Source organism: Falco cherrug, chromosome Z (genome assembly GCF_023634085.1).
Source record: "Falco cherrug isolate bFalChe1 chromosome Z, bFalChe1.pri, whole genome shotgun sequence".
Classification (NCBI taxonomy): domain Eukaryota; kingdom Metazoa; phylum Chordata; class Aves; order Falconiformes; family Falconidae; genus Falco; species Falco cherrug.
The window spans coordinates 30,973,745-31,227,279 of record NC_073720.1 but is presented as its reverse complement, the minus strand read 5'-3'; the positions used below and the strand labels follow the sequence as shown (position 1 = coordinate 31,227,279).

Genomic DNA, 253,535 nt, shown 5'->3' with positions numbered 1-253,535 from the left:
TAATAAACCTACAAACCCAGACTAATAGTGGAAACATCAAAGTAAATGTAATTATCTGGGTGTTGTGATATCCAGTGCTAATGTTATTTTTTAATAAAGTCTAAGAATTTGTTTGGTGTAAGCCATTGTAGACTTCTTGCATGATTACTGTTTTATCCATGTAACAAGGGACCTCTTGCATTCTTCTCCACTCACAGTAATGCAGAGAAAACTGTACTTCACCAGTTTTGCAGGTAACTTTTAAAGAAATTGGAAAGTAACCTTTTCAGTGGTTATATTAACCAAAAAGGATGCGTGGAAGCTTTTGTCACTAACATCCCTCAAGAGAAGTTTTCAAAATTTGGGAAGGCAATTTTTTAACCACATAAATCATATTTTTTCTACTAGAGCTATTTTTCCATACATGCAAAAGGACCCAAATTGAGACCCCATTTTGTCGCAGCACTCTCCAAACTAGCCGGAAGCAACAAGGTCTTTTACCATCTCATACCAGCACACTCTTCATGCCAGTCCCTCTGCTGCCTTCACCTAGTCTCTCCTCATCCAGGGTGTGCACACACACTTTCCCTCCTCTCTCTTCCTCGGCTGCTCTCTCTTCACTGGCTGCCCAACCTCTTAACAGAACCAGCCACACCTGTACCTTGTCTACGTCAGCCAACTCACCACCCCTGAAGCCAACCCACAGCTGTATATTATCAATGTTAATTAACCCAGCTTCATTCCTCTACACCATTTGTACAAACCTCATATGAAACTTTACCTAACATACTGTTTAGCATTGTCAGGACAGCTTAGTTTAACTAGGAGTAAGTACATAAAACTGCTTCTAGGATAATCTACAGAATAGAGAACCTGTCTTAGAAGACTAGGAGGGTTGACTTGCTCAAAGCTAAACACAACAGATGAACAAAATGAGAATAATTATGTGACCTCAGGTGCAGTGTTCAACAAGAACAAACTGAAGCTTCAGAAAATTTTGACTCATTTCGAGGTTGGCAGCTAAAACTTGGTTTCCAATGAGCAGAAGTTGAGGGCTAAAGGGAGGTAGTTATTTTTAGATCATCGTACAGCAGTAGTATTCTATATGGTTTTTTAACATCTGTAGCTTGCCAAACATATGAGATAAGTTTATATGGAAGTCACCTTCCAGCCTGATCTAGCATTTCACCCACAGCTGACCCAGCCTTTAGTGTAGGACATCACCCTTTGCTACTCTATTTCCAAAGTGAAACACTGACTTCATTTTACTGCCTTTGATTCTTTCTTATGTGTCTGTTAACCTAGGACTGAAGGTTCTGGTTTTGCGGTGATGTTAGTTACAAAAGGCAAAATTTTGTCACACTAGACTACAGCTTGAGTGTGACAGTAGGCTTTACGCTACATTACACGTGGCAGTGCAATGCTAAGCAAAAGGTAAAGTATAATACAATAATAGGTAGTAGTCACCTAAGTGAAATATAATGCAAGAATAGTAATAGTTAGCTATTACCTAATACTAGATAATTACTGAAAGAGTTATGTAATTGCTCATAGACCAAAATAAACAAAAGCAGAACTCCAGGTAGGCCAAAAAAAATCCAGGCATGTCTTAAGGCTTGCGTTGTTAGCTTAATACAAAGTCTGTGTCCTGTTACAAGCATTTGCGTGCCACATTTCCTGGACTTCAAGGCTACACCTTTAACATAACTACAGACTAAGCAAAGCACAGGAAACTCTGCACGTGAATTAACATTTGCAGTTGCTAATACTACTATCAGCATTAGTTGAGCTTGCAGGCCTCACATTTGCAGGATACGCATTCTCAGCTGAGAGTCAGGAGGAGGGAGTTTCCTTTGCCTGGGCCATGGTGTATTAACACTGCAGTGGCCATGCAAATTAAATCAGGGATTTTCTTTGTCTGAATTAGAAATGTAATTGTACTCTACATCCTAAGTATTTAACTGCCTCAGTACTTCCAGTGACAGAGCACGTGGGAATGGTTCAACGCTGCACAAAGGGAGGCTCAGACTGAACATTAGGAAGTATTTATTTACCAAGAGGGTGGTCAAGCCCTGGAACAGGCTTCCTAGAGAGGTGGGCAGTGCCCCAAGCCTGTCAGTGTTTAAGAGGCATTTGGGCAATGCCCTTAATAACTTGCTTTAACTTTTGTTCAGCCCTGAAGTGGTCAGGCAGTTGGGCTAGGTGATTGTTGCAGGTCTCTTCCAACTGAAATACTCTATTCCATTCTATTCCATTTAGAGCATATTACTATGCCCACCATGACAAACCAATTGAAAAAAAATATCTGTGAGACAGAGTAAGCACCTTATTTTGTTAAATAATGGCCATTCTGATGACTGCTTGCACATAAGTTCTCTGTAATTTATTCCACTGTCTGATTATAAACTTAAATATATGAAACTTTCATAGCTGTATGCAACGTTATACACATAGCTGGTATTCATAGCTGGAGCCACAATAGACTCAGCCCTACAAAAACAGAGACAAGTAGGTGTAGTATAGTTCAACTAACCTTACATTACTTAAAAATGTCTTAGTGACAAGTGCAAGTATCCTATCAGCCTCTTGCAGTAAGGTAGATATTGAAGCCTTTTGGTAGAACAAATACATTATTCCAGACGGAGAAGACAATATATACCCGCATTTTTGGTCCCATATCTTGCATCCCATTCCTGGACCTCCTCTGCTTTTTTTCTGTCTGTGAGCATCTGGAACTTTGTCCAGTTTTATTCTGAAGACTGCCTGCCTATTCCACACTGGAAAGTAAAGGTTTTTATTTTCTGTTAGAATCAAGTCTCACCACTGTTGCTTCAGCTGTCCTGTATATGTGTAATTAAAGACATTTTCTGAATTTGTATTCAATATGCTTTGCATGTAGACAGGATTTTGCCTCTGTTTATGTTATAATAACATTGATTCTCTGCTTCCATCTTAATTTACCTTATTTCATTCTATAAGTAGTCTGCTCTGCTAAGGAAGGACTTACAAACTAGGCTCAGCCTAACCCTGTAGCTGAGCTGGCTATTCAGGGAGCTCTTCTCATTTTTGTGGAATCTGGCAGTTGTAATAAATAGGTTGACGTTTTCTTTAACTAAAATGTCTGTCTAAATACAATAAAGTATCACTTCCTAGAGGGACTGTAAGACAGTCCTTCCAGCTGGTTAATTGAGCTTGTGTAAATTAATGTGATTTTGGTTTGCAGTGATGGCATTCTGAGCATTTATATGTCCAGTGCCATATAAAACTACCAACATTCTATACACCATGGCTGCCATCCTTCATTTCTGAAAAAAGGTACATTTTTTATAACCCCATGGTGCACATACTTACATGTGTATGTTGAATGTCATTGCATTCAACATACACAGAGTGACACAATCAACATATCAGATAGTAACTATAAGCTATTAAAACAAGACTGAAAAAATAGAGTGAATGTTGAATGCTATAGTGACATTACAATGTTCAGTAAAATAGTTCTTGGACATGGGTGGAGTTTTATGAGTAAGGGATGTAATATGGTTTCCCAAGAGAATGAAGTTGTGACTGGGGACAGAATCAGCCTATTATCCACGTTATTATTGTGATGCTTTTATTTTAAAATGTTGTTTAGTTGTCTGGTATTTAAAGGAATTAGCTGGGACAAAAAGGAAGAATTAAGTAATTTTATAGTTCCATGGGATATAGACTAGAAATCTAAGAAATCTTAAGAAATTTTTTGGAGACATTCAGGAATTTTGTAACCCACGTAGGTGATTTTATCAGGTAGTAGACTTTGCAATAAAAATCTCTTTAGGGATACTGCTAAACATGCAACCAAATGAAAAAAGAGAAATAAAAAAGGCTTTAGCTTTTCAACACAGGACACGTGTTTGCGTTACACTTTACGCACGATAACTGAAGACCCTGCCTTGTGTTAAATTGTGGAGATCATACGATCAGAGATTTTACCACCTGATCTAAAACTAATACATCAGAAAATTCCATGTAATCAGCTGTCTGATATGACATATCCTGCAGTAACATTATTGCTAGATCTTACTAAAGAAAGGAGTGAGTAGGTCTGTCTGGTTTAGGGTCAGCTTGCTGTTAAATATGATGTGAATCCACTACTACAAACTCAAACTCCTGCAAGGACCAAAGTGTGCACTGACCAGCACCTTTCCTTTTTATCATTCTTGACTCCCACAAGCCGTGGGAGCCACTCCCAGAATGACATGTTCCTGATTTTTCTTTTCCACGCTGCCTTTGCAAGGTTTCTAAGGACAATGGATTGCTTAGCCTTAGGATGGCTACGTCTATCACTTGCTGTAATGCATGGTAAGAGGATGTAAGGGCCAGAATATAACCCAATCCATTTTAAACTAATTAATTTTAATTTTTTTTTTTTGCTGGTATACTCTGTGGATTTGGGGTTTTTTTGTTGTGGTTTTATATATAGCTGTTCTACCATGCTTTACACTTGTGGATTATCAACTGCTCTTTTGTACAAGAAATTGAAGTGCATTGTTTTGGGAGGAAACCTTGCACTTGCAAACCTGTGGAACAGAAATGGAGATGCTTTTCCATTTGTTCTGAACAAAGTTTGCTGAGGCAGTGGAACTGCCTTAGGCAGTTACAACACGGTAATAAGGTGCTCGAGGAAATGCAAAACCAGAGTGTGGTAAGGGAGCCATCCACTGGACTGTGGTGAAACACACAGCCAAGACAAATTAAAATTAAATAATCAGTTTTTTCTGCCTTTTTGACTGCAAGATGTTGGGTGTTGTGCTTTTGTCCAGAACTTGCTTTTACTATTAAATGCCAAATTTCTTTACTTTTTGTGTTCATTGTAAAGAACTAATTTTCCCCCAAACATGAAAGTTTTTTAAGATCAGGATACAGAGCTGCATTTTCTAGAATACCCATTCAGCTAAACTGTGAACATGAAGTTCCATTTTTTTTCCAGTTTATATAATGGAAAGGGAAACGTACATTACAAAAAGAAATGAGATTGGAAGATATTCATTCATCTTTTTGATTTATGTGCTGAAATACAATTTAATCCTAAAGTTTTTAGTTTTACATTTGTGGTATTTTCACTGAACTTAAAGCATTTCCAAATTCTTATTAGAGATTTATTTAGATTATTTTTAAAGGTTCTTATAGATAATTTATGGATGATTTATTTTAGCTCAAAGAGAGAATTTGCCAGTCTTTCCTAACCTTGGAGAAAATATTAATTGAAAAGAAAATTAACATTTATCTTTATTCCCAATAATCCAGCACATAGTAGACTTTTCCTATCATCCTTACTGATCAAATCTTGATCAGGGATTGATCTGCAGTAAAAACACTTGACTTCGTTTCTTGGCAAAGAATGGCTTAAGTAGTTATGTTACATATAAACATGCAACTGAGCAACAGTTAACTGAAAAGGTAAGAAGAATTCAGCACAATACCAGAGATAGCTTTCAGATTTTTATTCCTTCCTGTATGGTATGTTCATCTGAGGCATGTTTGTCTTCTGATCACGGGCAAAAACTGGCAGTAGAAAACAGAATCTTTTCCTGAAGCTCATCTGACATAACAGTAAGTAAGTTTATGAATTAAGCCTATCCTTAACCTTTTTATCTCCACTAACTTGAAGTACTGGTTTGGGGTTTTTTATTTACCTTTTACTAAAAGGTAAGCAAAGCAAATTTTGGATAATCTGCATGTGTAGTCTGGGTAAGTATGTGAAAAAACTGACTTTAACCAGGTTACAATATCAAATAATTGATGGAGTTCTATAATGAACAGAAATGCATCAAGATCATGTTCATAAAATTTAATTTTCTTGCATTATGAACACAATAAGAAATGTAGGTAATATTATTTGTTACTTCACTGTTTTTTTATATAAAAATTTGAGTGCTTTAAGGATGGTTTAATCACTCTTAAACTTGTTTATTTATTTTACTACGGAATCTGGAAACCCATAAGTCTCTTATGGGTCTAGACCAAATGCACATACAAAGTTGAGAACTTCATATGCAATAGTTCAGGGTATAATTTCTTAATGCTGTAGTATATGACCTGTAGTTCTGGCTGACATAGCATTGCAAAGCCTTATGTCAGCATTTTCCTCCTGTGAATTTTGTCATACATGCCTATGCAAACTGGTCTATTAGGGAAATAAAACTCTGGCTACAATTTATCTTTGTCTATGTTGGCTGAAAGCTGCGCTCAGGATTGTGTTAAATTGTCGCAATCACATTTTTCTGCTCTTCCAGTGGATTCTTAGACTACTTTGGGAACAGTCTTTTAATTTATGAGAATGTGTAGGCTGCTGTTGCAGTCAAAATACAGTTATTTTATATTTTAGAGAGGAAGAAAGACTGAATTGGATAACCCTCTTTATAGTTATGCTAATATTAATACTTTGCTTTCACTAAGAAACTAAAGTACTTGAAAATCATATATTGCAGGAGAAACACTCCCCCTTTTTCAGCTTTTTACTGCACTGTAGTTTGGGGATGGTTGGCTGGTAGCAGAGAACTGATGTAGTTTGGCCCCTAATCTTTACATCACCACCAAATGAATTCCCTGTCTAGCTCAGGTGGTTTGCTGGTATTCCACAAGTCCAAACTGGAAACTGCCTTTCTGTAAGAAAACCACAGTATGTAGGGTGATCCCTTTTATCAGGAACAGCAATGGTAGTTGCTTCATGATAGTTGTTGCAATAGGTATGGATCACATTTTGACGGAGTTGTGCATGTGTTGGTTCAAAGGTGCACAATGCAATCCTGTGCTGAATTCTTTCATTTAAACTAAATGAAGTAAAAAGTCATGTATCAGGATCATCTGTACCAGGGACAGTCTCCCATAGTTATCCGGCTATCCTGTAACTTCAGAACATCTTGAAATGCAGTGCAAAGTGACCTTTTTTCATATAGTTATCTCACAGGAAGTCCAGTTCTGTATTTTGAATAAAACAGTGCCATTTTAATTTGTCCTTTCTTTCTGTCACTCCAATAAAATGCAGTTTAGGCTGTTTTAAAATACATTTTCTGCAAAATAGCTGCTATTAAAAGCAAACATTAAGGAATTGTAAAATTTACTTAGTTAAAATGAACGATTTGATAATTTAATAAATGCTGGCAAAACAATTCACGCTGGTACGAGATACAAAACTTTTAGACTTGGTATAGTGTACATTGCATGCCACATCTCCTGCTAACTCAAACCAGACAGAAAATGGTGCTTTCTCTTTTCTCATGGTAATTTTATTCCTTGGCCTCCTTGCTTCTTGTTTTTCTGTCTCTATTCAATTTTTGGGGGTAGTATTGGCTAGAAGAACACAGTTTCTTGCCAGTGCTCGTCTTTTTTGTATGCTGGGGGAGGGAAGATCAACAAAATAGACCTTCTGTATTGATTTCCAGCAGAACTGAGAGGAAGTAATCCAAAGCGTGTCTGTCTTGCATCTGTATGCAAAGGTCTGGGGGTGGTGAAGAAGTCTGACATTAAAATGTAGTGAACAGATTTTAAAAAAATGGTAATTTAAGAACATGTCATCATCTTCAATGGTGGAGCTGATAAATAATACCCAAAGTAAAATGACTGTTATTTTACAGAATATTTCCATTGGCTTATTTTCACTGTTAGAAATGTATCAGTATGTTATAGGATTCGTAGCTACTATATGAGCAACTCCTTTACAGAAACTAAACTGCTAGATGAGAATGTAAAACAGTCCTTCTTATCATCTCTTTCAGCATCTAAAGCAAAAAGGGACGTATCTTTCCATCTAGGGTTTCATGTTTTTTATCATCTTTCCAATACAGTTGTTAACAATGAGGTGGAATAGCTGACATGGACTTCGATTATGGGACAGCACCTTTCTGTATTTGATCTGTTTGCTGAACTTCCAGTTACTGGAGAATACAAAGCATTTTCATAGAGCACTCTGAGAAAGGGGCACTTTATTTCTGAGATTAAATTTTGAGCCCATGAAATCGTATTCCAATTAGGGACCTATTTTCAAAGTAAATTGATTTCAAAACATAAGTTAAAATAACTCTCAGGCTTTACATCTGCCTCTGACTTTCTTCTGCCAAATATGAAGCTTTAGTACCATATTTTAATTTTTAAGCAATGTTAATCTCTTGCTGTTCTGTTAAAGACCCATTCAAACAGAAGAGGATTGAAATACAGTCTTCATTGTGCAGCTGAACCAGCAAGTGTTCAAGAAAAAGGATTGTTACTAAGAGATCTGAGAAACCGTAATTCACAGTAGCCCTAAAGCCTTTCTAGATCCTGCTTCTGCCAACACTAAACCTCCTAGGCACTGTTCTCTAAATGCCAGCTCCTCAGCTCTGCCACCCCACCATGGTTAATCTGGCCCAGAAACTAATATAGCTCCTGTTTTAATTACATCAGGCACTTGTGCATTACCAGTGAGCACCACTTCTTTGGAAGTAATTGATGATTTGGCCTATTTTAGGCCAAAGTAAGAGCAGAGGGAAAAACACTGGTGCTCTAAAGCAAGATGAAGCATAACATTCAAAGCCAAGGAAATTGGTGGTGGCAGTACCACTACATTCAGCAGTACAGCTGTACTTTGCATCTTTAAATGTAGCTGAACTTCACAGTTCAGCAGTGGAACGTTGAGAACTCAGGGAGAACTCTTCTGTTAGGGGCAATGGACTTCATTACCATCACATCTTTACCATGAATCACCTTGGCAGTATCTTTATTTACTTTGTGCTGAACACAGACCGAAGCCGTCCAAATGCCAGCAACAAGGTGGGCATCATAACCACAGAAAAAGATTATTCTGTTGTACCCAGGGAGGCAGGGACTGGCTAAAAAGCATCACAAGTACCATTGTTACATCTCAGATTGTAGTTCACATTGCAATCTGTCTGACTTCACCCCAAACAATGCCTTCATCAAATGCCTTCTGCCTTCATCAACAGTTAAGTAATGCACAGAATAAGATTATGTAATAAAATAATTTTAATATTAACCATTTATAAATTAGCACCTCATTGTACAGCCAATAATATCTCTGTTTGCCAAATGCATATCCCACTGTGATAAGGTGTGTAATAGGGTTTAACAATGGAATTACACTAGTATGTCTGTGGATTCTCTTATCAGCAACTTATTAAATAAACAGTAGTAGTTCTGTTCATTAGCACTAATACTGCAGAATTGCCCACAAAGTAGCTCCATGCTGGGAGTAGAAGAATTGCTTGTCAATAGCCTACTTTCATCCTTGTTAGAAAAATAGGACTAGAGTTAAAATTTTAAATGTATTCGTTATATTTATTTGCGATTAAGGGTCCATAGTCAGAACTGGGACCTTGCTAAGATGTTATGCAAAGACAGTTTGTTTAGATTTCTATTTAAAGTATGACATGATAAGAAAGTATAACAAATGGTAGAGAGAATAGGACTACAAGCAGGAAAGGATAAGGGTTATAGTATATTTCTGACCCACTCTCTCCTGTATACTTTTTGTGGATTTTAAAGCTTCTTGTGACATAAGGGCAAGCATAGGCGGTAAAAGTCTGGGCTAAATGACTAGACACTAAATGTCTATTATGCCTCTAATTCTACAACCAGACTTTATGACTCAGCTGATCCCTTCCATTTCCGTAGTTGTTCTCTATTTACACAGATAGTTCATAACTTTCAGCAATCCATGGTACATTCCTGGTCCTGTAAAATTAATTCTCAAAGTCAACTTTAAGTCATATTACTAGGTTTAGGGTATTACCAGATGGAACCTGAAAAATTGTGACAAATAAATTGAGATTAATCTTAGGTTGTAAATAAAAAGATCAGTTCATCATTGTGATTTGAAGTAATGCTTTTGGAAACTGAACAGATGACTAAAAGACAAAAGAGAACATTGCCATATCATCTGTTTTCCCATAAAAATACTGGACCCAGTCCTGCCATAAAGACTACAGGACTGAAGCCCAAGATATACTCACTTCAGTGTGAAGCCAAATATACTGTCACTTAGGTTTGCAGATGGCTTATAATGAAGATATGGTGTGTCTGTATTTCTAAACTGTCAGTTCAAAGCTATCAAAGCCTTAAATGTGTTTTGAGTAATCAAGAGGAAAGCTGTATAAAGTTAGCTCGTTTTTCATGATCTTTGTCACCTATTGAGAAGAACACTGCAACAAATAACAAATTACCCTAAATTTTATGGCTAAAATTAAAGCACAAAGAAATCAAAGAAATAGAAATATAGTAATAAGAGAAAGCATATTAAAAATTCTTTGATTTAATCAGCTAACTTTTTTTATAATAAATTTGTTTATATCTCTGTAAGGAAGATTGTGGCAGGGCCTTGAAAACATCAACAGGCTCTAATTGCCATGAGAAACCTTTAAGCCTCTTTCACTGCAACCCCCCCTCTGCAATCTCTTCCCCACGCTGAGTGCTTGAATGCTTTTATTTAAGGTCAGTTTACTTTCCCTTGCAAAGAGGCCAACCCCTGCTGCTTCCTGGCAGGTTATCTGCTGTTTCTTCCTCCAAATGTCTGATATTAGTGCCTTAAAATTGTGTCTCCATTTTTTAATAAAAATAAATGAATTCCAGAAAGTTATTTTGTAGATCTTACAGTCAAGTTAACCTAACTTAACTGATGAAAATCTTTTTGATGCAGGAGATTAATAAAGACCCACGATAAAAGTTTGCAATAAATTTTTCTCCTCTATCTCTCGGGGGGGAAAAAAAGAAAGAGCTGTATTTGGAAGGAGATACCAGGTTTACTTCAATAGGGTTTGCCAAACTAGATTATAATTAGATTGCTGACACTACTATTTTGATAGCAAATTTCATTTGCCTTCTAAAAAGTATTTATGAATCTTCTGTTAAACTTGCCAATTCTATGGTGTCTGAATTCTTATATATATGAAGTTCTGCATTAAAGACAGATAATGTTTCTATTTTTAAGCAATTTATGACAATTAGAATCATACATGAGACTATAACACAATGCTGGCAAGTCTGTGTTCACAGTTAAGACTTGTTAAATTTCTTGAGATTTATATAGTACACATGTACCTAAAGACTGTAGATCATTTCATCTGTTCAAACTAAGTTCCAAAGAATATTCAGGATGAGGTCCTTTACAGCTTTCTGCCAGTAACTTGTTACATTTTATTAGAATCGAAACCATATGAAATTACTTTCATTTCTATTTTGAAAAAAGCAATTGACTACTAAAAGGTCAATATCAATCCTGAGTGATTGATACATTTGTGAGACATTTTGGTATTTCATACTCTAAAGTGTTCATACTCTTGTTACTTATGGAAAATCCATTAGAATCTTATTACTTAGCTGTGAGAATGTGTGTGGATGTCAGTCATACCACAAAGCTGCAATTCTGCACTAGAAAAATACCAGAGGAATGTGTGTAGGACTGGGAATCATGAGTTAGAATTCTGACTTTGCCGTTTGCTATTTCCTGGTCTCAGCTAAGTCATTTTTCTGTCTCTAGTTTCCTCTATTTAAAATGTACACAATAAAATTTGTAAAAACTGTACACGATAAAATTAATAAAAAACCTTTATTGCATGTTAGTTTTTTACAAAATCTTGACTAACAAAGTACTATGGGATTGTGAAGTGTTACTGCAGGCTGTACTGGTGCAGACAATATGACAACTTCATCCATTTTGCTTACTTACAGTTCTAAGGTGTAGAATAAGTGCAAAAAGCCACAGTGGATTTCCACCAAATCAGTACATCTGGAGCATGATACATATCCAATAGTACCTTGGGAAGGTATATGAATACAATGAGAGTTTGGGGCCTAAATTTATAGTTCTATTACATGCAGATGGTACAGCTGCTGTTGTCAGAATGATTTTTTCAGTTACCTCTAAAAAAAAGTAGATAATGCAATACTGAAAACACTGGACACAGAATTAAGAACACATTGTAGAACAACAGAGATAACTTAGGGTTCATATTTGAGGATTCAGTGCAGTGTCTTTCTGAGCAGAAAATTTCATACAAATGTTTTATTCTCACTCAAGGTATTTTTATCCCATTTACATGTTCCTGATGCTCCTCTCAGAAGCAATTTTTCTGGCATAAATTATTCTTATACAATAGAATCACCAGCAGTTGTTATAGAGTGAGGTTAGAAGAAATCTCCAGATATCATGTAGTCAGCTCTGCTGCTCAAAGCAGGGTGAACTCGAATGTGCTACTTATCGCTTGTCATGCACATCATCACTTTTTGTCTAATTCATGGCTGTTCTTGAGATCCATCTGATCATCAGGAGCAAATCTTAAAGTTCTTCTTTTCATCTACTGCAAGAACTGGGTTTTGTGCTGCATCCAGATTACATTTAGTAAAGTCCACTTTCAAAAATATTGAACAATTATCCCTGTTAATTATTAGACTCATTTAAATGGTAGATAATTGAGAATAATGAGTACTGTCTAGGTATTGAATAACTTTTCGATACTTGTCAGATGGTCTTTAAAAGCATAGCTAGTTGTTACCGTCTCAATAACATGGTTTTGGGAAAAAAAAAGTTATAGCAAAGGCACCTCAGTGTGACATGATGAAATATTAATTTCTTTACTCTTGAGTCAAATCCATAAAGCAGTTGTAAGGCTTATCTTAAGAGTGAAGCTTAATTGTCAGCAAAGATTGCCTAACTTTGTAAATACAGAACACATTTGTTTATAATGTTAGCAGTCAACTTATGATAGTGGTTAATATTAGTTTTAATACTAATGTATTAGTATTTAGTACGACCTTATTCAAAATAATTGCATAATTATGAAGAAAATATTAAATTAATTTCAGACAGAAAATGTGCAAATGCCAGTAAAGGAAGCAGCAAAGGTCAGAATGTATGGGTCTTCTAAAACTACCTTGAATTATAGATCCCCTATTTCTAAATAACTGCTTTATATATAGAAGCTCAGATGGAAAACAAAGCAAACTCATAATTAATTGTAATTAACTACTTTCTGTCTTTCTAAGCTATCAGAAAAATGAAGCTGAAACCAGGCTGAGAGATCCTGCAAATTTCATAGTAAAGCTGCAGGAAATAATGAAGAACATATGACTTTCTAAACAGTAAAAATTTAAGTACCCCACATGCATGTAGAGCTATATTTAATTCCTTTTTTTTTTTTCTGCATTTCTTCTCATACAGGAAAAGAATGTTATTCAATATGCCGCTTAGATGGGATGTCTACTGAGGAGCTGAAGCTTCAAACAACAGGCAATAGATCTAATTTCTGTTGTGTATGAGCACATACTTATTATCTTACAAATACACCCCAGGGCACCATTTCAGTTAGTCTATCTTATTTGCAGCTCTCTGTGCAACTGTAGAATAACCTGGGGCCAGAGGCGAGCACAGGGGTAAAAGATTTTGTTTAAATATACCTTTATGACTTCTTTTCTTTGAGAGTGATTTGCACTTACCTGGGAAATTATGATAAAAGGGCTTTGGGACCGATATTCAAGGCATTGTCCTCTGCGCAGCTATGTAAGAAATGCAGGTTTTTATCTGGGGCTAGTGTACTTAACTCTTCTATTTGTTAGTTTTCTAGAGGGAGGAAGGAATAGCATCGTGCTATTCTTTCTTTACTTCATTTCCAAACTTTTTCTTAATCTCTCTCCATTTTGGTTGGTTTTTTTCTCCTTGTGTATGTTTCTGCTCTCCATACTGTGTCTTTCTGTTCTCATCTGTTCTTTCTACTTTTCTCCCTAATTTCAATCCCTTTTCTGGACTTTCTCACCCCCTTTTTCAGGAACTTCGGATGTTCAGTCTCTGTAAAACACCTTAGAATCCCTTTGCCAACAAACTGGTAGCAAAGGTACATTAAACAACATTTAAGTTTTTCTTATCAGTGTCTACTAATCACTTCAGTTACTTGCTCTGACAACAGTAAGGCTTGAAGCCTGCTACACCAACAACTTGACTAGAATACTGGAAATCTAGTTGCTTTTTCTTTGTAAATATTTTTATAAGGAAGTAGTGCAAATGTCAGTTTTGCTGGTGTAGTGCCTAACAGGACAGTCTTAATGTTACTGAAAATAGCATGCCTGTCAGCTGCAACTTCAATATCTATGAGAGAAAAATCTATTTACTGGTAGTAATTTGCATAACTTGTGGAATTTAGGTAACAATTCTATCTACATGTATTAGATCTTTTAGTTTTTAATGTTGTTAGAATACCTGATGTACATTCTGATTTCTTCAATAAAATTGTAGTTTATTCATTACTTTTAGTGCTGTGGTGGTGGGATTCTTACAGAATTAAACAGACTTCAGTACACTGAGATGTCCTTACTGTATTTCCTGAGATTGTTCAAATATTGAGAAGACTATTACTGCAAGAAAAACTACACCAGAAACAATCAGGTAAAATGACAGTAGCTTTCGAATTCACCTGATAATCATAGTGCAATTACTTTTTATTTTCCAAATGAGGCCTTGTTCTCCTTACACAGTTTTCTGCTTTGAAATAACCCATGTGTTTCGATCTGAGTTTTCTGAAGATCAAGAGGGAATCTTTCACTTGTTATGACATTTTTTCTGACACTGAATGTATTTCCCCTCAGGTTCAAGCCTGCATGTAGTCGTGAAAACATTGTGCACTGAGGTGAGTCAGTAGGATTTATTTTGTTTGCTTTTATGTGATTCTTCTGTATGTTTGTGTAGGTTGTATTGAATACTTTTGCTCTTTGGATTGAATACACTGTAAATTCTGAGGCACTGAAGCTGCATTTGAATCATAAAATCACAATATATAATTTACATTGGAAGGAACTCCTGGAGGTCATTTTGTCAAACTGCCTGCTCAAAACAGGCTTACTTTCAGTGGTAGATGAGGTTGCACAGGGCCTTGTCCAGTTGAATTTTGAAAAACTCCAAAGATGGACATTTTATAATCACAAAACCTGTTCCAATTCCTACATATCCTTATCCTTTTTTTTTTCTTCTTTACAGGCAGTCAAGATTTCCCTTGCTACAGCTTGTGACTTCTGACTATTGTCCTTCTGCTGTGCACCTCTAAGGAAAAGCACAGAAGAGATAGATTTGTAGAGATATATGTACTAACGTACAGAGGTTTATATGTACTAAAAGTTTCCTTCGAGTTCAGGGAAATACTTATGTTGAACACTTTTGCAGTTCTTAACAGGCAAGGGATTAAGCCTCAAAGAGTGGTGGTATCAGCCCAGGCTCCATCATCAGCTTTTGGCGACAGTCCCCCTAAATTCACAAACTTGGGAGTTCGCAATGTCCGAGAGATGTCCCACTCAGGAGGAGATGATCTTTGCAGCCCATTGCGGTCCAGGAGAGCTCAAAAGGGCCTTTCTTAGGACCACGGTTTTTAGGGTTGGAGATGATCAGCTTTAGTAAACAGCAATTTTCCATCCTGGTCACCTGAGTCAGTAATTACCGGAAATTTTCAAAATTCCACTGACGGTGGTACTGTGCCATTTGGATTTGGATAGGGAACGTTCCAGGGCTTGTTGGGGGATGTTATGATTCAGGTAAGGAATGCTCCAAGGCTGTCAGGGGATGTTACAATTCAGATGAAGAATGTTTGTGGTAAGGTCAGCACCATTTCCCACCTCAGCCATGCGCAAGTTGCTAGTACAGCCAAGGGACACTTAACCACCCAGCTCATTGCACAGAGGCTAGTGCCTAATGGGGATTCCTGAGCCCAAGGGGAGGGGGTGAGATGAACCACCGTGCCACCTCTCGGCAATGCCCCTCCAGCTAGGCGAAGAGTCACCCTTCTTATCTCCAGGCTAAACAAACCCTGCTGCCCTAGCCTCACCTCCATCCTTCTCAGAAGCCTCACGCCACTGCTCAGCCTTGCCGCAGTAGCGCTGGGAAGCCCAAACCTGCACACAGTGCTGCAGGTGTGGCCTTGCAATGCCACACAGAGGAGGACTTGAACGGCTTGGCTGTGCCCTGCAGTCATTGCAGGCACAGCACATCTGGGCCCTGCGTCAGTTGGAAATAAGTATCAGGGTTCGCAAAAAGAAATAATTCTTTTGTTTTCAGCTGCTGAGAACTCTTTTTGTAGCTTGCTGATGTGATAACACCTGGATGCGAAGTGGCTACCGTTCACAGGAATCCTGGGAGATGATGCTGAGCAGGGATCCGAGGAGCCAGCGGCGGCCACCGGCAGGGGGCTGGCGGGGACCTGCTGCTTTGCAGCCACTCGTACGCACAGGGAACAGGAGCAGTGGATTTAAAACACACGAACGTCAGAGGAATTTAGCCTGCTTGTGGTTTCTTTGATCAGGCAAATTACAGACAAATAGAAACAAAACCAAAGTGACATTTCAAAAAAATCTCTGTTCATACACACATACTCCAACATTCATGCCGTGTGTTATCTAAAAGCAGCAACACTCAAGACAGAATACTCTTCTGCCTAAATCAGCAGGGAACTGTGAGATACATACATATTATTGTATCTGTTGTAATGGCAACACCATCCCATCATCCTGTCCAAGAAGAAAGGGCCCTTGGCTTCAGGCTGGGTGGCTGGAAGGGTGAGAACGCTGCACCAGGGAAGAGGCACAAACGAGCCTCTGTCCATTGATGTGCTGTGTTACTAAAGAACCTTAATAGAAACTGCGTGATTTGGATTACTTACAAGTTTTAGTACTGTTGCAATTGCCTTAATGCTAGATTGTAATTGTTTAGACTGTAAAAGCATTAATTAGACTAACAATTTCTAATTCTAATTTCTACTTCTTTGGCTGCCTATAAGGAAGGTGGTATATAACACAGTGTATACTAGGCACGTATTTCAGGGCAAGCAAGGCTGGCTGCCAGTCTCTTGCTACAACATGACAGTTGTTCCTAAACTCACACTTTAATGCAGTCATTATTTTACTAGTCTTGAGTGTTTTTTAATGTAAATGTGTGTGTGGGGGGGGTTACTGTAAATGACCATTCCCTTCTCCATGATTGAAAGAACTCTGGTTTCCTGAAAAATTAGCACATAGATCCTAAGAAAATATGGTCCCCTCTTTCACATACATTATCTTAGCTTTTGTCAGATTAACTAGCATAAAAATCACATTCTTCGTAGTTATTGATGTTCTTCTCACAGGTTTTATTTTAACAAGTCACAAATATGGTCAAAGTACTAGAAGTTATATATGAAGAATACTTGCATTAATTTGTTCTACAGCAAACAGAATGCAGTATTTTCTTTAAGGAACAGTTTCTGAAGAAAAGAAAAATAAGAGCAAAATATTTGTGATAGTACTTTAATAATTATCACATTAGCTAAGTAAAAGTATCAGTACTGTTTTGAAAATAAAATGCAAAATATTAATTATATTTCACGTTCAACTGGTAGACACACTGGATAAATGTTTTTTTGTATTTTAAAGTGTTAAAGGCTATATTTTTCTAAAAGACAGACTGGCATTCATTTTCTATTTTTAAATAGAATTTCTACATGCTTTCCACCCCACAAAACAAAAACTTATCTGCCGCTCATGAGATGCTCAGATTAGTGGGAATTTGAAAATGTCAGTTTGAAGGTTTATATGAGGAAAATAAGAATCCAAAAGACATAAGAATTTTTTAACTTGTTTCTCTATATACATTTGTAGTTAAAAAGCTGGCTGGATTTATTGTGTTTTCTGCGAAAAACTCTCAAATGACATTACTATCTTGTATCTCAAATCTGAAACTTTACGAAATTTCACTGCTGCTTCCCATAAGGACTTTTGTTCCTTAAACCATTTAAAAAATCTTTTTAAGGTAGGTGGTAGAAGTATAAAATTCTGCAAATAACCATAATTTAAGTTTTAAATATAAAATAGATTCAAAATTCACTGAGGTCAACATTACTTTTTTGCTGGCATCAGCAATGCTGATTTCATTCATATGCTTTGTATGAGCTTTATGATGAGTTGTGATCATTTCACCAACTTACCATCTAAAGACTGTGTTCTGTAATGTAGTAATCACATTATAATCACATAATAATAAATTATTATTACCAATAATAAATGTATGACTATGAAGTTATAGTGTATCAGTTAGCAAAATTATTGTACCTGATATATAAATGAATTTATTTATTGCACAACATAATAGAAAGGGCTAAAATAATTTAATTCTAGTGTAATGTATGCTGAAATCAGTATCTAGAGTTTGGGTTTTTTTTCTTCCTGCTGATTTCACTGAATTCTTAATAGATTCAGAAGTTCTAAGTATTATTTAGGGAACACTCAAAAGCTGTCTTCTGCTCAGTCAGCATAGGAAGCAACAGACTGATTTTCACTATTTGAAGAATACAACAAGCTCAGCAGTGAAACCCCACAGTGCTAGTAGGGGTGGGGAAATAAAAAATCTAAGCTCTCACAGGTGGTTGGAGTTTGGTCTACTACAAGTAATTGCCATATTGTAATGTGCATTGGTGTGATTGACTGACATTAGGATTCCTATTTCAGGTATGCATTGTTATATTTATATAGAACAATTCCTGCAAGTGCTGTGTAGCTTATGGGTTGTTCCACTGCAAGTAAGTGACAACCTTTTGGCATAGGTGTGTGATGTCTATCATTGATACACATACATTCCCAGATGACTTGCATCAAAGAAAATTGCCACTAAATCACAGTGGAACTCCATGCATAGCAGCAAGGAAACAGATCTTTAACACCTAGTGATCCTGATCACTTACGGTTTGTTTTCTCTTGTATTTCAGATGTTTTGTGCCTTGCAGGGTATAGTCTATGGATATTTAAGTGTCAGCATCTTCCAGTTCGCACTGGCAGACCCTGTGGCTGAAAGGCAGGTACTCTTACTGCTCCTCCAGTGTACCCCACATAAGTACCCAGTGTTTATTTATTCAGTCGTTTTGAACATTTAATTATTTTTCAGATACTGTTCTGCACTCTGCTTTGCAGCTGAAGACATGACTGCATTTCCCTCTGTGATTCAGGGACGGAAGCCAATACGTCCGAGCAATTTTCTGTCAGTGTTCCAAGACATCGGTTACGGCCCATTGGTTCAATGTGCCTCCCTCCCTCTGCCTGCATGTGGCAAGTCTGATGCTCTGTGTACATTTTCTTAAGAGTGCTGCCATGCTGGATAGATGCTGAAGTTGCATGATAGAGTATGTGGACTAACTTGGAGCTACAGGGGCCAAGAGACCTGTCTACTCTTCAGCCTTCCCTTTGTTGTCCGTTAGACCTGAGATGCATTTTCCACTCCTTTTCCAAAGTCAGTCAGTCAGGACATGCACATATGCACTTAGTAACTTCTAAATGTTTTCTTCTCAAGTTCAGGTGAGCTCATAAGAGACATTTTTTTAAAAAGTAAAATTTTTACTACATGGAGTAATAACTGTGCTTTGTACTTCATATCCATATATGCTTCCTTCTTTTTGCTGTCTTTGAAATATCCCCTATGTATTTTTCCCCTTCCAGAAGAATCCAGCTCCTTAAAACCATAATTGTGCAGGTAAGATACAGAGAGACTGATCAGGTAGTGTGTTTTTCAACTTAGCCTTTCTCTTTTCCTGGTGAGAATACAGGATGTTACTCATGCAAAATGGTGACTCAATAAATTTTTAAGTAAAAATTAAGCCAAAACAGAAATTAGTTGATGTCAACCTTCCTTCTCTAGCTTATCTTATTATATCTTATCTTATTATAGGAATTGTATGGACACTTAGGCCATTGAAAGGTAGACAAGTTACTTTTCCTGTAAATATGACACCCTGAAGTAAAAATTTTTTTCCTCGTCAGGTGCTTTGTTTTCCAGCTTGCGTATATCAAGTGAGTCATCATTCACATACAGGTAGTAACTTTTGTCTTCATAGCATTGGAACTGCACTGAATCTCCTTGGTAATGCATGATGAAAAAGTTATTATCTTCACTCAGCTATGAAAATACATAAAGTAAAGAACATGTTATATTTCTAAAGCCTTTCTATAGGTTTTCATGTGACAAAAATTCATGTATATTGCTGTCTTGTTGTATTTTGAATGCTTTTCTCCAGTGACACATATTTAGCAACTTTTAGATAAATCTTTGGCAACACTTAATCATTGTGGGACAGATTCTGTGATAACTATGAATAAAATATCAAAGGACTGAGTTTTTCCAGACCCATAGCTGCATTCCTTTGCTTCACAAAAACACCAGCACAGTATTCCTCTGTAGTATATCTGTTATTGGGATAATTTAGGATTTCCACCTGGTTATTCTCTTACCACAGACTTACCCTGTCAACTTCCACTAGCAACAAAATGCCAATCCACAGTTTTTCTTACCTCTTTTGAAGTAAAATTAGAATGTTACAGTACCAATTACTCTTAAACAATTGTTCTACTACCTTTGATTTTTCTGTACATCTCCAGTTTCTAATATGCTTTTTTTAAGATCTGTCTTCAGAGGAATGGCTATTGTCAAAACAGCCCCTCTGTGTGTGGATATGTTTGGGCTCTCTAGGCACCTCAGAGTGAGGGTGGAGAAATAGCAACCAGGAAATACAGTGTCAGGGAAAGGAAGAAGATGTGCTAAGAGGTTGCCTCTGAAACCATAGGTCCTGGAGACTGGTAGCTCTGTTAAATATGCAAAACCTGATAAACTTAGGGTACCAAGGAGCTCTGAACCTGCCCAAGGTCTCTGGTATACACTGGTCATGTAACACACATGATGGGTCATGTAACCCACACCACATGCAAGAAGGCAGCAGCTGCTGCAGGTGGACAAAGACCACGGAGCAGTGTATATAAGCACACCTGCTGAAAGAAGGGACCCTGTGTGTGACTGTGCACAGCTGGCTGCAGACCCCTGGAGCGTGGGTACGAGGCCCGGCTCCTGAGTGTGTGCACTGTGCCAGGGAGTAACTGAGAAGACGGTGTGAATAGTTATCTGCTGCTAACAGCAAGAGCTTAATTAATAAAAGGTTGAGATTTGTGTTCCTCCCATCTGAACCACTTATCAGGGAGCTTATAGTATCTTTGGGGGAAGACAGGGATGGTAAATGAATGCATCACAATCAAATTATTTCATCTTCCCTTTTGACTGATCTGTTTGAATGCCCAGAAGACAGTTCTATAAACCTGACCCATTTGGTGTACTATCTTTGTGCATAATGCTTAAGAGGACCTCTAAAATGAAACTGAATGGTTGGGGAAAAGCAGGAGTATATTAAAGGGTCCCAGCTATGCTGGAGATTACCGCATTGGCAATAACCACCTTTCCATGGAAGGAGAAATGTGTCCTCATATGACAAGGGATGGAAAGAAAATGTCCTGCAGTTATTGCAGAGTCCATGAAAGAAACATGAGGATATGCCTCCTATATTGGCAAAGCTATAATGGGAAGCAGCTAAAACATTGTCCTGATCAAGCCACTGTAGCACCAGAATACCTGCAGCCTCAATCCAAAAATTCTGTTTTAAAATATACTATTAAGAAGGTTGTAGACAATTCGTCTTTAGGAAAGAAATACCTTCTAGGAACTCAAAAATGCAATAAGGAAATATAAACAGAATAAAAGAATCTGGTGAGTTCAGGAAAAAGAGGGAAAAAAAGAATGAAAGAAAGAAAGAAAAAGAAAGACCTGCAGAAGCAGGAGAGGTATTAACGTGTATAATGCAGAAATTCACCCTAGAGCAAGGGAGACCTCAATGGGATATGGCAAGTGTGAGTCAAAATTATGTGCTTGCAAAACCAAATCAAGATGCAAAAATTACAAATAACTGCTGTATCTGCATGAAATGATGTAAAATTAGATGGAGAGCCATCAAAGGAAGATGATTTGGGGAATGATATTGTGTGACTGGGAGAAGAACAAGGAGGTGAGAGCAGAAGCATATCCAAACACTAGGAGTTGCAGCAGGTCATTGAAGGACAAGGTGTTTTGCAAGAAATCGTGACACAGATAATTTTCTGTTATGGTCTGTTAAGAAGGCTGACAAGGAAACTTGGAGAATATGGTGGACTACTGAAAATAAAGTTCATCATGAGGGCAGCACCTACGGCAGCAAGCATGTCTGAGTGACCATTTGCAAGTTCCAAGAAAAAAACAACTGGTTTTCAGTTATAGATCTGAGTGTTTCTTTGCCATTGCATTAAATGAAGAACCAATTTGGAGGTTACATTTCACATTTAGTGACAAAAAAAAAAATACACCTTTACTCACGTCCCACAGGTGACAATGCACTTGTGATGGCATATGTATGCTCACATTAGAAAAATGCTACAAACGTTGTCTCCACAGGTTCAAGAAAGAAACATTGTTTTATGGAATAATATGTCAGTGATGGAAGCTACAGAGAATGATGTAAGAAAGTAGTATCCAAGTTTTAAAATAAATATACTCAAAATTATTTAAAGTCAGTCTGAATAAGGCACAAGGAGCATAACCCCAGGCTAAGCTCAACTGCTGCACACTAAGCCAGGAAGAAGGTTTGGAAAAGGAATGGGTATGAAGGGCAGATGAAACAGAACAAATCATCTTACGCTGCCATGACATGTTACGCAAAGGAGTATAGGGCACACTACAATCTACATTTTTCCTCAGATGAAGCAAGGAAATAAACACATGATCAAAAACTGCATGAGTTGTACAATGACTCAGGCTGGCCACTGCCATAAAAGATAACAAAAAGTGCTTTTTACAAATACTTTAGAAACAAAAGGAAGGCCAAGGATAATCTCCACCCTCTACTGGACACAGGGAGGAATTTTGCCACAAAGGATGAGGAAGAGGCTGAGGTACTTAATGCTTTCTTTGGTACTGTCTTTAATACCAAGATCAGTTACCCTCAGGGTACCCAGCCCTCTGAGCTGGAAGACAGGGATGAGGAGCAGAATGAGGTTCCCGCAGTCCAGGAGGAAACGGTTAGTGACCTGCTGCTCCACTTGGACATGCACAAGTCTGTGGGGCTGGATGGGACCCACCCCAAGGATACTGAGGGAGCTGGCAGAGGAGCTTGCCAAGCCACTCTCCATCATTTACCAGCAGTCCTGGCTAACCAGAAAGGTCCCAGAAGACTGCAGGTTAGCCAGTGTGACGCCTTGTCATGGTTAAATCCCAGCTGGCAACTAAGCACCACACTGCTGCTCACCCCTCCACCACCCCTCCCACCCCTCCTCGTGGGCTGGTGAGGAGAACTGGGAAAAAGGTAGAACTTATGGGTTGAGACAACAATTTCATAATTTAAATATAATGAAATATTATAATAATAACAATTGTAATGAAATGAAGAGAGACAGAAAGAGGAATAAAATCCAAAAGGAGGAGAAAAAAACCAAAAAAACCCCAAGTAATGTGCAATGTAACCACTTACAACCTGCTGATGGATGCGCAGCCAGTCCCCAAGCAGTGATCCCTGCCCAACCAACCCCCCAGTTTACAAACTAGGCATGTAATTCTATGGTGTGGAATATCCCTTTGGCCTAGTTCAGGTCAGCTGTCCAGGCTGTGTCCCCTCCGTATTCTTGTGTCCCTCTAGCCTTCTTGCTGCAGGGCCTAAACAACTGAAAGGTCCTTGACTTGGTGTAAACATTCCTTAGCAACAACTAAAAAAATCTGTGTCTTATGAACATTATTCTCATACTAAACCCAAAACACAGCACTGTTCCAACTACTCAGAAAAAATTATCTCTGTCTTAGCTGAAACCAGGACACACCCATCTACAAGAAGGAGAGGAAGGAGGATCCAGGGAACTACAGGCCAGTCAGCCTGACCTTGGTGCTGGGGGAGGTTATAGAGCAGATCAAACTGAGCACCATCACATGGCACATTCGGGACAACCTAGTAAGCCCAGCCAGCATGGGTTTAGGAAAGGAAGGTCCTGCTTGACAAACCTGATCTGCTTCTATGACAAGATGACCCACCTAGCAGATGAGGGAAAGGCTGTGGATGTTGTCTACCTGGACCTTAGTAAAGCCTTTGACACCATCTCCCACAGCATCCTCCTGGGGAAACTGGCTGCTTATGGCCTGGACGGGTGCACTCTACATTGGGTAAGAAGCTGGCTGGACAGATGAGCCCGAAGAGTGGTGGTGAATGGAGTCACATCCAGCTGGTGACTGGTCACAAGTGGTGTTCCCCAGGACTCAGTGCTGGGCCAGTCCTGTTTAATATCTTTATCAACGATCTGGATGAGGGGATCAAGTGCACCCTCAGTAAGTTTACAGATGACACCAAGTTGGGTGGAAGTGTTGATCTGCTTGATGGTAGGAAGGCTCTGCAGAGGGGTCTGGACATGCCGGACCGATGGGCCGAGGCCAGCTGGATGAGGTTCAAGAAGGCTCCGTGCCGGGTCCTGCACCTGGGTCACACCAGCCCCACACAGCGCTACAGGCTGGGGCAGAGCGGCTGGAAAGGGCCTGGTGGGAAAGGGCCTGGGGGTGCTGGTCGGCAGCCGGCTGGGCATGAGCCAGCAGTGTGCCCAGGTGGCCAAGGAGGCCAGCAGCACCCTGGCTTGTGTCAGGAGCAGTGTGGCCAGCAGGGCAAGGGAAGGGACTGTCCCCCTGCACTGGGCACTGGTGAGGCTGCACCTCGAACCCTGTGTTCAGGTTTGGGCCCCTCACTGCAGGAGGGACGTAGAGGGGCTGCAGCGTGTCCAGGGAAGGGCAGCGGGGCTGGGGAAGGGTCTGGAGCACAAGTCCTATGGGGAGCAGCTGAGGGAACTGGGGTAGTTTAGCCTGGAGAAGAGTCGTCTCAGGGAGGACCTTACTGCTGTCTACAACTACCTGAAAGGAGGTTGTAGGCAGGTGGGAGTGAGTCTCTTCCCTCAGGTGACAAGGCAGAGAACAAGAGGAAACAGCCTGAAGTTGTGCCAGGGGAGGTTTATATTGGATATTAGGAAACATTTCTTCACTGAAAGGGTGGTCAAGCACTGGAACAGGCTGCCCAGGGAGGTGGTGGAATCACCATCCCTGGAGGTATTTAAAAACATGCTTAGATATGGTGCTTAGGGACATAGTTCAGTGACGGACTCGGCAGTCTTGGGTTAACAGTTGGACTTGATGATCTTAAAGGTTTCTTCCAACTTAAATAATTCTATGATTCTATGATGATAAGCAAACTAGTGGAACTGAGCTGCCACCTTATTTGCATCGAAGAAGCTATGTATCTTGGAAAGCACTACAAATAAATTATATGGTGCTTTGGATTTTGACTAAAACAGGGTTGATGACACACCAGTGTTTTGGGTATTGCTGAGCAGTGCATGCACAGCATCAAGACCTCTTTTTCTGACTCTGCAGCAGTGAGTAGGCTGGGGTGGGCAAAAGGCTGGAAGGGGACATCCCAGACTAGCCAAAGGGATACTCCATGCCATATAATGTCATGGTCAGCCATAGACTGGTGCAGAGGAAGAAGAAGGTGGGGGTTCTTTTGCTTCCAAGGTGGCTATTGCTCAGAGACTGGCTGGGCATTAATCTGTTTATGGCAAGACCTGAGTAAGTGTTTTTGCATCACTTGGGTTTTTTTCTGATATTTGCATATTATACTGTCTTTATCTTGGCTCACAAGTTTGCTCACTCTTGCTCTTGCTATTCTCTCCCCTGTCCTGTTGGTGGGAAGTGGTATTGAGTGGATGTGTGGGGATATGGCTGCCTGCTGGGGCCAACACACCTCAGTGCTTTTAATCTCACAGCTGGTACTGTCCTGACAAATGGTAGGACTGTGCTTCCAGCCCTGGGGCAGTTGGTTCCAGGTGTATTGGATACCCTCCACATGAAAGCAAAGTGTGGCCTCCACTCTGCTGCCAAAAGGGAGCATGAAAAATGCTTTGGCAACATCAATTGTAGCATACACTCTGTCTTGTTCAACTCCCATTCACAGTGGAGCTCTACAACATCTGATACAGCAACATTCATTGGTGGCATGACTTTATTCAAGCCACGGTAGTCCACTGTTAACTTCCACCCTCCATCAGGCTTCCACACTTGCCATATGGGACCACTGAAGGGTGGGTGAACCTTACCTATCACTCCTTGGCTCTCCAACAGAAGAATCAATCTATGAAGCCAAAAAACCCCTCCAACTGCATGATGGGTGCCAAACAGGACTGTGATAGGTTGACTCAGCCAGCAGCCAAGCACAGTAAGCGTGGCATTGTCATTACTGACAAGGTCAACAGTTCTGAACCAGGTAATTCTGTGGACTTCACATGCCAAATTTTGCCTGTTTGGAGCTTCATTTTCTTTATTTTGGCCTATTTCACTGGAGTAAGGAGGAAGTCCTACAATCAGATCTTTCATGACTGCACAGCTAACATCTGACTTAATCTGTCTGTCTTGTTTAGCTTAATCTAACTACTCGGTAAAGTATATATAGAATAAAAACTGTTACAGCTCTTCACGGAGCTTTGAAAGTTGCAGTCCTTCAGATTTCAGTCCACCCAGGCTAAGGAATTCCAAATTTTGGGGAATTCCCAAATTCAAAGTTTTGGGAAAATGCTGTCCAGTTATAATACACTAACAACTTTGAATTATCTGCCAAGGGACAACAACTTGAAAAGGAACATCCAGATCTAGTTACAGAATTGTTGGCTTCAGTAATCTTTTAAGCAAATGTCTTAAGTCAAGAAGGAATTTAGGTGGGGTATCAACTGAGAAAGGAAAGAGAAAAGAATGAAACTGACAGAGAACTGAATGCTACTAGTACTTAGTAAGAGCTAAGAGGTTCATTATACATATGCAAAGGTCTAAGGGTGGTAATGTGTCATGAACAGTAAAATATTACAGCTGAACTAGAACAGAAATAACACTGAAGGGAGACAGTACAAATATGTACTGAAGGAAGTGTGTACTTCTCTGATAACTGGTATATAATTACTAAACACTGCACTTCTGGAAGAGTAAAAAAAATAGTAAAAATTTATACGTAATTAATGAGAATGGTAAAATGAGAACATTAAAATCTAGAAATACATGTAACACAGAGAATATTAACAACTCTCCTAAGTAATTCTCCCCTCTACTATGTGTCCCCCCTGCACTCCTCTCCGATACTACATGGCCGCATAATTTGGGTCCAGACTTCTAAGGAAACTGCTAATTTATGAGACAACCTGCAAGAAGATAAGAAGGACATGAAACAGTAGCAGTCCAATTGAGAACTCCAGGTCAAATCAAGTCATTAGTGTGAACAGTGAATGCTAAATAAAACTCATTTCAACATCATAACCACATGCTGGTTTTTTTCAGAAATGACTGGGATTAACACTTCCCTGTGCATGGGCTACATCAAATGAAAAAAGTCTGTAAATGTACTCTTATTTACGCTAGAAGAGACTGTGGGAGAATTATATATGAGAGGTGAGAAACATCCCATCATTGCCAACATGTTGTAGGGACATAGCAGGGAAAACCTTTTCTGTGGTGGAGCTAAAAGTAAATACTGTTCTGTATCTCTTAATTCATCCTGCTACGTGGTTAACTGCATTTGCTTGTAGTATATTACTAATTATGATAAGCATGCTCTATCATAGAGTTAAAATAGTTATGGTAATAAGCAAATGCAAGCCTACTTCTGAGGGTTGGTTTCTTCACTGCTGCTCCTGAGTCAACCACTGGGGTTGGTTTCTCCACTGCTGCTTCATCCAGGTGACTGAAAGTGTGCGCACTGTGTGAGGTAGTAACTGCATGTACGATGCAGTTTTCCACTCTTGCCAACATAGTGTTGCAATAAATACTGGTTCTGATCTGTATTACCTTCCTGACTTAATCCTCTACCAGAATAGGACGTTATTATAAACAATTACCTGCTGTTACAAGCTGTTATTATTTTATTGTGATAACAGCCTGATTAATAAAAGATGTTTTAATAAATATTGGTTGTGAACTGTGTCTCCATAAACCTTGGCTACAGAAATGGAAATTTACAATACTATAGGCAACTCTTTCTGCTGGTGTAACAGCAACCTCTACAGATTCTCATATTTCTGGTAATTCTTCTGGAAGTCTTCCAATGAAGAAAAATGCCTGTCTTTAAGATTTACTGTTAGAAGCTAGCAGACTAAATATCACATTGCAGCATCACATAGCTTTGTCATTGGTGATGAGAAGTATTTCTCCATCTTTGTCGACTACTCCCACAGTTTTTCAGCCTAAGGACAGTGAAGGCTTAATTCATCACACCAGAATTTATTTCCTGGTCAGTGCACTCATTCTAGAAGGCTTAAGAATCTCATGACTATGATTTTGCCTCTCACACAAATGACTAAGATTCTTTTTCTTTTATTTGAAGTTATCAGCAGTAAACCCTGATGAGTAAGTAGATCACTGTCTGTCTTGTTAGGCAATGAATGCATTCTCAGAACAGATTTTTCTTTTTTATTATCTGTTTAGAAACCCAGAGTGATGAATAGGTCTCTACAGGCTGTTACAGCTCTTCTTTCCAGCTGTCCCCCAAAACTTGCAGTCATCAAGACATTAATTCTTTCCCTATGAACAGCTCCACAGAAAAATGTGTTTTTTCTACAGAAAAGCATATGAAGTAAACTTTAGAAGAATGCAGTATGACTGTGATAGTTTACATTATAAAAAGAGGGGGTTAGAAGTTGCATTATGAATTTCCTAAGCTTTGTAGCTTTCTCCTTCTATATAGAGCCAAGAAATATTTGTGGCAAGTAAGTGCCTCAACAGGAACTTAAAGTGAAGGACCCACTTGAATCGTCCAGGCCCAGTACACAGGAGTTTTGTTCATTAATTATTAGGTAAAAAAAGGAATAGCACTGTAGTTCATACTTTTGAAAGACCATTTCAGAATGACTTTAAACAAGAAATTTGTAATTTCAAATTAGCAGAATTCCTTTCTTTTCTAGGAGAAATGTTAGCAATGTTAGAAATATTAGGTTGGGAATTTTAGGTTTTCAGCATTTCACATGTGCTATTACGAAGTTCTGAAAGCTATCTGATCCCAGATAGCTTTAATTTTGCTCTCTGAAATTGGAAAGATTGTCTTTTCAATCGTCCTCAATAGTCATACACTGGACTACATCCCTAACAAATATTCCAATTAACTACATATCATTGGTTTTTCATATTCTTTAGGTCAGAATGTCTGTCTAAGATCTCTTATAAATCAACTAAAGTAGTTTTGTTCATGTGTTCACAATGTTTTGTCTTTTCTATCTAGAGAAGAGCCAACAAAAATCAAGCTTTGGTCACAAAAACATGTTAAGAAACCACCTAGCTACCTGTATTTCTATACACAATGCATTATTCCTGATTTATAATCATCTGCTGATACTGAATCAACTCTGAAAGTATTTCCATGACTGCTTACTTTTAATTTCTTAATTATATTAGATTATATATAAAAAAATGTATTATCTATATATATATTATGTTTTAATTATTTCCCAGAAATTTTTGACTGATGGATTCACTATTTCTTGAAAACATTATTAGTCTTGTAATCTGACCCTTCTAGATACACTCATGCAGATTTTCTAGAACTTGTATAAGAAGTTGTACCAAGTGAAAACCATTTTGTATCTCCCTGGATTTTATATAAGCAGAATAATATGGGAAACATCTCCATCTTTCCTGTTTTAACTGAAAGTCAGGTATTTTGCCTGTAGATTGAAGGATGTACTCATACATACAAGTCAAGTAAAAAGTATGGAAGTTCTTATATTCCTTCTCTGAGGAAAATACTAAAAATCAGCTGAAGTAGGAAAGTAAATAATTAGTCACTTAATGAATAACAGCAGGATGCATTTAGCTACATTTTTTTATACCTAGATTTGTATATACACTCAAACACATGGTTTTATTTGTTTGATCATTATTACATACCTGTTTGAAGTCAGGACCTTCATGGCTGCATGTTTTCATGTTGCATCTGGTCAATGAAGGATAATTTGGTTCTGAACAGGATGCTTTCAAGACCTGTGTTTACAACCACATAGATCGGTAATTTTGTCTTCATATTTTGCTGTTTTAGTCCACTGAATATAATACTAATTCTAAAAAACCCTCACTTTTTTAATGAAGTCTATTAATTATTACATTTAAATTATCCAAGATTAATAAAATGTTAAGTTCTCAAAACACTTCCATGATACATATATTCCTCTTTCACCATTTGCAACGCAAAATGAATCGGGTTGAAAGTAAATACTGAAGACAGTCCTTCAAAGTGTTTAATGTCCAGATTCTATTTTGCAATGCAGTGAAGGCTGAACCACATTGTAATGGAAAACCAAAACTTTATCACAGACAAGGAGCCTTGTCATCTTCCACATTAGAATTCCTGTTGAGATTAAGAAAATTATTTGTATTCTACTGGAAAAAGGAAGGTCCATGCTCTTTCCAAGGTTTTTACATATTTGCGAGACGCTAAATATGTCTTAACTAATTTTCAGATAAGAACCGATTTTATTCATGTCAAGAAAAGTAATCTGGTATAACATGGTACTCAAAATAAGTGATTGGGATAGTAAAATCCATTAGGGTTCAACACTCAGTTCTTTCCCTGATTCGGTGGAACACCTTTCAAACAAATAATTTATGAAAAGATAATCTCTGAACCAGAAAAATCCTTTTAAAATCGCTACTTTTTCAAGGACAGAAAGGAAAATCCCAGCAGGTTAATAGGCTATAAATATAATGAATGTATCTTAAAACATACATTTTCCCAGATCATTTCAGGAAACAGATTATATGGGAAGTTATCTCTGAATTAAAAACAATCAAAAAACTTCAAAGACTTAATTTGAGGAAGCATTTACTAATTTATACCATCATGCATGGCCAGTGTTAGATGAAGGGTCATTCTTTATCTCAATATAACCAGTGTAAACTGAGCTTCTTAGACCTTTGCCCTGTTTTAGAGGGTAAATTCCAACATAATGTTCTTCTTTAGATGAATTTTAGTAAAGGTTATAACCCTTCAATAGGCAAAAGTAGCCTTGCCTGCTCTTCCTCCCATAAATAAACCTTCACAAGACAAGAGAAAATGAGAATATTTTAACAACTGGTGGTAAATGTTTAAAACAGGATACTATATTCAGCTGCATTTTCTTTTCATCACATTCCTTATGTTGTAAATTAGATTCACTAGGAAAAAATAATTCCCCTCTGAAACTCATCTCTTTCCAAGGCAGCATTCCTCCTTCTTCCTCCCCGTCTATTTCCTGCATGCTTCCTGGTTAAGAAGCCCCCTCTCCCTCCACAAAGACTGGAACACAACATCCCTGACTTCTTCTAGTAACAGTAGTTAACTACATAACCCCAAATTTTTTGCAATAAACAGCTTCAAATATTTCCCCAGACAGAATACAGGGAGGGAGGTAGAAATTGTGAAATGTGGCAGGTGGTAGGTAAAAGAAAAAGAAAAGGTCTTGGGGGAAACTGTCCTATAGTAAGTAAAAGCAACCACAAATTACAAAAGAAATAAACTACTTCTTACCTTCAGAGAGAGCTGCTTCTTACCCTTGCACAACAGGACAAATTCATTAAGCTTTGATCTCTGCATGAGGATCACCAAATTTTTAGAATCTGCTTTACATAAAGAAGAATATTGCAATAAAACGTATATCACTTCGTAAAATGAAGCATAGCTGAAAATACTTTGTAAAGAGATTCAGGTTCACTTTACACCAATAGGCATAGGAATAAAAACAAATATAATCACTTTTGACACCATTCTCTTCTGTAAGGTATTTAAAGAATTTTTTTATTTAAAAAGCTCAGTCTAGTTTAAACAAAGTCTTTATGGTGTTTAAAATTTGCCACATATATACTTTATTTCTCTATATTTATAGGTAATGTATGGAATATCAGTTATACATTGATATATATAATATGAACTACAAAGGCATCTATAGTAGTACTTAATTTACATAATACACTTTACTATCTACACATCACTAAGGAAAATGCAGCATTTTTTCCCTTTTACTTTCTGCATGCTTTCTAGGACAAGCTACCACAATTACCATAAAGCTTTCCACTACCATAATTTCCAATACCATGGGTGCATTGGATTTAGCCCCTTTTGAGATAACAGTTTTTTCAGCTGCAGGAAATAAGTGTATCAATAATACAGGACACTCCTCAGCCTCACAAACTGACAATATTCGTACCTTCTGGTACTTCAAGGCCTCAGCAAAAAATAAATAAATTAAGGTACCCTTTGTCAACTGATACAGCACACAAGGCTATGACCTAGCAAAACCCATGACAGTAATAACTATCCAGTGATGCTGTAATTATCTGTCTGCCTTGCAGATTTACTTCAAATAATACCACTTGTGCAGTACAGAGGTGTACTGTTCAAGAGAGAAAATAAAGTACCAGTTGATATATATGTCTGTCCTTGAAGCAACTGATGCAAATGTTACAGAGATTAGGTAATTATGCACCAACAGTCGCAGCTGCAGTTAAGGAGAATTTTTTTTTTTTTCATATTAGCAAAGGTATTTTTTAGCCTTTGAAGGGTATTTGGAATCAGCAGGACATGTTCAACCCACCTGACTGATTTTACCTGCTCTAATCCTGGCCCTGGTTTTAGTTGCCCTAACTTACCCTAACTGTAATGCTTTTGTGAAAGTCTTGTGGAGGAATTTTGTCTGAGCCAGCTGCAGCATGAAAATAGCATAAAAATTCTTGTTAAAAATTGAGACAGACTCCAGCCAAATGTATTTTACTCAGTTTACAAGTGTATTCAGATTAATGTAGTGGAATGTAGAAGGTCTAAAATTTTGCCATTTTTATTACTTTTTGTGACATCAGTTTAGATTTCCTCAGCTGCAACTGTCCAGCCAGCTGTAGCATGTAAGAGGCACATCAGCAGGCAAGAGAGATTTCATACCCAAGTCAAGAATGTTCTGACTTAGATGTAAGAATGACAACAAAAGAGGAATGCAGGTGTCCAGCCAGTTGACAATATGTCAAAATGAATTACATCCTAACAATCTTTGGCTGTCTCCATCTGTAGATTTTATTGTGACTCGCTTATACATTGTTTAGTTTGAGTAAATCCAAAGGAGTCTAGCTTTCCCTATCACTTCTGAAAAACTTGACAAGTGGTATCAGGCAGACAGTGAATGGTAGGGGAAGTACAGAACCTTTCCATGATTTTATATGTGATACTTGCACTCTCTGATGGACTTCAGATTAATTACCTAGCCTCTCTGGTTACTAAAATCCTACCAGAGTCTAAGGGGCAATTTTACAAATTCACGCTAAGGAAATGCTTTGAAATTAACTAAATACAAGAAACTACTTGTTTGGGGTGTCCCTGAAATGCAAAGCACTGGGATTTGGGAAGGTATCAATATTTTATAGTTACCTAGAAAACCTCATTTGGCCATTGTTCAAGATACAGTATTGGACCAGATAGATACTTGCTCTCATCTGTTACAGAAGCCCTTTATGATTGAAACTGGAATATGTTTCTTTTCTAGTGGAATACCTGGAACTAGTATATCTTTGATTTTCCCAATCACTTCTTATACTTAAATATGAAAGTTTGTCTCCTCTTTCTTCATATCCATTTCTCTTTGCTTTTCCTCTCCTGTTACTAGCTAAGACCTGTATGCCAGCAATAGAACACGCTCACTTTTCTTTAAAAAAAAAATAATTGGATTTTCTAGCTTACACACATTCTGTTTCCTCAAATACATTTGTCTTCAGTCCAAGCCATTACTCATAACTTGCTACCACAAACTTTGTGACTTGGAAGATTTCTTCTTATGGAACACAAAAAGGCTCTTGTTTTCAGAACTGTCCAGCAACCTGACCTGAATGAAAAACTGGTATAAAATGTTACTTCTAATGTCAAGTCTACGTATAAAACATTACTGATTTATTTTCTAACTCTCAAATCTCTTCAAAATCAGACCCTAACAAAGAGAATGATACCTTTTATTCCCATAGGAGTCTTACCAGTAACTGCTGGTTCATTCCTTGTGAATACGCTTAACCATGCAATATCTGAAATAGAAGATATTTAACAAATATGTGGAATTAGATAGTTACATTCTTCAAATTTAAAAATGTCACAAACAAATAATTGCTCTAAAACATAATCTGAGAAAGAGCTTGTAATAGCAATAGGCATCAGGCTTCATTTCTTGGAGGTCTCTGAATTCATATAACCCTGGAAGACAGTGCAGTTACACCTGTGAACAGGTACCCTGAAGTCTGAACTCTAATACATGTATTGACTCATTAACTATCTTTTACGAAAGAGAATGTACCTGAGAAAAGAGGGGTCAGTAATGAGATGTAAGGCCTAAAATGCTATCAAAGAGAAGCCTACAAGTCTTTGGTAGCAGAAGTGAGGACACTACTATGGAATGTACAAGACTGGAAAGAAACAAGCAGCTACAGCGGGGAGGTTTCTGGCTTTTCTAACATCAGCCTGAATCAGCCAGCTATGTGGGGAAGGTATCACCCACTTCAGGTCAAAGTCACAAACATCCAGGTTACGGCTGGTTCCTAACATGATGTTGTCTTAACTATATGATTATTAATATATGTTTGTGGTGTTTGTGTTTACATATACAAAAATATCACATATAATGTCCTTTCTTTTTCTTCTAGAACGTCAGTACCTTCTACATCACAACCGTCACACTACGAATTTATTCACAAACAGCTTCTATTATATACCTATACAGATTTTGGTCCTGTTCATAAATTAGCAATACTAGTTGTATGAGTTACTTCAAAATTCTATGAAGTTATCAAGTAAAAGATACTCCAAAGGATACAAAGCATACTTAAATACCTTATTAGTGTAGCTGTCATTATTTACAATTTAATAGGATAAAAATAACATTAATTTAGTTATAAATATATCAAACAAGTATTTCTATGTCTTTATCTGAAGCATATGTAATGGTTTTCAAATTCCTGTAAAAGCTGGGGGTTTGTAAGAAATAATGTTTCAGCAAGTTGATAGCTATCTCACAGATTTCAACTTTTCCTGTATTTCAGTTAGAAATATGGTTTATTGCTTTTTCTTCCAATTTTCACATCTCTGGAAAATGTAGAAATTTACAATAGTTCTATTTGTTGTTATTTGTCTTTCTGTCCCAAAACATCACCCTCTAACAACTACTTCTGTGATGTTAGTTGTGATATCATTTTTGGTGACAATTAGAGAAGCCCTATTTGAGATAAAAGAAGAGTTCCATGAAAAATAAAATAATCCCACAAATTCCAAAATCTTCTCTATTTTTCTACATTTTGCCCTTGTCTCCAAGGATTATCTTTGCTTTCACTCTCTTAATAGCTAAGCATCTACACTTTCCATTAACTCAAATGGGAGTGAACAAAATAGTCTTATTATTTAAATATATTATCTACCTACTGTAAACTGGAATAAAAGTTTTCTTATATCACTATAAATATTAATATGCAATACAGTGTTACATCTACAGAAAATATAAAATCATAGAATCATTTAGGTTGGAAAAGACCTTTAAGTTCATCAAGTCCAACCATAAACTGCCAAGTTCACCACTGAATCATGTCCCTAAGCACCACATCTACACATCTTTTAAATATCCCCCAGACAGTGACTCAACCCCTTCCCCAGGCAGTCTGTTCCAATTCTTGACAAGCCTTTCAGCAAATAAATTTTTCTTAATATCCAAACTAAACCTCCCTGGCACAATTTGAGGACATTTCCTCTCATCCTACCACTTGTTCTGGGAACAGACCGACCCCCACCTCAATACAACTTTATTTCAAGTGGTTGTAGAGAGCAATAAAGTCTCCCCTGAGCCTCCTTTTCTCCAGACTAAACCTCAGATCTCTCAGCTGCTCCTTGTAAGACTTGTGCTCCAGACCCTTCACCAGCTTTGCTGCCCTTCTCTGGACACGCTCCAGCCCCTCTATGTCCCTCCTGAAGTGAGGGGCCCAAAACTGAACACAGTACACATAACAGTACATTAACAAATATTGTTGGTGAGGTTTGATATAAAAAAGCACACTACCTTCATGAGATTGTGAGTCCTTGGTTGATATTTCATGATGACCATCTTCATCTATGTCAAAATGCACCGTTTTTGAATCTTCAGTCAGTATATAGCATTTCAGTGTTTCTCGCAGACTGAATGCTAATCAAAAATGAATTGCAATTAATTTTATTAGCAACAGAAAAACAGTAAAATTTCTCAATAAAAAGATCGACTGTATTTTTATAGCAATCTAGCTTGATCATCTATGTACATTTGAACTATGAACAGTATAGCAAACGTACAATACAAATCACACAGTGGGCTTAAGCAGATGTTTTTTGGGTTTGGTGTTGGTGTGAAGAAGGAAAGCAAAGGTTTATTTGCTTTGAAGGTTATCTCAATGAGAAGAAGAGATGTATGCTGTACCTTTTGAAGAGTTATTATGAAAAACTTGAGCTTGGAAAAATGGCTTCCGACCCAAGAGCCTGATGGATAGTGTAAGAAGGGGGATTGTGGACAACCTTCAGATAGCTGTGTTGAAAGATATTAATGGGGGTGGGAGGAATTTAAACACAAGAGAGGGGGAATAAATTAGCAGTTGGCTGGTGAATGAGTAGGGTTTCAGTGGGGAAGAGAGCTCTGTGGGGAGCTGAGGCCAGAGCAAAGTTGTGCACAGGAGCCTGCGCATGGAGAGAAATGTGAAAAATGGAGTTACATTTTCATTCTGAAGAAGAGGTGAAGTAGGGAAAGTGTCACTGCAGCATACTGTTTCTATACTAGTTTCCTTTATTTCATAGATAAGTAGTTGCCTGTTTCCCAGTTTTGCACTTTGAAAATTGGATCTGTGTACAGACAAGAGTTTTAGGTTACAGTGCAAATGTCTACCTAAAAGAGCAGCATTTATTTTGAGGACCTGACATCTCTTACTGAAAAAAAACCCAAACAAAACCCCACATCAGATATTTGTAGCTAAAAGCAGTCAGGAGGGAAATTGTTCCCTACCACTATTGAACACAACTGTGCTGTTCTGGATGTAAGAAGATGTAGGCCCAGCCACCTGCATGTCACACACCTACAGAACAACACTATAAGGCACACAATTTTGGTTATGTTAGGCTGAACATTGTTTTACTGGAATATGTTTGCTGTCTTCAAATTCAGTTAAGACACTTCTGAGACCACACTCCAGGGTATGGTATAAGATAAAGAGTCCTTTTTCACCAGAACAATTCGGCAAAACAACAGGATCCTCAAAATGCACCAGCATGACATAATGTTCTTTCTGGGAATGCTTGACTTCACCAAAAACTTTGTTACTCATTTTATATTGAAGTACCTCCTCTGAAATACCTGCATTTAAGCAGACATTTTGAAAACAGTAGAATTGTTTCCAAGAAGCTTTCTTCCTGCCCTGTTCAGGGTGAGCCGAAACTCTGCATGTACATTCAACAAAAGAGATGATACACACCAACAACTGGCATCACACCCTTGCGCAGCTGATCTATGCATGGGCAAAGACCTTCTCTTCACAGACCTGGCAATTAAGGCTGCCAGGCTTCCAGAAAAAAGACGGGTTGTTCCAAAAAAGCAACAAGACAACAATTACAATAATCAACAACAACAAAGCAAACATTTTAAAAATTGTTTAAATCTTTGTAGTGTAAGAGTTCTACTTTTAACTAGAATTACAAGTACAGTGCCCAAAATAAAATGGTTGGCAAGCCTGCTATGTCGTTCACTCTTTTCCAGGGTGGTGTAGATGTACTTTAGGAATTACTGGTCTGAATTTCATGGTGTGAAAAAACTAATGTTGTATTTTCAGGAGTTGTTCTGTATGGGTTGTTTTAAAGCCAGCTTTTATTTGTTCCTCCATTCTTGACCTTATTATAGATAAGCTGTTCCAGATACCTAATTTGTTTGGATTCTGCCTTGGATCGGAACCATGTTTCCAAGATTACAAACATACTTGTCACTCAGGAAAGAGTTACCTGACTTTTCAGGAGCTGTTCTCACAGTGCTCAGCAGACATTGCCTCTTAACACGCTGCCTTCTGTGGAGAGACACTTCACACGGCTTTTTGCAGCCTGAGCGGAGCAGCATTGCAGCAGCACTCAAGAAATCCTGATAAACTGAGATGTCCCTCTTTTCCAGTCCTAAAGCAGGAGTTAGGATTTTTCACAATACTTTATGTTTCAGATAAGAAAACAGTTTGCAAAGAGTATTAATTTTGGTAAATAACAGTTAAAGGCAGGATAAACTCAGTAATATTTGACTGCTTGCATGACTCAAGCCTGTGTCCTGTAATGGTGTGTTTCCAGTGACAGCAAATCAGTTATCTATCTACACCTCCACTAAGATGCAGGTTATCACAGATATATTTGTGTTGAAGGAATATATTTTTAAAAACTTCCCTTAGATAAAATATAAGCAGTTTAATTGACTTCAGCTTAATTTATTTGTGCTTCTCTAGTCATAGGAAGCTAGCTACACTTTGCTAGCTGGATTGAAAAATCATATTCTTTCAGAAAACTAAGATAATTTTCAGGGTATTTGTAAGTAATTGAAAATGATACTAACTTCAACACAGCATAATCTTTCAGTAAAGACATGCAGCCATATTACAATCTTAAGGTTCAGGAAACAATTACCTCAGGAACGAGGACTGGAGTTTGGAAATTTGAGGAGTATATTAGGATTGTTAATGACTATCACAAGTGATCAGGAAAAGAGTATCGATCTCCTACCATTCTCTGCGATCCATATTTTCAAATAATTAATGTTCTCTTTACAGTTCAATAATCTGACTTCAATGTGCTCTGCATTTTTCCAATGATGTTGTATTTGTGACTATATTTACAAAAAATAACACTTTTCAGTTTTTAAAGGCTAGGTGAATAAAAGGATCTAAGCATTACCTAGGCCAGATATCCTAAGGAGAGGGTGGTGCCTATTGACTGAGGAACCACCTAGGCAGCTAGTAAGATATTCTGTGGGTGCAGCCTGAATTACTGCATTCCAAAAATGCTACGGACTTTGATTTGGTCTGAAGAAAGGGAAACTGGAATTCTTAAGTCTACAAACTCTCCTGAAGTCAACTGCTTATGACAACTGTTTATGGCAAGTACAGACCAAAGAAAACAACGAACTGCAATTTCGTCTGGTATCCTGGCAAAAGAACCAAGCAAAGATGGGTGTAATTTCAGCCCCATGCAGCTTTGTACAGAATAACTAAATATCAGTTCGGCCAGAGAGATCATGGCTCTGATGCAGTTGTAATGATTTGTTAATTCACCCAGAGGAGGAGAGTGCAGTGTTCTGGTTTGGTTCAGTTCATTGATGCAGAATTTTGCATTAAATATTTACAAGAAATGTTAGAAATTAAAGACCTCTGTCCCTTGCAATTCTCTTGTTACTAGACTACAAAGGCTAACTAAGGCATTTTTCTCTCTCTGTCTCTTTATTTGTAACTATTCAGTTAGGGCATTGAAAATAGAAACATCTATTAGAAAGAATTAGTTTCTTCTTCCTATTAAAGATGTCTCATTTTTCATATGTCTCATAACTTGTAGTCAGAGGTAGAAAGTAAAAGCTGGTCTTCTTTATCTTGCTGAAATTGCTTTATCACTAAGCATGCTAAACAAAACAGAAGACCCTTCGCGGTCTTCCACTAAATCCTGACTGGGACCAGACCTCTGCAAACATCTAACTGAACCAGGCTCTGCAGAGTATGTGGGCAGTAATACCAGCTTGTGGGTCTTGAGAGATGTTAGTGTGCTAGGTGCTCAACATTAACAAAGCATCGTAACTCCGTTAGATCTAGGGTGCTTGAAAACACACATTTAATCCCTTACAGAACACTCCTGCTGAAAATGTAAGTGCAATTCTATTTTGGTTGCATTTGATCAGAAGTTCTGAAGATCCCAATTCCTGATTTTTATGCCCTGTGAAGCAGCCCGGAATTGTGTTCTCCTGGATTTGCCCTTCATATATTATGGTTACTAATGGCAAGGTATGTAGATATGTAGATTAGTCCTTTTTTCTTTTTTTTTTTTTTCTTTTTTTTTTTTTTTTGAGAACCAGTGTGATACCAGGCAAACCATTTAGATTCAGAGTCTTGCATCGACATTATATACACAGAAAGATAGACAGGTAATCTTGAAGTTCTGAAGGACTGTACTTAATTATTTTGGCTTGTATGAACAAGTAGAAAATGGAAGTCAGTAGTAGAATTTCACTTCTGTAAGCTCTCCAGAACAAATAAAGCTCACTACAATAAATAACAAAAGCTTCCATAGTCTGAATTGCCTCACATGTCCCTGAAGACTGACGCATAAATACTCCAATTCCAATAAGCCTTTCCTCTCATGCCATTTTCTTACATAGATTCACCTACTCCCACTTTTTTCATTCTCACTCATAGTTTTTAATGTTGTGTGTCTCTCCCTGTGTCTATTTCTTTGTTTTAATGTCCTTCATGCCTATTTCTTCAGTTCTTTTCTCTCTTCTGTAAGGCATATGCTGCCTGAAGAGGTCTAGGAAGATCTGGATACTGTTCTTGGCTGCAGACCACGGTTTGTTTTGGAAACTTGGATCTGTTTTGTTTTAGTTTCCAGCTAAGCTAGAAAGAAAACTTGAGCTGTAGCTCTTTAAACTGCAGAAATCAGGTATACTGGAGCACATTTATAGCCAATGGTGATAAGATCACCCTCAAAGCACAGGGACTTTGAAAATTGTTCCTGCTACACAGACAGTACCATTTCATTTATATGAAGGCACCAAAGAAAGCCTTTTACGTAGCTTCTCTTGGCACCTTATTGATCTCATTTTTTCTTAGCCACCATTCTCTCTTCCACTTAACCCCCAGGCACATCCGAGCACAAAAATAAATCAAATTCAGTACATGAAAACAGAATTTAAAATTTTGGGGTTCATTCACACAGTGGTACCATCCAAATCTTATCTCATGCTATATTAGTAAATGCATAACAAGGTATCTCTAAGACCATCAAAGGATCAGAGCTGTTTTTGTGGAGTGTACTGGGTTGCAGCTGCCAGTCCTGCTTCCAAAGAACATTAAGGAAGTCCTCCAAGTTTGTTAAAATTTTACAGTGGATTAAAAAGAACTTTTGGCATCCTATAGCTGTTAAATAATGAAGTTTTCATCTCTTTCAAATCAGACAGGATTTATGAAATCTATACTCTAAACTAGATACAGAAATATATGAAAACAGGGATAAATTAGACTGAGGAAGAAGAAAATTTTCAGAAGAAGATTTTAAAGTCAACTGAAAAAATCACTATTTGTTAGAATCTAAACAAGCAGTCTGATAAAATAATCTTAGCTTGAAGCCCCTACTGTATTTTCCATTCTTGCTTACCTTATTTTGCCTGCTTTTGTCTCTGCTGGGACACTTCTACTCAGCAGAATGCTAGCAGCAGCTCTGCTACAGCCAATTTATTGCCTGCACACATGGCAGGAAGCCAAACCTCTAAATAAAAGAAAAGTCTGGCATGGACCTAATCTTTTAGATTTCTACATTCACTCATTTGCATCAATATTCTCACAACTCTTAACTGCTGCTGGAATTCCAGGAGTGCTGGAAACAGTAACAACAAACTTTAAAAAGTGTTTCTCTAAGATGCCACAGAAGCTGTCTTCCCTGAAGCTGCACACAGATTTTTAGCTGGTAGTTCTGCGTAAATGCCTGAATATCCTTATAAATTCTGCTCTGATATTTTACGTCACTGGTAATGTTCTTGTTATCTGTCATTCCTTCCAAGGCTGATTCAAGGACAGATGCTGGTTTACAGTAATATAGACACATTAAAAGTAGGAGTGTAGCAGGGAGCTTGAAACAAGGTAACTGCTTAAACATTTACCCAGCTATTAAATGGGCTTTGCAGGCGTTGCACCAATGGCAGTAGTTGGACTGCTTGTGACATGACTGAACTCGTTTATAGTGGGTGTGCTGTATTTCTTTGCCCATAAAGCCCAGATAATGGTTTTCATCATACAAGAGGTAGGTCTGTCTTTATTACATTTGGCATGTTCAGTTGGCTTTATCTATCTGCCTAAGTACATTCCTTACCCTTCACTCACCTGTTGGTCCTCTGTCATACACACTAAATTTGTTTCAATACACAAGGTTGCATTTTTAAAGGAGTGAATCACACTTTTGTATACATCATTGAAATAGTTAAACTCCACTAAAACCAATGATGACTTCTTGTTTTCTTAAAATCAAGGAGCTACTGCTTTTATCTAGAATTTGCGTACTGTGTCAAGAAAGTTCAGTATTTTACCTGTGTTTGTTTTAGGAAAAGTCTCTTTTAGTTCTTTAAGCCCTCACTGGACACTGGCAGTATATGAGGTCAGTTGAAAGACTTTTTTAAAAGATATGTTTAAAGACAAAGCAATATGAAACTTTGAAATCTCAAGTCTTTGGCTATTACTCAAGCAGACTCAAAAATGTGGGAAAGATTCTAAATGTGATGACATAGAACTGTTGCTTCAGTACAGGACTGAGCTGAGATAGTTCATTTCCTTCTAGTAGCTCGTACAGTGCTGTGTTTTGGATATAGGAAAACACGCTGACGTTTTAGTTGTTGCCAAGTAGTGTTTACACTGTCAGGGACTTTTCAGCTCCTCACACCACCCCACCAGTGAATAGGCTGGGAGGCACAAGAAACTGGGAGGAGACACAGCCAGGATAGCTGACCCAAACTGGCCAAAGGGATATTCCATACCATGGGACGTCATGCTCAGTATATAAACTAGGGAGAAAGCTGGCTGGGGCCACTGCTTGAAAACTGACTGGCCATTGGTCAGTGGGTGGTGAGCAATTGCACTGTGCATCACTTGTTTTGTATATTCTAATTATTTTAACATCATCATCATCATTATCGTTATTATTATTTCACTTCCTTTTCTGTCCTATTAAACTGTCTGTATCTCAACTCATGAATTTTACTTATTTTTTCCCAGTTCTCTCCTGAATCCCACTGGGGGTGGGGGTGGAGTGAGCAAGCTGCTGTGTGATGTTTAACTACCTTGCCAGGCTGAACATGACAAGAACAAATGCAATGAAAAATGTCAGATGCAGTAAAAGCTTTTTTTTTTTTTTTTTTTTTGCTATTTTTTTTTTTAATACAGTCATTCAGAGGCTATACTGGGCAAAGATCTGATGACACTTCAGCAGCTGTATTTTTTGGTAAGGAGCAGATGGATCCAGGTTGCAACATGTAGACTGCGTGTCACATTACCATCCTTACAGGCTTATCTGTTCTTAGGCCACGAGGTAACATTCCAGGCTTAAGTGAGGAGTTTGTGGTCTGTCCAGCACAGAACAATTTTTTATTTTAAATGACCAGCTGTATGAATGTTATCATGCACTACACCAACACTACTGTAGAATAGCTAAATAATAACATAAGCCAGCAGCAGCCATAAAAAGGACCTATCTCAAACTAATAATTGATACAGTCTAGGTGGATTAAGCCACGTAAATGCTTATTGCAGCTGACCTTCCATCTTAGCCCTTGTGGTTTGTTTTAAACTTTATTGTTGTTTAGACTGTAATTGACTATGTCATTGAGCATTTCTGGATCTCAAGAGTCTTTCTAAATCCAGATCAGTAGTGGTCTTCAATAATAAATAGAGGTTTTATTTTATTATATTTCAAAGTTTAGTGTTGGCAGAAAGCTCAGCAATAAACCATCTGTGCAGAACCTTCCCTGACCAGCACGTGCTCTCATCAGCAATAGTGTTTTCCATTCTCTCTCTTTCTCTCCCCAGCCTCCCAACCCCCTTTTTGGTTCCTGCATCTCCTCTTCCCTTTCTGTCACTCTGTCTCTTACTCTTCTTCCTTGTTTGGTTCTTGTTGGTTGTTGTTTTTTCCCTAGCTTCACCATTAAAGTCAATGTATTCATCAGCCATGGACCCCACTAATAGCTATATCCCCAGAATTACAACACTAGGTCTAGTCCAGCACTGCACATACTTTCAAAATTTTCTTCTAGTTCAAATTAGTATCTCATACCAAATTACCCTGAAAGACAAAAGCCTTTAGAAAAGAGTTGTATTGAGAGAAACATCAACAAAATTACTATAAAATTAGTTTTAGTGCAATTATCAGCATGGAAAGTAACAAGAAAAACAACTGCCTAAAACTGGTTTGGTTTTGTGGGTTTTTTAGGTGAAAGGATATTTACCTGCAAAAAGTTAGTATTTGCAGCAGTGAGAAGGAAAGAAGTTTCCTGGTACCACACACTATTGCACAAATAATATTGAACATACAGTAAATACCAGCAGCCACATTTTATCAGCCAGTTAATCTGCAAACAATTTGCAGGAGACCTCACTCAAAGTCTCTCAAGTGGAACAAAACTGAAACAGCCAATGGACTGCACCAAAAAAAAGATCAGATATAAAGACTTATTTCTAATTCTGACTCCAGTGTATTGCCAGATTAACACTGAGGAAAAGTTTGATCACAAATAGTAATATTCTAAAGAAAGTCAATGCAAAACATTTTCAGTGAAAGCAACTTTAAACATTAAATCAGATGTGAAAGATAAGATTTTCAGATTTTGGAGATGTCAGGTCAAAAATACTTGCTCTAGTTTTGAATACAAATTTTCTAGTCTGAAATCCAGTGACTTACTATTAGAGAATACAGATTATATTTTCATTATACCAGAACATATATTGATATTTGTGTGAGAAGTTCCTCTTTTTCTTCACATTGAGGTCTTTCTCCCCCAAAGGCATGAAGGTATCGAATGTAATATAGTTGGCAGCTTACTAAAACAAACTGACAGTGCAATCTATTGATACATTTTTTTCTTGGATACGATAGGGGTTTTTAATATTCTAAGAACATTTTAACATGAGCATGTAACAGTCAACTTTATCTTACTTCACATCCTGTTTACATGGCATGCCAAAGATGTATATAGGACTAAACCAAGTCTATTTAGCCTATCTATTGCTCCCAGTATTTCCAAACTGTCATTAAAGAATTCTATTCTACTGTACAGTGAAGCTTTCTACTACTCAAAACAGCAGGACTTACTTAAATCTCCATGTGTTTTTGCATACAACAGAAGACTAATGATTTAGTAATGCCTATGCTGACCACTGCTGCAAAGTCTTTTTTGAGAAACTTCTGTTCTTAAAAATACACACACAAAAGTGAAAAATGGCACTGTATACATGGAAGCTATTTCTGCTCCTTTTCACTGTTTTTTAACATTTCTCAGTCTAGAGTTCTTGGGACAAATGTTACTGCATTTTTCACTATCGGTTACGTCATCTTTGGTGATTCCAAGAACAACAGGATGATGTCTTCTTGAACTTGAGTTCACAAAAGATGTTCTCTCTTTACTTGCTGGGCGGCAGAGGTCCACAGAAACGGTTCAGCAGAAGTAGCCCACTGCATAGTACTATGCTGCAACACCCAGCCATGTTATAAGCCATGTGCTTTCACTATCTGCAGGGGAAAACCTGCAGGCTGTCAGGATATCTCCTTCTCATACAGTAGCTTCTTTTCTTACATGCAAAATTGAGTCACATTAACTTTGGCTTTAGCTTTTCTATTCCAAAGGAGAGTAGGGTTAATTTTAGAAGAGAATGGGAGTAACACAATATAAAGGGGCATTTCAGAAGTTTACATTTTCACATTAAAAGTTACACAAAAGGAGGCCATACTGTATCTTTAAAATGAGGTAAGTTCTTCTATTTTTTTATTTTTTTTAGTTGTTTTGATTTCAATAAGGATTTTCAATAAGGCACAACAAAGACTTATCCTCAGTGCAGAAGGATCCAACTTTTAAACAAGCTGAGTGTAAACAAGCCCTCGGTACTTAACAGAGGCCCCTGCAAGTGCTGATCATGCTGGCCAATGCCATTGTGAGGCCACTCTTGGTTATCTCTAAAAAGTCACAGCAACAGGGAGAGGTTTCTGAGGACTGGAGAACAGCAAATGCCACTCCTATTTCCAAGCAGGATGGGAAGAAGGATTGAGGGAAGTACTGACCAGTTAATTTCACCTTGATCCCAGAGGAGGTGAAACAAATAATACTAGAAAACATTTCTACACCACAAGAAGGACATGAAGGTGATTGGGAGTAGTCAGCATGGATTCATGGAGGGTGAATTATCAGGGTGTTACCAACCCAACCTGACAGTGTTCTGTGACGAGATGACTGGTGTGGTGGATCATGGGAGAACAGTGGATGCTGTTTACCTTGTCTTTGGTAAGACTTTTGACAGTCACCCAGTGCATACCTATTGACAAACTGATGAAATATGAGCTAGGTAAGTGAGGTGGGTTTAAAACTGGTGTCACATAAAAAGGATGGGGAGGGGGGAGGTGAAGATTTTCCCAACCCTGTGGTTTTGATCTGTCTGTCAGCACCCCAGGAAAGCTGAGACCCTTGTGCCCGACCACTCTGTCAGCGTACCATTACAGGGACCCTTCACTGAACAGTCCCGCTGGATCGAAGGGCAATTTGACTGACTTGTTCAGGGAAACACACCAACAGCATAAGGGGGACCCTCAGCAGGTCTTCCCACTTTATTTGAATGTTACCTGCTGCCAGCAACGGCTGGCACCCACAAAGGGCTAACACTTTCTGCAGAATAACACTATTATGAAATCGTGACAAGTTAAGATTTGTGAGTGCCAGTAATAGGGACTATCTGCAAAAACAAGCTTGAACTTACATACAACCAAACTGTATACAGCCAAAACATTAATCACTAATAACAGCTAGTGTAAGTTATTTAGCGTGCATAAGACAAAGTTCTTACCCAGCAGGCGTCCCTATGAGGAGAAGACAGGTTCAGTCCATCACCCGATCCCAAAAGTTACGATGGAGTCTTCCCTAACTCCTCCTGTCATTCATTCCCTTTTAATACTTTACTTTGCTCTCAAGTGGAATTTGAGTGACTCTAGTCATACACTTCTATTATTGATCGGTGTAAGATTCTCTCACTTTCATTTAAAGACATAGTTATAAGAAATAGAGAGCGCATGCTCAGGGAGGGGTGGTCATGCCTTGGAGGTAGGTAATGTTGGGATGGAGGTGTGCATTAGGTTTATAATGAGATTATAATGAGCAAGGTTCATCTAAGGAGAATAATTTCTCCACAGTTGTTGGCTCAGCAACAGACATCTTCTCTTACATTTTCCACCTGACAGCTGCTATGTGGCTTATCAGCTGTATGGTACTATCACATTCCCAGTCCTGCAGGGAGTACAGCAGAGCCTGGCCGAGGTGTCTCCACCCCACTCCACCCTCCACTGCTCCTCTAGGATAGCAAGTTGTGTTGCCAAGGGAGCCATGTTGGAGTAGATTGTGTGCGTGCCAACCATTCTGAAAGGGGCAACTGTATTTTACCCTAAACAGGTTATAATACTACAACCTCCATTAGGTCCCAGTTTTCTATAATTTCTCCCCTCCAAGCAATTTTTCCACAACTGGTGCCAAGCTTAGAGGGTTGTAATCAGCGGCATGAAGTCCATCTTGGAGATCAGACAGTCATGGTGTACCCCAAGGTTGATACAGAGACTAGTACTGTTTCATATCTTCATTAACCATCTAGATGATGGGACAAAGTTCTCCCCCAGGAACTTTGCAAAGAACTCAGAATTGGGAAGAGTGGTTGATACACCAGATGGATACACCACAAACTGTCACTCAGAGGGACCCTGACAAGCTGGAAAAATGGGCTGACAGGAACTTCATGAAGTTCAACAAGGGGAAATGCAACCTGCTGCACCTGGGGAAGAATGACACCCCACACCAGCACAGCCTTGGGGCTGATTGACTGGAAAGCAGCTTGGCAGAAATGGAACAGGTTGTCTGGACAGGTTGTGGAGCCTCCATCCTTGAAGATACTCAAAATCCAACAGAATAAAGCCCTGAGCAAGCTGTTCTAGTTGCTCCTGCTTTGAGCATGGAAGCATGGAGGCAACAGACCTCCAGAGGTCTGTTTCAACCTCAACTATCCTGTGATTCTGTGAAAATGATATTAAGAAAAACATTAATTATTTATATTTATTCATTCATTTATTTACTCCAACTTTTCTAAATCTTCTGTTTGGAAATAACTGTGTTTTTTCTTTGAATGTAGAGTCAAAACAGATGTACAGCGGACATGTGGTTGGGTGGACTGAAGACGGTTACATTTAACCAAAATTTACTGATGGTTTCCTACAAGTTTTGTGAAAACACTCCAGAACAAGCACCAGTATTCGTAGTTATCCAGAAATACAGATCATCATTTTTATTTATAATTTTCAAGTATTGCCCAGTCTTTCCACTATTCTTCATTGATGGACTGGTACACAGTAGGATACAAGTGCTGTCTTGTATGTGTGTTCAGCGTGTAAGGTGACTAAGCAATGCCACAGCATCTTTTGTTTGACACCAGCAACCAACCACAGTGACATACAATGCACACTGTAGAATTGTTGATAATTTGAACACATTTGGAGAAGTTCTCTTTCCAGTCAGAAGTAGACATTCATATCTGGGTGACTGCAGTTTATTCAACAGTGCACTCATGGCAAGACTCAGAAAGTACGTACATCTCTGTTAAATGCCATGTAATTCTTCATTACAGAAGACAAAATGACACATAAAAGTTGTTGTAGGTAGATACAATGATCCGTTTGCCAGTATAATTAATTTCAGGTACCTTCTCTTTTTTTGTTTGTTATTCTTTTATCCTACTTTGATTGCATACTTTAAAAAAAATCCTTTTTCAAATATTTTGGTGATACATGTCACAGCTCCCAATAAAGGCTATTATCTTGCTTTGTCATATGTGGCCCCATTCTTCACTGTAGATTTAATTTCAGGGTGTAGTCTTAATATTTGTATTTCTTTCATCACCATAGATGAAACGATCTGTTTTCTAAGGCAGACCTGAATATAGCTGAGATGTTATCACACCAAAATCTACGGACATCACATTTCGTGGCTTCTCAGGTACTAATCTATGGAATGTATGCAGAATTCTGACTACAATTTCTCATAGCCTCAAGACAAGGCCAGATGTATAGCAAGAAGTAGCAAATTTTATTAAGCTACCTAGTAGTGTTGAAGAAAGTATAAATGAAGTTCCAGGCAAATAAGCCCTTCTTCAGGAAAAAAAAAAAACACCAACAACAAACCCTAAAAAACAGTGGAATTGAAAGGTAAACATACATTAAAAACATCTGCTTTTATTTATTTAGATAAGCAGCATATGATATATACCATCCATGTTATCTCAGTACTGACTTGAGGAACTAACAAAACATTTTCAAAGACAAGCATTGAACAAAAATTCTAACTTTTTGGAATGCAAAAAAAAGTAGAAAACTGTGGATAACTGACTAGCTGAAAAGGGTCACATAGACATAGTCCAGCTGGCTGGACAAAAATGCACATTGCTCTCAGCTTATCTGAAGTAAAGCAAAAATAACTGTCTTTGGCTGTTCTTGTTACACAATAACAGGAAGATTTTGGTGGGAAAAGAATGTTGCAGGTGGGAACCGATAACTACAGAAGAGAAACAAGGGGCGGGCTTGGTATTTAGGCAACTAACCAATAATGAGCTTAACTTTTGTAATATGTATGAGCTAATTATAAGAAGGCATAAAAGGTGACTGTAAGGTACAATAAACGAAGTCTGCTGATCACTCATATTGAGCGACTGTGTCTTCCCTCCGTCGCGACAAATGGCGCCCGAACAGGGACCCTAGAGAGGGCTGAACCTGCGAGCCACGGTTCGACGGAGATTCGGGTACCGGTGCTGAAAGCAGCGCAGGAGGCGGAAGGGCACAGTCCCCGCGCCCGGGGGCACCTACAGAGGGTCCCGCCGGCCACGCGTCGCCGAAGTCTCGCAAAGGCTGCAACAGCGCTGACGAAGGTATGGAGGGACAAGCGACGTACGATTCGCTCATATGCTTTTTAGAAAAGCGGAGCGTTCGGGACATAGATTGTAACAAGGCATTACCCGGGTTATTAGCGTATGGGATAGCATCCGGGACCCCCGCGGCAGCGGCGAGCGGCGGCGCAGCCCGGCAGGCCCCTTCCCGGCCGCGGCTTCTCTCCGAGGCTGCACCCCCCCCCTCCACCCCCCCGCTCCACCCCCCCCGCTCCGATCGGCGCCATGGCGATGCAAGCGGCCAAGCGAGCTGACATCCGGCTGCCCCCAGAGGTCAATCGGACCCTTTATATTCGGAACCTGCCGTATGAAATCACAGCGGAGGAAATGTATGATATTTTTGGGAAATACGGACCTATTCGACAAATCAGAGTTGGAAACACTCCTGAAACAAGAGGAACAGCTTAAGCTTCTGAAGGAAAAATACGGAATTGAGTACAAACCCACCAAAAAAAGTGCTTCAGATGTCCCCTACAAGAAATGGGTTTCTGCCTTGAACTAGCAAACATCTCTGTGCTTAAAGAGAAGCCTTTTTGCCTTGATGGAGATAATTTATTCTGTATTTATGCTGTATTCTGAATGTGGAAATTGGTTGGGACTAGGAGGCTGGCTTAAAGGCATTTTGCAAACGGGATTATTATTTTTGATCGTTATTGTAATAATAGTTTCTTGATCAAAACCAGCCAACACTATTTGTAAGCATTAGGCATATCTGAAGAGAATGCCTTTATTTGAATCAGCAGTTAAGGTGTAGTTTAGTCTGATGCTGTGGTTTTATCTGCTTCTGGTGAATTTTTGAAGTGATGAAATCAGAGATACAAGGTATACTAAGAGTTATGAGGTAATAAGGTAATAATCTAAGTAAGGGTGCTGTCTTTTATATCTACAAGTGCAACATGCTTTTATGTAGCAGAGAGAAACTTTGACAATAATGTCGCTTGAGCGAGATGTGCATGTGACAACTTGGGAAAAGGGATATCACAACTGGAGTGCAACAGTGTTTCTATGTCTGGCAGAGTGAAATCTTTCAAGACCTGAGTTTAGACAGTCTAAAATAAATTGTTAGTATTCAGAAAACCCATCTTAGGCCTCTTTTGCTTACATAGTGTTATGGAAGTCAACTGCTATTGTAGAGAATTAATGATTTTTTTAATACATATTGACGAATACTACTATTTTACCTTGAGGCAGTTGAGTGAGAAATACTCACGTGTAGCATTTGAGGGAATGTCAGCATAAATCGCACTTACAGTAAGACTGCATTTTTAATTACTGTACTCGTTAAGATTTGATGATGCCATAAGGCTAAGGCCTTATATCACAGATTGGTTCTGAACTAAAAGGTGTGTGCACATGTAGATATGCACATTTGTGTTATTTTCCTTAATTGGCTACAAAATAATATAATTAGGTTGGGGACTAGATCTTGGGAATTTACCTATTATACTTCTGTTTGTTAAGGAACGTGCATAACACAGCACCCATGTAGGCTTGGCTTGTGGCATAGTTGTCAAATTTAGCATAGACATTCAGACAGATAAGCAACGTACTCTTCTTGTGTGTATCACCTACAAGCCATTATGGCTTAGTGTGTAAATCTGTATGTAACTATTGAAAAATCCACTTATGAATGTATATAGCTTAGAACTAATTTTTTCCCTTTGTTAATTCTTTGATATCAATGAGGAATTCTTCAGAAAATGTATGGACTGGTTGGTTGCATAAGGGCAGTTGTTATTTGGACAGAAAATTGTTAATGGTCAGGGATTTTCCACTAAAATATTTGCAAATATTCCTAGTCAAACATCAGTTTGGTTTCTTTTTGGGTTTTGAGCTTGCATTAGTCCATGTTCAGAACTTTAAAATTACCTTTGAATTTTTTAAACTTTTTATATCACTGGAACAGAAAGAGCATCTAAATTAAAGCTTCAAGCTAACTTTATTTTTCAAGTATTTCAGGAATTATACTTCTGAACTGAGATTTTATAAGTTGGCTGTGTATTTTCCTGTGTTAAAATGCTGTTATTGAAAATGGTCAACCAAGCCTATGTCGCCCAAAATAAAAACGGGGGAATTGTGGATAACTGGCTAGCTGAAAAAGGTCACATAGACCTAGTCCAGCTGGCTGGACAAAAATGCACATCGCTCTCAGCCTATCTGAAGTAAAGCAAAAATACGCTATCCTTGGCTGTTCTTGTTACACAATAACAGGAAGATTTCGGTGGGGGAAGAATGTTGCAGGTGGGAACCGATAACTACAGAAGAGAAACTAGGGGCGGGCTTGGTATTTAGGCAACTAACCAATAATGAGCTTAACTTTTGTAATATGTATGAGCTAATTATAAGAAGGCATAAAAGGTGACTGTAAGAGACAATAAACGAAGTCTGCTGATCACTCATATTGAGCGACTGTGTCTTCCCTCCGTCGCAACAGAAAACAGATACTGGCTTTGTAGCTCATGATAGCTTCTCTCCCCATCACAAAACTGCATATTCCAGAGACTACAAATTCTTTTTCTTTCATTAAGAAGACAGCCACCTCAAAGAAATCGTAATAGGCACCTGTACCCTAAGAGCTTTTAAGCAGCTGGGAAGATGGTAACTGATTGGCTGACAAAAGTCAAATCCACTTTATTGTTGCTATTTCCAGTCTCTGTGAAGTTGGATTTCAGAGAGGAAGAGGCCCTTTGGAGAACACCTCTCACATTTTGGGCAATCATAAGCGGGTGTAGTCGGTATAATGTGTCAGGGAGCAGGCTAGCCAGGAGCAGAGAGACACAGTAAGGCATGCAAGGCAGAGTGCTGACTAACAAGAGCTGCAGTACCAAGTACCCAAGCAAAAAGAATATGACTTACAATTCCCTCTCCCCTCCGACAGTATGTGTTTGGTCCAGCTGAAACAGTTGGACTATAGTCTTGCTAAGCTTTCTTTCACTCTGCTCTTCCTGTGGCTAACAGACTTCTTGCAAAGTGCCTGGCTGCAGGCATGTTCTACAGTGGGAAGGATGCAAGCAACACATGTTTCAACGGGACTGAAATACAGGAGAAGGACGTGCACGGCCCTGAAGAAAGAAAAGCTTTATTTTGAAGATTACTGGAGAGATGATCATCACTAATCCAGGACAGGCCTGATCTCAAGACTTGTGAAGGCTTGTGGCTTTACATGTTGTTAGGCCAAGGACTGAAGGGAGGAGGGAAGCTGCTGCTTGAGTGTTATGCGGGAAGAGGGCCAAGAGTCCTGCTTGGATGAATTTTCCCATCTGATTGACCCAGCAGTACCAGAAAGTGAGCATTGCTGGCTGAACATCCCAAAGCCAAAAAGCTGCTAAAAGAGCTGCTAGTCTAACCTACTCTTATTTATACTAGTAATTCCCACTTTCTTGTGGGTTGGGATGGCTCCTTTCCATCATCTTCGGTCATACTTTTTCTACAGTTGATTTAATCTTCACATATGTTACAGGAATCCCTCCAACACTTCTGTCCCTCTGATGGTGACCCTCCACTTTCACCTTGGACTGGGAATTAGACAAGCTGAACACTCTTCCTGGGATGTTATTAGAGAAAACACAAGACATCATTCCCTTTGTTTTGTACAAGGATGTGCTGATCCATTATGGTCCCAGTAAGAAAGGCACTCAGACTCTGCAAAGTATTATTTCAAATGCAATTTGAAATAAAGAAATAGAGAACTGTTACCTTACAGCACTTCAGATGCTGTGTGCCATGAGTAGCACAGCATCAAATGGGCCTCTGATCAGGGCACACTGTGAAGACCTTGTCTGTGGAAGGGCTACCCCATTGTGGTCATTCCAGCTATTAGAGTATTTTCTCACAAGAAAACAAATTTATTCATTGTTTCTACAGAAGCGATATTCACATGATAAATTCTTGCTGCACTGTTGGATAGAGGTAAGGTCATGGAGGTGCTGTAATTGCCAGTACAACATTGGAGCTGCCCACTCCCGTGAGATGGCTGTTTGTCCTGTGGCCATGGCACTGGCATGGCACAACACAGGCCTGAGGGTCATGCTGTACATGGCTACACTTGGGTTAACGTTTGCATGGATCACTAAGGTCTCAACTTACCATGATCCTCCAGGCAAGATCACCTCCCTTCAATGCTGCAGCACCTGCTCCAGTAACACACCCTGCATGCTGAGGAGTCTGACCTCCATTCTGTGGAGCCTGCAATTCAAGAGGAGGTTTTGGAGGATAAAATCAGGTAGCTGTAATATTATTAAGTGATAAGGAGAGATGGCAGGACCTCGAGGATCAGCCTTTGCACATAGGCTGTACTAGGGCTTTGTAGACTGGTGTTGGAAGGTGGGGCTAAAGGGCGCTTCTGCTAACCTTGTGGGTCCCAAACTTCTGTCTTGCAGGCACAGCCTACAGGGGAAGCATAGCACCACGAGCTGGGTACCACGTCTGTGGTCTCCGCTTAGGCTTCTTTTGCAAAAACAGCTTGACAGAAGCATTTATGAAAGCTGGCTGTGACCAACCGGGCATGGAGGGGACAAATTTCCTAGTGACCTTAGAATGAGTAAGTGCAGTAACAACAGGGGAGTGTTCCTACATTTCTTTATATTGCAAAGTCTGATTTATTCTCATGGTGTCATGAGCAAGGTCTCTGGTGTGATACTTGCAGTGTACAAGAAAGAATGCCCCTATATGAGCAGATGATGGGTCTAATAAACCCTGACACACCACCACCACCACCACCACCACCACCACCACCCCGCCCCTTACATTCATTCTTTTTGTTAGCATGATACACTAAACGTTTCATTTACGATGTTGGGACAAGCTCGAAGCTGTGCACATGAATATCTGTCTCCCAGGGGCTTACTGCTGCTGCTGTGGCACCCTGGCGCGCAGGCAGTGTCCCTCCGTGCCGCTGTGTGGCGAGCAGGGCTGCAGGGCTGAAGGGCAAATCTGAAAGGACTGCAGGTGCAGCCCCCAGGACGGATCAACGTGGTTTCTAGTAGGTTCCATTCACAACACACCAACTTCTCCAGTCAGTACTTCAGCAGGTAGAACTCATTGCTTTTTCAGGCTTCCTCGCTTTAACGGCTGAATGTCTTTAACGGCACGCCTTTAACATTCCAAAATCCGTTATCCGGGTGCCCTTAGGAGGAAATCTCGGACATCCCCCGCACAGGAGCACGGCTGGCGGACACTACGCAGCAGCGGCGACTGCCCTGCCGAGCCCCCCCAGCGCGACCGGCCAGCGGCACCACCCCGGCACGCAGCAGCCCGCAGCGCCCCCTAGCGCGCCGCAGGACGCGCCCCCCCCGCCCACGGACCTGCCCACGGACCCTCCCGGCGGCTGCCGTCCGCCCCGCCCCACTTCAGCGCGCACCAACGGCCGCCGCCTCCGCCAGCGCAGGCGCCCGCAGAGCCCCCCGCCCCTCCCTCCGCCCGGGCCGGGCGCCTTCTGATGACGCCTCCGCGCCCGGCGTCTAAAGCAACCAGCGCGCCGCCGCCGCCGCCACTCAGGCGCATGCGCGCTGGGTGAGTCGCCGAGGCTCTTTTTCTCGCCCTTCCGCCGGGCCGCCGCGCGTCCTCCTCGCCCCCTCCCGCTCGCGCCGGCCGTTAACTGGCACGGCTGCCCGCCGCCACCGGGCCGGCCCCGCCGCGCTGTGAGGCGAGGAGGGGAAGCGCTCGCCGCGCAGAGCACGGGCTGGCGGGGGCGGCCCGCGCGGGGACGGCGCCCGCCGCCCGCCCTCTCGCCCTCTTCTCAGGAGGGGCGTCGGGCGAGGGGAGGAGGGCGGCCCCGTCACGGCGAGGGGGCGCGGGCGGCGAGATGTGGGAGGAGGGGCGCGCCGGGGGCGGCCCAGCCGGGCGAGGGCGCGGTGCCCGGGCGGGCGGGGCCCCGCGCAGGCCCGGGCGCCAGCCGGAGGCCGGGGGAGGCGGGTGCCGGGAGAGGCGGGCCAGGCCGGCGGCCGGCCGCTGCCTCGTGCCCGGCACCTGTGGCCCGTCCCCCGCGGCGGGGGGCAGGGCTGAGGCCATCGCGGGGGAGCGTGGCGAGGACTGAATCGTGTCTCTGTGCGTAGGTGAGCCCGATGTCGATTCGCCGGCTGGGCGAGGGCGAGGGGGAGCGCGGCGGTCCCTAGCTGATGCTGAAGAGCCGGCCCGGGGCCGGCAGCGCCCCTGGAGCCGGCGAGGCGCTGTGCGTGCGCGGGGTGGGAGATGGACGCGGCAGAGCCCGCGGGCGCAGCGCGGGGAGACTCGTCAGCGGATCGGCCCGGGGCGAGCCGCCTTCCGTGCGGGGACGAGGAGCCGGACATGGAGACAGATGATGCGGCGGGGAAGAGCGACGGCTGCGCCTGGGAGCGGAGCCTGAATCACGAGCTGCAGCAGGGATACCGCATCTTGCGCGAGTTTCTCCTGGAGAAGTACCGACCTCTGACAGCACCGTTTTTGAAGCCCCTCGCGGATCAGGCGTCTGTCAAGGAAGAAGGAGCTAGCTCCCTCTCGGGCCCTGAGAGCAGTGACTGCCTTCAGCAGTCGCCAGCTGGAATGTGGCTATTGAAGATGGAAGAGAAGTTTTCCAGTGGGCAGTATGCAGGAATAGCAGATTTTGTGGGTGACTTCCGGCTCATGCTGGAGACATGTTACCGGCTGCATGGTGTAGATCACTGGCTGTCCAAACAGGCCCAGAAGCTGGAGATGATGCTGGAACAGAAGCTGGCGCTGCTCTCCCGGTAGGTGTAGAAAACGCTATAGGGGCCTTGCCAGATCCTGTTTATGTAAACGGTGTGTTTCTTTATGTGAAAAATACTGTTAGCGTTTTTTTTTAAAAAAAAAAAACCCACAATAAAACACTTTAGCTGTCAGTACTGCCAGAGTGGGGGACGTTTCCTACTGGGAACTATAAAAATCGTAATTCAAAATACTTCAGAGATTCCAAACTTGAAAATACCAAAATGCAAAATAGGGCACAGCATTTCCTGGTTAAGATTGTGCCCTTTATGAACATGGAAGCACACTTGTTTAGACAAGATGTGAAATGCTTCTTTCTTTATTGTGTACTGTCAAAAGCAAGTGAAACTACCTAAACTTTGTATGAACATCTGGCTTTTTAAAATTGTAAATTTTAGCCTGTGAAGTTTTTATTGTCTTCAAAATAGGAGGAACAAAATTTTGAGCCAAAGTACCTGCTTTGAAATTGCTTATTTTTTGATCATCATAAAATGAAAGATAATGCTTAGCATGTTACAGTCTTAAATGGTGAAATGGAAATTGGTATGTTTAAATATAAGCCCTTGGCAGGAACTTGTTTATCAGCCAAAGCAGCTGAAGCATAGAAAGCTGTCAAGTGGTGTAGAAAGCCCAGTGTAAATCGTGACTGGAATATATGCTTTCTCATGAGTTTAACATAGGCTTAGTTTAGTCATATTCAGAAAACCGTGGTGGCTGCTTACACTGAAAGGTCTGCCAGTCTTCTGAGTGACTTGGTGTTGTGCATGTAAAAACCAAGAGGATTTTTGTGGCAAGGGGTGAAGGTGAAGAAGAACCAGTATTAGGAACTGCTTAAAGCTGTGCATGTCTGTCAACCTTAAACTCGCCGGTGATATGGAGTGTTAGCTGCCAGCGGTGTGTGTAGTACGAACACTTGAAGAGCGTGGCACAGAACTTGACTGTATAAGCCAGAGTGAATGTATTCTGTGTTGGTGTAGCAACACTGTATTTGAAACTGGTTTTGTGCAACAGCTGTTTTGGGACAGTTTGGGATAGAAGCGAAGGGAACTGAGCCTAATGGGGCATGAATGTTGCAAGTTTGCTTGAGTAAAGGTGATTTAGAAAAAAAAATAATTCGGAAATTGTGGTTAAAAGACTTACTGCTAGAAAATAAATAGCTAACCAAACCAGCTTGGAAGGTATGTGCCAAGTTAATTTCTGTATGTGTTGTGACTGTAATGTCTCAACTGTACTGAATTGAAGGGCATTTTCTTGAAGACTTTGTTGAATTGGATTCTGTAGAACCTGAGAATGCTCAATGCCTTTTTAGTAGAAACTCTGTAAGAAAGTGACCTCAATGTATGTACTGTGTCATCAAATAGGAACATATGTATTTAGTAAAAAAAAAATCAATTTCTGTTGTCATTCTTTTACATGTCACACACAAATGACAAATGACAAATCTTGGAATAATCATTCTTACTTCATTACAGAGCAGTATTTAGCTCAATGATCCCCATCAATTGACTCAAGGGAAGCAATCAGTGTTGGTTGTATGATTCTCAGATTTACAAACCACAGAAAATTACCTTAGAGTGGATGTTGCTTTTGAAGGGAAGTTGGATTTTTCCCCCTCCCCTCAAATATTTTCAAAGGTTGTGGGTAGAGTGTTACTTCTCATACCAGTTCTGCTGGAGTACTTTGAAACAGTATAAGATGAAACATAACTTTACAACCAAATATACAGTGTTTCACTTTTAATCTTTCTTTAATTTTTAACTAAACTGCTGTTTCACACACACACACACCCAACCCAAATCAACAAGTGCATGTGTATTTTTAGGTGTCTCCTAGAGGTGATAGTTTTTTATCACAGGTATTGTGGATGTATTTTCTTTCCAAGTCTACAAGTAATATTTGGTTACTTGAGATAAATATTGACCATTTTCAAAAGATGTGAAAACATAGCTCATGTTAGCATGTTGGTTTTAAGTTTAGAATTCCATAAAGGAGCTAGATGTCAGGTGAAAAATAACTGCTTTTTTTCGAGTTACACGCTTGATCTATGATTGGTAGTGTAGGTATTGAAGTGCTGTTGGCAAGGGAAATTGTAATTGTGAATTGGCTTGCTTTTTTCTTCTAGGCATTTAAGAGAGAAAACATCGATAGCTGTAACATCTAGAGGATGCTATGGGCTGGAAGATGAGAAAGGAACAGCATACATTTCAACAAGACGTCGTTCCACACCTCGCAATTTAGTAGGCTTGTCAACAGGCATGTTTGAGTCTGTGATGGTTCACGTTCTAAGACAAGAGGAACAGCTGAGAGCAAAAGAAGAAAAGAGGTAATAGGAAAACTTGTTTTGGTTTGGTTTTAAATAAGTATGCCTCCCTAGTTCTCTACAGGGGCTAGCTCCTTAAGGATTTTTTAGGTAAATAAATGTTGTGGTGCATTTTGTCTTTAAGTTCATGAATGAATCTAGGACTTCAAAGCATAAGGCACAATCTCGTCCTTTTTCTGGCTCACCTTCACCCCGTAATACTCTTATGTCCTACCCTCAAGCAGTGCAGAGGGATGGGGAAGGGAAATTGTGGTCAACTTATCACACATTCTCTGCTGCTGCTTCCTTCTCACACTCTTCCTCTGCTCCAGCGTGAGGTCCCTCCCATGGGAGAGAGTTCTGCATTAATTTATCCAACATGAGTCCTTCCCATGGTTTGCAGTTATTTACTCACTGCTTCAGCGTGGGTTACCCACAGGGTCACAAATCTTGCCGGCAAACCTGTTACAGCGTGGGCTTTTTTCTCTGCATGGGTCCGTAGGTCATGCCAGGAGCCTGCTTCAGTGTGGGCTTCCCACAGGGTCACAGCTTCCTTCAGGTACATCCACCTGTTCCAGAGTGGGGTCCTTCATGGTCTGCAGGTGGATATCTACTCCACTGCAGGCCTCCGTGGGCTGCAGGGGCACAGGCTGCCTCACCATGGCCTTCACCATGGGCTGCAGGAGTCATATATATATATATATCTGCTCTGGTGCCTGGAGCACCCCCTGCCCCTCTGTCTGCATTGATCATGGTGGTTGCAGAGTTGTTGCTCTGGCATATTCACACTCCTCTCTTCTGCTGCAATTTGTTGTGCAGATATTTCTTAAAAATGTTAACACAGAGGCACCACCACTGTTGCTGATGGGCTCAGCCTTGGCCAGCAGCGGGGTGTGTCTTGGGAGCCATCTGGCATTGGCTTTATCAGACATAGGGGAAGCTTCTAGCAGCTTCTCACAGAAGCCACCCCTGTAGCCCCCCGCCACTACCAAAACCTTGCACATGGTAAGACAGCATTAGGTTTAGGAAACAAAGTATTTCCAGTTTTTTTTCAAAGTTCACAGTTTTGGAGATTTTTCCCGTATATAACCAGTTCACTCTCATTTCGCAGGTAATCTTCATTTGCAACAGATTTGAAACCATACAGTTCTGGCTGACTGAAGTCTTAGCCAGTACCTTTTCCCTAAAAATGAGTGAATCTTTGTTTTTCTAACCCACCTCATACTTTGCAAAACAACAAAGATCACAAAGTTTATTGTTTCTCTGGTAAAATTCTCTTGATTTGTGTTCAACTCTGTGTTCTGGATCTCTGAACTTGGTAACACTTATGAAAAAGGATGTTTTGATTGGACTTGAATTCATCCATAGTCAGTAGAACATACTACCTGATGAAATAAAAATTTTGCTTTTATACACCTGTTTTAAGCATGTTCCTGCAGAACTGTAGTTATTAACAGCTAAATCCATACATAGGGATATGCTCACAAGTCCCAGATTCTGTGCAAAGGATACTCCACAGTGATTGATTCAACAGAATGTTCTACAATACAGAAAAAGATCACAGCTTGCCTCTTTATGCCCTAAAATATGTATCAGCAGGTAGCTGGTTGAAAATGGCTCTATTGATCTCCTCCAATAATCATGCTTCTGGTATCTTCTTAACTTTCCTTATTTCCTCGTGGATTGGCTATGTTTTCAAAGTAACTTGGACCTCTTTGTACCAATTACTGCCCAACTTACCAAAGTGAAAATGTTCCAAAGGTACGTAGTAGTAGTGTTTCCTTAAAAAGGCTTGGAAACTGGAAGGCCTGTAAAATTAGGAATATGTTGCTAGTGATGATTGTGTGATACAAATTTCTGAAGTTTTACATGTAAATGTACATACTTGCAACACTAAGATGGAACACTTTTTGTTCAAAAATGTTTTACAACTTCCTAAACTTATTTGATTTATTGCTAAAATATAGATTTTGTTGAATGCATAGTTATATGTTAGGAAGAGAAAATTGTTATTTAGCTTGGGGTTTTCTTGGTGGTTTTTGTTTTTTTTTTTTTTTTAGAAATACCACATGGTGAGGTTGGCACAGAATAGATACTTCCAAAACTATATGCAAAATTGCAGACTTGAGTAGTTTAATTGGAGTGCACAGTGCTGACCTTCTGATAATCCATTGCAGTATTGCTTAGAGCTATAGTCTTGGTCTATAGGCAAAATGCATGTTCATTATTGAGTTTGGCTTTCACTCACTCTTCATTTTTTTTGTAATAAAAATGAATTTTGCTGCACTGAAATTGCATTTAAATCTGTTCAAAGCTTATATTAAATCTGCCATGAAAATTCTAGTAAAAATATATGACTGAATAATATCAACATCTTTTTCAGGCTACAAAATGTTAGTGCAGAATTGCTGTTTAATGTATTCTTAGAACTGAAGTGCTACCTTAGTGGATACAGATTATTTTACTGATTGTTATTATTGATTATTTCATTCAGTCTTCTATTGCAGTTGTAAAAGAGTATCTGAATCTGTTGCTATAATATAGGCTATCCTGTGTCAGAATATGATTATGAGTGACTGTGATGGTCAACTCAAATGAGCGGGTAAACTATTTAGGATTTGAATTGCTACCGTATGGAACTTTGCCTTCTTCCCAGTCTAGCTCTGCTGCTGTTTTTCCCCATAACATTGTGAGCAGTGTGGTAGTGTAAATTGCTTGTGTGCTGGCAAATCAGTTGTGTTTGGATAGGCAGCACCTTCTGTTCACTCAACTTGCAGATGAGTTATCAGGAACATAAACAGTGCTCACTTTTCACTTTCTGGCCATCCAGCTGACCACTTTACATACGTGTACTTTCTAACTTGTTTAGTCACATCGCTAGGAATTACATACTTTCAGCCCCAGATAAGTAAGGTTGCAAATGCAAATGCCTTTCTACAAACTTAGCCTCATACCTGAAGAAATTGTCTGTTGAAGTCCAAGTTAATATCTAATCTGTTGCTTTAGATATTTAGATACTCTTGTAAGATACAGGTGTCTTAGGATGAGTACAAAGAACTGCAGTAAATGAAATCTTCAAAATAGTTTTTGAATATTTTTTTCCGAAAAAATCCTCAAATTGATTTTGCAAGTTTTTTCAATTGCATGTTTTGCAAGAATATCCTGAAGTGTGGTTTTTATCTTCTTTTCTGTAGTTAGCTTCATGGAAATACTACTCCAAATCCTCTTGTTATTTTTGTTATATAGGCAGAGAGTTCTGTTTCTTCTTTAGTGTAGTTTATCCATTTCTTGCACAATCTGTTTCATTTTGTCTTTATTTACTCTATAGCCTCCCTCAGGTGATACATTCATCATGGAAGACTCAACATGTGAAAACTGAGGTGTCTTTGCGAAGCTGATTTCACTATTTTGCAGCTATTAAGTTTCTGTACAGTAGTGAAAGCACTTTGCCCCTCTGCCGAGTGTATATATATATGTGTGTGTGTGTGTAACAACATCTGATTTACTTTTCTTGTCAGTATGGTTATTAACTTTCCTTTTTATTCAATTGTTCTAACTACCAGAATATTGAATATCTTCTTTGGATTATTAGTTACATTTCCATGAGGTTTGACTCAGTTGCTTGGTTACATGCTGATTAAGTAACATATCAATATACATACTAACTTACATGTTAGTTAACAGTAAGTAATTGTGGAATTATTGTATAATTGGAAATGCTTGCCTATTTAGAGGCATTTAGCCATGGAAACACAGAGTTAGATTCCTGATGAAATTTTTAAAACCACCGGTGAGTGACAGGTAATTAACTGGTGGACTTCAATGTGAATTAAGTGTTTGTATGGCTTTGATTTGTTGACAATTATGCTAGGCAGCTCGATGTCTTTAACATCTCTGAAAATGTGATCCTGGGATGCATTTCAGACATATTCATTAAAACATTTAAAGAATTCAATTACAGCTGCAAGTTAGTAATTTAAATTGGCAAATTGTAGAATGAGGTATGCTTGTACAGTCAATTTTGTCTTTCATGAGGATGTTTGCATGGAATTAACTGGGTCCTATGAAGAATGTGGAATATGTCATAATGTGATGTAAGACGTTACAGATACACAATTAAGGTCACATGGACATCTGCAAATTTAATTTCTTCTGGCTATTAAATATTTATTTGATTTAGTTTAATGTGTAATATTGCTATTTTGTGTGTAGCTTTTTAGTTTATTTTTAAAAGGTTTGTAGAAGCAAGTTATTGTAGAATTATAACAGTTCTCTGTACCTTGTCATTAGAGTTCCAATGCCTTACCTTTTTACCTGTGAAAAATTACTCAGCCCAGGGAAAAAAGTACAATGTAGTTTCTACCTCCTGTCCCTTACAAGTGAAATCTCTTGTTGCAAGTGAGAAGGATCTGGTGGTGAGATGTGCCTGCTGTCTTAAGGGAGAAAATTGTGCGACAAGTAGGGGGTTATGTCTGGATTCTGATTTTGGTGGTATCTGTACTTGGGGAGCATGCCCGCTAAGTTTTAATGTCAAGTGTGATGGGTTTATCCACTCAAAAGCTGCGAAACAGCTGCTGCAGATGTGTTCTAGGAGTATGTTTGTCTTTTGTTAGTCTGACCTTAGAATAGCTTTGTGTTGTTGTAAACACAATACATGTCTGCAAAGATATTATCTATAAATGTAAGTAAAAGTATGAAACAAGTGTTTTTACAGTTGCTGTCAGCATAAAAGCCAAATATGTTTGTCCAGAGAATTTCTTAGTGTGAAGGATACTGCTAAATATCATTATTTTTTCTCTCTCCTCTACCCTCCACACCTGCTCCTCTGCCCCAGCTCCTCTCTTCTCTTCATCCTGCTCCTTCCTTTCAACCCGCTTCCCCCCCCCCCCCCCCCCCCCCCCCCAAAAAAAAAACACCCCAAAACACAACAAAAAAACACACCAAGAAATAAAAAACCCCCACCCAAACCTCAGGAAAAAGCAATACCCTCTAAAAGGTGGCCAGCTAGTAGGAAGACCTCAATAATGAAGATGTGAAAGTGTGCTATTATATACATTTTCTCTTGAATGTCTGCTGAGAATGGAATGACTACAGATATTGTGATACAATGATAGTTTAAAAAAAAAAAGGCAGACTTTTTGGAAGTGAAATGTATGTTTTTCTTTTTTAAAAGGATATTTAAAATAGTATAATGATTGTCATTTTATGATATGCAGGACAGAGGTGAATCTAGGTTATTGTATTTGTTTTGAGAATTCTACCTTAAATTACTAATTGATGATAAGTTGAAACTGCTTGCAAAGGCAGAATTTTTAGGTAGTCTATGGCCTGTGTTTTTGTTAAATAATACTGAAATCTGATATTTTTTTCTACAGTTTGTTCTACCTCACTGTCTCTCTATTCATATTTAAGCTTGTTTTCATACCATTTTAACAAAATTCACACCTTTTGGAGGCAGCAGGTTATTTGGAAGCATGTTTTACAGCTAGGAGGGAGTGGGATTTAGGAATGCTTTGAAATTTATTTTTGAGAACACTTTCTACTTACTATAGTTTCTTCCTCTACCCCACCTGTAAGTTGCTTATTTTTATTTATTATATTAATGCAATATTTATGCATGGAAATAGAAAAAAAAAATTTTTAAAAAAGCTCACTTTAACTATGCAAGTAGTGTTGTTGAATTTACTGGTTTATTCACCTAGAATGGCAAATGGGATTTTTGTCATTAAACCACATTGATTAAATGTTTAAATTAGTGCTGCAGATTGGGATTTTTGTCTTTAGATCCCATCCGTTGAATGGTTACATTAATGCTGCATTGGGAGAGTGAAGCTGAGAATTTACTGACCTGTTTGCTTTTACATTTTAATTTTGTTTTACATGAATCTGTCTTTCCGTGTTTGATAGGCACATAAATAACGATGCATGCATGTAATATTAAAAATTGCTGTTCAAATTATGGTAGCAAGTCACTTGAATTTTAATTTAATTATATAAGATAAAGCATTTAGTGGAATCTTACTGTATTATATGTCGTTTTGCACACACAGAGGTTGCAGATCTTAAGTTTGTGGTTATGGCATATTTCTCTTGCATTGATACTAAAATGGGGGCTAAGCTAGTTTGTCACATTTGTAAATTATTGAGATATCCAGTCAATACTTAATGCTTCAAATACATGTTCATCAGGCTAGAAGCCACTATTAGCTTCATGTTGTCAAAGGAAACATTTTAACATACCATTACTCTTTGGCTGAATCTGGAAAACATTGATGCTTTGAATGGATACATGGCATTTATTTGCTACTTGTCTACAGAGGAATAACTGGAGGTTAACAATCTAGAAATAAGGACATGTAAATTCCAGTAACAGGTCACATTAATGATGTAGTCTGGTGATGGTTTCTTGAGTGGTCAGTGGTAGAAGCTTCACAGGAAAAGATGTTAGAAGTTTGGATGAGCTCTAGAAATATTTTCCTTTACGTACAACTGTGTCTGAATTGGAGCTTTTGGAATCTAGTCACGCTTCAAGGCAAAAACGCTAGTTTACCATTGCAACATTAAAGAAAGATCCTGCCTGTTACTGGTAACCCTTTACGTTCTTGTGATTCATACAGTTGTCCTATTTTTCCCTTTGAAACTAAATTAATGTACCGTGTGTTCTACTAAATTAGATGTTAAGCTGTGAGTGCTTGATTATCTGGAGTGGAAGCATTTCTTCCACTTAAACTTGTTGCCTTTATAAATTCATCATGAAATTTAAATAAAAGTAAATAGACGTTCCCAGTCTATCATATTAGTTTTGTATATTGTTGTCATGTTACCTCTTGCTAGTGTTTTGCGTAGAGTCCCAGATTCTTCAGAAGTTTTTGCAGGCCTCTAATTACTGATAACCTCTTTCTCTGAATACCCACTATTTCTGCTCTATCCTTTTTTTAGATAGGGGGACCAGAACTGAATACAGTTTTTCAGGTGAGGGCAAACCATTTATTAATAACATTTTGTTTCTGGTGTTATTTTCCATCATTTATTCATGCATCTTGATATTTGTTTCCTTTTTGACCACCATTGCAAACCAACTAGTAACATGCCTATGGGTGGGAGGGAAAATTGCTTTTGTATGTGAATGAAGTACGCAAGTTAGGCATGTATACTTGTGTACTGAGGAAGGGAGTTACAAGGTAGGTCACATAAATCACAGGGCAACCATTTGAAAGTAAGACTTACCTGGAATTTGTTTTCAGAGATTTTTAAATGGATAGTTTGCTGGAAATACTTAATGCTGCCAAAAATGGATTGGGGAAGGGAATATATTTTAAAAAGAAAAATCTAAACCACCTAAACTACTGATATATGCCAGGTTTTTTTTCTTTCCCCCTTTTTTAAACTAGTAGTAATAGAAATAAAAGACTATAATTTCCCATTTTGGTGCAGTGATGTGTTGTGTAATCCAAAGTAAGACAAACTGAATTAAAAGTTTATGTACTGTGTTCTTTATTACTTCAAGATAAGTATGTTTGTCATGCTGTAGTTCTGGGTTTTTTTCTTCATAGTTTCTTTTCATTCACCTGATAACGGAATGTTCATGAACTTTGTTTTAATAGGCTGAGAGAGCAAGAAAGAAAAGAAGCAGAAGAAGCTAGTCAGAAAGAAATAGAAGAATGGGAAAAGGCACTTTTAGCTCAAGCAGCACCTACAAGGATGGAGACAATGTGGGAAATTCCAGCTATTGGTCATTTTCTTTGTTTAGCACAACAGATTTTAAATTTACCAGAAATAGTATTCTATGAATTGGAACGTTGTCTTCTGATGCCTCAGTGTAATGCCTTTTTATCTAAAATAATGACTTCTTTGTTAAGTCCTCCTCATCGCAGATCTACATTACATCGCAGGCCTACACTTTCTTACCGGACTTGGGAAGCAGCACTCAGACAGAAGGTGCAACACTGGTATACTGTTGTAGGGCAGACTGACAATCCTAAAAGTGCTGCAGAAAAACTTGGATTGTGTCCTCAGTTTTTCAGAGTCCTTGGAGAAGTTAATCCCTTGGAGGAAAAACCATTTCATGAGCTACCATTCTATCAAAAAGTGTGGCTGCTAAAAGGTCTCTGTGATTTTGTGTATGAAACACAAAAGGATGTTCAGGATGCAGTGCTAGGTCAGCCTATCCACGAATGCAGAGAAGTAATTCTTGGTTATGACTACTTGGAGAACGCATATGTTCATTTTCCACAGTTCTGTGGTGCAGATGTTCGGATTTACAAACAAAAACCTTTCCAGGCTCCTGAATTCCCATCTCCTCCCATCAAAGTTAAAAAAGTGTCGCGTATGAAATTAGAGAAAGTAAAACATGAATATGTAAACAAAAGCAATGGGGAGGTCATTTCTTGTGGTAGAGGAGAACCGCTACATCCTTCCAAGACAGAAGTAGAGAAAAGTGTGAACTCCATTGTTTCCTGTCCGGAAAAAAGTACACATTCAAGTAGCTTTAAAGCCACTACAGAGGAGATTAAGTATGAAATCAAGACCTCAAGAGTCTGCAACATTAAAAAACCTGGTTGCTGTAAAGAGAACTTGAGGAATTTGATTAGTTCAGGAGAGGTTGTTGGTATGGGTGGTCACCCTAGTTCAGGAGAAGTAAGAGCTGTGGAGAATGGACAAGGTTGTGCTGAAGTGGCCAGAGTAAAAGCAGACATCAGTCCATTCAGGGAGAACACACTGAAAGCTTGCCAAATGCATGTCAATGGCACTCACTGGGACAACCAAGGCATAAATTACCATGAATCTGCTAAAGAAACAATCCTAGAGAACTCACTGCGAAATAATGAATTAAATAAGTTGCGGGCAAAAAAGAAGAAAAAGAAAAAAAAGTTGAAGGATATTTTACATGAAAATCTACACAGAAAACTTGATGACTTGCAAAGAAAGCGTGAGATTCATCTTCATCCATTCAAATCTTATAAATCTGAGATCCAGAACAAGTTGTTTATAATTAAAAAGAAAGCGAAACACAAGAAGCACAAATCTGGTAAGTCGACATTCTTAACCTGCAGTAAAAATTACAAAGGTACTGATTTCTGGGTTTTAAGTCTTTTCTTAGCTGACTAGTCTACATCTTGCTTTGTGGAACAAGACAGCCTTGTGGCATTAGACTTTTCTGATGTTAATCTTAGTGTGAAAGTTTCCCATTCAATAACAAACATTTAAAACAAGCTTATCAGCTGATTAAACCATGATCCATTTGCAGAATGTATCTGTAGAGAACATAATTCATTGTTACAAAAAATATTTAGGAGGATGAATCTGACTGGTTAGCATCAGTATAGGTTGAAGCTGGTTTATGCTGCCTTATGTCACAGCAATTCTGGAAATATTTCTCCACTTTCTGATAATATTACCTTATCCAAATTTCAAAGAAATGTAGAGTAATTATGAGATCACGAATCTAAAATCATTCCTACTGGAACCATGCAGTCTTAGGTCACCAAACCATACCGCTTTGACTGCAGGCCTTATCATGTTTCTGCTTAGTCCAACAATTGAGACACAGAATTTGTGCAGATGGCATTTTTATTACCGATGTGGGCAGAATCTAGCTAAGTATTTTAGGTAATGGTCCATGTTGCAGTTATCTCACTGGAAAATTCTAAAACAAATTTAAAACAGTAAAGTTACAATGTCTTTAAATCAGTTGAAATTGTCAGGTAGTTGTATTGTTGATATCCTATGAAGCACCGTAAAGGTTGATCTGCTCTCCTGTTGAGTCATGAGCTAAGCTATCAGTGCTAGATTTTAGCTTTAGTTAGACTGCTTCAAACATTTTATGTTTTTTGAAGTAACAAGCTTATCTTCAGAACGGTGTAAATACTGATTTCAACTGAAAAGCAGAGCACCAAACCCAGAGATCTATGTAACAAAATGGCTTCTAAAGAGTAAGAAAATTCAGAGGTCTGATGCCAATGCATTTTATCTAGAAGTTGAGTGGAAGTTTAAAGCTAAGTAAACAATGTTTAGATCCTAGATATTTGTGCAGAATACCCAAAGAACTGTCTTACCATGTAGTTCACAAACCCCTCCCTCCAAAAAGATTTCAATGCCTACATCTAAACATAAATTTGAAGAGTTACAGTTGAAGTTATGTAGGTAGTATTCAGAAAGTGATGTATTTTACATTCACTTTTGTGACTGTTTGGTCTTCAAATGTATCACTGTTTTCATTCTTCTTACAAACCAAACAAGAACAAAATGACTAAGCAAAATTACAAATAAGAGGGCTTTAAGTTACAGAACTAACGGGGGGGAAAAACTTGGGACCAACTGTGCTTTATTTTTCTGTGAAAGTATTTAACGTAGGTCCCCATCTTCATTGTAACCCTCATTTTACAACTCATGCTTAAAAATACACTTTCTATGAATTAATCGATGCTCCTGGAACAGCATGTGTCATTTTTTAATAGGTAATTGTTTTGAAAGACAACCCCTGTTAGTGAAACAGACTGGCAATATTTGAAAGTAGATTTTGAAGGTAATTGATAGAGATGATGTTTACTGTGGTAACTGCTTTTCTTATATGTGTCAGAAAAATAACAAAAGTTAAAAAAAGCTGCCTGTTTGCCTCCATCTTGATACTTGATATACTTAATAGCGTGTTAGCAGGACTTTTTAATAGTTAAAAATTATGTTTTGTTTTTGTGTTGGGCTTGTGTGGCAAGATCAAACCACCAGTGTTTAAAGATAAGAGACAAATTTTGAAGTGCTGTTGGAAGAAGTGTAAATACTGGCATGGGAGTTTAAACTTTTATTTAAAAAAGGAATGAGTCATGAACAGCTATCACAGAATGATTGTATTTATAATAAAATGTATTCTATCATATTATAGATATTATAAATATTCTCACTGAATATCTCAGAAAATAATCTCAGTGAAAATTCTCATTTTCAATTTCTAATTTTTAGTCTGTAACGTTGAAGAATTTGTGGTCTTGAGTAGAATCCAGACTAAATCCTGCACTGTTACTGGAAACTGTAGTGCTTACTGTAATATGCTTAATTGCAACAACTAAAAGCAGTTCTTTCAGTTCAAAATTCCTGTCTTCTAATTGACAGATTGGAAATTAGGCTCATTAATAGAATTGGAATCAAGGGAGGACGTTACTTCAGTCAGTTTCCTCTTTGTATCTCGCATATGTGCATGGATGCTAAGTGAAAACAGCAATCCCTGGCTCTTCATTATCTCAGTTACCTTACATATATTGACCTGTATAGCTATTATGTGATCTCCATTTTTTGCAATGTTTCTTTTGTTTTGTGAAACTCTAAAAAAGGTTTGGGTTTTGTAGCATCTTAATACCAAAGCTCATCTAATGTTGATTGTGAGATATAGGAATATAATGGAGGTTATTTATTCAGTTATCATCCTTTATTAGAATGCATTTTAGGACCCAAATATGTTTCAGAAGCTTGTTATAAAACAAGCTGGTGTTCCATACTACTAAAAATGTGGGAGTTAAAACAGTTCTTCAGTTTTAATATGTGGTTTTACTTGACTGAATAATAAATTCAGCAATAGAATGCCATGTACCTCGGTTTTTCCAACTCCATATTGTTGTAAGGAGCTTAACGTTATCAGAGGTAATTTAATACAGAAAATAGTCAGTATACAGTTTTGTTAAGAGTATCTGTGACTGTTGACCAGATGCCATTGATCATCTGAACTTAGGTTTTAATTATACATATTTTCATCATCAGAGAACACCGTATTACTCCCTGTCAGTTTCAGACAGGGAGGAAATGTGTCAGTGCAGGTGGGAATCCTGAAAAGATTAACAAAAGGTTTTATGTCACACATTCTCTGGTATTTGCTCAGTTTTGCAACCCTGAGTGCATGCAGAGACTTCCTGTGTGTCTATTCAATGAGAAATGATGGAAGTTTCTCTTCTCCACTTTTACTTTTCCCGTGTTTTTGACTAACTGATCTGCTGGATCTGATACTTGAAGTTGCACTCAGATGGTGTGTTTGTTGCCATTCAGGTGGAGGGCATAAAACATTTTCTCATCTGCATCTCATCTCATTGTCCTCTACATGGTATGAAGGGTCCTATTTCTTTTGATACTCTCTTGTACTTTACCTCTTAATATGTTGAGGCATTTTCTTTCTTATTCTGACAACTTCATCACTTCAGATTTTGACCTCACTGGAGAAAACTTTCCTAAAACATTACAGTATTACAAGATCCTTTTTCCTATGGTTGTCAAGTGTCTGGTAGTCCTGTGGCTGTTAGGCTGATATGGATAGGATTGGGTTGAATTCATGGTAATGCTTTATGATTTTGTGATGTTTTGTAATGTTTAAGGCTAAGTAGTATTTCTCAAAGTTCTTCCAAAATCTTGTGTTTAAAGATACCCTTACAGTGTAAAATGGAGAAAGATTTGGTAAAACTTGTTCTGAATTCACAAAAACACTTGATTTAAATCTGATCATAGCCATAACCACTCTTTACAAAGTTCTTTAAAAGTATAGGAGGTAGAAGAGAGCATCAGGAATGTAAAAGTGAGTACCTTTCCTTATATTTTAACAAGGTGATTTTTTTTCCACCACTGTTGATTCTCTGAGGCAGCTAAATGTAAATGAGTCATAGTTCATATTTCTGTTGGTGATTTGCATGTTCCTGGCTTGCTGTAGCTGTGGTACTGAAGATACTGTATATGACTAAGACTGGTTGTGCCGGGGTTTTTTAGCTGAAAACTTCCATTAAGTATTGTGAGCAAAACTTACTGGAGAGCACAGCGATGTCATGAGCATTGCTGTAGTTACAAGGTTTTCTTGCAAGTTATGAAAAGGATGACGTAACCACTTCATTGAATCTGTGTCTTTGAAACAAGGTGATGGTTATTACTGTGGGAGTGTTCTGTGTCAATGTTATTGACAGAGTAGTACCAAATATAATGGAAAGACAGAATCAGTAGTTCTGTACATTTTAAATGTTATATTTTTACAACTGGAGTTAAATAAATGAGGCTATAAATCCTTGAATTGGACTGTGACAATAGCGATAGGCTTGTTTGGATCTGGACTAAGATAGATGGCTGTGCTGAAGTGAATTGTGGGGTACAACGAGGGTTATAGTGCAAGGCACACTACAAAAGCATGAGAATTGTTTCAGTTGGGGATTGGATGAAATTCAGAACATCCGTAGGGTTGAGAAAATAGGAGGGACCAGAGGCTGCTTGAAGTACCTCTGATGTGCCTGAAGCAGAGGTTGAAGTAAGTGTAAGTTGAATCTCTTTTATTCCAATTGGTGTAGAAAACACCAGCATAGCACACACCTTTAGAAGAACCTCAATGTAAATTCTATACCCTGTACTTGTGCTCTGAAAGATTCATAGCAGTGCACCTGCTTGAAGTCTATTTCACGGTATATTTTATTTCTTTAGAGTACCACTACACTTTGTGTATGACGTCAAGCATTGCCTGAATGTGAAGAACTGAATTCAACAGCCTGGCAGCGTAGATTTGTAGTGTCTTGTGTACTGTCTTTGGGAGTTTAGTCTTCACTTTTGTCTTCAGACTTGCAAAAACTTCCTTCTACTGTTGTCCAGCCTCTGGATCTGGAACAGCCCTGTTAACCACACTGAAAACAGTAGATGAGGTATTCTACCCAGTTTTAACAATGTACTCAATGCAATAAGCTGTGGTGTCAGTATCTTTGGTAACAGGTGCCACTGAGGTTTTATTGGCTTAGCTTGCATTGTTCTGTAGTTCTGTACATCAACATTATCTGCTTTGCTGTTTCGACTGTATAAAAGCATATGCTATGTGTGGAAGTAGTGTAAGTGTGGAAGCTTCAAAGTCTATAGTAATACTTCATTTTCCAGATTATTGCACATTATATTTTTCTAAAAGGGGAGCTGTTTGGAGCAAGATAGATTAGGAGAATAAAGAGAAAACAGGACATGCCCAGCAGTTGCCAAATCTTTGAAAGGCATGAAACGTGTATTACAAGTCTGTGAACAAGAAAATACGGGGCCAGTTTTTCTATTTGAGAACAGTGGAGTTGCTGCTAGAATGTAACAAGAAAACAGGAATTCTTGGAGGGGGCTAACTTTATCTTACCCTGCAAACATTACTGAGTTAGTGTTTGATGTCAAAAACATCCATTTCCCCATCTGGAGGAATAAGGCTCTGCTGCATATGCAGTAAAAAATGCATTTTTAATAAAAAATATTAAAATTTTGATATTTAAATTGGTCTCTGTTGCCACTTTATAATTTGAAGCATGGATTGACATTACTTTTGTTCTTCCAGAAGCCACAAGGACTCAAATATCATAGTTCATAAAATGTTGTAAAAATGTTCCTGTTTTCAAGTCAAAATGATTTATATTATGATAACTTATAAATGGTTTTTATTGTCCTTCCTGAGGTAATTTACAAATGTCAGGAGCATTTCTATGGCTTAGTATTTTGTCTGCATTTCTATGCCTCTAAAATAGGACTAGAAGAGATCTGAAACATCATTTATTTATTCCCCCTACTGCACCTCAGATGGCTTGAGGTGGTTTCTGTTTTAGTTGCATCATATATCCCTAGTGGGTTTTTTGGACGTCATAACTTGTGTCCAAGCCCTAGTTTTTATGTTACCTTGTTAATTGCCTGCACATCTATTCAGTAATAACATCTGTGGAATTTGGTTTTGCTTGAAAGAAAACCTATGGCAGCCAGATAACTTCTGGGCTTACTGAACTTAAATAACATCTAAGAATTTTCTCAGAGCTGGCTAAGGGGCTGTTGACTATTACAATGTTGGTTGCCAGTGAATCTTACAACAGAAGTGTTTCAGCAGTGGTGTGATTTCAAAGGAATAAGCATGAAAGATCTGTAGATCTGGATTTGGTTTTTACTTTCAGCAATGAGTTTGTTTAACAAATTAAAAATATGTAGAAGGAAAATAGATAAAAACCTGCTCTTAACTACCAGTCAAAGGTATAAAATAATCCAATCTCTTGGAATTGAAATTTGAACTGATAATAAATCAAAACAGTATTAATTCAAGGGAGTCATTATTTCTTCCACTCCACAAATTGTAATCACCATTATTATAGAACTAAAAATTAAAACACAGTAATGTAAAATTTTTTCATCTTTGAATTATTTTACTCATTTATTTTGGTTTAGTTTAGGTTTGTTGCATAAAGTAGTCTTTACTCTGAGACTAAGTCATACATGAAACCTGGCATACACTATTTAAATAGTACAGATATTTCAGCGCTTTCCAATACAACATTCACTTACTTTGAAATCAGCTTTTGTCCAAATAGCATGTTTCATATTCATGTTAGTGCTTTCATTAACCCCTGTTATTGGCTTATGCTAATACTCACTATACAGGTTTCTATCCTCATCATCCATTAAGAGCCAAACGCTGTCTGGGTGGACAGGGCAGTATCCAGGTTAAAGATACTTGTGTCTGCTTAGTACAGTTTTCAGCTTTTTTGGCAGATAGGTAAGGTGTTGCTCAAATAAGTTTACTGTGGAAAACCTGTATTTTACTCCATTCCTGCTGCAAGGTGGAGTTTGTTTTTTTATTCAGAAAAAACAATGGAATGATGGCTAAAATGTTAGACAACTGCACTGTCCTTTACTGCAGATTGTATGCATTTTGACAGTGTTCTTTTTTCAATCTGATATTAAAGTGTTTTGTTTCAGCAAGTAAAGTCAGGAAACAGGCAAATTGAGCTTTTGGGCTCCAATGCTACCAGCTGTAGGTATAGGTTGGTAACATGCTATTGCAGAGTAATACTACCTCAGATCAATAAAGAGCTTTGTTCTATATCCACAAATAACTGAACTGTAGTCTAATTTAGGATAAGATTTGTTGGGAAGATTAAAGTGATTATATATTTTCCCTTTATTCTCTGGTACAGAATGAGAAGGACTCTATTTGCTGCACACTCCTGGTATGTCCACTGAACATGGAAGGGCTCTTGCCTTGTGTGTCTGTAGTTGTCCACTGCCTAATCTCAAGAATGGTTTAGCTCTCTGTCAATACTGGAGGTGGTGTAAAAAGAGCTGATCCTCTTCTGCAGCATGGGAGGGGAAAAGAGCTGATAGTTACGACTTCTGTCCAACGTAAGATGTCTTGTACTCTCTTTCCCTCTGAACTGAAACCCAAGATGTGGATGGAGCCTCTTGGAAAACGCAGTGTGGAGACATAATTAATAATTGTGGCACGGTGAAGTCAGATTAGTGGGTGATTGTAAGGTTACACAGGAATAATGTAGGCTGACATTTTCTAGCTTTGGAACAGTTCCATTTGCAGCAGAGTAGTTTGGTTTTGGAGTTTGTGGTTTTGTTGTGGTTTGGTTTTTTTAAACATAAATTTGATATGTATATATTTGAATACAAACTAGCTTTGTTTTCTATTCAGTAATGTTATTTTGTAATTCTGGCAAGGAGGAATAAAGGTCTTTTTTCTTTTTTTTTTTCTTCTCTCTCCCAAAGAAGGATTGACTGTATCTGAAATTGAACTTTGTATCAAAAAGAAGTAGAATTTCAATCTTTATTACAAGTATTACCCTATAGTGGAAACAGGAATAAGAATAATTCCATATTTATTTATAAAACATTTATCAATACTTGTCCAAGTATTTCTCTACTCTGCAAAAAACAATTTAGTGTTGTAGCTGTGGCAGAATAGGGGGGCTACTGTTAGCATCTCAAGATGGGGCTAAAAACAGCTTTTATGTTGTTGCAGCTATTGAAGGAGAAGGCTGCTTCAGCTGTTTCAAGGTCATTATTTTCTTTGGACTTCTTGTTTTAGTTTGGAAAACTTAATTTGTTTTGGTAGGGAATGTTTTTCTCCTTCCTTTCTTACATGATTAGGGAGAAGCATAAAGAAATTGATTGGACAAAAGTTACTGATTTCCTATGTATCTGTTACTAATATATGTATGCTGTGCATGGCAGTCTTCTCAAGAGTCAGAGCCATAGAAAAGCTGGTTGGAAGGAACATCTGGAAGTCACCTATTCTGAATCCTTGTTCGTACCAGGATCGTCACAAATACCAGATCAGGTCGACTTGAAGACCTCTAAAGATGGAAATCTTTCTATTGAGCCACTGTTCATCCTTCCCTCTTTGAGAATTTTTGTACTGAAATTGTTATTTTGTCTAAGTGTAGAGCTGTTAATCAGGTGTTTTATGAAGTATGGCTAGTAGAAGCTGGGAACCAAGAGGTGGGAAGCAAGCAAGGGTATGTTGGATTGGAATAGGTGACCTGAAGAGATAATCATATGAGCTTCTTTGTTAGAAATTTTTTTCTTCATTAAAGTGTGTTTTTTTCTAACTGATTACTTTTAGTGAGGAATTAAATATATTTATATATTGAGAATGCTTTGAAAAGTACAGTGTGCTGTGATTCAAAATGTGTCTAGCTACTGTCAGAGATGTTACTTCATCTGCTGAAGTAATTTAAACCATTTTAAATAGCCTCTTTGCTTATGGGCAGAGAAGCTCTGTTGGAGTGGTTTGAGAAGTTGCCACTCACAGTTGATGCCTGTTCAACCCCTTAGTGATTTTTATGCTCCATACAGAATCTATGCCCACCTCAGCCTGGCAGTTGAAGCTGGCTGCTCTGTGGTGGCATGACTGACGTGTTTGCATGGTTATGCTACATAAGACAGAGCCAGTAGCAGGGAGGTGGTAGAGGCTGGCATCCCCTACCATTGCTGTTGGTTTTGCTGAATGTGTCAGCTTGTGGTCTGAGAATCTAAACTAAGAGATCTTGATTTTTTTTATTGTGGAAATCTGATCCTTGGTTAATCTTATCCAAAGATTTTTCAGCTTGAAGGTAAATGAATTGGAGTATTTTTAGGTACTAAAGCTAATTTGGAAACTGGATACAGGTGCAGCTACATTGTCTCAGGAATAATAAATAAAAGTTTTCCTTTATCATTTTGGGGATGTTTTTCCTTGAAAAATTACTGAATAATTTTTTTCTTCTAAAACTTGACAAACAAGAATATGGTTTTTGGAAAACCAGAGATAACTTTTTTAAAAAGTTTATCAGTATTATTCCTATAGCTTCTTTTGAATTTCAGTGTGATTATTTTATAATGACATTTCTAAGGTAAAAGATGAGTTTGCCAAAGTTGGCTTGCTGTATATATTAATTCTCTCCCATTGTGCAAATATCTATAGTGTTTTCTGGGGTTTTTTGGTATGTGATATGTACCTGCACCAAAGGATATCTAGTGTGTATAGTCACAATGTGGGAAAGAATCTGTGGTGCTGCTATGTAGAGATATATTCTTAGTTCATGGCCGATGTCAGCCTGGGACTTGTGCAAGTCTTACGGTACATATATTCCAGTAGGTGTGCTTTATGATAACCCATATGTCATACTCTATTTTCAAAAATGTTTTTCCCTTGATTTGGTTACACAGAAGGTAAGGCTCATTTGTCTTGTGCTCCTAGTCAAGTGTGGGTTTTTTTAATTCTTGTTCTGTCTGTTACCCCATATCTTCCCTATTGCATGCTTTTCAGATGCTGCCATGAAGGAAGAACTATTAAGTTTATTTTTTTGGTAATTAACTGTAATTCTTCCTAACAAATCCCCCACCCCCAGCTTTTTTCAATAGGAAATATTGGTGAAAAAAAAAGAGTATATTTCCGTTAACTGTTACTTTTTTGAAGTATACTACATCATACAGCACCTGGTGCCGAAAATTTTCAAGTAAATATTTGCTGAAAAGTGTGTTGAAAGTATTCAAGTAAAATGAAGATTTTTCAGCTTAATCACATTCAAGTCTTTCTTTTTGTAAAGAAGCAAGACAAGTCTAGCTGCCCCATGTGTTTATCCCTTCATTTCTTGCCAGGTAATGTTCTTTTACAGGATTATAACAAGGAACCACCATATGACCATACTTCTTTTTGAGTCAGTTAGTCAAGAAATCTTACATTACTTGTCTGCTTTAGTTCGTTAAATGGACAACACAGTTCTCAGTAGTAGCAATTACGTTTTCAGTGCAGTTGGATCCATAAAATACGTAACAAATGCTGACTTTTTTGCCCATTGTCAAAACTGAGTTATTGTTCTAATAACCTTGCTTCTGTGTTTTAGCATTTGTTCTGTAGCGTAAAATCTTATGTTTTGTTTTGGTAGTTGAGGGCTCTTTAAATTCTGTTATTTATTCAGTATGTGGACTTCCAAATCTAGCTTGATTTATTGATTTTTATATGATTTGGTTTTATGTGATGTTTCAAATCTAGATCCTTTGAGCCCTGTGCCCTGTCTCTTAAGTGTGTTTTATTTCAGATTCAGGTAAGATGTTCAGGAAGCTCACAGTGTAATAAATTGAAAATAAGGTAGTGTAATAAACTAAAAACATAGGTGCCTAGGCACCTATGAGTGGGTTTATGTATATGTACATATGTATTTGCACACACAAGCAAGCATCTATTAGGAAAAATTAAATGCAATTCCTGTGAATAGTTTCATTAATTTAAATACCAAATCTACCTGTGTTTGTGTTATTGCCAAGTGCCTGTAATGATTCTATTTGACAACAAATGCCACATACTTTCGTATGATTTTTTTAAAAGGTTTTTAATTATTGTTTAGGACTCATAAATGTGAGCACGGCAATAATCTTAGAGTGATGGTTTTGGTCTGCATGAATAGGGCAAAGGTGAGATTGTTTCATTTTACCATGTGAATGTAGAAATAACTATATAAGAAACACCATTATCTTGCATATATGGCTTGGTGATACAGCTACTTGATTTGAGAAATGTATGTGATTTTGAACCCTGATACTATAGGCAGTAAAGTACTTGCCTTAGCTTCAAGGAGGTTTTTAGTTACATCCATGTTCTTACATAGCACAGTTGACTGTGAGTGGCATCATAGGAAGGTGTTTGCTTTCTTCTAAAATGTTAGGCTTTGCTACGGCCAGGAAAAAAAGATCAGCAATCTGATTTAATTGGTAACTTAGAGATTTCTAGATATTACTGATGCTTTGCGGGTATTTTTTATTGTAAGATACAGAGATCCCAGGCCATAATATGTGGTTCACTTTACAGTGTCAGAGAAAAAATCTTGCAGGTAAGATGATATTTTTCTTAAGTTTGTGGCAGATTGTGGATTTCACTCCTTTCAGAACGGTGGTGTCAATGTTTCTTTTATGACTTACATTTTTAGGTGGTATATTATGGGCATCATAGTGGGTTTATTATTTTCTCTTTTTTTTTCTTTCTTTTCTCCCCAATTGCCCTGCACAGAGAATTGTTTAATGCTTGCTTTTGCTGAGTCTAGTTCTGATTCATCATGTTTATGTGACTTACTGTAATCCGTTAGTTATAGTTTAACTTTCAAGTCTATATGTAATTTGGTTTTATTAATGAAGTACAACAAACAGCCTTATAAAGCTTTTCTCTTTTAATCTTACAAGGAAAAAAATCGGTATCTAAAAAAGCAATCACAAAGAAGAGGAAAGGTGTCACAAAGTCTACCATACCAGAGTTTCAGGTAAATTATTTTAAGTTTTGCTTTAAACACTTGAAATCTGAATGTCTATAAAATAAGTCATTTAGTTTCTGATGGAGACCTTGGATATCCTAATCAAAGTTGAATTTCCTTCATCTAGTTCACAAGGTTTAATCTGATAGTGCTTTTAGGAGTGCATTTCACATTTTCTTGGTAGAGAATGTTCTAGCACTTTTTATTATGTGCTTCTTACACACTGTTTCACAGTATTGTTAAAGATCCCAGATAAATCTGTTACAGGACAAAACCTGTAAAAACTAAAGTTGTTAATGGATTTTTTTCAGGTAGATATAGTATTCTTGTATAAAATTACTTGGGTTTTGTATGTGGTGTGACACTGTGATCCTTGAATTGAAATCTAGCTTGATGTATAGAAGGACTTGCAAAAAATTTGTAGACTGCTGGGTTCATCTTGCTTGCAGCTTTTACCCCTTGTCTGTATGTGACCTTTAGACCAGGGAGCACTAAGCAAACAGTACTAATTATGGTAAGGTGGTTTTATGATACTGTAATAGTTACAGTACTTCAGTTCTAAGTCACAATTTATTTATGCATGACTGCTTGGCTTGAAGTTCTCATTTGGCTGTAAATTTTTCTTTTTCAGAAAGCAATCTGCTATCCTGAGCAGTAGACCCACATTAAAGCATGACTGTTCTGTAAAACTCTCACATAGAATCAATTTATTCTATGATGATGATGTGTTTCAGGTGGAGCTAGTAGGATATCTGGTGATAAAATTGTTTAGTAACAGCCAATATCGAGATATTTGAGTGTACACTGACTTTTGTATTCTAATGGTAGTGACTAAAATGTTTCCTAGCAGCTCCAAAAAACAGGTAACATTAAAAATTTTTCCCAGCACATTACCTGCATGCCATGAAAGTACATGGTTAGGTTAGAAATATTTTTTTACAGCATTAAACCATTGCATTTCAGTAGTCTAAAACATTAATGCTTAGCCCAACTTCTTACCTAAGTGTAAAACTAAACATTATCACATTACCTAGGTGAAATGTTAATTAAAACTTAACAAAATAATCCTGGCTCTTTTAGTCAAAGCTTGTCTTTGTATTTGTTTTAGGCAAAGCTAAGACTGTTAAGTATGAGCAGTTTAATCTTATTAGGGAAGTTTTTAATAATTTAACCTGTCTTTTTCAAGAGGACAGGCAGGACTGGTATAAATTAAGAGTATTTGCAAATATTAGAACATTGATATTTGGAATACTGCTAAGACTTTTAGAGCCTAGTAAAGTATTCTTCAAGATACCCTTCTCCACATACATGGACACATAATGAAATTATACAACTGTTTGAAGGTGAGAGCATATTTTTTAAGTATTTGGTAAGACAGCTTGAGTATATAGAGGCCCTGTGAGTGTGCCAGGGAGGGTATAATCATAAGAATATTACCATTTTTAGATAGAGATATATATACACACACACTGGAGAGACTTGCTGCTCTCTATCATAGTTCGAATGTCATGGACAAAGCAGTAAAAGCATAGGTCAGTCAAAGTCACTCCTTTGTATGTGACTTCAGGCCTTATGTTAATTTCATAGCTCAAGGCTGCTTTAAAAGAAAAAACACAAACAACAAAACAAAAAACAAACCCAGAACAAAAGCAGATGCATGTTAAATTCTCTATACGAAAGAAAAAGACACAAGAAATGTCCTGGTTTTAATATCTTGAACATTGAGAAGTGAGTCTACGGCTTCACTGATGCAGAGTTATTTGGCTGTTGCATAGTTCCTTTTAAAAGAAATTCTGAATTCCAAGCTTATTACCACCTTTGCTTACTAATGTTTTAAAGACATTGCAGCAATTATATTGCATTACAGAAGGGACACTAAATGTGCATTTTTTGGATTTCTTTTCCAGTTAAAGTACATTTAGGTTTGGTAAGAAGTGCTTTGTCTCAGTCTTTCCTCCTTTCCCCTGACATATATACACATGTAGCTATACAGACGTGCATGTACTATAACTAAGGAAAAAAAAGGAACACATGCATTTTAAGGAACTGGACTAACTTCAGCTGTACTGTTTAAGTGTGTCTTAACAGTTTCAGTTTTATCAGCTATGGTCTATATTAAATACAGATACTGAAAGGGACTGTCTGGATGTTTTCCACATGGAGAAGGCAGCAATAAAAGAACAGGTTCATCAGAAATAAAAGTATAACTTGCAGCGGTTACACAGATAACCTGAAGTTAAGCATGAAACCCCACTGAAGTGAGTAAAAATTATGCTAAAAGGTTGGCTGAAGTTAAGGGAGGTGAGGAAGGAACATCAGTGATCTGGGGGAGTGCACTAGGTTTGTATTTATGAATAATCCTCAGATTAGATTTGTTTTTATAATCATGAATAGTTCATTTATAAATTCTGAGAAATGGATGATGGAAGAGCCCCCAGCTGGAATAGAGCTTGGTCCCTCTGTCTTCCCTTAAAAAAAACAGGGGATGTTTCCTGTCTTTCCTCCTTGAGGAGTCAGTGAGGTTCTTTGAGAGATTACTAAGATCTGAGATTGTATCCTAAGAGGAGAGTTGAACACTGAATTTGAAAAATTACTGGAATACTGAATACCTGAAGCCTCCATTATATTCAATAAGCCCATATTTAGTAAGTACTGTGCCTGATGTGAAAACATCTTTGTTGTAGTTGGCATGTACGTAATTAATTACATGACTTGTACATTAATCAATCTTTAAGCCACCACGCCGTGTTCTAGAGAATAGGGTCTAGCTTATCTTTCACTACCTTTGATCAATTATAAAGGAAACATTTTTTCTTATGATGGATGATTGGAAGGCATGTTCTTCATGACCAGTATGTGAAACTACCAGAAAGCTATCGGAATGTGACAGAATGATTAGATTGTAACATTAATACCTTCATTTTTGCCTTCACATTAACTTACCTGTTAAAACATACAAAACAATTTAAAAAGTCAGGGGTGTTTGCAGAAAATTGACTTGCTAAGTTCAGCTAATTAACAACCATGAGAAAAGAATACTGAAACATTAGGCTTATCATGAGAAATAGCAGCTAGATTCCATATTAAAATGTTCATACAAAATAGATTACACTTTATAACTGTTCTTTTTATCTTTCCTTCAAAATGCTGGCTTCGTTCTGTAAGAAGGGAAATGTTAACCAAGCAAGAGAAGTTTCAGAAATAGCTTCTTCCCAATCAGTGTGCATCTTTAGTACCTCATCTCAAATCCTGCTGTGGTTGAAGAAATATAAATTTCTTCTTGACCTTTTTTATAGTGGTTTTTAGTACAGTATTGGAGTATTTCAAATAATAAACTAAATTTTACAGTAAATCCTCTAAGCTGAGGTGCTGTTACCTTCCTTGTTTTACCAGTGGGCAGTTGGAAAACACATATTGGCCTCAAATGTACACCTCTCCTGATGAAAATTGGGACTTAGAGATTTGATTACTCTTCACTGTCACCCCCAGCCCCAAGACAACTTAACTTTACATATTGGCATTGCTTTTCACATTGACATACTTTTGATTAGTATACACTAACAATTTTGTAAATTGGATCCTTATGTTTCAAGTGACTCTTCTGAAAAGGAGAGACGGGACTGGGACCTGTGAAAAGTTTGGCCACATGAATTGTCTGATGACATGTAGGAGGTTTTTATGGTAGAGTCAAAGATAGAGTTGGTATTTCCAGGACAGCGTTCAACTAACAACATTGAAATCATCCTTCTCCTTACAAACTCTTTGCCTTCTTAGAAGTGAGTCCTTGAAAGAAATTCACCTGCTTATAGCTAATGAAGACAGTATCTTTCTTTGATTCGTAGTTCTGCTTAATCTTCGATCCATGGTACACTGGACTAAATGTGTCTCAAAGGAGAAAATAAAAAGCAATGATAAAATCTAAAAACTGAATTGTCATGTATATAGTCAAAGGAGTGGATTATAACTGTGCAGGGAAAAATCTTTATCCATGCCTTTATTTACTTATTTCAAGGGTTTGATGTGACAAACTTGTACCTTTTTATCTAATACTACAGTATTACAGATTTCAGGCCAAATGGGAAAAGCAAATCCAATATTTGGCTTCCAGTTTACATCTTACATATTTGGAACTTCTTCAAGGGCAGGATAGACATGCAAGTTCAACCTGGTAGTTACACATAGTAATGCTGTTTTCTGGGTTAAGAGATGAAACTTTAGCAACTTAATTTTACAAACATTGTCTACAGCAAGACAGTGCTAATTTCCTATTCATTTGCTATTTTAAACTTGATAAATGTAAACCCTGTGAACTTTAGTTTAAGTCACTCCAGTTTCTCAATGCTCTCAAATGTACACAAGTGTTATGAAAATAATGGCATGTATGTGTTAGAGGTTTCTGAAATTTACGTGTTTTGCTGAAGTGTCAGTTCTGTGTTTTAATAGTGAAACAATGTTTTTTTAATACACATTCACTATAAATCTAAAACTGCATGTGTAATTGAAGTAAAAATATATTGTCATGAATTACTGATTTGGAAAAAAAATTAAAAATCAGCAGTTGTATGATAACATTTTTGTGGATTTTTTCCTGTTTGGATTTTATTTCCTGAAATTAATGAAAGTATTTCCACCTAAGGATGTTCAGAAAGAAGCAAGTCTTAACATATGATATGGAAGAACTTAACAGTTTAGTAATTTCCAGTTTATTAAGGTCTTTAATTGCCCTAAATGATGGTAAGCCAAAACACACAGATTACTTTTGTTTGTCAGTTGTTTTTCAAGAAAACAGCATCCATATTTTGAAAGGAAAAACATAAAAAGCTGTTTTTGAAAGACAGGAATAAGAAAAATACTTTTTCAAAACATAGACAGGTAGGTACATTCTGTAGACATGACTAGGTTGTCTTTCAGGAAAACTCTGTGTAAGCATATAAAGTTACATTCAGGAAAAGTTGTTACAAGTATAATTACGTTACAAGTACAGCATAATCCAAGGCTGTTACAAGTATAATTACGTTACAAGTACAGCATAATCCAAGGCTGTTACAAGTATAATTACGTTACAAGTGCAGCATAATCCAAGGCTGTAACAAGTATAATTACGTTACAAGTGCAGCATAATCCAAGGCTAGTACACTTTAATTCACCAAGGACTAGTTTGATACTCAGACCTCTTCCAATTCATTACTACAGTTGAGACAGATTTGGTAGCTGTCATTCACAGAAGTTTTAAGAAGATACCTACATTTTGAAATGGAAGCTTACAGGCAGAGATGTGGTTTATATCTGAAGAATTAAATATTTATTAGATTTTCTTACTTTCAAAAAGACATTTTGTTACATTTTAAAATGCTATAAGGAAAAAATTAAATGGTGGCACTAAGTAATAACACATGCTTTTAGGTTTTATTTAATTTCATTGTACACTTTCCAAGTCCCATATTACCAAGTGTTTGTGTTCATTTGTTTTTTAGCTTATTTGCACTAATCTTGATGAACTCAGGGAATTAATCACAAAGATTGAGAATGAACTCAAAGATCTGGAGGACATTAAAAAGAAATCGGTATGTGACATTAAAAGCTTTCTCTTGTATGGGTATAAAACGGTGCCAGTTGTTTGCTGAGGCCTGTCAACCGAAGTTTTTATGCCTATTCAGTAACTGCATGAAGCCTCATAAGGTTAATAACTGGAGACTGTAAGCTTAATCTTTTCTGTATATAGTTCTCTGTTCACAATGTTTTTACAATAAGTAAATTCAGTAACTGTTTTAACACTTTTCACTGCCAAAATAAAATATGGATAGTGCTAATACCTTAGATGGAGTAGTTAATTTCTATTAAATATGTGAGCATTCTTCTGTGAAGACAAACTCTTAACCAACAAGCAGTTACAGGATAGAGTTCTTATATCTGCCTATGCAGTGCTGATCAGATCTTCTTGTGAGCTGACTCTTATGTTGCTTGTTAGGATTCCTAACTCCTTTTGTTTGCAAGTAAGTTATTAAAATTGGCTTTGCTTAATTTTTACTCAAATAGGTTGTACAGGAAAGCATGCTATCTGGCTTTTTGATACCAGATTGAGATACAAATTCTAGCTATGTACACTGGATCACTCAATCTATGCAACTGAAAACCTCAAAAGAGTAATGCTTAGACAAGAGAATCCAACATGTTTGGGATTTTGTAGGAGGCAATGATTCTCATAAAGATGGTGATTAGTTTTAAATACATAAATGGTACTCATTGAAATGGCTTTCTACAGCCAACTCTTCTTATTACTTACTCTTTATTGCAGTTTTGTTTATTAAACCTTCGATAGGCATTTCTGTGGCACTTCTATGATAAAAATGTTGCTTTTTCTATACCTGAGAAACTAGGCTGCTGATTTCTGTGAATGTCTTTAGTTTCATACAGAAACAATTCATTCTTAAATTATGTAAATAGGGGAGAGAGATATGGTAGGTAAGAGGCAATACAAATTAGGACTCTGAAAGACAAATTTCAGTGCAGATACTTAGCATAATAGCTGTTAAAATATCCAAAGGCATAAAAACAGACTTAACTTGAAATTATTTTGTAGCTGCTAAATTGCAGATTGGTTTTATAAGACTGTCAAGAGGTTATCAGAACAATAGCTCAACAATAGAAGAAAAAGCCAAAAATGAGAGTACATGCTGATGTGTCAATAATCTTAATACAGGCGAGACTTTTTAGTCTACTAGTAAAACCACACCAACAAGACTTCTTCAAGGGTAGACAAATGCTAAATATGTCATAATTGCTCTTTGGAGTGAAATCTGATAATGTCATTATGTAAATAAGTTTGATGACTTCAGCAGGAATACTATGTTTAGTTCTAATCACACAGTCTTAAAAAACCCAAACACTTCAGTAGAGCGGAGTTAAAATACAACTTATTCAGCATTCAGAAGCTGTGAGGTAAGAACGATCTTTCTGTGTGCCTGTATAGATCTATCAAATGGAAATTTTATGTAAAGAAGAAATGCTAGGACTAATTGCTGAAAAAGTTGTTATAAGGAGACAGTAAACTATTGATTTTTAAGCAATAATTATCAGGGAAATTTCATATTCACTTGAAATACAAATAAAAAATGTTAGATGACTAGTCAATAAACTTGACTTGCTAAAATGAGGTTTTATTTTCAAGGGAAGTCATTAGAACTTCATTTTTTATGTCTAATGTTCTGTGTAATTACTTCAGATATCTTAAAAACTGGAGGAAATGCAGATTTTCATTCTTTAGCTCTGACACAAATGACAGTGGCAGTTTCAGAAGCATCCAGAATAAAAGGTTGTTTCAGCTTTTCTCAAGTACCTGGTCTACCAAGTAAAAACACTGTTCTAATTTAGTGATGGAAATCTGACCTAATATGATAGGTTACATTAATAGGATGGTATTCATTTTGCTGCTGTTCATGGACTACTTTCTTGTTTTGACCCGAAGATGGTGGTGGTCTTACTACTTCTGGGTAACTTTATTGATTTCTGTTTGCAATAGTGACCTAGATGAAGCCACAGGAATCTTTCTTCTTTGTGACTAACTTCCTTGGTAATTCTAGTTTTAGTAGTTGTTAGCACATGCTAATGAGAAACCCTCAAGGCAAACTTTAAAGCTTATGCTAAAAACTAACATATATTAGAAATAGGGCCTGTCTGATTTATGTTGAGACTTTAAAGCATAACCTTCCTCTTACTCCTAACTGCCCTTTGTTTCCTAGGAGACTATTCTAGAGTACATAAAAGGAAATCCTTCTCCAGAACTTGGAAGTACTGGAGGCTGTAATGAAAGAGCTGAGCTGTAAGACTTCTTTTAACTTGAGTAAACTGTTAATTTTTTTGTAGGTAGTTGGACAGTTTGTATTTGACACTGTTCAGAACATCAGCTTGAGCCAACAAAAGACACGAGAGATTTTTAGCCCAAAGAATTTAGTTTGGCAAGTTAAAAGCAAATTAGCACAAGGTTATGTAATGGAAAGCCATGGGCAATTTTAAGTGTAGGCATTACTACCTGTTTCTTCTGAAAAATGAAAGAATAAACCTGTTGGAAAGGATTTTCACTGTTTGGTTCTGTATTTTTTGTACATCTGTATTGTCTTTTGAATTAGCTGTGACTAATAGTTTTACATTTAAAACATCTTGCACTTTTGCTTGATTACTGGTGAGTTTGTTGTAACAATTATGAGATTTCCCTTGTGCCAGTTTGCCATAATTGTTTAGAAAGGAAAATTAAAATGACCATAGTTCTTCAATATTTTTTTAAACAGAAGTTCAACTCAGTCTTGGTGTTATCACATACTAGACTGCTTTGCTCTTGAACTGTAGCCACAGTTCTGAAGCAAGGCTGCAATTTCACATAGCCTTTCGACTGAATAAGCCAAAACTGCTGCCAAATAAATAGTTCCTCCTCCCGGTGTCTCTGGCACTCTTGTTTTTATATATAGATAGACAGATGGATGTACTCACAGCTTATATTTTCTGTGCTACCCCATGAGAGAGGGTAGCAAAGTGCTCAGCTGCATGGTGATAGAGTTAGTCTGTGATAAACCTGACGACTTTTTTACTGTTGTTGAGGTGTTTGTAACCCAGAGCAGTTTTCTAGTGCAATTTATCATGCAGTTGCACAAATATCTGCACTTGTATTCTGCCACAGTTTGAGGGGTCACTCTAAGAACAGGAATGAACACCTGGGGGCAAAAGGCAGTGGGACTGCTTTTGACAGGAAAAGTGCCATTTTCTGGCAGGTGAAATTGTATGTTATTTTAAAAACAGGAGTGCTCTGAAAAGTCTATCCCTTCAGCTACTAAACAGTTCTTCTCCTTACCATCTACTACATTTCTAGAGGGAGAGGAGAGAATAAGTTAGTCGGATTTACTATTTGAGTGCCTGACTGGAAATCAGAAAGCGGGAGGTACAGAAAGGGGACTTGAAGGACTTGAATCTAATGCTCTGTGCACTGTCTGGCAAAAAGGTGGCGGTGACTTCCTAAGGAATGTCTAAGCTAGAATATCTTCTAGCTTCTGTACGTTCCTTAGGACATCTGAAGTGATATTCATTTTAAAGCAATGTAACTAAAAAATAGAGTAAAAATGGAATGAATAGAAAAAACAAAGAATTTACAGTAATAAACAGATTCTAGTAAAAATCATATCTGTTTAGTTGGTAATACTGACATAGGTAAAATGTTGGGAAAGTCACAAGCAGTCAGTAGAAAATTATGAATCTGAAGTAGAACATATTGGCTAAAAACTCTATTGAGATTTTATTGCATTTTTACCTTGTTTGCTGAAAATTTAGACTGTATATATAAGCATGGCAGTTCAGTTGAATGTGACTCTGAGAAATTTCTTACAACTAGCAAACTGATCAAGACATGCAAAGTAGCCTAATTCCACTTGAAAATCTATTTGCAACGATACAAATGAAAAACAAATTTTGACAACCGTGATAGTGAAGCATTCATCTAAGTTTTCTATATAATATATGAAATCTATTTTATGAGAAGAGATGGTGAAGTAGCACCTGTCAGTTTCTGATAGAAACTATCAGTTTCTAATATTTTGAATCCCATTTTTCTTGTTGTCTTCTGTGTCAGGTAAAATCAGTGGGAGTTGCAGGGTGAATGGAAATCTTTTTACTGCCTTTTAGATAATCAGCTTCTCTTGTAATCTGAAGTCACTTTTTTCTGTGAAACTGTTAATTAAATTATTATTTAAGTTGTACGTATTTAACTGTTGCATATCATAGCAGAACTTGATTTTTTTAAAAGAAAAAATCCTTTCTTGCCATTTTGTAGTATGAAACTGACAGGATTTCAGATACTTGTATCAAATAACTTTGGGCTTTTTTGCAGAATGCCATTTTGCAAGCTGACTTTGTCGTGAGCATGTTCATTGTAAAATGAACTGGCTTTTGACAAGGGCAATTAATTCTAGACCCTGTCCTGATTATGTTAAAGCATAGATTGTCTTGTAGAGAACATAAACATTGGAAGTTTCCTTGTTTACTGAAATGTAAGACTTTATTTTGGTAGTGCCATTGGATTTGAGTCATTCCCTGCAAGTCTGATTGGTAAGTGTGTAGCTGTCTGGGGAGTGAGAAGGTAGCTCCCTGTAGGAAGAGAAGTGAGAGAAAGGTGAGAAGAAGGAGAATTACTTAGTCAAAGGACACTATCCAAGTTCATGGCTAATTAGGGTTTGGAGAAAATGCATCAAAGATTTTATTTTTTTGCAGAGGTCTGTTACACTCTGTTGTAAAAAAACACTCTTCATAAAAATGTAAAAACGTCCTTTATAAAGCTTTTGGGTTCTGCCATCTTCTAATGTTGTTCCTGAACATTTTAATTAGACAGTCATACTTGTCAAGACAGGTGAATGTCTGTCTGTGTTTGGGAGTGGATGTATTTTTTAAGCAGATGAGTCAGGAGGGCTAAAAACAAACAGGTTTTCTCCTGTTCTAAGCGCATATTACCTGCGGAAATGTCTTTCAAGTGCACTTAAAGATTCAATTAAACCCACAGGTTCAAGTAAAAAATATTTAAAACCTCAGGCATAAATCAATTGTTAGGATATTGAGCTATCCAAAGGATTACATTGGGCTGGGATGGAACATAGTATTTTCTGTGTCTGCTTTTTTTTTTTCATGTTCCAAACAGGCAGCTTTTAAATGTATTCATAGAAAGTGGAAGTATCTAAACTAAGAGAAGAGACTGTTTTCTGGGGTTTTTTTTGTTAATTTGCTACACTTTACTTAAAAAAATGTTAATATATGGCAAAAAATAATGCAAAATGGCTCATTTACTGAATCAGTTTATAAAATATTTCTTCTGTGTACACTAAAGAAATGGAAAATATTGCCATATGTTTGAAAACATTCAGTAGTGAAACTGTTTTTAGACAAGTCTCTACAGGGACTTCCCAAGAACGCTCAGTAGAATTGATGTAGCCATCAAAAATAGATTAGGACTTTTACTAATATTTTAGTGAATCGAACCTCAACTTTACAAACAAAGTGGAAAAAAATCACTGTCTCTTCTCATTTGGGCCTGGTGGAAACCTTAATATTACTGGGTTCAGTCATCTTCACTTTTTTGCAGGAGGTAGACTTCCTTCTTCTCATTCCTCTCTTCTCTTCTTCTGGCCTCTTCCCCCACTCCTGAGAAAAATGTGTACCATGCTTGAGGCTTTTGCATGTAGAAGTTTTTAGTTATACTTGTTTTCATCTGTATTACTGTTTATGTAAATGTACATGTAAACAACTAGATGTCTCTATGACAGTTTTGCCATAGAGGTACTACTGTATGTTCAGACCATTTCACAGTGCTTTGGATTTTGGTCACTTAGTATATTACTTTGAAAAAAATTAAGGCATTCCTGTCACCACATAGTCTGAGAAACCTGTGTTTGCATGCACGTTCACAGATTTAAACTGCAGATGAAGAGATTCTTATTCCAATAAATAATTAGGATAACAGAATTTAATAGACCTGCTTGAAGTCTTTCAGCTGAAACATTTTCATTTTCAGCTTAGTTTCTGTGTTACTGTGCGTTTTTGTCTGTAATGTATCTAACATACTCTGTTTTTCCATTCTTTGTCCCAAGAACTTGATTTGTACTGAAGTCACTTCCTGTCATTGCTTCTCTCTGGCTTGCCTGCATCTTTTAAAAACACTGATATAAGCCCAAGACATTGAGTTTTGAGTCTGAAATTTACAAATTTACATCCATGCAGTGTCTTCTGAGAAGAGATTGAGCATGTGGAGCTTTTGGAAATCCAACAGCTTTTTAGTTGTCAGCCAGCTATTTAGTTGGATAATGTGAATAAATAAAGCCAATTTTAGGCTTCAAATTTTGAAATCTTCTCCACAATAATTACATTTTATTTTCTGTTATTTCTGTCTTCTGATTTTTTAGCTAACTTCCAATTTTTTGTCCCAGTCTTCAGCTTTTCTTAGCTCCTCCAGTATCATCTTTTTCTGTCTTTATTGTCTAGTTTTTTCACAACTATTTTATCTTAGCTTCCCATGATCCTTCATGCCTTCTCTTGTGAGGCTAGCCCTCCAATAAATGTTTGCTAAGAACCTTTCCTTAACCCACTTTTATCATGTACCTTCCTACAGTTCCAAAAGTGAAAGTGTGGATTCTACATCAAAGATATGAATGTGTACTCATATTTAATCTGGGACCTTTTTGTCATAAAGACACTACTGTAAATTCAGAACACTTCACAGTGCTTTGGATTTTGTTCAGTTAGTATATTATTTTGAAAAAGTTGTTGAAGGCATTTCTGTCCCCACACAGTTATTACGAAACAGCTGTTTAAGATGTTCAGCTGAAGAATAGAGAAATAATGTATATCCAGAGTTAAGAAGATGCAAAATTCAGCTATATGGAAGGCAGTTAAGTGAGATCCAGAACAACTTAAAAACCATAACTTTTTTTTATAAATAGTTTAGGATACTACATACTTCTGTGACTCATGAAGAAACTGGATGTGTAGGTTATTTAATATCTTGAAGCTTTTTTAAGGAAGATTAAAATGTGACAGTTCAGTGATGGATAATTTCACCTTTCTGAGTTAGACTCAAAAAGATAGTAAGATCATGCTGATAATAAACTTTCTCCTGTTTTTGTGCTTTATATCTTCAAAATAAATGTGGTAGATTGATCAACACAATGATGATCATGTAGTAATTTTGTGTAAGGAAAACACACAGAACATGTGACTAAATGGCTGAATGAAAAGTCATTTCATCGTAATGAGTTATGAGATAAAGACACTCTTGGTAGCAAGAAATTTATTGGTGTTTTTTACTTCATTTGTTTGCAATGCTTAATAAAAGTATGGGATACCATTTTAGGATATAGCATGGTGTGATGGGATATCTAGGTCATGGAAGTGCAAGCTCAAGTCTTTAAAAAAAAGTTTGAGGGCTGATAAAAGATTATAGCTTTTCATTAATTGCTGATAAATGCTTAAAGATAAAATTTATTAAAGATGTCATAAGTGAATTTCTTTTATAATATACTACAAATAATTCTTACTGACTATATTCAGTCCCAGTCTTCAAATAACATATAATCATAGAATAGTTTGGTTGGAAGGGACCTTAAAGACCATCTAGTTCCAACCCCCCAGCCATTGGGAGGGACATCTTCCAGTGGCCGAGGTTGCTCAAAGCCCCGTCCAGCCTGGCCTTGAGCACTGCCAGGGATGGGGCATCCACAGCTCCTCTGGGCAGCCTGTTCCACTGCCTTATCAGAGGTTAGCTGTTGATAGATATTTATAATATTCAGAATGACATTGCTGAAGGTAAAATACAAGATACTGACTTTCAGGAACTTTTACGGAAAAGTAGAAGATAACTCTAAGCATTTTGAAAATGAAAACACTTTCGATTATACATGAGTTTGTATAGTAGGAATACATAATCTCATCATACATTCTTAATCAAAACTGCCGTTGAAGTAAGTGTCTGAAATCTTACTCTTTGGCCCACAAATTGGTTAATAAGAATGTTCAATATCAATCCACATCAGAATTGAAAAAGTTATCAATCTCTTTTCTTTAGGTATCTGATGTCCAAAGCAGCTGGAGATCACCAACTCCCTCTCTGTGTGACATCACTAGAAAACGCTAGACTGGTGATGTCACACATACCACAGAACCCCGCTGCAGAATGGAGCAGGCCTATTAAGGGTAAGGTAAGTTGTCTCCCTCCACCACCACCCCTTTTTAACAATATTGCATGGTTTTATAAGATTTATAATTTTCTTTGTTTTATGTCCCTGGGATATAAAGTAAAGATGAAAGAAAATCTTATAAAACTGCATAATATTGTGGTTGTGTGTGTGTTTATTTAAAAACAAAAAAAACCCTCCCCTAAAAAGTTCAGTCCTTACCCCGTATATCCATATCCTGGCTCCAGTCTGCTTTGGGGTTCCATGATGAGTATGCCAGAATAGTGTATGTTGAGGCATCACGGAGAGTGGAGTCAGCATTTCCTGGCTGCTCTGGATGTCAGAAACCTTATTTTAAAAGGTAAGTTTTCAGTGATAAATGTGTTGAATGTCTCTCTCTGTTTATATGGAAACATTCAGCATATTACTAAAATCTATTTTTATTGTGTTTGCATTTTTAAAATACACTTGTAAATTAACACAGCTGAAAGTCTCATTTTATACTTGTCTTCTGTCTAGGACTTTTTTCTCTTTTGTACGGTTGTCAATTCCTTACATTGTGTTTCCAGACAAAGATAGCATTTTGTTTGTAACTACCTGGAACAAGACGGTAACTAAGTTCTGTTTAACATCTTTAACAGTGATCTGGATGAGGGGGATCAAGTGCACTCTCAGTAAGTTTGCGGACACCACCAAGTTGGTAGGGAGTGTTGATCTGCAGGAAGACAGGAAGGCTCTGCAGAGGGATCTGGACAGGCTGGACCGATGGGCCGAGGCCAGCTGGATGAGGTTCAAGAAGGCTCCGTGCCGGGTCCTGCACCAGCCCCACACAGCGCTACAGGCTGGGGCAGAGCGGCTGGAAAGGGCCTGGTGGGAAAGGGCCTGGGGGTGCTGGTCGGCAGCCGGCTGGGCAGGAGCCAGCAGTGTGCCCAGGTGGCCAAGGAGGCCAGCAGCACCCTGGCTTGTGTCAGAAGCAGTGTGGCCAGCAGGGCAAGGGAAGGGACTGTCCCCCTGCACTGGGCACTGGTGAGGCTGCACCTCGAACCCTGTGTTCAGGTTTGGGCCCCTCACTGCAGGAGGGACGTAGAGGGGCTGCAGCGTGTCCAGGGAAGGGCAAGGGGCTGGGGAAGGGGAGGAGCAGCTGAGGGAACTGGGGTTGTTTAGCCTGGAGAGGAGGAGGCTCAGGGGAGACCTTACTGCTGTCTACTACCTGAAAGGAGGTTGTAGGCAGGTGGGAGTGGGTCTCTCCTCCCAGGTAACAAGGGAGAGGACAAGAGGAAATGTCTTCAAGTTGTGCCACGGGAGGTTTATATTGGATATTAGGAAACATTTCTTCACCGAAAGCATGGTCAAGCATTGGAACAGGCTGCTGAGGGAGGTATTCAGGTGGAGTCACCATCCCTGGGGATATTTAAAAGACATGTAGATGCAGCACTTAGGGGTGTGGTTTAGTGGTGAACTTGGCAGGGCTAGGCTAACGATTGGACTTGATAATGTTAAAGGTTTTCTCCAACCTAAATAATTCTATGATTCTAGAAGTCAGATCCAAGGTATAGAAGCAGTTGTACTGGGAATGTGAATTACAGATCACATAAGAACATAACTGAGTACACACCCAAGTTATGTACTGGATATTTCTATTTAAATAATCAGTTAGGAATGCAGGCTGTCATCAGACTTAGAATTTGCTCAAGTAAATTGAAGAAGAACAGTTTCTTCACACATCTGTTAAGACCAAGCTCTTCAGTGGTAGAGAAAGACTTGTTTTTACATCTGAAGTACTGTCTTGGGTTGATGTAATTGCATAATTTTAGTTCATGTCTACTAACAAAAACCTGCTGGATTCCAGAAGGCAGTGCATACAGATCTCCATTTCTCCAGATGCTTGTTGACAAGAGGACTGAACTGCAGGGCTGTAATAGCTATTCCTGTATAGTAACCCTGCTGTTTCACTAAACCATTCCTGGTGGGATTTTTTTTGAACTGTATTTTGACGACTAAGAGTGGAACAGTCATGGCTACTCTGTGGTCAGTTCCTTCTCCGCTGCCATTATGTTGCATTCGATTAGTTAGTTAACCCATAACATCAGATCATACTCAGAGGTTTTTGTCTTTCATTGTAAGGAACTCTGCAGTACTTGAAAGGGACATTTGAAGATCTCCCCACCTTGAAGCAGGGCTATTGTCAGTGCTTCATTAAGCATCCATAACCCGATTAGCCACCTTCTGAAAACCAGAAGGAGAGAATGGCAATTCAACAGCTTCTCTGCACAACCTGTTCTAATGCCGTGTGTTTCTGATGCAAATATACTTTTAAGGTCCAGCCTGAACTCCTAGGCTTCAGTTTGTAGCTCTTCTCCTGTATTATGTTATTCAGTATTACTGAAAAGAACTTGCAACACAGACATCTGTAAAGGCAGGTTTATTATCTGTAGAAATTAGTAGGTAGCTGTGTAATGCTCAAGTAGGGAGTTAAGTCATACCGTTATCAATTCTTGATTTGCTTTCCACCCCCACCACCCCCCACCACCCCACTGGAAAAAAAGCAAGACTGTGTTAGAGAATAAAATTGCATAGGAAATAAAATGCTGGATTTTGTAGTGATGTATCTTAAGGTTATAGAATCTTTCTTTATGTCCTTTTTTATTGTTGTAATTTTTAAGGAATCGTAGAATAACAGCATATAATTTGTGTAACATCTGGGCTTTGCAGAAATCTTTTTTGCACAGAATTCTGGTTTGCACAGAAAACCAACTGAACCAAAATAATTTTTAAAAGTTAGGAATTTTTTTTCAGTCTTTTGGCCCATGTTTGTTATGTGTCCTGACTATTTCTGAGGGAAGAAAATTCTTGTCATGGCTTAAAATTGTGTGTTTCCACTAACAGCTTTATCATCAATTCCTAAGCCCCCCCAGTAAGAAAAATCAGTAATTGAGATACAAAGAAATAATTAATTTACATTTTCTTAAGAAAATCATGTTGCTATAATACTTGCATTAAAATTATTTGGAAGCAAATGTGGATTTTTCCAGAGATTATATCCAGAGGACACTGATTTTTATTAAAAACTAGCTCTGGAATTCAGGGGGCAGGGGTGGGGGTTTTATGGTTAGTTTTTTGTTCAGTTTTGTAAGCAAGGATAGTGACTTGTATGTATTCTTCTTTGAAGGCAGTAAAGTCTTGAAGTCTGCTATTGATGACATTTTCCTTGCATCTGGCTATTCAATGCATAATACAGTTATCACTTCAAGTTTACTCAGTGGTCAGCTGATATTTATCTGGCTCATCTTACTCTTTTTCTTACTTTTTTTCCTACTTAAGCCAAGATTTTAGCCTTATTTAAAGATGAGTTCTCAGAAATTAATAATTTTTGTTGTGTTTACTCTGTAGTATTTTTTCATATCTTTTGAAGACTGTTTTCACACATTCCATTTTTTGCTCTATCAAATGTATGTACAGCATTTCTGTATCCTGACAGTAGTGCCATGTAGAAGAATGGCTGCAGAAGCGTGGCCTTAGAATCTCTGAAGATCTGCACAATCCAGGCCTGGTATTAGAATAGGCCTGTAATCAGAACTGTACTGAAGTTGCTGTGCTGAAGATAACAAGAAAGGTAGCCTTGAGCTATTCTTGAGTCCTGAGACCAAGTAATTATGTCGTGCCAACAGGCCGTGGCTGTAACAAGCTACAGCTGCTGGCAAAGCAGGTGCAGGGCCAAGAAAGATAGGGAGCGGTATGGGAAAATAGGGAGTAACAAACTACAAGGCTGCAGCACAGCAACACAATTAGCTACATGGATAGAATGCTCATTTTAGTCATGTTAATTAGGGGTGTGAGAACCGCGCGTGTTTAGAGACTACTAACCAATTATTATATTTCTGCTTTACGAATATGCATGTGTATCAGCTCTATGTAAGTAGTGTTAGAAACTAATAAAGTTGAGCAAGATGCATAACTCATATTGAGCGTCTTCTTGACTCCAGCAAACCCTTCTTCCAACAGTGCCATTGTTGATTTTTGCCATTTTGATTTTTGTTTTGATACAATCCACTAATACTGTGTAGTATATAAACTAATTGTTTTAAAACTGTCTATGAAATGTTTTGTATATCTTAAAATAGATATAAATCTGTTCATGTAATATTCTTTATATGTTAGCCATTAATTCTGATGACTGCTAACATTAGGAGGTGATACCAAATGCCTTCATAGGCTACAGTATACACAGGGGCTGTTTTCTGTTGCAGTGTTCAATGGCAGGTTTTATGCTGCAGTGCATTACATGTGCAAATATTATTGGCCACAAATGAAGGATATCAGAATACAGTTTGCTGACTTGTCTGTGTGCTCAACACTAACCATTATGTGGTAATGTGGCATAATTTCTTGCTTAAAATCTTCGCTTTTGTAATTTTAATTGAAGAATGACAAGTAGCTATTTGCTTTGCTAGGTAACATGTAAGTGGTTATTGAAACAGAGCAAGGTCTTAAAAAGATTAGTCAGGATGAGTTTGGTACAATGTTCTGGGTGATGCTCTGTTTGTGTTGAGAAAGGAACAAATAATAAGAAAAGGTTCCACTGACAATGTTAAAGTAAAGGGATACACCACTGAGGATGTTAAAGTAAAGGGATGTACTCTGAATAATTAGAAAAGATAAGGTGGGCACCTGAAGGAGATAAGGAGACCATGGGTCAGGAAATTGTTGAACAAAGAAAGCTGAAAGGTTTACTCCACCTAGATCCCACCTACTATGAATAGAATTATTTGTTAGGTGTTGAAATCAAATGAATATAGCTTCTTTTTCTTGCAGAATCAGGCTTTTTACTGCCTTACATCCTCTCTGACAAGGCAGGAGATAAAATGCTCATTTATGTAAAATGCACAGAATTAGTAAAGTGGCAGAAGTACTAGAGTATACCACATCTCTTTTTGTAGCTGTTATACATATATGCATTGTTCAGTCTTTTATGTAATAAACTACAGAACAAAGTTTTGAGAAGAAATATTTATAAGGGGTATCTAAGAGAGTTAGGAAATGTGTTCTGCCGTATTACGGCCACCACAGTCGCACTGTATATATGTATATACATGCTAGTTATTTCCCAGTGTCTTTTTATCCTCATTCAGCTTTTCCAGACTTACTAATTCTTCATAGAAGACCATAAGATTATATACAAAGAAAATCATATACATTTGAGTTAAAAGCTTAAAGCTTTTATGTTGGAAAACTAGTCTTTTCTGTGTAGCCTGTTACTTCATAAATTCATAAATGACCAATTTGCAAAACTTTTTAAAAAACCCTTTGTCTAGAATTCTAGAAATAAAAGAATGTAATGCAAAACCTGTGTGGCTTTTATCCCTGAAAACTGTAGCAAATTATTTTTGTAAATAATAATGATATAAATGATATCACTTACATTAAATGAGGTTGTGGTAAGATTTTCTGTGAAATTTTATCTGTATCTTAAAAATGTACATACATGGTTGGTTTCCCTGACCTGAATGGATTACTGCTTATGTCTGTTACTCATTTAAGTAATTTTAAACACATGGTGTGTTTGTAGGTTTCTGCTTCAGTTTTAAGTTTGACCCGTAAAAAGTGAACATCCTTGCATTTTTAACTCGGACATTATCTCTTTATATTATTAAAAAAGAAAAGTATTGATGTCTTATACAGGTTGAGGGTGGATGTTACTGTGAAACTTAATATTGTCTTCCACTTGTTTTCCTCCATATGCTGTGTTAGTTACAAGGATTATTGTACTACTAATACAATATAGCAAGATTCAGGTCTAATGCAATGATAAATAAATGGTACTTATGTTTGCAGGGAAGATGGTACCACCGGAAGCAAGCAGTAAAGGAATTGCATGGTACATTGATGAGACTGCTTAATGAACTGTTACCATGGGAACCAAAGCTAATGAAAGCATTTCAAAGAAACAGGTAATTAGCTGCTCATTTTTTTAACAATAGTGCATGGGATGGAAAACAGAACAAAATTCACCTTCTAAAGGTTAGTAAGTTGGCTTCTCACATAAATGAAATGAAAATACTTTGAGGAGAGGAGTGAGGCACTGGAAGTGCTTTAGCAAGTTAGGCAGCTGCTTGAATGTTAAGTGTGAAGGAATCAGATTACACAGGTTGTGCAGAACTAATGCTGAAAAGTGTAAAAGGTATTGTGTTTAAAAAAAAGCCCAACAACATAGTGCTAAAAACAGTAAATGGGTAGGACTACTAAGTGTTTGTTCCTCAGTAGCTTATTATGGATATAATGCATGAAATAAAATCCTTGTTTGGAAATTTAGGATGTTGTTGAACATTTTGCTTTGGATAATGGACCAAAGTACAGACTTTACTTTTTTCTATTCCTTTCTATTCAAGTTTCTGTTCATTTTCCTTAGTAGTTCATTTCTTCCTGTTTATAGAATTCAGACTCTTTTGTAAATGTGGCAGATAGTATTACTGTTAGAAAGAATTTCAGTTTTCCTGTATATGGGATTTCCAGTTCTATCCTTCATGTAAACTCTGCTATGGAATGGTTTGGTGCCCAGTGTTAGTCCTTGTTTGCTAAATATGGTTACAGAACTGTTATGTAAAATGTGTAGAAGTACTATATATGAGTTGTGCCTAATATGAGTGAATTCTAGTCTGAAACTGGGTGGTTGTGTGGTTGACTGGCTCAGTATTAGATCAAACTTGAAATCTAGAAAAAAATTATAAATATCTGCAATGAAAAACAAGAAAGAATTTGAAAAACAGAGGGTGTTAGTTAATACTTACAAATAGTTAAGAGACATGGCCTTGGGAGAAGGAATAGACACCAGAAATAGATGAAGCTAAGAAATAACAGTGTAAGGTCAAGGAGAGCTACATGGTTCGTGAGACCAAAGAGAAAATTACTTGAACCGCCTGTGGAGTACCCCAGAGAGCATGCTAAAAGGTCCACCCCCGAGCAAAGAGAGCCCCCTGCTAATGAAGCCCCCTCCTCACAGCAGTCGCCTGTGAAAAGAAAGCACACTGTGCCTTTCGAGGGGGACGATGCTCGTGAGAGCCAGTGAGACTCAGCGGTGCCCGAACCTGCCGGAGCACAGCTGTGCGGGGTGTCCCGGCACGCGCTGGGAGGTGCGGGGCTGTGCGGACCCACCGCCCCACCCCCCTGCGCAGCCGTGCCGTGAGCGGCTGTCCCGGCCCGCGGCTGGGGCCGCTCCCCCGCACCGTGTAACAAACTGTATTAGCAAGACAATAGCTGAGGTCCTGCACTTCTGTGCACTGGTAGCTAGAGAAGCATGCATTTAGAGTAGAGAATAATTTCTGAGATTAACTCATTTCTCAGGATGTATATTTAAGGCTGTAACCCTGGTTTATTCAGCAATGTTAGCTAAGTATTTCCACGATGTTTGGACAGACATAGTATACCAGGGAACAGCTCCAGCTGAAAAACGATCTTTACAAATTGTGGGGAAGAGGGGCAAAAGCGGCAGGGGATTGGGAGGGGCGGGGGGGGGTGGTGGTGGCAAGGAAGCTGTACCAGTGCCTTGGTCTGGTTCATTATGTAGCTGCTAGGGAGCTGTGTAGTGCCAGTGACAGTGGTGAAGAAAGGTGTGTCATGTGGAAGGGAAAAAACTGAGTAAAGATTGCTTGTGCTGGTGTAAACAGCAGCACTGCAAGTCTAGCTGCAGTTGCAGTGTCTAAAGGGTGTCTCAGCCAGCTACTAACCTCAGTGTTGCCTTCTAGATTATCGAGGGCTGGGCAGAGCTTGATTCTGGGCAAGACCTCAGTGTGGAATAAGAGTCTGGAGTTTTTCTGCCTTCCTTTTTTGATGTCTTTAATAGGAGCACTCTTAATGAGCCAAATTTTATTTTTTTTCCCCTTTCTGAACGGTCCTCTGGTCTTTTCAAAGCTATCCAACCAGCTTTTTACCCAGCATAAAGTATACCAGTCCAAGTCGTGAGCAGCCAGTTTCCCCAGGAGGATGCTGTGGGAGATGGTGTCAAAGGCTTTGCTAAGGTTCAGGTAGACAACATCCACAGCCTTTCCCACATCCACTGGGTGGGTCATCTTGTAGGAGGTCAGATTCCTCAGGCAGGACCTGCCTTTCATAAACCCAAACGTGCCACATGATGGCGCTCAGGATCATCTATCTGCTCTATAACCTTCCCAGGCACTGAGCTTAAGGTGAACTGCTTGTGTCCACTGATCACATTTGTTCACTGGCCCCACAGTAGAAGTTCCTCAAAAGAAAAAAGCAAATTCCTATCTAGAAGTAGTACAGAAGTTTAGTACAGTAGTGGTTCCCTAGTGTCCTTCTGTAGTTCCGTGGTGTCTTCTTATAGTTCTTCTACACCTAGACTTCAAGCTCGAAATCCTAATGACAGAGTTGAAGTATCGTCCACACTAGATCTTCATACAGACTTCAAGGTTGTCCTCTCTCAGTGAGAGTGTCAAAGCTGTGAGTAAACTGTTAGGTCTTACTGACCCTGACCAGCCTCACCTGGGCCTCTATCCACATCACCTGCCCATGGGCTCAGGATCCCCACTTCGGGTCATTCTGCAGCCTTCAGTCTCTGCTGTAGGAATGCCAGTTTCCAGATCAACTACAGCAGTTACCCTGCCTGCCCATGAGTCCCGCTGATCTGGACTGACTCTCAGGTTGACCTTGGACCTGCATCATCACCATGGACCTGATTCTGATCTGAACCTGTGACTTGACTTCCCACCTTGACATCATACCACCTGCCTCAGCACCAGGAGGTTGCCTGTTAATCTGAGCTCTTGCTTAAACCCGGTTACCACGGCTAGGCCTGATGTGCACCCTCATTCACAAGTATTCTGGTTGGTGAGGCTTATGCCCTACCAGCTCTAACATCATGTTTGGCTTCTCCCTCTCCATCCTTTAGAGAGCAGCTGCCCATTGCTGTACTCAATGCAAACAGCTGATATTTTAACATGTGAGAATGAGTAAACTTAAGATTTTGTTCTTAACTGTCATAAGGGTTAGATCCAGACTAGAGCCTAGATTCTATTCCACACACGGTGCTAATTGCTGTAATTGCTGTACTTGCTTGCTAAGTAATCCTTACGGATACTGTGTTAGTTACTGTGTTAGATACAGTTGAATCCTGTAGTTCACTGTATTTGTACACTGAAATACCCTAAAATGCCCCCTAGATCTCATCTAAAAAGTGGTTTAGAAGAAGGGACAGTTGGAAATATGTAGCAGTTCAGGAGTATCAAGGTAAGTGGATATGTTTCTGAACATTATTCAAATGAGTAGACCAGCTATGTATGTTCATCATATACACGTTTAGTGGAGTGTGAGCCTATGGAAATGACAGTGGCAGCTGTTCTAATGGCCCAGAGATAAAGTTTTCTTAAAGGAGGAAGTTACTTTACAGTCCCATAGCTAGGCCAAGCGCATGATGCATTTGAGAAAAACAAGATTTAGTTAATTTTCTAGCTGGGCTTGCCATCAGAGGAAAAAATAAACTTGTTACAGTTAATACACAAGCCCATACAGGTACAGTTGGCACAGTGCAAGATGAAGGAAGAAATAGAAGATGGATGCAGTAAAACAATGATGGACATAACTTGACTCAGGGACATTACCATCACTTCACTTTTTCTGGGTTTTAGAGACTTGCAGACGGAGCTACCCTAAAGTTTTTTGAAGGGCACAGGCAATTTTACACCAGCTTTTTGTATGGCATCAAATACAAAGGAAAAAAAGAATGTTAAAAAGGGTCTCATTCTTTAGTAAAGTTATTTTTGTTATTTTCAAGGTCTAGACTGAAGAAGGACTATGATGACTTTAAAAGACATCCAGACCATGATAAATTTACCAGAGAATTGTGCAGTAATGATGAAAGTGAAGTTGAATATGGCAAAGATTCTTTTGCAGTAATATGTGGTAAATCTTCAGAGTCTGCAGAACATGTGGAAGTTCCCAGAAAAGATCACCCAGACAATGGTAAGCATTTACTGGCATTTTATAGCTTGAATTTGATTCAGGAGCTGAATCAAGTTGATTCAGGACCTTAATTTTCCTATGTGAACTTGTGTTCTACTTTTTACCTTTACTACTGTGACAGTATTGAAATAGGTTGTGATGCATGTCTGACAGATGCAGACTGGAAGAGGACAGACATGATCAAGATGAAAATTCTGATTAGTGCATGGTTTTGCCTAACTGTTTCTGGGATAACATAATAGACCTGCTCAGAATTTGTTTATAGTGGGTTGACCTTGGCTGGCTGCCAGACACCCATTCAGCCACTCTTACACTCTCCTTCCATAACAGGTGAGGGATAGAAAATAAGATGGGAAAGCTCATGGGTCAAGACAGGGAGGTCACTCACCGCTTACTGTCACAGGCAAGACAGACTTACTTGGGGAAAAATGAACTGGATTTATTGCCAATTAAAAATAGAGTAGGATGGTGAGAAACAAAGACAAAACCCAAAACAGCTTCCCTCACCTTCCCCTTCTCCACCTTCTTCCTAGGCTGAACTCCATTGCCAATTCTTCCACCTCCCCTGTCAGGTGGCACAGAGGGGATGGGGACTGGGGGCTGAGGTCAGTTCATAACACTGTCACTGCTGCTCCTTCCACACACCTCTGCCCTGAGGTCCCTCCCATGGAATACAGTCTTTCACTCAGTCCTCTCCACAGTCTAGAGTCCTTCAGGGTATGACTGCTCCAGTGTGGGTCCTCCATAAGCCACAGTTCCTGCCAGGAGCCTGTTCCAGTATGGGCTCTCCATGGGCTGCAGCTTCCTTAAGGTCACCCACTGTGGAATGGGGTCCTCAACAGGCTGCAGTGTAGATACCAGCTCCACCATGGTCCGCTGTGGGAAGGGGTCAGCCTGCTTCATGATTTTCCTGGGTTGTAGGGGGATCCATTCCAGTGCCTGGCACGCCTCTTTCCCCTCCTTCACTGACCTTGGTGTCTACAGTGTTGTTTCTCCTATGTTTTTTTTCTCACTCCTCTCTGCCATGCTTTTCTGCACAGCGTGGCTTCTCCCTTTTTTTTTCCCTCAAGATAATCTTGCTGGAATAAAACATTCTTACACTCTCACATGCCCTCATCAATTGGTGTGAATGACCAATTTCCACATTGTCTCCCATGCTGGTCAGGTTTGTGTCCCTGTATGTTCATGCTTATGACTTCCTCCTTTCCTTATTACCCCCTTTTTGCATTGAAAAAGGTCCTTGACCAGATGCCCTTAAAGAAGCAGACATTCGCCTTCCATATATCCTTACATTTGCAAACTAGCATTTTGTCTTTAGCTAGATATTGTAAGATCGTTATCTAGAGTTACCAGTTGCAAATGTGTAAAATGGTTTCTGTTCTAATGTCCTTGCAGATGAAATGAAACTATTAGAGGTGAATTTACCTGCAGGAAAAAGCAGAATTCTGAAAAAAGAATCAACTTCTAAAGAAATACAGAAGACACTGCCCAGATTTGTTAAACGACAGTCCAAGCAAAATAGTTGTCTGGATCAAAGCACTAATGACTTTTCACCAAGGAAGAAAGCTAAGCTGGGCACTAATGAGACTGTGGTTCAGAGTTCAGAAAGTAGCCTGCAGCCAGTTAGTTGTGTGACTGAGCTGAAACCATTTGAAGGGTCAACTCTAGAATCATTTTCCTTGACAGATGCTGCAACATCAGTATCAAACTTTCTGAAAGGGACCAAACCCATCCAGGCCTTGCTTGCCAAGAGTACTGGGAACAAAGTGACCTTAACAAATCAACTGTCACCTCCCCAAGGCATAAATGTGTCTACTTCTGAAAAGCCACTTCTGTCACCTTTGGAATCATCGCTGATAAAACCAGCGTTACCCTGCCAGACCAGTTCAAAGACTGCTTTACAAATGGTATACAAAATGACAAATGGCCACTGTGTACCAATAGACCTTCACAACAGCTCTGTAAAAATTCAAATGCAACCTGTGATTGACTCTAAAACAGGAGAAAAAGTCATGCAACAAGTTCTTATTTTACCTAAGAATTTTCTTATTCAGCAGAAGGAAGAAAAAATGGTGTCCAAGGACACTCAGTCACTACAACAAAAATCATCTGAGCTGCACTGTACAACTTTACCAGAAATATCAAATGCCAGTGTTTCTTTAACACCTGTTCTGGTAACAGGCCCTGCAAATGCTACCACTCAGTCACCTAGTACAATTTTTAACAAGAATAGTACCCATTTGTCACAAATGACTGGTCCTATGAACACTATGCAACCATTGCCTGCTGTAACTTCAGCAGGTAACTTACTATCATCAGTAACTAAGGTGAGCCAAACAGAAACTGAGAAGATCAAGACTACAGTTTCAACTGCCACATGCCCTGTGTCTTTGACTTCATCTAATCTCTCTACAGCTAGCCAGTCTTTGATACCAGCAACAGCATTAAGTGGGTCTACAAACACTGCTTCTACCTGTTACAGTCTGGCATCACAGCAGACAACTGACTCCTTTGAAACTAGGCAAGAGCTGAAGACTGTGTGTGTAAGAGAATCACAATCTATTCTCGTCACAACACGAGGTGGAAATACAGGAATTGTTAAAGTGCGAGCAAACCCAGACCAGATTTCACCTAGTAGTTTATCTTCTAGTTCAGTTTTCACTTACACACCTCAACTTCAGGCCTTTCTTGTGCCAAAAACCACAGCGTTACCATGCTCTACTCTTCCATCTGTAGCAACAGCCACATCTGGTCTCCCACATACTGGACAATCATCTCTTTCAGGATTTTCCCCCTCCACAGCTTCTTCTGTTAACATTCCAGCTTTCCCAGCTGATTTTACCCAGACAATGGAAGCAAATATCAAATTCACATTACAGCAGCCGGCTGCTGGGGGCACTTTGGGTCAAGTAACAGCGAACTCCTGCTATGTGTCCTCTCCTCCTTTATCCTCCATTTCATTAGCTACCAATTTGATGTCAGCAACTCCAAACGGTCCTATTAGTGTGACTAGCATTGGACAAAATAACACTGTCATAACTCCAAATTCTTCAATGCAGCAACAAGCTGATACTAAAACCAAACCAAATCCTGTTATACAATCTGAGTCTATTTCAGCAGCAAATGGAGATTTCATCAGTGGTACTGCAGTCCAGAAACTTACATTAGTTACAAATCCACCTGTTTTATCACCCTGTGCGGCATCAGGAGTCAGTATTATTCCATCTCTGGCATCTGCTGTTAATGCTCAGAAGTTGCTTTTCATTAACACACAAATTGCCAATGTCCCATCAACCACCAATCTAGTTGCAGAGTCATTGAAACATAACCTTCCTTCTTCCCTAAGCAAAACCTTTGTTAGTGCCACAGAGCAACCACAGGTGGTTCTGATCCCAACTACAGTAGGAGCACGGGTAAGAATAAATTCATCACCAACTGTTGCTCAAGTAAAAGATGTGAAAATTGGACTAAATATAGGTCAAACCATTGTAAATACTAAAGCCAATGCACAACAGGCTGCACCAGTTAATATATTGCACTCTGCCATTTCTAAGGGAGAAGACAAAAAGTGCATGGGCTTGGCGCTGTCTTTGACAAGTAGTAGTACTTTGGTTCCTGTTCCAAATTTTGTGAGTCAAAGTGCTGTGTCAGTTGATGAATCTGTATGTGTTGCAAAAAAAGCTGAAAATGCCTTTACAGTAACAACAGTAAATGCATGCGTAGAATCTGTTTCAGTAACATCAAGTGGGACTTCTGGGATGCAGCCCACTGTCTTGATTGGTGGAAATGATCCCTCAAAAATAAGGCAAAATCTGGGTAATCGACTGTGTACATCAAATATTGGAAATAGTGTGGGTATATCAACTGTAAAGACAGGACATCTTGCTTCATCTGTGCTGATTTCAACAACGCAACCAACAGTATCTCCTCAAAGCTTAGCATCTGCTTTGCAATTTCCAGTCATTAGCTTGCCTGGATCTGTAGCCACCCCCCACAAAGTGTTACATACAGTTCCTCAGTTGACAGCAGTTCCGGCTCTTTCTCCAGTACCAAAAAGCCAGTTCCCCACACTGCTTCAGTTTCAATCATCAGGAGTTTCAGCTGCTCTGCCAAGTAGTGCAGTTATTCACAAACCTCAGAGTGTGTTGCCCCCTCCATCACCAAATACAGGTAAAGTTACTAGGTTTTCCTCCCTACAGTGCCAGCAGGTGCCTCCCAGTATAGAGAAACAAAGTCATGCTTACACATACGCTTCTACTGTTCAGATGTCTGCAGCTTCACCAACTGTAACAAGCAAGGCAGGAGGTCAGTTGAATGAACCTTGTATTCAACAGAAAATAGTTATTAACACCTGTATGCCTTTGGCACCTGGAACTCAGATAATGATTAATGGTACTTGTTTTGTTGTTCCACCACAAGGCTTTGGAGCTGGCAGCCATGTTCTTCTTCTTTCTTGTAATACAAAACAGACTTCTTTAACTATTAACCATAGTCAGGAGGCTCAAGGTGTACCAGCTGTTAATCCAGTAACCTCAAAAATCATGCTAGCACCAAGTAATTCATTAAGTTGTCAAATATCAAAACATCCTTTGAAAAGCTCTACAAAAATTGTGAACTCTTTTGGGTCTGTGGATGCTTTACCCATTGTGCATGCAACACCCCAGGAATTTAGTACTCCAGCTGGCTCATGTACTTCGCTCCCTGCATCAGCACTGTCTATGCCTTCAGTGATAAAATCTCCTGTTAATGTTGCAGCTACGTCTTCTGTGGTTTCTGCCATTCATCCTCAAAACCCTCAGTTACCAAGCAACACTTCAGTGCTTCACTTGGACACTTCTATCAAAAAACTGTTGGTCAGTCCAGAGGGAGTCATTTTAAATGCTATAAATACTCCAGCATCAGAAGTTTCATCTCTGTCTTCATTACTGCCTCCTGTTGCTGTGTCCACAAGCAGAAATCCTACAACTGTCTTCCCAACATCGCAGTCATCCTGCCTTGACAAACCTGACAAAGCTGCATCCTGAATTTACTGCAAATGAGCCACTTTGAAATTCTGGGGAGTTCTTCTGACTTTGAAGTTATAACTTGAATGATTTCTTACATTGTTTGAAATAGTTGATTTACTCAAAATTACTGAAGGTTATAGTTCTTTCCTGTTTACCTGTGAGGCTTAGGAGGAAGAAATATTTAGTTTGTCAGAGAGAAGTTTCCAGAGAGTTCTTTAGTAAAAAAGGTCATTTCTGACCAATGAGTTCATTAAACATTGTAGTTTGGAGAAATCCAGCCTTTTGCACATGTTCCATCTTACACTATGGACTGTTTGCCAGTGTGTTTATGACAGTATATATCTCCTTTTTATTTGTCAAATTTATTTTTTATTTGTTTCTGTAAAAAAAATTATGCATTGTAAAAATGCAATCTATGATACAGAATTGTACATATTCATGAATTCCTAACAATCTGTACTAAACTATCTGTACAAAGAACTATGCTGTCTTATTTATGTTTTGTTTACATAATGTATAGTTTTTTAAGTATTTTAGTAACTTTGGACCAGTGTACTGTTTAGCAGCAAAGCAGAAAAATCTGCATATAATAAATCAAGTTGCTGTACTGCTTTGTGTTGGTAATAGTTTAAAAATCTGTATATCTGTTACACCATGGCAGGATACATACGTATACATCCTCCTTTTTAAAATGCATCTCAGCTTTTGGAATATAGTAGAATGAAATTGTTTAATCTTCTCTTTGTGGTTTGCATTTCACATGATTTCATAGGAGCTGGGAAGAAGGTTGTCTTATGGATACTCCTGTTATCCTGCGTGGGGTTAACCCATACTTCATCCATTCTTAATAATGTTTGGTTATATTGCCTAAAATCTCCAGTGATGTGGTAAGGTTAGAAATGGTTTCCCAGACAGCAGCCTAAGTCATGCTGCTTGCTGTTCAGGACTACCGTGTTTTGTTATAAAGCTCCTAAGTGTGTTGAACAGTTCATTGTTCTCATTTTTACAGCCTTGTATGTATTTCCACATATCTGATGACTGTAACAAGTTCACTCTTCAATCTTCTGTCTAGCTATAACAAGCTACCCAGTTTTTTCACCAGTCATGCTTTCTAGATCTGTATTTTTTTTCTTTAGCTTTTAATTGTTCTCCCTGGACGCATGGTGCTAAAACTTCACACAGTATTAAAGGAGGCCTTATTGGTGCTTTGAGTGGGAATAATTCACATATTACATAAATCTTCCTTTTTTATACAGTGTATTCAGTATTTGGCTTAGGTTCAGCTTTTGATCTGATAAAACCCCTGAGTCATTTTCTGCGTATCGGCTAAATTCACAGGTGTCTGCTGCAGTGTTCATGGAAGTAGAGAAGTTTTTTGGTATCTTTTGAGTCTTGGCATATAAAGAAAGGGTGCCTATCCAGCACCTCTTATTTGATGGAAGGTGATGATTTTAGAAATGCTGTGTTAAAATCTGAGGTCATAGTCTCTGTCAGTTGCTTGGAAGATCCAGTCTTAGGCTGGACATCTTTGTGTGGGATTTTTTTGTTGGATTTTATTTTTTAGAATCTAGAAGGGAAGATTTCAGAAGAACTCGTGAAAGTTAGTTGCCTTTTTAATACCTATGACTTCAAAGAGGGATAAAAGCTTACATATCTGTATTTAGCAGCATTATTAGACAGATTTTCATCAAGACAAAGCTTAAGCTTTTGCTCCCCATCCTGTAGAGTTTTCTTCTTCCTTTACCCATTTGCTCTACATAATTTGGCAGTTTGGATCTTGGGTTGAAGAATAAGACTAAAGCTTATTCCCTTGGTGTTGGCTGCCCGTAATATTGTTCTGAAAAGTAACTAGTTAACTAGAGTTCAGGAAAAGCGTAGGGAAGAAAGGCTTGTGCCTTCCATAGGTACCTTCCTTTTCTGCACTAGCTAAAAAATTTGAGTTAGGAAGTGGCCTCATTTTAGGTCAGCAATCTCCATATTACCTCAGGGCTGGGAAAGATTGAGCTGTCAGTTTTTGTGGTGACGGAAGGTTTGGTTTTCTTTTAGAATAAACTACCTGGTACACTTGGTATTTCTTGTTAAAGGTGTTATATAATTGGTTTTGAAGACACCTAGTAGTAACTAATGACTGCCTCCAATATTAAGACTTTTTAAATCTGGCTGCATTTTGCAGCTGAATGCTGCAGGTGATTCTTTCCAGCAGGGAAGACAGCAGAGAATGGTAATTTCTTTATGGACATTTTAAGTACTCTAAAACCATATATACCAGCAACACATTTTATTTCCATTTCACTGGTGGAACCTTGGAACTGACTTTCTTGGATTTTTCTCTTCTCTTACAATGGCTGGTTTTCCTTTTTAAATTTTATATTGTTTGTTGTAGACTGAATAGCTACATTTTTTGGAAAGGTTAAGACTGGATTCTGCTATAGCAGGTGGCCTGGATGGAGAAAAAAATCTTGCATGATATTTTTCTACGTGCTTATGTAGTAGGAAGATTTATGTTACAATTAATTCTAATAAAAAGTGAGGAAAGCTTAAATGAGGAACTCACAACTGAAGCTCCCTACCTGAATGATTTCTTTGAAGTTTTCTGAATTAGTACAATAATATTTTAGAATTGGTTTATAAATATTTTATCATTTGGCAGGATAAACTTTGCCACATGCGAAGTTGTATTAGAATTTTCATGGACTTCTATTCTCTACTGGACCCATGTTCAGATTCCAAATCCTATTGGAGAAAGGCTTGAGATTGCTATGTAATGGGTTTGCATGATTCATTATTTTGTAAAAACATGTTTTAGTTATTTGTGTGAATAAAATTCCTCTTGCCATCACTCTTCTTTGATAATATACATGTCAGTCAGAGTAAAATTTTCTTTCAATTGAAGTAAACAGCCATTGACAGTTTGCTTTTTATTTTGTTCTCTGTACCGAATGTTTAGTGCACAAGAACTGTAAAAAAGTAGATTATATTCACAGATACAATGAAAAAGCAGAACTACCTGCATCTTTACTTGAAGTTAAAAAGACATTTTATTACACACATAAACAAATAAGTATATAAATCAATCTTTGAAGAAAACACATTCAGCTTTTCAGAGCTTGTAAAATGCCTTGCTTTTAGACCCCTTCAGATACATACGGATATTCAGAACTATATTACATACAAAACTTTGAGATATTAATGACTTACAACATTTTGGATGATATATTTGATATTTACCTAAATAGACATATTCTGCACAATGATTTTACTTTGCTTTGAGTAAAAAATTACATTCATTTTGCCTCACTGTTCAAACCTCTGCGTGTGCACTACCGTTTTCTTCTAGGGACTCTGCCTCTACCATACTAGAAGCAATTACATTTGATAAGTATTAAGAGTCATGGAAGTACCTGTTCAAATTATGTGTGTTATTGTCAAGTCATTCAAACCCACTCTGATTTCATTGTGTGACATAGCAAAGAGTAAGTACAATGTCAAAAGTGAAGCAAAAATTCTCGTAAGTGAAGAGAAACTTACTTGTCTCACGTAAGTAGGTCAGAAAATTACTAAAAGCTGGCATTTGAAGGGAGTCAATAGCTTCATCGCAGGTGTTGTCTCAGCTGGTCTTGCTTATATTTTGTGGTAGTGCGGAATTTTAGTAGCCCAAACTGAATTTAAAGTAGATTAATAATTTTCATTAAGGCACGAATGTTTGTTATGATGAGGCTGTTTCCTTTAGAACAGTAGGAGGTGCTCACAAAGGCTTAAATTCATGTAGCCTGGTCTCGGTAAGCTGCACCTGAAGTGAGTTTACTGACTCAAAATAAGATTAATGTTTGTTATGTTATGTTAATGTTATGTAATGTTAAAGGTCCGTCTATCCTAGTATCATGTCTCTTGGAGCAGTCAACAGAAGCAGTTCGAAAGAGTGTAGTAACAGCCCTGAATACTCTTCTGGTGTCCCCTAATCCCTAAGAAAGAGTCTTGGTCGGGAAGCTGTGATTTTTTTCAATGTAATAGTCCTCAGTGTATTTTTCTTTATTAAATGGACCAGTCCTTTCTAGGATTCCTCTTGAGCACATGTAAACTACTACCATCCGCAGGCTTTTGTGATAAAGAGGTTTTTACAGTGTGTAGATAACTCTCCTGTTTGTTTCTGAACCTGACACCTGCTAGTTTCGTTTGATGCAAATGATATTTATATTGTAAGATACAATAAGCCTTTGTTCTTCATACGTTTTTCCATGTGGCGTGTGTAGACATTTGCCATGTTGACCGTCTCTTCTAGAATAAAGAGACATAGTCAACTATTTCTTATATGGAAGTAACCAGTTACTGTCATTGCTGTGTGTACCTTTTTCAGTTTTACTGTATCCTTCAGATTTGGGATCAGAATAGTACATGTTCTAAAGCAGTATGAATCTATTCGGCACTGTGATGATGATTTTTCTTGTAATAATTACTTCAATTTTTTGGAGTGGGTTTCCATTATTTAACCCTGTACCAACTTTTTTTTGTAGAAATATCAGTTTAAACCAAATACACAGCACTGTCAAAATAAATTCAGTTTGTCCTGTAAGGATATACCACTTGCAGAATGTCATGGCTGTAAAGGCATGGTCTTTAAGCCAGATTATTGAAACCAGTGCAAGTCTGGTGCTCTCCTCTCTGTACAGTTCCTACTTCTGTTTGGTTTAACTCTCTTGAAAATACAGAAGAACAAACTGCTGTAAGTATTTTGAACATGATTATTTTTTATCTCATTATTTTTTTGCATAGCTAAGTCTGTATATTAGGTGCATGATCATTTTACATACATAGGCACCTAAATAAAAAAAATTGAGTTGTCGAAGAGCCACTTTTGTAAATGTGACATGGTATGTTCTATTTTAAATATTTTTCTTGAAACTACAGTTGCATAAACCAAATCTTGATAAACATGTCTTCTTTTCTCAAAATATTGAATTTGCTGATCAATATTTATACCTGGATGTCTGGAGTAAACTTGGAAACCAGGATGCATTGTTGTTTCATGTACGCTTGGTCCGGAAGTTCTGCAGGAAGTTGGCGTTCTTACAATTATCTTTTATTTCAATCTTGGCTGAACTGAACACGTTAAATGGAAATGGTATGTAAAAGCAAAGGAAATGTAATGAATTTCTTATAATATTCCTTGAAATTAACTTTATTACACAAGAAGTGTATTAAAATGTGCATGATTTTCCACCTTTTGCAGATGAAGACAGTGAAGTACAGAGTTCTGATAGTAACATGGAAAAACTGGGAACAGGATCCTTGGCCCCGACTCCTCTTCCAGCATCCCATCTGTAACTAAAGGTTAGACAACTAGCCTTGCTTTTTACAAAGAAGATAAATTAATTAAAAAAAGAAATCGTTTAAGGATGTGAGTGGCACTGACAGATAGCATTTATACAAGTTTAATAGCACAAGAAAACAAGATAGGAAAGAAACCACTATAACTGTGATTTTTATGATTGTCTCCAGATTTAGAACTTTGCTTGTCAATATTGATGTCATAAAAACAAGACAATATACTTCTTCAATTAGTTGTTCATATTGATTCCTTCCAGTAAATGTACAAGTGTAAGATCAGACTATTTTGGCTGTCTATAGGTCATGGGTGCCTAGTACCAGCATATACACTGAGATCCTGTCCACATAACATGCTAGTATTTGTAAAATCATTCCTCACTTTTTTTAAATTATCTGCAGCAGTAAAATAGAGTATCGAAGTATTAGTGACAGGGTTACAAAAAGGTATGAGTGGAATTATGATGGAATCAAGATATGCAATATATGAAGCAGGTATTTTTAGCATTATGTTCAATTTTAGCTACTGGGGAGGATGAGGAATTGCTTACATCGGTTTCTTTAAGGCTTGTCTGGCTAGTAGTCTACTGTTCACTACATGTTATGCCTTCAAAATACTGCTCCTTCCTATAGAGTGCTTTTCTGCAAGGTGATATTAGAAGAACCTTTGATAGACAAACACAAAAAGTCAGGGGGCCTGTCGTATTTTCCTCCTTCCTTGGCCTAAGAGATTGATGGAAAAACATAACCTTTTGGTAAAAAAAAAAAAAACAAAACCAAAAAACCACACACACACACACACACACACACAAAAACCCACAAAAAAAACCCCACATTTGAAAGCGAGTTTCTTGGTTTCTTGCTTTGGCACGTGGAGTGTGAGTGATACATCTGGTATAGCAGTCCTTGTATGAGCTGCACTTTGGACTGGGTATTTGTCTCTCTGTAGTACCCAGTAGAGAGTGCTTAGTGGAAAGAACGAAATAGGTCAAGTATGAGTTAATTTTCCCCAGTATGTATACACAGGCTCCAACAGTAATTCCAGAATTGTGTGAATTCAGCCTGGACTTGTCTGTGACATGAAAGAACAGATTTTGCAGCCAGAGAATCAGGTACTGGAACAAGGTGAGCAGTAATTCAGAGAAACAAAAGCAGAAAAAATGATGGACATAAAAGCATTAAAAATCACTTCTTCAGTTTAAGAAGTGGTAGGAGGGGGTGCGTAAATCCTAAAAAGCAGAAGTTTTGAATGAGGAATTGACTGAAATATCATAGTTGGCCTTCCTGTTGGTAAGGCCAAAACCCAAGAGGTATAGAGTATGTGGACTGCATATCCTGGGGATTACTTACAAATGTAAGAAACACAGGCTTCTTAAATCTATGCCGATACCAAAAATGTTCAGGATGAGATTTCTGGAGATACAGAAATAGGAGTAATTTATTGTAAGTTAGGCACCTGATACCTTTTAATTCTTGTAAGGATGCCTTTACAGGAGATTAATGATCAGGGAATATACACACATGCTGTAAGATTGTGTTGTTTTACTGCAAATTCTGAAGTGGTTCCAAGATTTTTCCAAATATGGTTACCAGATAACAAGCTTGGAGTTCCTCCTGCAACCAACTGCAGGCAGCAAACTTAGCACTGAACAGAGTCTAAAAGCGGCTGCTGTCTTGCTCCCCGAGTGTCAGTAAAGACTTACTTGGGGTGTAAGTGATTGTATGCAGAAACAGCAGTTACTTTTGCTGAGATAAATGGGAAAGGAAAAACTGATAGAAATTGAAAGCTTAGACCTTTTCCTTAGAAAATACTCTTCAACAAGAATTTTTTTCTGTGACAGCTGTAAGAATGCAGCTAATGATAAGGTAAATCCAAAAAAAGAACAGGGAAGAAGGAAGGCTGCTTTTCTGCATAAGCAGAGAACATAGTGAATGTGCAGCAGAGCAGTCTGTTTCTCCCATCCAGAAATGGAAGCTAGCAGAATTGAAAAGACTTTACAAAACCAGTATTGAAAGACTGAAGCATTTACATATTAGGCCATCAGTCTGTCTCATACTCGTTTGTGCTTGACTCGTGATGTGCCTCTCAGGGAAGGAACAAATAAAGCATGTGTTTGAAACACATAATTGCGGCTATTCTAAAATAGTTTGGAAATGTGAAGGCACACCTGCTGCTCAGGCGTCGTTCAGGGCTTGGCCCATATGAGCCCAGCCAGAGTGGAGTTTACTGGGAGTTTTCTGGGGGAACTAGAGAAGGCAATAACATTGTAGCTTAGGTGTCAATAGTGTCACAGCGGATTATACATTCTGCCCTTTTTTTCCAGGTAAGATTGGGCCCCGTAGTCTCTGGTACTCTTTTGATGAGTAAATTTGAGAGACAGTTCAGAGTGGATGAGGAGGAGATGAACAAGGGTCTGAACTTTATATTCCCGTGAGCACAAGGCATTTAGGGATGCTGCTACCTACAAAAATGTGGTCTTTTCATTGGCCTCAGAGTAGAATCTTTGTGGACAGAAGGTCTTGGAGAGCTAGATTTTTGCAGCAAGGGAAATAATAGTTCATTCTCTTTATTAGAAACCAAGCTGCCTTTGTGCCAAGAATTTTCTGGGGAAAGGAAGTGAAAATGGTAAGGATGTAGAATACAGAGGGTCAATTCCAAAAAGTGCTCAAGGGCTGGTTTTTAGCTGTCAGCTTGTATGAGATGTGCAGATAGCAGCTGTAGATAGCTTTTTTTAACTTTGTACTGCTGTTAGTTTACCTTTATTACTATATATGAAGTTCAGTGCAGGTATGTGGCCAAAAGACAACACTGGAAGCTTTCAAGCACTTTTCAGATTTAATGGGCAACAAAATATGTTTAATGAAATGGCATGAACATGCAACAATGTGTCAGTTTTGTTGCAGAGTTTAATATGCAGGAAAGTACAAATGAATAAATTCTGCTTCTCCAAAGCACAGAGGAACTCATTAACCTTTTCCTTTGTGTAAGAAGTTAAAAGCAAACGTTTTCAAGGCAAGAAAATGTATTCATGTCATGTAAATACATGGACATACACCAACAGAATAGTGGATGCTTTAGCAGTATTGGACATAAACATGAATCAAAATACGGTGGCAATGTTTTATTTAAATGAAAAATTACAAGCAACATAGTTAATACTAATACAGTTATTAATACCCTATGGCACTTTGCTCAGTAAGTGGTTTGCTACATGGTTCAGTATGCCAGCAATATTGCAGTCATCAGGACCTGCTGCATTTTACCTTTGTGCAATGGCTGACTGATATTCTGGAATCTTTTAAGACTACCCTGAGTCTTGTAACCTCATTATGAAGTAGATGATCCAGCAAGATCTTACCAGGATTCCAAACACAGACAATGCAACTGCTATTGCCATTATAATTTACCAATCTGACCCAAACACACTATATTAATAAGGAGCCAGGTTTCAGGTTGTTCATTGTAGATCTACATAAAGTTTGCTTGCATAGCTGTAGAGATGTTGCTAAGAATGTCTTGTAGCTGGCTGGTTCAGTATTAGAGCAAATGGCAAATATACGCAGGCAGGTGGTTAACAGAAGGTCAGTCTGTTCTTCAACTTGAAATTTAGACAAAATATGTAAAGATCTATAACAAGAGGGTGTTAATCAGCCCTTACAAACAGTTACCATGACACAGCCTTGGGAGAAGGAATAGACACCAGAAATAGATGAAGCTAAGAAATAACAATGTAAGGTCAAGGAGAGCTACATGGTTCGTGAGACCAAAGAGAAAATTACTTGAACCGCCTGTGGAGTACCCCAGAGAGCATGCTAAAAGGTCCACCCCCGAGCAAAGAGAGCCCCCTGCTAATGAAGCCCCCTCCTCACAGCACGTGTGTGGCAGTGAAGAGCGTGGTCCCTCCAAACTGGGACACGCAGGGAAGACCCGGTGACAGCTGTGCCTGAACCTGGCCGAGGACAGCTGTGCGGACCCACCGCCTCACCCCCCTGCGCAGCCGTGCCGTGAGCGGGTGTCCCGGCCCCGCGGGTGGGTCCGCTCCCGTGCACCGGGCTCAGGGCTCAGGTGTGCGGTAACAAAGCTACTGAAAAGTATGTGGGATCAAGTAAAGCAGTTTGAACTCTAGGCATTTCACTTCTTTATAGTAATTAATCTTTACAGAAATTACTTTCTCTCTTAGCCATGAATGTTCCATCCAACCGTAACGCTTCACAGTCTTTTGAAAGGATGTTGCCCCACGGCAGAGAGTTGCAGAATACAAAATTGCTCAAGATTATTCGCCTTAAGCTAAGTTTTCCAGTTCTGCAAAAAAATGAATGGGCCATGTGTTCTCCGCTCTGGCACTTACTAGCTATAAGCTGGCATTTTATATATTTGCCAGTGTATTCTTCTTCCTGTCACTAAACAAGTCCACAGATTATTTTTCCTTGAAGTTGTATATTGGAAATGACACGTGTAAGACAGCTTTTTAGGTTAAAGCACCTCTCTAAATTTCTAGATTTTCTGAAAACTTATGTCTAATTATCACCATATATGAAGTTTGCGTTAGGCAAGTAAATCTACCTTTTGTTTAAAACTTTTTTTGTTTTAAGGTGTTCATGTTTGCATATTTGATGATAAAGAACTAGATTAATTACTAATAGCAGTTAATTGCTTTATGAAAACAGTTATCTTCTGTAACTGCTTTTCATTTTAATGATTGTTGTACGGTTTTAGCTGCCTCCTGCTTGAAGGTACCTGTCCTTGTGTATAAATTTGTTGATCTGCATATAATCCTACATAACAGTCTGTCAGGTGAACAGTAACAAAAAAGGCTAAGTAAACAACTGCCAATGTATGTAGTCTAAGTTATGTGTATCACAATTCTTCGTTTTCTGTTACTGCTAGCATTCTGACAACCAGGAAAAATAAACACCTTGGAGTCTGCTGTCTTCTGTATTCTTCAAGGAATGTGGGCTTCATACATATTCTTATATTGCTTCATCATATTAGAAACAGATGATATGTAAAGTCTGTGTCTACCAAGCTCTTTTATTTTCTCACAAGACTGCCCATAGGAAACTAAAGGTGATCATCATTATGCCCATTGACTGACCAGTGTGAAATAATATGGACTCTAAGCAGGAATTCCTATGTGGCCTCGATCGTGTTTTATGAAGCATTATTTTATTGCAGGTACGTAAACAAGTGATGAGAGGTAAAAGCCTGTTGTAAAATATAGTCACTTTTTGCAGGTTAATTTTAGAACTGCTGGTAGGGGCAATGGTTAGTCATTGCAACAGGACATGTCATCAAATGGTTTTGTCCATTTTATGACAGATTCCGTGTACATTACATTCTAGGGAATAGTTTATTACTTTTTTACAGAAAGGGAAGATGAAAACAAAGGTGCCAACACTTTCTACTCTGGTTGATACTCAATGGTATGTACTTACTCTTGGTAGAGCTATGAAGGATGCCAGATGCCCAGACTTAAATATAGTGTATTAATCTGACTACAGGAAATTAAAAACTTAAACCAAAAGCACATTCAAATTTATTGAGGCATTTCAAGAAGCAGTTCTGTAAACTAAGCAGTAATAATTTTCAGCAACTACTAGTGAAAGCATGTGATTTTGTTAAATTATTGAAGCTTTGAGAAAGTTAAGCATGTACAGGAAATTAAGAGGGAGCATGAAGAAATCCAATCATATGTTCAGAGTTTAAGATTTCGTGTTATGGTGAATAAGGTGGTGGTGACAGATCTGCAGCAATTTTTTCATAAGCTGGTGGAGCATCAGGTACCTTTAGTAAAGAAAATGGGTGTGAAAGAGGGAAAAAAACAATTGAGTTACAAGAAAATTACATTAAAGATGTAATGAGCTATTTACCATTATATCACATATGGCATTACCTCTTAAAATAGCTGAGCTCATTCATTATGTCTTTATTTTTTTTAAGGTTAGTTTTTGCTAATATGTTTTTTGGTTTTGCATCAGATTTAATTAATTTTGTTTTATCATTCGTCCAAAGAGGGAATTTTTAGTGTTATAAGGACAGGATTTTATTTTTTTTTTTTTATCCTGAGAATTCACACTAATACTGAAACTTTTCTCTAAAAGTCTTGATGCAGGTATATTGTCTTATTTCCAATGTTAACAATATGGGCAGCTTATTTTAAATTATTTGTAAATTAGTTTTTTCCCTATTTTAAAACTCTTTAAACACACCCATAACTTGACATACATATTTATCAATTACGTTATTTTAACTTCTTTATAATTATAGGTTTGAATAGTCCATCTTTCTGCAATGATTAGAGGAGCTAAAACCTTGAAGTTTTACAATGTTCCCTGACAGTCCTTGTCAGGTTATAGTATACCAGGCATGGTCCATTTGTTGTATTAGGGCAGGGGTCCTTAAACTTTTTAACCAGGGGGCCGGCGCGCGGATGCAGTGGCAGGCAGCCATCTGCGGCTGCTTGGTTTCCCCCCGCAACCCCCGGGGGGGGCGGGGGGTTCTGTAAATACCAGGGGCCGGATTGAGGACCCTGGGGGGCCGTATCTGGCCCGTGGGCCGTAGTTTGAGGACCCCTGTATTAGGGAGATATTTGTATATTCAGTATATTTCAGCATTAAGGTGTTACATCATTCTAACATACTGCATAATGGTCATACAACTTAAGAATAAAGATAAGTGAAGGAAGAGAATTTTTTAAAAGAAGAATTCTTAATAGTAGATTTTGTTAAACACTTTTTACAGTAAAAATTGTGCAAAATCCTACTTTTTAAATTAATGTAGAGGCATTGAAAACCTAATCTAGAGAGCACACCCCAAGAAAGGAGTCATTGAGTGGCTGTTTACCAGGATTGTCTGGCCATGTCATACTATGTTGTAAGCAAATGAAACCCTGAGCTGCAACTTACCACAGAATTAAAGCTTCTGTACTCCTGCAGAGCCATTTTGCAGTCCAGTATTGTTCCTTCACCTACGACGGTTCGTATTGTACCCACACTAGAGCTTTTCTGTGACAGTTTATGAAGAAATATGGGGAAGATTAAAGGAAGAAGGGAATGTGAAGTTGGAGCAAACTATGCATCATTTAATATTTGACGGTGTATGTACAGTATGTATTAGAATCTGGGATTAGGGTCAGGCACAATGCCAGCAAGTAAGAGAGATCATCTACCTGTCACTTTTTGCTGTCTCTGCTGAGACATACCCTCTCCCCTATATTATCCAGTAATATGGGATTACCAGAAATTATGAAATTATCAGAAAATGAGAATGGCATTTACCAGAAAAATGAGAATCACATTTTTTAGGTCCAGGACTGCTGCAGGAATTGACACTTTCTCACATACCCAAATGCCGCCTCTTTATCCCACCCATTTCTTTCTCTAATCTCCAACTCTTTTCCATTTTTCCACCTTTCTTTTATATACATTCCATAACAGGCTAGCCAAAAAGCTAATAAAAATCTGATTTTCAAAACCAGAAAGTAGCAATATGCAATGAGAGTGAATTAAAGAGATTGTGCTTTTTGACATGATGTACAAAGCAGGCATAAAGGAATTCTGGTTTGCTTTTTCAAGGCTTTTTGAGTACTACCTTCATTTTTGCAACATTTCACTATGAAAGTTCAGGTTTTATGTATTCTGCCAATTGATATATGTATTGGATAGATCACTGGAAAGGTAACGGGACAAAGTTATAGGAATTGGCAAGGAAGTGGATTTGCTAACTTAGATGACAGATGTTTTTTAATTCCAACTGGTCACATCTTTTTTGAAACACTAGGATGACTGGAAGATATTTACTGTAAATAATATTTACAGTAAATATATAATAAATGTAATATATATTTTATATATTAAACATATGTATGTTTAATTAAACATATAAAAATAATTATATGTATAATATAAAACATACAATGTAAAAAAATTCAATAAGGCTTTCGCTTTAAATAATTAAGAGTGGCCTCTCTTTTATAGGAGAGAAAGCAGAACTTCAGAGATAAAGCTTTGGGACTTCTAATAACAGATGTTATGAGGAGGATTGTACCTTTGTTTTTAATATCTTTTAAGAAGACACAAAGTAGAATTTTTTAGAAGCAGTGTTTAGAAAGTAAACCTCAAACCTGCACTGTTGGGTTGTTTTTTTTTTTAAATCTTAAAACTGCAAGTAAACTTTTATACAAATAAATCATGCATCACCCATACATAATACTTACTTACCTACTTGTAAGTTATTCTTCTTCTCTGCTTCCTAGATTAACTCTAATCATATCTGTCCTTACTTAGGGGCAAGTTTTATGAATAATAAATACATTATTTTTATTTAAATGAGATTACATAGAACACATCTTGGTTATGTGTAAATATCATAATGCTTCCTAGAGATCAGTTTTTCCACTGATGTGCAAAGTTGAGCAACAGGCTTCATCGCCCTATGCTTCTGCTTCGTCTTACCCCTTTGCCTGACTTGCAAGTTCTTCAGGGCAAGGTGTGTTTCCTATTGTGTGATTTTACCTGTGTATAGGTCAGTGTATATATTGCCTGAGGTAATGATGTCCTGCTACAGATTTGATGTTCTCTGCATTAATGTAATGCAAGTAATCATAATGTGTCATTAAAATAATAGCATGCTAGAAAGTGAGCAGCCATGCTTACCCGCAGACCTTTATAGCCAATACGTCTTTTGTAATACCAGCAGCCAAAGATAAGTAAAATTGCCAGGACCAAAATGAAGAGTCCAACACCCAGAGCTCTGTTGGGAAAGCAAAATAAAATAATTAATACCAGAGCTACATGCATTCTTCCAGGACTAAGAATGATTAGAGCAAAACTTTGTGTCGGTATCCTTTTATCAGAGGAAAGCATGGAGCAGAATTTAACTCAGAAAATAGACAAAGTATCAATAACTTCAGCCACTCTCTGTCAATTAGTCAGTTGGCTAAATTCTCTGCCAAGTTCTTAAGCATTTTAAAAATGAGGAATATATTGCTTCGAAGATAATAATCTACCAGTGACTACTGCATCTAGAAAAATCCCTGCCTGTAAATCTTCAGAGACACAGCTCATATTTATTTGTCAAATTTCTCTAGGCAGCAAGTGTTGAGAAATGGGTCCTGACTGCATTAACTGAGTCATATTGCAACAGCTGCTGGTGACAGAAGCTTTTTTTTTTTGATACATAGAACACCAAACAACCTCAAAACCTGAGTAAGAAACTGAATTCTTCATAAAGAGCTCTGTAATTCTTTAGTTATTGTTCTGTGACATACGAGGCACAGAATTGGCGTCACTGGGTCATTTTAGGGAACCTAGGATTTGCAAACTGTGCTGTAAGACATCCTTCCCACAGCTCACTGAGGGCTTGGAAGAGGTAGTGCGGTTCCACTATCTTGTCAGAAAGCAAGCTGACAAAGTAATTGCAAGTTTCCTAGTCACAAAAACCCTTCCTCCTATGCGAATATACTCCCCATTAAGACATACAGAATTCACGCCCCACTTTTTTTGTTCTTTGTCTGTTCAGGAACAGAAAAGTCTGCAAAATCCTTAAAGGAAAAAGAGGACAGGAAAACAGTGACCACATGAGTCAGGGTAAACCCATTCTAACATACTTCCATTGGGACTGAGTAGTGCAGTATGTGATTTATCAGAGACCTTTTGTATCTACTCGCTGTCATTTTCACTGACTCAGAGTCTTGTGAAGGAGTGTTTCCTTGTGACCTAAGAAGCCTGAAAGAAGATGCCAGCAGGTTTTGTGTGGCAGAACACACTGTCTTTTTGTCTGAACTGCCTGTGTGCAGTTTGAAGTGTGAAGCCTCTCGTAGCCGAAGAGATTTTCTTTTTCACAGGTACCTGAATCTTGCAAGTTACGCCTGCCCTTCAAGACTGGGTGTTGGCTGGAGACCTGTTTAACCCAAGAACACAGCTCATGGCATTCACTTTTTTTCCTGGTGCAGCCATGTTGCAGCTGATCTTCAAAGTCACAAGATAGCTCCTCTGGTTTTGTTACAGTCCCCAGCACAGTTAAAACTTGCAGAGACTACTTCTCCAAGCGACTGCTGCCTTTTCTGCCTTTTGAAACTGCTTTTTGCTTTTCTTGTGTGCTGTGGGTTTAGCCATCCATTAGCCTGTATCCCTCACAGAATATAATTTCTGGAGTTGGTGATTTTAACTGCATGTTTGCCATGTAAACTCCTTCCCTACCTGTTCAGAGGCTAGTATGAAAAGCGTGTATGCAATTTCTTGCAATTCCAGCTATAGCTACAGCTGTGCTGTTAGGAATCTGTGCTTGTATCTTAAATGCTCCTTCTGGTACTGGAAGGAGAGAGAGTCACTTTTTCGCTTGCATATCTAGAAGAGCTGCTTACAGCTGCAGCCAGTAGAACTCATGGCAGTTAGAGGTGAGCATGCTTAGTTTCAAGTGCTGAGACATGACTAGCCAGCTTTTTATTTTAGAGAACTGAACTGCTTTGGAAGGACTATGAGAGAGTGAGCCTCCCCTTTTCTTTGTTCTGTCTGCCCAGGATAAATGGAGAAACAAATATCTTGCAGTAGGGGGAGGGGGACACACACAAGCCACCAAGTTTGGCAGCCAGTAGACCAGTATCAGAAGCGCATTCCACCTACAGATATCCCAAACATATTGGAAATATTTGTTTAAAGTAATAACATATCACCAGTGGGATAATGTCACTAGTAATCCAAGACCAAACATAATGTATTGTAAGCCAAAACAATTAACTTGAATTAGTTCTGCTTAAGTGGAGTCTCACACAGAAACAATTTACTGACAGTCACATTAGTATGGCATTGATGTCTCTGTCTGCTTTTTGATGGCATTTTACCATTTCTCTGGGATTTTGGCTTGTATTATTCTTTAGGGTGAGACAATCTCTTGAGGTTCTGAAGAGTGGTTTGTGAATCTGGAGATAAAACAGTGTAAAGACCACCTTGCAAACAGCCTCAAAATTCTAAATAAGCCTCAGTAAACCTGGTAATTTTATTATAAAGACTAATTACTTGTGATCATATGATCACAGTCTAGATTCTTGAATTCTGCAATTTTTCTTAACTGTTGAGGGCTCTTTATGATTCTGCAGTGACAAACATCAGAGACAACTACAGGATAGCTAAAATGCACTCCATCTATATACAATGGCGACTTTCTGATACTATTTTGTACACTTCTTTCACCATAAATTTTATTCACCAGCTTACATACTAATATAGGTTTTGCTTTATGCTTACTCTTCTGCTGCAATATAGCTGTGTCCTTTCCCTCTGAAAAAGTTGTCATCTGCATGGTGGTTTCTCCTGGGCATTTTGTGACCTTGGTCCTGCTCAAACCTACAGGATAGGAATACAATGCCTCAGTGGAATAAATAATTTGTTATCTTTAATATATATATTTTTAAATTTTTTTTACCTATTTGTTTTAACAGGAGCATTTGGGGGAGTCAGGGCAATCTGATATCTTCAGAATCGAGTAGATCCATATACATATGCACCTGCCCAATTTTAAGGCAAAACTCAAAACCATAACTATAGCCTACTTTTGAATAGCTCCACTGACATCAAGATATTTATACCTGAGTGCAACAGAGAAGAATTCAACATGGTCTCTTTAGGTACTAAGTGACAGCAGACTTCTGAAGCAAAATCTCTTAGGAATATGGAAAGAAGGGCAATTTACCTGCACAAGAAAAACTGCAGAAGAAAAACTAATATTGTCCTTAAAAGTAGTTGTTCTTTATTTCTGTTACTTCCTGTAAATGCTCAAGTTTTCAATCAGCCTAAACTCTCAGAGACTGATTGATTTTCAGATGGTTATACTAATTTACGTCTGCTGACAATCTATACTTAGATGTGCAGGGAATTTTATATTATAATCTTAATTTGCATTCTTAAAGGAATAATCATCCAGCTAAAAGCAGTGTGAATAGTTAAAAATCTAATTGATCGAATATAGCAAAGAAGAAATGCACAAGTAGTCATAGTGCTGTCATTTAAACAGCACAGCAACGGATCCTACTTGATAGTTTCCAGCTAATACACAGGTATTCCAGCCTTACACAGGTAAAGTACAAAACCCAATTACTTCACTGAAGAGAATTCTAGCCAAGGATACAAAACATTTGCAGAGTTTGCTTAGAGACAGTCAAACCTCTTCTGAAGCATAATTTTGAAACAACACACAAAATCTTGGGTAGAATAAAAGGCCTCTTACCTCCTTCAGACCTGTATCCTGTCTGTTAACTGAATGGCATGTGCAGCTTTCTTTCCCTTCACTTGGTCTGTTTTTTTCTTCTTTGATCTGTTCTCTTATGACTATCACGAGTTTAAATTCCTTTCAGTACAGCTTCTGAATGCATTAATTAGCATGAAAGAGGCAAGGAGACAACTTTTCATATTCTTCTTACAGTCTGCATCCTTCCCTCCTAATAAGCAGCTCAAAAAATTATTTTTTCATTTATTACGTGCCCTCTGAGAAATGGCTTAACACCATTTTACCTGCCTAATTAGTACAAGCTCCTAGAGTGGGCACACTGCTTCTAAATTCAAACATGTTTCTATTTAGGGCTAATTATGTTGTGACAGAGGGTTGGTGGTTTTCTATGTGTTCAACTATAGCTTTGTTTATGCACACTTTTTGCACCATTGTAACACTGTGGAAACTCGCATAGTTGGAACAGAGCTCATCGGTGGATGTTGTTGTACCATGATAGAAGTGTCTTAGATTAGGGAAAATACAGTTTAGTTCTGTGCAGGACTAATGAAGCCTGGTTTCCTACGGATTTGTGTGAACTGCCTGTCCTCACGCTACAGAAATTCCATTTACAACAGCAGGCAAGAAATGGCAGTCTGGGGTTAATTTGGGGGTCTGGTTACTATGATCGGCTAGCAGTGTTAGTTACTGCCAAAAGTAAAAAAGAAGATAAAATAACCATGTTCTGCTTGTCATTTGTCCCAATGAATTGTTAATTTGGGTGCCTTTGTCCTGCCACTGATTTTTTAAGTTTGAAGGGCTCCAAACTTGGAAGTTTTCACTTATCTTTGAAGCTGTGAAGCTGGCTCTAAATGTGATTGAAAATGACTTGATAGACTCAAAAGTGAATAGGAAAGAACAGACAGTGTGATAGATCAATATCCGTTTCCTTAGGAAATCAGATTAAAAGTCCTTACATCAATATTCTTAGCTAGTGCAGGGCTGGGAAGAGCCAAACCATTTTTCTGCTTGTGTTTTGTCTAATTATGGTAAAAATCTAATCTTTGTTTGGACGTTTTCCCATGGTGGTGCCCCGTGACAGGACCAGAGGCAATGGACATGGACTGAAACATACACAGACTGAAACATGGGACGCTCCAGCTGAACACCAGGAAACACTTTCTTGCCATGAGGGTGACTGAGCCCAGGCACAGGTTGTCCAGAGAGGCTGCAGAGTCTCCATCCTTGGAGATATTCAAAAGCTGTCTGTACACAGTCCTGAGCAACTGGGGGCCCTGCTGGAGCAGGGGTGTTAGATGAGATGACCTGCAGAGTTCCAACCTCAGCCATTCTGTGATTAACACCACAAGGGTCTAACTGTTTTTGCTAGACCCACTAAAGTTTGAAACACCACCTTTTTTGGAGGGAAAAATAAAGGAAGGAGAAAGAATGAACATTAGTGAGAAGCATAAATTTACTTATTTGGCCAAATGTCTCAGCGTTTCTCCTATATTATCCCAGATTAACTCCATGGGAGTTTCAAAGGTGAAAGAGATGCAGGGGAAGGTTTTGTAGATACCCGTGTGTGTAAAACAGTAAGTTACGCTATCACAGTCTATCACATTCCCAAGCGAAATGTCAGCCCTTGTGCAGTACTCTGAAAATGTTGTGGAGCTCATTGTCAGATCACGTGTTTTCTTGAAGAAAAGCTCCACTTCTGGGGGACGGTGATAACTAAAGGGTCCTGTTTGTTCTTGTCAGAATCAGAACTGAGACCTACAGAAAATCCATGTGATGTCAAAACCAGTCTCTGCCCCATCCTTGCCTCATGGGGGGCAGGGGGAGCAAAATGTCAACTGATTGAATATTCTGTGTTCTGAATGTATCTGGGCAGGGGGAGCAAAATGTCAACTGATTGAATATTCTGTGTTCTGAATGTATCTCTTGTTAATAGTATAACACGGTAGGGGAATAAAAAGAACAACTTTCTCATGGATCTGTGGTGCCATCTGATATGTAAATGCACATTGCTGCTATTAAGGAATTGGATGGATGAGAAGGTGAAATGCCATGTCCTGGTTCTGATCTCAGGGTTTTTTACAAAATCTTACTTCTCTGAGGGCACTGCTAACTCCGTGACTTGTAAAGTCACTGGAACTGATGTATGGATTCCATGGGTGTTACCTTTTTAAAGATAACATTTCAGAAGAAGAGTACTTATGAGAAACCCCAGATCAACCCAGGTCTTTTGTGATAGCCAGCAAGCAGTGGTAAGCCTAGGACACTCTCATGAATCTTGATGACAGGTATGAAATTAATGCTTCAAGTGTAAATGAAAATAACATGCTGACTTTTTACAAGAATAGCAGTTGGTTTTATGCTGTTGACAGCGTGAGTCCATCTTTCTAGGACAAGATTCTGGGATTCTTATTAATTTATTTGTTTCTCTTAATTGACAATTTTTATTTTTCTCTGGCTTCTGAGCAGACAGAGCAAAGTACCTTGACAGCTGATTAACAGCTTTAGTTTTGAGTCTTCCAGGAATTTCAGTGGAAACTGTCGAGTGTTTCAGTGCTAAATCTACATTAGCAGTAAAACAGTGCAGTAAGAGTGAATAAGGAGATTATACCCCTTTCAGCTGGTGAGAGATCCTCATCTCTCCATGATTTGGGGATTTACTTTGAAGTAGGTATTATCAGGCTTCCAGGGCAGAACAGTTTTACTATAGGCCTGATTTGGAGGTTTTTTTAAAAGAAGTTATTCCTCAAATTGCTGCTGCCTTGCAGGAGCGGGCTGGAAACTAGGACCATGCGTGGCAATCAGTTAGCTGAGGGGAATGTGCTCGAGCTTGTCTAGACAACAATTAACATGATGAGGCGTGTTTGCAGAGCACAGGGGAGTGGGGTTCGGATGGCGCCATGGATGGCACCAAGGAAAGGTAACACCTTGCGGTTAATTGATGGCAGTTAACCACCAATCACGGATTGCCTAGCCTGCAATGCTTAGCTTCAAGAACCAATCTGTTTAAAACGCGCAGCTTCTGAAAGTGTATATAAACTCGTGCTTCTGTACAATAAATTGACATTTGCTTGCATCAAGCTGCGTCCTGTCTCTTCATTTGCCGCATGCCTCAACTGCAAGCACCTCCAGGAAGCAACATGTTGTCCTGGTGACTGCCTTGCACAGATACCATTAATATGCTGTCATCCTGAAAGCCTGGTTCATGAAAGTAAGTTCCTCCTCAAGTAATTACCAAGTGAAACTGTGGTCCTTAGTGTCAGACCCATCTTCCTCTGCTCCATCTCTGAAAAATGTACAGTAAAGGAGTGGTAGTCTTAATCCTGTAGTAGCTATGCCAAGAGGATGCCCTGAATGCAGTGGTGTTTGTGGTCCTGCACCTTGTTTTTCCAAAGAAAAAAAGACTGGATAGCTTTCTGGTGTGTTTTTCTTTGCTGCTACTTTATCTGTGGTTGACTGGAGGATTGTTCAGATTTATGGGACTTTCTCCATGAGATGCAGGATGACCAACCATGGGTGAAAACCTTTTGGATGCACTCAGGTGCTATCTGGGATGAGGCAGAGTTATGACTTCCCTTGCATGTAATTTCAGGAGGCCATATCTGGGTTCAAGAGAATGGTGTTGCTTTCTAAAGCCTCACAGTTCTGCTTCCACCAGTGAGTGGCTAAGTGGTTTGGAGTGAGAAACTCTTTGCAGGTGAGATGCTGATTTAGGTTTCTGAGGCCATCTCAGAAACTTTGTTTGAAGAAAGTGAATATAGGCAACACTGACTACGTTGCCTATATTCACTATATATTCACCAGCAGCTTGGAACAAAACAGCCCTTTGCAAGCAATCTCTGCAGTAGCAGTCCAGTGAAACTTGACTTGGAATATTGCTGCTACACCTAAAGTAAAAGCAGTCCCAAAATGACTACAAACACTTGCTACTTCCTCTGTGCTATTAAACAGATAATAGTCATCAGCTGACAGAGTGTCCAGACAACTAATGCTATTCAGCGCATTTAGCAGAAAAAAATAAAAGAATGACTCTTCATTTCTCCCTTCACAGGCTCACAGGATCCTGTTCAGACTGGTGGGGACCTGGGGGGCTCTCCAGCCGCAGCCCCAGCCCAGAGCTAGCCGTGGATTCAGACCGGGCTGCTCAGGGCATCACACAGCAGGGCACAAAACCCCCAAGGATGGACATGGCCCAACCTCCCCGGGCCCCAGCTCCACCGCTAGTTTGTCCTCATAGCTCCAGCCTGAGCATCTCATCTTTCAGCTTGTGCGGCTGCCTCTGGTCCTTCTGCCACCTGCCACTTTGAAAAGCCCAGCTGCATTTCTTTCTTCCCTCTTGTCGGTCTGGGGATGCTGTTGCATACCCCCAAAGCTGTCTCTCCTCATGGCTGGACCAGCCCTGATCCCACAGTCTCTCGGTGGTCCTCTGCTGAACTCAGTCATGGTTATCAACTTCTTTCCTGTACTTGGTGTCCCAAAATGGATGCACAACTGCAGAACAGGGGGGAATAATGACCTCCCTTGACCTACTACTGTCTGTGCCCTTGTTCATACAGCCCAGGATACCACTAGCCTTCTTCACTGCCTGTATCAGATGTCAGGACATACCAAAATACAGAAATCAGTGACGGGGCTTGTAAATATAGAATTTTAACAAAGTCAGAGGTGGACACTGCATCTGGTAAACATCTCTCCCTCACCACCTCCAGCAATTTCCCTTCCTTTTATTTTATAAAATGAAAAGTTATTTTAAATATCGGAGCACTGCAGCAGACTAAAGACTAATACTTTCTAGAAAAATCTTAAGTTTTTCAATTGACAGGATTGAAAAATGTTTTCTCAGAAATTTCAGGGCCTTGCTACAAGACTTTGCCCACCCAGTTGTGTCCCTTTCAACGTGTGTTCTGCAATCAAGCTGATACTTGAGTTATTAGTGGTTAGCTAATTTCCTGTAAGTTAAATTAAATTTTTTAAATAATTGTTATTCTTATGAAACAATAAATAATTAATTTAGGTGAGTGATTTATGTTAAACTTGGCTTAACAGATGAATTGTTTCAATGGTAAAAGTTTCTGAAGTTCATAAGTAGGGCAGTTATATTTGTGATAGCTTGAAAGCTTTTAAGTAGTATGGTTTTTCCTTTTAGTCTTTCTTTTTAAATGTGATCCAGCTCCTCCTCACTTCTTTTACATTCCCTTTTCCCCTGATAAAATAAAACGACAAAAAAATGTTATTTGGTTATAGACTTTATTCTCATAAACTGAATATTCACTCAAAGAGCCTCAAGATAGTTGAAATGTAGGTATAAGCAGTCACCTAGTCCATCCCACCTTTCTGAAGGACAATTGAATAGATTCAGATTCTCTCTCGTGTCTTATCTATTATCTGACATGTCTCTGTTTTCATATTCTCCCTATAGTCTGTTTCTACGCTTAACAGGCTACAGTAAAGTTTTTCCCCATTACATAACTCTGCCTCGCTGCAAATTATATTAGTTACAAATTGCCTTAATAAGAAAATGAATTAAGGGTGTCTTCTTTATCTCAACCTACTATGGATTTGAAGGCTGTTCTCATGCTCTGTACAACCTTTTTTCTTCTAAACCAGACAAACTTTATTTCTTACACTTTTTCTTTAGGCTGTGTTTTCTTAACCTTTCTCATTCTTGTTCCACGTAATTCTTTGCAGCTTACATGCCTCTTCCACTTAAAGCCTTGCAAGCATCATTATCTCCTCTATCTTATCATAGCATGGAAAAACATTTACTATTTTTAGTATAGGATTGCATTTGGATTCTCACTTGAAGTCCACTGTAGCCTTAGGTTTTCCTCTGTTCTTCATCAATCCTTCTCCATTTTATGTGTGTGTATTTTGCTTTTTACTTCTAATATTTGGGACTGCATTTCTCTTTACTTACATAACTTTCCCCATATATGAAGTTTATTTATTTATCAGATTCAAGCTCTGCTCTGCAGAGTAGCTGCAAACCCTTTAGCTCAAAAATATATTCATGTACTCTTGCTTTCACATCCAGCTTGTGTACTGAAGACACTGAACACTAATTCTCCATGCTAAACATCTGTGAGCTGATGCCTTTTTCTGTTTTATGGTGATCGCTGCAGTCTGCATTTGGGGGGATGTTTTCTATCTGCTGTATACATACGTATATATGCTGTATATTCATGATAATTTGATTTAGACTATAGTTTCCCTACTTTGCTTATCATGTTCCTGTGGGACTTCTATAGCCAAAAATGCAACTTCAACATCAAAATAGTATGATAAAGGTTACTGGTGTGGTTTGCTTGTAAACTAATGACTTTCTTCCTCAGTTTCAAACATTCCTACCCAAAACTCCCATCATTTTATAAAACCTACTAATATTGAGCTTTGAGAAAATAAAGCACTTCCATACATCCTGAAATGCTGTTAAGGTATCTGATGTAGTCACACCACTACACTATGTTCTTGATACCTTCTGTTTTGAAGTTTCAGGAGGTGGAGGGAAGGGTAGAGTAATGTTGGCTTCTTTGGTTTAGTATTAGGCTGGCTGCTTCTTTCTTTTTTCTGTTGAAGTTGGTCTAAAGTAACTAAAAATCCAGCTGATAGAACAAGAGTGGCTCCTGCCATGTAGAAACCTGCTCTGTAATCTCCAGCCATGTCCACAATCAGACCTGGAAAGAAACAAATGGCAGCAATGTGAATGATAGAAAACAGGGTAATGTGAATTAGTTCGGTAGTGTGAACATACCCTCTGAAGGGAGTACCCTGGCTACGCCTGTCTTGCAGCTTTCTACATCATGAGTGCATGGAACATCACCCCATTATAGCATTTTAAGTTTTGAAACACAACTCACATCTCATTTACTTCGTGTATGTGAATTGCTAGTAATACAAAACGCTTTACAGTTTGAAGCACTTTCCAGCCTAAAGCACAGCCAAAAATTAAGGTAATGACAGAAAAAAAAAAAACATATCATGCAGCCTTGTATCCGAGTAGCCCCATGTTCTGTGGTGTAGCTATCACCAGCTGCTGTAATTTGGGCTGTCACTGTACAGCACAAGAGAGTTTAAGGAAGGAAATGAGAGGCATCTGCTGGAGACAATGTTGGAGAGGTTGCCTGAAGTGTAGTGGGATTTCCCTTTCATTTTACAAAGAGTCATGGATGTTAACAAAAAGACCCTAGGTTTCAGGCAGCTTTAAGCCAACCGAAATACTTAATGCCATTGTGTACTGTACTGTAAAAACAGTAGTTTTTAGTAGTGGCATTGCAGCAGTATGTGTGGTAGTATCAGCCCTGCGGGTACAATGGCAGGTTCATTTGTGGGCTGATGAAGGTTGCTGGCTTGGTCTCCCATTGGAAAGTCTGTCCGCATTTAGTGTACTCCCTAGCCCTCACTCCAAACTAACATCAGTCCTGCTAGGCAAAGGAACTCTGAATCTAAATCTTTTAGATTTTATCCTTAAAGCAGGAGAGAAGAGCTCGGGAAGCACTTAGGATTCTCTTCTCTTCCATACATTCTAGCTTACTATATATACACAAAGAGGTTACACTGATCCCCAGGTAATCAGTGCTAGTGACCAGCCACTATATAAATGTCGTTAACTTTGTATTTTGTTCAGATCTTCCTAACATACTTTTGATACTGTTCTATCTCAAATTCTCTACAAATCTTTCTGGTTCCTGTATTTTCAAAAGTGAATGAAAATATTCCAGTATTTAGTCTGACCCATTTGTAACCTCTTAGTGGTGTCATTACCACAAAAGTCGCTGTGCCACGTGAGCAGCGGTCTTTGGACGAGCACTCAGATCCACATTTTACAAGCCACAGTGGTCTTTTTTCTGCCATATCACTTTGTAAAGTCCCTACAGCTTGCAGGTTTTGTGTCTTGCATTTTTCCAAGACAACTTTGTCTCATTGCCAGCCCATAAATCCATGTGCTGTCTTATTGTCTGCTTTTTCTTCCCACTGTTATGTGCTGCCTCCCCCATTTATTATATTGATTAGCTCAAAAGCTGTCTGAAAACAGCAGGCTTCTCTGTGAATATTTCCTTGAGGTTTACATAGCCTAATGTTTCAAGCTGTTCAAGCTGACCTTCTGTAGAAACCCTCCCAGCAATACCAGCATTTATGCAACATCGCTAGTCTCAGATTTCAGTTTCTTCTCTGAAAGTGTGGATCTGCTGCTTGTCTCAAAGGTACACTTTCATAGCAAGAGGGTGGGAGTCCACTCAGTGGAATTCTGTGGGATTTAGGAAGCAGCAACACCACTATGCAAACCCTGCCATTCTTACCTGCTCCCATGTTGAATAGGTATCTAAATCCACATAGAAGATGGGAGCAAGATATTGTGGAGAGGAATTAATTTTTTTTTATATATGGTTCTTGGTTCAGATACCCCTGAGCTAAAAAAGGGGAAAATTTCGGTCCAGATTCATATTTTTTCAGTTTGGGTTACCGTTCCCCTTTCTTCTTGTAAACTGTATTTGGCAGAGCATCATCTTAACTTACCAGCAAGAGGAGGCCCCACAAAACCTCCAGCACTTCGAATGAGCATGAAAAGTCCTAGAGCACTGTCAAAATCTGGCATGCCCGCAACATCTGCTAGCACTGTAATGTGAACGGCAACTGTCGTACCAAAGAAGAATCCATAGAAGCCAGTGAATATTGCCAAGGACAGGTAATTGTTAGCCAGTGGCAACAGCATCAGGGAAGTACTGATCAGTGCAATTGTCATTGTCAGCAAATGAACAGTTCTGGTAATGTGGAGATTGGCATACCAGCCACATAGCAGTCTGCCTGCAAAGTCCACTGTAGCCAAAATGGATAGGAGGGATGCAGTCCACGATTCATCTATTCCCAGGCTGTAGCTAAGTGGAACTAAAAATAATGGAGGAACAAAAAAACTCATAGCAGCTAATAGGCCAAAAATGGCATAAAGTACAAACTCTGGTTGCCTCACAAGCATCCAGTTGAAGGTTTTGTGTGTGATGGGAGACTGATCTTTGTTTGTCCTAGATTCACCATCGCCAGCCGGTGTCTCAGTTTCAGAATGGCTAGCCTCAAGCAGGCAGCTGCTTGCCAGGGGTCGCATCAGTGCTCCACAGACACAAATGTTGAGTTGGATGCCACCTATGATCAAGAGGGCACCTTTCCATCCATATTGACTGATCAACCACTGGAAAAATGGCCCAAACGTGAATGCAAAGGCAGATTCTCCAGCACTGGCAATAGCATTGGCCAAAGCTCTTTTCTTGGAAAAATAATGGCTAACAATGCTAATGGCTGGCGTCCATGAAAAGGAAATCCCAAGTCCTGAAAAACACCAATACAAATAGCACCAGTTAGACACTATTGAGGCATTTTGTGAAGGTGGAAATTAAAGCAGTCTGTGCTCCTACATTTGCAAAGTTAAAAACTGGTAAAAGAAAATAATTTTTGTTCCTAGCAGAAGCATGAGCTCAGCTGTACCATGTGTAAGAGTTTATTTACGGTGTATATTCTGTAAGAGCAAGCTGTACGTTCAAGAAAAAAAACAGGAGTATGAACTATACAGTACTATACGCTCACTGTGAAGAAAAAAAAAAAAAAAAAAAAAGGTTGGTTTGACAAGTTTGCCAGTGGGTGAGAAATTACATGGCGGTGTGGTTGGAACCGGAGGGATGTCGGTGTCCCTGCTGTCCGAGCGAGGGCTGGCAGCAGACCAGGCCGCTGGGTTAATCTGAGCCGTGCTCAGAGCAGGGGGCAGGAGGACGTGAAAGCAGCTGCTGCGCTTTGCGCCTGGTGTTCCTGCCCCACCGCTCTGAGCAGGCCTCAACCTGCTGTACGTCACAGCGATTTTAATGGCTCCCTAGAAACTATCTGGCAGCCCAGGGCTGCCAAAGAGCTCAAATTCCAGACGTTTTCTCAGGCATCCAGCGTGGAACTGGGAATGTTTTATTTTTCTCCCTGCCAACTCCACTTCCTGTTCCAGGAAAATGTGCTGGCTGTAGGAGACAGCTTTCTGGCCTGTTTTCACCTGGAGTAAAGGAAAGGACTGAAATCAACTGAAAGCCTGGGACTGTGTTCAAAACATAAGGTTATTTGATAGAAAGCACAAAATTTTGGATCTCTATGTCCTTGTACTTCAGCACTCCAGATCATTTAAACCTTCACAGAGCCTTTGGCTCCAAGTAAAAAAGGAAACACTTTTCATTTTCTGGTTGCAGGTGAAAATTACTAGCATCTAATTATTGACCTTCTTCATTGCTGCAGGTTTCTAGCACAAATTCTTACTTCCAGAGTGGGACATGAGGGAAATGACCTTTAAAGAGGGCTGCTGGTTCCAGTTGCTCGTGAAATCAAAATGGAAACCGTATTTTTAAACTCCTACAATTAGCAGCCTCACATAAGGGCTCTGAGCTGCTGGTGAATGAAATCCACAAAGTCATAAAGTTCATACCCTGTAGGAAGCCAGTTGTTGCATACATCCAGATCATGTTGAGTCCAAGACATCCCAGTGCCATTCCTGAAAAAGCCAGGAGTCCTCCAGTGATCACAACTGCCCGATGGGTGTACCGTACACACAGTGAGCTGGCAACAGGGGCTGGATCAGCAGCAGAACACGAGAAAGATAAATACATTAGGAACATTAAGCTGATTGACAGCACCAAACAATCAAATAAAGCATTTGGAGGAGAAACACTGTTATAATGCTTGTCTTAAACAGCCAGAATTCTGCTGGATGGGGGGGATCAATTGAGATTTTAAAACTGGATTCTTGCTGATAGGGAAATGACTGTCACTGGGACGCAGATTTTAAAACATATTCAAAATAGCTGGACTTTTTTAAAGGGAAAGTATTCAAGTGCCTTCATTGCAGAATAGTTCTGTGGAGTTTCATGTAAGGACACAACTAATGACATGACAGAAATTTGTGTAGCATTTCAGCAGAACACGAAACCCCAGTCATACAACCTCCAGGTTAACCTATAAAAATAGTATTAGAATGTATTATCAATACGGCTGGCATGAAAACTTTCTGGAGAATACTAATCTTCATCTTTTAGAGCTTTGCAAAATTATCTGTTCATGGAATTGCAAATGCTTTATAAAGGACCAAAAATCAAGGTTTATGTCGAGGTAATACTTCTCCAGTAAATTTGCAGTTCATTTCTTAAATTTATTTCAGCAGTATGGTTCCTGTCAGCAGACTACAGCAACACTTCAACACATGAGGGCAAAGTTGCACCAAGTACAGATCTGAGCTGGTGCAGCAGTTCCAACCATCAAAGCACTGGTCTGGAAGCACCTGAAATGCTAGGGCTATTTTTGCTTCATTAAGGATCAGTTATACTGCCTGGCTGTTTTTCCATCAGTGTCACAGAGTTACGATCAAGGCCATGCCTATCATGGAAAGTGACTCGCTGTTCTGTGGGGATGATTTAACACCCCAAGTTGAGGATTATTTTTAAATACCTGTGGACTGTAGAGGGATCCCAGGCAGCACCTGACACTACCCGTTCTCGGTGGGGTTTAATAGTGCAAACAGGGAGTCAGCTCCCTACGATCTACTAATATTCTGGAAACTGGAGTTCAGGAATAAAATGAAATTCAGTTAATGAGGACCATGCTTATAAACTGAAATAGATGGGAAGACAATGAAAAGAGAGCAGTCAGCAAGGAAGCTTTTATAGTCATTTGTAGGGGAAGGTTGTTGTACGTTCACCTGTGTTAAGTAGGTTAAGAGAATTTGGTAGCTAGAACAACTGAAATAAACCTTGCAGAGAGATATTAATGGCTGCAAAATCTGCAGGACATTCAATATCTGCTACTACACCAGCAGGTAGCTGGCAGAAGTTATACAAATCCCAAATGTCTCATCAGCATTTACAGCAAAAATACAATGATTTGATAAGCATGTAAAAATGATACTGGAATTCAGTCATGGTCTGTAAGATGTAGTGGAACGGATGAGACAGGATAAAGCATATACAGTTAGAGGATTGTACATATATGATGAACAAAAGAAGAGAAAAGTAGACTAAGGATAACAAGAGAGAGATCCATAGAAGTGCTTAAACACAAGAGAAACATCTGCAGTTGGGGCAGAAATACTGCCCAAAAGCAGTTTTTGAAACATCTGCAGTTGGGGCACAAATACTGCCAAAAAGCAGTATTTTAAACAGAAAATGAGAAGAAATAGGCAGAAATTGAATATGGATTAACAGGAGGAAGAAAGAAGCTAGCCACATAACTGGAGACGGGGAAGATAGCTAGGGTCCAAAGTCTGAAAGGATACAGGGCAATACACAGAAAACTTACAAAAAACGGAAAGGGATGACAATCACAGTTTAAAAAGAAAGGAGATGGGAGATGTACATCACTACCAGGAGAGGGCCTATGTGTGTGATGGGGAGAATCCTTGCTGTGGTAAATTGAACAGCCTGTTGCAGATGCAAACTCCAGAAGTAGAAGCATGTGCTCTCCTTCCACAAAAGACACAGAGCTGCTTTTGAAAGGATCCAAATGGGAAAAAATAATAATCCACTGATCATCCTTCATACTGAGTCAAATGACACTGAAGGTTTCCCAGAGGAACATATTAAGAAAGACTAAGCCAGGCCAGGAAAGATGCTCAAAGAACTGGAGGCTCAGATGATCTTCAGCAGAAAGTCTTCTGGTCCCTATAAATGAAGCAAAGGCAGGACAAGATAAGGAAAATTACCTAGTGACCCAAGACATTATGAGCTTCTATACAGAAGGGGGTTGGAACATTTGGCCATCAAGCTGTATTCACTGAAAAAGGACTCTTTTCATTGGATTTTGAAGGATGAAAAACAATTTCTGCTGAAAATTACAGCTGCCTTCTTTGAAGTAGGCCAGCCTCACACCTAGCTAGGCAAATACAGTTTTGCTGGTTTATACTTTATATTATTATTTAATATACTCTATCCTTGATACATTCCTATATAATGTAAATATATATAAAAAAAAACCAAAACAAAACAATAAACAAACAAAACAAAAACCCAAAACAGACTTAAAAAGGACTTTGAGTTCTTTTATCCTCCTATGTTGGCTTTTTTTTCTTGTTAAGTTCATATGCCTGAATGACAAAATAGTATTACAATAGGTCATGATAAGTCTAATTTGTAAACCAAATTTGATAGATTCCCCTTTATTAATTTCTGTGGTCTGTGAAGTAGGTGGAAAAGCAGTTTTTTCACTGATTTGTCAATTAATTATTTGTGTCAGAATAAAGCAAGCAGCAATGATAACAGTTTATGAAACTCACAAAATCTTTTTGACTCATGGCTTGCTTTATCTTTTTACTTTGACTTTTGAATTATTGTTTTGTTCTTCTGAATAAATTTTTCAAAGAAAGATCAGTTGCTCATGATCTCAGGAAGTACTGCAGTTACAAGCAATAATATTGATAGGTGTGGACTGAGTAGGATGCATATAATTATATAGTGTCTGTGCAATGAAATGTCTCCACAAACAAAATTATGACAGCATTTATTATGTAAGGAATTTATTACATAAGGATACTTACCTATTGCAACTATTTAGCTGTATGAGAATAAGTAGAGTGGACTTCGCAAATTTGGTACAGATTGTGCCTGCACATGTTTGGAATCCTCACCATAATGGTGAAGGATCATCAAGTTTACAAAGGTGCAAAGGACTCCGTAAACAATTAAATTAAGAGTCAAATGCAGCATATTTGGTATTTTTCCCTCCTTTGTTTGGTGAGATATGGTATTTGACCTGATTGCATAGTTCATTACCTTTGACTGGGAAAGTTCACTTCTCTTCCCTTACTCTCTGTTTGCATGGTCTCGTCTTCCTTATGCTCTCCATGAGTGAAGTGGGGTGTTTTTTTCTTTTTAACTCAGTGATTTTTCTGTTAGATCAATAACTTGGAATCATTCAGAGGGGAAAAAGGAGAGCTAGAACTGGCAATACACAGAAGGAAGGGGGACCTTGATATGATAAAAAGATGTGGCAGAAAGCAGGAGTGAGAGTCACCATTTTGGTATTTGATTGCTTATCTGCTAGGCAGGGTCACAGTCCTTATGTCTAAAAGTACTTTGAAAAAGCGGCAGTCACTGTAAGATCAGTGAACTTGTACAAACCAGTCTAAGAGCTTGATCCAACAAGCTCTGCAGTTCTTCTGATTATCTCAAATGAGTTTGATTCAAAGCCTGTAGGAAAATTGAATCATAAGTCTAGGTACGTGAAGTTCTTTATGGCAATCAGATTCCTGCGTATGTGTAGAGTCCTCATTAACCCATTCCATGTCTGAGGCATGGATACATTTTTATGAGAGGAAACAAATGCCAATTTTCTGTAAAGACAGAAGGAGGAAGTATTGTCCTTACACGTTTTCATTTTGTGGGTTTTTATAAAGGAGGTCTTCAAAATCTCTTGATTAGTTAAGACATTAAAATAAGGTGCTAGAGGAGCACTTCTACCTACCTCCTAAATGAAAGATGGCAATAGTTACTGATGTGATCCAGGAAGTGGTGCTTGCAAGTTCATCAAAGTGCTCCTGGATTTCAACAAAGAACAGACCAAAAGTCTTGAGGACAGCAACAGTGAGGCCCATCACGATGAAGGCTGACACTACCACAACCCATCCATAGCCACCATCTGGTGGACTGCTGTCTTTGGCCTGCATCTTTTCTAATTCTCAGGTCTCCTCTCAGGCGTTTTTTGCTGGGGCACTAGCGATGGTGGTGAGGATTCTTAACAGATCTGCAAATTAGTAGAAGGACCAGCATTAAAGAAATCAGTTAAAGTTTCTAGGAATGGCTTACAGAATTAATCACCAAGTGAAAATACAATATGCATTTCAGTGGTTTGATTGAAAATATTACCTTGGAAACATGCCCCAGGAGACAAAAAGCAGGGTAGAAAGTAAACAAAAGAAAGTAAAAAACTGGAAGAAGGAAAAATATTTAGGTAAGGGGGGCAGAAAAAAGCAGCACGTACTGAACCAGTATAGCCATTTTTACAGTGTAAGCAACTTGCAACGAACACTGCACAAGAATTTTAGGGCCTCAACCTTTAAGCATTTATAAACATTCATGGCTCCAGCACTGCAAGGCGTTTTTGCCAAAATGGGGAACATGCTTCCTTTTAAAGGCATCTTAATAGGGAAGCACATCTTATTAATGCATAACTGAAAAAGTGTATTTCCCCTTAGAAGTTTTGTGACAAACTTGGAGTAATAATGCAGTGCACAGAGGGCACAGGAACTGGCTGAGGGAGGAAAACATTCCTACATTTTTCTTGTTTCTTCATGGACACTAAATTCTGAGCAGGCATGTTGTAGAGAATGCAGGAGACCAAAAAAGACATGGCACAGAAAGCAGGTTTGTTCTAAGAAGGAGAATGTGAGCTAAAGATAGCTGAAGATGTACTATACTTACATTTATCATCCTTGTGTGCAGCTGGAAAAGGTGAGGGTTAAGAGAGTCCATACCACTAGAAGCCACCCACTGAGGTACATGGTCTCAGGAGGACCTAAACCACTGCAGCAGGGTAGGGGAAAGAAGTGTCAGAGCCTTGTAGGGATCAGAAGCAAAATCATTCTGCTGCCATATGTCTGGCTCAAACTTCAGACTAACACGCGGCACTGGATGCATCTGCACGATGGACATAGCCAGACAGATTCATCAGTTGCACAGGGTCTCAGACAACATCCTGAAATTCTTAAAACTCAGCCACAAGAGCAGGAGGAATGCCTTGTGGTTGAGGTCTATATGAGAGAATCTGGCTTTCATTCCCAAGCTTCTGGGTGACCTTGGGCAAGTTGTTTGATTATGCTGTGTCTGTTTCTCCCATTGTCAAATACAGCTAATACTTTCAAGGGTCATGAATTTTGTGAGGTTGAAAAATTAATACTTGCATTAGTCCTCAAATACTATAAGAAAATACAGAAACTAGATCAAGTTGTAGTCATGTGTTCTGATATTGCCGAGTTCAAGTGGCATGGTCATAATTTGATTTGCGGCACTGAAGAACATAAAAAAAGCATGCAACATTCAAGCTAAACGAGCCTGCCTAGGCAGAGTGATGCTGATATTACTGCACTCTGCATGGACATGCCTGGGCAAGGGATTATGGTTTCTGCCACAAGACAGACAGAAGAAATCACGCTACTTACCAGGCAGCACCCAGACTAAAACAGGTATGATACAATCTAATACTTCCTGACACCACCCAGCCCACTTCACCCTCATTAGGCAAATTCTGCCCTAGGAGGAGCATAAATCAGGCCCTACTTCTCACAAGACTTAAATGAACAGTCTTTTTCACGACCACAAATACCTCTCGTATGTCACAGCTCAGAATTCATCCTCCAGTCTCTTTTAATGATCACAGTGTTACATGAAACTCCAAAATGAAATTACTAATTCAGTTGCGTGATTAATTAATGAGGTAGATATCTGCCAGGAGCCCTACATGCTGTAGGGAACTGCTGGAATGCCTGAACAGAGCAGAAGAAAGCGTAGATGTTGCAATGGCTGGGTATGTTGTTTCTGACACCATGCTCTGCTTCCTTCTCTCCTTCACTTGCAAGTGAAAGTTTACTGCAAGAATGTAACTGAGAAAAAACTAAGCTGCAAAAACACACCCAGGATTTCTTTTTGCTCTTAGCTATCGAGTAACAGTAAATGGTAAAGTTTTAGTATCTTCACTTTCTCCTTTTGCCCTTGAAACTAATCTTTTAAAAGAAAGGAAAAACCTGTGAGGAAACTGTCCTTTCTCTTGTGCTTGGCCACACACAATGTCCCTCAAGAATGTAAAGCCATGCTCAGAAGCATCAGCATTCTACCTAGCATCCCACTAACTTCTACCTCCAGGTTTTCCCCTGGCAGCTGGAATGGGTGCCCCAAGAGACACAGGGGCTTCAATTAGGAAAGCCACAATGCTGTCATCTGTGCTTGGTGTGTGCATCAGCAAGAGCAGACAGCTCTGCCAATAGTATTATCCCCTTCATGGTGAAATTTGCCAGCAACAACATACAGGCAAAAGTGCAAGCTTTATCTTTGCAGCTGGATAGCTACAGAGGCTTTCTGTGGCACTGGGGGTGTTCTTTATTCTTGCTTTGCAAGTTCTCCAAGCTATTTCTGCTTTTATTTCTGTCAGTGAATCAGAAGGTTTATCAGACAATAAAATTATATAAAGCTTGTCTGACTGCTTGCATTTCGGGGTGCCATATAAACTTGTGAAGACTGATACTTGTGTTACTTGGTTATCTTGTGTTGCATGTTCTAATTTGTTTTTTACAGAAAAGTAAATGAGTTTAACATATTTGCTGCATGTTGGAGAACTTGGTGGTGGAATCAAGAAAAGACTGTTGTTGCCATGAATCTTGTTTCCATGCAACTCATACATAAAACACCCCAAATAACTATGCTCATTCTCTCTCAGAGGCTGGGTAGACTCTTTGTGAGATGGTGACACTTAGCACTTTGCAGAAACAGGTTGCCTGATGACAAAAAAGGCAACATTAAGTTTTTCCATGCTTAGATGAAGAAAGATGACTTGTCAGTGGGGATTTGGTTTAGGTTTCCAGTACAAGCATGCTACTTTACCTTGGATTCAGACTTACCAAATAAAAAGAAAAATAAATAATAAGAAGAAAATACACTTGACGTACACTATGGCAAACTACTTCTACCAAAGGCTGATACTGGGACAGGACCACCAGCTAGATTACCTTGAAAGTAGGAAATATTCAGCAAAATCAACTACATAAAACTAAATACAAAGTAGTTTGACAACACAGTAACTAATAGAGTCTTGTTTTAATGGTTGTATTAGAAGAAGGTTTGAAAGAAGCACTGAAATAAATTGTAATTTATGCTGAAACTTCCTTCACACACGTGCCTTTGCACACAGCCAGGGAATAGGTACCTACTATGTTTGTCACACTCAGATATATCTGGTATTCATGTAACACTCAAACCAGTTCTGCTGGTGCTCTCACACTGCCGCAGCTTCAAATACAATAGAGCCATGCTAGTTACTGCTCTTCAGACACAAATTCAAGAGGACCTCTTAATAAAATTCTCCTTTCTCACTTCATTAACATCATTTTAGTAAAAGTCCGTGCAATTAATATGGTCTATAACACAATTTACTGACAAAGCATATCAGAATGGAAAAGAAGGGCTGAATGCTCTGAGCAGCCAGTTTGAAGTTACAAGAAGTATAACACAAAGAAATTACCTTATTCAGGTAACCCAGGCTTGTATGGGATATGAAGATTTCTCCTCACCTTCCAGTTGCATGTAAGTTCTTGAGTTGTGCTGCAAACCACCAGGTCATCTTACTCATTGCTCCTTGTACGCACAGTCTATCTGAACAAGCCAATCTGTCTCATTCAGGATGGATAAGCCATCAGATTTTATAAGAATTCCTTCTTCCCCTCCCCCAAAGTCATTTGACTCCACCTACACTCAAAAAAACAAAGTTCTGTTCAGACTAGAGATCAAAGAAAGCAAAATCAGAGATGGGTGGAGGGAATGAAAGAAAGAAGGCAAATTTTATACTGCATCTGCACTGTACTTGTACTACACTTGGACTGCTGTCCACAGTTTTTAGTGAACTCAGTTATTAGGCCAACAAGAAAGTTCAGATGTGTCAGCCAGCCTCAAACTCCCTGGAGTTCTAGGGCGGTTACTGCCAATATTCGCTCAAATACGAAACTCATCCGTGGCTGTTGGGCAGACGCTGGAGAAAGCTGAGCATCACATCATCTGTATCAACTACAGAAATAGTGGGAAGCTCGAGTATGTTCTCCAGGTCCTGAGCCTCAACATGGACAGTCAGAACCTTTCACCATATCAGAGAAGTCCCTCTGTTATATGCTTGTTTTTTTAAGGGCCTCCAATTCTTTATATACTGCTGGACCTTGTAAAGCTTTCAACTCCTGGCTTTCGCTGCTGGTTTATTGTAGCTGATTCTGTGTTTCCTAGTAATTTGCCTTGCAATAAGATCTGGTGGCTATAGCCTGCGTTGTGATACCTGGAGAGGAGGGTGGGTTGTTGCAGTAGCTTCTTGCTTTTTGAAATGTTTTTATTTACATGCTTGTGTGCTTACCTTATGGCTTGGTCAGTAATCTGTGTAGTTGGTGTGTGCTAAGAGGAAGTACGAACATACAGGTTGGTCAGTGGACTTGTATAACTAAGAAACAGATCTATTTCATATTTTTGGCATTTTTCAAGTGGGAAATCAAGTTCATGTGGTAACGTTCTAACTTTCTTTTGCTGGGAGAATTCTCTAGGACCGTTTTGTAGGGCTGGAGAAGTCAAAAGTATGGCAAAGAAAAATTATGGGGTAGTTTTTGAAGTGTATTTAAGTTTGCACTGCTGACTGAAAAGTTGCTGCCAGCCTTTCTTCATCTTCCTGCTGCTATGTGGGCTTTCATGCAGTGAGCCAGACTGGTGAACTGATCCTGCTGGGAAAAACCTATGCTGGGGCAATTCCTCAATTTGGAGAAATTCATTGTGTGCCTTCAGAACGCAGAAGGCAGAAAAAAAATAGCTAGGAATGAAACTTTGTAGATGGGGCTGCTTAATCCAGAGGAGACACTCGCATGGCAATTATAGCATAGTATGTTCATAGCCCCCACGAAGCTGTGAGCCTAGAAGCTCTGCCATACAGACAAGGGAAGCTGGTGGCTCCAGTGGTGCCAATAAGGCGCAATAACTGAATTGTGGACTTAACTTTAAGGCAAAGTTTCAGAGTAACTTGTCAGCAGTGACACTGCTCCCATCTGCCTTCCTCCTTCCCCCCCACGCTAGACAGTTATGTGCTACGTTGCTGCATGGCTTCTGTTTGAGAAACCTGAAAGGCTGTGAGCTGAAAAATGTCTTTAAGCCATATTTTCTTTACACCCTGATATATATAAACTGGATCAGTAGGTCTGGTTCTTTCACAGGCTTATTTCCACTCCTTACTCTGCAGGCCTACATCGCCTTCCAGAGCCTCACCATGAAAAAAATGAACAGTGTAGAAATTGAATGTGTGTAGATGGATGACACCAAGCTATATTGTCCAGACAGATGCACATATCACAGTGACCGTGATAAATAAGACTACATTTCTAACATAGTTAGAGCTGTAAACCAGATGAAGACAAACAGCAATCCAAATGGATTTTGTTGATGACAGCAGAGATGAAGCCTCTCTGGACAACCTGTGCCAATGTTGTACCACTGTCATCATGGTATTTTCCTCCTAATGCCTAGTTTGAACTTTCCTCGCTGTAGCTTATGGCTTTGGCCTTTTGTCCTTTTCCTGTGCTACTCAACTGAAAGCAAAAGGCAATTCTTCGTATGATCACTGCAGGCCTACAGAGGGTTTTGAAGTCTTTTTTGCCAGTTGCACTGAACTTCTGTGCAGTCCATTAGAAAATACACCAATGTAGAAAAGGAGGTACAATGTAGAAAAGGAGGATAGCCTAGTGGATGAGGAAGAATAGCTGCTTGAAATTGCCAAGCCTAGGAACTAGTAAATAAGGATATACCATGTAAACAAAATTAGATTTTCCTTAATAGTTTGTATCCCCTCCCTTTTTTTTTTTTTAATCCATTTAAAATGCTTAAGATGTGTTAGCACTTAGGAATCAGACATTAAGTCAGCAGTCAGATGAGAAAAAGCCTTTAAAGATTAAAAACCTCAAAGATTTTTTTTCTATCTGGTAATACATATGGGAAAAGAGCAGGATTCTTTGTAGTAAAGACACTTGGAAAGACTTCCTTGCTATTTTGAGTTTGTTATTAATCAAGAATTTTTCATTATTTCAGTACTGTGTTATTTTTCAGTCATGGAGCTTTAAGTCGATAGAGAAAATAATGATTTTGGAACAGTTCATCAGTCCATTGGATCATTTTTTAATATTATATTCACTGAAATTATTGGAGATTATGTGCAAAGGAGTATTGTCATGGTCTGTCATGACTGTGGCTTAAAAACAGATGGTCTTACTGATAGTACACTGAATGTTCACTTTCTACAGTTCTTCCTACTGCACACATCTTTAGTTATATCATTCAGTTTGGGTTATCCAGAACTACTATTATGAATTACTACCACAGTAGCTTTTGCTCAGCTGATCAGCCTAAATTATCATTTTCATAATTTTCTGTCAACATATGAGATCTTTATGCTATACCTGCAGCTTTGTACAGTACTTCTCCCTATTCATCCACTGTTTTTCTCCACATTTTACATTTGAAAATTAAGCCCAAGCCTCTCCCATTTCTCCTTAAGAAATAAGAAAAAGCTGTAGACCGAACTTCTATAAATGCTACTTACATTATTTCTTGTTTAGCATTTAAGCATTTCAGAACACTCTTAAGAGAGCTTTCAGGTTTCCATTCATACATTGGAGAAAATAGTTTATTTCAGGTGGCAAGAAGAGTCATTTCTGTTTAGATCTAGTTCGTCAGCTCAGCTTTCACTAAGTCCAATGGCTAGCTTCCACTTTAAGTGCTCGGGTAAGCACAAAATACATTCATAGGTAGACTGCTACATGAAATATCTGCTGTGAAGTGAAATAAGAATCTGCCTGGAACACCCGTCCTTCAGAGAATAATAGTGACTTATTATTAGGAAGAGATTATGCTTCAATTCAGTCCAATTAAGTCATAAAGAATTATTGAACCATTCAGGAGTTAGCTGTGTCTTGGCTTTTACTATTAGGTTTGTAGCACAAAATTGGCAATGGCTTAAGCAGAGCCTGGCTATAGATGCTTTTCAAAATGCCTTTTCCTCAATGGTCTCAAAATTAAAAATTGTGACTATGTTTTCGGTTGCTGCAAATGGTTTCAGCTCCATTGATTTCAGAGTTATTTCACTCCTTTCACCAACCAGGGAAATTCTTCACTGATTTCTCAGTTGGAACAGGGCTGCTTTTGAAGAAGACACAAAATATGTCTTTTGGCTGTCTATTATTGTAGTATGTATAAGATGTGGAAAACAAGTCTCTGGAGGGTAGTTCTTATTTAAATAGACTACACAAACGTAAAAGGCCAGCCTGCCATAAATACACACAGAGCCTGGCAAAGTCTCCTAGCAGTCAGCTGTGCTCTGGTGGAAGGACATAAGGATAGCTTATGAAACCATGCTTCCTGCACTCAGCAGTCCTTGGTGGGGATCACACTTGACCTTCAACCTGGACCTACCAGCTCTTATCACATACACACCCTTTTTTTACTGACCAAAGCTTTCTGAGAACATTATATAAACAGATAGTAAGCCAAGATAAAATATTGCCAGGTCATATCATTTCTCAACCAACAGAATATTTACCAAAATGACTGTCTCTTTAGTCTGTGGTGTTAAATGACTGCTGATGTAATATGGGTAGCCTGAACATGAATTGTCTGAGGACTGTGTGTAGGAGAGATGCTAGCATGGGAAAGTATTGGGAAATGATTATGGAATAAATAAACAGACTGACATTGCTGCCAAAACAGCTGACATGGGTTGCTAAACCAAACTGGGTAAGAAAAGAAATGTAGGTGAGTGTGGAGAGACTTGAGGTCCTGAAAGAAAAAGGAGATTGAGATCTGCTCAATGTGATTAGAGAAGGAGAAGCAGGGAAATGATTTGGTTGCAAAACGTTAGGCTGGTGAAGGAGGTGATTTCTGTGCTTGTGTTTTGTGGAGACAGGATAGCTGGCAGGATTTCACAGAAGTTGTCAGACTGCACAAAGTGACATATTTAATAGTTAAAGGAAGAATAAATGGCTTATATTTGGACTGGGTTCCATTTATCCTATTGTCAGCTTAAGAAATTATTATTAGTTTAAGACTGACTGACCCTTTCCAAGCTGGGAGCAAATGAAGAAAAAGACCTCTATCCTGAAATCCCAGCGGGGGTGGTGATAGCCACCCTCCCCTTTCTCCAGGGTAACATCAAGGCCTGCCCCCCTTTAATAACAAAGGGAATGCTGAGTCTGCATGGGAAAGGGAGCCGTGTATCCACAGGGAAGAGGGTGACATAAAGCCTGTATTGGCTTCAACGGAAGGGTATATCTGTCTGAAGAAAGGTTGTTTTGTTTTTCAACAAGCAATAATCAGTTCATTTTTTGTATGGAATTGTTGGGGTTTGTTTTGTTTTTCAATAAGCAACAATCAGCTCATTTTTACTATGTAATTATTGGTTATGATTACAGCTCCCATTACAAAATAACAGGGTAAGAAAGAGAGGGACCACAGAAAATAAGTACTGCTAAACAGGGAAGAGAGGTAAAAACTTCTTAAGCTTACCAAAACAAAATGCAAATAACAGTCTGTCTGTGCCCTATCAATCTAGAGTCTGTAAGTGGTTCTTCCACCTCCTGTTCCAGAATGAGTGACCAGGGTTTCATCAATCTGGTTTAATCATGGGATAGTAGTGGAAACACCCAATTCTTGGGTACGTCTGGAGTGTTGATGAGGCATTTGCTGTCCTTGTATCTTGGGAAAAAAGATGGATGTGTTTAGCTAAATGAGCCCTTAATACCCTCTGGTTGATGTCCGGGAAAGATTTTCACAAGGATTCAGCTGAGAGTACTGACACTGAGGGATGTAAGCTCATTAGATTCCCTGTGCCATTTTCTTAAACTAGTCTACCATAGGTAATGCCATCAATGGCTACATACTGAAACAGAACAAAGTCTTAAAAAAAAGATGAGTCAGTATGAGTTTGGTACAATGCTCTGGGTGATGCTCTGTTTGTGTTGAGAAAGGAATGTACTCTGAATAATTAGAAAAGATAAGGTGGGCACCTGAAGGAGGTAAGGAGACCATCAAGTCAGGAAATCACTGAACAAAGAAAATTGAAAGTCTACTCCACCTAGATCCCACCTATTGTGAACGGAATGATTAGGTGTCAAAATCAAATGAGCATGTATGTTAAGATGTTGTGTAGCCTCTCACGAAAACTGTATAAAATACCTAACTTTTCACTGAAAACTTTGGAGCTAGTTTGTCTGGTGCAAATTGGCTAGCTCCCCAATGTTGCACGAAATAAATAAATACCTTTGCTGTTTAAAGACAAAATTGGCCTCTGAGCAGTTACTCTGTGCTGTTTTGGCATCAATTAATGGCTAGATACTGTAGTTTGGAGTTATGTCATAAAGTGAGGCAATAATGACCAAGAAGAAATGCAAACTCCCCAGACAGCATGAAGTGTGCCTGTGTGGAACAGTTTTCAAAGTGAACAGCTGCTTATATCTGAACTGAATCCAGGCTACACAAGACTACACTGTGTTTGTACAAGGGTGGATGCTTGCACTGAGTTCTTACAATATTCTTTCTGGTTCCATGTTTAAGACTAGGATAGCTACAGATAATAAAGAGCACCTGTTGATTCAGAGCAATACTGAATGCTTATCAAGTGTGCAAGGCAAACATTTTCAGGCTTGCAGCACACGGAATCAGAGGCTGGCCATAGCTAAGAGATGGAGACTAGCCTGTGGGTAGTAGTGACCAAAAAAACCCCTTGAAGACAGGGTAGAAAACTGACTCAATCTAAGCTTCCAGTTACAACACTGTGGCTATAAAAGTGACGTGACTTATGAAGATGATAGATCATTCGATGTGACTGAAGAGAGGATAGCTCCAAGGCCTGAGGGAGGAGTGAATATCTAGCTGTATTGCAGCAGGAGGGCTCAGATGCTTGGTGGTCCAGGCCTGGCTGTAGTGCAGGAAAGTAAGATTGTTCCAGACCCACAGGTGTCACTAGGAAAGGCTGACACAACAGGCCCTGGATACTCAGGGTGTAAAATCTGGTTTCTCCTCCTCACAGGGTTTCCTGCTTCCTGCGAAGCTCCAGTTTCACCGAAAGCTGGTCTGGAAGATCCTGCCTGTCAGAGACGCTATGGGACACAGAGTAGATGGAGGGAACATGTTGTAGTGACAGAAACAGATTCCCTGACACTTCAAAACTGTGGCAGCATGCTTAAACAAACAGCTCTGCCTCCCTGCAGGGTAGCGAGTATTTTACCTTTGTATCTGGCATTGGTGTTGGCACTGAGATACCACCTCTCCTTTTGCTTCAGCAGTGCAGGAAAGTTACTGAAAAACTGGAAATCATCAGAGAACAGTTAGAAAAAGGATGAAAGGACTAGAAAAGTAACAGCTTATAAGGCTCAAGCTCAAAGATGAATGTAAGAGGGAGTCTTGATCATGATGTGTTAATACCTACAATGGACCAGAAATCCTGTAACAAAGGGATTTTCAATTTATCAGTCAATGATATAAGAGGATCCAATGGATGGAAAAGAAGTGAAGGTGAAGAAACTAGTAGCACAAATCACATTTGAATGAGAAAGGTGACTCTGGGAACAATTTTCCCATTATTTGATGGATGCTTCATAATTTTTTATTTTTGATCAAAACTAAATGCTTTTCTGAAGACAGTGTTCTAGATCCCTTACTGTAAATAACTGATGGTGGCCTTAACCTATGAAAAGTTCATATTTCTATTTATTGGTTAAGCAAGAATGTTATCCTGCTATCATTTAACTTGGTTATGCTACTAAGTTGGAGAACAAACCAGGCCCATAGTCCATGTGAATGAAAGGCTGGATTTTTACTTTTTCTGCCTAAAACATAGCTTACAAGTATAATTCATGCTCAGTGAGCAAGGGATTTCCCTCTGTTGTGAGCTGGCAAAATGAAGCAGCGTGAATTACAAGACACTAGGTTAATCATCAGCCTTCTTGACATAAAGTCAAATCAAATCTATGCTGAATCATTTGTTTGGAAATTAGATCCAATTATCTTAAATCGGTCATTCCAGACTAACAGAGCAATAAAGAGCACTGTATTTGTTGACGTATTTGACCCTGATGTTCCAGTCATGTCAAAACGTGTATGCACTATACTTCCAGTTTAATTCACATTGCACAGTGCCCTTCCAAATACTGTGCTCAGAACAGATAATAAAAGGGCTGTTGGTATTCCAAACATCAGAAGCCTTTCTGGTCCAAAGCAGAAAATTACTTCTGAATTTTGAATTGACAGAATATTAAAAATAATTTTGACCTGTAGAGTGTGACCATCACCAAAATCAGTGTGGTCAAGTCTTTTTCTTAACTGGGGGCTTTTTAATGTTCAAATGTTGCCCAAAGAATGAAATGAAAAAGGCTATTAAGAAAGGGATGAAATTCTTTTAGAGTTCTAATCCTCAGGTAAGTGTAAATCCAAAATAAATGAACGATGTGTAGCTCCTGATTTCTCAGATTGTGTTACCCTCCAGAGCAATAGTGTAGGGCCTGTTCTAACACAGTCAAACTGAAATGCAGCAAAATGTGTTGCTGGAGAGGAACTGCCCCTGTATAAAGCTGCTGAGTTGAGGTTTTCAGGAGTGGTGGACCCCAGTACTTCAGCACTGATGATATTATACATGAAATCAAAATAAAAGATGAAAATGCATATTTGATTCCTTGTTTGACTTCTCTATACATCTTTAAGACCTACTTAGGAATTTCAAAGAAGAAATGCAGATTAATACTGACTATCTGGCTGCATCTTTCTTTAAAATCACGTTTTCTTATGTATTTCAGTAATGCAGCCTTACCATCATGCAGATTATTAATATGACAATTTCAAAGAGCAGCTTCCATTCTATTGCATTTGTGGGGGCTTACATTTAATTAGCTTTGGTTATTTGTGTTGCAGGCATTTCACTGAACTTCTTATACACTTGTATTTTTAAGAAAACATTTACATTGGAATTTTTCATAGTAGAGCTGCTTCTAATGTAAAATCTTCTTTCGAGTGCCGAGTCTGGGGGTATATTTGTCTGCCTGTGAAGCAGGAGGTAACACAGGTGAGTAAAACAAAAGCAGGAAGAAGAAGAACTAAACAAACCTCTCAGGTTACAACTATGTTACTGGGTCTTAAGTGTAGTAGCAGAGTCTGGAGTGTAAATCATAAATTGTAAGCAATAATTTTGTCTGTACTAAGGGTGCAGTGAAGCAAATGAGGAAACTCACTAGGCCAGAATATGGAAATTTACTAGAGCACTGGAGATGTGCAGAGACCATGGACATCACATTTCAGTGCACCACTCCTTCAGACTTGTTCATCCCAAAGGGCATTGCAATTCCATGGGGCAGCACAGAGGCAGGGTAGAAAGCAGCAACATTCAGTGTTCCTCTGCAAACACTGGATATATTGGAACAGCCAGTTCTCTGGATGACACCATTACATAATCTGTTTCCAGATTATGTCACAGAGCACAAGAAACAAGCACCTCTTACGATAGCTTTGGGAGTAGCCAGGTACGTTGCGGAGCAGTACCGCAGTCGACCGGCTCAGTATTACATCAAACATACGCAGGCAGGTGGTTTAACTGAAGGTCAGTCTGTTCTTCCTTCAACTTGAAATTTAGACAAAACATGTAAAGATCTATAATGAAAAACAAGAGGGTGTTAATCAGCCCTTACAAACAGTTACCATGACACAGCCTTGGGAGAAGGAATAGACACCAGAAATAGGTGAAGCTAAGAAACAGCAAGTGCAAGGAGAACCAAACGGTTCGTGAGACCAAAGAGAAAATTACTTGAACCGCGTGTGGAGTACCCCAGAGAGCATGCTAAAAGGTCCACCCCCGAGCAAAGAGAGCCCCCTGCTAATGAAGCCCCCACCCCGTGGAAAGGAGGAACCCTGTGCCTTTCAGTGGGGACGAGGCTGGTGAGAACCTGTGAGACTCCAGCGTGACTAAACCTGACCAAAACTACTTGCTCGAAGCCTGTACCGTGTTTCAGCCCGTGCTGAGAGGCGCACTAGCTCTGCGGTGCAGCCGCCCCGCACCCGCCTCTGCAAAACCTGGCGGGCCGCGGCGTGACGAAGGCAGCGAGATGGCCACGGAGCGGCCTGGGCCACCACTCAAAGGCACCGCAAAGGCTTGGCTCCCGGGCAGGAGCAAGCGGAGTGCTGCGAGGGCGACGGCCCGTGCCACCTCTCGGGCTACCCTGCGGCGGGTGCTCGCCCGGGCACGGCTTCACCGGCAGCTGCCAGCACCCCCGAGAGGTGCCGCGCCACCGCGGGCTGTCCCGGCTCCGCCAGGCCGGCGCGGCGGCTGCGCAATGGCAAAGATGCAGTGCGGGTGGGGGGCACGGACGGGCCCGGGGGCGCAGAGCTCCGCTAGTGCCGGGACTGCGTGTGTACGGGGCGTCACCCCCCGTTGTCCCTGGTGTGGTGGCTTTGTGGCACTCTTCACCGCCGCCCCCCGCCCCCCCGCCACCACGGTTACTCCTGCGCGCTTTCCTTCGCGTTTCGGTATTAAAAAAACCCAAAAAAGCCGCGGCCACACCCAGCGCGGTCCGCCTTTGCGGGCGACGCGCGCTGCCCACCCCTCTCGGGCCAGCACGAGGCGCGGGCGGGCGGGCGGCGACGAGACCCCGCCCCGTGACAGGCCTGGCCCCGCCCCCACCCCGCGCGCCGAGCCCGGCGGCGCAGAGGGGCGGGCGCTTTTTGACCCTCGTCGGTGCCCGTATCGCGCGTCTGCGCGGCGGAGCCGGCGCCGGCAGCGAGGCGAGGCGAGGCGAGGGGCCCATGGAGCGGAGCGCGGCGGCGACGGTGTGGCGGCTCCGCGCCACCGGCGGCCACCGCGACCGCCGCCACCCGCCGCCGCGGGAGGACGGCGACGACTACGTGGGCAGGAAGAAGCGGGCCGGGCCACCGCCGCGGCCGCTGCCCGAGGGACGGGGGGCGCCGCTGGTGCTGCTGTTCCTGCTGGGGCTGCGGGCGCTGGCGCACGTCTCGCACCGGCAGCTGCTGAGCCAGCCGCCCGCCGCTGGGCCCCGCGACTTCAGCGCCCTCCGCGCCAGGTACGGCGAGCGGGCGGGGCCGCGGAGCCTTCCCGTGTCAGGCCGGCCGCGGGGCAGAGTCCGCCCGGCATCACCCCGCGGGCGGCGGTGGCTGCCGCTGCCCTGTGCTTGGCGCGGGGGCCCCGCTCGGGGCGACCCCCGCTCGGCAGACGCCCGGGCAGCCCCGGCTGGCGGCCGTCGGGGCCCTCTGCCGTCGGGCGGTCGCTGGGTCGCGGTCGCTGGCGGAGCGCGAGTCGCGCCGTGCCCCGGCAGGAGCTCGGGGCTCGCTCGGGCTCCCAGAAATGGGGTGACGGTGCGTAAGGGCCCCCGCGCTCCTGCCGGCCGCCCCGTAAAGGTGCTGCTTTGGGCTGGTCAAACAGCGCATCCTCCGTAGTAATTCTCGTAGTCTTACAAAGGTCTTAGCGCCTGGAAAAGGGTTTTCTTTGCAGATTTTCAGCGGTGTAGATCTTATTGACGGTGCGCTCGTTCAGGGAGGAGCACGTATGCTTATGCAGAACGTTGCTGAAGAGGAAATGTTCAGCTTCTCCATTCAGCCTTTTGTTTATTTTTTGGGATGGTGTGCTCGAACCAGAAAACCAGTGGTTTGGTTTAATGTTGTGATGGATAGCCTGAGGAGCACGGAGTGAGGATCAGTACTGTATGCCCATTACCATGGTGGTCCTTGCCATCTTGACTGCAGTTACTGTCTAATTGGCTTTAGTCTCTTCCACTTACTACGAGTTTTGAAATAGAACAATGTACAACAGTATTATAGTTGTAGTTAAGTTGCATACTAAATGTTGAATGTGTTGATGCTGAATGTGTAATTTATCTCTTACAGGGGATATCTTGACAACATAACAGCAATTGGGCCCAGAACAGTTGGAAGTCCAGAAAATGAAGTTCTTACAGTTAACTACCTCTTAGAACAAATTAGGGCCATAGAAAGAGAAAGCACAGATGCTCACAAGATATCTGTAGACATACAGAGGCCTACAGGCTCTTTCAGCATTGACTTTTTAGGAGGCTTTACTAGTTACTATGCAAACATAACCAATGTTGTAGTGAAGCTGGAACCCCGAAACGGAGCCGAGCATGCAGTGTTATCCAATTGTCACTTTGATTCCGTACCAAATACCCCGGGTAGGTCCACATGTTCGTTCTGCGTTTCTGTGTATTAGGTGAGCCACAGAACTTGGCTTGCTGTCTTGTTATACCAAATAGCCTTATACCCACATGCTAGAATACTGCATGTGCCAGCTAATCTGCTTGATTTCAGTAAGATCCAGTATTTAGAGTGACAAGTTGCTCCTCCAAAAGTCAGGATTTCACCCTCACTTTCTGGTAGGCAGCAAATTACGGATACTACATTTAGAATTCTAGAAAGCTTGGTTATGTCTTCCTTTCTTATAATTCACTGCTTACGCACGTAGTTCATGTGCTGCTTCCACGTGTCATTCAGGTCTTTCCATACTTTTGTACTGATTTAATTCTGGTTTTCCTTTCACAAGATGCTTTGTGCCAGAAACTGTTCCCACCCTCACTAACTAGCCTGTGTTTTTCTTCTGGTGTCCTGCTTTATGTTTCTAGTGTGAAATCCTTAAGCTATGCCAAATCTTTGTTTTCTTTCTGCATTCAGAGCTCTCTTAAGAAACTCTTCCGATCAAAGATTAAGGGGTACTGTTGCCTTAAGGGGTACTGTTGCCTTGGTAGCATGTACATTCTCTCACTGCTACTTTCACTGTCACTGTTGCGTATTCTTTTACTCTTGTCCCTCTCCATTTTTATAAGTCTGATCATGTTAAATAATAATTGCAGCAGTGGTGTAAACAGCTGTGTAAATACATGGTTTTAACAGTGCAGGGAAGGTAGGGAACTGAAAACCACATGAAAACATTTGTTACAACACTCAGCCACAGGTGTGTGCCTGTTACTGCTGTTGAAAAATAACTACAGGTTTCACTCACCAACAGCACAGCTTTTACCGAATTTTCTTCATTTACACCCCACACGGTATTTTATTTCTGAAGGTAAACATTCTGTTCTTTAGCACATGCAAATAGTCTTTTATTATTGAGAAAACAGTTGAGTATTAGCTAGAGAAACAAAGCACTTGCGGTACTCCTTGTGCCTTTTTTCTGGGAACAAATAGGATGCAGAATTTCTCAATCATATGTATGCAAGATTGAGTTTCCAAATTAAGCTTAATAACTGCATGATTATTACACATGATCTGTTATTTAGGAAGTGCAGAGATGCTAATTACTGTATATATAGTCTAAATATGGCTGCCTAGACTCAGAAAGAATAGTTCGCAAGCATAATACAATCATTATTGAGAACTGTCTTTAGATTGATGCCTGTGTAAATTGTGGGTCCGTTACATCTGCAACGATTACTTTCTTTACACTCATTCAGACAGCAAAATACTTCACCCGCCTTGCACAGTGGTGCCAGGAATATTAGTGATTTGTATAGAATTATACAGAAATCTATGGAGGAGCTAGAAATCAGCCTGTATGCTTGCCTGTAATCACAAAGCAGCCTAGCCCTTTACCACAACAGTCAGGAACTGCTGTCTTTCATTGTCTTAGTGTGAAACTTACACATCAGCTAAAGAAGAACCTTTTGTTTTCTGTTCTCTTGTATTTCTGTAAGGTACTTGCTTACAGCTTTTTTTCATTCCAAAAATTGTTATTTAACTGGAATCGGCAGGACTCAGTGCTCAATAAGTAATGTATTTGAAAGTCAGATGATAAAACATGACCTGCTATTGATGCTTACGTATACAAAATCAGTAAAGCAAAACTCACTGAGCCATTAGAACATCAATGCTTAGTTAGAAAGCTCGAGTTCCTTGTGAAGAAAGAACATAAACTACATTCCTAAAACATGTCTCTTGTTCTAATGGTACTAATTTCCAGTTTGTATGGCCTATTTGATTCTTCTCCAATAAACTTGAAGCAGAAACATCCTTGAAATTACCATTGCAGATGTAAGGGAATGACATCATCAGCTACGTTACTGATACTTGCCATAAAATCTGTTTTAACCTCCTGTCAGTTTTGCTGTATATGAAGTGTTTGAGGATGGTACTTTCACTGTGAGCTTCTGTCATTAGTATATGGTTTCACGGCTGCTTTAGTCAGATGTAAATCTGTCTGTCTGTTGAAATGAATAACTTTCAATTTCTTAGCTTTACAGCAAGGCAGATAAGTGATTAATCTCATTGAAAATTATGATCACTTCTCTGCCGAGTTTTCAACACAGCATAAGTTAGATAAAAGAACTCGTGTGGCTAAGAGTAAACTACTGGTAAATTCAGATAGCAATATAATCAGGGCTTTAAATTGGGTATTTGGGGGGGGCTTTTGGAAAGCTTTTGGCAGAACAAGGCATTCATTTGTGAGAAACAGGTTAGAGAACAGTGGATTGGAAACATTTTGGTTTTATTTATTTATTCTAAAATACTTCCATACAATAAACTAAGGCTGAAATTTAGACTGAGACGTGTTTGGATCAGGAACATGCCCTTTTCATGAAAGGGGCAGATATATCTAAATTTTGCCAAGTAACAAGCTTTGGAAGAGCTGCTTTGGTTTTTTCTCTTTTATTTTTGAATGTGTAAATTAAACAGTTTAGCAGCTAATGAGTCTGCCCTAACAGCATGTTGACGCCTGACCACACTGACATGTGTGTGCATGTCAGTGCATGTGGGCATCATATGTGCAATGCAGGCTTGAAAGAATGAGTTAAATCTCCGTTTGCTCCTGTTTTATAGATGAGAGTGGGGTAGGGACATGCTATGGCTGGCACCAAAGTGAGAGAAATGAGGCAATGGTAGACCTTGGCTAAAAGATAGGCACTTAATCAAGCTAAAAAAATGGCAAGGTGTGGGAGGGGGTGTGAGGAACTCGGAGCACGGGCAGAATAGTGTTGGATGAGGAACTCAAAGAGAACAGGCTACTGAGCTCTCGGCAACTGAGGTTTTCTGCACAGAAAGAAGGGTGATGGAAAGCATCTTGTCATGAAAATATGTATTATAATGTGTACTGTCATTTAAAAAATGTTTTCAAGGTGTGAATTCTGGTGTTTCCTTTGCTTTATTTTGCAATCTTGGCTTTATGTTACTTTGAAATTTTGTCCTCTTAACTGAATATGTTACAAGTGTAGGATGCTTTAGGATGACTTGTGTGAGAATGTTTATTTTTAAAAATTTGAGTATGCCAGAAGTAAAAATTATGTCCTTGTTTATTTGTATTGTTATTAGAAAAATAGATAATGATTACTTTACTTGCTTAGTAACCTGGTTAGTGTACTTTTCTTGAACAGCAGTATTGGATCTGGTATCTATTATTTCACTTGCTCAGCTTTGGAACATTATTTTTCTTTCTGCTGTTGCTTTTAACTAGTGTAGACGCAGGGTACAAGCAGTAGTAAAAAATACACTACAGCTTGACGTAATTGTACCTCGGTTAGATTAGGTGACTGAGATAGCATAAAGCTTTTTACTTTTCTGGTCTTTATTGCAATTCTGCATGTTTGTTGTAAGCCGTGCCATTCTGCTGATTATTTTAAGGTGCCAGTGATGATGCTGTTAGCTGCGCAGTGATGCTTGAAATACTTAACACGCTTTCAAAATCATCAGAGTCCCTGCAGCATGCTGTCATATTCTTATTTAATGGTGCAGAAGAAAACATTTTGCAGGTAAGAATATGCCAGAATTATAAAATACCCATCAAAGCTGTGTATCAAAACTGACAGAGGAGTAACTCTAGATATTACTCTAGTATTTAATCTGTTGAAATACTAGTTAAATGCCAGTCTTTAACATTCTGAGGAAAATGTATTTGATTTCAAAGGGAAAAATATACATAGATTAAGAATGTTGTTCATATTAGTTTAATTAGAAGACTTGGGTTTTCTGCATCTGTTAGTGTTGTAAGTGATCTGGCTGCCTTGTCCAGTCTTCATTTACGGTCATACATGGTGGAAAATAACGTTTAGGCTGGTCTGGAAGATATTTGACCTATTTTTTTTTGTTTGTTTTTGTTTTCCCCTCAAGGCTAGTCATGGCTTCATTACACAACATGAGTGGGCCAAGTCAATTAGAGCTTTTATTAACCTGGAGGCAGCAGGTGTAGGAGGAAAAGAACTTGTTTTTCAAACAGGTATGAGCTTGCATTGTGTCCAGTTTCTATACTATGATAATTTGATAATAAACAATGTAGACTTGCAGGAATGTTGAAAGTGATACATAAGCAAAAGACAGGAGAACCTCTGTGCCTTTTTCCCAACTCTGTGCATAAAAGTTCCCCTCCATCTTTAGATACACGTAGGCTAAAGCACTGCCACAGAAGTTGCCTCATAGGGGGAAGCCTATGTAGAACAGAATTACAGATGTTGTATTTACCTTTTACATCAAGGTAATAAGGAGGAAACCAGATTTGGGTCTCTTTTATGTCTTGCATACCAATACTGTCATGTGCTTTATTTAATTTTCACAGCAGTTCTTGCAAAATGTCTGCAGGGAGATGTTGGCATTAAAACTCCAGCTGCTGCTCAGGAAGCAGGAAAACTTGTGTGTTTTGTAGGATACAGTTATAGTTCTGCTCCATTCTAGCTGACTGCGGACTTCCTTCTGCTGGAAGTGCTTAATTGAATGCTTTAATGGAGAGACTTTTTTTTGTAAACAGCAGTTTGGAGGTATGATACGTAGATGATAAATTGGAAACTTTACTAAAGGTTGTGACTTCTTCATTAGTGCTGGATCTTGTTTTGGGAAATGACTTACCTACTCTTCGCTGAACACTCAACACATCAGTGTTTTTTTCCCCCCCCCCAAGTGCAGCTAATTCTTTCTCTCAAGTATGAGTCATGCAGCCAACACAGATGCACTTAGAATATACCCTGTGGGGCAACAGCATTAAAACTCTATTGAGTTCCTTTGCATTATTTGTTACCGTAAAGATACATGTCTTAACTGAAGTTCAAAAAGTAATTGTGAACTTTCTGCTCATCTTTATTAGGACCTGAGAATCCTTGGCTGGTACAAGCATATGTAGTTGCAGCCAAACATCCCTTTGCCTCTGTGGTGGCACAGGAAATATTTCAGAGCGGTATTATTCCGGCAGACACAGACTTCCGTATCTACAGGGACTTTGGCAATGTTCCAGGTATATTATCAGAAGACATGTCAATGTGCATCATGCAACCATTTATTTTAAGTTTATAACGAGGAGACTATTTTGCGGTTCAGTATGTGAAGGTACTCATGTTTTATTTGTCTTTCAGTTTGAGAGCAGATTTGCCCGCTTTTTTTTCTAAGGCAAGAACCTTTAGACTTGGCTTGTCCTGTAGGTTGTTATAGATGTTTTTTGGAGACTGCTGTTTTCCAGGAGGAAAAAACATGGTGGAAAAGTTTCCTGCAAGCCATGAAAACACTCAAGGAATTAACAGTACAATATTAAATACTCTGGTTTGAAACATTTTGGTAATGTTGCTAATAAATTGCAGGAATTAAATGTCTGTACCTAATAGATAAACCAAAATAATCCTTTTTAAAGATAGTGACTTAGTAATCAATGCGTTTTCATTACCTTTTATTTTTTCTTTCATCACAATCAAGCACAGGACAGCAGGTTTTGGTTTTGCTAATCTGTTTATAATTCTGCGGAGAATGACCAGTGGGATAAAACCATGGAACACACAATGAAAACACAATTCAAAGAAATGTAAACTTCTGTAAAATCCTTGCTGTCTGGCACAGGTTGTCACTGGACTCACTTTCAAGAGAAGTGATATTTCTGAATTGATTCTTAGAACAGAACTGTTCCAAAGTAAGCTTCTAGCATGAAAAATAAAGTAGCTGATGTAAAATGTGTTCATTATTTGTTGAGAATCTCACCTGGATCATAAATGGTAAATGAATTCTCACAGACCTCAGTTTTTGCTAAGCAAACAGAAATAGAATAGTTGAGCTAAAGAACTTGTCTGTTCCTCTTTGTTTGCTGGTAGAATTTAGGCCTGATTTGTAAAATGCCTGGAAACTTGTGAGGATTCAGATTGCAGACAGCAGCATTTTGGATATGCGGCTGAGGGGCCTGTGTTTAGGATACAATGGATGTATAATTAATCTTGCAGAAAACTTCATTTTCTATAATGCTTTGTTTATTTTTTACAAATTATTTGGACTTTTAAGAGTTTTTGGACTGGCTGTTTGAAAAGCTGTTTACAAATTAGAAGTAAAGAGAACACACCAGGTATTTTAAGAGGGTGTTTCTATAGTTCCACAGTGCTGCTTTTCATCATGGATCTCTATTGATGTTTTACTAGTAAATGTTTAGAAAGCACCTTGTTCATCTTTTCTGAAGCTGGGTTGATTAGGAATTTTCATGTTGCTCCAGTAGAGATCAGTTTGTGTACAGATGTCAAGCAAATCGATAGGATGGATTGGATGGAAATGGAAAGGATAGATATTTTAAAAATGTTAAAAGTGTCCTTTCTTTAAATACACGTGCAATCTCGGTCTTCCTTCTACAAGGCAGGCTATTATCATAATCTTTAAAAACAGTGAGTACACTACAAAGTAGAGCAATGTTTTGCGTGAAAACTTTCACGTTTGTTTTGAGGCTTTACATTTACGTAATTTCAAATATGTTTTTTCTTTCTATGTAGGAATAGATTTGGCTTTTATTGAAAATGGCTACATTTATCACACAGAATATGACACATCAGACAGAATTGTAACCGATTCCATTCAGAGGGCAGGTTTGTATTTCAAGAATATGGTAATTTACTAGAGAGTTGTGTTGTAGCTGCTTTTTCATTCTGCTGTAAGACTACTATCACAATAAATTAATAAATTTTATTATGTGTTTTAAAGAACAAAGCATGAACTGAATGCATGTCTTTAAAATATGAAGGAAATATGTTTGGTCAACTTGGGAGGATAAACTTCATTAGCATCCAATGAAGTTGATTTGAAGGTAATGGTGGAATCTAGTTAAGGTTATAATCTAGCCACTGATACCTCATTGTTCAGTGTTCTGCATTCCTTTTCTCTCAGTAAGTCCCCTTATTCATTAATGTTCATGGGAAGCTTATGGTTAAGTTGGTAGCAGAGAGACTGATCTGCGAGCAGAGGTTTTTCTTTAGAATGAATCTGTCAAACTTACAAACATAGCACACAGACTACAGATAAACAGGATTTATTTTCTACTGGCAGGTTGTGCTCAAAGCAGAGTATTTGACAGACTGCAGTAAAGAAAATTGGATTAAGGCTTCTAGTTTCCCAGGAAAACCTAACATAATCCTAAATGCCTCCAGGATTTTGACCATTTTCCTCTTCAAGCTTATACAGAAGCCAGCTTAGATGACCACCATGAATAAGAGTTTTAAACACTTTTTGTGCCAATGCAGTGGCAAGATGGAAAATAACACTTCCAAATTCCTGTCGGAAAGATGGTTTTACTGGTCATGGTGGTTATGTGGAACATCTTTTGCTATAACATATAACAGCTGGGGAAAAAAAGAGACAAACTTTTCAGCCAATTAGCACTTTTACAGGTAAAGTAAAAGCAAAATGAAATTGAGAACAGTTGTTCTCATTTGATTACATGTGTTTTGGCTGTACTGTGGGAAAGGAAATGGTTGGTACCCCTAGGCTACAAAGGAAAATAGCCTTCTTGTCTCCTACCTTACAGTCATCTAGGGAAAGAAAGGCAGGTAGTTAACAGTCATTGAAACATAGAGGGGTTGCTAGTGGCAAGGAGAAGAGGAGGAAGATTAGGAAATTATAAACTCCTTTATGGGTAAGCCTTGAAGTCCAGTGCTTCAGTGTCAGACATGAAGGGCTTATGGGCTGAAAGCATGGCTACTGCCTTCATTGAACAGTATTTAAATACATGAAGCTTATCAAGTATACTTATTTTAGTGACAGCTGTATAGAAAATACTATGCTGTGTGTACCATCCTATAGCTATTTGGAATAATCAGTTGTATATTCATGTCTTTGAGGATATTTCAATACAGTTTTATTTTTAAGAATGTTTATATTTAAAAAAATGCTGTGTACTAATTCGTGAACCCTGATACAGTTATGTTCTTTATCTGCTTTTTCAATAGGTGACAATATTCTAGCTGTCCTAAAATACCTAGCAACATCAGACAGGTTGGCGAAATCTTTTGACTATCGACATGGGAATGTTGTGTTCTTTGATGTACTTGGTTTATTTGTCCTGGCTTATCCTGCTCGTGTTGGCACCATCATGAACAATGTTACAGCAGCAATTGCTTTTCTTTATTTAAGCAAAAAAGTATTACAACCCAAAACCAGAGGTAAGTCTAGGTCTTAAAATATATATATATATACATAAAAAAAATTATATCACCTTACTCTTTAGTGAATAGCAATCAGTAGATGAAGGAAGTGTTCAGGCAATTAAGGCCTCTGTTAAGATAAACCTCAGAAATAAAATTTAGTTGTGCAGCATGCCCTAGGAGTTGCTTTGTGTTTAAATCTCTCAACTGTGATTAATTATGATGAAGAAGGGCTATGATAGGCCTAGATGTCTAGCATTTGTGAATCATGATAGTGTCTCTTATCCTTTCATGAAGATTAGAATTAAATCTTTTAAAGGTCTGAAAATGAAAAAAAAATTGCGTAGTATCTGTATAAACTTTGTTCTGTTAACACTGGTCAGGCTTTGGAATCATGTTTCTTTAGCACCTGTTCATAGGCAAGAGCAAATAAGAAAACAACAGATGGGGAAACAAAGCTTAATAAAGGGTGTAAAACAACTTAAATTTTCTAGTTAGACCTTTCCATGTATGTGTAAGAACATGCCTGTTTTAAAAAAAAAAAAAACAAAACATGGTCCCTGAACCCCCAGAATCCAGCAATCATTTCTGGAGTAAAAGAAAATTTAGGAAAAACAACTCCTTTTTCTTTTCTTTTTTTTTTTTTTTTTTTAGACTTTATAGGTGATAGAGGGGCTCTGCTGGTTCCCTAGGGAAATTTTTACTATTAGGATCATGGTAATCTACAAAATATGCTAGTACTTTGGGAATAAATCTTGCAGTGGGGAAGACTGCAAAAAGATTTGCAAAGAAATAGGCTAAGTGATTTAGACCATGCTGTTAAGAAATCATAGAATCGTTTAGGTTGGAAAAGTCCCTTAAGATGACAGAATCCAACTGTTAACCTAGCACTGCCAAGTCCACCACTAAACCGTGTCCCTAAGAATCATGTCTACACATCTTTTAAATACCTCCAGGGACGGTGACTCAACCACCTCCCTGGGCAGCCTGTTCCAATGCTTGACAACCCTTTCGGTGAAGAAATTTTTCCTATACCCCATCTAAACCTCCCCTGGCGTAACTTGAGGCCATTTCCTCTTACCTTGTTACTTGGGAGAAGAGACCAAGTGCCCAGGGCACGCTTTCTTCTTTCCTTGTGCAGTTCTGTTTTGGTCATTAAAGCGATTGTACAGTCTTGATAGCCTGCAGTTCAATACATGACCATTGAATGAAACTTCTGTTTTTTTCTCCTTCATAGCTATTCCTAACCTGAAGAAATTCTTCACTGCATTCAGCTTAACACTGATAAGTTGGGTCTGCACACTGGTGACAGTCCTTACAGTGGCAGGATTTGTCTCTGTTATTGGACGGTCTCTTTCTTGGTATACCCATTTCTATGTTTCTGTGTTTCTGTATGGCACGGCAGCTGCAGCTAAGCTCATTCTTGTGCACACGCTAGCCAAGAAGTTCTTCTACAAGGTAAACTTGACTTTGTTGCTAATGTTGAAGGGCAATGTAGTGTTTGATCTGTGGGAGATAGGATTTTTGAGTTGATTAAAAAGACAAAATAAGTTTACTGTGTTGGACAGAAGTATTGAAATTGTCACTGTAAAAACTGCTTCATCTAAGCACAGGGTTTGCTCTACTAAATTCAGAGAGTTAAAAGCTTCGTGGTTTAAAGCTTCCTCCTTGCTTATGACCTTTAGGAGCTGCTTCAGAAAACAAGGCAAAAAGCCTAGTAGAATACAGTGTCCAATACTTCTCTTCCTGCCATCACTTCAGTAATAAGAGAGCAGAGCAACAGCTGGAGAACTTAGGGGTTTTGATATGTTTCAATGTTCTGTTGATACTTGCAGAATCTACATATATACTCAAATGTTCTTTAAATCTTGCCAGATTCTTGCCTCTGAATGTACTTGTATAACAGGTTCCCTAAATTTAATAACTTATTTTGGTATGGTGCCTCTTCTATATCTCTTAATATTTTTAATCTTTATTTGATCTAATTTGTCATTTACATTTTGTTATGTAACTTGGAATTCTAGTTCTCTCTGTTTTATTCTGTCCTATTATGCATGTTCTTTTGGTAATGTCATTTGTATTCACAACCTTTTAAGCAAATAATACAATTTTTTTCATATGGTTCATATGAAAGCTTTTTTCTTACATCTGTCAGATCCTATAATTCTGCCATGCCCTCTTCCAATATAGTAATCTGCTGTACAGCACTTTCTAAATGAAGCTGTTGTAAAAATTGGAGTTGCCACTTTCTCTCTGTGATTATTCTGATTGATAGTTGTTTTGATCACAACTGGAGATGGAACAGAGCTCTTGTTAGTCCCATGTTCTTTTCTGCAATAGGTAAAGGCTTGATGAGGATTTGGTGTGTTACCATTCCATTGCTGTCATTTGTCACAATTACTGTCTGTCTGCCTTTTTTTTTGCTTAAATTGTTTCTTACGGACTAACCAACATGATTTAACTTGCATTATTATGTCATAATTACAGTTTATAACAATCCCATATGTTTAGATGATAGTTTAATGGTTTTGTATTAAAAACAATTAAGGCCTTGAGGTATCTGACACTTCCAGGGCAGAAGTCTGCTACTAGGTTTAGGTTTTAGGTGCAGTAATATTTAGTCACTCAGCTTGCTGTTACTTACCTTCTCAGCCATTTGTACAAGCTTTTGGCAAGAGAATTTAGGGAATCTAAAGTTGTCAGCCAAATCCAGCTTCATCCAAGTATTTGAAGAAGTTTTAAAAATTTACTGAAATGTGATTGTATGGAAGGTTCCATTATCTGCAAGTGTTTTTTTTAATTGTTTAGGCAAGGGGAGTGTTAGATGTATTTGTTTACATATACCAGTTATGTGGTGGTGTCCATTTGTGGAAGAGATGAGCCATTCATAAAACAGATCTGATGTTATAATTTTCTACTTTTGTACTTTCACTAACTGTACAGCTATTCCAGGCTCTGGATCTACTTCTGTCCTGTTGGTTGTCTTTATCAGCAGATCAACCAACTTGATATCATGAGTCTCTTAATTGTCTTGCATGCTGTAGCTTGCAGTACACCATACAGTTTATGCTGCCTCAGTAGCTGCCTCTGTAACTAATGTTGTACTTAGCATTGCATAATAATTTTGGAAGCTAATCTCTTACTTCACAATCTCAGGCAGTGCCTCAGTGTTTTCTGTTAGTGGCACAAGAACTTGTGAATTACTAAGCTTTTTGTTTTGAAATAGGTTTTGTTTCTCCCCTCCCTCCTTTTCTTTTTGTTTCTTGTCAGCCCAAAACTGAACTAGGCACTTTCTGATAGCCGTTGTTCATGCAAGCAGTCCTTCTTGCTACTAGCAGGAGTCACGGTCAAGAATCTTGCACTACAAACACTGCAGCATTGCTCATACAATTTTTCAAAAAACTCACAAAACCAAGCCACATTTTTGATGGTTACACTTTCAAAAAAGAGGGAAGTTTATCTGGTATTATGTGACTCATGCATGTCTCTTCTTCAAAACAAGTAATATATTTAAAAAAGCAGACTTCTAAAGTGACAGCTATGGCATGACACATAAAGGCACCCATATAGTATTTGTACACTAGTAACAGTGCTTGTATAAGAGTATTAACAGCTGCTGTGCAAAACCAGGTTTAGAATCTCAAGGAGATACAGATAACTTGTTCATGCATAAGTGAAGCATATAAAAAAGCTATGTAGTGCAAATACGAATGCTTTTTATAGAAAGGCCCTTTTTGCCTGTGTACCTGAAACATCAGTCTTGCAACTTCTTAGTATTGTCATTTGTGCATTCCCATCCTTCCTCCGCCCCAGCCCATGTAATCTCTTTTTTTTAATCTGTCAGAGCAGATTTAAAAAATTTAAGAAAAAAAGGATACATCATGGGTAACTTAAGTGGTAAGAGAATGGTGAGATGCTGCTTGTCAAGATTTTGTCCAAGGAAAACGATTATACACAAGAAATAAGGATTTTTCTGTGTGTTCTCATGAGATGTGAGATGTGGAATATGCTCAGTAATGAGTGTATTTGCTTTTTTGTTACAGAATATGAATGAACAGTACCTGGGAGATACTTTTTTTGATGCCTCATTGATGATTTGGTCTATAGCATTGGCTGTGATTACTCAGATGGGCCTTTGTTCAGCATTCATTTGTACATTATGGGTAGCATTTCCTTTACTCACTAGGCTGATGATCCATAAAGAATTCAGCCAAAAAGGTAAGAGTTCTGAGGGGAGGAGGTTGTATTTTGAAACCTCTGCCCCAACTCTGTTATTTAAGCAAAAGAAATCCCAAACTGTGAACCTGAATAATCAAAGTAACCATGTGGCATTTCTGTAACAAGAAAGTGTTCTTGAACTACAGATGGTTTGAAAGTATGGAGAAGCTCTTAAAAAAAAAAATACTGAAATACTGTGTCTCAGTCTAAAAAGAACAATACTATGTAGGGTTATTAATAAGCAATTACATACTTGGATAAACAGTAAAGGTTGGTAAAAAATACTGTCATATTTAAACAGTGTTTGGGACAGAGCGCCTGTTTAATTTTTTTTTTAATACACTAATAATTTTGTGTTGTGTTTAAGGGTTATATTGGCATTGGCTATGTAAAATGAGATCCCTTTTCCGTGTCCATGTCAGGGATTAGGACCTGTATTGTGTATTTGGCCTTGCAGCAGTATATAGATACATATGTTAGTGAAGCTGTCCATGTCCTTTTAAGCTTTTACTTTTTTTGTCTTTTGGTTCTTTCTGTCCCCTGTAGGCACCACAATGAAGTTTGTCATGATGTATATGCTGGGAATGTTTGTTCCCTATCTGTATATGATGTATCTTAGTTGGACTGTATTTGAAATGTTTACACCTATTATGGGACGAAGTGGTTCAGAAATTCTACCAGATATGGTATTGGCAGGACTTATTGTGGTCATCACTATGATTTTGTCATCTTACTTTGTAAGTAGATTTGTAAATGTTGTTTGAAACTTTTAAACTTTCTGTAGAGTTCAGAATCAGTGTTTTTCTAAATTAATTCTTGAAGTTAATGATATTATTATAAATATTACAGGAAATTTCTAGGAAACATGTCAAAGTTTCCATGCTTTGTATTGTCAAAAAAAGTCATTGAAGCAGGGGTTACAAAACCATATCTGCTTTATGTTGAACTAGTAAAGATTGGTGTAAAATAAGCAGTTTAATGCTGGAATTTGGACAGGCTTTCACTTTAGGTGAAGTATAATATGTGGCTGAACAATACATACACTACATTTCAAAAATATTCTCAGGGCTTCTTTTTTTTTTCTGCTGCCCTTGCTACAAAGGTTCTAGGTTTTTGTTGGCAGACGTTTTTAAAAAATGGGAAATTTTTAAAAGCTCTGTAAGTGTACTTAATTCCTTTTGGTTTTAAATACTGAGATTGCAAAGAAGTGTCTTGTAAAAGGTAGTACTTACAATGGAATCTTTTAAGTGTACTTTTAGTTCCATAATTGGATCTTAGAGTTACACAAATAGTGTCTTATTTCTGAAGTGTTGCAGTTTTATAACTAGGCTGTCTTTTTATTCCCTAGATTAACTTCATTTACCTTGTCAAAAGTACAAAAACAACACTAATAACTCTAACTACTGTGTGTGTAGTCACTCTGATTCTCGTTTGTAGTGGAATCTTCTTCCCTTATAGTTCCGATGTGGCCAATCCAAAGCCTAAGCGAGTCTTTCTACAGGTAAGAAAAGCCTTGCATATCATATTGTGTCTGTTTGCAAGAGGGTGTGTTTTTTTCAAAGACCACTGCCCCCCAAAACGTAAGCTTCCCTTTCTTGGTTGCTTTAAAAGCTCTAATGATATTTCCTGGATTTGAAAGAATTGCTAGTGTTTCTCTTGTTCAACCTCTGTGTTCAGTTTATCTCTGTCAGAGGAGCAGGGTTTTTTAGGGGGTTTTAGGTCAGAGAGTTGAGTAAGCAATGGTAGTTCAAAAAGTGAACGTGATGGGAGATCAACAAATACAGGCACAGTCATGTTCTGAATGTAGGCGTTTTTATGATATGTTTCTCTTACCTGAGTAATTCTCTCTATATAATTCATAAATACCATAAATACTCAGATACATGTTCAATGCATACTCAAAATACAGTTGACCTTAAAGATTGACATGGGAGGGTATTTCAGAATCACTTCTGACTCTTGTGAACTGCTTAGGCTCCATCATCTTTCTGTGTATCTTTTTTTTTTCTTCCTTCTAGCACACGAGCAGACGATTTCATGGTCTAGATGGAAATATAGTTAAAAGTGACTCTGCTATATGGATTAATGGGTTTGATTATAATGGAATATTTCACATAACTCCCCATGTACCTGAAATCAATGACACCATCAGAACTCCATGCGAGGAGAAAGCTCCTTTCTGTGGCCTTCCCTGGATTCTGCCAGTGCATTTCATGTTCCGGTTAGTGTGAACACCGCTTCACTGGAGCACTTAACTGGCCAGAGTATATTGGTTATTTATGCAATCTGGCTTATGTAAGGGAAGAAAACACAAGGCTAATCTTGGTCTAAAGGTAAATAATCCTGCCACTTCAGAAGACACTTAAACTTCTGCGTAGGTGGAGTGTCTTCTGCCAGAATCTGTGCAAGAAATTGCTGGGTCTGTTGCAGGAGCTGTAGAAGCTGATGTGTGGAAAATTGATGTCAGCACCCCTGGAAAATAAGGTGAACGGGGGGCCTTCTAAAGGGAAGTTCAGAGGAGGAGTACGTATGTCTCTTCTTTTCCTTCCCCCTGCCTCACCGCAGCAGAGGAAGTCTAGAGTAGCTGGTCTCCACAGGAGAAAACTAGCTGTTGTGACTGTTTCTCATACCCGAGGAACTGTGTGAGCAGAAGTGTACCAGTTTGAAGATGCAGATACTCTTACTTATTTTATTGTTTTGTACATTAAAGCAGATGGAAGTAATGAGTGAACACACTGATGACTATTTTTCTATTAACGCACCCTTTAAATATTTGTCTGGCCATAAGCTGATAATTTTACCTGCCTTCTGCTAGAATCAGTAGCTCTTGAATATTTCGTTTAGTAACAGCACAGTCAGGTGTGCTGTCCAAAAACTTCTGGGATTCTCATATTTAGTACCCCTGAGTGTTGCACTGACAAGTAGTTAATGTTTGTTTGTTTTTGTTACAGGAAAAACTGGTATCTTCCTGCTCCAGAAATTTTCCCAAGAAGCCCCATTCAGTTTAAAGTTCTGTCCAAGGAGCTGATGCCCTGGAATTCTGTGAGGTTAAGCTTTGAAGTATCTGGTGAGTGACTGAAGCTTCTGGTTTGTGATTTGTGTTTATTTTTATATCCATAATAAGGCAGATTTTTACTATAGTACTGCAGGTTCTAGTGCCATTCCCAATATGGTGAGCTTTGTGGGATTAGCATGAATTAATTCAGTTTCATAACTCTAGAGTCTGTGGGTGTTGTATTGCAGTTGTTATTTGGGGGACTGATAACCTTGTCTATTTTGAGTAAGCCTTGATCTTTTTATAGCAAGTCCTTCCGTGAAGTCCAATTTATAGCTCTGTCCTTCTCCTACGTAATCTCATTTATTTCACCACTTAGAAATAATTGCAGTTTCTGCTATACGGAAGACAGTTGCATCGTGTTTTGGAAGACACAAATAGTAATACACAGGTAACATGCTACAATATAGGAAAACAGATGGCTATTCCGTACGTCCACTTGCTGGTACATATAGATATATATCCCTGTCTCTGCAGGTCCAAGTCACATGTCGTTGTATGTTCGGCCACATGAAGGGTCGTCTCTGTCTGCCTGGTCTCTTGGGAATGGTACACCGGTTGCTAGCATAGGGGGAGACTACTTTGTGTTTTACTCTCATGGGCTGCAGGCTATGCCCTGGCACTTCTGGGTAGAACTGACGGTGAGTATGCTGCTGGAAACCTGATGATCCTGTGGTCTGCCCTGTTGTCCCCATTGCTGCATTCTTATGTCAAAAATGTCATAACAACTTCCTTAAGCTTTGCTTTTGTTGATAGATCCTAATTGTAGCTTCCCTCTTTTAATTTGTCCTTCAACTTTATATATCAGCTCAAATATGGTTTTGATGCTTAGTTCACTAACTTGCTAAACAGCCAAAAGGAGAATTTTTTTACTTCTCTCCATGGTCTTAGTTGTATGTTTGGATCTCATAGTTCTTGAAGTTTTATCTTCATTAACTGTTATTTCAGACTTCTTTTTCCCGTCGCGAGTAGTTTTCTTTTCATGTGTCTTGTTTGCTTGGTGTTGGGAAATTACAGGGAGTGCAAGGTGGGAAACTTACCTATCTTGAAGCTGAAGAGAGCTGTAAAAGCTTTGTTTACTAAATTTTCTTTTACATTATTTTCAGTTGAAAGCAAGGCTTCCAGTATTGCTGTTCCAGTGGGATTTATGATCTGCCACCCCGCACCCCCCACCCCTGCCAACGCACTTGCCAGTGAAAAACTTTTTGCAGAGCTGCATATTTTTGAAAGAGTTTTAACAGTGTCTTTTTCTTTGAGTAAATAGTACAAGAACCTTTGAAAGTTTGGAAAGTCCCTTGTTCCTCCTGGATCATGCAGTCTAAACACTTAACCAAATAATCTTCTGAGGGTACTTGATAAAGGCAGACAGGAATCTGCAGTGTGATAAGCTTTGCAAGACTGATAGTGGCAGAGCTAGGGAGAAAAGGCTTTTCATGCTAAGGAATCACAACAGAAGGATCAGTATAAATACTCTGTTGGAGTCTGTCTTGATTTGTCAGCAAAACTGCCAGATACAAACATTGAAGTTAGAGCGTGTGCAAGCTATGTAACATGTCAGAGGCACTGTGATTTAAATACCTGGTTGCAAGTTCAATGAAAATCTGACTTGTCATGTAATGAAATTGGTACATTTCAAGAGGGAAAGTGTTTTAACATGTAGGACGAAGACCTGCAGGATGAAGTTTATTGCATAGGATCATAGAGTAGTTTAGGTTGGAGGGGACTTGGAAAGGTCATCTAGTCCAACTCCCCTGCAATAAGCAGGGGCATCTTTAGATCAGGTTGCTCAGAACCTAATCTAATGAATTCTATCTAATAACCCTCATATACAAGGAAAGTAGTGTACCCATACTGTCTCCAGCAATGGTCGTCCAGGCCTTTATTCCTGACCATCTCCACCTGTCCCCATATAAGAGGTCAGGGGTTTTCCAGGGACATACCCTCAGAAAGTCCCTGTACTTTCATTAGTGCTGGCATGGTCATGATGTCCATTTCAGAGGCGGGGGGTGTCTTGATATCTTGCCTCGCCTGGGACCTTTTCCATAGCCTCTTGATGTACAGGCAAGAGCAAACTGATACATACCAAGTCTGTGGAAAAGTACATCTGGACTGATCTCATATTTAAAAGCCATAAACACTCCTAAAGACTCTGTTGCCCTTTTCTCACTTTCAGGCCCCAGGAAAGCGTTCTGATGGAATAGTGTCTCTTGCCGTAGCAGCACATTACTTTTTTGGGGAAGATCAAAAGTCACCTCAACTCTATGCCTTACTGGAGAGGTTTCCAAACTGGACGTTTTCTTCTGGTTGGTCCTGCACCTATGACCTTTTTGTCTTTTAATGTTGACAGTAATGCAGCACTAATAGGGTAATCTCTGTGACAGAGAATGCTGGTGTGGCAAACACTTCCTAACAAGATGCTGGAGACTTTCACAAGAATTTAAAGTACTTTGGCACAAATGGTATTTCTTTAGCAGTTTGATTATTTAAGGACTACTGCTGTTTTGGGGATATAGTGACACTTCATGTCAACATGAATACAGTTCACCTTGGTTCTTCCACTGGAGTGCTAGTTTGACTAGTGGGTTTCTTAAAATGAAAACTTCATTTGAGCAGGTAAGGTTAGCATAATGTAATGACAACTGTACTGAAAGGGTCTCATGAAGTTGTTTTGATGTTATGTAAAATATAACCATACTTTTCATGCATGGGAACTATCACCTATGAAATCTACCCATCCCATTAAAGTAAGACCTTCAGCTAAAAGATGCTTGTTTACATGATAGGGTGGCAGAGGTGGCAAAGTCCTAAACATTACTTTTGTCACAGAAACTTAGAATGGTTTGGGTTGGAAGGGACCTTAAAGACCATGTAGTTCCAACCCCCCAGCCATGGGCAGGGACACCTTCCACTAGACCAGGTTGCTCAAAGCCCCGTCCAGCCTGGCCTTGAGCGCTGCCAGGGATGGGGCATCCACAGCTCCTCTGGGCAACCTGTTCCACTGCCTCACCACACACAGAGTAAAGAATTTCTTCCTAGTATCTGATCTAGGTCAGCCGTCCTTTAATTTAAAGCCATTACCTCATGTCCTATTGCTACAGGCCCTACTAAAAAGTATGTCCCCATCTTTCTTGTAAGCCCCCTTTAGTTACTGCAAGGCCAGTGACTGGATGTCACTGGATGAAGTCCGTAAAAGCTACAATACGTATGTAGTTTGCATTCCCAGTCTTTGACAAATGCATAATGCAGAAAAATAGATACTATGACAGAATGTGGTAATTATTTATCTGAATTATCTTTTCCAAATAATATGTTTCTGCTAAAAACCTAAATCCTACCTTTTTCCCTGTCTCTTCAGTCTTACAACTTGAGTGGGCAGGTTTGACCTAACTATCTTTCTGTTCCTATTGGGATCTTTCAGTATAAGCATATAACCGTGTAACTTGGTCTCTTGTATGTAAGAGTGCTAAATCCCCACTCCTTTATGTGGATGTCTTATAATTAATCTACTCTAAATTTCAACTTATCTTCTAATTTATTAGAATTGGCTAATTTTGGTATCTCCTCTGGAGAGACTTGGTAATGTGACAGCATTGCACTTTGTTAATACACTGAACTTGTTTCTTAAAATACCATTTGCTTTCTGTAAGGAAAGATACCTAGAAGAGTCGTCTTTAAATGAGGTCTAATATCTCTGGATTGCTCTTGTTTTATTTCCACAGGATGGGTTTTATAAATGACTGTGAGTGATTTAGAATATCTTCCAGTTTTAATCTACAAGTTCGGAAGCCACTGACCGCTTTGTTTTTTTTTTTTTTATACTCTCACGTTTTTTTCAGTGCAGTGTTAGCAGTTAATGTTAGTTTCTGAAATGCAAAGAACTTTGTGTACCTGAAGAAACGTCTTCATGCTTTTTTCTGAACCATATATAAACATTCTGTGACATCAGTACCATGCTACAAATTGTGTAACTAGTATTTTGTTCATCTCATGTGTATTGCCAAAGCATGTAAAACAGATTTTGTGCGTGCATCATCATTTCAAGTAAAAACATGCTAGAACTGGAAGTCTGCAGGGCATGTGAAAGAACATTTTGTGATGCTTTGTGTGAGTTGTGATGCGTAGCAGCTCCCTGGTCAGGTACTTTTCCTTCAAATTGTTCTGTAGTGGCAAGAGCCAGTTTCATGTGTTGCAAGGTGCATTCCTCAAAATTACCAACTGTGACTCATGGACTTAAGAGGTTTGATTACTGTAATCATAATGAGCTGGCCATCAATTCTTAAAACCAGTGAGTCTTTTTACATTAACATGTGTGTAATCATCACTCAGTTGATTGTATCTGATTTGAAACTACAATCCCTATATTCTGCATTTATAATTTTTAAAAAGTGCTATTAATGATTTGAAAACCAGTTTTCGTTCATAAGACTTGTTTTGAATCTCAACAAATATTTTGTACTGCACTCGATGCACAGCTAGTTAACTAAAGCTGCACTGATATTTACTGACTTCCTGTTTTGATTTTTATTTTGTGTTTTGCTTCTGATTTAAAGCTTTGAAAAAGTGCTGTGTGGGAATTCCTACTGGGAACCAAAAATACAAAAATGTCTGTTAGCAGTTTCTGAAATGTCAGTGAAGCAATAATTGTGCTAACTCAGGATTTAACCCTTATTAAATAAATTGAGGGATGTCTAGTTTGTTGTAAATACTTGTTTTTGTAAATAAAAGCAAAACTTAAATCAGTAAAATTAGATTTTCAGCATGATTAAAGGCATATTTGGAGTTCTTTCATTGCACTAATGTTCTATTTAAGCTTGGGGTAGAAATACTGCTAAGTGATGCTGCCATTAGACAACTAGAGCAGAGATACACATGGGCAAAGTATGTATAAATTAACTAAGCTGAGAAGTGTTAAATTGAGGGCCCTGCCTGGCTGCCTGGAGAAGAAGTGTTTCTTCTTGAAACAAGATGTGGTGTGGAAGAGTCACTGGCAGCAAAGCTGCTTTGCAAAACAGACAGGCAAGGGCAAACTTACTGTTGAGTGCAGGTCAAAAAACAGGATGGAAGATTCTGCTGTTTCAGTGTCCATCTGCTTCACCATTCAGTACAAACAGATTAGTCTTCTACTGTAGTTTATTATTTCTCATAAAAAGTAGTGTGTGTCTTACTCTTGAAATACACAAAAAGCAAGCAGCTGGTAATTTTAAGGATAGAAGGGCATGGGAGTAGAAAAAGTATTCTTAATGGGAGCAGTAAGCATTGGAATTCTTCAGTGTTCATCTGAAACGGTTCACATGCACAGCCTTTTCTAAATTGCTTTACTCTTCCTTAATGCTTGAGCTCTTCCCTGACTTTCGATGGCTTTGAGAATCTGTTATGCTCTTTGTTAACATACAAGTACTGCTACTATGTATAGGTAAAAGAGCTTCAGAGATCAGCATTTTATCAATTTAAGCATGTGGTTGCAAAGGAGGCCTGTACATGTCGTGTACGTGATCAATAGAAAACAAGTTGTGTCTTGCACTCAAAGCGGTATGGGAAGGCTCCTCCCTTTTCTGTGTTTAAGCACTTGGGAGTACGGCCACTCGCCATAAGATGGCATTCATTCCGCGGCCCCGTTGAGTATCTCAACAGCCTTCTGCTCTAGGATAGGAGACTAAGATGAGACAGTAAGTTGGGGCTGTGGAAATTTTTTTTTTCTTGGAGGCTCTCCTTCAGCTAAAGTGAGCTTACCGCCCTCAGCAAGTTACCCATCATCTCTTGTAATATCATGGTAGCTGTAGACAACTTCTTCCCTTTATAATGAAAAGGGGCCTGTTCTGTACAGGTTCTGGCTAGATGATGCATTCATTTGTTTAAGTAGTAGTGGATCTCAGCCTGTAGCTTGCAGATACTTCCGCTCTAAAACCATCTAAATTAGTTGCCTTGGACTAAAACATACTAGTGAAAAACTAGCTTGCTTTGGTTGACAAAAGTGATGGTGAAAATCATCGTCAGAAACGTGACTTGACTCAAGCAGTTTTACAAGTATACCCTGAATGAGAGAATTTTTTTTTAAGGGGTAGCACGGAACCCAGCATTGTTGCTGTTTCTCAAAGGCCATTAATTTTACACAGGTTGAGAATCAGATCAAGAAAGCTTGATGATATGCAAATGCTGGTGAAAGAGGAAGTCAGGCCTCTTTCTGTGCTGCTAAATGCTTAAGTAGGGCAGAGGGGCAAGAACCAGGACAGCCAGTTTTATGTAAGCTGGATAAGCAAAACGAGAGGAGAGACAGTGAGCTGGAATTCCATAGAAGATGCTGACCCTCTAAATGGCCCATTTCTGCTATGATTAGATTGAAATAATAGCGCATGATGAATAAACCTTCTGTGATGGGTTAACCTTGGCTGGCTGTCAGTTGCCCACCAAACTGCGCCATTCATGCCCTCTCCTCACCAGGGCTGGAGGAGAAAATAAGACGAAAAAGCTTCTGAGTTGAGACAGTTAGCGTAACAGGCACAACAAACTGGCCTTGAGGAAGATTAATTTATTGCCAATTAAAGTGGGATAGCAACAAAGAAAAAAATAAAAACCGCCTTCCCCCAACGTCCCTTTTCTACCCAGACTCAACTTTACTCTTCTGCCTCCACTACCACAACGGTGCGGAGGGATCAGGGATGGCCAGTTGAGGGTCAGGTCATGGTGTCTGTAGCAGCTCCTCTCCCCTCACACTATTCCCTGGCTCCAGCATGGTGTCCCTCCCACGGGATAGAGTCTCTCATGAACTGCTGCAGCAGTTCAAGAGGATCCTCCTCTTGATGGGGCAGTCTTTCAGGAACGGACTGTTGCAGACTGCAACCCCCGTGAGCCACAGCTCCTGCCAGAAAACCGGCTCCTGCACGAACTCTCCATGGGCTGCAGCTTCCTGCAGGGCTCATCCACCCCTCTGTCGTGTGGTCCTGCACAGGCTGCGGTGTGGTTGTCTGCTCCGGTGTGCTCCACAGTGGGATGCGGGGGAACAACCTGCTTCACCATGGTCTAAAAAGATGTAACTGCTAAACCACAGTAGGAGGGTACTAATATTAAGAGCATTAGTGTATCAGTTAACATACGTGTTCACTTGTATGGAGACACAGGCTGCAGGGGATCCAGTGCCTGGAGCAGAGACTCCTGCTTCTCCTTTGTGGACTGGTGTGGTGAAAGTTTATTAAATAATGATTGATTACTGCTTATGAAGAAGTCTTTGATCATGCATGTAATCAGGACTGTTTAACTCGGGCAGTGAGCTCAAGGACAACTACAAATCACATTTAGTGAGTCAGACAGGTGGTGCTTGTCCCAGGCCCCCTGCGCAGGCAGGATGCATGCGGGACCACCCAGACAACAAATACGGTGTGCAGCTGTGTTGTGACAGTAACTCAACCATGCTCGGACATCTGGCCAGCATCATTGGTGCGTGTGGACCTTATGGACCATGAGATCTGCATGTGGCACAAACTTTAAAACCTTGCATACACTAGGTATGTAAGCTGGTTTTGTTTTCACAAAGTATAAAGGCAGGCAAGCTCTGGGACTGGGCCAGAAGCCTCACCTATGGGTGGAGGCACCGTGTAGGAACTTCCCAGTTACTGAGATACTCCGGGCATCAGTGGCAGTGGGGTTTCCCAGCTGAAGCGTGGGCTTGGATGATGTTATTAAGGTGGTAATTGGTGATGTATCCTTTTCTTAACCACTGTAATGCTTTACAGTCACAATTTGGTGCATCGCTCCTATTGCTCTTCTATCATATTGTGTGTAATAACCAGTACTGTTTCCTTTTATCATATTGCATGATATTTTACTTTATTATATTGTAATATAATAAACAAGATTTATTGTTATATGTTATTTGGAGTCCATTTTTTCTTGGTACTCAGTCAGTCAGCAAAACACAAGCCAGGCTCACAGACAGGATACAAGTTAAAATGTCTGTATTTAATAAAAAAGAGGCAAGTTCAACTGTCGCTAGTGTGACGATTGATACTCCCAGGTAGGAACACATGCCTTACTTGTATTTTAGCCACCAAGTGGTCTTGTTGTGCTGGACTTTGTGAAAGTTGGGATGCATGCTTGGGAGAAGCAGAACCCCTTGATGTGGTAAAACGTGTGCAAAAGGTACCTGTTGGAAAAGGGAAGGGAGTGGCTGCGTTAGGGCGTTGTGGATGGAATTTGCTAACGGCTTAGAGGAAACAGCATCAGCAGCAGGAGCAGATTTGTGTAGAGAAAGTGGAGTCAGAGCAATACGTAATTTGTAAAGTGAGGTGGTCCTGTTGCAGTGCCAGAATTGTTCGTTGAATACAAGTTGGATGCTTACCAGACTGTGGCTGAGAAGGGTTCGGGTTGCTCAGTGGTAAGTATTGTAAATGGTGGCGTAGAGTGAAAAGGGAAAAGATGTGCAGTTACTGCTGAGGCAGGAACACGGTGGGATCCTGACGAGTGGGACGGTGATACATGGAGTCAACTGATTCAGATGTGAGTGTAGGGGGAGAGTTTGTTTCTGAGGTTGTAGAGATAAAACTCATCACTACAGAAGAAAATTAGAATCGGGGCCAGATGGATGGCAAGTGAGACATGATGTAATTGAGGATTATACTCAGCATGAAATTAATGATATGACAGCGATTCTGGCAGAAATCAAGGGAATCTTTGCTCACTTGGATGGTGCAGCCGTATGATTTAGGAGCGTCAGGAATTGCATTGGATGCTGTAGATAGTAAGAAGTTTGTAACATCAAGTTCTGATTCTTTTGTGCAAGATGTTTTTCAAATTCATGATGAGGGAGATATTTATTTGTTCGCCTTCGCAGCTGCAGGTTGCAACTGCAAATACCCCAACGGAAGGGGACTGGCCAGGAGGAGATTAAAAGAGTGCATACAGTGTCTCAAAGAGGAAGGGATGAAAATTGCTGCCTTCATAGGAGACGTCGGCACGATGATACAGGCTGGGTTAACTGCACCTGTTAGGAATAATAGCATTAAAATTGCTCTGCCTGCATATAACAATGTCATCATGACACTTTTTAATAAATGAGACAGGGAGCCCCATAGAAGAAGTAATTGGGAAGGTACAACAATTGGGAGATTTAGGGGAATGGGATCTGATGCAAAACACAGGGCATGGTAATAGAAATGAAAATAATAAAGCTGAAAATAATAGAATCTCACAGAAAGAAATGTTCGCTGCTTTGTTAAAAGATGTCAAGATAAGATTGATGGAATTCCTACAAATGAGATGTGGAGGTTATTTAAACAGAGGAGGAAATAAATCAAGTAAGTAAATAGCCATAGCCGGCAGAGGTTTGCAGAATCGCCCAAGGATGCAGCTCAGCCTTCTGCCCCACCCTGCGGACCTGGAGGGGGTCCCCACACCCCAGCAGAGGGCCCCCACTGGAGAGTCACACTTTCCAGGGCACAGGGAGGACTGGGGACAGTTTGACGAGCCACATCCCTGGCGCGATGTCAAAACCTTCCTTCAGTAATTTGAAGAGTTAAAAGATGGAATGAAAAGAGGGCCAAGCTCCAATACAAAGGTAGGTTAAGAAAGACAGTCACCCACATGTGGAGCTGCAAATTTATTGGAAGACTCAATTCCCCCAACAAGTCAGAGCCCTTGTAGATTCAGGAGCAGAGGCCTCTTTAATTTACAGAAATGCAGAGTGATTTAAAGGTCCGAAGCTGTTCAAACTAAAATTGAAATGAAAATAGGAAATTTTCCAAAAAGAACCTGTCTGGTTACAATTGTCCTAATCCCCAAATATATTATTGGAATTGGTATTTAAAAAGGGTTAACATTGCATTTACAAGACCGACAGTATCAGTTTGGAGTAAAGCTATATATTATGGCTACACCTGTACTTGTAGGAAAAGTAAAAATGTCCCAGACACAGATTCCTTCTGCAATGAAAGTTGTTACAACAAAACAATACAGAATCCCAGAGGACATGAGGAAATTTCATCAATAAAGGATCTGTTAGAGACAGGCATTTTAAAACCGACCACTGCTGCCTGGAATAATCCAGTGTGGCCGGTGAAGAAAAGCGATGAGACCTGGTGAATGACCGTGGGTTACAGGCAGCTAAATACGCTCCGCTGTTAACAGCCACAGTGCCAGATACTGTCACTTTGATTGAAAAGGTGCAACAACATCCAGGAACCTGGTATGCAGCAATTCATGTGGCTAAAGCTTTCTTTACAATACCCAGCGCCGAGGAGCACTGGGAACAACTCGCCTGTACTGGGCAAGGCAGACAGTGTACTTTTACCCATCTGCCTCAAGGGTGGGTACACAGCCCTACCATTTGTCACCGGACAGTGGCTGAGTGTCTGCATTTGTTGACGCCGCCAGCCACCATACAGACAGTATGCTATATTGACATTATGATTCAGGGAGAAAGTGAGCAAAGAGGTGCAAGATCAATTAGAATTGTTAATTCAGCATATGAAAAACAAAGGATGGCAGATTAATCCAAGCAAAGTCAGGGACCAGCTCAGGCAGTGAAGTTTTTAGGGATACAGTGGCATCGTCGACACAAAGAAATACTGCCAGAAGCCAGGCAGAAAAATTTGGATTTTGCAACACCGTAAAATAAAACCAATGCACAAAGAGTTATTGGATTATTTGGATTTTGGAGACAGCATACTCCATGTTTAGGGCAAATTCTTGCTCCTTTGTATGAAATGACCTGGAAGACATAGGAATTTGAATGGGAATTATGTCCCTGCTAACAGATGTTTTCTTTAGGAACAGGATCATGACCTTTTAGCTCCATCTTTTACAGAACTACCTGTTTTGAATCATGAATCTTGTCCTATGTCTTATGGTCCATTTGGGCAATACCATTACCCCAGGAAGCTATCCAGGAATGACTAATACAATGACCACAAGCTGGTGGTGGAGAAATAGTACCCACTTATGAACACAAAGCAACAATACCTGCGAAGTGAATAAACCTTGTCAGGTAGTTAACCTGATGTTTTCACCAGGAGTGACCTTGTGGAGAGCCCTTGGAAGGAATGGACGTCTCTTCATGCAATATCAAGCGGACCAAGACACAGTGACTTTGTCAAATGATAGTACTATTGCTACCAAATGCAATACTTTTACCCCTTGTTAAAGATATTACAGAGAGGCAGCACCAGCTTGGCTGACAGGCTCAGCTGTGCCCATGGTGGGTCTGTTGGGACCGGCTGTGGCTGCCATGGGCAGCTCTACTCACCAAGGCCACCCCTACTCACCAAGGCCACCCCTGCAGCACCCTTGCTACCACACCCTTGCCACCTAAACCCAATACACCTCTTTTCAAAGCAGCTGCTTGTAACTTCAAAGATGCACTAATAAGGTAATTTTAACTTGGAAATTCAATGCCTTCATCCTGTAAAACAGGCCATAGGCGTCTGATGTAAAAAAATTAAAAAAATCTTCATCAGGTAGTTTCTTTGACAGCTTTCTTTCTCTGAGACTACTTGGTTGAATTTTGGTAACTTACTGTCAATGGGTTGAAGTCAGAAATAGTTATTTTCCACAGGAGTAACTTCAAGTAAAGTTGAATACAGTTGTCTTTTAATTACAGGTATAACAGCAGTGAAATTGAAATACAAAATTAGCACATAGGATTTGCATAGAGATAATCACTACTAAAGAAGTACAAACTTCTAAAATTTCACAACTAGAAAGATTTTACTGCTAAACAACAGTAGCACAATAGTAAGATACTAATATTAAGAATGTTAGTATATCAGTTAATACATGTTTTTACTTGTACAGACCCAAACCTGATCAGCAGAAAGCTGATGATGGGCTTGACTTACATTGTTACCACAGAACCACAGAAAAATATTAACTTGAAGCACAGTTTTTATTTCTTTTAACATAGATTAAGCAGGTTTTTTATCATAAAAAAGCTTTAAGTATCCCCTTATAACAATAATGGATTTTGACGACAGATCACAACAGGCATGTAGGTATGATAGACATTATCTGTAACCAGTAGCTACAATGCAGACTAAGCTTAATGCTGGGACTCTTGAACCAGACTTCTTTACTGTAACTTCATTATTAATTTCAACTCTTAAATGGAAATTCAAGCTGCATTCACTAAAATCCCCAGCTTTCAAAGTAATACTCGCAATTATTGCACTTGTACTGGTTGTATTGGCTTAGTAAAGCCGTTCTAAAGCAACAGTTTAATATTTGTACATTTTAAAGCACTTGATCTTATCTACAAAGAAAATAAACATGATTATACCACCATTTATTTCAACTTAATTGTGAATATTCTTAATTTTCAGAGTTTAAATGGATGTGCAATTAGTAACTACACTAGAAAAGCAACAAATGCTGTAACTACCCTATGATGACTAGTTTGGTCCATGTCAGTAATCAAGTGATGTTATAAAAAATAAACTAGTTTATTTTGTATAAAATGAGTAATGTTGCATTTTTCAGATTGCACAGTACAAACAAGCTAATATCTAAATTAATACTGTTACAGGTAGTTATTACATAGGGACAGCAGCTAGAAAAAATAAGTACCTCAAAGCAACAGACTTCTGCAGCCATCTTTCCATAACATTGTATGAAAGTTAAATATGTCTTAGTTACAAGTATGCATATTATAAAATGTTTGAAAAATGTTTAAGTATGAGCTGTTAAACTAATTTTCCATAGCAAGAGTATATGATGATATTTACATTTTAAAAATTCATTTTTCAGAAAAGAATTTACAATGAAATAAATAACCTTCAGCAATCCCTTAAACCCAACTACAAGATCTGTAAGTGGCAGTAAAAAACAGTCAAGCCACCTTGTGTCAATGTTAGGTCAGTAAAATATGCCTCATCCAGTAAGAAGTGCAACTCTGCTTTACTAGTCATCTAGAAACATGCACAATACATCTAAGTACCTTCAAATATGGTACAACCTCGAGTATTTGTACAAGAGTATTCACAAAAACATACAATATATTTTACAGTCCTTTAATACAAAATATTGATATCAAACCAATCTGAACTGCATTGATCAGACATTTTTTTAGGCAGGCAAGCTGCGAAGGATAACAGTTCTTAAATTTAATCCCCTCTTTGCCTTTTAAACTCAAGCAAGAGATAAGTAGTTTCGTCAGAACATGTGTTGGTGATGTAAAGGTACTGATGAATATTAGTTGAACCTGTCTCCATATGTATTCGCTGTCTCTCAACACTATTAAAGTATTAACAGCTACAAGCTAGTCTGAAGATTGCATAAAAAAAAATCTTGCCTCTTTTTGAAATTATTAGATGAAACTGCTGCTTAGTTATCCCCACTAAAGATTTCAAAGATTGAAATATTAAAAAAATAAAGAGTTCAAATCTAAAACATGGAAGCATGTCTAAGAGCTGGTTTGCTTCCTTTCACACCTGATGCTTGGGAAGTAATTAATCTTCCACTTAAGACACAATACAGTCATAACTGCCTTCTTGGAATGAATCCTCATCCTCTGTCTTAGATTTGTCCTCTTCATGCCTGCTTGCATTGCTGCTCCCAGCATCACTCTGAGGATTAGTGCCATGGCTAGAAGACGTCCTGCTTTCCTCAGCTCTGGGGTTTGCTTGTTCAGTAACCTTAGAAAGATTCACTGGCTGAAAAGCTTCAGGCTGTACTTGCTCTTCTACTATTTCACTTAGTTTCTGGATCTGTGGTTTGATGCTATTCAGAAATGGCTTGTACCCAGGGCTAGGAAAATAATGGTATAGAACACCATGAGTCAATTACAAAAAGCGTACTTCTGTCATATGCCCGAAAAGCAGCTTTTCCTGGGAGATGTTTGCTATAAATAATTATCTTCTATAATCCTTCCTGTACAATTTTTTTTCTTTTAAATAGAGGGAAAAAGGCAACTATAATCAAACAAATTATGTTGGGGAAATCAAACAAAGTTGGGGACACTGTTGTTTGGGGTTTAATTTGTTGTTTGTTCCGCCTCCACCCCCCCAGCACCCCCACTCCCTCCAGTTTGTTCACAACTGTATTAAGTGACTGTCCTGAATTTTCCTGTAAAAGTGCTTTTAAGTAACTGTTTCAGCTAGAGCCGAGATAACTCAAAGTTATTTTTCAGGCAACTAATTATCTACAACTGGAATGAAAATGACATGGAAAATAACACTTACCAATCTGTAGAAGCCCATTTGTCAACAGCATGTAGGCCAGTCTTGATATTCTGACAGATTTCTCCATCAATATCAGAGGATTGCATTATGCTGAAAACCTGGTTGATCACTGAAGATTCTCTGAGGATAAGGCCTATGATAATACACCAATCCAGACATCCTGCTTCCATGAAGATATGTAGCAAGTACCTAGAGAGAGAAACAGTCTACTTACTACTTTTTGCACTCAGAAGACAAAATCCCAGTGTGATTCTGTAGACTGTTTTTTTCTCCTAATGCTGCATACTAGTAATTTTTAGTTTCAAATACAAAGATTATGTTACCTACCGCAGCTGGACCTGTGACTTGTGCGGCCCTTTACTAGCCAGTTCCAAAGAGAGATGTTCAAGCTCTGACTGAGTTAAACTTAAACTGGAGAAGTTTTCATCCACCATGGTCCAGTCACCATCCACCACAGAACTTGTTTCCGTCAGGTCTGTTGCTGAACCAATGCTGCATTCATCACCTATCAAAAACACTCAGAAACATAAGGGAAAAAGAAACTGCTTACTTCCATGAGACTCAGAATTTCAGAACTACCACTTCCTACAGAAATAAACAAATTACACAGTACTGCTTTGCTCACAGTGCTCATAAGGTACTACGGGCATACACTGTCCATCCCACTTCAGCATTCTTCTTGTCACACTATATGGTAGAACAATTACTGCAGGAATGCAGTAGTTTTTCTATCAAATAAAAATAATTCTGCAGAATAGTATCAATAAGGGATCCTACAGATATGTTGGCAACCACTGTCAGGGCACAGCGACAGCCTCTTACATACTATAGTCTTATGTCTGCAGGAAGGGTTGCAGTCTGTCTAAAGATACCACCTTCTTAACCTTTAACTTTTTTAAAAAACAAAGGTGGAATAGCAACTTCTTTTCTTCATACAAAACTCTGAGCATTCTGAATGCTTGGTAATGTAAATATTTACCTGCACTAATTTCAAGAAGAGGTGTTTCTACTAAAAACGTGAAGAGTAGATGCAGCCACAGAATTTTCACAAGAACAGTAACAGCAAAGTGAAAACCATTACAGTGGTGAGTTATGAAGTCATAGTGAAGTCATGAGGGCACCTACCCTCCAGAACAGCTGCCATATTAAAGTAGATGCAACTTTTCTGTGGAACATGTTTACAAAGCCAGAAAGTAATTTTATTAGCTTCTTGCCCATGAATGCCACTGCTGGCTTATTTATTTACGAAGTTATTATTATTAGAATTCAGCTTGTAACATTTTAAAGACTATTAATTTAGTTTTAACTTTAGGATAAACTGCTTCAAAATGTCCACTGAACTCAAAGGTCTTCACCCATCTTAGAAAAAAACATGAGATACTTGTTTATAGGAACAGCAGTAGTGGCAGGACAAAATAGTGCAACGAAAAGAGAAATAAATTTTCTCCATTTTTTTGGAGAGTTCTGTAACAAATTTATTTAAACCTAATGCATTCCTGCAGTCTCCAGAAGTAATAAACATGAGAAACAGGAGTGAAAATAGAACAAGGCAGTGCCCAAGCACAGGGACAGAACCTCACTCTTCCTTCACTTTTTAATAGCAGCTCTGACTGTCACAGGAGGCACAAGCATCTCAGGGAAATTGTGGTTCACACTTAGGTACTTAAGCCGTTCGCCTAATAAAGTGGAAATTAGATGATCTAGACACTGCTGAAAATGTTCCTCTGTGGTCAGAAAAGATGCATACAGATTAATATTCCCCTTTGTATCTTCCTAAACTGTTAATCATTTGAGCTTTTAGAAAAGTGATTTAAGCAAAGCCATAAGGGAAAAAGAAAACTATATGGGACTGTCGTTTTCTCAACTTTCTCAATGAAGAATTTATCTCATAACTTTCTAAAGAAATCCAAAAGCAAAACGTTCATGCATTAGAACAGTGCCAACTCGTGGAAAAGGCTGACCTGAGCAAGAGACAAAGATAGAAAAAACTTAGAACACTCTTCTCAGACAGACTGTAAAAGTACTAAATTTTGAGTTACCACCATAGACAGGAACTTCAGCAAGTATCAATTTCATACTCAAAGTACATAAAGATGTATGACATGGGCATTATCTTTCTGTTGTAAAAATTTCTGTTCACTTTTCAACAAGTCCTCTTCCTGCGACACACCCCCACCCCCATTACGGTTATCAGCAGTTGAGAAGCAACAATAGAGCAGTGGCATGCAAATACCAAGGTGTGTGTACTTCCAGGTGCATTTTTGCAATGAGCAGACAGAAGGAAGAGTGACTAACCTTTGCTTAGCAAAGGAGAAAGGAATGCATCTTGCATGTGTGGTCCATGGGATGAAACGTTGTCAATCTCCCTCTGAGAGGAGCCGATAGTGCCAAGCCAGCTGCGACTCCGAGGTGTGTTTGAAACCCCTGTGTCCATTTCCATGTTTACGAAGGTGTCTGCAGACTGAGATTTTAGCAGCTGCTCCCCCACAGCTGAAAAAAAACCCCAAGAACCCATCAAAAAGAAGTCATGTAATCATGAAATTTGGAAACCTCTCTCCAGGCATTTCAGGAAGCTAAAACTCGTATCTAAGTCAATATTCAATTAGTTTGCTGAGGGATCACCAAAAGCAAGGGAATGCACCAAGTTTAGGTCCTTCAAGAATTTCTGATCAACTTTTTATGCACTGGCATAAAAGAAATATCAGTTGGTAAAGGGTTAGCATCAATAGAACTAAATAACAGTGCTGCTACTACCAAGAGGAAGACTTGGCAGCTAGTGTCAACTTTGCCATAAGAAGGTAAACCAGCGAGCTAGGAGATTAATAATACAACAGAGGCTTACAGCAAGTAGTCAAAATTCCTACCCTTTCAACATAAAGCAAATTTCAAATATTAGAAACATTATTTTTTTAAATTTTAAAAAGTTCATCAAAACCTAATCTAAAAACTATGTAAGAATGTTGATTTTAGTAAATTTCTGTAGCAGAATTTCCATCACAGAGCAATATCCACGTTCAACTCAACATCTGCACAAGTGATACCCAGTTCAGTGCACCTGAGAAAGCAAGAAACCTCAACAGAAACAGTAGTGTAATCAGACTACACAAGAGATGCTGTTCGTGCTAAACAGAATCCCTTCAAAAAACACACTCTGTGGGAGAAAGCTGTGAAGGTGACAAGCCTCAACCTGTCCAAAAAGCCTCAGCCTGTTCTTTGCTTGGTTGAACTGATGTGAAGGACATACTCAGACTGATGGGTACAGGACAGCAGAAGGAAAACTTATTCCAAATCAACTCAGACATTACAGCACCTGTCTTGTACTTTCCATTCTTGAAAGGTGAATTAATGGAGGAAGCCGGTATGACTGGAAATGGCCAGAGGAAATCCTTGTGCAGCTTTTTCAAAGCAAACACAAAATCCTCCACACGGGCAGCTCTGGCTCGCTCCTTGCACAGCCACCCGATCAGCTCAAAGCCTAACTGTGCAGCAAAGCAGCCCAGGTCTTTCAGCTTGATTTCTTCTAGCAGATGCCGAGCATGCCGCCAGAGCATCATGTCGATGTACATGTTCTCAGCACAGTCGCTGTCTTTACTCCACCTACAGACAGAGCAGAGAACAGAGACATTAAGACTGGTAAAACTGAGTCATAATGGCTGTTGACCACAACCACAGTACATTAGGTAGTGGGAGCTTTCTATACACCAATAAAAGCAGTTTCCACTGTTCCTTGCTATTTATGTTCTCTGAAAGATCCCATTGTCTCAACAGGTAAGTGAAATAAGGGCAGGACATTACAACAGCAGCAGTGTCCATAGAATATTAAACTCTCAGCAACGCAGAAAAAAGTAAAGGAGAGGTAAAAGGCAGATGCCATTGCAAAGTGACTTCTGAGAAAACAGGTTTAGAGAACAAGTCAGGAAAGGTCCTAGACTAATGCTTATCAAAACTCTTAAGATTGTACTCTCTATGGAAAATCACTAAATAGAAGCATCTGAATTTCTACTGAGATTGTTCTGAAAGTCTTACATGGGCAAAAAAGTGAAACCAAGACAACAACGAATCCCAGCTCAGTGCTGCTTCTGAACACTAATACAGATCAATAAGTATTCTGTACACAGCAGTTTAAGCGGGATTCACTCCAAGGGGTAAAGGCTCTATTTATGGCTTGGCAACATACTGCTAGATCAAGATGTGCACAGTATCACAGTGCAAAGTATGCTATGACGCTGCAGTACTGTGAGCTGTTCAAGACTTACCTTTTAGCAAAACAGATCATTCTGATATAAGGCATGGTCTTGCTAGCTATTTAAACTACTACATACACATCCAGTGGATTCAGAGGTTTTTGGTCAGCAGTATCTACCTAGGTGTGCCTGTGTATGTGTACATACAAACACACACATGTGTATTTACATGTGTGAGAAAATATCCTCCCAAGAACGTAAGAGAGAGGCACAGACATTTTGACAGTCGGGAAGAGACACATGCAGAGGGATGTGGAGGGAGACTATGACAAATCTAACTCTCATATAATGTTCTCCTATAACTTAAATTGGTGAGAAAGTTAGTACCTAACAAAGCCAGGAAGAAGGTATTACTACCAATTACCTTTTTCCAGATGGGCCAGAGGGCATACTCAGTGTCTTTGTCAAATTAAACTTGCCATGAAGATTCTCTGCTGATTGGGATAAACTAATGCTGCGATGTCTGAAGAACTCAAAGCCACTACTTGAACTAGGTTCCTAAAACCAAGAAAACCAAAACATACAGTCAAAGGAGCAAACATGCTATATAGTAGCAAGATTAATCATAAAAGGTTTGATGCATAGTATTTGCTGTTCTCATTACAAACCTGAGTTGTTGGTGTAGCTGGAGGTGTCTCTGTTTCTCCAGAACCAATGGCTTTAAGAAATCTGATCATATGACGACAAAGATCCCACTTTCCCTGCTCTAAGGCAGTATTAAATAGGAGAGTAGCATGTTGTCTGCTAACTGCTGGAACTTCCATATTCTGCAAGTAACAAAACATAATTAAGTTACTTGCTTTTGCTATCAAGCAACAAAAATCCTATTAAGTCAAACCACACCATGTCACAGTCAAATATACCAGAGATTAGAAGCAGCATATTTCAAGCTATTATATTCCTTTTTATAACAGTAAACTAACTACTTACGTTGCATGATATTCCCCCCCTTCACAACTGGACATAAGCTCAACAGAAAACTGTTAAAAGTGATTTGTTTTAACATGTCTTAACTTCGGTATGACAATATTTTTAAAATACTACACTAGAAAATATCACTTCTCTTGCAATATGTAAGTACCATTACCTGTAGGATAATAAGATAAGAGGCAGCTGTGTCCAAATCCTGGGCCATTAAGCACTCCTCAAATAAGTCCTTTGGGTTTCCAACAGCAGCAAACAGGTAATTCCACAGGGCATATTCTGTCTTCCTAGCACAATGAACAACTGTCTGCAGGAAGAGGGGGAACTCTGTAATGAACTTCGCCACAGTGGGAAGCAGTGGGTCGGGAATGGGTTCCCGCGAGGTAGCTTCTTCTTCCAGCACTTCATGAAGCATCAGTTCTAGTACATGAGAAAAGTATGGTAACGTGGCACAGGAGTGGGCCAAAAGCAAGGCTTGTTCACCGAGGTTCCTAACCAAGAGCTGGCGTAAAATGTGATGGAGGTAGATCTGAGAGGTTCTCTCAACAATGGAGAAAGGAAAGAGAACCTCTAAGTGTTCTCTAGCACTGGTTTGAGTGTATAAACAGTCATAGAGCACAGTGTCATTAACAGCACCAAGAACCAAGGCATCTTCAAACAAAACAGCCAATGGGTATATGTTGATGTGGAAAGGCAGCATGATCCGTCTTGACAGAAAGGAATGCGGTTTTCGATGATCTCTGGGAAACAGGGGAAGCCAGACTTTCATACCTGCCCCACCACAGCTGAGCCACAGAGCCTCCAGTAAGTGGCGTTTCTGTTTGTTGATCCTGCAAGTAGTCCATACATTTTCAACAGACTGGGCTAGGACAACTGGAGCACAAAAAGGCAGCTATTTTAAAAGAAAGAAAAAAAGAAAAATCAGAATTCTTCATTATTCCTTTTTTTTTCCTTTTACCCTCTCCACAAGAACTCTTTTTTCAGCTATGAACTACTCTTTTCAAACAAGTTAATTCTTCTAACAGAGAAGAAACAAATCTGCTTAACTACACCCTAGCACCTGGGACAACACTACTTTTTACTTACATTAACTCAAAAGACATTTCTTTTACTTATTTAACCTCCTTATACTTAGTCAAGAAGCCAGAGGTGTGAGAATAAGGGAGAAAAATAAAACCTGCTCTCTGCTTCTTCAGTTAGCCCACGAGTCTAATCTAGAACTGACAAAATTACTACAAACACCGTATTTGCTAGTGTTTTACTGAGCTGCAAACAATTATTCATCTAAACTTTACAGATTTCACTCTTCCAAAGTGCTTGTTTCATGTAGAAATGGTTTTTGTCAGCACAGAAAAACTGAAAAGTTCAGTCATTGATTTCTCTTACTGTTGTTTTTACGAACTTTGTAAAAAGATACTCTGAACAGATGATAATGTTCCATAAACATAGATACTAGTTTTAGACAGACTGGAGATTTTCTGTCATTAGTGCATACCAGATTTTGCACAGGAATTTTATTCTTAAAATTCATATTTTTCAATGCAATACAAGTAGTAAACACCAGTATTAAATATTTCAGTTAGATATTTACACAATTAAGTAGTAACATTTCACAGATTCTTAGAGAAAAAAAAATATAATGGGAGTAATGAGTTACTTCCAGCTCACAATTCAGCCTGTAAGTGTACAAACACTGCCTTGCATTATAGACATCTTTTCTTTATGCCTGGACCACTCCATTCCACAACTTCTGCAGTCACTGACAACATCTTTGAAGCCATACAATATTCCACAGATATTTACTCACATGCTTCCTTTGATTAGGGTTATTATCCTTATCTCGTATCTGGGGTCCAGATCGATCCCTTTGCAACATGATGAGTTGTCCTGCTAAATTTAGCATAATACTTTCAGCCTCACAAGCCTAAGGATAAAAGAGTATTATGCAAAGTATTTTAAGCCTTTTGAACGCATCATTTTACTCATAACCACAATACAAACCCAGCATAATAAGAGTAAATTAACTGCACTGTCGTACAGAGATGACTAGCAACCAAATTCAAAGCAGAAGGACTTGGGAAAATCACGTAGAACTAAATACCTACAGATAGATTCACTTAAGCAGTTCTCATGCAAAAGAGTAAATACTGCAAGGTTTCTTTTTCACCAGACTCATTCCATGTGTTTATCTGATATAGGCTTTTTCCAGCTATGCCAAGCCACCAGTATTTGAAGAAAAATAAAGCTCTGGATTCTTATCAGTATCACCACTACATGGCAGCCAGTATCTGACTGCAAAGACTAACACTGGCAGACAAGCCAAAAAGGGTCTAGCCACACTTGTACAGCATCTTGAATTTTTAAAAGCTGCAGTTACAGAAAAATTTTTCTTATTAGACATATCAAGGAAGCAAAGTATTCTTTCTAAAGATTTATTTCAGAACTGTTACGTGTTAACTTCAAACCAAGCCACTGGAGCTAATACCACACTGTGCATGAAGTTTAGTTTTAAAATACATGGGTAGAGGGCCTGTATGGTAAATTGGCAGCATCAGGGGTTAAGGACACTAACAAGTAACATCACTGAAAAAGCTGAGACACTCTGCTAAGTCAGACACATTGCTCTGCCTACAGTGCAGTGTCATACTCAGTGCTAACATCAATACTTTTCTTTTGATCAGGAAGATTGACAAAGTTTGAAGATATGGGCTCTTAGAAAGAAAAGGGGTAATATTTGTTCAGTCTGAAACTAAATTTAAAATAGTACTAGTGTTCTAAAAAGTTCCAGTAGCTTTTTCTTAACACTAGGAAACACCATAGTTCAGGTAGTTCAGGAATAAGGCAAGATGGACTAGAAAACCACAAGTATATTGTTTTTCATGCCCTTGCCTAAGATCATATCAAAGTCTCAGGACAGATGTTCAATTTTATGGGACACTAAATTAGAATGAACTGAAGGAAGCAAGCAGAAACCTCATTTTACATCCATGCCACTGCTTTCATATCTGCCAGTGGCTTTGGTATGTGGAAAAATATGTACATTCACATGTCTACAGGCCTGCCTCACAGATGACACAACTTCTAAATGATCTTAAGGTAGCTGCTCTGATGAAAAAGTATGATTCATACTGCAGCTATCCTAATAGTTAAGCTTAATTTGTTTAAAGCACAGACAACAAAAATCCAAGTTCTCCTTGCACTGTGCTTTCAGTGGACTAAATAATTTCTGGAGTTAAGACATTAAGACAGGGATTCCCCTTCACACCTTAGTCATTGTTTGGCTGTTGGCCTATCTCCTGATGTAACTAGTGGGAGAGATTATCTCACTTTATTTTACTGTAGTAGGAAATTGACTAGAAGTAACCTTATAGGGTCATTATCTTTTCCTCTTTTTTGTTTATTCTTTGAGTAATGGACCTGTTGCTGCCAGAAAGGCATCTCCTAATGCAATGGATTGCTCTGGTGTTCAACTTTCAATACACAACAGAGAAACATGCCATTGACACAGTTAAGTTTAACTTGTCCTCCAAGATTTGGCCCCAAACTTTACAAGATGACACAAGAAGATATGAAATAGGACAGTTTGGATTTTATTTCCACCCACCTGTCCCCAGTTCACACACACAATGTCCATGTAACAAGCATCACAAAAAGCATGTTCTGCATTTTATCACATAAAAGAACCACTGATTTATGATTCATTTATCAGCCAGGTAAGCTTTGAGGACTAAGCTAACTAATCCAGGCACAGATTCTTTTGAATTTTGAGTGCTATAGATCTGTTACCTGCTGAGGCATCTTCAAGGTGATGCCAGTCTCTGTCCTCACTGATGTCAATGTAACAGACACTACAAGAAAAGGATGAGGAATGTACCGAGACATGGACACTTCTTGAAGAACTTGGATACTGGCAGTAGGGTTAAGACTGAAAGGAAAGATGACTACATTTAGCAATTTTAAAACAGTATTTAACGTAAAACTACTATCTTGACATAAACCTAATGAAAATAAGCAACCAGTTTACTCTACAGAACAACATAACTAACTATCCTTTAACCATGAATCCCATAGGCCCACATATCTATTTAAAGATACCAAATAAACCTAAGCTAGGCTACTTTATCTTGAGAGTTTTGGGGAATACAGGTATGAGTGGATAGAAGACAGTATCAGCTACATCAGAATAAGACTCTATTCACCCTTCAGTAAGACAATTCCAGGGTTTGGATTTTGTTGGGAGGGTTCTTTGCATTTCAAAAGCAATGAAAATATTTTCCTTTAAAGCAGATCAACAGCTTGCTTTCTGCTAAAATCAAAAAAAGGTCCCTTCTTGCTGCAGCCAAGATACCATAACTGTAAGAAAAACCACCTGCTTAGGTACTTCAAAAAACTATCTGGGAATCTTTATCACCTCCTTAGGTTCACTATTCTTAACTTCCTGATTATATTGCTGCTACTTTTGCACCAAAATAGCTCCCCACAACCTTACTGCTGACCAAAATTTTCTGTCATCATCTTTGCTACTCTGCCACCACTCTCACCAATTCCTACTTCTAACATTAGAAACATTTTTTTATTAAAAATATTCAAATATGTGGTTGTCTTTTAGTACCTTTATCTTCTATTTACACTCAGTTTTCAAGTTTCTAACAACTAGAAGATGCTGGTACAGACAGCTGGAAACATGCATATCTCAATCACTACTCCCACACCTAATGTGCGTATCTGTATACATGCAAGCGACAACACTCATGAACTACCACTTGTGCATACAGATAACACTTACCTCTCTGTATTTTAAAAATCTGACTCCGCAAGTTATCCAACACCTTTATAGCATTGTAAGAATTTACCCAGACTAAGAACAGATTTACAAGCACATTACTGCAAAAGCATTTAAATAGTGACACTCACCCTTCAGGCCTTCTCTCAATACTGTAAAGGCAAATGGAACAATCTGCTCTGAACAATATTACAATGTCCCGGAAGATGCTCAGTAGTAACGTGTCTGCTTGCAGTTTGGTGATGTGTGCAAATGCATTGTCAAGATTAGATGTTCGCAGGTAGACTCTCAGCTACAAGAAAAGGAGTCACTTGAACACAGTTTTACCAACAAACTAATAGTCATTCCATGTTTACTTGCTTTCTTTTTTGTGAATTGGCTGTCGAGGATTTCTAGTGAGACACATTACTGGGTTCTTGTTTCATCAAATGTTTTATCCATTGCATTATATTATTGCATCCAAAATGGTTAAAGAACAGTACAGTCAAATCTTAAATACTGAAAAACAATCATAAGGAAGGAGTTTTATCCATTAGTTTTAAAAAGCAAAGAGTAAGTAAAGCTCTTCTGCCCATCTAATTTAAAACCTTACAAAAGTGTCTCAAAATACTGTAACTAGATATATCAAAACAGGCTTCATGAAACAGGCTTCATGCTAACATGCGAAAATATCACAAAATTTTCAGAATAGTAAGGCCATGGCAGTCAGCAGAAAATAATTTTTAATAGCAATAATAAACTTTTCTAAAAGAATTACCTACATATTAATACAGAACATGACCAAAAGCCACCTATGTATCAAGCTTTTTACACTGTAGAAAAGATATTCTAAACATAATTCACTCATAGCTCACCTCTTCCTGATGATCATTTAAATTATAACATGCAAGAACAATGAAGTCATTCCACCACGCTAAGCCACCTGTTACCATCATATTTTGCTCCTAAAAAGAAAAAAAGCAAGTAAATTTTATTTATGCATGTATTTTTATATACTTATACACACATAAACACACACGTACACTTTATGGGTAATTTCTGAAAGCCATACATTATGTCTATAAGCCTTACTGATAGACAATCTATGTATGTGAAATTTTTATTGTTTAAAAAACTCTTAAAATGCTAAGAAAAATATGTGAAGGACAAACATTGTCTTGCAAAACACAGCTCCACAGTTCCTTATGCTACTGACATCACTGAACTCTCTCAAATTAACTTTCTGCTTTTGGCCAGAATTTACAAGCTTAGCATCTAAAGCTGTACTTCACACAAACTCTCAGATAAGACATATGGCAGTGTCTGACTATACACACTCAGATTTGGAAGCCTTTTAATAATCAGACACAAATTATTATGCCAAAGCCACAGGATAAGCATTTCAGCCATTTTATGAAAAACACATGCAAAACCATCATCTCTAATCCCAAGTGTGTCTACAGGCTGTTGTTTATTTGAAAAAGGTATTTTTTAATTTTCTTCAAGAGTCACATTCCAACAAGTACAACCTCCCCAATATACCTGAATAAAGTACTACAACCTCTCACCTGGGTAATGTTTCCAAATAGCTTCCATTTTTTGGTAAGTAAAGAATAATGTGCAAAACCAAACTTGCCAACAACAGCTACATTCTGTCCAAGCTTGTCAATGGCTGAAAACTGTTTAAAGAGAAAAAACCCCAAAACTTCAGGAAGGAGCTTATTTAAATTATATATCCTATCCAAGCGCAGCACCACAAGGCAATATAATATCAAGAGTCAAAACCTGTAAAGTATCTTCATGTTTTCTACTTCACTGCCCAATACATCCTCTTCTTTTTGTAATTTAAAACACTGACTTCATCTTCCAGAGTCATCCAACCGTAAGGGACAGTTATAAAAAACCAGTACTTTTAAAGAACAAGAATGTATTCTTAAAATACTCACCCTTATAGGCCAGTTGCTCTCTAGATACGTACTATGAATCTAAAAGAAAACAAAGAGAAAACCCAAACCCATGTAACTATACCAAGCACCATTAAAGTAATGATTAATTACAACGTTCTGAAGGAATGTACACAATGCCCACGTTTTTCCAAAACACTGGTTTAAAGGTTTTTAATGGTGGGATTTCTTTTTTAAATACAATTACTTCTCCCACCCCTCACCCCAGAAGTTACTGAAGCCTAAATGTTAGCCTGTTTTTAACATAAGATACACAGAAATACCTTAACAACATCCAACAGCCAATACTATATTACAGATTATTAGTCAAATTTTGCTCTTCTCCCCTGCTAGGTACTTCTCCCCCATTAGAACCTTTCAAGGGAACATACAAGTTTTGATAAAACACAGCATTCAGGAGAGACTTCCAGTGTTGGGATGAAATTTCTAATCCTATCAGAGGTACACATCAGCACATCCAAAAGCCTTGTTATGAGAGCACTTGACTGGGATATGACAAATTAAATCTTGATCCTGGATGTCACATGGTTTCTTCATGTCACATGGAATGATACAAATCCAGGTTCAAACTCCAGCCCTTGGTTTGATACAAGGCATGTAGGTGCTTTCATTAACCAGCCACTGACTGTTCTCATGGGTGTGTTGCTCACTCTAGTAATTCCAATTGTGTTAGTTTTACTCCTACACAGAACGATGACTTTCCCCTCCTGTGCCAGTTTCAGAAGACTGAAGAGCTACCTGGCCAGCTAAGGGAAGATTCAACAGTGTCTAGAACCTGACATACATGCCTCAAGTCAAATGCTGTTTAATAATAGAGATTCAGGTACGATGTGAAAAACAAAATCGGGGGGACTTCTTAAAAACTTTTATTTACAAAAATATCTACCAATTCAAGCATGGAAGAGCATACAATAACATTACAGATTAAAGGTTATTTAATTTTTTCTCCATATTACAGAGAAAATAGAATCTGCCCCATTACTACCTCTGGAAATTCTTCTTTGCAAGCTTGATATTGTGAAGTTTTAATTACATGATTAAATAGATGCCATCTAAGACTGGTTGAAAATATAGCCAAAGTCTGAAGGATATATTCATGAGCTGAATATGCTTAAAGCAATTTGCATAAATAACAGAACAAATCCCTAAAGGATTTCTTGCATTTTGCATTTATTCTCCCTTTCAAAGCCCAGGACAGTAATTTAACTACTCCTTCCTGAAGTCAAAAAGACATTGTATTTTTTTTTATTGGCCAGAATGCAAACCCATTAGCCACAAGGCTGAGATAGTCAACATTCTTTTACCATTTCACAGTAAGAAAAAGCCGTACCAGAGGAAATCCAATTGCCAATTAAAAGGCAATGATCTCATACTAGAGGAAAAGGGTATGGCAGACAGTGATCAGCTGCTAATTCCAGCCCTATAAACTCTTGCAAGCACAAAGCACATATGGGCAACCATCAACGATTACCTGTACAACATGCCAATGCCTGTGTCCTAGTAAAGTGCTTAAACCCTGAGAATCTAAACTGACATCCGAAAATGGGCCTCTCTCCCTGGTAGGCTTATGTTCAGAGTGTGCTGAAGCATTTCTGGGACTCTGAGCCTGGGTTGCATCTCCACAGTTCAAATATAAGCGATCTTCTCCTTGAAGGAGGACTTGTTCCTGGTTACTCTACATTAAAAACAAAACAACAAAAAAACCCAAAAGCAACCTTGAACTCCATGTACAGAAAACAAAGGAAAACACACAATCAATATATTAACAGGTTCTATGTAAACAACATGAACAGTAAGTGTTAAGGCAGTTCTTAGGTTTTTTATCACTACGTACTCGTAGGTTTTATGTTACAATATTGCATAGCAATATATTCAAAGTACTATATTAAAGGCTCTATGACAAAAAAGGAAGACCAGCCTAATGGCTGCAAAGCAGACTTTAAAACCTGTTAAGAGAGTAACTCAAGGTCACCTGAAAACTGAAAATATGCTTTAAAATAAGGATATATTTATCAAACAAAAATCTTACCATGCAAGGATTAACAGTGAGTGCACTCTTGATGAAATGAAACTGCAGAATACCAAACTGGTGAGCTTCATTATTTGCATCTCTTTCAGGCTTCACGTTTGAAGAACTCCCATCAATAACCCACAGATGATACCCTTCTGATCCCCAGGTCTGAATGTAAAAGAATAACAATAATGAAAACCCAAACCCAAACACTATAGTTTTTGAGAAAACAAGAACTACAGAAACTTACTGTAACTAATTTTATGATAGACATGAACCTGGCAAAAAACCACACAGTTTGGTATTCTTAAAAAAAAAATCATTGTAGGAATCGTAAGTAACCCACAGCAGTAAAGTCCACAAGGAATGGTAAGAACCTAGATTAAATTCTTTTCTTTTTTACATAAAAAATGTTGATTAAATGAAAAGTAACTATGTAAGACATCCACATAAGTAATGAAGACTGTTTAGCTTGCAGCTGAAAGCAAATAACAAAAAATCCACAAACAGAATCCGGTATGAAAAAACGCCCGATCCCCAGAATTACACTGGCTGTTCATTAAATTTAATGGTATCAGAATTTCAATCTTTGGGTTTTTTTAGAAGGTACATTGTACTGTCCTTGCAAATATATGCTGCATGTTTAAAATTGTCTATCTTCATAGCACCTAAGCTACACATAAATAAAATCTAGTGTTTTAGAAGTATTGTACAAAATTCATCATGGTTTGTAAAAGAGGCCTTGAAAAATGTGGTTTTTTTCATGTACTAGCAGGATTTCATCTTAGTTAGCCTGTATTGAAACAACAGCAGTTAAGACTCTCTTGAATTCATATTTTGAGTTGAGATACTTAACAGCCAAAGGTAAGCTAGCCATTTTAGGGAAACAAATACATTTACAATTAGTGTTGTTCTGTGCCTCATTGTACTCTGAAATATGCCATCAGAATAAAAAAACCCAAAAGATTAAGGAAAAACCATTCATTCTTAATATTAAAATCAAGTCCAAGAAAAGGCATGTCATGCACACTTCATGATCATATACACAAAAAAGAGTATTTAAAAAATCATCAGTTGTCCCTTTTACCTCTTCCTTCAATACAACATTGGTGTATTGAATCTTACTCTTAAGTAAGTAAGGCATCTTACTGTTTAAAATTAAGCTAAAGAAAACTTTTCAGAAAACTGAAAATCTGTTTTACTAAGACTAATTAAAAATATTAACAGCCATCCTATTACAGTATTTTTACATTCGTATTTACCATAGAACTGATCTTTAGAGGGTCCTTTTTGGAACCATCAGACTGATACCTTAAAAACAGAACAGAAAAATTTGAGTGTGGAAATAACTTCATCAAAATAAGAAATCATCTTCTTATCTTTGTACTGTCATAGGGCTCTATATTGAAACTATAAAGCCTGTTTGATCCATGACGCTGCATAAAAGGCCATAGAATTGTCAGATGTCTAGAATAAACTGTTTGAATTGTGCTTTCTGGATGTTAGCACTTTTTCAGCAAATATATACTGGCACTGAGGAAATTTTAATATTTGCCTGCTTTTAGGGTGCTTTGCTTTTACAGCCAAAAAGACCAATACAAAAAGAAAATAATACATTTTCATTTATATTCAAAAGTTCCCCTCCCAAATATTATTCAATGATTCCAATATCTAAGGAATTATAATTTAAAAGATGTAAAAAAAGCTAACTTGGTGAATTAGTTTTCAATTACATGATTTTAACTATAGAAAAATAAAGGTTTCCAATAAAGCATTTCACAATTTCATTAAAGATACTCACGCAAAATCACCTCCTAAAGTACAGATAAGCTGAGCACCAAAAACACTCCACAATGACAAGCCTCCACATTCCCAGGTCACCATCACAACACAGCTATCAGGTGACCATCGCATTAGTTTAACAGGTCCTGTTTTATTCCAGATATCTGTTTAAAAACAGACAATAACATACCATGTAAAAAACATTAAATGTCCTCCAACTGCTTTCACCATAAGAGTAGAAACAAAAATACATGGAAATAAACATTTGATTTTTCAATTAACTTTTTTGCTACATTCATCAAACTGACATTGGCAACATGAACATGAACAATACATGTTTGGTTTCATATGAAACTAAGTATATACAAGAAAGGCGAGAAATATACTGTGCTATGACACAACCATAGAACTGCAATTCTGGTAACACAATTTTTAGACAAAAGAAGACTTTATATCCATCCTCGAAACCTCTTCCTTTGGCACTTAGCACAACTGTAAAACTCTGTTGTTCACAGACTGGATTTTTTTGTTGAAACCTAGTAGGCACACAGATTGTCAGTTCAGGACACAATTCGCCCACTTTGTACGTTCCTCACTCTCAAGTCCACAACACTCATCATTACTACATGAAAAATTCCACTGAGCTTCTGTTCACTGCAGCTCAGGCAGGGTCCTGGATTACTCATTTTTTTTGATAATAATAATCAACCTACATGTCAGTTGTTTCAAGTTAATTCATACCTCTATTATTTCATTAACAGTTTGACAATAATCTCTCATTTTCTCAGGTGAGTAACAGTAAAGTGATCTCAAGACTACCTGTGGGAACTACTAAAATCTGCATCATTTAAAAAGGAACAACCAGAAGCAGCAAGTCTGTAAACCGCTAACTCAGATTCAGTTTTAGTAAAAAACAAAAAAAAACAAACCACAAACAAAAAAACGCCAAAACAACCCCACACCCGCACATATGAAACACATCCAAAAGTCAGTTAAAAGCAAACAGCTTAAAGAACAAATGCGCAAAAGTAAATTACTACAAACATGCAAGAGTAAATACTAATCCCATCAGTGATAAAGCAAACAACAAATAGTTGTTAACTAGCCAAGGATAAAAATATTCTTTAATACCCTAAAAATAGCTGGAAAATTCTAGTAATAAGAGTAGCTCACCAGGATACTGTTTTGGTGTCAGCTCCAATTTATGAGAAAACTGCATGGCGCCAGTGGTGGTATCTATTGTATAAACCTGCACAGAGCCGCTGGAAGAGATTACACATGCTTTAAGACTATAGACCATTTGGATTTCTCATCAATTTCAAGAGGTCAATATAATCTGCTTTTTTCTCACCAATACCAAATTTATCTAGAACAGAAACATTGTGTCAAGTAACACTCAAAGAACTTTAGGAAACAAATTTGTAAGATACTTTCCAGAAGGTAGTGGAGGACCCAAAACACTGGCCCTTGAAAACCCAATGCACTAAGACTATTTCATTCTCTGATAAACACATGTGTACACACACAACCACAAATATCTATGGCTTCCAACTGCAAGACAATCCAAGAGGGAAGTCAGTATTCACTCAGTGCTGATCAGAAGTGTACTAATGCATACCAAGATCAATGAATTATAGTCACTATTCCTATTTCAGAGGCAAACACCAACACACTGCATTGTTGCTACTACCAAGAGTACTTTTTCTTAGGAAGACAGTTCAAGACTAAACTACCCAGATCTTCTGAAATGCTATAAAAAAGAAATATATAAGATGCAATTTAAAAAAAAAAACCAACCACCAACAAAAAAACAAGCAGCTGCACTCTAGACCAGCTGAAGTAGTTTTATACAGAACTTCTTGAAGGAGCAGTAAGCAAAACACCAGAACTAAAGTACTTTTGTAACATTTAGTTTATGAATACCCAATTACGCAAACAGGCAACATTTTTCCTGACCAAATCAATGCTTCACAGAGCATTTTCTCAGTTGGGGATGAAGTGCTGATTCTTGTCCAGTATTATTACAACTAACTGCTTAGAACTGACTTTATAGTCCTGCTTTGAAATTAACTGGGACAGCTACACTTTCCAATCCTTGCTACTGGTCCAGCCAGCACCAATTTCAACAGCAGTTCAAGCAGGCAATCGTTTCTTTCGTCATTGCTCCCAACTTCTTGACACAGTAGATTATATAATCTCTAGGAAGACTGATCACTTTCATCTTTATAGCTCTGGCAGCACAACTTGTAAGAAGAAACTAGTACTTAAGCTTTGTAATTAAACCACTCTCATCCCCCGCCTCCCGTGGTTGTCCCCTGCATTGAACCAGCCTTACAAAACTTACTTGGCACATCCAAATGCCATTAGCCTGTATTTGTTATTTACTGCCACACAAGTTCCATCAATCACATCTTGAGCCCAGACACCGTGGAGCTGCTGTAAAGAAAGGAATTCACAGAGGTTTTAGCTAACAGTGCTTTTATTCATGACAGTCAGCTTCTACCCACGTGCTACCCATGTATGCCGTATTACAGATCTGCCAGCTGACCTTCATCACCTCAAGAAATTTCTATTGCAAATGTCAAGATTAACTGACATGGCACAGATAAACAAAATCCAGTATATGTAAAACTGGTTTCATTGCTCCTAACAGAAATTACAGAAAGATGTCAGTATGTAAGGAAACTGTTTATCAGAGCTTTGAATAATCAAAGCAAGTCAACACCTATAAGGCAAAGATACACCTGATACTCCATTTAAAAAAAAAACAACAACAGCAGCAGATGGTACTAAGGACGAACAGAAAACACGGAACAAGAAAACAAATCCCCATCTGCAACAGCTGAAATCACAAATATTCTAAATGTGTGAAGTTAGGGACAGACTACACAAATTCTTCTGGGTTTTCTGTAATCAAAATAAGGATATTTAATCACAAAATATATTTGAGTTTGTAGGGTGAACTACAGGTAAGAAAAGACTGAACTAGGAAACGATTCCTTTAAAACAGATTGTGAAGTATGCTTGTCACTATGAGAAGAGTTAGACTTGATTATGGCTAAAAGCTAGAAATAGCACCTATGATACTTTGCCATAGGAGAAACCAATTCTTATCTCCCCACGTATAACAGGAAGTCTGTCACAGAGACAGTAAGAAGACCGCAGAATTATAATGATATTTTGTAGCAAAAAGAAAATATTAAATATACTATCAACTATGGTCTCCCATAAGCAGGTACTAGCCCTAAACCAATCTAGTTTAAATTATGGTATGAAAGTTATCTCTTAAGCAGTTGCAAACTTTTAAATTTTTTTGCAGCTGAATGTTATTTGAAGTAGAAAGCTAACTGAAATGCAGAGACCAAGGGAAACACATTTATTTTAGAGTGCATGCTAGAAATACTAAAGGAAATATACCTCAGCAGTGAATTTGCTTGACATTGGTGTTATGAAACCAACTCTGCCATCATTGAAAACAACAGCAAAACCATCAAGCGTGGCACAGTATTCCATATCTCTGACATAAACATCTTCAAAGCCCAAAAGTGAACCTGCTGAGAAATATCACCAACTTAAAATATGTGAACACAGTGATACTGCAAGCCAGCAGTCATTTAAGTTGTTTACTTATTGCTTCACAGAGAAACCCAATTTAAATAGGCTATTTTGTTCACATTTACAAAAGGCACATTTTTCTCATCTTTGCTTCAGAACAGAAATAACATTTTATATTAGGCAGTATTTTGCCAATAGTTAACTATCATAAGCAATACAAAAACCCCAAAACCTACCTCGAGAAGACTGGAGGTCCACAGAAAATGGAACTGTACACAAGTTGATGGCTTTCCTTCCATTGGTCATACCATCCCAGTGAATGAGATGGAGAAATCCATCAGCAGTAGCCACAAGTAGATCCTCTATCGTGGACTGCAAACTAACAAATGTATTCGTCATTCTCTAAAAAATGGCATCTCAAATCAAACTCACAAAAGGATCAATTACTGTAACAAACACCATACTACCACCTCTTATATCAGCAACCATGTTGAGAAGTTACATCAAATAAGTTACGAACTAAGTCCCTAAATCCTCTAGAAGGTACCAAGCTGACAAAATATGGTGTATGTTTATTTTTCTCCAGCAATAAGGTCCATATTGTGTGAGTAATTGTTCAACCGGTGTATGAATTGCTGAAGATAATTTTAATACTTTTGACTAAACATAAGACATTGCTGCCAACAGTCAGGTTATTCATCTATCCCAGAAAATAACCAATATTGCCTAGGCTGCAAATAATCCACAACACTATGTAACATGTGGTCTAAGTTCATTGATGAAGCAGAAACTAGACTTTTCCTAAATCCTTCCCCAAACATCTCAAAAATTCTGAAAACTATTGTTAATCTATTTGTATGCGATAACAACCTGCAGTTTCCCAGGAAAGCTTTTTTCGTACACAGTGTATTTCTTCCAACATCCATTTTTTCCTGTGGGGCCTCTTCCCAAACTGTACTTTTCCACCCCATCCCAAAGCTACACATTTGCATCAACTTTTCACACACACTTATTTAGCATGTTCAAAGCTTACTTATAGGGAAGGCAATCACCACAAAAAAAGGAAGAGGTGAACAAAAGGGTTTTCCAGGACAGATAGGGACCCTCTGCAGGCAGCTGGAGAAATGCTGAAATGTTGCGTACAGTTTTGCTCTTATGCACCTATGTCCCCATGAAATTGCTAATCGATACTTTGAGCCAAAGGACAAACACATTTATAGTAACATAACGTAATACTGAATGTACATGTGCTATATACCTCTATATGGCAAAAATATTAGTATAGCCAAGCACAGAAAGAAAGAATTCTCAAACAGCAATTTACTTTTTCACCTCTTTACTTACTGTTAGTAACTGTTAGTTCTTACTACTAATAAGTCTAAAAACTTATTAGAAAGGTTTTTTTCCATCCAGTTTCCCCTTCACTTTTCAACTAGTAACCACTATATGCAGAAAAATTCTTAAGACATGATTAGTGAGCATACCTTGTGATAGAGGCTTGCAAGTCCAGCACCTTCTTCATTTCTAGGTTTAATGAAGGAGCACACTGTTCTTCCTTATAATGTGGGGTTCCTTTTAGATGTGGGCCTCCTCTAAAATAAAAGAGAAATACTACAACTGAAACAAGATGACCCTCTAAAGAGCTAAGCATTACTTACATTCCCAGTTTTTTTTCCCCCCTATATACACCAGACACTCATGCGCAACCTGCCACAAGCAATACTTAATATCTAAGACATAATTTTAGTGCAAAAACTTTAGTCTGTCTTATCCTACACACCTATAAAGACTATGTAAACAAAATAAGACAATGAATACAGAATGAACATTAAAATAACTGTGTAGCCCACCTTAATAATCCTAAAATAAGTGATATATATTAATGCAAATTCTGAATCAGTAAAATGGTATTCAACAGTTTCCATTAATTAAATGTGTTGAATTTTTATGTATCTCCAATTCATTCTTTTTCAAGTTACATTACAGACCCTACAGACTGTAAAACATTCATGTTTCTTCAGTTACTTTTGCCAGATCAATATTTATACTACTAATTCAGCATGCATAACCCAACAGGTAGACATTTATTACAGTAATTCCTAAGAATATACCTCCCTATAACAAATTAAGAGTAAACCTAAGACCTGTTACAAAGCGATAACTAAGCACTGATTCTCTTCCTTTAAACAGACCATTATACAGTATCAACTTCTAGATGTTGAAAGCTTTCAGGTTTTATTTTCCTCATTTTAATTTTCACATTTCATTCTCTAAATGCAGTTATTTTAAAGCTCAATACAGTATCAATAAAATATTCCTTATTTGTCTGGGTTACCAGATGTGCCACACATTTCATTAACTTTTCTTTTTTAAAATGAAAACTGACCTACAATCCTAAGTATTGTAACATGCCATCCAGCTCGTCCATGTCATGAGCATTATGCTAGTAAAGCAAACTATGCATGAAACAGGCATTGCAGACAAGTTAAGAGTTTAGTATAACTTAGAAACAAAGAGATACATACACAAATCTACTAATCTTTACCTGGATTTTAACTGACAAAACCCTTCTTCTATTTTATACCAGGGTAGCCAATGCAACTGCCCAAGACATGGCAAAAACCCAAGCAGCTGCAGTTTTAGGTAAGCTTGACACCACAGGGATGCCTCAATCTCTTTCCTGCCTTGGTTATCACAGTCAATATCAAATGCCTTAATTCCGTTACCATTTTAGAGCTAAACACAAAATTCCTACCTGTTACTGTTTGATGGACACTACACCTTTTCTTACACAGCAAGGACAAAGATACATGCTAGCTAAGGTAAGGCCAAGGCAACCTTTGACATTCTGGAATTAGCAGACCAAAGCAGTAACATCTTTTCAGAACAAAACCATGGTGACCATGAAGGATTATAGCAGAAAATGAGAAAAATTACTGTAAGGTTGGTTAGTTAGTTAATCTACCACCCACAAATGGTAACTTGTACAAACATTACATTACTAAAATGTTTGTATTTCAAAAAAATACAGCTGACTTGGGGAAAAAACGGCCCTTCATGTAACGTAGCTATCCTGGACCGACAGGAGGTCTGAAACAAGTTAAAAAGAAAATGTGGCTAGTTAATACTAGCATTATGGCCTTGTGGGTTCTTTTAAACAGTAAATGAGACTGCATTTCTTGAAGTTCATGAAGCAAAATCCCCCTAATCTGGCCTGCTGTCTTTTAGAGTCAGGGATTTCACAGATGAAAAAATATAACATAGAGGATTAATTCCTTCAGATCTCTAAGTCGCTATCTGCAATGCAACATCCTGGGGGTTGGAGACACTCTTAACAAAACCCCAGGTATTTTGTTGTACATATTACCTACATAACACCATACAATATGCCTGTTGTAACTGACTGAGGTACATAACCAAATATAAACACAGTGTTTCTGCATAGCACAAAATACAAAGCCAGAATGGAAAAAATAAGGTTTAAAAGACAACTTTTGCTAGTAGAGAAATTTCAAATCTCCATGTGGGCAAGCTTCTTTTTCTTTAAATACTTCTATTAAAAATAGTTTACAAGAATATTTAAGTAGTTTCAGTTTCATGAGCTAGTTTCATCTGCAGAGCATACCTTCTTCCATTGAAGCACTATCATCATGACTGACACTCCAATTGTCAGTATTTTAATGCATTGCCTGTGATTATTCATCGATTCAAAAGAATGTGTCAAATTCATCGATTCAAAAGAAACCCTTACTATGGGTGCAAAGGGGCAAAATCCAAGCACACTTGCGTTCATATAGTCCACATCTGCAAGAGTCAGCCATACTAGTTAAGTCATTTTGACCTTTACACGAAGAATGTGCACTGCTGACGGAAGCAGGAAAGAATGTTTGCTCTGGGTTGCCACATCAGCACCTGCTTGTAGCCAAACTTTTAAGTAACTCACTTTTGCACAAGAATTGAGAGGAACACATTCCAGTGACCAACCAGCAGCATGCCGAAACAAATATAACTTCACTTCTGTTTGCACAGCCATCTGTTAATGTAACTAAACCTGTGAATAAAACTTCTTAACACTCAGAACTAAGAAAAATCTCCCACTATATCTGCAATCCAAGAAACCCCCAAACATGTAAAGATTAGGAATGCAGGCTGTTCTTTTAAACATAGAATATAAGGTTTATCGGGAAGTTTCACATCTTGAAGACTAAGGTGTATTTTTTAAACTAACAGGTTCATTGTCTGTTCACTATTTAGCATGTCATCAGTGATACGCTTGTTCACAGAAAACTGAGCACTATTTGGTGTAACAAAATGTCTTTCAGATGTTGAAAGCCTACACAACTGTATCTCATGGATCACCTTTTAAATAATGGTAAAGAGGAATGGTAAATATAAGTCTACCTTAATAGCTTGCCCTGTGTCCAAACTCCAATTCTCTCAGCTTTCCCCACATTAACCTTCTCCTGCTTCAGTTCTAACCTGACTTCCTCAAAATGAAAGAAGAGCCTATAAGTAAGTGAATTGCTAAAATTCCTAGTATGGAGTCATAATTCCTTTGTATTCATTTGATCCCCTAACAGGGGAAGAACTGGCTCTGCAAGTAGCACTGATTCTGTTAGAAGAAAAACCTGTAAGCTCAAATCATGATGCAAGATGCAACAATGAGAAAATGGAGAATTGTATTTAATTCCCCCCCAGCCTCTTCAAAACCCCACAACAAGAAATCTTAAGCATCCTAAGTTCAAGAAAGAGGCAGCACCATGCAAAACCATAGCGACCTAGCCTCCCCTGGTCTGTGAGGAAGAATTTCATTGAGTTTGTTATCTGGTGTGGGGTAGGCTCAGGGAGGAAACAGGACACCACCCAGCAAATTTTTCTAGCAGCACAGTGCTGCACTTTGTCCTCCACTACATGCACAGTGGTTAAGTGGTACACCACGATCCACGGGCAAAACTTACTCAGAAACATCATTACCAGACATAGTCACTGCTAGCAGAAGCAACTAAGAAATACTTAAGAAGTTAATTACAGCAAAATCTGAAAGGATGTACTTAAGGACTTTATAATTTGCAATTAAGATACATAACATGTTATCTTTTTTAGTCTGTTCTATGTATTTCAAAATCATGTTCAGTTTTACAAAATAATGTTCACTGTTTTCTGCTTATTACTGGAGAATTCTATTCCAGAGGTAGAAATAGCATTAGATTAGGATTTAAGTTTCGACCTTACTATCTGGGGTAATCATAATAATACATGTAGATGTTATGGCTGGATAATAGTTTAGAAAAGTTCAGAGATGCTCCCACAGTCAAATACTATGCTTCCAAAAAGAAAAGAGTGTGGCTATTAGCAGGTACTACATTAATTAAAAAACAAAGAAACAATGAACAAGTCAGTAGCATCCCTTCCCCCTAGTCAAATCATAGCTGCTTGGGAAGTAATGGAGATATTTTACTGAAAAAACTCTTGTTCAGTAAGTATCTTTTGAAAAAATAACTGACATAAACAGTATCAAATATTTTTATACTACTTCAGGGCTATGATATTCTGAATCATTGCTGCTAAAATGGTTTCTTCAGTAGTACTTCTTGGAAAAGAGAAAAAGAATCCAATGCCTTGATATTTCAACTATTAAGAGCATTATACATGTGAGAAAAAAAGGGCAAAATGTTTCTAAATTAATTTACACCACCAAGAAGTCTGCGTTGCTCTCCCTGAAGGCACAAAAAGCAAAACACTGAGAGCAGCCATTATTGTTGCATTAGCACAATTACGCAATGTTTATTACCTGTTTTTTAATTGGTTCATGCAAAGACTTCAGTTAGCCAGTTATCTGTAGAGCTAAGGACTTAATTTTTTTTATACCTGATTCAAAAAGCCTGCATCATCATCTCTGAACATGTGATTCTTCACTAATAATTGACTGTCCACCATGCTTTTTAGGAGTGGTTCTTAAACAAGTAAAACAAGTTACACTATGAGCTTTGATTTCCATATGTCTAGAGTCTTCTCACCCATAAACCTGCATCTCTTCACCATCCAGTGTAGGCAGCCACCAGCTGAAGGTGAAATTTACCCAGCTGGATCCACAGCTATATGCACACAGATTGGCAAGAGTGGGACAAAGGAAGATTTAAAGAAAGCCCACAGGAACTATAAAGAATGAATAAGGGTTTAGAAAAGTAATTCTTAGTACAGCCTTTTTAACCCAAGTCAGTAGTAACAGGTTTCCATGGCTTGAGAAGAGAAATAACTAGCTAGCATATTAATCAACGATTCATGTAAAAATGCTAAATGGTTTACCAAATCATTATTGCAGTTGTAAAGATTTCTTGATGACATTTTAAGCCTCCTGAACCACATCAAGGTCTAGCAAGTGCCATAATGGTTAACAAAAATTCTACAAGTAATCTAGTTTTAAAAATAAATTTTCCAACCAATACTAAAAACAACTTACGGGGAAAACCACACTGTTAAAGGTTTAGCACAAGCTTAATTCCAAATAAAAATTATTTAGTAAGTTAATTAACTGTACACCTCATCAGTTACCCTTGTAGAGTTTAAAGTTCAAAACCTTTGTACACGCTAATCTTAAATCTCCTGAACCAGGAAAAAAAATCCCCACTGATTAGGTAATTTATGGCACCTATAAACCATCTCACTACAGAAAAGGAAAAAGCTTTGAAAAGTGCCAGAAAGAGTAGGACACGAATACAGACATATAAGCAACAATGCTGTATTGTAAACCAGGATATTAACACCAGCTTGTTCACATGCCCATATTGGTTAGAATATTAACACTAGGTTTGTTCACCTGCCCATATTGGTCAGAAAGCAACTTATTTTTAAAGCATTTTCAGGTACATAAAACTCTACAGCACTGAGGTTGCATTCTAGATTTACACGACATTCACATGACTTCCCCCCATTCCCCACATGCAGGCTCCACTTGAGGATATGATGAAATCTTGAGGCAGAAGAATCTCCCAATTACCATGTTTAGTTTATTAGCCATGTAAAGTTTTTTAGGTTTTGTCTTTTTTAAAAGCAAAAATACCCTCAGTGTTATGTCACCACATGTTGTCTCTTCAAGTGACAAATCTTAAGTGACTCTCCTTGCCAAACTTCTAAGGAGAAGTAAGTAACATTTCAGTACAGGGAAGCCTCTGCTGCATCTCATCACTGTGAAACAAAGGAATATCTGTAAAATTCCTTTGGAAACTCCATGAAAAGATATTACTATACCTTGCCACAGCTTACAAAGGTACAAATTAGCCTGTATGCACTGCCACTTTTCTTAAGTGTATCACAGATGGAGATTAATTTTATTTGCTTTGCCATATATATGTTTTGTTCATGTTTCTTCTTGTAACGGCTTTGGTAATATGGTAGTAAAATCAGACTGAACTAATTGAAGCAGGACTTTGTACTTGTGCTCACTGGAGGAAAGTATCCCAGAATGTGGGCTAATGGCCAATACTGATTCTCTTCCAAGTCTTCTCTGAACTGGAGCAAAGCTTCTAAGAGCTGGAATGAAGCTGCAGACTATTGTGGCTCAATTTGAAAACAAAACAAAACCACACAATTACTGCCTTTTCCCCTGTTTTTAGTCTAAGAAGTTAAGCAGGATACTTTAGGTTTTCATTGCGCATGAATGTCTGTTCACTCCAAGAACAAACTAGAATTCCTAGCCAAATATCAACAAAGCCAAAAATATTTCCTTCAATAGAACAACTACACTTCATAACATTCCTAAAATCTTACAATTTGACAAAAAACTATCAACTCTAGAAAAGTTTTAAAAAGCTTCCTTGTTTTTTAAATATAAGTATAAATACTCAAAATTCGTAACAGAATGCTGCACTTATGGTATCAGCACTCGCTTTATCACATTAACCTAATAATAGATTTTACATAAAATGTGCATAAAGCTGAACAGGTCAGTTCCTTATTTAACTGATTAAACCTCTGAAGGTATAAAATAGCTAGCATTTAAAAAGCATTCCCCCCTCAACCATCTTAAAGTTCTTCATATATTCTCAATTTTGTAAGAGCTATGCCCTCAATTTTTGATAGAACAAACTTAAAAAGGTTTTGTGGGCTCCAGGAACAAATGCTGATAACCTTGAATTCCAGCACTTCCACTAAAACATTTAATTTCAGAATATAAAGACCATTACAATAGGCTGATATGAAAAGGAGGAAGTCATGCCAAAAGGGCATTTTCAAACAGGAAATCAATTTTCCTAGACTCTTGATTCTGTCCAGTTTTAAACAAACAATAGCATGGGGCAAGGAGAGTTCACTCAACCTTACTTTCCAAAATCTGGTCATTTCATTCTACTAAAAGATAAGGGAAGCAGAGACTCTTGCATTCAAACACAATGATAGCTTAGCCTCAACTCACACTTTGATTCTTCTACCAGAACTAAAGATTGCTATAGAAGAGACTTGACCCTTAAAAAAACCCACAAAAATCATACTGTGATTAGATATACTCTACGTGTATTGCGCTATAAACAGGAAAAATGTTTCTATTCCCCAGGCAGGTTTGGTTTTTGTTTTATCTTCGTGCATTTCGTTCAAGCTGTACCAGCAGAAAAATTTTGCAAATGTAATTACAGTTTACACAATAACTTTATGCTAGAATAGTTCTGTGAACAGATCAAATACAGGCAAGCTCTTCTGGATCATCTTGCTCAACAGCCATATATAGTAACAACTCCGTGTAACAAACAGCTATGAAGTGGAAGGACTGTACTTTTTCTCCACAAACATACCTCTCCCATATGGACAAATGAGGAGTGGTTTTTATTTTCAGCAACTTTTTTTGATCCTTTTCTTCAAATCAAGGCTAAACCACTATCAAGCAAATTTTAAAGAAGTTACTTAAAAAATGCCAATACCAAATAAAACTGTAATTTAACTGCAGCTACCAGTGTCCCCATCTGGAAGACTGCAAAAGTAACTGAAGTCAAGAAAGTGGTGGTCTATCATATACCTTATCACCTGCTTTTCTGATGTTCCTTTTTTACTTACAGTAAAATATATAATTTCATTCAAATGAGAACTGAGCTGACAAGAGAATTTAAACACAACCTTTCTTAATCTTCTCACTTGTATGGAATCAAACCTAGCAAGTGCAACTTCAGGGTACTGACTAAACCAGAAAATCTTGCACCAGGATTTTGGTGCAGCTAAGGATGTTACTGGTGTGTCCTTCCAGTGCACAACCACCTCATTATGTTAACTTATGCTGCCTAAGAACTCTGTTCAAGCTGAAGTTGTATTAAGAGAGTTTTACTTTATTTTGTAGTCACTATACTGAAATTTTATGTTTCTGTCACATTTGGTCATTATTATGTAAGAAAGGATACAGAGAACAGGCTTTGCTCCACTTATAAAAAGTTAGTAGATATGGACAGTTTAAGATTAAGAACTAAGTCATAATTTTACAAAGTAGATTAAGACTGAACTTTCAGAAGCACTGACAGAAGTGTGCTCATTAGCTAAAAAAAAACCAACCAAACAAAAAAAAAACCCTACACACACACACAAACCAAATAACACAACTCATGAAACTGATGATGTTCTACAAGACCTCTTAACTTTCGGACATGTTGTGGATGTGTCCAAAGAGAAGAACAGTAGACAAAAAAAAACTTTACCTCAAAATATGCAAAGTGTGGAGACCTACATTTGAAACTGGTGTCCATCCATTTCACTGTTTTTACTGACTTGTTTCCAGCAGCTGTCCTATCACACAACTAATGCAAGGACAGCATTACATCTTTGTACTCTGCAAAAGGGCCAAGGGGTCCAGGAAGGCTGGACATTCTTCAAAAAGGAGATCTGAACAGAGAGCTTTGGCTGGAACTCAGGGGAAAAAGGAGTTTGCCACCTTTGGAAGAAGGGGCAGGCAACTCGGGAGGACTATAAGGATGTCGTGAGGTTATGCAGGGAAAAGATTAGAAAGGTGAAAGCCCAGCTGGAACTCAAGCTGGCCACTGCCAAAAGATATACATCAGAAGCAAAAGGAGGGCCAAGGATAATCTCCATCCTTTATTGGATGCGGTGGGTAACATGGCCACAAAGGATGAGGAAAAGGCTGAGATACTTAATGCTTTCTTCGCCTCAGCCTTTAATAGTAAGACCAGTTACCCTCAGAGCATTCAGCCCTCATGAGCTGGAAAACAGGGACGGGGAGCAAAATGAAGTCCCCACAGTCCAGGAGGAAACAGTGACTTGCTGCTCCATTTACACAGAGTATATGGGGCTAGATGGGATCTATCCAGGGATACTGAGGGAACGGGCAGAGGAGCTCACCAAGCCACTCTCCATCATTTATCAACAGTCCTGGAAAACTGGAGACGTCCCAGAAGACTGGAGGTTACCCAATGTAACACCCATCTGCAAGAAGGGCAAGAAGAAGGATCCAGGGAACTACAGGCCTATAAACCTGACCTTTGTGCCAGGGAAGGTTAGGGAGCACATCATCCTGGGTGCCATCACGTGGCATGTGCAGCACAACTAGGGGACTGGGCCCAGCCAGCATGGGTTTAGGAAAGGAAGGTCCTGCTTGACAAACCTGATCTGCTTCTATGACAAGATGACCCACCTAGCAGATGAGGGAAAGGCTGTGGATGTTGTCTACCTGGACCTTAGTAAAGCCTTTGACACCATCTCCCACAGCATCCTCCTGGGGAAACTGGCTGCTCATGGCCTGGATGGATGCACTCTGCGCTGTGTAAGAAGCTGGCTGGACAGATGAGACCCAAGAGTGGTGGTGAATGGAGTCACATCCAGCTGGTGACTGGTCACAAGTGGTGTTCCCCAGGGCTCAGTGCTGGGCCAGTCCTGTTTAGTATCTTCATTGACAACCTGAAATGAGGGGGTTAAGCGTGACCCCAGTGAGTCTGCAGATGACATCAAGTTGTAGGGGAGTGTTGATCTGCTTGATGGTAGGGTAGGAAGGCTCTGCAGAGGGGTCTGGACATGCCGGACCGATGGGCCGAGGCCAGCTGGATGAGGTTCAAGAAGGCTCCGTGCCGGGTCCTGCAGCTGGGTCACACCAGCCCCACACAGCGCTACAGGCTGGGGCAGAGCGGCTGGAAAGGGCCTGGTGGGAAAGGGCCTGGGGGTGCTGGTCGGCAGCCGGCTGGGCATGAGCCAGCAGTGTGCCCAGGTGGCCAAGGAGGCCAGCAGCACCCTGGCTTGTGTCAGGAGCAGTGTGGCCAGCAGGGCAAGGGAAGGGACTGTCCCCCTGCACTGGGCACTGGTGAGGCCGCACCTCGAACCCTGTGTTCAGGTTTGGGCCCCTCACTGCAGGAGGGACGTAGAGGGGCTGCAGCGTGTCCAGGGAAGGGCAAGGGGCTGGGGAAGGGTCTGGAGCACAAGTCCTGTGGGGAGCAGCTGAGGGAACTGGGGTGGTTTAGTCTGGAGAAAAAGAGACTTGGGGGGACCTTGTTGCTCTTTACAACTACCTGAAAGGAGGTTGTAGTCAGGTGGGAGTAGGCCTCTTCTCCCATGTTACAAGCTATACAACAGGAAGAAATGGCCTCAAATTGTGCCAGGTAAAGTTTAGATCAGATATTTGGAAGAATTTCTTCACTAAAAGATGGTCAAGCATTGGAACAGGCTGCCCAGGGAGGTTGTGGAATCGCCATCCCTGACAGTGTTTAAAAAAAAAACCCACATAAATGTGGTGCTTATGGCCATGACTTAGCAGTTTTGGTATTACTTGGCAGTCCTGGGTTAATGGTTGGACTCTATGATCTCAAAGGTCTTTTCCAACCTAAATGATTCTATGACTCTATGAGAAATAATCACCTTCCCACTCACTTTGTCTGTCATAGGTAAATGACCACATAAGACAGAGCTAGACAAGCTGTAATTAACATTTGCATTAGAATTAAAACATTGCAAGCAATTGCTTTATCATGAACTATCATATGAATATCGCTGAGCAGTCACTCTGTGTTTTTGAGCTTCCCACTGCTGCTAGTCAGTGCTACTTCATGGTTACCATTTTCTAACGCCAGCCTTTATTATATGCCAACATGCAAGCTAAGCTACTGGAACGCAGGGGAGGGGATAGGGAGAGGTGAAGAAGGTAGACAGGCAGGTTTAGTTTCCCAGTTGAGTCAACAACCCAACCTTACTTAAGGCACACCTGCATAGTCACTGCTGCCAACACAGAGGAAGGAGCCAGGGAACACAGTTTCACAGTGGTAGAACACAGTAAGATGCCCCTTTCCAAGAACAAGGCCAGTGAGATATAAGGCCTTTCACTGATTTTTAATGGCTTCAGAATCAACAAAATTAATTGGGCATTTTTCAGACCAGTTGCAATGAAATCCAGCCACTTCAGAGAAATGTCTTTGGAAAATGACCAGAAGTCAGAAGAAAGTTAAAAGTTTCAATTCTGGGCCTTTAGTTTGTCTGTTTATTCATTTTTGGTTGAGGTGGTTTTTCTTTGGCTTTTTTTTCGTATTTAATCTACAAAGCAAATTAGTGAAACTATACAGGCTGTATCTGTACCAAAAAAAGTTTATCCCATTATAATAGCTTGTAGAATAATTTGATGTTAATCACAGCAGGCATAATTCACACACAAATGCTTGTGTTTTCCTTTTGCTCTAATATAACCAGAACAGTAGTAATTTTCTGTAGGTTTTCAAAATTGAGGGTTAAATAGAGACAGACTAGTAATCCCAGTAAATTCAGTGTAATAATTCATCTTCTTAAAGTTAAGCATATGCATTACTCTTAGCAGATTGTGAGTGACCCATCATAAACACTCTAGGGACAAACACCTCATCTTACTCATCCACAGATTTCAGCATTCTATCCTTTTGGGCTATACAAATATACCTTTAAATCCTCACCATTCAACACACAGCTAACAAAAAAAAATAAAATCATAAAACACATGCTTTTAGGTTGACAACACAAATGAGTTACCATTGTTTTATAGAAAATTCAGACTGGTTAGTCACTGACTGTTCAACAGGTATTTTCAAACCTTCCTATATGTGCCATGTCTAAATGAACTTTCCAAAGCTTCTTTTTTAATTCTTACTGCATATTTTATATGTATTTCCATATATTTTCAGATTTTGCCAATAAAAAACCCAACGTTGCAAACAGAACAGGAAGAACATACAATAGTCTTTTGCATTATGTACAATGCACATATTGCTGAAGATATACTATCCCTTTATTTATTTCAACAGGGTGCACTAACAGGTTTTCTGCTTATTTTTTTCCTGATGACAGTAAGTCAGACGTGAAAAGTCAGTTTGAAAAATGCTACTTGCATCTCAGAAAAAGGCAAGTAAAGTAATAACTTGTACACATTGGTCTTAAGCTTTTGGAAAATAGACAAGTTGCAACAGTAAAATCCACATAATTCCAGAGCTTTGAGGGCTAGGTAGATGAGCTAAAAGATGCATTATAGTAGTAAAACACACCAAATCTTCCACTCAAGGAAGCAAGAATTCACTCTGAAATCATCTACTACCTGCCAAGTTATTTCTTCCTATATGCACTTGTAAAAGAATAGAGATTTAAAATGTAAATGCTCCTGAGAACCTGATCTATTTTTCCTTAATGTTCACAGTTTAACAGTTACGGTTTTAAAAAAATAAAAATGTTTTCCTCTTACATGACCAACCAACTTTAATTCATTTTACAAATATGAAAAAAAAATTTAATTTATCTAGCATTATCATAACGATGAACATATACAGAGAGATAAACCAAAAAAATCAGTTCCTAGCCAATAAGAAATCAAGAGTGTTTTATTATTTCTGTAGACAAATTTGAGCCATCAATGACTACAGATTCTGCATATCTAAACGCACAAGCAAACACATCCCTTGAGGTTTTAATTTATCCAAAATACTTCCCAATTCTGCCAAACCCAAAGTCAAGTAAGTCAATCACAAATACGTCCAACATACAGTCACATCTTAACACATACTCTGTCAATAAGGAAAATAAGACAATGACAACACACTGCATCTAAAATACTTGTGTATTCTTACTAAAAATTATTTGTGTACTTTCCATAATATTGCGAATTTATTTCCCATTTGTTTCAAAATTCTCTGAAGTCCACAGAATCATGGAATGGCCAGGGTTGGATGCAGGGTTGGAGCAGGTTGCAAGGAATTGCACCAAGGCAGCTTTTGAACGTCTCCACAGGAGGAGACTCCACAGCCTCTCTGGGCAGCCTGTTCCAGTGCTCTGTCAGCCTCAAAGTAAACAAGTTCTTCCTCATGTTCAGATGGAACTTCTTGTGTTGCAGTTTGTGCCCACTGCCCTTTGTCCTGCCGCTGGGCACTACTGACAAAAGCTAGCCCCATGCTCTTGACACTTCCTTTTAAGATACTGTGGACACCGGTAAGATCCCCTCTCAGTCTTCTCCATGCTAAACAGGCCCAGCTCTCTCAGCCTTTCCTCATATGGGAGATGCTTGAGTCCCCTCATCAGCTTTGTAGCCTCTGCTGGACCCTCTCCAGCAGCTCCCTGTCTCTCTTGAGCTGGGGAGTCCAGAACTGGACATCACACTCCATATGCAGCATCACCAGGGCAGAGCAGAGGGAGAGGATGACCTCCCTCAACCTGCTGGCCACACTCCTAACACACCCCAGGATCCCACTGGCTGCCTTGGCCACCAGGGCACACTGCTAGCTCATGGGCAGCTTGCTGTCCACCAGCACTCCCAGGCCCTTCCCCGCAGCACTGCCTTCCAGCAGGTCAGCCCCAGCCTGTGCTGGTGCGTGGGGTTGTTCCTCTCCAGGTGCAGGACCCTACACTTGCCTTTGCTGAACTTCATTACGTTGCCCTCGGCCCAATTCTCTAGCCTGTCCAGGTCCTGCTGAATGGCAGCCAGGTTATTATGGAGTTGAAGAGCTGAGAGGAATCTATTAAAAACTGCAGCCTAGTAGTTCCAAAGAAACATGACTTGCTCAGCTGAGTTACTCAAAAGAGATTATTAAAGTTTGTATTGATCATGAATTCAACAGACTTCCTCAAATTCTAACACTAGACAATTTTAACCCTGCTGTTTAAGATGTTGACAGCTTGTAAGATGGACCTAAGGAATCTTACTAGCGCACCACAAACCAATTAGACCAGCTTCTCTGAACTGACTCTCATTGGAATGATGCTTCACACTCAAGTTTTAAAACATACTTTGGAAGGAAATATTTTTTATCATGAAATCTGCTTAGGATTTGTCTAGCCATATTTTTTTCACACTGTGGGGATGCGAAGAAAGTTTAACACACTTACTTGGGATACACTGGCTCATAAAGATACTTGTCTCTTGCTGAAGGGATTTCAAAAAATAAGATGTATCCATTTGCAGTCTGAAAGAGAAACACTGATAAGATAAATAGTCTATCTGCATGAGTAAAATCCATACAAACTCTTGCAATTTCTGCATGTCTCATACATTGAATGTATCAAATTTCAGATATATTAAAAACCCATGCATTGAAATTCATTCTAAGTAAAATCGATACTAGCCTTTACAGCCCACTGAACAGATCACTTAGTAGATAGATAAATAGAAAAATCCAGCAGAAATTTTCCTCCAATTCATACAAATACGTAGTACCTGATCTGGTGTTAGATTTAGAATCTAATTGACACCAACAAAGACAATTAACGCAGAAAGCATGTAGTAGAAGGTAGCAATCCTTCAGAACAAGACCTCCAGGTGTTTGAACACAAATGGACGCTACAGAGTTCAAAGAAGCTGGGCACTGCCTCTCAATGTTGGTCATCCAGGTAGTTTTGAAAAAATCCTCATGCCACACACCTTTTCAAAACCTTCTGGTGTCTAAAAAAAAAATTCTACAATTCAATTCCAATGCATATCCTGCCATTCTGGAAGACTGACTTCAAACTATAACACTATGCAGAGAACAAATATAAATCATTTAGTTATCAGATGTTCCAGTCATGACTAGAAGCTGATCCAGTGTTTTATAAGCACAGGAGAGGCAGATGACCAATAAGGTTAGCTGTTCCAAGAAGTATGATTTGTTTAAAGCACAAATTTATCCTTCAGACAAGTGCATTGTTGTGAAACAGGGTTTCCATCGAATCATTTTAATATAGGCTGGGCATGTACCCAAAGAACTATTACAGGAGACAAGAAGCACTGGAATGAATGGTTATCAAGTTGCTTTGCAAAGCTGGATTCCTTTTCTTTGAATAAAGGCAGAAGTAACACTCCTGTTAGCTTAATTTATCAGTTCACAATTGCCATGTTTTTCCCCAGTCATTTTGCTTTATCATGAAAGAAATTTGTTTTGGCTTCCAAGTCCAAGAAACACAATTACCCTAATTCAAAGTGAGTATATGCAAGAATAAAATCGAACCACAGCGGTGAGATTGAGATAGGCTGAAAGTAAATGGAAGCTTCTCTGTGTGCAGTAATATCATGTTCAGGTATTATGTGGCACAGAAACGTGCCCATTTCTAACATCTTTACAGGTTCTTTCCATTACATCATTAAATATTCAACCTGTAAGTTATCTTACACTGGAAGGGAAAGTAAAATAATACTGTGAAGTATCTTTATACTGATATTAAGTACAAAGAGCCTTACTGAACACTATTCCAAGCACAGAGTTGCTATTGTTACAGGTTCATTTCTAAACAGAACCTCAAATTCCACAAAGAGCTGGATGAAATGCAGAAACATTCAACCTACACGTCCTGCAAATTGATCATATTCATTCACACAGGTTTCTACATTGCTTTAGAAATGTCGGTGTTGCAATGAAACTTACTGAAGTAACCATCACTGTCATCTGTTCCCTGATCATTCTCATCTTTGACAGTCAAAAGTATAAATATACAGTATGTTGCAAGGAGTTTCACAACATACTTTCTTGTATGCTATAATCTTTAGCAAAGCTCTGGCTTAGCTATGGGAATGCACACCGAAGAGCAGTCTATTTATACCAAAGCACTTCCTGTAGCAAGGGAAGGATATGCCTTGTATATTTCTCCATGTTGAAGCATCTTGACCCAAATCACAACGTTTAACCACTAGTATTAGCTACCTTAGGTGTATGTACTAATCCAAACAAGAAACAAAGTATTTCCCAGTAACACAGGAAAAATTACAAATGCAGCAATATGAAAGAAGAAACTACAAAATATCAAGGAAAAAAAGATCAGTTTAGAAAGGGTGCCAACAGTTTAGTAGTAGAAAGTATTAGTAGCAAAGGAAGTTAGAATTGCTAGGGGATGATGACAGTGTGAGAACTGCTTAAGTTTCACTGCATACCATTAAAGCTACTTGGAAGTATTTTATAAAGCCTTATATAGTAGACCAAAGTTTGCCTTCAGTACTAATAATAATTACCTCAAAGCACATGCTGCAAAGTGATTTATTTTCATAGATATGCTCTGAACACTCTGGCAGTCAGAAATATAAAATGCTGTATTATCACTGCTGTAGTGGTCGTTAAATCCAGACTACGCTCCCCATCATTATGTCATCCAAAAAAAAAGTGAATGTACCACTTGGCTTACAAGTCCATACTAAGCCTTTTGTTCACCTTCTTAACGTAATTTTATTATTACATAGAACTATTACACTCAAGAAACTCAAGAGCACAGGTAATAACAGGTGAGAAACTATATCACCTAACTCAGCTTTCAAACTAGTATTTTTAGCTATTGTACAGGACTTCAGTAATTAAACTGAAGTTAATTTAGTCCAACAAAACTAGTAGCACAAGCTATTCTTTTTAATTAAGAACTTGCTTTGCTATTGCTTCTTCATTTGTATTTGTTAATTTTCTTCTTAAGAAGAAGTCAAAGAGGGGAGAAAATGTTTATCCTCTTGGAAAGAAGTTCACAGTTTTACTTTGGGGGTAAAAATATCATGCATCAGCAGGAACATCTTCTTCATTAAGCTCCCGGAATTGCCTTTCCACCCTGTCTCTCTGTAACAAAAATACCAGTATCTGTCTTTCAGTAGGACTCACTAACTGTTTCAAATTAAACTTCATATATATATTCCAAAAGCATATTAAAAAAAACCTGCAAAACAGAAGTGGTGATACAAATATGCTTGACTATATTATTTGTATATATACACTCAGGAGATCCAATGTAAGCATGAGAAACATGAAGAATATTAGGAATCTCATCATACTCATTATTTTATAAACTGTTTGACCATTTTAAACTTTAATTTGTAAAACCTAGGTTTACAAACAGACTTTATGGGCATTTAGATTCTGACATCATCTGCCAGAAAGAACACTAAACATTTAGCTGCAGAAAAAGTTGAAAGTACAGTAACTGAACTGGCAGAAACTAAAGCTAGTCTGACTGTCAGCTGACATACAAGGTTTCTTGAGCAAACGGATCCCAACATCACAGAAAAAAACCATAATATGCAAAGTAATTCAATGTAAGAATTTAAATCTCTTCTGAACTACTGCATAAATTACAGGACAATAAAATATATTTGGATATTTTACATGTGATTATATGCTGTATTATAAAACTGTAGAGTTCTTTTTTATTCATAATAAATGTTACAGAAGTCTCCCTTCTGTCTTTGCTGGTAATCATTAGCATTTGCTAACTGAAAATATAAGCTGACACTAACAGAAATAGTTTATTGCATTGATTCCATGAGATTCTTTAAGGTGAATTAAACATTCCAAACCAGCTACTCAGAAAAGTCTAGCCCTGCATTACACACAAGAAAACAGGAGCACAGGAAGTTTAGCTGATGTAGAGTAATGATGATATTAGTAGAGACAGGAACTATTCCATAAACCATCTTGTATTTTCCACTAAGATAACAATATCTGATTGGTTTAAAAACTACAAAGCATCACAGGCATAATTTTAAGCACAGAGAGTTTATATTAGGAGGTAAAGTCAGTACACCAACAAATACGGTAGTTGTTACCCGGTTTCCACATAATGAACTTCTGGTGGGGAAGTTTAATGATTTCATTCTTTTCTTCTGCACCTTCTCAGAAGAAAATGTAGAAAAAGAAAGTTACCCAACTCAAGGCCTCGTCCTAATGTAAGACCTGACCAAAAATCACCAGGAGTGCCATCCCGTATTCTGACTCCTACAAACTCTACTCACACCTCTGTGTCTACCTTGCATCTCAAATTTATATATGCTGGTGCTGAAATAGCCCACTTTACTGCTGTGAGCACAGCATCAACTACAAAACAAGATTTTATTTCCATGTAAGGCAAGATCTCATCTTTACCTTTAAGCGTCTGAACAGAAGAGTCTATGTATCACCTATCACTGCCCATGTTTCTATGTTCTCAGTGCCCTGCATTTTTTCTGAATCACCAAAAGATACTGCACCATAATAAAACTACAGTTTCATCCTCCTATAACCACCTTTCTGAAACAACTGTAAATCCTACTTATGAAGTGGCATATGTTTATGTCACTTAACTCCTCAACTATTTCATATCTTCCAATTCCTTTATTCTCTGTGACCAGATTACTAAACTAATGAGATGCTGTATCACCCCTCACCAATACATTAAGCATTATTTTAATACCAAGAATTGCAGTTCATTCTTCAGGGGGAAAAAAATGAATGAAAGCTACTAAAGGAAGCTTCTATCATCCAAAAATACCTTGGTACTATTATTAAAATATATATATACACTAAACGTACATACAATCTGCAAATTTGTATAAGCACAGAAACTGGTAATACAAAACTGTCTTTGCAATTGTTTAACCACAGAAGTAATAAAAACTCCACTTACTGAAACAGCTATCATGGTGCTGTCAGGACGCCATTCTGCTTGTTTATAAGGTCCAAACTGGGAAGCTGCTTTTGATAGTTCCTTGTAGCTTACGATTAATACACTGGGCTGGAAGAAAAAAAACCCAAACTATTACATGTCATATCTAGAAGAATGGGATCGTTGTCATATTGTGATATAACTGTAAACAACTATGTTTTCTTAACAGCAAGAACACATTTCCCTTGAAGGGGAAGGTTAAAAAATCTGTGTGTATTTGACAATGCATTACACAATGGTGCCTTTAAAAGAAATTTATGCAGAACTCCTACCACACTGTCATTCCTAATCTCACTCTTTCAAACCCAGTATATTTAAATAAAAACCTTCATTTGCCCAGAAATGAGTCATGACAGAATACAAAAGTAGTTTCAAGGTAGACAAAGGGTGACTGATAAACAGAACCACCTCCAAGAGGCTCCTACAATGAAAAGGACTGTCAAAATTAACTAAGATGAAAAATTCTACAGAGTATTTGGTACAATCCATTTGCTTAGTTTCTACTAAATAGATGGGTCACTGTATTAAAGAGAATGATAATCAGGTAATCTGTTTCACACCACTTCAAGAACTGGTTGCCAGAAATTGTGCAGAAAAACCATCCCTACTGTTTGCTGAAAAGATTTTGCATATGATGAGATATACCCATGAACACCTTTCCTCCCGGGAATGAAAAAGAGCTTTGGGGCCATGAAGCCCACACAAAGCTACCATAGGCAGTAAGTCTTCATTCCCTTTCATGAAAGCAGTTGAGAGCTGTGACACAACAACCTAATGGGAAGTTACCCTTCCTTGCTCCAGTGCTTAGAAACACTCTTTTTGTTTGTACCTTCTTGCTCTTGAACCAGTAACAGTTTTCAGCTTAGATGGGTATTGTGGATAACTGGCTAGCTGAAAAAGGTCACATAGACATAGTCCAGCTGGCTGGACAAAAACGCACATCGCTCTCAGCTTATCTGAAGTAAAGCAAAAATACACTATCCTTGGCTGTTCTCGTTACACAATAACAGGAAGATTGCGGTGGGAAAAGAATGTTGCAGGTGGGAACAGATAACTACAGAAGATAAACTAGGGGCGGGCTCGGTATTTAGGCAACTAACCAATAATGAGCTTAACTTTCGTAATATGTATGAGCTAATTATAACAAGGCATAAAAGGTGACTGTAAGGCACAATAAACGAAGTCTGCTGATCACTCATATTGAGTGACTGTGTCTTCCCTCCTTCGTGACAAGACAAGGTATTCCCCAGTCTGCTACCCTACACCACTGGGAGGTAGCAACAGTGAAAGGTGCATGTATATTAATTAGATGACAACTGTACTTCCTCAGCCTTCAGTTAAATTAAACAAGCCACACTTCCTTCTGTAAAAGAAGTTCCCCCTCATCTTCCTAACAGATGTTCTTCCTAACTTATCAGTGCCAATTTTCCTTCATAGTTGCAGCAGCAAACTCTACCAAAACCAGCACTCTCCTCCAGCACCTGTAAGGAAACTAAAAGGCTGAAGAGTACTTTCAGCAAAAAGAGTGATTAATCATGAAAACCCCTGGCAAAGCTTGTCGTCCACCACAAGAACCACAGGTGATGGCAACTTGCCATTGTTCTTAGTGAGCTTACTTGCTCAAACAGTGGAAGCTGTTGCAAGTCTAAAAACATTAATCCTACCCAGAAACTACCCGAGAACTCAGTGGATATCTACTGCCATCATATTTGGAATCAGTTGCTTCAGTTTCCCTTAAAAAAAAAGTAGTTAAAACCAAATCAATTTAAAATGAAAAATCATATGAATAAGTAATCATATGCTTTCATCATACATATGAAAAAGGAGCACAGAGAGTCTTAGCGTTGGTAAATTCATAGTGTAACTCTGCATCCTGTAAACAGCATTATTACTTAAAATTTTACACCCACACAGAACCGAATTATCAAAAACAAAGTTAAGTATTTATACTGTAAAGTATAACACGCAAACTAATCTGTACCCCAAAACTATTTACACCACTTTTTTCAATTCATGTGGCTTCTTTTGCAGGTATTTGCTGATCAAATTATTCTAACACTAAACAGATAACTAATTATTCTCAACAGATTCTTATTGGTTGCTCTCATGAACTACAGCCTTTCACTGCTTGGCTGAGACCCGCCTTAACTGTTGTAGATGTACAGATAGAGAGTGCCTTGTGAGGGCAAGTACAATCTTGGTAATGTGCACCATTAACGCAGATTTGGAGACCTATTGTAAAGCACTGTTGTGTTTCAAGCATTTTAGCAGCAGGCAAAGAAAGTTTTAGAAGCTCATTAACGCTGAATAATTTTCCTTCTACACTGCTACTTTTACAGAATGTAACAACAGCTCTTATACTGTAATGTTCTTGAGACATTTATTCACAAGAAAGCTGCTATTACAACTTAAAATCTGGAAGAACGTTCACATAAGCAGCAGCTATACAATTTATACAAATTGATTTCTAGACTGATTTTATTTTGTGCCTTACAGACAAGGACTAAAGGAGTTAACATTAAGAGGGCAAGCAATCATTTTTACCTTTTTGTAATTTAAGTAGCTTCTTCTCGTATTAGAAAGCAGACCCACTTCTAATTCAATAGGTCAAAAAGGCTACCTAGCTAATGGTTAAGCCATAAATACTTCACTGATGCAATTTATTTCCCCATACTTCCCAACTAAAAAGCATAATTTTGTATGTGAGGAAAACCTCAACATAGACACTTTATTCCTGTGTATGAGCTTCCCTCAAAAGCATGAACTGCTACATTAACAAACCAGAAGGGCAGCTCAATATAGCTCAATATCCTGTTCGGCTCATGCAAGAGAAGGAGAAATGGTCATTCTACACCTAAAGTAATTTATTACATCTGAAGTGACCAAAGATTTATAATGGCAGAGGAGTACAGAAGTCTATCAGCCTAATTTTAATTACTTGCTCTGAACAGAGCAAGCCATTAAACAAACATTCTCTCAAAAATAAGGGCCTAGTTAGTACAATTCTTCTCTCTGATTAGTTTTAGATATTTAACTCATGGCCTGTACAGAAACTGTTCAGATTCTGTTACACAAAATTTTCTTAAATTTTTACATTTGTCTCTGCTGGAAAAACCAACTGTCTGTATCAGCTTCATGAAAACTCCATTTTTTTTCCTCTTTACACTTCTACATGCAGCTACTAAAATTATAAAGAAACCTAGTTAAGTAGAACTAATAAGACACACATACTATTTCAAGTAAGCCAAGATATTAATCCTCCTTTATAATGCTTGCTGAAATACTAACCATAGAGCCACAGCTTTTGGAGAAAACTAGTGATTCCTGAAACATAGCAAGTGACCTAACAAATAAAGGGTTGTTTAAACAAAACAAACAACAACAAAATCTGTCTACATAACAGAAGTACACACCTTCAGTTCTCCAGGAAGAAAGAACTGAGTAAGCAATTCTTCACTCAAATTGCAACTAAAACTAGCAAAAGCTTCCCAAAATAGATAAGAAGCATATCTGGCATGTTACAATCTGCCGCAGAGAAAATCTAGCATTTTGATACAGTACATTTTGCCTCTTGGGATGAATGTAAGATCACACAAAACAGAAGGTGACACAAAACAGAACAGTGGAGGTGGATGCTCACAGGGTAACAGAAATGGTGAAAAGAAGAAAAAAAAAAAAAAAAAAAAAAAAAAGAGGGGAAGATAACCTTAAAAGAATGTAGCAGTTTTATTACCAAAGAGGAAACAAATTCTCCAGTGCTCTAGTTAATGCTACTGAAAAGAGAGAAACAGAACTTCTTGTACCCACAGCTAAATATACTTTATCTCCTTCCCTCCCCATACATCATTCATTTGGCTACCTTTTCACAAGAGCACTTTCCACAGAAGCACTTACTTCAAAATCTTTACACGTCTCAACAATGACTTTCTAGCATAAAATATGCCTTTTTTTAGTGATGTGAGATTTTGACAAAATTCAAAAGAGACAGACAAAAGCAAATGTGTTTTGGATGACCAATACTGAAATATAGGAATTGCACTATTTATAAAACAGTAAGGTAGCAAGCTAGCTTCATGAGCAGACACTTACACTATTTTCAAACTCACTTTTGTTTCATTATTAGTTGTTGTTGTACATTAGGAATTTCTTCGGACTTTCCACTAAAAAAGATGAGCTCTGCATCAACATCAGGACAAAATACCTAAGCAAACAATTAAAAAAGAAACACCAAAAAAAAAAAAACCCACAAAAAAACCAAAAACAAAAACCCCAAAACAAAAAAAACCACACAAACCAAACTCATGGTGAAATAATTTTAAGTTGTTACTATTTTAGTTAATTCTACCTGACCAAATACAACATCTTTCCCATTTCTTTTTAAGCAGTAACTATGAGCAACGTAAGTAGTCTCAGAACATTGAACCTTATGGTTTTTAGGAAGAAATCTATCAAGATACACAAACACAGCAGATTCGGAGAGCTTAGACTTGCGATATTACCACTTAACTTCTCTAAACACAAACATTCTATCACATTTGATGTAAATGCAAATCAAGCAGACATTTCAATACCAAACCAAGACATGAACATTGCTCTGAACAGACTGTCTAAAGAGGACAAGCAGTAGAGACTTGGGCAACAGCCCTCATGAGCAAGTGTATATCCTAACTGAGATGTTTAACAGGCTTTGAAGAAAACTATACTGGAGAGAAGTACAATCGCTGTTTGTTTGACAGTATATAAAATAATGAAACAGTGAGTCTCCCTTAATTTGGACTCTGTGGTTTGACTGCTGGAGGTTAATGATGAACTGTGTATACAGTAGATTTAACAAGTTAAGTAGGTCAGCAAATACAATGGAAAACTACTGGCCTAAGTTTGACAAGTAAACACCTAACAGTATGTATGCATTCAGACAACGAAACTTTTTAGTGTTCCCTTATTTTTAGTTGCTCTCTTACCACAGAATTTACTTAAATGCAGAAGGGAGGAGAGCAAGACAGGAACACTGCTACTTATAGTCACACAAAAAATTACTGAAAATATGAAGTAATACTCTTGCTCAGGCCTGTGGATGTTCGTGTGAGACACCAGCACTTCTGTAATTTTTAAGCAAAACAAAGAAGTAGTTACTATATCTGTATGAAATATAAATAGCAAAATCATACCCTTGCCTAAATTCTAAGAATGCTGCATCACACAGGATACAGTCATACTCCAATTCTTACATACCACAAGAGGTTAAATGATTTTTTTAGAATACTGATAAAGCTGCACTGAATTAAATTATTTCTACCCAAATAATACCCAAGAACATTGAGAAGTTCTGAATGTTTTGCCTAGCCTATCCATAACTGATGTGTTCAACTCTGAACTCCATTTTTTTTATTTTGCTCTTTTTATTGTAACCATAAATCCAAAGTAACTTGAATTTTAAAACCAAGTAAATTTCACAATCCTTAATACTTCCTTCTCTCTTTTAAACAACTCATCTTTAATGCCACCAATTCACTATTACCAAATAATTTTTTGCATTTAATTATAGCTTTCAGACACTGAGTATCTGGAAGAATAGCAATCTTTTCACAACAGTTATGTCTAGGAAAAAGTTCTTAGCTTGGCTGAGAGCATGCAACAGTATTAGCAACTGACAACATGGTGTTATATATGGGTTTGGGTTTTTAATGTAACATCAATTCAAGAACCTGCATGGCCATAGGCAATTGTTAAAATCCTAATATTCTCAACCCCTAACATTTAGTATTCATGACACCAAAAATTAATCACATTTAGAATCAAGAGACAATTTCTTTCAAAACCACAAATGTACTGTTCAGTTTTCTAAGACAAATGCTTCAACACTTCACTAGGCTGTAGGCCCAAGACAAAAATAAAAAGCATGTTGTTCTGATGAGCTTACCATCTAAGCAACAGAGACAAGGCTTGGAGAAAACCAAACAAAAGGCTGGTGACACTGCACTTTATTTCATCAGTAGATGGTCTATGTTCCACTTTAAAGACTGAAGCTTTGTAGGTTTAGAAACAAACAAACCAGAAAGGTTAGATGGAAAAAAGGAAAGCATGCATGCATGCATAAGGAACAGGACAATTCATTAGAAAGGACCAGAAGGAAAAAAAAGAAAAAAAAGACCACGAAAAAGCCATTTTGTTAGTAACAGATACAAGATGGCGATAAAAGAATTTCTAAAAGCACAGTTAGTTATAAAAATGTAACTCCTTTAATTCAGTTTTAAAAGCAACTGGAAAGCTTAGAATCAGCAGAGTATCCATCCAACAAACATGGCAGACACAGTTCCCAACACTGTGCTTCACAAGCTACTGTGAAAGAGCTCAAAAAACCAAAGTGCATCAAAACTGTCAACAACTAACTCTACCAGGTGAAAGTCGTTAGTTAATCTGCTGCTTAAAAGTGCTGCAAATAAGAAAAGCCATCCATATTCGATAAGATACTTGCTGCTGCTCCTCAGCCCCGTTAATTTCCAAGTGCTTACATATGGATTAAATGGAATTGCGTGTGATAGAGAACAGACCCTCTAACCTCATCTCTGATCTCCTATTGGCAAACAACTCTATTATGTGAAACTAGTTGGACAGTTAAAACTCGTAACTGAGGATGCTTTTCTCTTCATGCAAGTAATTCTGAGATGCCTTTCAGGGGTCACCTATTTTATATTAACACAGGAGACACGGAAAACTTGGTAAGACCTACTGAATATCCACATAACAATTTTACATTTCACATTACAAATCCATCAGTCTAACCGGTTAATCCTCATTTCCTTAATTACATAACAACAATATATCTTTGCAATAGAAGCAACAGCACAACTGCTACTGACGTGTAAGAAGAAATGGCCTTCTCAGACATGTCTGATAGGTATCAGTAAGAGGTTAGCATCTCAGGGGTTAAATTACTAAGGAAAAAAATACAGCAGAAGAGGCAAGATGTCTTAGTTTGCACTGATGCCATGTCATATTGTTAACAATACACAACCACTTACATCATTATCAAGACTTCTGTTGTTCATTTTGCAATCAAATTCCACATAAAAATGCTACAGACATTGTATCTAATCTTATGTAGGAAAAGGCCACATACAATAATTCAGTAAATTATTCTGCTTACAGTTCTGAGATGAAAGCATAATCCTGAAAGCACAGTCAAAACATAATTATTTTCTTATCTCAATGGCCACCTGCAATAAAAAAAGATTACAAAACAACTGTGTATTTTTAAAATATATTTATTCATCTATCATATGAACTATAAGGACTGGTGTCACAAGCAACTCCTTTTGTATCATGCCAAAATTCCAGGTTATGGAGATCACTTCTCTAACAAGCACAGTCCCCTGTTTTGTCCTGTGTAACAAATGTGTATGCTTACATTTAAAGCATGCATCAAGTTCAACTCTAGTACTGCAACAGCTAGAGACTGAAAAGCACCCAAGAGTGTGAGTTACGAGGGCTGTCTGGATACAGACTTACTCAGCATTTAAAATGAATACAGATTATTTGACAATCTAGGATTCTGACATGCATGCTTTCCCATGAGCTTACAGTTCATTTGGGTGTCCCGATTAAACATCGGATCATCACAAAAAGCTCAGGAAAGTTTAGAAACAAGGGCAGACATAAATCATAAACTGATAAGCACCTAGGTAACTAAGAAATGCTCCTCAAAATGAGTAGTTGGGGCAAGCTACTCTTGGCTTCAAAGAGCTAACAAAACTGGTTTTGACTGGCAGAGTCATAGCTGACTGTCCAACAACCTCCAGGAATTTTCATTACATATTCAACACCAGTACTTACTCCTGTCATTGCCACAAGTTTGTTATTAAAGAAGGGACATTCTGAACTATATTTACACATAGAACTACATCATCAGACTATTCTTGTTGCACATAATTCACTCTTCAACACTTACAGGGGAGCTCCACTGATCTATCACACCTCCTTCCTTGGTTGCATACATCTTCCCTTAATATGTAGAGCCCTGTGAGTGAGTATCTAGAATTTCCTGTACTGCCTCAAGCTCTTATTTCATGAAATAACAAAAGCAATTTAAAATTAAATGCCACTACTGTTAAAGGAGTAACACTTTCAACAAGCCAGCTACACTGCTCCTTTGATTCCTTCATTAGCTGAAAAAAAATAGGCTGAAAAATAGCAAGCCAAACAACCCTGTAAAAGCCATCCCCAGTTCACAATAAGAGCCACTAGAATACACGTGCAAGCAGGAAAGATCATGACACTCAAGACTGCACGGCTGCCTCATGATAACTCACCTGTAGTTCCCCAGTCAATCTACTAAACATCAGTTACCTCATTTTCATTAAAGAAACTTTGAAATGCTAATTTAAATTTCTCATTTCAAGCATCCAAGTACTTAACATTATGGAATGAAAACAGTGACAAGCCTTCCAAAGCTGTCAATTAAAACAGTTTCATTGGCTCTTGGTGTCACAGAATCTTTTGAGGTACCCAAGCCAAAAATTTCTTCTGATATAAGAAAAATATTTGGAACAGCGTTCTCCAACGTGGGATGCATTTAATACAATCCATTGGGATGAAAGAAGAAAATATTTTTTGTAGCACTAATGAACAAAATAAAGTAAAAATTTAAAAATGTGTTTATTTCAACTTTACCTCATTCTTTTTTTTTTTTTTTTTTTTTTTTTTTCTTCAAACACTGGAACAGTCTTCCTAGTGAGGTGGTCAATGCCCCAAGCTTGTCAGTGTTTAAGAGGCATTTGGACAATGCCTTTAGTAATATGCTTTAACTTTTGGTCAGCCCTGAATTGGTCAGGCCAAGGCCAGTTGGTCTACTCTAGTCCAACAACTAGATGATCTTTGTAGGTCCCTCCCAAGTGAAACAGTCCATTCTATTCTACTCTATGTTGTGTGTGCTTGACAACATGCATACTAGTAAAGTGGCACATGCATATGATGCATAAAAAAGTACACATTTGGAGGCACATGCTCAAGAGTCTTTCACCAATACTGGTGCACGATCAAAAACATTCACCACTCATCAGTGGTCTTTTCGATCCACAATCCAATCTCCCTGTACAAAATAACATGTAAAATAGTCACGGGCTTCTTGGCTCAAAACCACTAACAGAATTCCTTCTGGTTTTACCTACATCATTTACCCAAGCTTCTATCTTAATACATATATTGTTTCAAACCAGAAAACCATCCACACTTTGGGATAAAGTTTCCTTAGTTCTGTTAGTTCTTAGGACACGGTAGGTGAAAAGGAGCTTTAAACATTACCACCTTACTTGAAAAATACACGTACTGAATGTAAATTCACACATCTGAAAGTATTTCAAAGGGCTCCCTGCTCTTGAAAAAATCAAAACAGAACTTCACCAGCCTCGTCACCTCATTCTTACATGAAACCTTTCAAATATACAGTTGAGAAAATTCTTAACAAGAACATTAGCCTGAAGGCTTTTCTACTTCAAGAAACTGCATTAGTTTAGCCTGACCAGAACTTAGCCTTGTTCCAAAGAAGATACTTCCGACAATGAAAATATTTTCTAGAATGCAATAATTTCAGTTTGTTTTACAGAAGTCCAGCATACAATTTTAAGCTTCACCTTCAAAACCAAACAAAAACCCAATCCAAAAAACAACAAAACAAACCACCACCACGACATGCATGAAAATAACACAAGAGATTATCTTTAAAAATGCTCTTAAATGGCTGGATGTCCACAGCAGTGGTGAGACTGTAACATACTTTTTAGTCTAAGATCAGCCAGTGATGAAGCCTTGCAAAGTCAGCACTTTCCTCAAAAGTACCCATTACATACTGAATTAAAGTGTATTTAAAAAACTGAAACAATCTGTAAGTTTGCTCAACTCTTCTGCATCGAGTGAATTCTTTTACTGCTCTGTCTGTAGCCAGTTATACAACATTCAACATTTCAAAACAAGTTCAAGCATGTAAGTTAAAGAATGTCGTCCTCAGAAACAGACCATAAAGTAAACTACGTTCTAGACAACGGGGCACATCTTGAGAAGCATTCTACAAGCCTGGGGGCTTTTTTAATGTATTTTTCTGGAACAGAACAGCAGTTGTGGTCTGTTGACTGACTACAACTATAGGTTTAACAACTGGCAAAAGCTAGAAGAGCATACACTTTATCTACCCTATGGGCCACAAATGAAAAAAAACAAGAGGCCCCGTGATGTTCAGACAGCGTACCTGCTGGGCTGTTATGTCCTAGTCGGATACTCACACAGGTTAAAAAAACCCCAGAACAGTATCAGCACCCCACCCAGGAACTAATGAACAGCCACGCAGAGCACAACACAAGGAAAAGCAATGAAATCTCAACATGTTAAAACATAAAACAAGCTTTTAAGGCTAACTGTCATTTGAGACCTTCCAGTATCAGCTTTCTAAAATTGGCTTAAGTTTTCTCCTGTAATCTGAGATGAACTCTATAAATTATCTGGAATTGGAAATATTTATAGACAGATTTAGGGTCTAATCTACGATTATTTAAAAGGATCCAGCATCAGAACTTAAAATCAATATCACAGCTGTTTCATTGACCGCACCAAATCAAACTGACAAAGAGCATTTTTGTTACCGCGATTTAAAAGGAAGGCATTTAATGTTAATTATACAGGCAGTCTCAAACCGGATGTTGCTCAAGCAGCAATTTCCATGCAAAAGCCATGGCAATTCTTCTGGTTAGGGCAGCAAAACTTTTCATAAACTTTTTCATAGAAAGAAGAGTTTGTGAACTTGTGTGTAATACCATTACACAGAATGTTACAGTCTGTTCTGTGTTTTATAAAAAATGTTTCGTATCTCCTGCGTTCATACATTCTTTTACATAAAATACAATACATACCAAGGCAGAAGGCACTAACAGTACTTGCAAAAAGAAGCATTGCTACAAACTCTCATATTAAGCTTAAGCGCTACTTAAAGTCAAGTAAAAAACAAGTTGGTTCAAAGTTTCATTTTCAGGAATAACAGGTGTTAACTCCAAGTAGGTTGACTTTACATATTTTAACACTACCCTGATATCAGTAACCACGGAGGCTTCACCACTCCGATTTACAAATAATGAAGTATTCTGTAAGTTTTAGTCCCAAATTTTACGACCCTTTCTGGAACAGGAACGAAAAAAAAAATAATTTACAGATAAGAGGGCTTTTCAGCTGGGAGCACAGGACCTGAGGGGTAACATAAAGATGGATACTCACTCTGCAGTACCAGATGCTTAGCTGAGATGGGGATAACACTGCGAAGAAAGCTCTCTGGGGATCCGTCTGGATGTGAAGAGGTTGCTCCAGGACCTCCAGAGGACATAACAACCTCTTAGGCCAGCCGCTAAGAAAATACATGGCTGTAGATTTCCCTCTTCCCGAGAAGCGGGCTCTTGGCTTACTCTAGCCTAGGCGGGGGCGGCAGGCACATCAGCCGAAGGAGAGATGCAGGAGGGCTCGCTGCCCGCTCGACGGCCTCCGAACGACGGGCTCTGACCACCGGCCCGGGGCCGACCATGCATAATCACCAGCAAAGCGACGGGACACCTCGGTCCACCGCCGCCACCGCCCGTGCCCAGGCGGGGGACGGCTAAGGCCTGCTCGCCGCCGGGGGCCGGGGGCCGCGGGCCGTGTCCCCAGCCGCCGCCTCCGCCGTTGCTCTCGCGCGGGCGTGGGGGCGGGGAGCGCCGCAGCCGCCGAGGATAGAGGTGGAGGCGAGTCCGGGGCGGGGCGAGTGCCGAGCGGGCCGCGGCCTGAGGGAGGCGGCCGGTCACTGCTCCGAGCGGGCCCGCGGGAGCTGCGGCGGCTGCAGCGGCGGCTCCTCCCTCCTGCGGGTGCCTCGCCCGCCCGCTCTCCGTATCGCTGTCGTCGTCACCGCCGAGGCCCCCGCCGCCATCTCCTTCCTCCTCCTTCTCCTTATCCTCCTCCTCCCCCGCTACGGCGTCTGAACGCCGCGGCCCCAAGCGCGACGGCGGCCCCGCAGCGGAGGAAGGGGGAGGGCGGGGGCGGGGTGGGGCCGGGCGCGGAGGCGCCCATTGGCCCCGGCGATGGAGCCGCGCGGAAGTGACGTCAGAGGCGCCTGAGTCTCCCGGGCCCAAGAGACTCCGTGTCAAGGTTCCGGGCGAAAAGGCGCGCGCAGGCGGGGAGGGACCGGGCGGGGAGCGCACGCGCATTCGGGGGGAGGGGGGGGGAGGAGCGGGGCGGGGCGCTCTGCGCATGCGCGCAAAGCATCGCCCGCCACTTGGCTGGGGGGCCGGGGGCGGGGCCGGGCTGGCGGCGGCCTGCGCATGCGCGGGGGGCGGGGCGGCGGGGGCGGTGCCGAACGGGCAGGCGGTGGGGGCGCGGGGCCCGGGCCAGCCTCAGCCCGGGGGGCCCGGGCTTGGTGCTGTCGGAGGCGCGGCGTGGCGGAGGTCCGTTTGGCACCCAGCGCTTCGCAGGTGCGGGGGTGGTTCCATGACAAGGTGCCAGGGATAGCAGCTGTAGGTGACAAAGGCAGGTCTGAGTGAGGAGAACCGGTGAGCCGCCGACAGGAGCGTTGCCGTTGAGGCTGGTTTGGGGGCAGGATGAGGGCAGGCACAGGGAGCAGTGCAGCGTCGTGGGTTTGGCGTCAGGCTTCTGCCAGGTGCTGGCACAGACGTTTCACCCAAGGGATGAGTTGGATCGAGGGTCTGATTCTTTTAAAAAAAAACTCCCTAGGTTATTTTTTATGCAGGACCTATTTGTTTCTTATTCTTATTTTCATGATTGCCCAAATGCTTTTATTCACGCATTAAGGAGAGAGCAGGAACATGTAGTATGAAGGATTTGAAGTGGAAACTAATGCTATAGCTTTAGATGTAGTGCATGGGGCTTGTTAGTCTTCTCCTGCAATTGGAAAATAAAAGGAGATAGAAGAGAACGAAAGGTAGATGTCCACTGGTAGAAATAATCAGGAACGTTCACAGAAGCAGTCCCCCAGCACTGCTTGTTAAAGGAGTTCTTCCAGACCTGTCTTGAAACTGCGTCTCGCTGCAGGCGAGTTACTCAGTTCCCTTCAAAGAATATGGCGTGTCCACACACCTAAGGCCAGCTCTCTGAACATCTTCCTGTTTGGAAGTTGTTAACATACAAATACCATGCTCCAGCTGAAATACTCCCATATGAACACAATCACAAGCAGAGAAGTGAGTTACAAGGATGCACATACTAGAATCCAGACAAAACCATAATATACCCTGAAAAAAAAATGTAGTAGAGGAGCAAAACACCAAGATATTTCGTACCCCAGACTTAAGTGGACAATTTGGACACAGCCTTACCATCAAATTCCTTGCTGTCAAATGGATGGCAATCAGTGCTTCTGCTACTAACACCCTCCTTGCTATAGTTTCTTCTCAGAACCCTTTTTGGCCTGTTTTTTTGATATCTAGCCTTCTAAATTAGGAAATGGAAATAATATTCGGGAGTGTAACAGCATCTCATTCATAAAATCCCCTTCTATTGCTCATATTATAAAATAAATAGCCCAAAGTACATCCTGAAGAACAGATGTGACTTTTAGAATCATCATTCTGGATTAATTACTTTTTGCCAGCTTCATGTTGATGAAAGTACGAAGAAATTTCTCAAAGAAAAATCGTGAAACAATTAATAAGGGACTTGCATGTCTTTCATACTTCTTTGTAGCTTACTTAGTTAATGCTACAGCATCCTAACACATAAAAGGCAAACATGCTTCCAGCTTATGTTGTTCCTGAAGAACAACGCCAGGTTGTGTGCTGAGAGCAGCGTTAATGGGGGGAACAGCTTCTGCTGTTAATAGCAATTACATGGTAGGATTTTGTTCTAACTGTACATTGTGCCAAAAGTAAAGAGGCTGACGTCTTTGTAGTGTTTGTATTGCTGATACTGTTGCTTTCTCTGTGGAGAGACATGAGGCGCATAATTGAAATCAGAAATAAGACGATGCAGTGTTTTGTTAAAGGTGTTACTATCAAAATCCTCACATCAATGATATGGATATGTTCTGAACTATGTAATTTTTTGTATGTTTTTGTGGGCTGATCCGAGTACTTATTTAGATGCCTAGAGTGGTAATTTGGTTTTAATCATAGGCTGTTTGTACTTGAAAACATAAGCACATTTCTCAGTGTTGCAGTATGGGAATATAAATCATAATGCCTTGGGACACAAAAGTTGTGTAGAAATCAAGTGTATGCGGGAGACCAAGCTCTCGGAGTTTCTTGAACAGTTCTGGCAGTGGCGATCAAAGCGCAATTACAGGATATAGCAGCAAGACTATGATAACAAAGCTCAAGAGAACTGTGAAAGCCCTTTATGCACAGAGGTCCAATTGTCAGTTGTCATCAAGTTCACCTAGTCTGAGATAGGAGTTCCTTGCAGCTGCCTACTCAGTGGCAGTCATGTTGTTTTGGAAGCTGCACTCAGCTGTGTCCTGAAAAGGAAGAGCTCATGCAGAGCTGTGGGAACATCCAGGGACATTAAAATATCATAAGCCTAGATACATAAGTCTTGGTATTAGCAGGCTAGTGAAAGGAAGGAGGGGGCACTGCTGGTGGCAGAAGTAGATCCAGGATGAAGATGTTGCAGAAGGGTAGGTATTCTGAACAGTTGCCATGGTTAAGACTCCTGGCATTTATTTGCAGCTATTGCCATGAGCCGTCATTTAGATTGTGCAGCTAGCTCTCACCTGATGTTATATCTGGAGCTGTTGCATGAATAATTATGAAGGGTCAGTCCATGTATGTGAAATGTAAAAAAAACACCTTAGCCCTCCCCCCACTATTATAACTGCCAGCAGTATAGCTCAAAGCTAAGAAACCTTATAGAAAGACTGTCAGTGAGGCATGGTCATAGTCAATGGCAGGAAGTTTTTGCCATGCTGTTTACAGATGCAGGCATTAAGGCATATAAACCACAGAAAGCTTGTGATTATACATGAGCACCTGTGTTATGTACATCAAAATATCTTAACTGAGCCATCTTGACTTCTTAAAACTGGTTATGGAACAAACGAGTCCTTTACTTTGTAGATTTCTGCTGCTGACCTGTGAAGATTGCCATAGATTAGCCTTCATTTAAACTGCCGGTTTTATTAGTCATCCTTTGACCCACCAAAATGGGCTTTTTCACTGACAACGGTTCCATATAAACAGAACAAGGCAGGGCAAATACTCAACTAATTTTCCTACAGACCATCCACAGAGCTCATTTCAGAGGGTGAATTATAATGGTTGTTGCCATCCTTAAAGACGAAATCTAAAGAAATACCAAAACATTAAGATAAAAAATTAAAAAAAAAAAGTAAAAGGGAAGTTATTTTCTATAACACCACAGGAGAATCATACATATTTTAAAAGGAAAAGAAAAAAAAACCACAGTGGATTAAATGGTAAGGCTAGTCAGCTGCAAAGCTGTGAGTTTTAATAAAGTATAGAGAAAAGTCACTCTGATTATTGCAGACATTTTCTGAACTCATCCAATAGAGATGGAAGGAGTATTCCTTTGAAGAGACTGTTGGAAGGGGAAGGTCTGTTTATTCTGTTGTTACTGCAAAATCAAAGTCATCAAACTGTGCTTAAATACAGTATGTGACCTGAAATACTGGGACAAAATTTATTTACGATAGGTAGACTCCATCATTTTACCATATAAAACAATCATTCTGGACTAGACTAGGACAGGGGTTTTGGATTAATCATCATATTTATGCTAACTTTCTGTCAATATTGTTTATTTTTATACCCAGCTATGGTTACATAGAATAAAAAGTAATTGTGAGCAAAGAAAGTGCAAGTAGTAAAATTAATTGAATACATTCCAGCTGTTTTTTCTAGCCATCAGTTATTCACAAATGGTCACAAAATCATTTGGAAACATTTCTTACCATTTGATTATTTGTAAGCTTATGCAATTAATAATAATTTGTTTCAGATCATTCCCTAATTACCTGTAAATACACTCCATCTGTTTCATAGTGGTATGTCATTTCACACAAGTCAGAGAGTACTGTTTCAGTTTCTCACTGGACAGTTTATGTAACTAACCAGCAGTACAAACCAGTAGGATTAGAACTCATTTTCCTGAGTTTTGCAATGGAATTTTGCAATAATATTTCTGGATTTTTTTTCAGTGGACGAACCAAACGAGCATACTTTTATGCTGGATTTTGGAAACATATATATTATTCAGAGATGGCTTTCACCAAGCAGTCAAGAACCCAAACCTGAAATTTGCAAGTGAATTAGTAGATTTGCTAGTGAATTTTGGAGCAGAAATACGTGTGGATACAAATACTACAATAAAGTCATCGCTGTGGTTCAGTTAGAAATCAAATAAATTTGGGCCCAAACACTTTCTTATGTTTACTTGTCTCTGAGAAAATAGAAAGGGAAGTCAGAGCAGAGCACTTACCCATACATTAACAGCTGTACACAATATATAAAGCCAAATAGGAAGGCAGAAAAAGATGAAAAGTTCTGAAAGCAATCCATATAACTTAATGGATTAATCATTGTCAGCATCAATAAATATATGTGCCAAAACCATGGGCTATCAGATTTAACATACCTACCACAACTTTGCAGAAGATTTGGGTTCTTTGGAATAAAATCTATATAGAAACAAACTTCAGTTTGGTTTTCATAACTGCTATAAATTCAGTAAGGGGTTATTTTTTAAAACATTCTTCTATGTCAGTGAAAATATCCTTAGAAATACATTGTCTTCCTTCAGACTTTATGTGGGTTTCAGTGACTGACAAAATACGCGCTTAGTTTCATGAGTCTACCACTGAAGTATTTACTTTATGCACACAATTACTTTTGCCAAAAGCCATTGCAGTTTCTGAATATGTCTAGAGAATTGCATTCCTTGAAACTGTTAGTAGAAGGAGCTACATGACTCTGGTATGCATTTCCTAACATAATTTTCAATATAAACCAGTGCTGGAAAAACATTTTTTTTTCACTGTAAACAAACTGGCCAAAGAACCATGCAAGCTGCCATGTATGGAAAGAAATGAATTAAACTTTTGTGGGATGGTGGCTGCATGTTTTTACCAGGTAGCATCTCTTCCTGAAGTGCAGGGTACACAGTACGGTTACAGTATGTTGCATAGATATGAGAAGTGCAAGCAAAACAGTTGGAGGGATAGGAGCTCTTACATATAGAAGCATTGGTAGATAGGGTGACATGGACCTGTCTTATGTTATATATTTAAATTATTGGTTATTCTAGGGGCTTGTGGAATTTCGCAAACATTTGCTGTATTGCATCATCTGAAACTCGCAAATGTGCACTTGAATTATATTGCTATACATATTATATTGATACATGTTATCCATAACACAAGTGTTGTGGATACAGTATTATCTGTAATAGATCACACTTTGACTCCACTGTTAAATTTGAAGAGTGTTTTCAGTTTGAAGATGTACAGTAAAGGAGAACATACATGTTGGAGGCAGGAGTCTCATCTGGTAGGCTGTTGAACATCATCTGCAGCATTAAGGTACCTGTAGCATTAGCAGTGCCCTTTATAGGCTTTTATTTGGTAGGCAAAGAGAGCTGTAGCAACTCCACTCTATTTTGATTACATATGTATAGTGGTTGAGCTAGTTCTTATTAAATATTTTCCTAGCAGAGCATTCTTTGAATGTTGGAATTTTATTCCCAGCTGTGTGGAAACAAACATGAAGTACTGTAAGTGAACATCTGTGAAGCACTATGCAAACAAATTACTTGCTTGTTTCAAGAGCCTGGTTTCCCATCAGTTTGTATGTCACTACCATACAGCGTCGTGTGCAGCAAGAATTCTGGTTTCCATTGCTCTTCCCCTTAGCAGCTCATCTCTCTCTGTCTATACTAATGTGGCTGTGTCTGAAAGAACAAATGATCAGTTCAAGTTCTTTGTGATCACTGACTACACTGAAAAAAAACCCCAGCTTTTTTATAAGGGCCAAGTTGATACTGAGGTAGAGCCATTACAACATCCCTAAGATACAGCTGCAAGTACAACTGAAATTGTCACTGTCAGAGAAGGCATCATATTTTGAGCTGTTTCCTGTTGAAGTCAAATGTAAAAGAAATTATTTTTGAACTCTGCTTTTTTTTCCAATTTGTTAGTGACCTATCTGTTGCACCTTAAAGTATCTTCCACTTGCAAGACAAAACTCGAAAGTCATTTATCTCTTGGTAAATTACATGAGAACTGATTGCTCATCCCAAATCATCATTGATTAAATGGTAACCCATTCAATGCAAAAAAAAAAGCTCAAATAGAGCCTTTTCATTACCGTATTTACAAGTAAATTGCTTTTCTTCATGCTTAACGTCTGCACATCAAAAAAAATACAGTTTCCAATCAGGAGGGTCAGAGCAGTGAGGACAACCATATTCTGACTTACGGTCTGAAACTGTACAGGGACTCTTGTGTGGTGTCTAGGAAGTCTTTGTTGTTAAAACATTTCTGATAGTATATACCTCACCAAACTGCTATGTCTAAGTTATGTAAGGAGACCTGTCTGCCAAGCAGAAGCTTGTGTTTTCTTCAGCTGAAGATCTGAAGGGGCAGAAGGCGCAATGTCAGGACGCGCTGGTAATATACACGCACAAAAAAAGTGTGAATGCTGTCAGTTATGTTCTTAGATGAACCCCACAGATATTAAATAACCTATCAGCAAAATACACCCATTAAACAAGAATACAATAGAAAAATTATTGAGAGTTGGTTGACTTTATCCACAATTAGAAATACCGCTTAACTATCCTGTGGGCTGTTTAGAGGTTCGACATTCGTAAATAAACACTGTGTGGCGCTATAGAGCTTGTTCTCCGGAGGGTGTAAATTAGCATCAAAACAGCAAAACAAAAGGGCAAGTGCTGTATGAACTTCTGGTTTTAGGCTACACTCCAGCAGTCATATTTTTTCAATCACTGAACCATGCCAATTTTTCAGCAGTTCCTTGACGGCGTGGAACAGACGTTTTCCTAAATGTAATCAAAGCACTTATTTTCAGTGATACGATCTTAATAAAAAAAAAGAGAAGCATTTCAGCTTTTGTAGACCATACCCACAAAACTGTTGAGTGGGAAGCAAACTGGTTGGAATGCTGGCAGAACAAAATACAGTTCTCTACACCGACGCTTTCTTGTTTTGGTAAGCATGTTACATATCACTGAATGCCAGTTTTCCAGCTTGAATAGCGCTTTATGACTTGGCTTAATACTTGTAGTAAATAAAGGACAATTAATGCAAAATAAGGACATACTCAGACAAAAGTGTTGCCATTACTTATCTTTTTGGAATCATATGATGAAACATAGCACCAATTGTTAAACAATCCTAGGAAATGCAGGTCTCAGAGTGACTGGTGTATTTACAGTCTTATTAATTGCTAGGTTTTATTAAGAATACTACCATATTAAGAGTGTTTTTTCTGTTTCACTTATGTAGGTCAACAAAAACTGCTGGCCAGCCCCAAATATATCGAAATAATCTCTGTGACTGAAAATGCACATGCCTGATAGACGACAGATGGTGCAAAATGTTTAGTGAGAAGGCTCTACTTTAGCAAATATGTGTTCTAAGTGCCTTTGTGACTCACTGAAGCCAACTTCAGTGTACTTAAATACACTAAACACCATAGTCCTTTCAGTGTGTCCTACTGTAAAGATGAGGGTTTTATGCACAAATTGAAAATTACTGAAGCATGTTTTTAATGCACTCCTAAATCAGCACTACATTATAAACTCTTCAATGCTTTTTTAATCATTGATGTTTTTCCCTAACAAATGCTAGCTCAGTATTACTTTACTAATAGTAATGAGAACATTATTTTATCAGTGTTTAAGTTCAAGGTATTCTTGTGACTTTAACACTGTTGGTTGTTCTCACCCTTTCACGTCAAAAAGGGCACCAAGGGCACCAAGAATGATCAAAGGCCTCAGGACTGCAGGATGCTGTCTAGGATCTGACCCAGAGTTAAACTCAGTGCACAGGATGTGGAAAATTATTGTACGTGACCTGAAAACAACTGCAAATCTGAATGTACATGTAAGATATGTGAGTGGGGACACGCGTATGTTTCACTGTTGACCTTCAAGACTGATCAGCCAGCGAGGAGATACCTGATCCAGCCACCTGTATGCCTGTGCTTATATAAGTGTGGTTTGTGTTTATGTAGGATTCACAGAAGGAAGAGAAGAGGGGGAAACATTACAAAATCTATCAAACCTAGTGGTGTAAGTAAGGACCTGCTGTTCACTGTCCCTTCCATTATAAGACCTAGGGAGTATCCAATGAAGCTTGCCTTTGGGTAGGTACTGAAGTCAGTGGGTCCACTTCTTGAGTAGGCTGTTACACTGCAGACACATGTTTTTTCTCCATTTTACAATTTTTTTCCAAAATCAGTGGATCAGCCAGATCAAGGAACAATCTATTGTTGCTTGAAGAGAATGAAGAAGATTTCATAAAGCATAAAAATCATAGTGCCCAGAACCAAAATCACTGTCATTTCTGTGTCACCTCAGTGTGGGATGCATAATAGTCTGTGAGCTGTCCCCAGCATTAAATGAGGCAAAACTCTAATGCTTCATCACCTGTCCAATGGTTCTCCTTCAGCTTGTACTCAGGCAGCACATTTCAAATTCCCATGTTTGTGTTCTTTGACGGAGTATCCATGTTGTCCAGAAACCATGTATATAGAATTCTAATTAATCTCTGTTGACATAAAAAGGAACCTTAGTGACTTGCCAATTACAAATTAATTTTTAGTAGATAGAATTGCAAAATTTTGTTTTCTGTTTAATTCCTCTGATAGGACATGTGAGAGCTTATGGGAGGGCACACAGGCAAAACTGCTGTTGAAACCTTTGCTTTTTAGCTGGAAAAAGTCACCAGCTTGCGAGGCTTGCACAGAAGCACAGGACATGCATAACTGAAGTCAGTAGAAAAATGAAGTGTATAGATCTAGTCTGTGAAACAGCTGGTTTTGCAGCTTCTTTTGAACATAAAGGGACTTGCAAGACCTCTGCACCCCTCAGGAGGTATCTCTATCATATACGTGGTAAAACCAGATATGCCATTGCTCAGCAAAACCTGGAGAAGAGCTAGTTTTAAAAGACATACTTGTTCATGTTCACATGCTGTCTTGACTCATGTGACATTCTTGGCCTTGTGAGACTTCAGTCTTGTGATCCTTTTCCCGAAGTTTTGTAATAGTCCTTGAAATATTGACATTTCATCCCTCTTTCCTTCATACTCCCACTGAGAACTGGATTTCAAATAATATACCCCTTGCTGAGACAGCAAAATAAAATTCCCATGATACAGGCAGGAATCTGTGCTGTGTTGCAAATGTAGCTGCAAAGGTTTGAAGAGAAGTTTCCAAATGTGTCATGAAAATCTAAATTAAGGGGCTGAAAACTTGAGCTTCTGCAGTAGAAGAATACAAGAGGTGCAGAAATACAGGATTTTTCACCAAGACTAGAACATCATAATTTCATTATTGATGAAACAGGTGGAACCAGTTAGAAATTGATTGTTTCAATATGTAAATGACCGGCAAAATACAAGCCTTCCTCATGTCAATAGCAATGGAAGGTACCACTGTTAGGCTAGGTGTCATTAAAACTGTAGGAACACTAGAGCCAGATTCCAAGTCTCTTAAAAAATGCATACATGCTACTAGCACACAGCAAATATTTTTTTTAAAAAAAGAAGAAAGAAGAAGAAGAAAGAAAAACGTTTCTCAGTATTGTTGTTTTCACTCAATGCTTCCTGCAAGAAGCAACTGCAGCTGTTGTTTTCATGGGATTCAGAAACAACCCTCACACACACCCATGTCCCTGGACAGAGCATAATGCTTAGGCATTCGACAGCTTGTTTGATTGTATTTATAGTGTCTTGACTTGAAATGGCACCTTAGTCAAATAGTGTAAAATGTTCAGATCTTTATTTGTAAAATAAAGCCTTTAGAGACTTACTAGCAAAAAAGGAATTATTGGAGACATCAGACAGACAGCAGTACTCTGACTCAGCTGATGTTGGTTACGTAGGTAAAAATGTTAATAAATGTGTTGTCATTTTATATTTGCTTTTTCTGTGGCTGTTGGCACATACCACTCAAGAGAAATATGAAATATGCCAAGGAGAGGAGAGGAACCAGACAGAAAATAGGACTGAAAACTATTAGTCTAGCATACAAAGAAAGCTTTACTAAAGAAAGCTTTACTAATTTGCTGACACATTCCTGATTAGAGACCCCCATCAAAATCCTGTTGCTGTTTGAGATGCACAGGATGGCAGGTTTATGTGCCCAACAGCCAGGACAGGGGTTAAATAACTGAATAGCAACACAATTTGCTTAGCTATGAAACTATTTTCTTTTCACATCTTCAGGGCTGCTTAGTAAAACATGCTTCAAATTTTTGCAGCCTATTCCTTGTTTTGGAGTGGGGGGAAGTATCATAGTTACCATCTGTCATTGTCTTTTTTTAATAGCACTTCCTTTGTTCTTGCATTTTGCCAGATTGTTTTTTTCTGTAAATAATGGGATCTTACTATGATATCTTGTTTATAAGCCTGCTGCATTGTGAGAAGTAGTGAAGTTGCAAAGTCACGCTGTACAGCTGTCGGAAGCAGTCCTGAGATGGCATCTCGATATTAGATTTAACCAAGTTTGTTTTGAAAAAGAGAAGTGAATAGGTCATTAAAGCATGTAACCAATCCACCTAACTCGAGGTAAGATCTGTTAGCAGCATTGTGGTCAGCTCAGCAGAGCTTAACTATAGAGACTGTGGGACAACTTTTGTTTCTTGATCACTTTCATATTTTCAGGGATAGAATCCATTTGCGTGGGTACACAGATGAAGTTGGCTGTATTTCTGCTCAGAGTTTTCCAAATCTGTGCTTGCAACTCAGACTTTTCCTGCTTTCCCAAGAGAAAAAATCATGCTGCTGTGCAATGAAGAGCAACTGGAAGTTAACTGACTTAATTTTTGTTAAGAGTCAGTTACATGTGAGTATGAATATAATAGCGCTATGCATCTATGCTTCCCTATTGCAAAAAAACCCTTTAACGTTTAAAAATAACAACATGCAGGGCTGTAGTTAAATATAACAGCTAAAGCAGAAGGAGCGTGGGTACTGCAAAGTGGCTGCTCTAAGAATAGCAGTCACAGGAGATGTCCTGCTTGTCTACAAAGACAATTGCTATTAAAACTAGTTATAATGAACACAGGATGTTTTACAGAAAGCATCAGGCTCCTCATTGCCAGGGGACTACATGCAACAGCATGCTTCAGCTGCCCTGGCCAGCCTCAGCCAGCCGCTCTGTCCATGGCCCCAGGAGCCCTCATCAAGCACATGCCCAGATACCCAGTCTTGCCTGATCTGAGCTGTAGGTACATGCCCAGCCCTGTCTGCCACTGTCCTGACTTACTGCTTCTCCTGACTGGACTGTGGGCCCGTGCTGTAGATTGCCGTCTCCAGGCCTGGCTGGCTGCATGTAACTGCGTAGATGTTGGACCTGACCCATCACCGTGGCTACAAAGAGGTTGTTGAGAGATTGTCACCAGCCCTGGTCCTGCTTAGGCACCGCTGGGCTGTGGCCCGAGGAGAGCATGGTGCTGAGGTTGCCATCTACTTCTGGTTCATAGCCCCTTGTGGAGCAACCCACTGACAGATTGCTTTGCAAGGATAATAAAACTAGTTTTATGGGGATGGTAGTGAAACCTCAAGAGATGTGGCTTTTATTCCTTTTGTGTCTTTCAGTCTGCATTGACTAAGGTACAAGCTTACCTTCATCAGTAAAGTAGTATGATAGTGTTTGCACACACTTGGAAAACACTTCGAGGTTCTCAGATAGGAGATGCTGTGTTGACACTTCACTAGCCTACAGAACCATGAAATTAGCTAATTAAATCCCTTTCTCAGGAAATTCCATGCTTCTTACGAAATAGATTAGGTGACAAATAGCAAAATTCAGTAGAAAAAAGTAGTCCCTATCCTGAGTTTTCTTATGTGAACTCATCTACAGGATAGAAAACAGGGCCAAAATAGGCCACCCTGTTCCTTCTGAGAGCAGCCATGAGTCTTCAATGCAGTTACTCCTACATTTTCAGGAACATAGTCAGCTATTTTGCTGCTGATTTTAACAGCCACTGTTTGCCAAAATTAGAAACTCAAATAAACACGGTACTGTGGTGCTGGGGTGTATGGCCTGCAGACACTTGATAAAAGTAGGTAAGTAATTCCCTGCATTCAAGTGTATTTGCTGTAGTCTGCTGTATTTCAGTGGGCTTCTGTAAATGTGTCACATCTGCTTATATAAATCAGCTTGCAGCACTGAGATCTCCAGTTACCAGATTTTGGAGGAAAACAAGTACAACCTTATCTTGTTGTCTCAATCTTCCAAAAGCCAGAGGAGGAACCCCTCTTTTCATGTACAAAAGGGGATCTTTAAAATACACTATATCCTGTTGAAACACTAGTAAAAAGAAAAGTTTAACTTAAATCTACCAAAGTGGAAAAATTCAAAAAATTAGGCTGAAAATACAAGCCAGATTCCCTAAATCATTCCAGCTTTATCTTAGCTCCCTGTGGCTTTTTGGATTTAATTAACAATTTAAGAGACTTCCTAGGACATTCATAGTCACAAGGAGAGGTTTAAACTAGGTTGTGTCATGTTTTCCCCTGCACACTGACTAGCATGATTTGTTTCAAATGCTATTGTAGTTGCTCTTCACGGAGTGTATCTTCATGGCACAAAGTCCAATTCTGCAAAAAACCAAGCTGTCTTGTGCCTGTGAGCACACACATTAGGTGGCCAGTGCCTGCAAAACTGGAGCAGCAGGCAGGGCAGCCGGTTTGTAGCTGTCCTCTGTGAGAGGGCTCCTGCTGTCAGACAGCTATGAAGTGCAAGGTTGGCATGGAGCAAGCCTGAGCATCTACCTACACGCAGGAATGGCTAGCTCACAGCAGTCGCCGTGCAGGACTGAAGAATGGTTTACCTCGTTCCTTATTCCTTCCATGAGGCTTCTGGTTTCGAAACCAGCAGCAGGCCCCTTTACTAGAGTATTTACTTCATGGCACCGCAAGATGAAAGCTGTTTCTCATGACAAGTAAGATTTCAATATATATCAAAGCACTGCACATGTTCTTGTCCTCCTGGGAAAAACGCAGGTTTGAACAAGTGTCCAGTCAGACACCAAGGGCAAAACTTTTTTATTAAAACAGACCTTGTTGATAGGCCTAAGCAAACAGAGTCTCCGAGTAGGAGCTCAGCAGTAGATAGCTGCAGCTTGTTGCTTTAGTTTATTAAAGGAGGTTATGAAGGAAAATTAATGCAGGCTACACTTACTGGGTGGGAAGTAGTGTCTCAAAAGTTCTAACTCCAGGAGAGCTGGTGTCCTCACAGGTATAGACCTCAGCAAGTGGTAAAAAGGGTTTGTGTAGTCTTTAAGACAAGAGCACAGAGTTAGAGAAGGCCTCATGATGGCCATGTCCAGGACCCTGATGTCACAAGACCTGAGTCACACAATCCCTTCCACAAACCAATTGAGCTCTAGCTGTAAACAAGTTTGGGTTTTGCTCTACTGCTTTCACTCAAAAGCTTCTTCTGAGCCCCCCTACCCTAAAACTCTCAAGCAGCCTGATCTCTGCGCTGCATTTAGCACAGAGTCACTTTATACCTTTGTTTCTATGCCACTATTGACTTTTAAAACAGCTCCTTTCCATCCTGGTGGGCTACTCCTCCAATAGCCTAAATGAGATATTTTTCTTAACAGCAATCCTGTCTTCCCCCTCAGGCAGGCAGGGAAACCCCAAGGAGTACTCAAGTACTGCAAAGGGCAATGACAAAAAGGGCAACTATGCAGGCTTAGAAACAGGAAGCTTAATTATCTCAATTATGATCTTGTTTTGAGATAACAGATGAAGGAGCAAATCATACATGTAGCCCAGAACTGGAGCTATGTTATATGTGCAGTCGCGCTGCTGTAATTGACCGGGTACCTGAGGCAGATCAGGTAAAGAATAAAGCTGAAAATATGCAGATCAACAAAGGTTGCATGACTTATATCAAGACCCAGCATAGGGACTGTGAGCCTATCTGTCTAGTTAATTGTGCTAATCACTTCCTACAGTTCTTTATGGATTTCTCTATTTCAGTCAAGAACCTTTCAGCTTCTGCCCATTGGCAGTCCTGTCAGGCAAGATGCACAACTAAATCTCTGTGTTTCAGACTGTAGCCAGTCACCTGGAAGCACCAGTAACATGAAGTTATCCCAGTGCACAGTTTGGCTTCCAGCATAACAGCATCCTTTTCTGAAGTATCAGAGACTGGACAAGGTGAGCAGTGACTAACTGAGAGCACAGTTGGCTCATGCCCTGAAATAATTCCCAGAATATGTCTTGTTCAAGACTGTCTTGATTGATGCAAGAAAATTTTTCACTCCTTTGGGCTTTTTCTACCTTCCTCTCTCCCATGTGGGGTACAATTGTACAACCCAGCATTGTGGAAATCCTGAGAATGCCTGACCCGAACAGCTTCCTCCTAGTGGAGGCAACTGGGGCTCTGATCTTCTGTTCTCTTGCGGCAATTGTTACACACATTTTCAGTTTTGGAAAACTGAACAGCTTCATAGAGGTGTAGTTTGAGGCTTGTTATAAAGAACCCAAGCAATCCTTCATAAACTGTAATATAGGGGCAATTAAAATAACTGATCCAGTGATCTCTTCTGATGTCAAACTGTGAAACCTATGTCAACAGCAGAATGTATGGGAAAGTGGAAATAATTCCCATTGGCAGCATATACTAATCTTCATCTGGCTCTGAAATTTAGACTCTCATGTAAACAGGCTTCTCAGCTGGGAATTCTCCATCTCTGAGATTGCTAAATCAACTTCTGCTCCTGGCTTTGAGCATTTAGCCAGTCCAGAAGCAGACTCTATCCCTGACATCTTCCCCAATACCTCAGCAGGGTCTACACTCTGTGGTTTACTTGTTACTTCACAGCTTTTTAGGAGCACAAAGTGTGTGCGTGGCAAACGTACAGAAAATCAAAGACTGCATGGAGGTCTAGATACATTGCTTTTGCTCTATAAGTTTACAGCTGTCTTGCTGCTTCAGTTATCTCACCGGTCTGAGACAGCTCCATGGACTAGGGCTGCAATATTTTGGAGGTGTACAGAAGAATCCCTCAATAGTTCTTGGCTTCTTATATGAACCAGGAAATTCTTTGAAATGGCAGTGTTTCCTCTGACTTTACTGTTCTCACAAAAATTCTGTGTCCCTCTTGAAAAAAAAATTGTTGGCCATCTCCTGTTCCCTTTTCCCACCAAAAGCTTCTCCTTTCTCAGTGACATTCTCAGGTTTATGTGACTCTTTACCACTATCTGGCTTCTTTGTTCTGCCAGGCTTTACTTTAATGCTCCATGAATACTAGGTAGAAAGAGTTATTTCACCATTGGTCAACTTGGTTTTTTGGCATAGCTGTTGCAAAGCTGGAGCATTGTTAAGACTGACAGTTATCACTTTTAGATATGGGAAGAGTGTGTTCATCGTCTTACCTAAAAAATGTGATTTCATACACAAATGCAGCCATCCAGTAGCACATCAATCTTCTTACAATTACAAAAAAAAAATCCAATTACAATTAGAATCCTACATTTCTGACTAGCTAGATTCCCCACCTCATCACAGAAAGCCTTGTTGTCACCAGCTGAGACTCATCTTGGCCCACTACTTAAAAAACACGTGTGTAAGGAATGCACTTAAACCCACTCTTCAAATTTCTACTGCATGTTTTATTTCCTTATGTAAAGTGGTTTCTAACACAGACTGCATGAAAGACATTTCACTTCTCACTTGGAAAAGCCCATTAAGGAAGGAGGGTTGTGAGTAAACAAACCTCAGCTGCAGAAAAAGGTCAGTAAACATAAAAGCCAAAAGTAAATACACTGGAATCAATTAATGTTTCTTTCAAGTCAGCTTTTAACAGTGTTTGCATGGGGCACTTACCTGTGTCAGCTACTTTTTACCATATGGCTGTGTATGGGAGTTGAGTGAAATACTGCAGTGCGCTGTCTATAAAACAGTATTTCAGGGCACACTTGACAAGATGCTGAGGAAAACCAGGATGCCTTGTCAAACCGGAGGCCAGTCATTGAGCTGGGGCTATACTTTTTCAGGCCACGCTTTCATCAGACAATTACAAAGGACAGGGAAGCTAATTTGAACAACAAATTTACAATCAAAGGTCACTTAGGGTTAGAAGGGTCACTTAGTTGATCCCCACCCCCACAGAAAGAAAAGCCAATTTTGAAGTTAGATCTGTTTCAGTAATGTTGATTCTTCACAGTGTAGAGATGGTTTGTAAAATCTTTCTCCTTTGCTGTTTTGTGAAGTAGGAAGATACCAGTTTTGGTGGCAAGCAGCATGTTTTTGTCAGGCAAAGAAAGAAAGTCTGTAAGAAAAGATGACTGCACCATTTCTTAAGAAAGGCAGGATTTTGTTCATTGGCAATCCAGACCTCTAAAAAAGCATTTCCAACTGCTCCCAGTAAGCACATGGTCAGAATCAGCTGACAGTTTTCTGCTATGCAGATGTAAGTGTTGTAAGACTTAAGTTTCAACTGGCCATTAGAAATCCTTCTTCCACTTCAGTCTTTTTCCAAAGCTATTAACTTACCTGATGTTTAGTGTTGCTTTCAAACACGTCTGTGCTAATGGAAATCAAGTAAGTGGTGGATTTAGGCTGTTGTTGGTATGAAAGTGAATGTGATACAAAACAGACATAATCTTACTCTCTGTGATCCTAATCACAGTGCAAGCTCTGCAATTCTGCAGAGTATCTGCAAGTATCTGCAAGTCACAGATACTAAAAATGTTGCTACAAGTAGCAAACCTCAGAGAAACCTACTGCAAGCCCTTAAAATCTATCCTTATTAGCAGAGGTGAGGAATCCCCTAATTTGCCCATTGCTCCTGTGCTAAAATGGCAAATAACTCACAGTAAAGGAGGTCAGGGGACTGCAAAAGTAGTGTTCCTTAATCAGACAAGAATTAAATGCTTAGAAACTATTTTTTTATACCCGCATTGTGAAAAATGGTCTTCCTCAATATTCAGTAGCCTGTTTGATGACTATAAACCAGCGAGTAGATTCTTTGCACAGATTTTCATACAAACATTCCATCAATGTTCACTGAATCTGTACATTTACACAATACAGACACATGCTATTGCTTATGA

General features: G+C 38.9%; 6 protein-coding genes across 11 annotated transcripts; 2 read left to right on the top strand and 4 right to left on the bottom strand.

Moving 5' to 3' along the window:
• Positions 1–16,882: 16,882 nt before the first annotated feature.
• On the bottom strand, positions 16,883–41,331 carry LOC114014636 (uncharacterized). Its single transcript, XM_027799043.2, has 7 exons — positions 41,292–41,331; positions 37,902–38,066; positions 35,950–36,072; positions 33,890–33,937; positions 31,410–31,498; positions 29,795–29,887; positions 16,883–19,900 (listed from the first exon to the last, which is right to left on the bottom strand). Exons 2-7 carry the CDS (start codon positions 38,011–38,013, stop codon positions 19,712–19,714), a joined length of 654 nt encoding a protein of 217 aa, XP_027654844.1. The 5' UTR covers positions 38,014–38,066; positions 41,292–41,331; the 3' UTR covers positions 16,883–19,711.
• Positions 41,332–55,369: 14,038 nt separating this feature from the next.
• Positions 55,370–110,886, top strand: KIAA2026 (KIAA2026 ortholog). Of its 3 annotated transcripts, XM_055698817.1 has the most exons (8): positions 55,370–56,559; positions 58,680–58,880; positions 66,461–67,884; positions 79,305–79,381; positions 84,847–84,936; positions 98,902–99,017; positions 102,854–103,041; positions 104,437–110,886. In XM_055698817.1, exons 1-8 carry the CDS (start codon positions 56,045–56,047, stop codon positions 108,063–108,065), a joined length of 6,240 nt encoding a protein of 2,079 aa, XP_055554792.1. In that variant the 5' UTR covers positions 55,370–56,044; the 3' UTR covers positions 108,066–110,886. The 3 variants fall into 3 exon arrangements, with proteins under 3 accessions (XP_055554792.1, XP_055554793.1, XP_055554794.1); XM_055698818.1 differs by lacking the exon at positions 84,847–84,936; XM_055698819.1 differs by lacking the exons at positions 55,370–56,559; positions 58,680–58,880 and adding an exon at positions 65,790–65,828.
• A 7,846-nt stretch (positions 110,887–118,732) lies between these two features.
• Positions 118,733–127,464, bottom strand: MLANA (melan-A). The gene is made up of 5 exons (XM_027799044.2): positions 124,614–127,464; positions 122,025–122,121; positions 121,824–121,831; positions 120,276–120,369; positions 118,733–119,154 (listed from the first exon to the last, which is right to left on the bottom strand). The coding sequence occupies exons 1-5, from the start codon at positions 124,685–124,687 to the stop codon at positions 119,086–119,088; spliced, it is 342 nt and encodes a 113-aa protein (XP_027654845.1). The 5' UTR covers positions 124,688–127,464; the 3' UTR covers positions 118,733–119,085.
• A 4,572-nt stretch (positions 127,465–132,036) lies between these two features.
• On the bottom strand, positions 132,037–140,295 carry LOC102052532 (monocarboxylate transporter 13-like). The gene is made up of 4 exons (XM_027799050.2): positions 140,056–140,295; positions 136,034–136,177; positions 134,104–134,907; positions 132,037–132,263 (listed from the first exon to the last, which is right to left on the bottom strand). Exons 1-4 carry the CDS (start codon positions 140,255–140,257, stop codon positions 132,037–132,039), a joined length of 1,377 nt encoding a protein of 458 aa, XP_027654851.1. The 5' UTR covers positions 140,258–140,295.
• A 13,781-nt stretch (positions 140,296–154,076) lies between these two features.
• ERMP1 (endoplasmic reticulum metallopeptidase 1) lies at positions 154,077–175,702 on the top strand. The gene is made up of 15 exons (XM_055699229.1): positions 154,077–154,426; positions 155,247–155,548; positions 158,985–159,112; positions 159,471–159,576; positions 160,435–160,581; positions 162,083–162,175; positions 163,532–163,744; positions 164,964–165,184; positions 167,770–167,944; positions 168,491–168,681; positions 169,293–169,445; positions 169,963–170,165; positions 170,896–171,011; positions 171,477–171,640; positions 173,173–175,702. Exons 1-15 carry the CDS (start codon positions 154,152–154,154, stop codon positions 173,335–173,337), a joined length of 2,652 nt encoding a protein of 883 aa, XP_055555204.1. The 5' UTR covers positions 154,077–154,151; the 3' UTR covers positions 173,338–175,702.
• Positions 175,703–182,554: 6,852 nt separating this feature from the next.
• On the bottom strand, positions 182,555–236,245 carry RIC1 (RIC1 homolog, RAB6A GEF complex partner 1). 4 transcript variants are annotated; one of them, XM_055699212.1, is made up of 27 exons: positions 235,499–235,622; positions 231,390–231,459; positions 224,204–224,311; positions 219,707–219,783; positions 205,888–205,995; positions 204,640–204,782; positions 204,266–204,402; positions 203,193–203,284; positions 202,022–202,110; positions 200,868–201,012; positions 200,329–200,377; positions 199,085–199,234; positions 198,527–198,730; positions 197,038–197,076; positions 196,660–196,770; positions 195,967–196,056; positions 195,244–195,404; positions 194,116–194,254; positions 192,137–192,253; positions 190,493–191,221; positions 190,014–190,172; positions 189,770–189,903; positions 188,472–188,758; positions 187,457–187,651; positions 185,489–185,666; positions 185,162–185,350; positions 182,555–184,727 (listed from the first exon to the last, which is right to left on the bottom strand). In XM_055699212.1, exons 3-27 carry the CDS (start codon positions 224,216–224,218, stop codon positions 184,442–184,444), a joined length of 4,023 nt encoding a protein of 1,340 aa, XP_055555187.1. In that variant the 5' UTR covers positions 224,219–224,311; positions 231,390–231,459; positions 235,499–235,622; the 3' UTR covers positions 182,555–184,441. The 4 variants fall into 4 exon arrangements, with proteins under 4 accessions (XP_055555187.1, XP_005434813.1, XP_027654846.1 ...); XM_005434756.4 differs by lacking the exon at positions 231,390–231,459 and having other exon boundaries at positions 235,499–236,245; XM_027799045.2 differs by lacking the exon at positions 231,390–231,459 and having other exon boundaries at positions 204,266–204,399; positions 235,499–236,245.
• Between the last annotated feature and the right edge of the window lie 17,290 nt (positions 236,246–253,535).

Bases quoted from the DNA above. Each gene is read 5' to 3' on its own strand.
- LOC114014636 (XM_027799043.2), bottom strand. From the start codon at position 38,013: ATGCTGCTCCGCTCAGGCTGCAAAAAGCCGTGTGAAGTGTCTCTCCAC. The intron at 33,938-35,949 runs GTAGTGTGCTTT...CTTCTATTTCAG, and splicing joins GGACTCACAATCTCATGAAG to ATATTGCATGGTTAAGCGTA. The intron at 19,901-29,794 runs GTATGTAATAAT...GTATTTTCATAG, and splicing joins AAGGTCCTGACTTCAAACAG to CTGAGTGAAGATAATAACTT.
- KIAA2026 (XM_055698817.1), top strand. From the start codon at position 56,045: ATGGACGCGGCAGAGCCCGCGGGCGCAGCGCGGGGAGACTCGTCAGCG. The intron at 67,885-79,304 runs GTAAGTCGACAT...TAATCTTACAAG, and splicing joins ACACAAGAAGCACAAATCTG to GAAAAAAATCGGTATCTAAA. The intron at 103,042-104,436 runs GTAAGCATTTAC...ATGTCCTTGCAG, and splicing joins AAAAGATCACCCAGACAATG to ATGAAATGAAACTATTAGAG.
- MLANA (XM_027799044.2), bottom strand. From the start codon at position 124,687: ATGCCCAGGAGAAACCACCATGCAGATGACAACTTTTTCAGAGGGAAA. The intron at 122,122-124,613 runs GTAAGCATAAAG...CTTTCCCAACAG, and splicing joins AGCTATATTGCAGCAGAAGA to AGCTCTGGGTGTTGGACTCT. The intron at 119,155-120,275 runs GTAAGTTGCAGC...TCTTTACTAAAG, and splicing joins ACAGAAGCTTTAATTCTGTG to GTACCTGATGCTCCACCAGC.
- LOC102052532 (XM_027799050.2), bottom strand. From the start codon at position 140,257: ATGCAGGCCAAAGACAGCAGTCCACCAGATGGTGGCTATGGATGGGTT. The intron at 134,908-136,033 runs GTATGAACTTTA...GGTGTTTTTCAG, and splicing joins AACAACTGGCTTCCTACAGG to GACTTGGGATTTCCTTTTCA. The intron at 132,264-134,103 runs GTAAGTTAAGAT...GTTTCTTTCCAG, and splicing joins TGTGGGGCCTCCTCTTGCTG to GTCTGATTGTGGACATGGCT.
- ERMP1 (XM_055699229.1), top strand. From the start codon at position 154,152: ATGGAGCGGAGCGCGGCGGCGACGGTGTGGCGGCTCCGCGCCACCGGC. The intron at 155,549-158,984 runs GTAGGTCCACAT...GATTATTTTAAG, and splicing joins TTCCGTACCAAATACCCCGG to GTGCCAGTGATGATGCTGTT. The intron at 159,113-159,470 runs GTAAGAATATGC...TTTCCCCTCAAG, and splicing joins CAGAAGAAAACATTTTGCAG to GCTAGTCATGGCTTCATTAC.
- RIC1 (XM_005434756.4), bottom strand. From the start codon at position 235,639: ATGTATTTTCTTAGCGGCTGGCCTAAGAGGTTGTTATGTCCTCTGGAG. The intron at 197,077-198,526 runs GTAATCGTTGAT...GTTTTCTTTTAG, and splicing joins GGCATTGGCATGTTGTACAG to ATTCATAGTACGTATCTAGA. The intron at 191,222-192,136 runs GTGAGTAAATAT...CTTTTAAAATAG, and splicing joins ACCCTAATCAAAGGAAGCAT to CTGCCTTTTTGTGCTCCAGT.